We start from the raw sequence: 288,358 nt of genomic DNA, 5'->3' as shown, positions 1-288,358 counted from the left end.
GTCATAGAAATCTGGTGAGTAAGCTGGGTTTCAGTCATGTGCATAGAGGAGGATGATGCTGTGAAGGAGGATTGAGCACGCTGAAAAAAAAAATGTGATATACTGAGTGAAGTTGTAAAGCACTGTCACTTTTAGCCTATTTGGACTTTGTGCTAAGAAAACTCAGGGTGACACTATTTCACACTGTTATTTTACACCAGTTTTTCACAATTTTTGGAAAATGTTGCAAGTAGGAGATGCTGGACACGGACCTCCTGGCTTCCAGGTTTAACAACAAATTCCATATCCAGGGACCCTCTAGCCTTTGTAGTGGATGCTCTGGTGACTCATCTATGCTATTGTTTTCCCGGAGCTCTTTCCTTGTCTACTCTGCTGCATTGCATTGGAGGGCATTAGGAATATTCCATAAAACATGTCCAAGAAGACTTGGTACCTGGATCTTGTCAGACTCCTGGCAGCCTTGCCGTGGGCTCTCCCAGATCAACCAGATCTTCTGTCTCAAGGGCCGGTTTGCCACCCTGGCTTTAAGGCTGCATTCACACCTGAGTATTGTGTGTTTGTATATCTTTTGGGCGTTTTGTCACACGTTTTTGTACAGTGTTTTTCAAGAGTTTTGGACCTTTGGAGTTTTTGTATTAGCCAAAAAAAACTATCATCTGTTACAAATTCATACTTTATTACACCTTTTTATCTTATTACAATCAAAATTTCAATGGCATATAGCAATTAACATCTTTACTTATATATACATATATAGGTCAATAACAGGGAATGGCTCCCTTACTCTCCTTTATCCTGGGAGGAAAAAAAAACCCCATTTAAAGTGTTTGTATTCTATGTGTATTGATAACCTGATTATATGAAGAAAAAAAAAAAAGGAGAAAAAAAAACCCTCCCATTTAAAGTGTTTATGTTCTATGTGTGTTAATAACCTAATTATATAAGAAAAAAAAAATAAAACTCTAGTTTGAAATGTTTGTGTTCTATGTATATTAATAACCCCCCCCTTCTAACTCCTTCCCTTTTCTACTCGTGAAACAGCTTACTAAAGTGTAATTTTCTCATACATTAAACTTGTGATAACTTATTAAATACTATAAACTGATTAATTTAATTCTTCCATTCTGCTGAAAAAGAAAAAATAAATACATTAAAATCTTCAAATCTTCAAAAATCTCCGGCTGTAATGCTGTCTGTGCGCTCTACTATGACTTATATAGGCGGTGACCCCGCCCCCCCCATGACATCACAGTCCCGGTGCATGCTGGGACTGTGAGGTCATAAGGGGGCCTGGTCATAGGATGACATGACCAGGCCCCCTTATGACCTCACAGTCCCAGCATGCCCTGGGTCACCACCTATATAAGTCATAGCAGAGTGCACAGACAGCATTACAGCCGGAGAGAGCGTCGTGTCAACATCTCTGGAAGAGAAGAGGGAAGAAGACGATCCAGATGTCCGGGCTCCTTCGCTAGCAAAAGAGCAGAAGATAGCGGATGATCCCGGCAGAAGGAAGAAGGCACCGGAGAAGAACCAGAGAGTGCGGAGATGACACCGGAAAGAGGGAGAAGAGGCCCAAGAGACCCCCGAAGTCGGAAGAAGACCCCCGGAGCTGCCTAATAAATTACTTTAAAAACCTGTGTACTGTGTTTTTTTATTGACACTTTTTTCCCTAGGTGAATGGGTAGGGGTACCATGTACCCCATACTCATTCACATAGGGTGGGGGGCCGGGATCCGGGGGCCCCCTTATTAAAGGGGGCTCCCGGTTTCCGATAAGCCCCCTGCCCGCAAACCCCGACAACCAACGGCCAGGGTTGTCGGGAAGAGGCCCTTGTCCTCATCAACATGGGGACAAGGTGCTTTGGGGTGGGGGGGCCGCAGGGCGCCCCCTCCCCCAAAGCACCCACCCCCCATGTTGTGGGCATGCGGCCTGGTACGGCTCAGGAGGGGGGGGGGGGCGCTCGCTCGTCCCCACCCCCTTTCTTGACCGGCCTGCGTGCTCGGATAAGGATATGGTATGGATTTTGGGGGGATCTGTTTTTTCGGCGTAGGGGGTTCCCCTTAAGATCCATACCAGACCTAAGGGCCTGGTATACCCCCAGAGGGGAATTCCCTCTCGCGCTCGCCGCAATAGGAAAATGTGTTTTTCCTATTGCAGCCAGCGCGAGATGTACAGTACCCTGTCGCCGAGAACCAATACTCGCGGCCGCGTACTGTAGTTTGTACAAAAGTCTGACGGCTTTGTGTACACACAATCGGACTTTGCTCTATCAGACTTTTGTTGCTGGAAAGTTTGTCCGTTCGCACAGCCAACAAAAGTCCAATGGAACAGAAAAAGTTTGTCCGATGGAGCGTACACACGGTCGGATGTTGCTCCAAAACAGCTAATTTGCATGTTTGTTGTCAAAAAGTCAGATCGTGTGTACAAGCCTTTACATGTTTGTTGTTTTTTTAAAAAAAAATCCAAGTATACTATGTCCACAGCCATCCTTCTGTCCAAGAAATGACTTACCTCCTCATAACAAGAATTTAGGTTTGTCTGACAACTTCTGTCTTTCATGAATCCATGCTGTCTGTTACTTGAAATACTTTTTTTTCCAGCAAGAACTCATCTATGTGGTCTTTTATTAAACTCTCCAGTATCTTCCCGACTATAGAAGTTAAATGAACAACGGTCATACTTGGAAGACTTTGATCCCTTTTTAAATATAGGCACCACCTTGGCCCTACGCCAATCCAGTGGTACTATTCCAGTCATTAAAGAGTTCCCAAAAATTAGAAACCATGGCTTTGAAGTGACAGAGCTCACATCTTTAACCACTTGCCGCCCGCCCACCGTCAAGTGATGACTGGGCGAAGCGGCTCTCATTCTGGGTGGATGTCATATGACGGCCCTCCAGAACGACCGCTCTCGCGCACCCGTGGGGGCACACATCGCGGCTATCGGTGGTGTGGTGTGTCAGTCTGACACACTGCTACACCGATCTCGGTAAAGAGCCTCTGACGGAGGTTCTTTACCACGTGTTCAGCCGTGTCCAATCACGGCTGATCACGATATAAATAGGAAGAGACGTTGATCGGCTTTTCCTCACTCGCGTCTGACAGACGCGAGTAGAGGAGAGCTGATCAGCCCCCCTTGGATGCCCACCCAGGACCACCAGGATGCTGCCAGGACCACCAGGGACTGGCACCACACTGGACCACCAGGTATGCCACCCTAGACCACCAGGCAGCTGCCAATCAGTGCCCATCCCCAATGCCTGCCAGTGCCATCAGTGATGCCTATCAATTCCATCTATCAGTGCCGCATATCAGTGCCCATCAGTGCCACGTATCAGTGCCCAGCAGTGCCGCCCATAAGTACCTATCAGTGCCGCCTTTCAGTGCCTATCAGTGCCACCCATGAGTGCCCATCAGTGCCGCCTATCAATGCCCATCAGTGCTGCATATCATTGGTGCCACCTTATCGGTGCCGCCTTATCAGTGCCAGTCAGTGCCGCCTTATCAGTGCCAGTCAGTGAAGGAGAAAACTTACTTATTTACAAAATTTTATACCATTAACAAAAGAAAAAATGATTTTTTTTCAAAATGTTAGGTCTTTTTTTAATTTGTTTAGGAAAAAATAACCAAAACGCAGAGGTGATCAAATACCACCAAAAGAAAGCTCTATTTGTGGGAACAAAATGATAAAAATTATGTTTGGGTACAGTGTAGCATGACCACGCAATTGTCATTTTTGCATGGTCATGCTACACTGTACCCAAACAAATTTTTTATCATTTTGTTCCCATAAATAGAGCTTTCTTTTGGTGGTATTTGATCACCTCTGCAATTTTTATTTTTTGCGCAACAAATAAAAAAAGACCGAAAATTTTGAAAAAAAAAAAAAGTTTTTCTTTGTTTGTTACATTTTTTTGCAAATAAGTACGTTCTCTTTTCAATGACGGGCACTGATATGGCTGCACAGACAGGCACTGATGAGGTGGCACCAATGAGGTGACACTGATAGGTGGCACTGATGGGCACTCGTAGGCGGCACTGATGGGCACTCGTAGGCGGCACTGATGGGTACTTATGGGTGGCACTGATAGGTGACACGGGTGGGCACTGATGGACACTGATGGGTGGCACTGATGGGTGGCATTGCTAGGCATCCCTGTTTTGTAATGTGCCACAGAGGTGCCAGTCAGTGCCCATTTGTGGGCACTGATTGGCATATTTTGGGCATATTTTTTCACATGTGGATGGCCATGGGGGATGTACCTGGCCATCCACATGCTGTTAGCTTCCTTGGTGGTCTAGTGTGGGCATCTGAGGGGGGGCTGCACTGATAAACAATCAGCGCAGACCCCCCCGTCAGGAGAGCCGCCGATTGGCTCTCCTCTACTCACGTCTGTCTGTAGGCTCTTCCTGTTTACATCGTGATCAGCCGTGATTGGACACGGCTGATCACGTTGTTAAAGAGCCTCCACCGGAGGCTCTTTACCCAGATCGGTGTAGCGGTGTGTCAGAATGACACACCGCACCATCGATCGCCGCAATGCGCGCGGCGGCTGTTATTCTGCAGGGCGTCATATGACGCCCCATCAGGATAACTGAACCACCGCCCGGCCGTCATTCTGCTATAGGCCAGGCGGGAAGTGCTTAAACAGCGACAGCGCTGAATGCTGAAAATTGGCTTGAGATGGGGGTGGGGGAGGGGTTTAAGTGCCCTGTATTGAAGTAGTTAAGGATCCGTGGGTGTATGCCATCTGCTTCAGATGCTTTATCTACATGTATTCTGTCTAAATATTTCTGGACCATATCACTTTTGAGCCATTGTGGGTTACTTGGGCCTGTGTCAATACCATCCCCATTATGGGCATGAGCTCCCCTCCATGCTTCTTTGTATACACAAAGCTGAAAAAGGTATTTAATAAATTTACCTTCTCTTTGTCCGCAGTCACCCACTCCAGATTATTTTGCAAAGGGCCTACATGCTCATACCTGACCTTTTTACTATTAATATATTTGAAGAATTTTTTGAGGTTTATCCTACTATCTTTTGCAATCTGTCATTCACTTTGCATTTTTGCGACCTTGATTTCCCTTTTACATAGTCTGTTATATTCTTTGTAATATTTAACCACTTCCAGACCACCCACCGCATATATACTGTGGCAGGGCGGCCAGGCTGCGCAAAATTACGTACCTGTACGTGATTCTGTACACACGTACGCCGCTCCCGCTGTGAGTGGAATGTTGGGAGGTAAGGCAGAACGACGGTCTGCCTATGTAAACAAGGCAGACCGCTGTTCTGTCAGGGAGGAAAAGAGAGATCTCTCTTTTCCTCTAGTGCATCCACTCCCCCCACAGTAAGAAATCACTTCCAAGAAGCACACTTGACCCCTTTATCGCCCCTGGTGTTAACCCCTTCCCTGCCAGTGTCATTTATATAGTGTCTCTTTTTTTTTTTTTTAGCACTGATGACTGTATTGGTGTCACTGGTTCCCAAAAACTGTCACTTGGTGTCAGATTTGTCCCCTGCATTGTCGCAGTCTCGCTAGAAAATCGCCGATTGCCACCATTACTTGTAAAAACAATAAATAAAAAAAATTAAAAGTCAATAAATCTATCCCATAGTTTGTAGGAGCTATAACTTTTGCACAAACCAATCAATATATGCTTATTGCGATTTTGTTTACCAAAAACATGTAGCAGAATACATATTGGCCTAAATTGATGAAGAAATTACATTTTTTTATTGAATTTTTTTATAGCAGAAAGCAAAAAATATTGTTTTTCTTTCAAAATTGTCAGTCTTTTTTCATTTATAGAACAAAAATAAAAACCGCACAGGTGATCAAATGCCACCAAAAGAAAGCTCTATTTGTGGGGAAAAAAAAAAAGGACATCCATTGTAGCTGGGTACAGCATCGCACAAACACACAATTGTCAGTTAAAGCAACGCAATGCAGTATCGCAAAAAATGGCCTTGTCAGGAAGGGGGTAAAACCTTCTGGAGCTGAAGTGTTTTTTTTAACCCCTTAAGGACCGGAAGTTTTTGCCCCCTTAATTAACAGGTAATTTTTTGCGATACGGCACTGCCTCACTTTAACTGACAATTGCGCAGTCATGTAGGGCTGCAACTAACGATTATTTTCATAATCGATTAATCGGCCGATTATTTTTTCGATTAATCGATTAATCGGATAAAATCATTAAAAAAATCGTAATGTGCCATTTTTTTCTATTCCTCCCGGGGACACCAATGACGGGGCGCTATTCCTCCCGGGGACACCAATGACGGGGCGCTATTCCTCCCGGGGACACCAATGACAGGGCGCTATTCCTCCCGGGGTCACCAATGACGGGGCGCTATTCCTCCCGGGGTCACCAATGACGGGGCGCTATTCCTCCCGGGGTCACCAATGACGGGGCGCTATTCCTCCCGGGGTCACCAATGATGGGGCGCTATTCCTCCCGGGGTCACCAATGACGGGGCGCTATTCCTCCCGGGGTCACCAATGACGGGGCGCTATTCCTCCCGGGGTCACCAATGACGGGGCGCTATTCCTCCCGGGGTCACCAATGACGGGGCGCTATTCCTCCCGGGGTCACCAATGACGGGGCGCTATTCCTCCCGGGGTCACCAATGACGGGGCGCTATTCCTCCCGGGGTCACCAATGATGGGGCACTATTCCTCCCAGGAACACCAATGATGGGGCACTATCCCCCCACCCCTCCCAGGAACACCAATGGGGCACTATTCCCCCCCCCTCCCAGGAACACCAATGGGGCACTACCCCCCCTCCCAGGAACACCAATGGGGCACTATGTCTATTCTCCTCCCACCCAGGAAAACCAATGATGGAGAACTACTACTCCAGGCAGCCACCCCCCGGAACACCAATGATGGGGAATTATCCCCCCCCCCTCCCAGGAACACCAATGGGGCACTATTCCCCCCCCCTCCCAGGAACACCAATGGGGCACTATTCCCCCCCCTCCCAGGAACACCAATGGGGCACTATGTCTATTCCCCTCCCTCCAGGAACACCAATGATGGGGCATTCCCCCCCCCCCCCTCCCTCCCCAGTAATACTGTTAGGATGGTGCCCGGTCATAAAAATGTGCTGTTTTTACTGTGTTATTAGCTGCTACCTTTCACTATGAATGAGCAGCTCGGCTCTCCTCGCTTCTTGCCCTCGCCTCTCTGTTCCCTCTAGGCAGCGGGCAGGGCTGAGATCAGTGGGGATGACGTCTGCAAAGAGGAGGAGGGGGAGAGGTGCGCCGCGGACGTGCCTGGTCACAAACGGCGGCGCCGAGGACACAGGAGGGAGGATTTTTTCTCTGTTCCCTCGAGGCAGCGGGCGGGGCTGAGAAGATCAGGGGGGGGTGACGTCAGCAAGGAGGAGGAGAGGCGCGCCGTGGACGTGCGGCGGCGCAGACGTGCCTGGTCACAAATGGCGGCGCCGAGGACACAGGGAGGGAGGATTTAAAACGGACGGACAGACAGAAGGAAGGTGCGGACCAACTAATCGATAATGAAAATCGTTGACAACGATTTTCATTATCGATTATTATCGATAATATCGATTAATCGTTTCAGCCCTACAGTCATGCAATGTTGTACCCAAACAAAATTTATGTCTTTTTTCCCACAAAAAGAGCTTTCCTTTGGTGGAATTTGATCACCTCTGTAGTTTAAATTTTTTGCGCTATAAACAAAAAAAGAGCGACAATTTTGAAAGAAAAACTATTTTTTGCTTTCTGCTATAAAACATATACAATAAAAAAAATGTAATTTCTTCATCAATTTAGGCCAATATGTATTCTGCTACATGTTTTTGGTAAACAAAATCACAATAAGCATATATTGATTGGTTTGTGCAAAAGTTATAGTGTCTACAAAAAAAAAGAGCGACAATTTTGAAAAAAAAACATTATTTTTTACTTTTTGCTATAATAAATATTCAAAAAAAAAGTAAAAAAAAACAATTTCTTTCTCAGTTTAGGTCAATATGTATTCTTCTACATATTTCTGGTAAAAAAAAAAATCACAATAAGCATATGTTGATTAATTTGCGCAAAAGTTATAGCGTCTACAAACTATGGTATAGATTTATGGCATTTTTATTATTATTATTATTATAATACAGGATTTATATAGCGCCAATAGTTTGCGCAGCGCTTTACAACATGGGAAAGACAGTACACTTACAATACAAATCAATACAGTAGGGATCAGAGGGCCCTGCTCGTTAGAGCTTACAATCTAGAAGGGAGGGTCAAGTGGAAACAAAAGGTAATAACTATGGGGGATGAGCTGATGGAAAAAATGAAAATACAGTTGTTAGGTGTGGGTAGGATAGGCTTCTCTGAAGAAAAGGGTTTTCAGGGATCGTCTGAAAGCTAATAAAGTAGGAGATAAGGGGACAATTTGGGGTAGGGCTTTCCATAGGATTGGAGAGGCTTTGGAAAAGGCCTGGAGGCGAGCATGGGAGGAGGTGACAAGGGAGCTAGAGAGCAGGAGGTCTTGAGAGGAACGAAGAGAGCCAGTAGGTTGGTATTTAGAGACTAAGCTAGTGATGTAGCTGGGGGCGATATTGTGGATGGCTTTGTACGTAGTTGTTAGAATTTTGAATTTAATTCTTTGGCCGAGCAGAAGCCAGTGGAGGGATTGACAGAGAGGAGTGGCAGACACAGAGCGATTGGTAAGGTGGATGAGTCTGGCAGCGGCATTCATAATGGATTGAAGAGGTGATAGACCATGTAGAGGTAAGCCAATGAGAAGGGAGTTGCAGTAGTCAAGGCGAGAGATGACCAGCGAGTGAATTAAGAGCTTTGTTGTGTCATTGGTTAGAAAGGGGCATATTTTGGAGATGTTGCGGAGGTTGAGGCGGCAGGATTTGGACAGTGATTGGATGTGTTGCTCGAAGGAGAGTTCAGAGTCTAGGACTACACCTAGAACCTTGGCATGTGGGGATGGGCTTATAGTTGTGCCATCGATTTTGACAGAGAGATCAGGGGAAGAGGCATATGTGGGAGGAAAAATTATAAGTTCGGTTTTGGCTAGATTGAGTTTGAGGAAGTGGTGTGACATCCAGACTGATATATCTGAGAGTAAATTAGTGATACGTGAGGAGACAGAGGGAGTGAGCTGAGGGGTAGAGAAATAGATTTGGGTGTCGTCAGCATAGAGGTGGTATTGGAAGCCATGGGAGGCCATCAGTTGACCCAGGGAGGTGGTGTAGATTGAAAATAGTAGAGGTCCAAGAACAGAACCCTGAGGGACCCCAACAGAGAAAGGAAGAGGAGAGGAGGAAGTAGAGTTATAAGAAACGCTAAAGGTGCGGTTGGATAAGTAGGAAGAGAACCAGCGAAGTGTACAGTCATGGAGACCAAAGGCGTGTAGTTTTTTGAGGAGGAGGGGGTGGTCAACCATATCAAAGGCAGCAGAGAGGTCCAGGAGTAGGAGTACAGAATAGTGTCGATTGGTTTTGGCCGTTAGTAGATCGTTTGTTAGTTTTAGGAGAGCAGTTTCTGTGGAGTGTTGAGGACGAAATCCAGACTGAAGGGGATCAAGAAGGCCATTATCAGCGAGGTGGACACTCAGTTGGTTGTAAACCAGACGTTCAAGGAGTTTGAATAAGAAGGGGAGCAAGGAGATGGGGCGTAGGTTGTTAAGATTGGATGGGTCCAGTGAGGGCTTTTTAAGTATGGGTCTGACAAGTGCATGTTTTAGAGAGTTAGGGAAGATGCCAGAAGAGAGGGAGAGATTGAAAATGTGGGTTAGAGAGTGTAGCATAGGGCCAGAGGGTGAACGTAGCATTTGTGAGGGAACAGGATCCAGAGGGCAAGTGGTAAGGTGGACATTAGCAAGTAGTTTAGCAACTTCGTCTGTAGTGGTGGGGTTGAAAGAGGGAAATAATGATTGTGCCTGTGGGCATGAAGTGTAAAGCGTGGAGGGTGTCGGCACAGTAGAGATCTCCGCGCGAATAGTATCAATCTTCTGTTTGAAGTGATTGGCGATCTCCTGGGCAGTGAGTGTGGAGGCGGTGGAGGACAAAGTAGAGAGTTGAAGGTGGAGAAGAGTTGACGGGGACAGGATGATAAGTTGCTAACGAGAGTGGTAAAATAGGTCTGCTTGGCAGAGAGGAGGCTAGAATTGTATTTTTGGAGGGCAGATTTATATTGGTTGAACTCTCTCTGGGACTTAGTCTTACGCCACAGGCGCTCAAGAGCATGACTACGTTTTTTTCAGACTTCTAGTATCATCTGTTTGCCAAGGTTGAAGGGATCTGGGCTTGATTCTGTGTGTAGTGAGGGGGGCCAGTGAGTTCAGTGAGGCTAGAAGTGAAGCTTTGTGCACAGAAGTGGCTAGGTTGGTGCAGGATAGGGGTAAGATTTTGTCGTAGAGGTTGTTGATAGCAGAGTAGAGAAGAGAAGGGTTGAGTTGACGTAGGTTTCTGCGGGTAACTTTAAGGTGGTTGGAGGGAGAGGAGGTGAAGGAAAGGGAGAGAGTGAAACTAATAAGGTGGTGATCAGAGAGAGGCAATGGATAGTTAGAGAGGTTGCATGGAGTGCAAAGGTGAGAGAACACGAGGTCAAGCATATTGCCTTCTGAGTGAGTTGGAGCATGTATCCACTGCTTCAGGTCAAAGGAGGATGTTAGGCTAAGAAGTTTGGAAGTGGAAGGAGTGTTAGTATTAATAGGGATGTTGAAGTCCCCGAGAATGATTGTGGGGATTTGAGAAGAAAGAAAGTAGGGTAACCAGGCAGAGAAGTCTTCAAGAAAGGTTGATACTGGTCCAGGGGGCCTGTAGATCACAGCTATCCTTAGAGAAATTGGAGTGAAAAGACGAATGCAGTGTGCTTCGAAAGAGGAGAGTGACAGAGAGGGAGGTGGCTGAAGTACCTGAAAGGTGCTATGTGGGGCTAGGATTCTGACACCTCCTCCCATACGTCCGCTGGATCTGGGGGAGTGAGTCCAGAGAAGACCACCATGGGATAGGGCAGCAGAAGATGCAGTGACGGATTCGTGGAGCCAGGTTTCGGTAATGGCGAGTAGGTTAAATGAGTTGACAATAAAGAGGTCATGGAGAGAGGTGAGTTTGTTGCAGGCAGAGCGGGAGTTCCAAAGGGCACAAGAGAAAGGGAGTCTGGTCTTGGGAAGAATAGAAATGGGAACTAAATTGTGTTGATTGCGGCTGCTGCCAGAGGGTGCAGGGTGATGGGTGCATGGGGTACAGTTAAATGATGGAGGCCCAGGGTTTGGGGATATATCTCCAGAGGTTAGGAGAAGCAAGAGGGTGAGGGAGGTAATATGGGAGTGGGATTTATATGAAGGGACATGCCCCAGGGTCTTCGAGATTTTTAGTGTGTGTGGATTTAGAATTAGCAGGAGTTGGTGGGTGCAGTAATAAGGACAGGACAGAAGTGAGGGTGATATATATATATATATATATATATATATATATATATATATATATATATATATATATATATGCTGTGGGGAGGGGGGGGAGAAGAGGGGTGAAGGAGAGATAGTTTTAGGATGGAGGACAGAGTTGTCAAAAGCAGTGGTAGAGAATGCATGTTACAAGGAAAAAGAGCTAAAGGAGTAAACAAGTTCACATGATGTCTGTGTGCTGTTTTTCAAAGTGTTTATCTTGTGTCCCTTTGCTTTGTGCATTCGCTGAAGTGCAGAGTCAGAAGTGCATTCCACTTACAGAAATCGCCAAGTTGCAAATGTGTACCCCCTGCAAATGCTTCCCCCAAGAGAAGCTTATATATATACTGCTAGGGGTAGGGTGTGGGTGGATTTCAATTAGCAATCAAGAGGTTATAAAGCTTGGCTGGTTAACAGGGCAAAATTCTTAAGTCAGAAACAGACTAGCAAGAGGGCACTAAAGTTAAACGGGCCGTAATTTTGGGTAAGACAAAGGAGATAATAAAGCATTTTAATGTGGACAGGTCTACAGACAGTTAAGTAAAAATAACATACCAGCATTATTAGAGACAAAAGATAGCAGTGTTTCAATTTTTGGGTGGAGTTGCAGCAGTGGGAGCATACCAGAGTTAAGAGACATAGGAGACAGTTATCACTAATGCGATTCTAGCTGGAGTTGCAGCAGTAGGAGCATACCAGAGTTAGGAGACAGTTATCACTAATGCGATTCTAGCTGGAGTTGCAGCAGTAGGAACATACCAGAGTTAAGAGACATAGGAGACAGTTATCACTAATGTGATTCTAGCTGGAGTTGTAGCAGTAGGAGCATACCAGAGTTAAGAGACAGTTATCACTAATGCGATTCTAGCTGGAGTTGCAGCAGTAGGAGCATACCAGAGTTAAGAGACATAGAAGACAGTTATCATTAATGCAATTCTAGCTGGAGTTGCAGCAGTAGGAGCATACCAGAGTTAAGAGACATAGGAGACAGTTATCACTAATGTGATTCTAGCTGGAGTTGTAGCAGTAGGAGCATACCAGAGTTAAGAGACAGTTATCACTAATGCGATTCTAGCTGGAGTTGCAGCAGTAGGAGCATACCTGTGGGAGAACAAAGATGATATTTTCAGATCAGACAGTCAGATGATGAGTGATAAGTGCAGAGTCAGAAGTGCACTCCATTAATAGAAATCGCCACTTTGAGAAAGAGCCAAGTTGCAAATGTGTACCCCCAGAATTCCCATCTCGGTTCTGTGTTCATTGATGCCAATATTCCCTCCCAGTCTAAGGCTTGGAGAGCAGCCCTCATTCTTGGAAAATATTGCTCTCTTTAAGTTAAAGTGGATGCAAACCATCTCCTATACCCTGTGAAGTGAACAGCCTCAGATGTTACACAGGGATGAAACAAATCTCCCTACATAAGTTTTAACATTGTGTTAGAATTTTTACTTCCTTATTCAGCAGTAGGAGTGAATTCTTGGCATACACTGTGTGACAGCTGATTGGAGGAAAGGCACCCCCTGGAAGGAAGGAAGGAAGGAAGGAAGGAAGGAAGGAAGGAAGGAAGGAAGGAAGGAAGGAAGGAAGGAAGGAAGGAAGGTGTGAGCTGTGCTGTGACAAGACAAGCTCTCTGCTGTTTTATCGGTTGTCGGAGAACTTGTCAGAAGTTATCATGCTGATAACAGAGGAACGAAACAGCAGAAAGACAGGGGACTTAGGGGCTTTGGAGAGAGATAAGTAAACACTACAGATAGTAGTGCCCAGCTTAAATTTCATGAATCAGGTTTACATCCACTTTAAGCACCGGTTCACACTTGTGCGAGTTGATAACGAATGTGATTCGTTACAAAAAACCTAGATTCGCATGTCATCCAAAAAGTCATTGTTTTCAATGACGGTCGTTCACATCTATGCATTGCGATTCCTCTACGAATGCGATGCGACAATAAAAAAGGTCCTGTGCAAGTTTACAGCGTTGCGAATTTAGTCTCCATAGACATCAATGTAAATCGTTCTGGAATCGCATTGTTGGTTCAGATATGTGCAAATCCTTCACCTCCTGCTCCCAGTTTTGCCCCCTCGCTTTCTGTTTCCTGTGTCCATCTGCAAACAGACAAGATCATGGCCCCCAGGCGTCGGAACACTGGCATCGACAATGAGGAGCTCATCAGACTTGTCTGTGCCAGGCCATATATATGGTACAGCCGTATACCAGAATCTGAAAATAATGCCCGGAAGAGCAGAGGCTGGGATGAGATTTGTAAAAGTTTGTATGCAGACTGGGAAGCCTTCACACCTCAAGTTAGCAAACATAAACGTAAGGATATTTCTATTTATTCATCCCACTGACCACCAATTCCACTGACCACCAATGTAAGGGCATGCATCCCACTGACCACCAATGTAAGTGCATGCATACCACTGACCACCAAATGTAAGGAGCATTCTTCCCAATTTTTCTTTATTAAAAGTCTTACAATCAATAAGCATAAAAACAATATATATATATATATATATATATATATATATATATATATCATACATAAGTTTATACATATTTACATAAAATGAAGTGAAAATAAATATAGCAAATCTGTTCTCAAACAAAGAAAGACTTTGCAGCAAAAGCAAAAAATCACAAATAAACATGTCAATACTGGGGAAGATAAATCTTACTACAACTCGCACCACTACACCAGACAAACCTGCGAGGTCAAGAAACAAACCCGCACCCATTATGCATGCAGCCCTTTTTTCAAAATGAATATACTAACCAACAAAAGCTAAAGGCGTGAAAGAAACAGAAAAAGAAAAGAGCTCCTCACCCAGAGATGGGCAGTTCACCAAAGGCAGGTCTGATATTCCTTCACGCCCTTTTCCAGACCACCCGAGGCTCCCTGCCCTTCCCAAGACCCTGAATTTTCCCAACCTCACCCAGAATATCATGCACCACCACCTCAACAGAAAGGACTTTCTTCCGCAGGGTAATCTGGCACCGTGCATTCCATGTGAAGTAACGGACAACTTTACTTACTAGAAAAAGTGTATCGAAATCAAAATCCCAGCCGTCGGGAATGCCCCGTACACCCACTCCGCTTAACTCATGCGATAGAAAAAGGGGATGCCTAGAGCCCTCCCCACCCTTTTATAAACCTCTATGTTAAAGGGACACTGCAGCAAAAAGTGGTCCATAGACTCCACTTTATCAACACACTCCGCTCTAGGACAATCCCGATCATCCACAGGGCGATGCTTCAAGTTCCCTCTCACATAGAGCCTTCCATGGAAAGCGAACCAGGCTTGATCCTTAAACTTCAAAGGGATTCTTTCTAAATTGATTAAACACAACCCCTCCCTCATTACAGAGCCTGGGCAATCCCTTAATGCCAGTGACACGCTGAAAGCAGAGCTCAAAATCCTCTTTTCCAGAAGCTTCCTGGGGAGAGACTTCATATCCTCCACTGTCACCTGCCACAGCTGAAGTATTTTCAGACATGGGGCAACATAAACCAGGATCTTCCCATGTCGGACTCTCAGACTTTTCACTGGCCCGCCATCTTCCCAGCGTCACAGAAAAGGCCTAAAACAAGATTGAAAAATACCCACCCATCCTGGCGGGTTCTCTGCTAGCATGTTACCAAGATTATACTTTAAAAAAAGCAGAGAAAAGAAAACTATTGGGTTGACCATACCTAGGCCACCCTCCCACCTAGACAGGTAAGTTACATTGCGTTTGATCAGGTTCAGCTTATTTCCCCATAACAGTTGGAGAAAACACATCTGTACACACTTGCATAGAGAGATGCTGGCAAGATACAGACGAAGCTGAAAAAGATTGGGAACAGGTACATTTTGATCAAGTCAACCCTTTCCCTCAAGGAAAGCTTCCATTTCTTCCAGCTTGCTACTTTGGCATTGGCACACACCAACCTGCTTTCCCAATTTCGTTGACCATAGTCACCAGGACCAAATTTGATGCCTAACACTTTCATTTCCTGCTGGGGCTCTGGGAAGGCATCCGGAAGTTCGAAGCTTTCACTCTCCTCATCCATCCAGAAAACTTCTGTCACGTACCTGGTGGTAGAGTCTGATATGCAGAGGGAGACCCCTCTTACACATCTGACTCGAAGCCCCTGATAGAGAAAACAAGAGGCGCAGGAGTGCAGAGTCGCACGAGTGCCAGGCAAGGTTGCTAGTGGATGAGCTGGACCGGAACTGAAGCAGGAACTGGAACGGACCCAGGAACAGCTGTAGACTAGAAACTGGAGCTCAGGCAGGTGCAGGCAGATGGACTGGAGTCCAGAGCAGGTGGACACTGGGGCAGGGTCAGGTGCAGGCAGGTTCGGCAACAGGCTGGAGAGGTAGCAGATGGAGCAGGCAGGAACGTGTTCTCAGGTACAGGCAGGTTCGGAAACAGGCTGGCAGCAAGGTAACAGAAGGAACAGGCAGGAACGTAGTCAAGACAGGCCGAGGTCAGATGCAGGCAGATAAGCATGGATAGTCAGGAGCAAGGCGGTTAGGTCAATTGGAGCAGGTACAAGCAAATGATAATCAGGGATCACAGGTAACGCTGTAGACCGAACAGCACCGATCCAAGGAAGTAAGGCAGTTTAAATAGTCTGTTAGCGACACAAACGTCACCGGACGCGCGTGAGTGCGCCCTTGCACGCCAATGTTGGCATTTCGTGCGGCATTAGTGCGCAAGCGTGTGTGCATAGGAGCGCACAAACGTGCCCGTGCAGCCCTTCTCAGTGGGACACGCCGAATAGGGGGACATCTACGGTTGCCATCTTGATTGCTGGCGTACCCTTCCTGACATTGCCCCCTCCCAATAGGCAGCCTCCGGATGCCAAATCGGGCCAACTTCAAAGGATGGGATCTCTTGAATGCCTAAACAAGTCTTTCAGCGTGGACATTATCCTTGGGTTCCCATGAATTTTCCTCCGGACCATACCCTTTCCATTTAACAAGATACTGGATCTGATTTCTTCTTTTCCTACAGTCCAGAATTGCCTCAACTTCAAATTCTTCTGTCCCGTCAACTAATATTGGTTTGGGTAGACCTGTATTCTGTCCAGGGAATGGATCAGGGGTCACGGGTTTTAATAAGGCCACGTGAAAATCAGGACGAAATCTGGCAGTTCTAGCTCATAGGCCACATCGTTGATCCTTCTCCTTACCGGGAGGGGTCCCATGAATTTAGGACCTAACTTTTTGGAAGGGCATGCTAGTTTTAGGTTTGCTGTGGACAGGCAAACCCGATCACCAGGTTCCAGCCTTAGCTCTCCCCACCTCTTCTTATCAAAGGTCTGTTTGTTATGTTCTTGTGTTTTAGCCATAGTTGTTTGTAACAGTTTGTTATTGGTGTCGAAGAAATTTACGGTTTCAAAGGCAGGTACTGAACATTCTGGAAAGATGCTGGTCAGAAATGATGGGTTAAATCCGTAATTAACAAAAAATGTGGACTGTTTTGTGGCAGAGTGGATGGAGTTGTTATAAGCAAATTCCGCTAAAGGGAGTAATGCGGCCCAGTCATCTTGTGAAAATGAGGAAAAACAATGTAAATATTGCTCGAGAGTCTGGTTAGTTCTCTCCATTTACCCATTAGTTTGGGGATGGTATGTGGAAGAGAATGACAACTCAATTCCCAAGGTTTAGCATAGTAACCTCCAGAACCTTGAGGTAAATTGCACCCCCCGGTTCGATACAATGTTTGCTGGGACTCCGTGGAGTCTAACAACTTCCTTCACAAAAATTTGAGCTGTTTCCAGGGCAGATGGTGTGCCTTTCATGGGCAGGAAGTGGGCCATCTTGGATAATCGGTCTACCACCAAAAAGATGATGGAAAAAACGTCTGAAGGGGGAAGTTTCACAATGAAATAGATTGAAATATTCTTCCAGGGGCCTTCCGGGACTGATAGTGGTTTCAGCAAACCCCATGCTTTGGTTTTACTATTCTTGTTTCGTATGCATGTGGTACAAGACTCCACATAGACCTTGCGGCCCTTTTCAACTTGAGGCCACCAGAATGTGCGTTGCATAAGTTCAGCAGTTTTACTGATCCCGAAATATCCGGCTAACCTGTGGTCATGACACAACCTCAAGACAGAAACACGTAGATTTTCTGGCTTGAATATTTTGTCCTTGTGCCACAGCAGACCATCCCTAGCCTGCAACATTATTCCCAGAGGTGAGGGGACATTCACAGAAGCCTGTTTAATTTGTGAGAGCAGGTCTCCCTGAAGTAGCAGAAAGTTCTCAGAAGACAGGATAGTGTCAGGTGGTGCAGATTCCCCAGACTAACAGAACATACGGGAGAGCGTATCAGGTTTGGTGTTCTTGTGTTCTTAGAGCCTGGCCTGTAAGTTAGATGGAAAGAGAACCTGGAAAAGAAGAGTGCCCATCTAGCCTGGCGTGGTTTGAGTCTCTTAGCTGTCCTCAGGTATTCCAGGTTCTTGTGATCCGTATAGATTAGGATCGGGTGCGCTGCTCCTTCTAAGATGTATCTCCACTCCTCCAATGCATTCTTAATGGCCAGAAGTTCACGATCCCCAACGTTGTAATTGCTTTCAGAGTTTGACGATTTGCGGGAAAAGAAGGCGACTGGGTCCCTGTCTTTGGGATAATACTGACCCGACTGCCATTTCCAATGCGTCTACTTCCAATACATAAGGTAATGCTGGGTCAGGGTGCCTCAGAACTGGTGTGGAAGTAAACAGCTTTTTAAGAGTTTCAAAAGCATTTTGAACTTCAGGGGTCCACTGAAAACGGATGCCTTGTTTAGTCTGGCCAATCTAGAATGGCAGTGACCGTTTGTGGGTCCATCTTGACACCTTTGGTGGAGATAATTTTTCTCAAAACTTTTTTTATTGAATTTTACAAGTTCACCAGTAATACAGGGCATACAGTTGCAATAAGTAGAGATACAGGTGATTGATGTGTATAAACATACCTTTACAATAGGCTAACAAAACGAATAAGGGTAGCAAAAAGTCAATAAACGAAGTATAAGATATATAGAAAAACATGAAGAATGGGCCTTATGTTAAAGACCATAGGTGATCAGTGTATGTGGGAAGTCAGGAGGGGTTGCATGTGATACAGTAACAGAGATAGAAAAGAACGAGAAGACATTAAGTAGATCAAATGTGCTCATGTTTATCGTCCCCTTGTACAATAAGTCTGGCATTGTGTGGGGCGGGAAGAGTTTGGAGGGTACATCCACACCATCAAGGTTCTACCCCTTCTCCGTGCACCCCTAACGGGACCATCACTGTGAACGGAGGGGGACTGGGGGTGAAGATCTAATTCGTAAGAAGCTACATAAAAATAAAGAATTTGAGTAAGGATATGGGACTTCAGAGGTTAGGACAGAATCGGTTCAACGTGGGGAGGGAGGAGTGGGGTGGAGAGAGGGGGGGGGGGGTGATGGCGGTTGAATGAGTTAAGGGGACCTGAGTTGGAAGACAGATAGGCACATTTAGGGTGCTGGTGTTGATGGTGTAGGTAAAACATTCTGTGTTGGGGATTGCCTGTAGTATGACTAGCATGTCCATGTATTATTATATTTGGTCGGGTTGTCATGCGCTTGGCATATTAGTTGTTCCATGTTAGCTATTTTGTCTACCCTACGGATCCAGTCCTGCACCGTTGGGGGCGCGGGATTCCTCCATAGGGCGGGGATACATAGATTGGATGCATTGATGAGATGCAAAGTCAGGGATTTTTTATAGGAGCTGCACGATGTAGTGTTATGGTGTAGTAAATAGTTGGTCGGTGAGAAGGTCGGTGTGTACGTGGTGATGTGGGAGATCAGTCTGTGAATCTCTGACCAGAATGGTTGTATAAGGGCGCAGTCCCACCAGATGTGATGTAGGGTACCACGAGTTGCCTTGCATCTCCAGCACAGCGGGGTTATGGTGGGGTGAAAATGATGAACTTTGTCTGGCGTCCTATACCATTTCGAGAATAGTTAATATCTATTCTCCTGGGTGGAAATGTTAATGGAGCCCTTGTGCAAGAGGGTGAAGATTCTGTCCCATTCTAGCGGGGTGAGATCTATGGATAATTCATGCTCCCATTGTCTTACTATTTTGTCTTCCTTGACTTTGTGTTGAGAAAATAGGAGAGAGTAGATAGTTGAAATTAGGTGGCTTTGGGGTTCTGTGCTGGAACAGAGAATTTCAAGCTGTGAGAGTTCCCTATGCCAAGAAGGGTTGCGGTGATGGGATTGGAAGAAATGTCTCAATTGTAGATATTTGTAAAAGGGTATGTCGTGATTAGATAGAAGTGAAGATAGGGTGGGGTAGGGTAGGAGGGTCCCGTTCACGAAGAATTCATGTGCTCTGGCTCGTGCAGAGATTGTTTCGATGGTTGGGTCTTTCAGTTTCAAACCCGGGGGGAAATCTGGGTTGTCAACTAATGGGGTCATTGGGCCTGGTGCGGGGATAAGGGCGAGCATTTTGCATGCTAGTTTAAATATCGAAAGAGTGGTGCCAATGAACGGGTGTGATAAGAGTTTCGTAGTCATGTGTATGTGGTTGATCCAGGGTAGGTCAGCTATAGGGGGGCGCGTAAAGGAGTCTTCGATCCGAATCCAGTCTTTAGAAGAGCGATGGACGTGCCAATCTACCAATCTGGTCAGGTGGCAAGCCCAGTGGTATTTTTGAAGGTCTGGGAGACCCAGGCCTCCCAACTGTTTGGGTAGGACCAGTCTCTCCCAGCTAAGTCGTGGGCGTTTGGCGGACCATACAAAAGATCTGCATATAATTTTGTAGGAAGCGAAGAAGGAGGCCGGGATCTTGATCGGTATGGCTTGGAATAGGTAGAGGATTCTGGGCAAAATGTTCATTTTTATTACCGCTATTCTGCCCATCCAAGAGAAAGAGCCCAAATGCCACTTCTGGAGATCACTTTGGATGGACCGATGCAGCGGCAAGAAATTTTTGGTGTATGAATCTTTTAAGTTGGTAGTGATTTTAATGCCCAGGTAGGATATTTCGGAGCGTTCCTAAACAAATGGGAAGTTGAGTTTGCATAAGTTGACAGTTTCGAGCGATAGATTGACATTGAGGGCTTTAGATTTATCAAGATTGATTTGTAGGTTGGATAGGGGTTTGAAAAGGACAAAGTCGGCTAGAAGGTTGGGGAGGGTTGTGATAGGGTCAGTAAGAAAAAGTAGGATATCATCGGCATAGGCAGCCATTTTGTATTGTTTACGATGGATGTCTATGCCTCTGATAGCGGTATTAAGTCTCAGTTTGCGAAGCATGGGTTCCATGGTCAGTATAAATATTAGGGGAGATAGGGGGCAACCCTGATGTGTCCCATTGGATACAGAGAAGGCGTCCGACAGTCCCCCGTTAATCCAGAGTTTGGCCTTCGGGGAGGTGTAAAGGGCTAAAATCATTTGGAGCATGCGGGTGGTAGTCCTACCGCACGTAATGTGGCCTCCATGTAGTCCCAGGCCACCCTGTCGAACGCCTTCTCTGCATCCAACAGAAGGAAGAAGCCTTGTGTGGAAGATTTAGAGAGCCAATGGTGGATGTTTAGGGCTTTCGTGGTGTTGTCTCTGGCCTCCCGGCCTGGGACAGAGCCCGCCTGTTCAAGCGAGACCAAAGTTGGAATGAAAGGGAGAATGCGATTGGCTAGTACTTTTGCATATAGCTTTAAATCCACATTTAGTAGCGAAATGGGGCGGTAATTGGTGACCAATGTGGGGACCTTGCCATGCTTAGGTATAAGGGTGATATGGGCTTCAAGTAAGTCAGTATGTGCGGGTGAGTTTGGTGAGAGGTTGTTGAGAGCTTTGGCTAGATGTGGGAGAAGAATGGTCGGGAAGGATTTGTAGTAGCTTACCGAAAAGCCGTCTGGACCCGGGCTTTTGCCTATTTTCATTTGTTTCAATGCAAAGAGGAGTTCGTCAGTAGAAATTGGAAAGTCCAGAGTATGTGAGTCTTCTGGGGAGAGAGGGGTCGGGCCGAATTGCTAGGAAGTTAGGAAGTCGTTAATGGCTTCATTGGTGACCACTGCTTCACCCCTGGTGGTGTTAATTTTGTGAATGGTGTGTGAAGCCTTTTTGGATTGAAGGGCCCTCGCTAAGAGTTTGCCGGCTTTATTGCCAAACTCGTAATATAATTTTTGCGTCAATGTGAACTTACGCTCCAGATTGGCATTTAGCACCTCCAATAGATCCTCTCTCGCCTTAGACAGTTCGGAGAGGGCAGTGCTAGCGAGGGAGGCCTTGTGTTTTTGTTCAAGTGAGCGAATGTGCGAGGTTAATTCAGCAATGCGTGCGGTTTGAAGTTTATTTCAGTGAGACGCCAATGCGAACAGTTCGCCGCGAATGACACATTTGTGTGCGGCCCATGTGACGGCCCATGGGGGTGTTACGTCTGTGGAAGAATTCTCCTTAAAAAAGTTAGATATACATGTGGTTAGTTTTTGAATATTAATCTTGTCATTGAGCAGTGAATTGTCAAGGCGCCATATACGCTTCTTCATGCGAGGTGAGGTCAGTTGTAGGGTCATGGAGATGGGACTGTGGTCCGAAAGTATGGCTGGGTCAATGGTAGCTTTGGTGAGGTTCGACAGGTCGGGTTGGGAAAGAAAGAAGTGGTCCAGTCTAGAGTACTTGTTATGTGGAGCTGAAAAGAAAGTGAAATCTTTATCTTTGGGATGTAGCGTACGCCACGTATCGTGGAGTAGTAAGTTACTAAGCTGCTGTTTAATCGCCCTTAATGCCCTATAAGGTAAAGAGGATGTGCCATTCGATGTGTCTACCGCTGGTGTCAATGAAACGTAGAAATCCCCACCGAGGATAAGTGTTCCTGACTGGAAGCTGGAAAGTAGCGGAAGGGTAATGGTGGAGATAATTAGTCTTGCTTGAACTCACACTTCTCTGGTTTAGTGTATAGCCTGTGTTGTCGTAGTCTGCCCAGTATGTTCTTAACATGCCTGCGGTGGTTTTCAAGGGAAGAAGAGAAAATTAGGATGTCATCCAGATACACTACAACAAACAAGTCTAGGTAATCACGAAATATGTCATTAATGAAGTGCTGGAATGTGGCTGGGGCATTGCAAAGGCCAAATGGCATCACTAGATATTCAAAATGCCCAAATCGGGTGCGAAAAGCTGTCTTCCACTTGTCACGCTCCTGGATCCGTACCAAATTGTAAGCCCCTCTGAGATCCAGCTTTGTTAAAATGGTTGCAGCTCCCAACCTCTGGAACAACTCGGGCACCAAGGGGAAAGGATAACGGTTCTTGACCGTAACTTTATTGAGTTCACGATAATCTATACATGGACGAAGGGAATGATCTCTTTACTCCACAAAGAAAATACCCCCTCCTGCCGGAGAGGTAGAGGGGCGAATGAAGCCTTTCTTTAGATTACTGTCTATATAGTCCTTAAGGGCAACAAGCTCCAATTCTGACAGAGTTAACTAAGAGTTGGGACTTTAAATGAAGTAATGGAAAACATGCAGGTACCAAGGATAACAGTACAATTTTATTTGTCAAGTAAATGCATAAAACAATTCACAAACAGAACCACATCCTGTAAAGAAAGACATTGTGATAAATATCATTCCAAAATCACAGCACATGTATTTGTGCAAAAGTGATCGGCATCAAGGATACAATCAACTTGGCACATAGTGGTCTCTTTGAGCGATTTGGTGCATGTACAAAGATTGCATAAAATATACAGATAACAATACCACAGCACAATAAGAAAAACATATAATGATATGTAAAAACCATAATAATTGTTCTTGAGATTTTGCAAGGTGAACATGTGTTGGTGTCCCAAATGCCCGACGCGTTTCGTGTGGAATACACTCATCAGGGGCCAGATGGTCAGGGATATCTAAAAATGTAATGCAACATGAAGTGAGTTTAACTGGTAACGCATACTCACAGCGAAAAAGGGGATGGGTCACCCTAAAACACTTACATGTGAATAGTGCAGTGGGACATGACAAGTACAGAGCCAAGACCAACAGGCATCTCTCCCGGGAGCTGAGGTGCAGCGGCATGCGCGCTGGCGAGCCAGATACCAGAGTCCCCCCCGAGAAACAGCGTGGGAACCACAGAGCCGAACATAGATGGAATATCGATAAGGTTGCCAGTATAATCTGCCTGGGGAGAGATTTAATTAAGGCAATGTGTCAAATTTGATGTAGGCAAGGGGACCGATAATATCTCTCTGAAAAGCATAGTGAAATATGGGAGTCTATGCCAAAAACAAATTAATAAATATAAAAATAATTTGGTGCCTCATTTTAAAGTCCCACTTCCCCCTTCTTCCCCTCTTTTCTTGGCTTGATTTAGGGATGGAGGTCTTTGGAGAGGTTCCGGCAGTGTTCCCCTGCCGCCCACATGCTAGGTATCCATGTACCTGAATGGTTACTTTCCATATACAGGTTCTGCTGATCCTGGATACCCCTCAGGTATCCATAAGATCAAGCAGCACAGCCGTTTGATATGTCATCCCTTTGAGAGCCCATTCACACAGGGGCAACACGACTTCCAACACGACTTTGGGAGGCAACTTGGACACGACTTGAGTATGAATCACAGCACGACTTGGGGCAATTTACAACACAACTTGAAGTCGCCTCCAGGACAGGGAACTTTACAAGTGGCCAATCAGAGCTTATCAGCTGTGTGTGAGAAGGAGGGGGCTGGCTGTTTAGTGGAGGAAATTACTTTCTGTTTCCTTTCTGCTTCCTGTAAAGTTGCCTCAGTATGAACAGTGATCAGACTTGGAGGCAACTTCCATTGAAATCAATGGGTACAAGTTGCCTTCAAGTCGGATTGAAGTAGTACAGGAACCTTTTCTGAAGTCGGAGCGACTGCAGTAGTGTGCATTAAGACAGATCCATTCACTTACATTTATTTTTTCATGTAGCGCGACTTGAGGCGACTAGGGGCGACTTGAAGTCGGATCCAAAGTTGCCCCTGTGTGAATGGGCTCTCAGGGATGAGACATGACTGTATTACATCCATCACTGACTCTGTATCTGACACTTGGGAGCTGCGATGCGCTCTGTGTGTCCCCCCCACTCCCCTCCCCCCTGCTCCGGTCCGTATGCGGGAGGGAGTGCACTTCGCTGCTTTTAGGTGGTTGGGCGGGCGCCCTCGGCGCATCGGCGTCAACCCCCCCCTGCCCCACGTCGGATGCAAATACTGGCGTCACGGCGTGGCGCTTGAATTCCTCCATGTAGCCAGTCAGATGGGGAGTGCGGACTCTGTTCACTGACGGAGCTGCCGTCGGAGCAAGAGCCCCTCCCCTTTCCTCTGCCGTGCTCGGGTGACGTTGGTGTACGCGGCTAGCGTGCACAAGGTGTTTGTCGGGTATATCTTGCCTCCCCCGACACAGCGTGGGCGTCTCTGCTCCGAGATGGTTCATCACTACTTTCCATCCACAGTGCCTTTCCTCCTGCCTGGGATGCATGTAAGCTCAGATATTGTCATTTTCTCCACCCTCCTGGCTGTTATAGCCGGTAATCACAAGGAACTGTTACGCCTTGAGTCACAACAAACCTTTGTTGTTGGTTTTAATTTCTTTTTTACTCGCATATAGATCCCAGTCCATGATGGTTGGATGTGGATACTTGCAATACCTCAATTATACTTATTTAATTATTTTTATATTTATTAATTTGTTTTTGGCATAGACTCCCATTGCCTTAATTAAATCTCTCCCCAGGCAGATTATACTGGCACTCCTTATCGATATTCCTTCTATGTTCGGCTCTGTGGTTCCCACGCTGTTTCTCGGGGGGGACTCTGGTATCTGGCTCGCCAGCGCACATGCCGCTGCACCTCAGCTCCCGGGAGAGATGTCTGTTGGTCTTGGCTCTGTACTTGTCATGTCCCACTGCACTATTCACATGTAAGTGTTTTAGGGTGACCCATCCCCTTTTTCGCTGTGAGTATGCGTTACCAGTTAAACTCACTTCATGTTGCATTACATTTTTAGATATCCCTGACCATCCTGCCCTGATGAGTGTATTCCACACGAAACGCGTCGGACATTTGGGACACCAACACATGTTCACCTTGCAACATCTCAAGAACAATTATTATGGTTTTTACATATCATTATATGTTTTTCTTATTGTGCTGTGGTATTGTTATCTGTATATTTTATGCAATCTTTGTACATGCACCAAATCACTCAAAGAGACCACTATGTGGCGCCAAGTTGATTGTATCCTTGATGCCGATCACTTTTGCACAAATACATGTGCTGTGATTTTGGAATGATATTTATCACAATGTCTTTCTTTACAGGATGTGGTTCTGTTTGTGAATTGTTTTATGCATTTACTTGACAAATAAAATTGTACTGTTATTCTTGGTACCTGCATGTTTTCCATGACTTCATTTAAAGTCCCAACTCTTAGTTCATTTTCGCATACAGGGATGGAGGCACCTTTGGTGCCTCATTTTAAAGTCCCACTTCCCCCTTCTTCCCCTCTTTTCTTGGCTCAATTCTGACAGAGGAAAAATCCTTCCAAAAGGAACCTCAACCCCCGGGAGGAGCTCGATCAGGCAGTCATAGGGCTGATGAGGAAGAGTCTCTGTTCCCATTTTGCTGAACACATCTAGAAAGTCATGACGTGCAACTGGTACAGATGAGCGGGTTTCAGCTTCAGAGTCCAAGCAAAACAGGGGTAGCGGGTCAGATGAGAATTCCAGCAAGCAGTGTTGGAGGCAGTAAGGAGAGTGGAACTTGACTTCCCCCTCGGCCCAGTTGATAAGAGGGTTATGCGCCTGGAGCCATGGCAAGCCAAGGATTACAGGAAACAGGGGAGATGCAATGGCATTCAGGCGTAACAGTTCCTTGTGATTACCGGCTATAACAGGCAAAGGTATGGTTTCTTGAGTCACAAGTCCGGATTTAATGGCAGACCTGTTGGCCAGATGTACTGAGAGTCCCTGGGTTGCAACGGAATTTGGTGTCTTGTAATGAAAGATAAGTCCATAAAACAGCTACAGGCACCGGAGTCAATTATAGCGGAGAATGGAATACATCTTCCCGGTAGCTGTAACACAATGGAAAGAACCAGGTTAGTTGGCAGGCTTGGTATGCTGGCAGAAAAGATATTTCGGCCCTTGCGGATCTTGGCTAGACATGAACTCACATAAAGTCCTGGTTTCTCACAATACAGACAGAGATTTTCGTGTCGTCAGTGTTGGCGCTCCTCGGGGGAAAGTGAGGGACGGAGCATGCCAAGCCGCTTTGATTCAGGGATATCAGGAGTAGGTGCAGCAGGAGCAGAAGACGTCAGGCTGCTGGAGTTGGAGACCTGAGGCAACTTCCAGGCCGGACAGGATGGCTTTGTTGCTCTTTCAGATCTCCGTTCTCGTAACCGGTGATCGATTTGGATGGCCAGATTAATTAAAGTGTCCAGAGAATGGAGAACGCCAATTCGGGCCAACTCGTCTTTCACAGGCTCAGAAAGCCCAATGTGGAACTGATGGCAAAGAGCAGCTTTGTTCCAGCTGGTATCGGAATTCCAGTGCCTGAAATCAGAAGCATAGTCTTCAGCCGCTCTGCGACCTTGCTGGAGGGTGTATAGTGCTGCTTCCGCAGTTGCAGTTAGATGGGGATCCTCATAGAGCTCAGCCATAGAGTCAAAGAAGTTGCTTAGGCAAGTCAGAGAATCAGCACCTTGTTCCAGGAGGCAGTGAGCCCATGACTGGGGCTCACCCTGTAGTAGGGAGATGATGAACCCAACTTTGGTGACTTCCAGGGAGAAAGTGTGTGGCGTAACAAATAATGGTGTACAGGAAAAGACAATGTATAGCTAACAGTCAGACCCCTGGGCTGGTGAGACACCAGGATTATCATTAAGGAGGTGGACTGGATCTATCCCATGCATGAGACAAAACTGTACGTGAATACCCAGTACTGAAGTTTGAATTTTCTTCTCCTTTTTCTTCTGATGAAGCTGGATATGTGAAACATGTTGAGAAAGGAGACATCTGTGAAAATATCTTGAATGGAACCCCTGGACTAATTGACACATGTTGTATATAAAAAATAAATTTAGTATGGTTTTACGCTATGGAAGCATTCTCTTTATGATTTTTTTCTGGGAAATATCTGCCACTTACCTCTTGATTGAGCCACCAACCTCTGAAAAGGCGCTGGGATCTTGACTGAGAGCAACTAAAGGCCCAGGCTGGGTATTAAGCCATTGGTACATACAATATTCTATAATTAAGAGATCCATACAAGCTGCACTGTAACTTTCTGGAAAATTCACTGCAATATGGCAACCTGAAAGTAGGTGTATGATAAGCCTTCAGAAATATAATTTCCTGCTCGCGTTATTAGCTGGATGGTTTTCCCAGAAGTCTACAGGAAGATACAAGACAGAGTTTGGACATCTTCTACAAGAAAAACATTCACTTTTGATGAGATGCTCCTAAAGGGTTAATCACTTCTAACAAAATGATGAAGACTTTGCAGCTTTTCTCATAAGAGCAATGCAAGTGCATACGCTGATCAAATCATTCCCATTCAGAATCGTAATCCAAAAGACAGGAGAACAAACCACTTTTTTTCACAGCAGAAAGTTCTAGAGTCTACAAACTATGGTGCCAATCACTGAAAATTGATCACATCTGATCATTTGATTAGGCTTTCAGTACATCTGCCATATCCATGCACAACGGGTCATCACTTCCATGTGAAATATCCATATAACCACCCACCATTTTGAGGACAACCGTGAGTTCCAGTTGGAGTCTTCTGAGGATTTCGGTGCTTGGTTCCATTGGTTGTCAATACAACTTAAGTCTGTTTAACCCAATGAACACACGTTCTTCTGGGTTCAAACGTTTTGGTAAGCCTCCCTACTTCTGGTGGTGGTATCTCTGCACTTTAAGCTTACATTTTGTTCACCATTATGATCTTCACATGAAGTTTTTCATTTTTCATTTTTACATGGAACTCGTTATTACATTTTGACATCCATTTTTCATTTGGACTTTGTTTGAATGTCTATCACCAGTCACTGGGTTTATTATATTTGTATTCTTTAGATATTCTTATGTTTTCATTTTTATTCTTATTAATGATCACTGGGTTTCATCCTTTTTTTCTGATATTTGTTGTGGTTTCATGTTCATATATTAGCGCTACACTTTTTGCATCCAGAAAATGCGTGGCTGCAGGGTAAAGTAAAGTTTGCAAGCATTGCAAAATGTCCGAAATTTACTGCGATCACCAGTAAATCTTTCAGGTGTGGGAACCCTGGGTTCTGGAGGTGACATTGCAATTGCAGCAGTAGTTCCTTGCGGAGCCGTTATAGGTGAGGAGAGAGCCTGTACACGTTCTTCCAACCGGGTGTATGCCTCTTGTGCGATTTTAACAGTCTGGGTGAGGTCTGCGAGACATAGGCAGAATTCCTCCATGGGAGAGGCTCCCTGCACAGACTCAGACCTGGCTGTCTGGTACTGTCACGTACCTGGTGGTAGAGTCTGATATGCAGAGGGAGGCCTCTCTTACAGCTCTGACTCCAGGCCCCTGATAGAGAAAACAGGAGGCGCAGAAGTGCAGAGTTGCACAAGTGCCAGGCAAGGTTGCTAGTGGATGAGCTGGACCGGAACTGAAGCAGGAACTGGAACGGACCCAAGAACAGCTGTAGACTAGAAACTTGAGTTCAGGCAGGTGTAGGCAATGGACTGGAAGTGTTGGCACACAAGTCCAGAGCAGGTGGACACTGGAGCAGGGTCAGGTGCAGGCAGGTTCGGCAACAGGCTGGCAGCGAGGTAGCAGATGGAGCAGGCAGGAACGTGGTATCGGGTACAGGCAGGTTCGGCAACAGGCTGGCAGCAAGGTAACAGAAGGAACAGGCAGGAATGTAGTCAAGACAGGCTGAGGTCAGATGCAGGCAGATAAGCGGGAACAGTCAGGAGCAAACCGGGTAGGTCAACAGGTGCAGGTACAAGCAAACGATAATCAGGGATCACAGGTAACGCTGTAGACCGGACAGCACTGATCCAAGGAAGTAAGGCAGTTTAAATAGTCTGTTAGCACCACAAACGTCACTGGACGTGCGCGCCAACATTGGCATTTTGTGTGGCACTAGTGCGCAAGCCTGTGCATAGGTGCGCGCAAACATGCCCGTGCAGCCCTTCTCAGTGGGACATGCCGAACAGGGGGACATCTATGGTCGCCATCTTGATTGCTGGCGTACCCTTCCTAACAACTTCACTCTTTTCATGGTTGACTTTTAGAACCAGAAGCCTCTGTGTACTGTTCTATCATAGAGACCACCTCCTGCATCTCCTCCATCGCAGAGACAATAACAGGCACATCATCGGCAGAGGCCACAACCTTTAAAGGTGGCACACCAGCAATGAACAAAGGCACCCCGCACAAAGATCCACTCTCTAGCCTTCTTATGAAGGGGTCGATTGCGAATACATATAACAGGGGGCTCGGAGGACATCCCTGGTGCACACCAGAGCCAACCTCAAAAGGCCGTCCAACCCAACAATTAACCAGTGGGAAGCTCTCAGCCCCTCTATATAATGTCTTCAGCCAATCTATAAACCTTCCCTACAGGCCGTATCTACCAAGTAGCAAATTTAAAAATCAAAAGCCTTCGCCTAATCCAATGCCAGCAAGTACTTTCTCCATCCAGCAGCCCTGCATTGTTCCAAAGCCTTCCGGACAGCTAAAACCGCTGAAAAGGTACTTCTTCTTTGGACCGAGCAGTGCTGATGACTGGATAACAAATCGCCTGCCACTGAGGACAAGCGCCAAGATCTTTCTGTCAACATTGAGAAGACTGATGGGGCGCCAGTTCTCAATCATTGAGGGTTCTTTACCTTTTGACAGAAAAATCACAGCGGATTGCCTCATGGAGGGAGGGAGCGAACCTTCTTCTAGACAGCTGTTATAAACCTCTGCTAAAAAGGGAGCCAGAATGGACTTAAAACAATTCAGCTGTCAACCCATCTGGCCCAGGCGATTTTTTGGTAGCCAGCTTCTCTATAGCATGAACTACCTCATCCACTGAAATTGGTTCTGTCAAATCCATCAAAGGCAACATACCATTTCCCAATCCTGGAGTAGAATCCAGAAAGTTTTCCATCTTGTCCCGACAAAGGTCCTTTCTTCCCACAAGGTCTACATAATATGATCTGGACCTCACCAGGAAACCCGTAATATCCCTCAGGCCTATGACCGTCTTAACGGCTATGCCGTGCTTACAGTTCTGGTAAGGATCTGGTAAGGATCAGGCGAGTCACAAACAGCATACCGTGGTCAGAGAACTCCACCGCCCTCAACTCAGGAGCCGAGAAAGCAGAGTTCTCCTTTAAAAAAAAACTATCTATCCTACTCTGACTATTCCCTCTCTGAAATGTGAATCCCGTGCTGCCAGGGCAGTGCTTAATATGCACATCTACCAGGCCTGCTTGTCTCACCATATCTCTAATAAAAACGCTATTGTAACCCAGCCTGTCTATGGAGCCTCTCCTGTCTTCAGGCCTAATTATGGTGTTAAAGTCACCTCCAAAGACAACCTGCTGGGATGTAAAAAGGAAGGGCTTGATCTCTGTGAGAAGGCATTTCCTGGCCCATTTTGACTGCGGTCCATAGATATTGATCAGGCGCAGGTCCTGCCCCCTAACAGAAACGTCCAAGACCATGCATCTCCTCATTTCTACCTCAATTACCCCCCTTAACAGAGGGTGAGACATGGGATATGGACACCCTTCCACCCCCATCCAGCACCCCCACATTCCCCTTACCATGTTTGCACTGCTGAGGGACAGGGACTGGGGGCTTAGTGGGAAGATCTGCTAAACCTGCCCCCCCAGCAGCTTTTGCTAGTCTGCAGGATCTACGTATAGAAGGATTAGGGACTACCACAGAAGGGACAGACTCAGGGACCACATCACTAGGGGAAACAGAATCCGAAACAACAGATGTAACAGACACAGGAGGGACACCAACAGTTTCCGCTGCCTTATCCTCCTTATCAAGCCTCTGCAACTCAGCCTCCAGTCCTGACAAGTTATGTAATGCCTCTGGGCACTAACTATAAGGATGACCAAGCTTTTGACACAAATTGCACCGAATTTCAGTACAATCCTTAGCCAAATGGTCCAGATCCTGGCATAGTGAGCACTTCTTACGAGTACAGGTAGATGCAAAATGGCCTTTTTCACCACATTTATTACAGAATTTAGGCTGATCCTGGTAAAAAATGGTCAGCCTATCCCTCCCCAAAAAAGCTGAACAGGGCAGGTGTTGAACTACATTGCCCAGCACCCCCAATTTTAGTGACACTGTCCAGGCCCCTGTCCATATTCCATGCTCATCAAGGACCTTCCGCAGTGGAGCGAGGACCTCACCATACCATCGACGTAGCCATACTATCAAATCAGCCTCCGGTATGGATTCGTTACGCACCAGGATCGTCACAGATTGTATCAGGGGCTGCCTCGAAATCACCTTTGGTACCAAACCACTCCACTGCGGAAGGCCCTGCACCTCCTATACCTCTCCCAAAATAAATCCAGACCCTCAGGCTTTACAAAGGTCAAATCAAATTCATAACTCCCCACTGGGCAAATTAAAGCAAATATATCCAAGGCTTTAAACCCCATTTTCAAAACCAGATCAGCCACCCTCCACCTTACTGGTGGGGTCCCCTCCGTCTCCCACTTCAACTGAACAACATTTCTCCTCCTGTACCCACCAACCATCCCACCACCAAACCTCCCCAAATTGTGACCATTAACATTTACAAAATTCCCTCCACCCTCCTTGGTGACTCCCCAAAACTGACGCATAACTCCCCACATTCCTCCCAGCAAAAAAAACATTTGTGTGTTTTCAACTATCTGAGACATTTCTAGCAGATATCGATTGTACAGATTTGGTCTGCACAATGGCTGAGTCTTTCCTCTGCTGAGCAGGGGGAGGAATGTCATTTTTATTTTTCCCAGCAGTATTAACTCCTTCACCACCACCCACCACATTCATTGTTTTATCATTACTGTCATTCTTAATACTTGCTGGCATATTCACTGTTCCTGCAGTCTTCCCAACAGTGTCAGTTCCCACTGCTGTGCTGGTGGAATCTTAAGCTGGCCTATTCTCTTCCATCAGGACAGGACTTTCAGCAGAGGATAGTGCAGGCTGGTCTGATACTGCAACAGGTGAAACATCCATGGCTTCCACTGCACATGGTGCAATATGCTGACCCCCTCCCCCACCAGCATCAATCAGCTCTGCTGGAACAGAGGGAGGCTCAGGTGAGGCAATCTGCAAGCAGCCGGCATACCTTGTGCAGCAAACTTAGCAGAGGAACTACAGGTCTCAGCAGAAACATGATCAGAAAAATCATGTCCGGGGTGCTTGCTGCAGGTTCATCAGCATTCCTCTGATGGTCCAAAGGCATCTCTGTCAGGGCTTTTCCTTCCATGTCTGCAGAGGGATCTTTCAGAGCAGAAACTCCAGGCAGCACTTTGCACAGGGCCTTCTCTTTCTGCTCCTCAGTCAGGACACCATTCACCACAGCAGGTGGGCAGACATGTTGGAAGTGGAAGGCAGCGTGGTGTACTGGGATCTCTCCACCTGTACTGGCCTTGCTGGTCTGTATTTCCTCTGCTCATCTTCAGGGACTTCTGATGGATCATCAGAAAAAGCAAGCTTGTCTGCTCTCAGGGGTGACTCCATCTGATGGATGAAGGTCAGGGTGCCATGCTCACTCTCAACCCCCTGGCTGGTTGCCACTGGTGATTCCAAGCCCTGACATGGGGGGAGAGGTGCAGAGGCAGATGGACCTGGGTCATCCATTACTTGAGGGTGCTGATCCACAGAACTTGCTGATGCCTGGCTGGCAAATCTTCTCTCATTAACAAACAACTTTTCTTTAAAGAGGAGCTCCACCTTAAAAAAAAATATTAAAAGCCAGCAGCTACAAATACTGCAGCTGCTAACTTTTAATAAATGGACACTTACCTGTCCCAGGGTCCAGCGATGTTGGCAGCCGAAGCCGATCAATCGCTCGGCTCTCGGCTGCCCCCGCCGCCATCCTCGGTCAGGGAATCGGGAAGTGAAGCGCTGCGGGTTCACTGCCCGGTTCCCTACTGCGCATGCGCGAGTCGTGCTTCGCCTCTACACTGGTCCCCGTTGTGTGCTGGGAACTGTGTGTTTCCCAGAACACAACGGGGGGTCATCTGCGGATATTCTCTGGCTGTCTAAGCCCGGAAGTGGCTGCAGATACCTGTATTAGACAGGTATCTGCACCCCCCTCCCCCATGAAAGGTGCCAATCGTGGCACCGGAGGGGGGGAGGAATCCGATGAGCGGAAGTTCCACTTTAGGGTGGAACTCCGCTTTAAACGCTCCACTTCTGTCTTTCAGCTCTTCCAATAATAAAGATTGTTTCTTCACCTTTTCTTCCAAATTCCTGCAACACATAGAGTTGCCACCTCATCCCTTTAAACCCGAACACCTTTAAATTACATTTAAAAATTAGGTTCTGAGACTAATTTAATGCAGATAAGGCACCAAGTGAGTTTAATTACCACCTTAATCAGCCACAGAACCTGTGTAATTAATATGCGTTCGGGTATAAAGGGATGAGGTGGCAGCCATAGCAACACAGGCTTCATGGTCAAACGATTTTTACTCCAGGCCTGGCATTTGGCTCTGAAGGATTTGTGTTCAGCCTTCAAAACTTTAAGTTTTTCTTAAGCACTTCCAATCGACCTAAGACGATTGATAATCTTCTGACCCAGAGTCAGGTCCTCCACCTCCTCACTAGGGCCCGTGTCATCAGGGGGATGCCTCCCAGGGCCTCCCCCAGGATCAGGCATTATTTCTGGGCCAAGCTAGCAGGCAAGGCCCAGGCTTTAAAAAAAGGCTGGTTCTCAGAGAGTTCTCTTTGGGTGTGTCCTCCTCCTCCTTCCCACTGACTACCAATGTAAGGGCATGCATCCCACTGACCACCAATGTAAGGAGCATTCTTCCCACTGACCACCAATGTAAGGAACATTCTTCCCACTGACCACCGCACACACTGACCACCAATGTAAGGAGCATTCTTCCCACTGACCACCGATATAAGGAGCATTCTTCCCACTGACCACTAATGTAAGGAGCATTCTTCCCACTGACCACCAATGTAAGGGCATGCATCCCACTGACCACCAATGTAAGGAGCATTCTTCCCACTGACCACCAATGTAAGGAGCATTCTTCCCACCAACCACCACCAATGTAATATTATGGAATAATAACAGAAAGCGCAAAAAATACATGATGCGCTGTTGAACAATATAATTTTAGCAAACTTATTGAAAAAAGTAACAGATAATAAACCATGTAGCATTGACAGCAAAAAAAAATGTTGTTTGTCTTTATTCAATGGCATCAAACTGCCATGATACCTGACTGGCAGGACTCATAAAGTAGTCTGTGAATTGCTCACTGATGCTGGCCCCTCTATAATTGCCCCTTGTGCTGGTCCACTCTGTGCTTTCCATGTCATCCGTCAATGAGTCCTCAAACAGGTATCCATCTCTAGCCCGAACAAAATTGTGGAGTGCACAGGCAGCTTTGACAACAATTATGGTGTTATTCATGGTTAGAGTTATTGGGGTTGTGAAGAAATCACCATTTATTTGCCAGGATTCTAAAACTACACCCCACAACTCGTCGTGCTCTTGTTAGCCGATAATTAAAAACTCTTTTTTCCACAGACAGTGACTGATTGGATATATGGATGGAGCATATTTTCAGAAAGAGTCAAAGCCTCATCACCAACAAAGATAAATGGGAGAGAGGGGTGAGATGTTCCAGGGGGTGGTCGTTCATTTGGGAGGTTGAATGTGTTCTCCCGAATCATTTTTCCAAAATTTGAGTGAGAAAAAATGCTGGAGTCAGAACTGCTCCCATACGAACCAATATTGATGTAGGCGAAGGAGTAATTTGCATCAGCCACTGCCAGCAAACCGAACGAAAAATATTTTTTGTAATTAAAAAATTTTGTCCCACTACCAACTGGCCTCACAATCCTGATGTGCTTGCTGTCTATGGCACCAACACAGTTAGGGAAGTTGCAGCGCTCCCAAAACAACTCCGTTTTAGTGTTCCATTCCTCTTTGTTTGTTTTTTTCATCACCACATCTTTTAGGACCTCCCAGATGGCGATACAGGTGTCCCGTACAATTGTGCTCACAGTAGATTTTCCCAATTTAAACTCTAGAAGCTGGCAAATTTCATTCCAGTTGCTAGGTACCTGAAAAAAATTGAAAATTAGTTATGTTTTTTTTTTATTACAGAAGGACTCACACGTACTACGTACTAGGTGTCGGAGCCTCAAGGACACACTTCAAAGACACCAGAGACTGGAGCCTGAAGCAAGAAGTGGGTCTGGTCCCCCCCAAAGTGTCCCTATGCCTTCGCCAGATACATGGATTTCCTGAAGCCAGTTCTAGAATTGAGGAAGTAAGTTATCATACAAGAATCGGTCAATCTACCATCTCTCTCTCTAATTAACCTGTCCTCCCCCTAACCTTCACTTCTCCCCTATCATCTTCATACTTTGTATTTCATAACAGAGTTACAATTTCACATTTTTGTATTGCAGCACAGAAGCAAGTTGGGAGGAGGAGCATGCTGCTACTGTTGACATTGACGAAGCAGTTGTCAGAAACCATAAAATCAGACTGAGACAGAAGTACAGTTAATCACACTTGTTTAATAATAAAAGTAAATATAACAAACGTAGTCAAAACATAGCCAAAGTTCGATAACCGTAACGGATAGTCAGCTAAGCCAGAAAGTCAGGGATCAATGTAGTGGAACAGCAAGCAGGATTGGAGCCAGAAGGGATGTCAGCCAAGCAAGTCTTTAAACAGGAACGCAGGAGATAGTCTCTGTGATGTTGACCAAGGCGAAGGCAGAGATCTTCTGGGCTGGTTGGCTTAAGTAAGCAGGACTGACGAGCAGGATATCATCAACAGCTGAGTAACTGTGGAGAGATAGGAGCTGGCAATTAGCCGACAGCTGAGCGGCCAGCTCTGAGAAGGAAGGACTGAGCCCAACCCTGACAGGATTATCATTTGCTTGCACAAATCGAGAGGATTCATCTATGGTGGTACAGGGTGAGGTGATCGAGGTACAGTGCCTTGAATGAGTCATCTGCTCAGGAGCCAGATAATGAGGATACTGATGTTTCTACACCCTCCAGCAGAAGGCAAAGGCAAGCATCTACTTCCCGCAGGAAGCGAAGCATCAGGGCAGCAGAACAGGTTGAAGACCCAGACCAGAAAAATAAATTACTTCACATAGTGTCATGGATCAGTGAACAATTGATGCCCAGCAATGTTTGCCATAAGTTTGGTGCCTCTTCTCAAAGAGGTCTTGCCAGACCTTTACTTTGACATGAGGATTGCAGTGCAACATTGCATACATTCCTTCACTGTGCCATGCCATGTTTCAGTGCCAAGGCACGAGAGTTCTAATACCCAAATATTTACTCCCGTTTCTTCAGCCTCAAACACTGCACCAAACCCTTATCCCTCTAGTTTTGAGGAACACTCTAGCATGTATGAGACCCCCAGATCCAGAATCCCATTCCTTCACCAATTGCCTCAGTAATGTCCCCCCCAACTAGAACCCCCGGATATGACTAGAACAATGGATATGAGACCACTCGACTCAATTTCTTACCATTTCCCCCCTCACAACAGACCACCACAGCTCTACGAGCAAATACCATCCATGCCAAACCAATATCCACCTGCGCCAAGACCTATGGAACAGCACAAACCAATAATTCCAAGTCACTATCCATACCAAAATCGATCGCATGACGTTGCCTCAACCATACCTCCACCCTATCCACAATATGGGCCCCAAGTGGACCACCGGATACAGAGATATCCCCGCCTGTGCCATTGAGGCAATATCCCTCAACACAAGGTAAAGCCTTGCAGCTTACACCACCGAGCTCTTCACCAGCTACACTACTATGGCATGATTTACCAAAGCCTGAGGAACAGAGTTCAGAAACTTTTTTGAATTTATAGATGACTACCTGTTAATGACACTGCCACTTTCATGTTCAAAACCATATTGGATTTGTTTACGTTATGTTTTTTTTTAAATTAATTTTGGGAAATTTGAATAGTTTATTCCAATATTTGTAAAAGTGAAATGCAGAGCTAAAAATGATAACCAATGGTAAAATGCACATCAGACATGGTGACCATTACCAATATATACATAGCTGAAACACATGAAGCATAATACCAAAAAATTGAATATTAGACAGGATATAGTAAAGTCCCAATGTATGGCTATGAATCTGATACAAGAGAGTCCCAAACATAGGCTAAATATGAATGTTGGACTGATGTAGAAATCTTCTCTTGTATATCATGAGTTGTACGATCATGGGAAGTGAATAGATGGAATACGCTTACCAGCAGGAGTGGATTCGGATGCCGGTGACACCGAATCAAACAGGCTCTGAGATCCTTAATGGACGATGGTTGGACGATGTTTGGTCCTGAAAATCCCGGATCTCAAGGGGGATCTATCCTCTATGGTCCATGTCACGACTGTCCGTTCAGAAGCCCGAGAGGGAATTCTCCGCCACAAACAAGTCTCCAGAGCATGGATGGTTCCCAAAAAGATAGATAGGACGCCAATGTTGTCCCCACTGCTACACTCGCCACCCCCGGGCTGCAGCGGATGGAACCACCCCCCCCGCCCACAGCCCGGACGAGTGGGAGACACAAGACCGCTCCATTGATGCTCCAATGGAGCGGTCTTGTGTCTCCCACTCGTAAATGTCTCCCAAAGCTGTAAATGTCCCCTTTGTCCTCATGCATGCTGGATTTTTATGTAACTTTTTTTTTGTCCTTCATACATATTTGCCTTCACTTACCTCCCCAGCATGCTGTCCTGGGCCTATATTCACCTTGTGTAGTCATTTAACAATGTATTTTGGCAGCTCCATAGTAGTGCTTTACCCTAAACACCCCCTAAAATGTGTAAAAATTAGATTTGTGCTTTAAATTCTGGCAGAGTGCCAGAGTTTTTTTTGTGTGTCCCAAAATCATTTGAAACCGTCCCTCCCCCCCAACTGCTAACTCAGCTGATACCAATCTGCTGACTTTGCCAAACCCATACACACTATATCCACCTCTTTTGTTGTCATATTTATGGATGAATTCCTCAAAGCATGTAGTGCAAGGGCCTGTCTGAATACTTTCAAATGTTAATGTTTAAAGTTTTTGTATCCTATTATTATCTTGATAGGTAATATCACAATGTAAAAATGTGCTAAAATGTGTACAGTGTGTATTTATCTCTTTGTATTATGACACTTCTTACCTGTCCAGTGGGCTGCCAATAGTGAAAAGTAAGGAGGGGCTGAGGAAAGTAATCTACATTATTTAGGCATTCATCTCTCAATGAAGTGGAGAGGGTGACCTGTCCAAAACATCCCCCCCCCATAAAATTGTACAAATGGCCCATGAGAGGGGGTGGGAGGAGGAATCTGATAGGTGGACCTTATACCTTTGTCTTTAAATACTCCCTAAAATAAATGCTATACTGATGTTGGCCAAGAATGTTTGTGTCTAATCTGATTTCCATGTTGATGTGCAAAATGATTAATTTATTTTTCTGGTTTGACTCCACAGTTTCCTTCCACGCCATAGGAATGGCAGACTGTGGCCTCCCACTTTGCCCAGCGGTGGGACTTTCCTAACTGCGGAGGGGCAATTGATGGGAAACACATCCACATCATCCCACCACCCAACTCGGGGTCATACTATTACAACTATAAGGAGTTCAATAGTATTGTGATGTTGGCAGTGGTGTCGGCTACTTATGAGTTCCTGTATGTGGACTTGGGGAAGAATGGCCGGATGTCAGATGGTGGAGTCATCGCCCAGACGGAGTTCTACAGGCATCTCCAGAATGGCAGCTTGGACTTGCCACCTCCAGAAGACAATGTGGAAGGACTCCCATTCGTCTTCGTTGTGGATGAAGAGTTTGCGCTGGGGGACAATCTTATGCGGCCATTCCCTATGAGGACCCTCACCCCGGACCAGAAGGTTTTTAATTACCGGCTGGCCAGAGCCAGAAGAGTGGTGGTGAACACGTTTGGAATCATGGCCAGCTGGTTCCGCCTATTTCTTACACCCATACATATGGCGGAGTATAAACTCAATCATATCATCCTGGCTTGCTGTGTTCTACACAACTTTTCAAGGAGAAATTCTGCAAACTATGCTGCCTCAGTTGGGCCTGAATCCAGGAATTCATGTAAATGAACCAACCCTGACGGCGCTTGAAGCTGGCCGTCCTGGCTTGCCCCCCCTGAGTGCCCGCGAGGTCCGTCTAAGATACCTTGAATACTTTGCGGGTAGGGGGGCCATCAATATGCCAGACAATGTCTGAGACATTTTTTAAATAAAAAAATAATTTGAACTACTAAAATATTTGCTGACATTTACTGCTTGTGTTTCTTTTAGCTGACCCTGACTGAAATGTGGGTAGTCCTGAAAATGGCGTGATTGTGTAACATTATTAAGACACTTTGCACTACAAGTGCACTTGAGACTGTACTGAAACGGCACTTGTAGTGCAAAGTGGATTTGCCCTTAGGAAATAACCCCCATTGTCACAGAAAACCACAATTTTACCACAACAAAAGTTTTGGAGCATTGAAAGAAGAAGCCACACATTCTTGATTATCAATCTTTTTAATACCAGCACAATGACGTGCATTTCTAAAAGGTTTTTTAAAACAAACCAACATGTTTGTTGTATAACAAATTTTTGGGTCACATTAATAAAAGTATAAATGTCCATTTAAGGTAAAACAGGCATGTTTAAAAGCAACAAGAAATACACAAATCTGGAACTTACAAAGTTCAACTTTGTTTGAAATAGAAGGCAATATCAGACATGAGTATTTATAAACTGTGTTTGATATTGCGTACAGATGGGGTGAAGTCACCCCTGGAAAAGCCAAATTTTGAAGATGCACACAAATTGCTGAATGTCAACATGTGCTAGCTGCCATCACGGGGGATCAAGGGACGTGTTATGGGGGCGCAACCCCTTCCTCTCAGGTACTTTATTATTAGGAAGGGGTTGCACCCACAAAATGCATACATTGATCTCCCGTGATGGCAGATAGCACATGTTGACACACTGTGTGCATCTTCAAAATTTGGCTTTTCGATAATATGTAAAAAAATTAGAATAATTTTTAGATTCAAAAAAGCACAAAAAAGTAAGGGATTTGGAGGTGTTTTAAACTCTCCCTAAAACATCAATGATGTTCTTCATTTTGTTTTGAACATCATTGATCTTTTTCTGGATGTTTTCCAAGTCCCTATTACACCCCATGATCTCCCCTATCAGGATCTGGGCACTCTCACTGGTGAAATGACCTGGATCCACAACACCATGATCACCTAAAACCCCAAAACCCCATGTATTATAAATATGCTGGCATCCATCTCTTACCTGAGGCTGTGGTCGCAGACACTCACCTGTTGTGGTGACAATTTCCACCACGTCTCCCTCCTCCTCCTCCTGTTGGTTTTGGTGGATTTTTCATGAGGTGGGGGGTCTGTGGTCTCCTCAGATGAGTGGTGTCCTCCGAGTCTTTTCTCCCCTATGTAAAAAAAAATAGGTATACTTAGCACACAGATATTTTATGCCAGAAATAGGAATATGAAACATTGATTGGAAGTGGGGTACAATTGTCTCTTTTGGCAGAGTTGCAAGATGACAAAATATTTTTTTACTTTGTCAAGCTTGAATACTTACCTGTTTTGGACAAGCTTCACAGATGGAGACCACCCCTATAGTATCCACTGGAGCACCTGTGTGGGCCCCCTAATAAAAAGAGTGTTCTTGTGTCCCACACTAGTGCTCCAGCGTCCAGATGTATAAACAGCTGCTGAGTGCCCTTTTCTTTTTTTTTCTTAAACAGAGTTTTATTGAACAAGAAAGTGCATACAGGCATTACAGCGCATACATGTGCTTACATTTTCATAAGATAATAGAGAATTGCATTATGTAATCATCTATATTCAGCTCATATTAAAGTTATTTTAATTACCTTTATGAGGTTAGTGCATTGAAACAATAACCACCCCCCAAGGGCTAATACGACTATAGTATTGATATATATTAATTATAAGCATGTTTCTGAGTCTTGCGTCCATCGATCCCAGATCTTGTTAAATTTGTCTGGACATCCTCTGTTTATGTATATAAATCTTTTGTAGGGAAGAGTTGCATTTATGTCTGCTCTCCACTCTCCAAAGTCTGGAGGGGTCTGTCTCATCCATTTTCTGGCTATTATTTTCCTTCCAGAGAATAGAGTTTCCTGGAGGAAAATTTTGGTGAACTTATCAGGAGGGTCGGGGAAAATCCCTAACAAACATTGTTTTGGGTCCATCGTTACGGGGGATCCCATGTTATCATGCAAAAATGTTACAATTTGTTGCCATAATCCCTGAATTTGCGGACAGGACCAGATAAGGTGAAAGAATGTACCGGTTGTGGAGTCGCACATTGGGCATTTAGCTGGTTGGTTCTTGTTGTATTTGGCTACTCTAAGCGGGGTTAGGTATGCTCTGTGTAGTACATATATTTGTGTTAATCTGTCTGAGAGTTTGGGCGACACTTCTTTACAGGATTCTAACGCTTCCTCCCATTCCTCATTCTCCATCTGGCCCACATCTCCCTCCCAGCGTGGTTTAAGTGCGTATGCCACTCTAGCCGATATTGGTGCATTTAACATATTATAGTAGCAAGATATTAATTTTTTGGGGTCCGTGTCTTTTATGATTGCGATTATGGGGTTGGGTGTGGGTTGTAATGGGGCTTGTAAAAATTGTGATCGGGCTGCGTGTCGCAGTTGAAAGAATCTAAAGAACATATTTTGTTGTAGAGCAAATTCTTCTTTCATGGTGTTGAAGTCTTTGAGGGTACCATTCGATATTATGTGATGTAGATAAAATATTCCCTTTCTGATCCAGGTCTCTGGATCTTGTACGTGTTGGAACTCCTGGAGATCCTTGTTGTACCATAGGGGAGTGTGATCATTGTGTGGGGGAACACTCAATCTACCATTTGCAAGTTCCCAAATGCGTCTATAGTGGTAGAGCAAAGACTTCCTGTCCTCCCCGCCCTCCACCGTCTTTGTGCCCATAGTTATAGCATAGATCGGATCTGTAGTTTGTTGTGCCCATTGTGGGCAAAGCAAGTGCATAAACCTTTCACTGTCCGTCTTGTCTACATGAAACAGTTGTGACAGTTGGGAAGCAATATAGTAGTGGTTAAAGTCTGGGAGCGCTGTACCTCCCATATCTGTTGGGTTTTTGAGAGCCTGCCATGATATCCTATGTCTATTGTTTCCCCAGACAAAGGGTTTTAGTAAGGCTTCAATTGTCTTAAAGTGTTTTAAGGGTATATATATCGGTGCGTGCCAGAGTATATATAGTATTTTGGGGAGTAGGACCATCTTTATCAGGTTAATACGACCCCAGACCCCCAAGGGTAGGCGGGTCCATGCTTTAATTTTGGCTCTGATGAGTGAGAATGTTGGCTTAATATTCAAAGTTATATAATCTGATGGGGTTCTGGAAATGTATATCCCTAAATATTTAATCGTGTCAGCTCTTTGCAGTGGTAGTTCAGCTTGGGATTCTGTAGGCGGAAAGTTATCAATTGGCAAGATTTGAGATTTCTCCCAATTGATCTTAAGTCCAGAAAATTTCCCGAACTGTTCGATTATCTGAAGAGCTTTGTAGAGGGATTGGCCAGAGTCAGCTAGGTATAATAATGTGTCGTCAGCGTACATGCTGATTTTTTCAGTGAGTGGTCCAAACCTAAGTCCTTCAATCTCCGGGTCCTCCCGGATAGACATGGCAAGTGGCTCCGCCGCCAACGCATATAGTAGTGGGGAGAGGGGGCAGCCCTGCCTCGTGCCTCTGCCGAGGTCAAACTTCTGAGACGGCCACCCATTCGCCACTACCTTGGCCGCAGGTTGTTGGTATAGTAATTGGACCCATTTGATGAAATTGGGGCCAAATCCATACCTCCCCAGGCAATTCCAAAGATATGCCCACTCCACCGAGTCAAATGCTTTGGCCGTGTCTAGAGTCACCACCACTCTTGTGCCAACATTTTCATGTGAAGCTTGCAAATTTATAAATAGTTTTCTGAGGTTAAAGGAAGTGTTACGGCCTGGCATGAATCCCGCCTGATCCGGGTGTATGAGGGTTAGTATGACTTGATTTAATCTAATGGAAAGTGTCTTGGCCAAAATTTTTATATCGACTTGTAGCAGTGATATGGGGCGGTATGATTACGGCAGGTTTGGGTTTTTGCCTGGTTTAGGTATTAGAATTATAGTGGCTTCTCTCATAGATATTGGGAGGGTGAAAGTTTTAAACATTTCATTATATAGATTCAATAATTTGGGGGTAATCACTTCACTATATTTTGAGTAGAACTCAATAGGTAGGCCGTCTGAACCTGGGGACTTGGACCTGGCAAAACTGGCTATCGCCGTCGTGATCTCCTCCACCGTTAGAGGGGCTTCCAGAAGGCGGACCTGTTCCTCAGTAAGCTGGGGAAACACCACCCCATCTAGAAAACAGTCCATATCATTGGACTCTCCCCGCACCGTGGAGGTGTATAGGTCCCTATAAAATTCCTCAAACCTGGACGACACTGTTGGAGGGTCTGAGATTTTTTGTCCCTCTGGGCTCTGTAGTGTAATTACCACTGGAGGTTTGTCCTCACTGTGGACCAGATATGCCAAAAGTTTGCCAGCCCCCTCCCCCTGCTCAAAATGTTTCTGTTTGGTGAAAAATAATTTCTGTCTGGCTTTCGTGTACTGTATTTGATTCACCACTCTAGTCTGCATCTTAAGAAGGGAAGCGTTAGCCGGGGTGGGATTCGCCTGATATGTTTGTTCTATGGATGCGAGATCTAGTGTTGCTTTATTGTATATTTCTAACGACCCCTTTTTCAATTTATTAATATGTGCTGTTAGGGAGGAGCGTACATGTAGCTTAAAGGTTTCCCACACTACCAAAGGGGAAGCAGAGTCAGCATTGTCTGTATAAAATCTGTCCCACTCATTAGCAAGGTCATCGTCTTCGGGAAGCAGAGACAACCAGAATGGATTCAGACTCCATGGCCGTGGCGGCCTGTCAAATGGAAAATTCAACGTGATCCAGTATGGGGCATGGTCAGAAAGTATTCTAGGGCCGAATTCGGAGTCAAGGAGGCGTGGGGTGAGTTTTTGTGATATTAATATAAAGTCTATGCGGGACATAGTGTTATGTGAAGATGAGAAGCACGAGTAGGCTAGTTTAGTTGGGAATCTATGTCTCCATGTGTCTATTAAGTGAATTGGAGAGATAAGGTTTAGCAGTCTGGTGTCTCCAGTATGGCCTGAGTCTGTCATTGAGGGTCTAAGTCTGTCTAGTTTGTCATTCAACGTGGTATTGAAATCACCCATCCAGATTGCTAGGGCCACAGGATGTTTAGCCATAAAAGCGATGCCTTCTAGAAGAAGCGAGGTGGAGAATGGGGGAGGGATGTAGAAGGCCATTAATAAGAAGGGTTCTCCATGAATTTTGGAGGATATAAATACATAGCGGCCTTTTGGGTCTGTTTGTAGCTCACTCAATTCAAAATGGACTGATTTTGCAATGAGTACTGATACTCCTCTGGAGTGAGGTGTGTGTGTCGAGTGGAATGTCCAACCCACCCATGGACGTCGGAGTGCCATTTGGAGTCTACCCTCTACGTGTGTCTCCACTAATGTTATTACATCTGCTCTTTGTTTCTTGAGGAATGCGAGTACCGCCGTGCGTTTAATCTTATCACGCAGCCCTCTCACGTTCCAAGTAAGAAACTTCAATGTTGCACCTGACATTGATTTTTTTGCTTACATGTTTTACATCTATGATCACACTTATTAATCTGGGTGTAAGTCATAATAAACTTGTCGTATCTCAATATCAGGTACAATGTATTCCAATAATCATACAAATGATATCTTTGAAATCTTATATCTATTAGCACATTATGCATTGAGCATATATCATACATTTGCACTTTAACCTTTTTTGTTTCCCCTCCCCCCTCCCCCCTCCTAGCCCTGCATCTGCCCCAACTGATGCGAGCATAGTCCCAAAACTGAACTTGCATTGCCCACCAAGAGAGAACAGTATCTAATAAAGTGAAAAAAAAGAAAAAAAACATCGAAAAAAGAGGGATAAAATGGGGAAAACCAGTTTATCTGACGGATGATTCGCTTAATTTGATATTTATACCAGTTTCTTAAGCCATCTTCTCTTGGGGTACCTGGGGGTAAGTTACGCTGCACTTTACAGGTTACCAGTAAGACTGTAACGGTCCAGGACTCCTGCTACTTCTGTAGCTTGCAAAAAATGTATGAAAAAGAAAAATGAAAATAAGGCAAAGTCTAGGAGAAAATTACATGTCATGGCCCACTGAGGGCATGTTTGTAGTTGTTGCAGATCCTTATGCCTTGGTACTGTCCCACGGGTCTAGGTTATGATTTGTTTTAACCCCTTTTTAGGATAGTAGGTGACTATAATTGAAAAGGCAGTCTCTGCAGCTTGACTCAGTCCGTCTACAAGGTTAACAACTAGTGTACAGTGACTCATCAAGGAGCAGAGTTTCAGGGGTTCAGGTTACCACAGATTTTCACCTCGAGTAAGTTAGGGTCTCGTTATGCACGGTCTCTGTTGTATATCTCATACTCACTCTGACCTCAGTCTGCTCTTGCAGGAGCGTTCCGGTGCTCTATCCAGGTCATCAGCTCTGCTGGGTCTTCAAAGAACGATGCACGTCCATCATGTTCCACTCTTAGTCTTGCGGGGAATAGCATTGCATACTTGTAATGCATGTTTCTGAGTTTGCGTTTAGCTTCCATAAAGGTTTGCCGGCGTTTCTGCACCTCGGCCGAAAAGTCTGGGAACAGTGCGACTTTAACATTGCCAAACGGGATGTTGCCCCTCTCCCTTGCCAGTCGCAAGGCTGCATCTCTATCCTTATAGTTCAAAAGTTTTGCGATGAATGTGCGTGGCGGGGCCCCCTGGGGTGGTGGTCTGGCCGGCATGCGATGTGCCCTTTCTACTGCCAGCATGGGGGAGAAGGCCTCTCTGCCATAGGTATTTGTGAGCAATTGCTCTAGAAAAGTGGTTGGGTCCTTACCCTCTGCCCCCTCCGGAAGGCCGATTAGGCGGATGTTGCACCTTCTGCTCCTGTTCTCAATGTCGTCTTGTTTGGAGAACAGCTGCTGTATGTGTTGTTTCATCTGCTCCATCCCTGTCTGGAGTGGAGAGATGGCGTCTTCTGCAGTACTGATACGGGCCTCTGTCTCCCTGACTCTGTCCCTCAGTTTGTGCAGGTCTTGTCTGATTAATGATATGTCCACCTTCACATCTTCTATTTGGGAAGCAAGCGACGTTTGACAGAGGGTGATAGCCTCCAGTAGCTTGTCTGTGTCTCCCGCCGTGCGCTCTGCACCATGCTGCTCGGCGCCGCCATTTTTCACCCGATCCTCCTTCTCCTGATGGCGATATTGATCTAGTTTTGCCGAGGCCGATTTTTGTGGTTTCGACGGGGACATGATGTCTGGCGTCCAGTGAGACCTGGAGGGTGCTTTGCAGGTCCGGATGTCTTCCGTGGGTTGTAGGATGCCTAGGATTGCAGGATCACTGTGTGGAGCCGCTCGGAATGCGTCCTACTCCATGTAAAGTCAGGCCACGCCCCAGAGTGTCCTCTTCTTACACAGAATCTAGTTTGCATTTCATTCTAGTTAACAACCCATCTAGACAACAAAATTATTTGAAGAGAAGTAGGCTAGCAAAAATGTATTCGAAATGCATATGTCCAAAACATGGTGTTTTCTATGCCGAACAAACAATGTTTCATACGAACGAATAATGTGCCCATGAACATGGAAGTTGCCATTTTAAACTGTACAACAGTTAAGAAAAGCACATAGAGCAGCACGAACGTTAGAAAAATAAAGAATAGGAACACATCACTACTTATTTTTTTGCAGCACTCTCCTGATCCTTCTGTACTGCTCGCGCTCCCTTAATTTGAGGTCCGACAACCACTTCCTGAGTTGATCCTTGGTTCGCCGTACCCCAAAATTCTTCTGCAGACTCTTGACAACTTTCGCCATGATCTTGGCCTTTCTGACATTGGAGTTGGGGTAAGGTCCATACTTCCCGTCATAGTGGGTCCTCTTCAGTATGTCCACCATCTCCAACATCTCCCCAAAGGACATATTTGAGGCCTTAAATCGTCTCCTCTGGGATCGGGGCGTTTCTGTCTCCGGGCTTTCCTCCTCCTCCTCGTTGCTGTAATTAGCACGCACCTGCTGTGTCTCCACCATGTGCTCTTCCCCACTGTGCCGAACGAGAAGGGGCGGGGAATAGACTAGAAAGAATGTCAAGGGTGGGCGGAGTTTCACGCATGCGCAGTGTATATAAAGCATAACACGCATGCGTAGTACGTAGAATCTGTGAGCGGAGGAAGGAGTATCGGAGGCACCGATTGTGATAACGAAGGTAAAATTCAAAATTGGGCCTATACTGCTTCTAGATTTAGCCTGACATTAGGGTTTGTCTATGTATTGCAGATAAAATGGATGGCTTCAATGACCACAACTTCCTCCCCCTGTTCATAGACAAATACAGGGAGCTGCCCTGTCTGTGGCAGATCAAACACCCACAATATAATAATAAACAAAGGAGGCAGGCAGCGTTGGAGAAACTGCTGGAGTTGGTGAAGCCGGTGGTCCCCACAGCAACCATCCCCTATTTAAAAGCCAAAATTGGTGGCCTGAGGAGCACTTATCTTAGGGAACACAAAAAGGTCATGGATTCCCAGAGATCAGGAGCTGCAGCAGATGAAGTTTATGTCCCCAGGCTCTGGTACTATGAGAGACTGCGATTTCTGTCAGACCAGACTGAAGTCATGGAATCCCTCTCCACTCTTCCTTTCACTCTTCCTTCCACCCTATCTTCCACCCCAGCTGAGGCTTCCGATGTCCAACCTGGGACCTCCAGCCAGGAAGAAGTGGAGGAGCCCAGCTGGAGCCAGGTATAGCATTCTTCTACAGATTTCTGGTCAATAAATAAATGATGTTTACTAGATTTTATTATTGATCACTAATTGCTGATTTAATAAAGTGTTTTACATATCAATAGACAGTAGTGGGCAAAAATAATTGGGACAGGAATGAAAAATACTGGGCTCAGAATGATAGTCTGTTATATTTGTTTACATTCAATTTGCAACAGTCAAGAGGTGAAAACTGTGTGAGATTGATGAAGAAAAAACTAAAACGATGTCCCTTTTTCATACACAGGAAGACCTCAGCCAGGAGGAGGCTGTGGAATGTGGCAGCCAGGAGGAGGCGGGGGTTAGTGGCAGCCAGGAGGAGGCGGGGCTAAGTGGCAGCCAGGAGAAGGCCGGGCCCAGTAGGAGCCTGACAGAATTGCAGGTCCCTCCCCTCCGCCTTCCAAACAAAAGACCCAGGAAGGGGAGTAACGTGCAGGATTCAGCACTCAGGCTGATTCAGGAGGCTTCTGAGTCCCTCAGAGCCACTCCCACTCCTGAAGAGGCCTTTGCCTGCATGGCTGCCACCAAACTGAAGGGCATGCAGGAGGGCCAACACCTCATGTGTGAGGACCTTCTTTATAAAACCTTAACTAAGGGGGTGAGGGGCGAAATCACACCCAATACCCACCTGTGTAAGTTGGACCATCCTCCTCCTCCTGCCACAACTCCACCACCACAGACACAGTGTGGAAGGAAGACCAGAGAGTGATGGCCCTGGGTTCAGTCTGGTCTGACAAAAGATGCAGGCTCTTGTATGACCACAGCCTGGGGACATACATGTCATCTGCTGCTGTTCATGATTCTCTTGGACTTCTGGACCAGATTGAACTCCCTTAGATATGGACTCCACAGGCCACCAATTTTGCCTGGAAATAACTGATGTGTGCCCTGGGGGCCAAAGGCTTCGCTGATGTTTATCCAGCGTTGCCTCCCTCTTTGTTTGGTTAGGACCCCTTAATAAAGTAATTTTTGTTTCAATTATACTTGCCTATGTGTGTTTTCCTTCTAAAAGGACAGTTTGTTTGTGAGGAGGCAGGTACATTTCAAAAATACAATGTGAAATTAACAAGAGACACCAACACCAAGCAACCTTCTTGAGATTAAATAATACTCAATAATAATGGTGTTGTGGTAACTTGACACACAAAACACACCCAAAAATATTCTAGAGTAAAAAAAAAAAAAAATCATCAGGCTTGAAAAAAAATACTAACCAAAAAAAATAAAATAAAATAAATTTTTTGAATCAGATGTGACAAATACAAATATTATATTGATGAAATCAACAGAAATAATAAAGAAAGAAGTTTGTGCGAAGTCTGTGTGAATATGAGCAGCAAAACTACTTAATTCTTCTAGCATTATAAAGAAGAAGAGAGTGCGCTGTATTAAACAAATTAAAACATTGCAGCCTGACGAAAGTGCTATATACATTCCGAACGCTAATTTTACCACACCGAGCAGTTCAGTCTCGGAATTTATTCTGAGCATGCGTGGCACTTTGTGCGTCGGAATTGTCCACACACACGGTCGGAATTGACGCAATCGGATTTTGTTGTTGGAAAATTTTAAAGCCTGCTCTCAAACTTTGTGTGTCGGAAAATCCGATGGAAAAAGTCAGATAGAGCCCACACAGGGTCAGAATTTCCGACAACAAGCTCCGATCGCACATTTTCTGTCGGAAAATCCGACCGTGTGTACAGGGCATAAGGGTGAAGGGTGTTTAAAGAATGGTAAGAGGCAAGAGTACTAGTGAGAGGAGAAAAGGGATAGAAGGGAGAGAGGGAAGGTGGGAAGGAGGTTGATGACAAGAGGGAGGAGGAGAAGGAAGAGGGGTACAGGTACTAACCTATTTACTGACATCTGGGAATAGTTGAAGAACTTCTCTTCATGTTGCCGGAGATCATTATAAAGGATCCTGAACTGGCCTCTCTCTTCCCTATTTGAAATTATTGGCTGGACCCAATATCTTCGTGTTCTCATCTGTCTTCTCCTCCTTCTCCTCCTGGCTTTGTCCATCAGGACTGCAGCAGTAGCAGTAACAACTGCTGCCATGACCAAGGGCATATGATGAAACATAATCACCAGAAATCACACTTCTCACCGACAACTCACAAAAAAACACACTCCTCACCGACAGTACTCTCCCCACAAAAAAAATGGGAAGTGCACAGGAAGTTAACACCCATTTTTTGCTTGCCTTTTTGATTGGCCTGAGCACAAATAGCATCTGAGCATAATTAACATAGTAAGCGCATTAATTCGCATTACAATCGCACTGTTAATAACCAAAAACGCAATGGAAACTCGCACTGTCGAATAGCAAAAATCTGCATCGCAATCGCATTGCACAAGTGAACCAGCACTAAGCGTTTTCATCTTTCTAGTATGTGTTTGTTGCTTACAGCTAACATTAAATTAAATCATGTTCTGGTCACTGCTACCCAGATGCTCTTTTATATAAGCTCTGCATATTTTTTTTTGTAATTCCTTTATTTTCCAAAAGTTGCAATTCACAGTTAAACAAAGGAGAAATGAAGAAACCCAGCACAGTCAGATAACAATGCAAACTCTGTGAATAACATATGCCGACTGGTCAAACATAACATAGTATAAATGGTCAAATAAAGCAAATTATACATGGAAATGGCCGCAATGTACACAGCCTGTTTGGCAGATAGAGTAGTAGTAAGAGAAACCAGTAACAGACACATGTGCTTGAAGCTATGCAACTATATTTCATCAAAATGATACATTTGTACCGGGAGGTATGCCTCCTGGTGGCCAATTGGACCCAGAATGAGGGCAAAGAGATTGAGCTAATGCATATCAGGATATTTACATATATGTAGAAAAAATAGCACCTCGAACTGAGTCAGGTAAATAGGGTGGGAAGTGGAGAGGAGAGGGAGGGGGAGGGGGGAAAGGAGGTAGTTATGAAGGGTAAGTAGTGGATCAAACATACTTTGTACAGAAGGAGAAGAACAGGTTTTAAAAAGCGAAAGATATAGCCTCTCGCCCAGGGAAGAGGACTAAGTCCAGGAGGTCAGCCAGGCCAAAAGATATGGAGCATCGTTCCCTCTGTAGTGCCACACCTCCAACATGAGCTAGTGACCTGGGGAAAAAAGCAGTTTAGATTAGTGGGCACCCTGTACCATCGGGTCAAAATTTTGTAGCCAGTCTCTTGGATTCTAGTGACCAATGAAGACTTCTGGGCAAAGTAAAGAATCTTCTGCCTCTGCGGGTCCGTGAATTGGGTTTCAAGATCCAATTCCCATTTAAAAAGGAACCCGGGAATATGCCCTGTATCCGGTTGGATCAGGGAAGTGAAAATTAGTGAGAGACAGTGACAGGTCTGCTCCTGCCTATGGTAGATGTGCTCTATTTCCGTGAGCTGACGAGAAATGCCTGATGCGTGTAGGCACTTACGGAGAAATTGGCATAGCTGAAGACTGCTCCAGAAATCTAAAGGGGGGTCCGCAGCCATCGCGCAGGCAGAAGGGGATAGTTGTCCATCCGGCCCCAGATAATCACATAAATGAAGGTGGCCATTTAAAGCCAGTCGCTGAATTCCTGAGGGACCACAGGGACGATACGCGTGTGGGGGGACTCCGTAACATCATTGCAGCCACCTTCCTAGTCTTAATGAGACATTGGACACATGTTATGCATCCTAGCACTGGGGATACAGTGCTGTGTTTGTAACATTTTTTACCTTAAATAAAAGATGCTTTTAGCTAAACAAAGAGCACTATGTATGTCTTATTGATTTTACATGACTACTACGTTCCCATCAACTGTGTATGAGAGTGTCATCCTGCTGCTGCACTAATGAGGCTGGTTTCTGATCCTTGGACCTTTTAGAGGCAAATTTTTACCTTGTGATTACCCCTGTGGGGAATGCCTGAATGACCTATCTGTTAATTCAGAGGTCCACAGCATAAGGTGAGCGGCCTGCATATACGGTGGTGGAAGCACATCATTCTTACCTGTTGGTGTCATCTTTTACATCATCCTTGGCTCTCATACTATATGAACTGGGGCTGTTTGTAGGTCTTTGATTTATCAGCTATTACCCCAATATATTTTTTGTGGTTTTTTTTCTTTGTTTTTAGGGCTGCACTATATTCTATTTTATGCGCTTATTCAAGGATTGCTATATATTGGCCTTGAGTGTTCAGCTGCTTATGATAGGATTGTTATTGTGATTTTGCGCTGACTGAACTGATCTGTTTACAGTGAAGCAAATCAGTTTTAAGACGGAGGAGCAGAGGAGCAAAGTTGGCTGATTAGAGAGCAGAGGGGTCAGGCGTAATGTGGACTCCCAGATAACGGATGGAGGCAGCCGCCCACCACAGAGAGAACGAAGATCGCAAGGACGAGGCTGTTACATCGTCTATCATGATGTTCAGAACAGATGATTTGGAGAAGTTAATTTGGAAGAAGGAGAGGGTGCCATAATACTGTAAAGACTGACGTAATTTCAGAAGAGAAGCAAGCGGGTCTGTAAGAAAATCAGATCGTCCGCAAAAGCGGCCTCTTTATGTGACCCTGATGCCTTTCGATACCCAACAAAGCCGGGGTCTGTTCTTATCATGCACAAAAAGGGCTCTAAGGAGAGTATGAAGATCAGGGGAGATAAGGGGCAACCTTGCCTTGTGCCATTGTGGATGCTAAAAAAAGTCAGATCTCGTCTCATTGAATTTGACTGCGGCTGAGGGGTTGGAATAAAGGAATAGAATCCAGCTCAGCATAGAAGATCTGAGTCCGATGTGTTCTAGAGTGGCCCGCATGAATGTCCAATTCACCCAGTCGAAGGCTTTCTCTGCGTCCATGGATAGCAAAAGAAGGGGCCGTTTCGAAGTTCTGGCTGCATAGATCAGGTTCACCACCCGAATTGTGTTATCACGAGGCTCTCGGAGGGGTACAAACCCTGCCTGATCTTTGTGAATGAGACTTGGGATATGAGGGAGCAACCGATTGGCCAGAATTTTGGCAAATAATTTCAAGTCCATATTCAAGAGCGCAATCGGCTATAATTCCCACATCGCAAGGGTTCCCTCCCCTTCTTTAGAATAAGATATATGCCCTAAGGGTGTCCATTGGAAAGGACTGCCCCTCCGTGATGGAGTTTAAAGCGGAGACCAAGGGGGTGGATAACGTCTCAAAGAAAGCTTTGCTGTAAGCTGGAGTAAAGCCATCTGGGCCAGGGGCCTTTTTCTGCTTAGAATGGGCCAACATCACTCCCAGCTCCTCAACTGTGATGGGTTCCTCCAACTCCTCCTGAATCGCAGCTGGAAGCGACGGCATACCAGAGGAGGCAAGATAAGACTGTATGGGTGAGTTTGCATCTGAAGTGGAGCCCGAGGAAGAGGGGGGGGGGGGCAAGGTCGTAAAGAGCCTCATAGAAGGATCTAAACTCCGCCATTAATTGTCACATTTTGCACACATATTTTGCATATTTTTAATTTTAGTACAAATAGTACCATTTCCAATGGTTTGTAGCATGGGAGCCTCCTTATAACCTGCCGTAACCCCCCTTCCCCATCTTTTCCCATTCTACCCACCTATAGGGACTGACCCCTGTCTGACACATTATAATCTAATTCACCCTCCCTCCTCAATCCTAGTTTAAATACTCCTCCAGCCTTCCCATATACCTCTCCCCCAGCACAGCAGACCCCCCTCCATTTAGGTGCAAACCATCTTTAGCATATAGGTTGGTACCCCAATGAAAAGTCAACCCAGTGCTCTATAAACCCAAATCGTTCCCTCTTACACCAAGTCTTTAGCCATGCATTCAGTTCTCTAATCTCCTCTTCTTTCTTGTGTTGTGCATGACACAGGGAAGATTTCAGAGAATATCACCTTGGAGGTCCTTCCCTTTAACTTGCAGCCCAGTTCTTTAAATGTATTCTTAAGGAGTCTCCACCCTCCATATATTCTGTCACTGGTTCCAATATGGACCAAGACAGCTGGATCATTCCCAGCCCCTCCCAGTAATTTATCAACCCGGTTCACCACATTCTCTAATCTCCTCTTCTTTCTTGTGTTGTGCATGACACAGGGAAGATTTCAGAGAATATCACCTTGGAGGTCCTTCCCTTTAACTTGCAGCCCAGTTCTTTAAATGTATTCTTAAGGAGTCTCCACCCTCCATATATTCTGTCACTGGTTCCAATATGGACCAAGACAGCTGGATCATGCCCAGCCCCTCCCAGTAATTTATCAACCCGGTTCACCACATGCCGAACCCTGGCACCAGGGACACAGCAAACCATTTGGTTGAGGCTATCCTGGCGGCAAATTATTCTAGCATGTCTTATGATTATAGAATCCCATATTACCACCAACTGTCTAGGCCTACCTGCACTACCCTCAAACACCACTACTAGATGAGCTGCTCTCCCAGCTGTTAGGGGTAGCAGTGACATCCAGGCTGCCACCCACACATCTTAGAAGTTGATTGGCTACCATGCACAGCTGCACCAGATTCTAAATGCTCATTTTTAGTAAATCCCCCCCATAGTGTCCTTGTTACTTTGCTGTGAGCTGAACAGAGAGCACAAAAAAACTTTTTTTTCCTGTGTAAACTACCAGTCCCATCAGCCCATGCACCGATCAGCCATAACATTATGATCACTGACAGGTAAAGGGAATATCTCGTTACAAAGGCATCTGAACATTTTTTGGGATATGTTAGGCAGCAAGTGAACATGTTGTCCATGAAGTTGCTGCGGTGAAAGCAGAAAAAAAAATGGGCATTGCAGTTTGTTGTGTATGGGGCTGTGAAGCCCATGGTGACCCATGTCCACAGCCAAAAGCTTCTACAATGGTCACATGAACATCAGAACTGGACTACAGGCAATGGAAGAAGGTGGCCTAGTTTGATGAATCACGTTTTATTTTACATCATGTGGATGGCCGGGTGCGTGTGCGTCACTTACCTGGGGAAGAGATGGCACCAGGATGCGGTATAAGAAGGCAAGTTGGCAGAGGCAGTGTGATGCTTTGGACAATGTTCTGCTGGGAAACCTTGGATCCTGCCATTCATGTGGATGTAACTTTGGTGTTCAACAGCCTCCAAGGGGTCAGGGCAGCTTTAGCAAAAAGTGGCCATGCTCAATACTAGATGGGTGGTCATAATGTTATGGCTGCTTTGTGTATTTAACGAAGATTAACTGATAGACATGCCTTAAGTCCAACCTGGATGTCTGCCAGGGCTTCGTTTGTTGATACATTGGAGAAGCAAATGTAGTAATCCTGGGACAGTGCACAATTTATATGACGACCAGGTGAAAATAAGGAGTGTTAAGCTGCAATATAATAAACTTTTTTGGGGGTATACATATGCTTTAATTTATACATGTGGCTTTTATATGTTTTAAATATTGTCTTATATTCTCAAATGTGTAGAAGAAATACAACACATGTCATATATATATATAGTTTATTTTCTTTACAGATACCAAAAATACTTTGCAGAGAAAGCAAGTTAAGTCTTTTAATATCAGATCTGTACATTCTAGCAAGACACTATTTAAAAAAAAATAATTTACGGGTACAGTACATAACATTATGGACAGAATATTTGCAGAAAATCTATTGTTTTACTTATTCATCATAGTGTAGAAAGTACTAAAATAATGCAGTGACTAATTTATACATTAAGGTGCAGTTCACCTGTGTATTTAACCTATTTTGGTCACAGTTGCCAGTCCTATGGTCCATTGAAAGAAAAAAGAAATACTGTCCCTCAGACAGAAAGTTAACATTTTTTTTTCCTTGTCATTTGTATTATGACTTTGGTGTGGCTCAATGCACTACTTGTGCTGTCAGTGTTAGCTTTTTTTTTCTGTGCCCCAGGGAACTGTAGCTGTTTACTGTGAGCTGGTGTGACTGCACTGGCCTGTCCAGTATTCCGAGTCCTTTCTTCCATTCATGGAACAATGTTCACTAAAAAATACATCCTAATTTACAGATGAATCCATAAAATGACCGACCTGCATTGTGTATATGGGTCAGGTTCAATGTAAAATAACCAAAGTTTGGACAAAAAAAGATCAGGTCTCATTTGAAAGAGAGCAAGTAAAATCTGACCACATGATATACATCTGCCAATATACATGGTCATAATGCCATTTTTGTTTTTCCTCCACTCAATCTATTTGATCTTTAGGGGATCCAGATTGATTTATATGGTTACAGCCGTAGACTCTTCTAGATGAAGCCAGAATTGCTTTGGGTAGCCTGATGTTCCCTGTATGTTTCAGGTTTAGGGTAGCCATGGGAAAGATTGCTTTAAAGTTGCCCATAGATGTTAGATGGCAGTTGTACGTTGACCGCCATAGTCCATTTGCCCCCCCAACCCTCACCGTAATAATCTGGATCTTAGAAAAGTGATCGGTAGGTATACATTCTCATATCCTTAAAATGAAAACATGAATTTAAGAATTTCCAAATCATTGGGCCCTCATTTATCAAACTATTTTAAACACCTACGAGTGCCAGCCAGTGAGCTTTTACCTTCTATTCTTCTTGTGCATCAGGTTGCTATGTGCAGCACAGATATTTCTTTGGGACATGAAGCAATCAAGGATTCCAGATAACTGATAAATGAAATAAAGTCAATGTAAAGATATATGGTCCTTTTAGAGGGCCAGTCAACACAAAACTTAAATTGTAATTCCAGATTAATCTTGGACCTCAGTTGCAAGATCTTACTGTTGTATTTCATTCCTTCCATCATAGTCTTTCTACTACTGCTCTAATGACAATTTCCACTCTATAACTGCTCTAATATTGACAATTTCCATTCTACTACTGCAACTTTCTTAATGTGTACAAAAACCTATCAAAAAACTTATCTCCTCCCTTTTACTCTTTAAAATATACCACTGATATGCCCCGTACACACGGTCGGACTTTGTTCGGACATTCCGACAACAAAATCCTAGGATTTTTTCCGACGGATGTTGGCTCAAACTTGTCTTGCATACACACGGTCACACAAAGTTGTCGGAAAATCCGATCGTTCTAAACGCGGTGACGTAAAACACGTAGGTCGGGACTATAAACGGGCAGTGGCCAATAGCTTTCATCTCTTTATTTATTCTGAGCATGCGTGGCACTTTGTCCGTCGGATTTGTGTACACACGATCGGAAATTCCGACAACGGATTTTGTTGTCGGAAAATTTTATATCCTGCTCTCAAACTTTGTGTGTCGGAAAATCCGATGGAAAATGTGTGACGGAGCCTACACACAGTCGGAATTTCCGGCAACAAGGTCCTATCACACATTTTCCGTCGGAAAATCCGACCGTGTGTACGGGGCAATAGAGTTTTGTTATATATTTCTAAGAAGTGCAAAACTTGTTGATCCTATTCATCCTGCCAGTACTTCAGTGCTGTCCTGAGTCTCCACACTCTGCAGTGTTATCTCAAGCACTATTATCACCTCTGCCCACTTCACGCCTGTAAACTACAGAACTCCTCCCTTCTAGGTTATAGAAATAAGAGGATATATTTTCTGTAGTCCTAACACACTTCCTGACCTAGGGTGAACCCTGCGTCATCAAAGATGCAGTACAGTGAGTGAATGCTGTCACCTTATGGCAGGAAGTGTGTTGCAAGCAGGTTCACCAGGTGACACTGGAAAAGGGAAAAAAAGAAAACTAATGCAGCCACCACTTCCAAGGACAAGTAAGCTGAAAAATTATTCCATTTTTGTTCTTGGGTTTATATACACTTTAATGTGAAGGTAGTGAAGGCTCCAAATGGGGAGAGTGTGACCCCCTCAGGATAGCTGCAATGGGAGAGAGGGAGCTAAGGACTTATGTACAGAGATCTTTCCACTTGATTCTCCAGTACAGTGTTTCCCAAAATTGTCCTCATCTCCTACCAACAGTACAGATCATCACACAAAGGCAAAGATGGCGTAAGTAACCAGTCCCTCACAGCTACCTATGTAGACCTATTTTAGCCTGACGCCAGTGCCTCCGGACCCTTTAAGAGATTTCTGATGCTGGGAGGTGGGGGCAAGAATTCTGATTATGTGACCGACATGATTGGCAGTCACATGATCAGAAAGCTCACAATCAGTAGTACAGATCGGGAGCTTTCCGTTAGCTGCCAAATGTTCCGGGAGCTTGCAGGGTGCACGCTCTCAGGACAGCTTTGTTTACATTCTAGTATGCATATATGCAGCCATTGGCTATCAAGGCCAACCTGCCAAGAGGCGGCATATACAGGTACAACCGGCGTAAAGGGGTTAAAGTATAACTAAAGGCAAAACTTTCTTTTCCTTGTTTTGGATAGGCAGGAGCTGGATTAGAACATCTGTCAGTTTTTCTTAATGGGAAATCTTCCAATGGGGACACTAGTTCTGGTGCCCTGGGGGTCCCCAAGAGATTCCCTTAATTTGCAGGGATTTCCTCTCATTTCCTGTTAGGCTATGGGGCAGGAAGTGAATGTAAATCTCCACAATAGGACACAGATGGCATAAATAAACCTTCCATGGGTTATAACCCTCCCTTACTCTACCCAAAATAAAAAGAAAAGTTTTGCCTATAATTCTACTTTAATAAATATTTAGGGAAACCCTTACAGCTATACAATATGGCTAGAAATACAGCCAACTTAAAGCGGAGTTCCACACAAAAATGGAACTTCCGCTTTTCGGAACCCCCCCCCCCGTGTCACATTTGGCACCTTTCAGGGGGGAGGGGGGTGCAGATACCTGTCAAAGACAGGTATTTGCACCTACTTCCGGCATAGACTCCCATGGGAGTCTATGCTTCTTCCTGTCCCGACCGCGCTGTCTGCTGGGAACACAAAGCTCCCAGGAGAGAGCGGGGACCACTAGGGACGCGCAGCGCGACTCGCGCATGCGCTGTAGGGAACCGGGAAGTGAAGCCGCAACGCTTCACTTCCTGATTCCCTCACCCAGGATGGCGGCGGCAGCTGCCGAGAACCGAGCGGGTTCTCGGCGTCCCCTGCCGACATCGCTGGACCCCGGGACAGGTAAGTGGCAATGTATTAAAAGTCAGCAGCTGCAGTATTTGTAGCTGCTGGCTTTTAATATTTTTTTTTTTGTCGGTGTGGGTGAACCCCCGCTTTAATTCCTTGTAGTATTAGTAATGCTAAGTTCACACTGGCAGTGAAGGATATGTACCGCCCACCTCCAAATTTACAGTTCACAAAGCTGCCTCAGAGATAGCTCATAGTGCAGCACTTTTGACTCCCTGTCTCAAGTTTGACAAGTAGAACTGCCTGTCAAACTCGCTCATTGAAGTCAATGCGATTCTGTCTAGTCTAGGGCTACAGGTCAGTCATACATGCATGTAAAAAAAAAAAAAGCAAATACATACTTCCTATTCCCCAGTTCTGTATATCATGGGATATAAAGTGAAAACATTTTTACAGCCGTGGCCAAAAGTTTTGAGAATGACACAAATATAAATTTTCACAAAGTCTGCTGCCTCAGTTTTTATAATGGCAATTTGCATATACTCCAGAATGTTATGAAGAGTGATCAGACGAATTGCAGTTAATTGCAAAGACCCTCTTTGCCATGAAAATTAACTTGATCCCATAAAAAAACATTTCCACTGCATTTGTGAAGAAGGCTTCAGGGCGCCCAAGAAAGTCCAGCAAGTACCAGGACCGTCTCCTACAGTTGATTCAGCTGCAGGATCGGAGCACTATCAGTGCAGAGTTTGCTCAGGATTGGCAGCAGGCAGGTGCAAGTGCATCTGCACACAGTGAGAAGACTTTTGGAGGATTGCCTAGTGTCAAGAAGGGCAGCAAAGATGTCACTTCTCTCCAGGAAAAACATTAGGGACAGAATGATGTTCTGCAAAAGGTACAGGGATTGGACTGCTGAGGACTGGGATAAAATAATTTTCTCTAAAGAAATACCCTTTTCTGATTGTTTGGGGCATCTGGAAAAAACTTGTCTGGAGAAGAAAAGGTCAGCGCTATCATCAGTCCTGTGTCATGCCAACATTAAAGTATCCTGAGACTATTCATGTGTGGGGATGCTTCTCAGCCAAGGGAGTGGGCTCACTCACAATTTTGCCTAAGAACACAGCCATGAATAAATGATGGTACAAATACATCCTCTGAGAGCAACTTCTCCCAACCAGCCAAGAACAGTTTGGTGAGAAGCAATGCCTTTTCTAGCATGATGGAGCACCTTGCCATAAGGCAAAAGTGACAACTAAGTGGCTTGGGGAACTTGCAGTCAATCCTTAAGAGGCGGGTGAACAAAATTCTGACAAACTCCAAGCATTGATTATGCAAGAATGGGCTGCCATCAGTCAGAATGTGGCCCAGAAGTTGACTGACAACATGCCAGGGCGAATTACAGAGGTCTTGAAAAAGAAGGGTCCACACTGCAAATAAAGACTCTTTCATTAAATTCATGTAATTGTCAACTGAAGCCTTTGGCATTTATGAAATGCTTGCAATTATACTTAAGTATGCCATAGTAACATCTGACAAAAAGATCTAAAAACACTGCAGCAGCAGAATTTGTGAAAATTAATATTTGTGTCATTCTCAAAAATTTTGCCCATGGCTGTAGACTAAGCACATCGTAAAAGTGTCTCCAAGTTGTGGTGTTCTACAACCTGCAGAGGTCACTCTTGCTACTCTACAAAAGATTCAAGACTTTCCAGCAACACTTCTTTTTCTAGTGTAATAAAAAGCAGCTGTTCATGGACAGCAATAAGTAAACAGCAACTGGAGGTTTAAACAGGAATTTAAACTTGCTGTTTGAGGAAATGTATTCCACGGTTTCTTGCTGAATGATGTGATCCTACATTATTTTGCAACCCTAGCTGCTCAGTCACAAATGACTACCATTTCCTTGCCATGGCTGAATGTTGAGGGTTAATTTATAGTTTGTGTTACATGTGGCCATGCATCACTATTAATATGAACACAAACACTATTTATACCACAATCCCCAGAGTCTAATGCAGTTAGCTATCGGTTATTTTCTTTGCAGCATGTTATAACTTGCCAATATTTAATGCTTACAGCATGAGCAAAAAGAATTCAGTGTTCATGTGGCTTTATTTAGCAAATGTTACTAATATGAATTTGCTACATGATGTCTGGCAATGAGAAAAATCTAATTCTATTTAGCCTTTAAAATGCAATCTCTCTCTCTCTGTATATATATATATATATATCTGTATATATATATATATATATATCTGTATATATATATATATATATATATATATATATATATATACAGATATATATATATATATATCTGTATATATATATGTGTGTATATATATATATATATCTATAGATATATATATATATCTATATATACACACACACCAAATTATTATATGTGCAAACAATCAAATCTGCTATAAGTTTTTCAGGTGAATTTGAATGGAAACATAATATTAGTCTATGGGTAGGTGGATTTAGGTTGAATATGTATTTTATTCAGAGTTTTCAAAACCAGAACAAGGAACAATGGCTCTCCAACACAAGGGTATGACATCATACATAGCTGTAAAAACAGACAAGTCTATGGGCAGGGGGATTTAAATGGAGATATATGTCCATTTACATTAGACTACTATACCATCAGGTCCGATAAAAAAAAACGATTGAGTCCTTTTCCCAGTTTTTCAGACTTTAAGGTGATCGACTGTAGGAAAACAATTTTAATGGATGCATGTCCATTTACATCCTCCAGCCCATAGGCTAACATGGATTTGTTACAAGCTGCAGGTCAAAAATGAATGGACATGGATGTGAAAAAAACGACATCCCTTGCATTCTGACCAGATTCAACAGGGGATCTGTGCATGGATCACTGCTGACTGAAATGGATGACGCTCACGTGAAAGGGCCCCAAATACTAATTTATAGTTCTATCCAAAACAGAAAATAAAATTCTCCACAGAAAGCGACAGCAAGAACTTGAGTTTACACTTTGGGGTGGATTTTAAGGAATAGAGGCTGCTAATTTAATAAAGTGAATGCTTAGTTTAAAGCCTAAAGCCTGGTACACACTAGTGGTTATTTTTCATTCAACCCAGCGTTCTGAACGAAAAAAAAAACTGGAGAGCTCAGGAGGATCTGCTGTACTAAAAATCCAATGTTAGTACAGCAATCTCACCTGCTGAGCTATTGTGTTCTAACAGGGGAACAGCCCCACCCCTGCCAGAACACACTAGTCGGCTCTCTCAGCCTTGGGCTGAGAGTGCTGATTGGCAGACCTTTTTCAGTAATGCCCCTTGCGACAAAAGCCAGCCGAACGACCAGCTTCTATTGGACTGGCTGCCGTACACACGGCCTGAATGTTGCCTGATATTTGGCCTGTGTGTATGGTCCTGAACTCCAAGCATGGTAATTTCACTGCAATATTATTTATAAGTAGCTCTTTACCTTTATGCACAAAACACTTCCCGCGGCCTTGCCTTTGTGAACTGTTGTGTGGAAAGGGGGCAAAAACAATGTTTTGGTGTCTAATGGAACTGCAGCTCTGATCTCCACAGAGAGATGGGAGCTGGACCATCCAAGAGAAGTAAGAGAAATGTTAGAAGAAAGCCAGAATGTTTGTTACAAATCTAAGGTAAAGTGCTACTTATAAATGATTCTGCAGTGAAATCATTGTGCTCAGAGTTGGGCTTTAAAGAATAAGTGGAAGGACAGAAACGGTTCACTTATTCTTTCAGCCCTGACCTAAACAATCCAACCCTTAGTAAAGAAATGTATATTTACCGAGATCTGATGCTCAGAGCCTCTGCTGTTTGTTTAGATCCAGCAGTGAAAGGCTCCCTCTTCTGGTCGTGCTTGTGCAGTACAGGCCCCTAGACCTCTATGGGTCTATCTCCTGGCTGGGGAGGTAGGTGAGCCCTATAGAATTCTTTGAGGCAGTAATGTGCAGGTGAGGCCAGGAAAGGGAGCCTTTCACTGCTTGATGTAAACAAACACAAGCCACAGGTGTCAAAGTATACATTTGTGGAGGGTAATTGGGGGGGGGGGGGGAGCATTGTTTAGGTCAGGCAAAAAGAATAAGTGTACTTATGCTTTAAGAATTTTATGGTAGCTTTGCAAATTGATTGATATTTCACTTGTAGTACTCAGCTGATTGAAGGGAACACAGCTTCATGATATTTTCTAAGCGCAATATACTTTATCTTTGCTAAGTGAACAATCTTTATTCCTTTACTTGCCAGTGTGTTGATGCAGTCCATCTGTTTTAATATAATTCTTAATGCACATCTATCTCAATAGTCTTAGGCCCCATGCACACAGGGTGTTTGCCCAAATCTCCTAAACGCCTTTCCTCCTGGCAAAAAAAAAACCACTTGAAGCATGTATACATATATAGACATGTTTAGGCACATTAAGCACTTGGGCGTTATTTCATTTAATTGGCCTGAATAATAATTCATTCTGGCCATTGAAATTAATTAACGCGTAAGCACTTGATGCTGGCAGAAACCTGCTGCTCATGGACGCACTGGTAGTGGGGTTTTCTTTCCGCCTCTAAACGCCTATGTGTGCATGGACTCAGGCTAACATGAAGCATTTAGAGGCAGGGGGCGAAAAAAATGCCTAATGCCCCCAAAAGCAGCTTTTTAACGCTTGTTGTGCATGAGGTCTAATTGATAGCAGTTACCACCTTCAGGGGTTCAAGAAGAAATGCCATTTGTGAAGGCAGTGAGAACTATTAAATACTTTGTGTTCATATATACATAGAAAGGCCTCTTTCACATGGGGTGGACTGTGGCTGCGATCCGGTTGTTCAGCAAGGGATCTGTCCACTGATCCCCACTGAGCAGGCGGATGACAGGTCCGTGTCCACTCCGCTTATGCAGAACAGACAAAGCCCGCTCTCCTTTATGGGTGGCCAGATGTAACTGGACCACCTGTCTGTTAATACTCTACTGCCATCCGATCCGCTGGAAGCAAGGGGGAAGTCTCTTTTTAGCGGACTGGATCAGATTGGATGTAGGTGGGTGTAAACAGGCACATGTCCATTTACACCCACCACTCCATAGAGAAGAATGGAGGTTCCAATCAGGTCTACCTTATAAACGGACAGGTGGACCCGATCAGATCGTCTATGTGAAAGGAGCCGAAGAGCCAATATCTCCATACCTGCTATCCTGGAAAGAATTTCTTAAAGCCTTCAACAGCTGACTGTAGAGCTTCATTCATCTATATGATGAGTAGAGCTTACCAAAAGGCACAACCTAGTCCAAAGATCAGGAGATAAATAATAGAATTTATTTGAAAATTTTTGGTCCTCTGACATCCAGACCTGAGCTTACATAGTGTTGCTGACAGTAACCACCGTCCCATCACTGGGATGAACAGACATCTGCAAACAGTCACTGATAGTTGTTCGAGTCTCTGCAGCAAATCTGGCTCTTCCTTCTAGTAGAAGAGCACCCTTCTAGTTTATAGCAAAAAGAATGTTACATTTAAACATACTATCGATCATTAAGGTATCTCTGAAAGAAACATACACAAATGCTTCCAGGTCTCAGAGATAGATGGAATTTTAATTTACTGATACAGTTAGTGCTATATGGGAGTAGGGAAGACATTCTAAAAGTCAATGTAGCAGTGAATATGTGTCATCCAGCTGAAGGTATACAATAAAATACATTTAGCTTCTTAAGTCATAAATATTTGTGTAAATGTTTGACAAAGTTATACTGTTTAGCTTGGTGTTCTGGGTTTCTTAATGGCTCAACAACTCTGCCCACAAATGATAATGCAAACATCTTATATTTTCTGCAATGTTGAGTCTAGATACTTTCTTCCTTATAAGAGAAAATAGACCCGTCTAAAACAGGATGTTTTCCTTTATGCACTTGATACATGGACAACTTCTTCAGGCTGACACTAACCAGACGGCAGGTTTGGACACATTTGGAAGACAAATGTATGGATAATTTTCCTGCTATACAAACACTGCTGTTCAGTCGTTTCACTTTAAAGCATCTTTCATTGCTGTTCTTTCAAACACACAGAGGGGAAGTTCCTAAGACTGGAGTAGATGGAATCTGGAGCAGCTGTGCATGGCAACCAATCAGCTTTTAGCTTTCATTTTCAAAGCTTAACTGAACAAGCTTGACCTAGAAGCTGATTGGTTGCCATGCACGGCTACTTCAGTTTTAGAAAATTCCCCCACATTTGGCTAGAGCACGGACACAGCCCCCTACATTATTACTGTTTTTATGGTGTGGATAGAATGCGGAAACCAATGCAATTACTTGTTTTATCATTTGGTTGGATTGGAAAGGAAAGGAAGGGACAGGTATTAAGAACTACCAGCATATTTCAGCTGTGAAAATCACCCGAAGCCAGCTGTTGAACACCAGAAGTTGATAGCAGACAGGTGCATTGCAGGGTATATACTCTTTTCCAGAGGGCACTAAATAATCTACCCCTTAGCTCTGTACTTTTATACTTAAAGAGTAAGTTCACCTTTTGGAACATGTTTCGTGTGTTTAGGGATGAACATGTAACATGTTTCAGCAGGGGGGAGGGCATCTTCTCCAGGCGCACTCTGTCACTGTTTGAAGAAAAAATTTAAAAAACGCGGCCACGTCATTCATTCACAGTCCTTTGTGAATGGGAAAAAACAAGTCTTGACAGCCTTTGCTACTGTCGGCTTGTAGTTTCAATTAATTACCATGTCACTGTTGGTTCATTCTCCCTTCCTGTCAGTATATATATCTGCCTACCTGTACGAGGTACAAGCAAACAGACTGAAAAGTCTACAGGAGTCCTGCATGGCACCTGTGATCTGCTGATCGTGATGCAATGCATTCCAGGCTCCAAGTAAAAAAAAATGAATGCACATTTTTTTTACTCGCAAAAAGATTTGCATTTATTTATTTCTTTTTTAAGGTGAACTTCTCCTTTAAAAAAAAAAAAAAAAAAAAAAAAAAAAGGATTTATGGGTCTGTCACAGGAGTAGTTGAAGCTCCTATTTAGTTATATGTGCCAGGTCCATGCTAACACGATATTGCAAATATTTGCCATCAGTCAGCCAAAAGCCTAGTTTTGCATAGAGTTGAAAAGAGTTTAAATGCCTGTCAATTTCAGATGTCTATCCCTGACCAAAAGGGAGGAGATTTTTCTTCACATCCTGTCCTTGCGACAGCATGGCAAGACATGGGAGGAGCTGTTGTCACCAGGACAGCACTAAAGCATCATAGAAGTTATGCCTTCTCACTTTACTGGGTTTTAGATTTTTTCTTCCCTGCTTCATCACTCTTCCTCACTCTGGAAAAATGCTTGTTTTTGTCTGTGTGCCTATCGGGGAGGTGTACTGTTTCTGTCCAGGCAGGAAGTGAAGTAAAATCTCCCTAAGAGAGACACAGACAGCAATGAAACACCAGCAGAGGTTCTAAACCTTTCTCACTCTATCCAAAAGAATATAAAACATTTTGGCTAGGATTGTGCTGAAGGCCACAGTCATTTGCTTTCACAACTTTAAAGACTGATACATACTATGAGTAAACTGTCAGCACCAGTTGAAGCTGCTGTACTAACTATGCGACTAACTATGCTGAGCTTTTGTGTTCTGACAGGGGGATGGCCCCCCGCCAGAACACTCTGATCAGCACTCTCTGCCATTTGTGGAGAGCGCTGATCAGGAGTCGGTCGGCTACTGTATTTCCAGCATGCTCGTCCGACAGAACTTGGCCAAACGGCCAGCTTCTGTCAGACAGGGTGGAATACACACGGGCTGAATGTCAGACGGTTTCTTTTTTTTTTTTTTAACCAGCCAATGTCTCCTAACATTTGGCCTGTTTGTACAGGGCTTTAGCCTAGTTCTATAAGGGAAGTTTATCTCTGTCACTTGTTGAGAATCATTTGCAGCACATTGGTATAAGTATGCTGTAAATGAGATAAAGTAAGTTTTAACTAAGGATGAGCTCTGGCGTGTTCGCAGAGCCCGCCAGGAAGTCGGCACTGCGCTGCGCTAATCACAGGCAGTGAGACATTGTCCCGATGCGCGGCTGCAGAGATCGGGAAATGTCTCACTGCCTGTGATTAGCGCAGCGCAGTGCTGACTTCCTGGCGGGCTCTGCACGTGGGCTGTGCGAACACGCAACCCCCCAACAGGAAAGAGAAGTAGTCACCCTGTAGCCCATGGGTTTAGAGATTTTAATCAGAAAGATGGAGAGAAGCTCAGGGGTAGAGAGTTTTGTATCTTATAGTGTGAGTCATGTTGGAGAGGCACTTTAATTAACAATATGCTTTGTTTTAGCACACATTTATGGTATATTCTGTCTTAGTTAGGCCCCTTTCACACGGGTGCTGTGAAGCGGGATCTGCTTGCTCAGTGGGGGATCTCTCAGCTGATTAGGCGGATGACAGGTCTGTGTTCACTCTGCTATGCAGAGCAGACATAGCCCGCTATTGTCTATGGGGCAATTGGATGGAAACAGACCGCCTGTCCGTTTCCATCCGATGCCATCAGATCCGCCAGATGGAAGGGGAATAGGTCCTCCATCCCCCTGTTTTTGGCGGGCAGGGTTGGATGGCGGTGGTTGACAACCAACATCTGCCACTCCATTGAAGAGCCTGGGGGGCCCGATCAGGTTCGCCTGAAAAACTGACTGGCCGACCTGATCAGATCGTTTGTGTGAAAGGGGCCATAAATGATTTATGGATCTGCCACAGAAGCTGTTGAAGCTCCTATTTATTTGTATGTGGCAGGTCCATGGAGCTCAGGATGCTAACATGATGTTGCAAACATTTCCCATTAGTCAGCCAAAATGTTAATATCAGTTTGTGGCATAACTAAGCTGTGTGCTTATGCAGCTGAAATATTTTTTTTATTTTTCAGTTTCACAATCATTTGCATGTAGTCTGAGCTATGGGGCTAACCTAAAATCACTAAACTTTCCAGAATGGGCCTAGCTACAAAAGTGATTTTCGATTGTGGTGCCATCTTTGACAATCAATGGCAGAATCTTCTATTACTTATCTCTAATTCTATGGTAATGGCCACTCATCAGACCCACTGCACATTAGCCAACATATGTGATCATCAGATGTTAATAGTATATTACAAATAGTGATGATCTCAGGCATGTTTGGAGTAGGAACCCAACCCACATACTGTATGCAGAAAAGCTGTCACCTGTGTGGGCCAATAATCTGCAGCCAGGGCATTCCTTGACCCACATATACAAAGGGTGTCTATACATGTGAATGTAGGGTGGGGAATGTCACAGATTCTTGGCAGGCTACCATACCTGGGTTCAGATCTTAGTCCAAACATGCTCAAGCACATTACCTATCACAAAGTATTATATTTTTTTAACTTGTTCTGGGACGGTTAAGTGAACACATACTAATTGTACCACAGTACAGTTCTATGTTTAGAGTCTGGTCTGTTAGAGCTATGTGCGTTTGCCGAATATTTAATATGGAAGGCACACCAATCAAGGCTGCTCTGCCCCAATTGCTACAAGAAGAATTTTAATTGGACTACTAGAACAAGTGCTACACAAGAACCTTTTGCAGGAATGGTTCCACAAAGATGAAGATTTAAAATTCTTCATGTGGCTTTTTTCATTTAGAGACACTGAACATCATAAAAATATGTTTGCTGTGTGGAAAAGGTTGGGGTTTTCTGAACTAATGACAGGGTTGTGTTCTATGGGCAATTTACATACAATCAGTGTCCAGTAGAAAGTCTCAGCATGCTGTAGTTGTAAAGATTATTGGCCCTGCTGCCCAAACAAAACTTCTGAAGAAGCTGCAGAGCGGAAGAGGTTAAGAAAATGAAAAGAGAAGTCACATTCTGGACTATTTAATGCAGACGAGACTGTTGCTTAAACATGTATGTGAGATGACTGACTATTAGTGTTTGAAATGATCTATTTTCATTAGCACAGCTGGATGTTATACTGTGGCCTGCCAAGAAAATCTCTCAGAAATGTGTGCGGTTACTTCCTCTTCCGATTGCAATTTTACAGCCAAAACCAACAAGAATTTAAAGAAAAAAAAATACAGCCGGGAGGACCCGATGTGTTGTGAGATGATAAAGAGCATAAATTGATTTCTAGAAACTTCTCTCTGCCACTTTCTATTCACAAACTAAATCCTTCTCTCTAGACAGAGTATTGTAATTTACCTCGGATCTATACTGGCAGGAAAGATCATGGTGTCACTGGAAATTCATCTATGCTGTCACAATAGAGGTCAGCGACAGTTTAAAGGAAACCTGTCATTAAAAAAAACCTTGGCGGTCCCTCCCTCTAGAAATGCTAGTTGTGTCGTCACCATTGTTGGCCCCTTGATCTCAATACTTAGAAATCTAAGGGCTTGGAACAAGTATGAAAATGAGGAGTTTTCTCTGAATTAACTAAACCCGGGTACATACTTCAGTTTTTTTTCATGCAACCCATGAAAAAAACCTGACGGCTCTGGTAGGAGCTGCTGTACTAACCATGCGAGGTTAGTCCAGCGATCTCCCCCGCTGAGCTGTTGTGTTCTGACAGGGGGACAGCCCCCCCGCCAGAAAACTCCGATCAGCACTTTATGCCATTAGCTGAGAGCGCTGATCAGGAGTCAGTCGGCTGCTGGTTTTCCAGCATGCACTTCTGACAGAAGCCGGCCAGTCAGACAGACCGACATACACACAGGCCTGTACTTTTTGTACCAGCAAATGTCTCCCGACATTCTGCCTGTGTGTACGGGGCTTAAATCTGCATCTTTCCATGTCGGGATCAGTAATGAGAGATTCTTTATTTCTCTGATGACAGGCGTGGAGTAAGTAGACCCAGATGACTACAATCTGACAGCAGCTCACTTAAATGACAACCCAGTACTAAATGTCCAGTGTTCTGTAAGAGACATCAGAGCCATGATATAGTAATGGTGATTGTACTATAAACATTGGAATTGAATACAGTGTTTCCCAAAAACAGTCTTTAAGATCCCTTTACAGGCATGAAATGCTGAACTCTTCTTCTGAAAGTACTGGTTGCCTGGCTGATCCTATAAATACAATCTTTACCAGAGCCTGGAGATTAGGGATTCTGACTTCACTTAAGTGGCTACATGTTGGTTTCTGGACTCAGAAAGACAGCCGGGCAACTAGCATTTTCAGAATGAGGGGAGCAGTGTCAGCCTACAGATTTCTTCTAGCTGGCCCCAGCAAACTCCACGTTGCAGGGGTATTTAGCAATCAGCATCTACTTTGGTAGCATAAGTTACAGCTCCTGCTCTTTCTGCGTCCCCCTCCTGCCGAAATACCCAAGGTGGCTGCCATTTGTTTTTTTAACTACCCCTGCCTGAATCTGGTGCCAGTTTTCTCTTGTTTCAAATCAGAACACAACATACGCATGGCTAAGCACAAGCAACAACATACTGCATGTCCATTTATACATAGGCATGTTCCATGTAGACTAAAACAAATGTATTCTGTACTTCAAAGGGGTCTCTGTATACATAGATGACGCAGCATCATATAATAGTGTAGGCATCTGCTACAAAGCAGTTTCTAGTTACTGTAAACAGGACAGGTTTGACCAAGGACTGGCTTATCACTGTGTGTCTGTGATCCATACATACTCACATACTGTTACTATGAAGTTAGATAATGGAGGTTTCAGGCAGTGCGGTATTTGAATTTTATACACACAATTTTCCATGTTGCATGTATAATAAACAACACATTCATTATCTGAGGTGTTCTTTACAATATGAAAACTACATTATTTCCTATATTCTCAGCATACATTCCTTTCTGTACATCTGTCAGATAGATAGAAATAAAAAAGTTTTGTGTAAGAAATGTACTGTGAAACAGACTTGCTGCATTTAAAACAATGCAGAGAGTCGTGGTGCTTATATCAAACAATAAAACTGCAGCAATTGTCCTATCTAATACCCATTCTACCCCACAGTTAGGCTGATTAGGCACTTGGGACATTGTTATAATGGAAAATGCTGCATGTCCAAGTGCTGACCTCAGCAGTCATAGGCCTTGAACACCTGGTAGCAGTGGATTAGGTCTCTTTTCGTCAGGACTTTGTGCCGTCACTGCATTATGCCAGCATTACGGACATACTGTAAGGACTTGGGTGCCAATTTCAGTGCACTAATAAAAAGGCACTGAGCAATGCCAAACGTGTCATCAAAGACAAAAGACTTTGTGGGGTGCAGGTGGCATGTAGTGAACACAGGTTCGATCAAGCGGAGGAGTCATTATCCATCACTAGCAGTGTGTAGAAGGTCTAACCTAACATGCAGCTCATAATGTTACTTTCCATGTTGGAAGCTCATGTGAAATTCCTGAATGACAATGTAACCAGTAGTTCAAGAGTCTATAATCAAGTAATCCTCCATACACCAATAAGATTGTTTGATTTCAGGGATGCATCTTAAAGCTCAGTTCACCTCAATGCTGTAGACACAGCTTGAACTTACTTCTACAGCAGGTGCAAGTTGCAAACAATAAAGATCTCTTAATTGTAAATGCTACTGCTTTAGTGCAATAACCCATAGCAAACACATAATCAATCGTACGTTGGTCTGGCTTTACCATGGGGTACTACCCGTAAGAATTGCACAGAACAAGAACTAGACATGCTCTGAACGAAAAAAAAAAATTTGCTTCAATTCATTGACCAATTTTGTTTTGTTAAATTTGTTTTTGGAATTTGTTTTATTTATTAATTTTGGAATTTGATTCAAATTTTCCAAATTAAATTCAATTTGACTGAATTCTGAAAATGCAAATCGGTATTCAAGTGTAGCTGCTAACTTTTTTGCATCTAAGAATTGCAATATATTCACATTTCATATTCGTTTCCAAATTCAAATCAAATTTGAATTTTGTTATTTCAGACAAATTTCGTTTAGTTATTTTGGAGAATTTGGTTACTATTGTGACTCGGAATTCGGATACATTCAAATTTTGATTCGGAACAAAACTGATTGCACAGGTCTAACAAGGGGGTGTAGTTCCCCCTTTCATAAGGTATGTACTGCTACTCTGAGCTTTTCTATGTGTGCATTACAGCTGGAAGAAGTATATGCAGGCTGTTTGCACTAACATGTGGTCACAACATCGTACTATAGACAGAATAGATTCCCCTATCGACCAACGTTCATAGGGGCTTGGTGTCTTTTGGGTAGCAAACTAAATGATATGGTTGTTCTGCTCAGTTGTTGAGCAGTAGATTTAACCTTACATGTAGTCAAGGAGGCTTACAAGTTACAGATAAGTAAATTCTTGAGACCAGGTTGTGCAAATAAACAATTGGCCCAGCTACATTGGTGTTAGTGTCCTGTGATTGGTTGGCTGCTGCATGGGTCCTGTTGACAGATATCCTCTGTAATCATTGGATCATGCAGCCATGCCAAGTGATGAATTCAAGGCACTAACCACAGAGTAACCAGCCTAAGGCACATTTAAATATAACATTTTAAACAGATTGTTGTTTCAAAGAGTATACTAAAAATATGATATCTCTTTTTTTTCATTGGCTGCTCAAATAACATCATGGCTGCACTTCTATGCCTTGACAACAAATAATTCTATTATGGTGAGGAAGTGCTATGCGGTTTTGTATCATTTCGTGCCTGATAATACTAAGCAGGCTATAGATAGACATACTATAGACAGAGCTTTCAAATAGTAACAACAATCACATACTGATTATGACGCAGGAACAGGCCAGTAGTTGGACAGTCCTGGTCATTATCACATATGTGTAACATGGAAGAATGTCACCACTCCATCCACTCCATAGCATTGGAGTAGAACACCTATAAGTAATTACCTTTTGTAAACAGTAACAGGAAAACAAGCTCATAAATTGCGCACAACTTAACCCTTCGCTGCCTCCAGGGCCATCCTAGGCCTAGTGTGCAGGAGAAAGAAGGGCCCTTTAACAGGCCTAATAGAATAACACCCAGAGGGGATGTACACTTTCACTCATCCCTGCAACATAATAATAAAACAGAAACAGGTTAAACTCTTGGCTTGTTGCATGTGTTAAGGCTTTTGTGACTGTAGAAAAGTAAACGTGTCAGTTCAGCATGTACAGCACACTACCGCATTGTCATAGAGGCGTGTAAGGATTGTCTATTGCCCGTATGTGGCCCCTTGAGGAAGAATCCATTTCATAGTCAGATTCCCTCTGACGGCTTGTTTGGGCCCTGCTGGACTCACTCAGTAAAAAGTTCCGGGCCAGTTCTTCTGGAGGGGGTACCAAATGGAAAATCTGTTCAGAGTAGGAGCTGGGGTGAAGGTCGTCTGTGAAGGGGTGTTGCCCCAAGCTGGCTTGTGGGGAGATGCTACGCTCTGAACTTGACCTCTGGACTGGCAATGGGAACAGTAATGTGCTGACTGTGGGGTTCTGGTCTGAAAGACAAGAAGAAAGGGTTAACTAGCAAGCAATTATTGTCTTAACTGTCTTTATAAAAATAAAAGTTTATGAAAACCACTTTCCAGTTTTTATTAGACCTTGCATTGTTGTTAGATTAACATTTAATATGTCAATGTGCGGCAGGGGAAGGAATCCTAATTTTTTTATATTAGGTCATTTAAGGTAATGTTCAGCTTCAGTAAAAGAGGAAGAAAGCATCTCACAGCAATACACTGTGAGAAAATATTACAAATAGAGGGGAAATCTAGATGTATATATACAAGTATATACTTTGGTGCTTTTGGCATGGTCATAAAGGTTCTCCGCAGGCAGAGAAAGTGAACAGAGTGAGTTGAAAATGTGGTAAATGTCAATTTATGAACCGGAGAACGATGGAGCACAACAGATCTCACCTGGGGATTCAATAATGAATCAATCATTGATAAAATAGCCACAATGTAACTGTAGCTAATTAAAATAATAATAAAAAAAAATCTGCTTAGAATGGTTGTACCTGTTAAGCCATACATAGATGGTACGATTTTATTTCATGCAATCACAGGTTGCAGGAAAGAAAATCACTCAATTCCCCCATCAACACACAGTCATTATTGCTAGCAGCTACAGCTAGCGGCAATCATCGCATGAAAGCCTACACAGAGACAGACAGATGGTTGGGACCAGTCATCTTTAGATAATTAATGTCCAAAATTTTGGTGAATGGTCCACTATCTCAATGGTAATATGGGCCAGGTGCGTGCCCATGCACATGGCTATCCAGAGACGTCAAGAAGCACCACCTAGAGTGGAGTACACGTGACCATCAGGGTAAACCCACTGCGGGCAGTCGAACGTAGTCTGTTTGGGAGGAAGGGTCGCAGTGCAATATAGCAACGAGTGAACATCAAGTCCTGCTACAACTTGGTGAAAATGGTGACAGAGACGCATGTTGGTGCAAGTGTACGAGATGAAAGTCATGAGCTGAAAATGTGTTTACAACTGGTTCAAACTCTTTGGCGAGAGGAAGGAAATGAGGATAAGCCACATTGGGGTTGGCTGTCGACCAGCAGAAGCCAAGACATGATTGAGCGCCTGTGGACTTTCTGTTTCCCCGCCTGAAGAGTGCCAAGAAAGGAGCACGTTTTGCAGACATGGCGGCAATCCAAAAATGTGACAGCGGTTCTGTGATAGATTCCTAAAGAAGCCTTTGCTGACAGCTTCTATAAGCTTTATGAACTCTGCTAAAAGTGTGTTGTGAAGGATGGCGATTATTTTGAAGGCCAATAAAGGTAATTTGTTTGTATCTTCATTTTGCTTGTTTTCTAATACCATTGACCAAACCTTTTTGACACACCTCAAATGTTACTCCCCGTCTCTTGTCATTCGCTGGTCCCTGCTGAGCCAGCCGAGGTTCAAACCATCTACGGCAATCCTTACGTAGAAAACCTTGTCCATTGAAGTCATTCACTCCATGCAAATTTTTTTCCCATGTAGTGAGGCTGTGCCCACACTGCATGGGTTAACTGTTCCTTATTTTTTCTAGTGGAGAGGGGAACAGAGGTATACTTACCTAATCCTCTGATCTTCCCAGCACAAGACTGGTCCCTGCAGATCCTGCAGCCCCCCATCTGACGCAGTCCTGTACGGAGGACTGTTCCTGATCTCATCACGCCCATAGACCTGCTCTGGACGTGAGGATGTCAGGAACAGTCCACTCCTAGATCATGGGGGAGCACTGTTTGCCGCTGGAGCGCAGGATTGAGTGAGTTTACAGCATTCTTGTCACCCCTGGAAAAAACAAGCGCAAAAAAAACTTTTTTTTTTTTTAACCTAGAGTTGGCCTTAAAGCGGGGTTCCACCCAAATTTTGAACATTATCTCTATGCATTCTCTTCCTTGCCTAGATGCTGACATGCTGTGTAAAAAAATTTAAATCGCCGTAATTACCTTTTTTTTCTAATCTTCTTAGCACTTCCTGGTTTTCCTCCCATGGGAGTAGGCGTGTTTCTAGCCTCTCCCAGACCTCCCACAGTCCCCTGGGAGCTAGTCTCAGGCTTCCCAGCATGCATTGTGCAACAGCGTCATCACAACATCTCGGTGAATGCTGGGAGCACAGCATTCACCGCATCCAGGAAATACATGCTTGTGGGCTTCAAATGCCCACAATGAAGATGGAAACCGCCTTCAGTGAATTTTATAAGTTATTCTTTACAACGAAATCGGACACAGGCGGACTTATTACACAAAACATGTGAGTAGATAATCATGAGAAGAAAAGTTTGTGAATGAACTCCAAAAAAAAAAAAACGATAGATAGGTGGACCCCCGCTTTAAAAGGTTTTATCAAATGGCTCTTTTTCCTGCACATCTCATTGGAAAGGTGTTGGTTTCACCTACTAATCCCTTGAAATCTCCCTGGGAGGGCTCAGTTGTAATGAGGTACATAAAAATATGTCCTGTAGCATTAGGAACTTTTATATATTAATAATTTAGAGGGTTAATGATGGATTCGAAAAATCTAAACCTAAAGTAGAAAAGCCCTTTAACGACAAATAAATGTTACTGGATGCATCCCCTTAGAATCCATTTTCTGAATAAGAAAAAAACAGCACATAGATCCCTCTCCACCTTAATGAGGTATATAAATCATCCCTGTCTGTTAAGCAGCCAGAAAAGACAAGAACTTGCTGCTAGAGACATGTGGAAACAATGTGACCATTATACTGAGTGTGGAATAGTTGGAGTCATGTGAACAGTATGTACTGTACATAAAGTGTTGGGTAAACAATCTAGCTCCAACAACAAAGATGCACTTTTTACCTTGTGAATGAGCAGAGGACACCACGAAACCAGACAACTTCACGTCTCCAGCGGCTCCACATTCAAGTGGAATTGGATGCAGGCGGAAGTAGTGAAGCATTTCTAAGACAGACAGGAAGCGCATGTGCTGGACCCGGCACTGACCCCTTTCAGTCAACGTAAGGCGTAAGTGCTGAGAAAGAAGAATGTACAACTGTCATTTACTATGCACCTATCACAAGCTTTACATTCACAATGGGCATGCAACGGGTCAGTTACTGTATGCTGCAAAGTTATCAAATGCAAGTGCTGTTATAGCCTAAATCTTTTTTGCTTTTATTTTGAATAGAGTAGGAAAGGATTAGAACCCATGTTAAGATTGTACTGCTGTCTGTGTACCTGCTAGGCTATTACAATCTCTATACTTGTGTTGATGACCATTATCACTGAGATAGAAAGTGATATGAATTCTAAGTTGTAGAGGGGAGGATAAATTATTATTATTATTTAAGGTACTTATACAGCACTGTCAATTTACACAGCGCTTTACATATATATTGTACATTCACATTGGCCCCTACCCTCAAGGTCCCTAACTCTCATTCATATACTAGGGCAAATTTAGACAGAATCCAGTTAACCTACCAGCATGTCTTTGGAGATAAATCTTCCAATGTGGACAAATCTGTGGTTTACAACTGTCTGCGAGAATTTTCCTGACTTTATAGAGATTTCCTCTCACTTCCTGTTGTGTCTCAGAGATGTGAAGTGAGGGTAAATCTCCTTAATGTGATGCAAAAAGGGGTTTCAACCTTTCCCTACTCACCAAAACAATTTTGGTTATACATACACTTTTATGCCTTAACACTGCTTCCCAGTGTCCCATTAAGTGGGTTTTAATGACTGGGAGGTGCAAAGCTTCTCTATCATGTGACCTCTATGAGTGTCTCCCACACCGTTAACTTGAATGGGTGCGGGAGCCACCCCCTGGGTCGCAATCAGGATCCGTGACCGACAGCTATTGGTGCTACTGTACTGTAAGATCACAATGGGCACGCCCTCGGCACACAACCTCAGGCCGCCTTCTGTTAAATAGGGATGGCCACTGGATTGAAGTTGAACCAGCCTCTGTTGAACTGGAGGAATTTCAATCCATCTATGGCAAGCCTAAGAATCATCTTGTTAAGTTCCTCCCTGTATACCCCTCTTGTAAGCAGAATAAACACCTTTTCTTTCTTTCAGGATCTGAAAACATGTTAGGGCCCCTTCAGACCTTGACATCCTGGTACATTATGTTAATGCACATGCATTAACCCCCACTTATTTATTATTTATTTTAGGTACTTATATAGCGCCATCAATTTACACAGCGCTTCACATATACATTGTACATTCACATAGGCCCCTACCCTACATATACATTGTACATTCACATCAGTCCCTACCCTCAAGGAGCTTACAATCTAAGGTCCCTAACTCACATTCATACATACTAAGGACAATTTAGACAGGATCCAATTAACCTACCAGCATGTCTTAGGAGTGTGGGAGGAAATCGGAGTACCCGGAGGAAACCCACACAGGCACATGGAGAACATGCAAACTCCAGGCAGGTGGTGTCATGGTTGGGATTCAAACCAGCGACCCTTCTTACTGCTAGGCGAAAGTGCTTCCCACTACACCACTGTGCTGCCCATTTCTTCATGCATTAAAGTGAGCTGCATTAAGGCAGCCTTTTCAGATGAGTTGGTTGGAAACATATCTAAGCCCTGGTTCACACTTGCGTGACATAAAAGTAGCACCACTTCCAGCGGTCACACTTGCTGCCTAAAAACTTCCTACCAAGCACATTCCATTCACACCTGAGCATAGCGTAAACAAGTGTTCCTGTTTTTTTTGCATGTTTTTCAAGCGTAAACATGCGTCAAACATAGAGCAGCCTATTCACATGAATAGGCTGCCCTACGCATGACAAATGCCCCAAAGTAGCTTTAGAATCTTTTCAGTCGTGGCGTTTTTTTTCAGTGCACATTTTGTCATTCAGCAAAACAGGTGTCTGCTAACTGTGATTGGGGTGTCATTAACAATTACCGTAGGCTGCATTTACATCTGCATGCCGCTTGCCGCATGTTTCCAAAACATGTGGCAAAGCACACATTTTCTGTGTGGGTTGCCGTGTGTTCTGAAATGTGCAGGTGTGAATGCAGGCTAATTGTCAATGACACCCCAGTCATGGTTAGCAGACGTGTATTTTCCAGCATGACAAAACGTGCTACAAACGTGCCAAAATGTGTGATGCTCCACGACCGAAAAGGTTCTTGAGCTACTATGGGGTGTTTGTTCTGTGTGGGGCAGCCCATTTATGTGAATGAGGTACCCTATGCGCGATGCGTGTTTAGACGTAAAGAAATGTGTGAAAAATGCAAGAGCAGATGTGCATTTCCCCTATGCTCAGGTGTGAATGAGATGTGGTAGGAAGGAAGCTTTTAGGCAGCAAGGATGTCCAGGGAGGAGAAGGTTAAAAAAACACAAAACTGACCCTTTAATGTGGCATTCTTATCTATACTGATGCGATTTCTGTGAGATAACATAGAAGTCTATGGGACCGAGTCCCACAAAATTAGTGCAGGAACTATTTTTTTTGTTGCTTAGACTTTGTCATGACAATTAGGACGCACCCATTGAAATACATGGGATGTGACTTGTCATGTGACTTTGAAGTCCAAACTTGCATGACAAATCATAATAGTGTGAACCAGGGCTAAATGTCCAAAAAACAAACATGCATCATTTTAGGTAATGCAGCTCACCACAATGCATGGCAGCATTGTGGTGTGATGTAATGCATGAGGATTGGAGCTGTGTTGCCTTAGTATGTTGGGGTACAGTTCAAAATGAATGGCACTGCAACACTCCAATGCAATGCAGTGATGGCCATGCTACCATGCTGGACTGAAGAGTTATGAATGGGCTCCCTAGACTCGCAGCAATGTACAATGAGGAACTTCCCACTTTTCACTTTCTGCTACCATATCAGTAAAGATCATTACAGATCCAACACCTCCTACTATATCTTACATACTTACTCATTTTATGTAAGTATGCAAAAGTAAAAATGGAACTGAAATTATAATTACAGTAACCCCTAATGATCATGCTACTTAAATATTTTTTTAAATAAAGAAAAACCTCAGGTCACATACGTTTTTGTATCCCTGTACCAAATCTGGGATAAAGTGCGATGGCCTGAAAGTATCTTTGTACCAAGCAGGGATATGGATAAGTTTTTATGATATGTGCTTTGAGACCAGTTTATTGTTCCACTTCAAATGATAAAGAAGACCAGACTTAACAAAGAGACTATTCAAAAAATCTGCCACGTTACCTTTGCTCTGCCTTGAAAATTAAATGTGAGGACATATTCTCCCCTTCGCGTTTCACTTTGCCGTAGAAGGAAAACCCCATGACCTTCATATCCCTGAGCTTGTACAAGCTGAGCTGCTTTGACTCGAGAGATGGGCCCATGAAACCATGGATAGGAAGCCAATAAATGGTCGGTTTTATGACAACATTGTTCTGAAGGCACAAAGACAGCAGCGCCTAAGGATCAATAAAATCAGCTAGTTATACAATTCACACAAGTTTTACATGCACAACATTGTAAAATATGACCATATGCTGTATTATTCGTAATTTTTTTTTACACTTTCTCCAGGGAGGTGCTGGAACACGCTGCAGCTACTGAAATGTGACCAAATAAATGGCCATTTGGTTATGTGATCTCTGCTTAAAGTGGAAGTAAATTCCCTTATATGTTTTTTTACCTATAGGTAAGCCGCTCCTTCAGAGCTGTGCCATAAACAGCGACTCCAGCACACATGCACGGGAGTGATGTCATCGCAGCCTCAGCCATTCATAATGCCGAAACCCGCGAACTTGGAAGAAAGACCGTGTGAACATAGAAGCGCCTTCAGAGATGACAGTGCGCCAATGGAGGGCTTCGTTTTCAGGTAAGTATGGTTATGCATACTAGTTAAACTGGCCGTGCCTATTTTTTTATAGTTTTTGCAGTTTACTACTGCTTTAAGGGGAGGATGAGCTAAACAAACAGCTAGGCTTTTTTTTCACACAGGAAGTATATTCAGCTTTTCTGTCATTTTTTTATTATCTATCCCTGAAAGCATTGCATTAACATTTAACTATAGGCCCACTTTAAAGGTAACTCCTGGTTTGAATTTGCAGTGAAATATATAGAGGACTTTCCGCAAGAAAAAAAAATCACTTACAGGAGGGGAAAGTAAACATTATCTTAGGAAATATGGTGAAGACAATGGAACATGATAGAGATATATAAGTTGCCATTACTATCCCCCTAAAAACAGTGGTTGCTTAGCTGTAATGTTTATCATCTAAGTTTAGAAATTTCTAAAGCTGACCATACACTAGATTTTCGAATGAACGTTCAAATGCAAACTCTCAGCATATTCAGTGACTTGACTTGTGTGCTTTTAACATTTGATTTTCAAATTAATGTAATTTCCTGACCAAAAACCACATACACTGTCATTCAAGAGAAATTTTCCATCCTGATCCTTTGAATCTTCTCATCACTGCAGTCGAAAATGAACATCGATTTGACCTCACTAACAATTAGAAAAATTAATAAACGTTGCTAAAACTAAATCTACTTGTGCATGGTCTACTTAAGTCATTGAATGAATCAAGCATGCAGAAAGTAAGTCAGAATCCTCAAAATGCACATTTATTCTGGGTCAAAGATATCAAAAGTTCTGAAGCCAGTACATCAGCATGGTGGCCAGGAAAGTAGCATTTTAAGATGCAGCCCAACAATGACCACTAAAGCTGGCCATACATGGTTGGAAATTCACACACAGGTTGAACTGGATGGACTAGTGTCTTTGTTCACTGTGCGTGGGCTTCCCCGCTCAATGAAAGTTGAAATCAGCCACTATCAGAATACAATGTCCTGGCAGGGGGAAACCTTGTTTGTGTGGATGGAGGAACCAGTTTTTTTACTCAGTTTACAGGCTTAATGGAAAAAACTAGCAGTGTACGACCAGGTAAGGCCCCACTCACACTGTGGCACTACAACAGCATACACGTGTTAATGTGCTTAGCTTTAAAGTAATAATAATTTTTTAGCCAAAATAAAAAAAGATGTTATATTTACCTGCTTCATGCAATGATATTGCAGAAAGCATCTCTTACCTCCTCTTTGGAAGTCCTCTGCCGGCACTGTCCGATCCATCTTCCTCCATGTTCCACTTCAGCCAGCGCAGTGCCACAGGGGCACCCTTGCGGATGCATTCGCATTTTGGGCTGTGTGAGTCTATAGGCACACATAGTGCCAGTAAATCATGCCCCCGCTCCCTCTCCCCAGGAGTCTGACTAATAACTGCAGGAGCCTATGGCTTCCGCTGCTGCCTGTGTCTCTTGTGAGTTTAGGAAGTAGAGGAGCAGTGCAGGAGCGATGATGTATCTGGTACATCACTAGATCAGTGAGAGGAGGCAGGTAAGTGTTTAGAGATGGGGGAGAACAAGTAGTGAGGAGTATTTTTATCTTATTGCAGAGAATGCATTAAGGTAAAAAACAAAACAAAAAAACAATTAGACTTTAGAGCAACTTTAAAGCTGACCACTCATTTGAATGGGCTTCCTTATGTACCTAAACATAGATCTATGTTCAGACAAAAAAAAAAAAGAAAAAATACAAAACATGTAAAATAAAAAAAAGGCAGACTTGATAGAGCAATGAGTCTTTTTTCTGCTGTCACTTTTTTATGTTTCTAAAGGCAAAAAAAGTGCATGCAGCAGTTTCTGTAGCACAGGACAATGCACGTTGTGATGTGCGTTGTGATGAGCTGCAATGCAAGCGTGTTGAGAATATATATTAGGAATTCAGAATGAATGGCACCACATCAAACTAACTCACACTACCACAGCACAACAGTGTGAACGGAGCCTTAGGAGGCTAGGTTTCCTGTTTATATTACTTTATATAATGGGCCTAGCCAAACAGCTCCGCTTTGCAATTTTTACTGGTACCATACACAGAGGATATAATAGTGGAGGTAAAGGTTAAAAGACACAACTTATCACATCCTCTTGTACTGAATATAAAAATGCATCTCCAACCAAGTTTCTTTATAGAGTGGGGAAGGGTTAAAACCTCTTTCAGGTTTTTACTACTGTCCAAGCCTCTGTTGGGAAGGTTTCCCCTCACTTCCTGTCCTGGTGCTGACATTATCACCAGGACAGAATGACAGGGAAAATACACAGATAATAAAATCACTTTCATTAGGAGAAGAGTTAAAGTAAGCTGAATATTTCCAAGATTGAAGTGACACTGCAGATACAATGGTAGAAAACATTCCAAAAACATCTAAACTAAACATCTAAATCTAAATACCAAGTACACAAGTCAACTGACCTTGGATGATGGTGTCAGTGCTGCCACCGCTGAGAGTCTGTGACATGGGGTCTGAGTGAACTGGTGACTGCGTGTCTCCATCTGTTTCTTCTGTCCTGTAACAAGGAAGTTGAACTTCAGTGAACACTGATATCATGTAGCCCTATCTAGTTCTTTCATAAATATGCAAGCCTGAAACATCATGTGACACATGCACTCGCCTTTTTGTGACCATTATGAAGTGGTCTCACTCCTATTTTTTTTACATAACAGAATACAGTGGGACTAGTAAGGCTACTACTACTACAGCAGGAGAAGTGAGACTCCATGGTAGGGAAGGAAAACTCCTTGTTAAGATGACCATGTCCAGCCATGCAACTTATACATACTTTTAATCCAATTGATTTATTCACATTGGAAGAAATATTTTATAGAGGTGAAAGAAAACCTAATAACTATATAGCTATGATCTGTGCTGAATAGAAAACTGTGACAGCATGCCATGGACTACATTTGTAGTACTGGGAAGCTCGGCTACAGCAGTCTCTCCAAGTGGCGGAAGCACACTTGTAATTCATGGAAATTCAAGGAAGGGAGCAGAACCGGAGGAGGACAAGCTCTGGAAATCACAGAGTGATTAATTGCTAACAGAGTTCTTGGTATTTCAATAACAGGAAAAGTCTTTCAGCAAAGCGCTGGAGGCTGTAACATATGCAAAGCCTACAGGTCAACATGTACTTCCTGTGCTTCCTGCTTCAGAAACTGTGATTATCACCTATATAGCGAGTCACACTTGTAATGCTACTCAGCAGCAGGTGCCCTTTTTTATTCAGGCTGCACAACCATCTATCAAGTTTTTTTAACCCCCACAGAGCTGCACAGCTATATTCAGTTTCTTTAAAGTCCAACTGGAGCCTCAGTATTTATCACAGTAATGCAGCAGGCTACATTTACAGTAATAGATATACTCTTCTTTTTTTGTTTTTTGTTTTTCTGCACTGAGAGTTCAAATACCCTGTGCAGGGAGAATGCTGGAGTCAGACCACTGCTCACACACAAGCAATGATCCAGGTCTTCAGAGGTCCAACACTCGCCCTGCTCCAATCGTCAGTACTACAAAGGGAATGCGAGATCCCCTCTGTTTACTTCACTCTTTTTCACCTCCTATCCCTCTTTTATCCATACCCTGACCTTATGGGGTTAATTTACTTAACGACTAATGCAAGGGAATTTTCACTGTTTTCAGTGAAATGGTGAAAATTCATTTTGCAAAAAATACCCAAATCTTGTGCAAGAACAATTTAAAAAAACATTTTTTTTTTGCTTGCCTAATATTGGGCAATTGAAGTCAGCATAAGCTAAATAAAAACTCCCCTGCAAAGAGAACATGCTATGTCTTCTTTAGTAAAGCAACTCCACTATGTCTGTGCTGTGTTCTTTTCCCCTTACTCCACCATTAGCTTCCATTCCACCTCCCTACACATGCCTTTAGTTCAGTTGAAATGTTACTAAACCCAGTAATATGAAGACAGTTCATTAGCCCCCCCCCCCCCCACACAATGCCCACAGCTTATAAATCTTTTTACATTAAAATACTGCCACTATAAACCTTTTTGGCCGATCTGTATACCACAAGTACATGATAAACTGCACAGTTTCTCCAGTGCTGAGAGTTCAGGTAGGAGGAGATTTCCACTACAGCCTGTATACACGCTTACATGTGTGAAGTCAATATCATGTGACCTGGCTAGCTCTGAGAAAAAGTAGAGGTTCTCTCCAGCATAAAAGACACAACTGAGCATGTGCAGGTTGGCTACTCTGCCTCTGTTAGCTGGCCTTCCTCAGATAGACAGTGCAGGAGGGAAGGGTCTGTGCATACAGGATAAAATAGCCTTTTTACACAATGCAGAGGATTAACCCCTTAAGTTCCACAGTGAGTATAACAAGCATGCTATGCTGCATATACAGACAGATGTTACTGTTGTGGGTTTTGTAACACTTTAACTTATGTTCCTGTCAATCACTGAAGCATTAATGCGCTAGAATTATAACTTGCTGACCCCTTATGCTATTCAGCACCACTCCACCCATAGAGCTGTATGTATTAAACTTCACATGAATCCATTCTGCACACCCACTCTATAATGTTATATGTCCATCAATGGACCTAATAATTCCCACAAGATGGCTGCCTATACTATTCTGGATCCCCCACCATAGATAGTGAAAGACATTCTGGGATGAAAGCATCCTTTAGATTTTACAAATGTGAATCTGTATGAAAGTAGGAAATAATGTGAAAGATGAATCCACTGCATATTACTTCATTTCCACTACTTAGGGTCCATGTTCAGTACTCTTACACAAAGCTATTTTGCAACTTTGCAGGCTTATAGGAAATGTTATTTTACACCAAATGCAAAATATATACTGTTTGGCAGCTCTAAGTAATTTTCTAGAAAGAAAAAAAAGCAGATTTTTACATGTAAACAAAAAGTGTGAGAAAAGGCCTGGTTTTCACATTTGTGTTTCTATTTTAGACTAAAGTAAGCATTATTTTTGTACTGCATATATTTGACGTATGTTTTTTTTTATTGAATTCAGTATTAAATTGCCTTTGAATTGACATATAAACATTTGCATTTGGTGTAAAATAACATTTCCTATAAGCTTGCAAAGGTGCAAAATATAAAAATTTTCAAAAGTGTCCACCATTTTTGCCACCACTATATATATATAATTTATTTATGAGGTTATGGATAATAAATATCCATAAGCAATTAAACAAGGACATTGTTACAACTTGCTCAGAACATCATATACCTTCAAGACCTCTGAAAAGTTGTTACAATGTTCACCGGTGCAGATACATGAGCAATGCAATCATGATGTCTCACAGATGGAAAAAGAGAAATATCAAGAAGAAAAAAAACAAAAAACAAACAATAAAGTACATTAAACCATGTAGGGGTGTAAAGCTTGATGCCGTGACCTGTCAACTAACGGGTAAATTACCCTAGTATATCACCAAAGAAGACTGAGAAATCAGATTCATCGCAACAAACAGTGAATCACAGTAAATAAGATTAGTCATGGTCACCTTCAAATCTATTATGTATCCAAGTTGCCCAAATTTTATAAAATGTGTCATAATGGTCTCTACAGGTGTACACCCATTGCTCTGCCTCCATAATCTGATCTACTTTTTTGGACTATCTACAGTAGGTACCAATGGACATTTCCAGTGCAAAAGGATCAGACTTTTTGCTGCATTTAATGAATGTGGGATTGCACACCTATTAAACCCTTTAAGAGAAAGAGGGAGAGAGTGCAGTAAACAGAAAGCTGGATCATCTTGTATTAAAATAGTAGTGATGTCTGGAATCAACTTTCTGATCTCATTCCACAATGACATAAGAATGGGTCATTCCCACCAGATATGGAGCTGTGAAACGTGTGACCCACAACCTCTACAACAGCAGTCAATGGTAAAGTCTTTGGGGCCCTTTACCAGAGTTAACAGTTTATAACTGGTTTCCTGTAGGTTTGAAGTAATGGTAGAAGCATGGGCCCACTTGAGCACAGACAGCTTCTGCGAGTCAGAAAAGAAGGTTTCCAGCTCTGTTTCCCAATTCCTAAGAAAACTGAGATCATTAGGGGATTCACAGTCTCAAAGTACCTTATGAGTCACCGGAAGCAGTGCTCCCAATTGAGGCAGTTTGAACGATAAAGACACAAAAGTTGTCAGGGAATCATTGCACCTCATTTCCTGTATAGTAATAGTCACATAGATAGTCAGTTGTCTGTGTCTCCAAGAGTCAAATAGAAATAGACCATAAGCTTCCCATAACTCAGGGGGGCGCAATTTGCCATCCACCAGTAATTTAAGGCAACTTGTATCCCCGCCCATTGCCCAAGTACTGAAAAAGGAAAAAAGACTAACGCAAAGGGAACCACAAAAAAGCCTCTCAATGGGAGAAGGGGGAAATAGAAGGTGCTAACAGGCCAGTTTTTTTTAGTCTGTTGCAAAGTGGCTGAGTACCTCACGGTACTCAAGTACAGCACCTCACTCCGCCTGCTTGCTGTCTGTTGGTACAGCACTTACCCCATCTAGGTGGCGGGCATCAGCTCCTGTGTCCTCTCCTCCTTACTTCCGTTATGCGTCTCCTCCCCTCCTCCTAGGCGTCCAATGGGATCGCCTGTCCTTTCAGTCACTTGTGTAACGGGTCTCAAGACCCGCTACCTACCTATTGGCCGGGGGGGAGGATCGGTGTTACAATAGAGAATATTCATTCGCTATTAATTATTTGCATTCTCTGCACCCCAAGCCCACCCTATTTTGAAGCCTATTAGAGCCTCTGGCTCTAATCAGGTGCTTTGAAAAAACACCCACCCCCCCATTTGAATCCATGCATCCAGCGTCCTAAAAGGGGCCAGACGCATTTATAGGGAGATCGGCGCCCGTGCTCCCTTAATGGACAGACCGCCCCTGATGTTGACCATAACTAGAACAGGGTGGTTTCACAATTTTTACACCTTCCAGCCCCAAGTCATCAGAGCTGCAGGCGCTCCCATCTTCACCTGTCTTCCTTCCAGGTTTACAGACTCCGGCTGTATGGCTGGCCAGAGCTGCAATGACATCACTCCCACGTGACAGGCACAGTTTACAGCACAGGGTTCTGAAGGAATGGCCCAGATGGCCACTCCTTCAGAGCACATGTGCTAGTGATATCACCGGCTGCATGTACCATAAATATCTCCTAAACGGAAGTTTAGGAGATATTTACACTACCTATAGGTAAGCCTTATTATAGGCTTACCTATAGGTAAAAATCAGAGATGGGAGTTTACTCCCACTTTAAGGTGTGGATATAAATTCTGAGGTATGTTCCTGGCACTCATTGGAATTGAAGAAGTGACTTGGGTAAGCTATGAAACTAAGCTATGAAACATCTTTAACAAAACCAGTCCAGTTGAATGTGACAAATTACTACTAGCAAGCAACTAGTGATAGCAGACATATCTCTTTTATAGTGATACAGTGGGGACGGAAAGTATTCAGACCCCCTTAAATTTTTCACTCTTTGTTATATTGCAGCCATTTGCTAAAATCATTTAAGTTCATTTTTTTCCTCATTAATGTACACACAGCACCCCATATTGACAGAAAAACACAGAATTGTTGACATTTTTGCAGATTTATTAAAAAAGAAAAACTGAAATATCACATGGTCCTAAGTATTCAGACCCTTTGCTGTGACACTCATATATTTAAGGTGCTGTCCATTTCTTCTGATCATCCTTGAGATGGTTCTACACCTTCATTTGAGTCTAGCTGTGTTTGATTATACTGATTGGACTTGATTAGGAAAGCCACACACCTGTCTATATAAGACCTAAGACCTTACACCTCACAGTGCACGTCAGAGCAAATGAGAATCATGAGGTCAAAGGAACTGCCTGAAGAGCTCAGAGACAGAATTGTGGCAAAGCACAGATCTGGCCAAGGTTACAAAAAAATTTCTGCTGCACTTAAGGTTCCTAAGAGCACAGTGGCCTCCATAATCCTTAAATGGAAGACGTTTTGGACGATAAGAACCCTTCCTAGAGCTGGCCGTCCGACCAAACTGAGCTATCGGGGGCGAGCCTTGGTGAGAGAGGTAAAGAAGAACCCAAAGATTACTGTTGCTGAGCTTCAGAGATGCAGTTGGGGGATGGAAGAAAGTTGTAGAAAGTCAATCATCACTGCAGCCCTCCACCAGTCGGGGCTTTATGGCAGAGTGGCCCGACGAAAGCCTCTCCTCAGTGCAAGACACATGAAAGTCTGTATGGAATCTACTAAAAAACACCTGAAGGACTCCAAGATGCTGAGAAATAAGATTCTCTGGTCTGATGAGACCAAGATAGAAATTTTTTGGCCTTAATTCTAAGCGTTATGTGTGGAGAAAACCAGGCATTGCTCATCACCTATCCAATACAGTCCCAACAGTGAAGCATGGTGGTGGCAGCATCATGCTGTGGGGGTGTTTTTCAGCTGCAGGGACAGGACGACCGGTTACAATCGAGGGAAAGATGAATGCGGCCAAGTACAGGGATATCCTGGACGAAAACCTTCTCCAGAGTGCTCAGGACCTCAGACTGGGTCGAAGGTTTAACTTCCAACAAGACAATGACCCTAAGCACACAGCTAAAATAACGAAGGAGTGGCTTCACAACAACTCTGTGACTGTTCTTGAATGGCCCAGCCAGAGCCCTGACTTAAACCCAATTGAGCATCTCTGGAGAGACCTAAAAATGGCTGTCCACTAGGGGTGCAACAGATCAAAAAACTCACGGTTCGGATCGTTCCTCGGATCAGGAGTCACGGTTCGGATCATTTTCGGATCAAAAAAAAAAAAAAATCTCCCCCACTGTAATAATATATTAGCAGGGTATTGCAGGGTATTGGCAGAGTATTGGCAGGGTATTGGCAGAGTATTGGCAGGGTATTGGCAAATATTGGCAGAGTATTGCAGGGTATTGCTAGAATATTGGCAGAGTATTGGCAGGGTATTGCAGAGTATTGGCAGGGTATTGCAGAGTATTGGCAGGGTATTGCAGAGTATTGGCAGGGCATTGCAGAGTATTGGCAGGGTATTGCAGAGTATTAGCAGGGTATTGTCAGGGTATTAGCAGGGTATTGTCAGGGTATTGCAGAGTATTGGCAGGGTATAGCAGAGTATTGGCAGGGTATTGAAGAGTCAGGGCATTGCAGAGTATTGGCAGGGTATTGCAGAGTATTAGCAGGGTATTGCAGAGTATTGGCAGGGTATTGCAGAGTATTGGCAGGGTATTGCAGAGTATTAGCAGGGTATTGTCAGGGTATTGCAGAGTATTGGCAGGGTATTGAAGAGTCAGGGCATTGCAGAGTATTGGCAGGGTATTGCAGAGTATTAGCAGGGTATTGTCAGGGTATTGCAGAGTATTGTCAGGGTATTGCAGAGTATTGGCAGGGCATTGCAGGGTATGGCAGAGTATTGGCACTGCTGCCATCTGATCTCTCCCCTCCACTGTACAGATCAGTACACAGAGGGGAGAGAGGAACCGGCATTATGACATGACGCCGGTTTGTTTACAAGTGATCGCTCCATCATTTGACGGCGCGATCACGTGGTAAACGGCCGCCGGGTGTACCAAGATGGCCGCTGCTCCGGAGCTAAGCCGAAGCCGCAGCCTTTCCTAAGGCCGAGGCAGTGCCGCGCTCCGCGGAGCGCATGTGTGCCGATCCGAACAGGCTGAATCGTTCGGATCACGGATCGGTGACGATCCGTTGCACCCCTACTGTCCACCAACGTTTACCATCCAACCTGACAGAACTGGAGAGGATCTGCAAGGAGGAATGGCAGAGGATCTCCAAATCCAGGTGTGAAAAACTTGTTGCATCTTTCCCAAAAAGACTCATGGCTGTATTAGATCAAAAGGGTGCTTCTACTAAATACTGAGCAAAGGGTCTGAATACTTAGGACCATGTGATATTTCAGTTTTTCTTTTTTAATAAATCTGCAAAAATGTCAACAATCCTGTGTTTTTCTGTCAATATGTGGTGCTGTGTGTACATTAATGAGGAAAAAAAATGAACTTAAATGATTTTAGCAAATGGCTGCAATATAACAAAGAGTGAAAAATTTAAGGGGGTCTGAATATTTTCCGTCCCCACTGTAGGTACTTCTAATTGCCAGTTACAATTATGTTTGTAACTGTGACCTAGTATATGTTTTTCAGACTACAACAGACATTTAACAACTACAAGGGTCACCAGTTGCAGCCACTAGACAGCTGCATGACTGTATGATAAATACCAGCCTAATTGTTAATAGTTATCGATGTGCAGTTATTACATCACCTTTAATAGACGAGTATGTTAAAATAATTGGCTGTGAGATTAATATTATACATAAAGATGGTATCAAATACACCATGAAATTATATTTACATAAAAATGTTAAAACATGAATAAAAAAAATTTGGCTATTCCCAAGTTCATATGAATGAAGACTGGCTGCCTTGAGTGATTTTTTTGTTTGTTTTTACTCTGTAAAACAAATAAGATTGCCTACCCACGGTTCGTGCATTTTCTGATTTCTGTTGTCCACAAATTTAGCTGCTGGTCATCTGCAACTTCAAAAATAACTTCAGTGGCACTATCCTGAAAAATAGGATAAACAGCGAAAAATAAAAATATTACAAACATTCTCATTTTCTAATTCTAGCCACAGCTAAAATGACTATTTCTGTCTATCTGTGTGAACCCGTTTCTTTATGTAATAATAATTACCCTTCATTGGAGTTATGTTAAAGCCGTAGGACACACTTAAATTCTCTGAAGAGCTATGTCACATCTGCAATTGTGTAGAGATTTGTAGCAGCTGCAGGATCTGTATTATTAGCATTTTTGTAGCTAAGAAGAAATGATGAATTAGAGTCAATCAAAAGTCCATGTCGCAGTGATTACAGTGGTTTGTAGCTCAGTCACTGATATCCAACAACTAACTACCCATCTTATCCAATGCAGCTGTTGAATACCAGTAATTTGAAGCTGCATAGGCATGTACCATAGGAAGCGACAGCAGATACACACACTGTACCCACAGATAATGAGCCTTGATTTGTAGCCACTACAAAACTCTACTACAAAGCTGCAAGTGTAACAAGCTGGCATAAACGTCACAGATAGTTGTTCAACCTGCCTTTGACTGATAGCTAAGTAACCAACATACACATCAGACTAAGATGACTTCTGTATCTTGCAGAAATCTTTGGCACCATACTTACTTTGGAGGAGCAAAAGCTAACCCAGAAAACTACAGCCTAGCTGATTTATTAGTGCCTCTGATAAATAGCCAGAGGGTCTTCTGAGATCCAATGGTATTTACAGGCTTAAAGATTGTCATTCTTTTTTCACGATCCGGTGACAAAGATAGGTGACAATTATTTAAAGTCTTTGGTGGCAAATCAGAACATAAAACTATGCCAGCCGAGTTTTATTTAGGCTCCTTTTACACTTGCGTGACTTGTCCTGCGACTTGGGACTGCAAAGTCGCATGACAAGTCGTTCCCCATGATTTCCAATAATAACCATTCATATGTGCGACTTCAAAGTAGTCCCTGTACTACTTTGGTCTGACTTTCATGTGAGTTGAGGTCCATATACTTCAAGTTTACACAGGCATTCCCTATATTGGGGCAAAATCGTGGCCGCAAAATCATGCTAAAATCGTGGCAAAATCACAAGACTTAAAAAAAAAAAAAAAAAAAAGCAAACCTGCAAACTTTAGCATCACAAACACACATTTAGGCCTCTTTTCCAATGTTGCATTTTAAAAAATACCCATGTCTTGTATGTTTTGCATGCTAGACACCTAACAACCACGAATATGTGCTTTCCAATAATTGGAGGTTAACCCCCAGCATGCTGACAATACGCATATACGTGGCCTCACTGGACTGTGGTTTTTTTCTGTGGAACCATACACAGTTAGGTCCATATATATTTGGACACAGGCACAATTTTCATACTTTTGGCTCTGTATGCCACCAGAATAAAATTAAAATAAAACAATCCAAATGAATTTGAAGTGCAGACTTTCAGATTTAATTCAAGGGGTTGAACATAAATATCAAGTACCAATTTTACAAACTGCAACTATTTTTATATACAGTCCCCCCATTTTCAGGGGCTCAAATGTAATTGGACAAATGAATATAATCATAAATAAAATTTTCATTTTTTACATTTTGTTGAGAATAATTTACTGGCAATGACTGCCTGAAGTCTGGAACCCATGGACATTACCAAAGATTGGGTTTTCTCCTTTCTGATGCTTTGCCAGGCTCTAACTGCAGCTGTCTTCAGTTGTTCTTTGTTTATGGGTCTTTCTGCCTTTAGTTTTGCCTTCAGCAAGTGAAATGCATGCTCAATTGGCATGAGATCAGGTGATTGACACCGCCATTGCAGAATATTCCACTTCTTCTCCTTCAAAAGCTCCTGGGTTGCTTTTGCAATGTGTTTTGGATCATTGTCCATCTGTACTATGAAGCACCGTCCAATCAACTTTGCTGCATTTGGCTGAATCTTGGCAGGCAGTATATCTTTAAACACTGCAGAATTCATCCAGCTGCTTCTGTCTTCTGTCACATCATCAATAAACACCAACGATCCAGTGCCATTGGAAGCCATGCATGCCCATGCCATCACACTGCCTCCACCATGTTTTACAGATGAAGTTGTGTGCTTTGGATCATAAGCTGTTCCAAGCCTGCTCCACACTTTTTTCTTCCCCTCATTCTGGTACAGATTAATCTTAGTTTCATCCGTCCAAAGAATGCTTTTCCAGAACTGGTCTGGCTTTTTTAGATGTTTTTTGGCAGTCTAGTCAGGCTTTTCTATTTTTCAGGCTTATGAATGGTTTGCACCTTGTGGTGAGCCCTTTGTATTTGCTCTCTTGAAGTCTTCTCTTGATTGTAGACTTTGACAATATGTCCACCTCCTGGACAGTGTCCTTCACTTGTCTGGATGTTGTGAATGGGTTTTTCATTACCATAGAGGGGATCCTGCGATCATCCACCACTGTTGACTTCCGTGGATGTCCAGGCCTTTTTGTGTTGCTGAGCTCACCAGTGCGTTCTTCTTTCCTCAGAATGTACCAAACTGTTGATTTTGCCACTCCTAATGTTACTGCTATCTCTCTGATGGATTAGTTTTGTTATTGAAGCTTTACAATAGCCTGTTTCATTTGCATGGACAGCTCCTTTGAATGCATAATGTAGGTGCAATAGTGCGCAAATGCAAATACCACACTCAGAATCAACACCAGACCTTTTACCTGCTTAACTGATGAAGAAATAACATAGGCATAGCCCACACCTGGCCATTAAACAGCTTTTGATTCACTTGTCCAATTATTTTTGGCCCCTTGAAAAAGGGGGATGGCTATTCTTAAGAGCTGTAATTCCTAAACCTTTCTTCTGATTTGGATATACATACCCTTAAATTAAACTTTAGAGTGTGCACTTTCAGCCCATATCCATTATATAAATATAGCTTAAACATGTTTTGGTAAATACCTAAAAAAAAAAAAAAAAAAAAAATTTTGCCTGTGTCCAAATATATATGGACTTAACTGTATGTGTATCTGTCTTAGTGCTGGCAGCGGGCCACACAACACGCTCCCAAAGAGACCAGAGTCTCACCGGGTTCAGGGTCACCTGATCGCTGTGATAGCTCTGATTGGCTATCAAGTGATCAGTCACTGTGAAGCCCACCCCTGAAGAGGAAAGATACATTGTATCTCTCTCTCTCAAGGTTTGATCTAGGTCAGTGCCAGGGTTTGTGTTTGGGTCAAAGTCAGGGTCAAAGTTCACGGTCAGTATATTTTGATCAGGATGTAAAAAAAAATTTTTTTTTTTAAATTATTATCAGTGTCAGTGAGTTTTCAGTAGAAAAAAATAAAAAAAGTAAAATGCGCACTATTGTTTCTGGGATGTACCACGGATACAAACAACACATAACATACACATATGTGGTATCGTGGCTATCATTGGGAGCAGGAGCATTTATTGTGGGTTGTTCTTTGGTGGTAGGTTATGGTAGAAACTAGAAATACACAGCTAAATTTAAACTTTTTTTTTACTATTTTGGGCCAGTTTTCCTTTGATAATAAAAATAAGTTGGGAGATATCCATTAGACCCTTCTCACACTGGAGCCACCTGTGCATTAGCGTTAGCACTAGCGGCTGAAGAAGGGATTAAAAACACCCGTGTTTTGGCTCTTCCGAATCGCATTTTTTTTAATGAGCCCCAAAGATGATGCTTGCAAGATTTTTTTTAACGGGATGCACTGCCCCAGTGTGAAAGCACTCAGTCTTTCACATTCGGACGGCATGGGAGGCAGTATTCAGGTGCTTTAGAGGCGCTATTTCTGGCGCTAAAACGCCTGAAAACTGCGTCAGTGTGAAAGGGCTCTTACCATTTACAATCAAATGAATGCCCAATTTGTCCTGAAAAAACAAGGTATAATCCACCCTTGTGATGATATTTACTAACGGTTCAACTAACACATGGCAAAGTAGAAAAATTGTGCATTAACATTTCTTTTACCCTCCGGTGCAAAGGGGTAAAATATTCCAGCTGCATTTTGTCTGGTTTCATTAGTAATTTTAACCTTTGTTGCATGGTTAATTTAGGGTATGTTTTTGGGGACTACTTTATTGAATTACCCAACCTCCTTTCAGTTTCTTAAATATTCCCCAGGATTTGTTGTCACTTAGTATAATCTCCATCCTCCTCTATACCCGTTCAGCATTTTGTAAGCCACTGGCTTTTAGACAACCCAAAAACACAACTGCTTAACAGTTGGCATTCATTTCTTTAAATGATATACTTTTTTACTCCAAGCCTACATTTTGTGATTGTATTCAGAGTTCATTCTTGTTCAATCAGACCACAGCACTTGGCTCTAAATGGTTCTGGCTTAAATAAATGTTGTGTTGCAAAATTCTGACTCTGATTTTTATGATGAGATTGCAGATAAGGTTGCCTTGTGATGACTTCCACAAATATCATATTGGTGCAAACAATGCTGACCACTGGACTGGAGCACCACTACTTCCAAGATAGCTAGACTTTTCACTTGGTTTTATGCTGGTTCTATTTGGTATACCTAATCATTTTTTTAAGTGGTTCTATGGAAGAAATTTCTTGGTCATGGCTTCAACAGTTCTCTCTAAACTCCATTTCTCAATTAAATTTTGTGAATGGAAATTTCAGACATGAAGCATTTACATATCTTTCTAACCTCCCTGGCGGTATGATTATTTCATATTTTTGCGTCTCAAAGTGGTACAGTTATTTTGCATAGAAATTTGGCACTTTATATTGTAGGTCTGTAATTCTTAGCAATAACACACTTAGATCTGTCCACCAAGAGTCTAGTAGATATCCTGGGTATGATGAAGTTTGAAACACAAAATCATAAATTATAATATAATAAATAAATATAAATAATTAAAAAAAATATATATATAATAATAATAACATAAATTTCCCCACCATTCACTATCGCTCAATTCTGCAAGTGTTCTAATTTACTATCGCTGTTTTCTAGCTGTCTAAAGCCACTTTTGACGTAAAGGGACACTTTTTGGTTGCTATGGACAATCTCTAGTTTCCAGGCAGAAACAACAGTATATATAATATAAAACTGCATGCAGGGCATGGGCCAAAGCACTGGGGACAAAAGGGAAGCAAAATGATTTCATACAGTACTGTAATCTGTAAGATTACAGTACTGTATGTGTTATGATTTTTAAATTTTTTTGAATTTGCCACCAGGCGCCGCCCCTGTGCGTCGCGACGCTCGCAGGGAACGGAGCCTGGCACAGAGAGGCTTCGGGCTGAAGACGGAGCCTGCAGACAGCGCGGGAGGACATCGCAGGATCCTGGGGACAAGGTCAGTAACCTGCACCAGGATCCTGAGATGTAATCCCGAGTGTGGGTCGGGGTTACCGCTAATGGTGCTGAAATTTAACCGTGAGCCACACTATGGAATACTGTCAGGGAGGTTAAAGCCAATCATCAGTTTACATCCGCTTCCTTCAACATCTGTTTTTTGAAACTGATCAAAGCCCTATTTAAAAAAACAAGACGGACAAAAAACTGATGTAAACAGACAAACGGTTCGTTTTTGTATCCGTTTTTGAATTAGTAGTGGATTTAACCACTTGCCGTCCGCCATATAGCAAAATGATGGCGGCAAAGTGGTTTTGAAAGCCTGGCCGGATGTCATATGACGTCACCAGGATATCAAGCCCGGGGGCGCTCATCGCGGTGATCGATGACACCGCAACTCTGATCTAGGTAAAGAGTCTCTGACAGATGATCACGGCTGATCACGATGTAAACAGGAAGAGGCGTTGATCGGCTTTTCCTCACGTCTGTCAGACGCGAGTAGAGGAGAGCCAATTGCCTGCTCCTCTGACAGGCGGGGTCTGTGCTGATTGATTATCAGCCCCCCCCCCCCCCAAGGATACTCACACTGTCACCACCAGGTATGCCACCTTAGACCACCAGGGATGCCAATCAGTGCCCACAATGGATGCCAATCAGAAACTGATGAGCAGCTGATGAGAAACTGATGTAAACCTAATGTGACTGAACGGATGAAATGAACGCTCCGCATGTGTGAAAGGGGCCCTAATCACAAACACAGAAAAAAATAGGAAGACCAGGTGTTCTGATTTTACTTTGCCTTCATTTGCTGCATGCTGGACCAGTGACTCAGTGGGGTTAATGTACTAAAATTGCAGACCTGGTGCAGCTGTTCATGGTAGCCAATCACCTTCTAACTTCAGCTTATTCAGTTAAGCTTTGACAATAAAACCTAGAAGCTGATTAGTTTCTGTGCAGATCTGCACCAAATTTTGCACTCTCCAGTTTTAGTAAATCAACCCCAGGGAGCATTAAAGTCAGGCAATTAGCACACTTGCTTGTTGAAGGCCCAACACCTCCTATTTATACAGCAGCCCCCTTATTGTGACCCCTCTCCCACCAGCAATATGTTGTGCTTTCGTTCTTTTTCTTGACTTACCTTTTTCTAATATCTTCTTAGGGAACATGTGACATGCTGGGGGCCTCTTCAGGCTGTTCCAGGAGATGGGCAGTCCTGGATGATTCAGGAAGTCTAACTAATCTTACCACATCAGCTCAACTCTCTGCATGGATGCACTGTGAGCGCACAGCGCTGCACTGTGTTCAGAGCCATGACACTCTGCACTCACAACCTTTCCTCAGTCTTCTAGGTTGGGTGACCCTGAACATCATTAAATCTGGAAGACTGAGGACCTCTTGCATGGAAGGGGAGGTACTGTGGTACATATTCCAAGAATGAAGAAGGGTATTGCAGCCAGAGCAGCTTTTTTCCAACCTCTAGGGGGAACATTTTAAAAACATTTAGCCCAGAGTTGGGCTTTGAATGTGAACTAGAGACACATTTAAAAGTTTTATATTTTGTTTGTTAACATAATAAAGAAAATACAAGACATAAAACACAATTTTTTAAGTAGAAAAGGCTATTGCTAGTATTGGCCAGCTATGCAGATACATAAATGTATGTAAAACTGATATGTATAACAGGAGAGAATAAGTCCAATCTGGAGGCCAACAGAAACACCTACAGTGGAGTGGATTTACTAAAGGCAAATAGACTGGGCACTTTGAAAGTGCAGTTGCACTCATTTTCCCCAGAGCTTAATAAATACGGCAAAGCTTCGCTTTTTAAAGAATACCCAATCAGCAAGGAAGATAAAAAAAAAACAAAAAAAACAGCATTTTTGCTTCTTGCACATTACTGGATGATGGAAATCAGTAGAGCTTCACCACATTCACTAACTCTGGTGAAAATGAGTGCAACTGCACTTCCAAAGCACCCAGTCTATTTGCCTTTAGTAAATCCACCCCACTGTCTTTTAGACATAGTTTTTTCTGCAAAGCTCTTACCTTAAGCACAAATGTGTTAATGTTATCCGGCATCTCCAGACGGCTGCATTTTCTTATTTCATGGATGGCCGAACAATGAACCCGTAATTTTGGTTTGGAACACTGCAGAGGACAGAAAGATGTAGGGCTATAAGTAAATGAAGTATAAAATACAAATACAACACTTTGTTAAACTCTCACCTACAAAACCAAGGACCTGGTATAAACAGATGATGAAAGCCAATCTGTCATCAAGGTTAATACCTGTCTGAGGCACCTTCAATAGTAATGGCCATGGTGCACCTAACTAAAGGCAAAACCTTTTTTTTTTAAATTTGGGTAGAGTGGAGAGGGATCAGAAACCTTGTCAGGTTTTAGTTGCTTTCTGTGCTACAGTTAGAGGATTAACCCTCTCTATTTGTCCTATTTGCCATTATCACTGATCTTGAAAGTGAAAGAAAATCCCAAATTTTGGGTTGTCACCAGAACAGGAACAGAGGGGAAATCTTTCAAAGGAGACACTTGTTCTGGTGACCCTTGTGACAATCCCCCCAATGTGACACAGATGGCAAGAAGAAAAAACGAACACGGGTTATAACCCTCCCTTACTCTATCCAAAATGAAAAAAAAAGTTTTGTCGTTAGTTCTACTTTAAAGTGGTTGAAAACCTCAGAAATGAAATAGGAACAAAGTATATCCCTCTATAGTGTGTACTTTTCTCAATTAGCACTAAGTGTAATTTCTGTCTGCAGCTTCTTTCCTCTGCTATCAGCATGAATCACTTCTGACAAGTTTTCCTGACACCAAGAGAACAATGGTGACAGGGAGGAAGCTCCAGCATATTGACAGCCTCAGCTCTGTTCTTGTGTGCTGTATGAAGGGGGAGGGGTGTGTCTCTTCCCTCCAATCAGCTCTCAGAGCCCTCCTCTGACTGTAATTTCAGCTGTCTGCCTCCTTTTTTTGAACTCTCAGACAAGCTTTATAATTCAGAACTTTGAATGGCTGTAGAGAAGAGAAGACCGCAGCTCTAACATCCATTGCACAGAGAAGTACAACGACAAAGCAAATTATTATCCCCACAATGTTAATTTTACACTGGATGGTTCAAGTTACACATTAAAAGATTGGAAACAACAAATTTGTTATTTTTTTCTTCATTTAAATGTAGTTTTTACTGGCATTTTCAATCATACAAAATGATGCATGAACCCCCCGTGCAGGTTTGCAAAACGAACATTGACATTTACAGAGACTAATGACTATGCATTCAGTTGTATCAATAGTTTAAATCCCAATGGAGGAACCAGGGGAGAGATATATCTTAAGGTGGCCATACACCATACACATCTTATTGTACAATCTCTGTAAAATCTCCTTTAGATTTAGGAAACTATGTAAGGAGGAAACATCTATCCATTCAATTTGTATCAAATCAAGCAGGTCCTTGCGCTACATAGTTGACGGCAGACCATTGGGTGGCTATACACACTACAATTTGATTGTACAAAACTATGTAATATGAGGACAAACCTAAACAATTGATTATAGTTTGTATAGCGTATGATCAGTTTGATGGGAGTAGCCCTATGCCTGATGGTTTATGTACCCGGGTTGTGCATTGTAAGTCAGAGAGGGTTTAGTGCCGGTTCACACCAGCACAATGCGGGAACCAGTGCGATTCCAGTGCCGGTTCCCACATTGCATAGAACTTGCAGGCAGTTCACACTGCCCTATGCGAACCACTGCGGGTGTCAATAGAAAGTTAATAACTCCCCCAGATCGGTTCGCTTATCGCTGTGCGAACTGTGAATTCGGACAGGAATAGGATCTCATGGTTGTGATTCTGGTGCAGAGAAAAAAAAAAAGGTGGCGCGATTTTGGTCCAAATGCGATGCAAATTCAGTCATACAATCTGTATGGCTGAATTTGCATCGCACAGACACCGCAAGTGATCTGCACAGCAGTGAGAATCACATGCAATGTCTGACATTGCGCTGGAGTGAACCGGCACTTAACCTTGACTTCTCAAAAGTTAGAGAACGAAAAGAAAATGTTCCTTCTCCTCTGTAGCTCCACCGCTCCTGAGCTGGATTGCAGACACATTCGGATTTTTGTGAGGCATATGTTACATTTTAATAGATCTCTGTATACATTATCTGCCTTTTTCTAAATTACCATGCAATTCCTCAAATGGATATATCGCAGCTGAGCACTGGCAATCCACACCTACATAAAATGTATACATACAGTTCAGCATAAAAACATGTTACTCTATTACAACATCAAAACACACTAATAAATAAATGATACACAAGCCCTCCAGAATCTCTGTCTTAAAGTGACACAAAACAATATCCCTATTCTCCAAAAATAATCCATAAACAACCATTACTTCTGCCGTGACTTTACCACGATTCTGCCACAACTTCAGAAAATGTGTAATCTTGAGGTCTATGGACCTCAAGTCGCATCAAAGTCGGACCAAACGAGTACAGGGACTACTATGAAGTTGGTGTGAATCATGAGGTACGACTCGTCATGCGACTCTGATGTCAAAAGTTGCAGGAAAAGTACTGTGTTTTTCTGCCTCGTTGTTATGTCCTCCTTGAGCTCCAGAACCTCTCTCCCCCCTCACCTCTGCGTGGTTATATCAAATAGTGAACATTAGGTGCAGTCGTGTGCACTGTTCTATGCACACAATAAATCCTTTAGTCCCTACTCTATTTTGAGAGCAAGCAAGAGAGGGTGACTACATTCCCACACACAGTAGGACCATGAAGAATGAATGTAGCCACCCTCTAACAGGTCACAGCAAAAAAAAAAAAAAAAAATCTGGGTGAGGCTGGGAGCAATGGAACATCATTTTTTGACTTAAGATTACAGATGTAGATAGCATTTTTTATGCCAGAATTTAGTGAGATTTTCTCTCATTCATCCCTCCTGCCCCCCCCCCCCCCCCATTTTTGAATAAATATCACAGGGACAGGAAGGGAGAAAAAATCTCCCCAGTGGCTTAACACAGCAGCAGAAGCCTGACAGGGTCTCCATCTTTTTCTCCATCTTTTCTTCACTGTATCTAAAACTTTAAAAATATATTGAATATAAACTGGCCTAAAATGGGACTTTGGAGGCACGACATTTAAAATAAAACTTTACGCTTATTACCACTTGCTTACTGGGCACCTAACCCCCCCCCCCCTCCTGCCCAGACTAATTTTCAGCTTTTAGTGCCGTCACTCTTTGAATGACAATTGCACGGTCATACAACACTGTACCCAAATGACATTTTTATCATTTTTTCCCCACAAATAGAGCTTTCTTTTGGTGGTATTTGACCACCTCTGGGTTTTTTATTTATTGTTAAAAAAATTAAAAAAGACCACATTTTTTTCAAAAAAATACAAAACCATTTTATATTTTGTTAATAAATTTTGCAAATAGTTAATTTTTCTCCTTCATTGATTTACGCTGATAAGGCTACACTGATGTGCACTGATAGGCTGCACCGATGGGCACTGACAGGCTGCACTGATAGGCACAGATAGGCTGCAATGATGGGCACTGATAAGGCGACAATGATGGGCACTGATAAGGCGGCACTGATAGGCACTAATAGGCAGCACTGGTGGGCACTAATAGGCGGCACTGGTGGCCATTGATAGGTGGCACTGATGGGCATTGATAGGTGGCACTGAAGGGCACTTATAGGTGGCACTGATGGGTGGCAGTGATGGGCACTGGTAGGTGACACTAATAGGCAGCACTGCTAGGTGGCACTGATGAGGCACCACTGGTGGGCATTGATAGGTGGCACTCGTGGGCATTGATAGGTGAACTGATTGCTGGCACTGATGTACTGGTGGGCACTGATTAATGGGCACTGATTCGTGGCACTGGCAGGTGGTACTGGTGGGCACATAGGCGGCTTCACCTTTTCCTCTTCAGGACTGATGTCCCTTCAACAGAAGCTGGTGATTGTCTTTTTTTTCTCCTCACGCTATTAGCGTGAGAAGAAAAAAAAAACAATTACCGATCTTCTGTTTACATCATGTGATCAGCTGTCATTGGCTGACAGGTGATCACATGGTAAGGGGTCGGGATCGAGTCTCATTGAGACTCGGGTGATCACAGCGTGCGCCGTTTAGGGGGGCGTCTATTGACGGCCTCCTGGCAAAGCAGATCCGCGCTGTAGCCATTATTCGGCTATAGCGCGGATCTGAAGGGGTTATTCCATACTAGATAAAATACAAAATATTTACACACTACTGCAAAAAATTCTAATTCAGATAGAAGAAAATCACATTATAGACAATGATGTATATTATCTTCCTTGCTCAATGCTTTTCTTGGATATAATCCACTTCTTCAGGTGCATTGTCTATTGTATGCACTAAAAGAAATATACAGTAATCATAATTAATAACACAATATAGTTATACCATCCCATTGCAATACAATCCTAAGTTTACCAAGCACACCACCCAGGGGTACCATGTGTATGGGTCTATATGGGGGACTCTCAGGGTACCCACTCCCACACATCCATCACCTCCTCCCCCATATATGCTATTAATTAAGATTATTGTATATTATTATTATTCAGGATTTATATAGCGCCAACAGTTTGCGCAGCGCTTTACAACGTTAGGGCAGAAAGTAAAGTTACAATACAATTCAATACAGGAGGAATCAGAGGGCCCTACTCATTAGATTTCTACAGAAAAAAGTCAAAAACTCCTGCGCTCAAGAGATAGCCGTGCACTAGATTGGAAAGAATGGTACAAGACAATCTTCACTAGTCAAACCACCACGTTAGCTGTGCTGCCACTCATAACAGATCAGGGGGAACCCAGAAGACATTCTAAAAAGGAAAAATGACAGAGGGCGCATTACCTTTGCAACACTTTTATGTATAAAGAATAAAAATGATGTACTCACAAACGAGCATAAAGTCAAGCATATAATGTACAGTCCATCAATTGTGTCATCCAGCAAGATCAGCTGGCCAGTTGCAATGGTGGGATGTGTAATCCAAAAGCCGCTGACATGTTTCGAGGGTGTCCCCTCTTCTTCAGATCTCTGAAGAAGAGGGGACACCCAGCTGATCTTGCTGGATGACGCAACTGATGGACTGTACAATATATGCTTGACTTTATACTTGTTTGTGAGTACATAATTTGTATCCTTTATACATTAAAGTGTTGCAAAGGTAATGCGCAATGCTTGTGCGCCCTCTGTCTTTTTTCCTTTTTAGAATGTCATTAGATTTTTATTAGTGCAAACAATATACAATACTGATGACTCCTGAAGAAGTGGATTATGAAATAATCCAAAAAATATGTTGAGCAAAGAAGAATCAATATTTGATAAGATAATATATGTCAATGCCTATGATGTGATTCTCTTCTATTTTAATTACAAGTTTTTTTGTCAGTAGTGTGTAAATGCTGGTTCACACAAGGGCGACCTGTCAGACGACTTGTCAGCCTGACAAGTTGCGCTCCATTCAATCGCTCCACTGAATCTCTCCGACTTAGAAAAAGGTTCCTGTACAACTTCGGAGTGGCTTGCGTTGACTTCCATTCATTTGCAAGTGGCACTGAGGTCACGCTGTGCGGGGCAGCTTCAGAGTCGGACGACTTTGAAGGCCGATCCTTGTGAACAGGAACTAAATGTTTTGTATTTGGTCAATTATGGATTTTTTATTATTATTACTATACAGGATTTATATAGAGCCAACAGTTTGCGCAGTGCTTTAAAATATAGAGGGGGGACAGTACAATTACAATATAGTTCAATACAGTAGGAATAGGAGGACCCTGCTCATGAGGCTTACAGTCTAAAGGGAGGGGAAGGAGGTACAAAAGGTAATAGCTACGGGGATGATCTGATGGAGTTCCTAAAGTGGGAGTCCGGCGACCAATCTTTTTTTTTTTTTTTTTTAGGTCATTGAGACAATTTGCTAATCCCAAAATAATACTCACAGTTTGGGTGTAATATTTCCGCCTCTGTCTGTTTTTGTACTGAAGAATAACTTAAAAAATGTGATGCTGGCTGTTTCCATCTTGCTTGTGGGCATGTGAAGCCCACAAGCACTGATTTCCGGGATGTGGTGAATGCTGTTCATTCAAAGCTTGTTCACACGCATGATCATTGTTTCCGCACTGAATCTTGGGAAGCCTGACACTAAGCTCCCAGGAGACAGTGCGGCGCCGGGGAAAGGCAATAAACACGCCTACTCCCATGGGAGGAGAGACAGGAAGTGCCACAATAAAGTACAATATAAAGGTAATTACAGCGATAAAAAAAAATTTCGTGTGGCATTTGAACATCTATGCAGTTAACTGAAGGGGGTAAGATTAAGTTAAAAATTTGAGTGGAACCCCGCTTTAAGTGGAGGTGGGGTGGGCTTCCCTGAATAAGTGAGTTTTTAGGGATCGCATAAAGGCGGACAGGGTAGGGGCTGACCGGGCATACTGGGGCAGGAAGCTCCAGAGGATGGGAAAGGCTTTGGAGAAAACCTGGAGGATTCATAAACGTAAAGTTTTATTGTAAACGTTGTGCCTCCAAAGTCTCATCTTAGGCTAGTTTATCTTCAATATATTGATATGTTTAGGGATGTGGCATCATTTTCACAGTAATTTTAGAGTGATTAAAATGTTAAGAAAATGTTTTGCTTAAGTCTCACTTGAAGACACGCACAGACAAGCGAGGAAAGTCACCCAATGTGACCCATCTGCAAGCCCTGGTTGTACTTTCCAGATGAGAGATCATATTTTCACAGCCATCATGACCTGTAGCATAAAGGCACCAATTAAAGTCAAATATGCTGTTCACTTTACAAGGGAAGTTGCAAAAGAAGGCGAAGCTCTCCTGAATTCCATCATCCAATCACGTGCAAGCGGAAATGCTGTTTTTTTATTTACCTCATATGTGATTAGGTATTCTATGCAAAGAGTACTTTCTCCACATTCACTAAGCTCTGGGGAAATTTCCCTTACAAAGTGAACAGCCTATTTGACTATAGTAAATCACCCTCATACTCCAGTCAACTATGTTAATAACAATACAAAGAGAACAGGATATATTTTAACACAAGTACATGGAACATCAGACACATATGTTGGGGTAACATATACTTTAATGACCTTCTGATAAATAAAATGGAGGAAATCAGAGTGCTGACTGAAAAAAACAAACCAGCTAATCATACCAGCAGTGTATGGGTTACAAGTAAAGTGCTGCTTTATTTCAAATAAAAACTAAACAGTGCAATTCCATGGCGGCACTGTGTATTTACACATCATGCACATACAGACTGAGGAATAAATGCACGGCTCTGTTTCTGGGCTCACACTAGTCATTTAATATTGACTTACTGGAACAACGGGGTCTTTTTTGGTGAGAAGAGAGCAAAGACCCCACGTGCCAGGAAATCTGATTTACCCAGTATGATGTATAATGCTCATTGGCTAAATCTGAAGCCACAGACTTCCATCTGTGTTCCAGGACAAAAAACAAAAAAAAAACAAAAACGCAACTTTCTAATAGTCCAGAACAAATGTACACCTGCTCCAAAGTCATCAAAATCAATAGAAAATGTGCTAATTCGGCACATATCTGACAAGTCTATAGGAAGGTGACAGCTTGGTGACGTACACAACGAAGGTCTGTCCATAAAAAGTGGAGCAAAGCCACATGTACAGTGCACCTGCATAGCCACTGGTAATGTAAACATGGGGGGCGTGCTATTGTCAGACTCTCCATCCATTACATTTTTGTGTTTGGGCTTAAACCCGCTTTGTTTTCAACCAGTAGTGCTGTAGTGCAATTATTCACTCTAGCCCCCTTTTCTCAATAATCTAGTCATCTGGGAACCGTTTTCGTGTATGTATGTAATGCAGGAGAGGCATCCCAACACACAACCACTTTTAGGCTCCAAGCTTTCACATAGCTACAAAAACTGAATGTCCACAAATTACTTCAACAAGTATTCACAACTTGACTTTAAGTGCCTGAACAACACATCAAGAAGAGAGGTTGCTATCTAACACAGGCTCAGCACACCCTTCTACAATTTGATCTTTAATGTATTACACAGAACTCACATAAAAGTAAACTAGGTGTACTAACACACCCTGATTCAGCTATGTGTCTGTGTGCAGAATTGCAACCTGAGCTACTGAACTCAGTAAACGTGACTTTCTTGTCATAAAGGTTTTTCTATAACACACAGAACAAACAATAAACCAGTAAGCATCCAGCAAAAACATTCCAACACAAGACAGATAAGTATAACTTTGGTGTATGATACTCATATCCTTATTTTCCCACTTTACAAACGTATACTTCTAATATCATGAAGGCTGGAATTTTATTGGTATGCATTTCATACAAAGAAGTTCTGAATAAAAAAAAATAAATTAGCTGAATGGTTACATTTTATTAAACAGAAATTAAAATAATCTTAAAGTGATTGTAAGGGCAGAAGGTTTTCTATCTTAATGCATTAAGATAAAAAGCCTTCTGTGTGCAGCAGCCGCTCTAATACTTACCGGAGGCCCATCTCTGTCCAGTGACATCCACGAGTGTTTCGGCCATCCGGGACACTCTTTCCTGATTGGCTGAGACACAGCCATTGGCTCCCGCTGCTGTCCATCAAAGTCAGTTAGCCAATCAGGAGAGGGGGGGCAGGGCTGAACCGCAGCTCCATGTCTGAATGAACATACAGTGCTGCAGCTCGGCTTGGGGGCCCCCATAGCAAGCTGCTTGCTATGGGGCCACTCAACAGGAGGGAGGAGACAGCAGCGCCCCTGGGGGACCCGAGAAGAGGAGGATCTGGGCTGTTTTGTGCAAATCCACTGCACAGAGCAGCTTAAGTATGACATGTTTGTTATTTTTATAGAAAAAAAAATGAGACTTTACAATCACTTTAAACCCTCCTTCCTAGTTGCATGGTTAATTAAAACATATAAAGAGATTTGTTTTTCTGATATTCATATTGTTTAATTAATGGTCTCTATGAGTACCTTCTGGGCTTGTGCAGGTTGGACAAAGGGCTTACTGATGTGTTTTGCTGAAAAAAAAAAATCAACTTCTTCAGAGGTAGACAATGTTGCGCGAGAACAAGTATTGCAACATTATCTAACATGATTTTACATGATATCTTTTCTGTAAACAGTTTTAGGCACCATTCACACTTATATGTCTTGGGAATGTGTGCATTATCGACGCAATCTCCCGGTTTATTGCTGGATCTGCCGTGTGCAATGACTTATATTGGCATGGGGCGGGGCCACCCGATGACGGAATTTGGAGGCCATGCCCCTTGTAACGTCACCATCCGGAGCATGATGGGGTGATGACATTACAAGGGGCGTGGCCTCCAAATTATATCATCGGGTGGCCCCACCCCATGCCAATATAAGTCATTGCACACGGTGGACCCAGCATTACACTGGGAGATTGCGTCGAGTCAACATCCGAAGAAGAACAGAGGGAGAATACCCAGCAAAAGAGCGAGAAGACCCAGCAAAAGAGCGAGAGACAGCGGAGAGAGAAGACAGCGCAGAGAGGAAGAGAGGAACCGGAGAGGGGAGAAGGACCAGCAGAGGGAGAAAACCCGGGGCTGCCTTAATAAAATACTTTAAAAACCTGTGTAGTGTGTTTATTTTTGAAACTTTTTTTTAGGTGAATGGGTAGGGGTACGATGTACCTCATACTCATTCACCCAGGGTGGGGGGCCGGGATCTGGGGGCCCCCTTGTTAAAGGGGGCTTCCAGATTCCGATAAGCCCCCGCCTGCAGACCCCAACAACCAATTGCAAGGGTTGTCGGGAAGAGGCCCTTGTTCTCATCAACATGGGGACAAGGTGCTTTGGTGTGGGGGCCTGGTATGGTTCGGAGGGGGGGTGCTCGCTCGGATAAGGGTCTAGTATGGATCTTGGGGGACCCCATCTCCATTTTTTTGGCGTGGAGTGTTCCCCTTAAGATCCATACCAGACCGAAGGATCTGGTATCATCTTGGGGGGGACCTCACACAAAAATTTTTTTACATTTTGGTGGGGTTCCCCTTCAAGATTCTCAGCACACAAGTTGCACTGCAAGTCGGATCATCTTGAACGTGGATAAAATCGCGTTTTTAACACTGCTTTTTGCCTGGCGTCAGTACTAGCTTTACAGCTCGTTTTTTAACGTGGGAATGAGGCCTTAAGCTCAGTTAGCTTTTGAGTGGACTTCCACTTTAATTTCTGTAATGTAAATAGTTTTTTTCTGAAAATATAGGCTACATAAAGAAATTAAGTTTTTATATTTTTCTATTCTACCATTACTTTCTGCACTTTATAAAGAAAAGAAAGTTGTTGAAATGTAGCACTCTATAGTATATACTTGTTACTGTTTACGGTACAACCCAACGACGATACACCACCAAACTGCACCAAAATTTTAGCCTGCTTGGAAAACTATTTAAACTAACCATTTAAAACAGAGTTCCACTCATTTGCAAGTTTATTAAAAGTCAGCAGCTACAAAAAGTGTTTAACCACTTGCTGCCCGCCCGCCGTCATATGACGGCGGGACGGTGCAGCTGTTGTTCTGGGCCGCCGTCATATGACGGCGCAGCCTTCCAGGCAGCCCAGGGGGGGCGCAGGGGGCCGCATCGCTTGGGTCCCGGTGCGCGTGGCTGGCGGCCTCGATGTCCGCCGGGCACCCGCGATTGCCCGGTAACCGGGCAGGACCGTGGATCTGTGTGTGTAAACACACAGATCCACGTCCTGTCAGATGGGAGGAGACCGATGGTGTGTTCCTTGTACAGAGGAAAACCGATCGGTCTCCTCCCCTTGTGAGTTCCCTCCCCCCACAGTTAGAAACACTCCCTAGCAACAAATTTAACCCTACAGCGCCCCCTCCTGGTTAACCCCTTCATTGCCAGTCACATTTATACAGTAAGCAATGCATTTTTATAGCACGGATCGCTGTATAAATGTGAATCGTCCCAAAAATGTGTCAAAATTGTCCGATGTGTCCGCCGCAATATCGCAGTCACGATAAAAATCGCAGATCGCCACCATTACTAGTAAAAAAAAAAAATAATGAAAATGCTATAAATCTATCCCCTTATTTTGTAGACGCTATAACTTTTGCGCAAACCAATAAATATATGCTTATTGCGATATTTTTTACCAAAAAATGTAGAAGAATACATATCGGCCTAAACTGAGGAAAAAATTGGTTTTAAAAAAAAACATTTGGATATTTATTATATCAAAAAGTAAAAAATATTGTGTTTTTTTCAAACTTGTCACTCTTGTTTTGTTTATAGCACAAGAAATAAAAACAGCAGGGGTGATCAAATACCACCAAAAGAAAACTCTATTAGTGGGGAAAAAATGATAAAAATTTCATTTGGGTACAGTGTTGTATGACCGCGCAATTGTTATTCAAAGTGCGACAGCGCTGAAAGCTGAAAATTGGCTTGGGCAGGAAGGGGGTGAAAATGTATGGAAGTGGTTAATAAACAGACACTCACATGTCCCATGGTTCAGCGATACGGCCGCCCGAAGCCTCGCTCCTCTCCCCTGCCTCTCCACGACATTGCAAGTGTGGGCATCCGGCTGTGACAGCTTGCGGCTTCACAGACGGGTGCGCACTGCACATGCGCAAGTCACGCTGCGCTCTCTTAGTAGCCAGGCAGTCTGGGACCTGTGATGTGTCAAAGAAGATTGCAGAGAGGGAGGGGGAGAGGAGGAGGAGGAGTCGCCTAGGCGGTGAGGCAACGAGAACAGGAAGTGGGAGCTGGGTACCTGTCAAAACTAGGTACCTGCTCCCCACCCCCAAAAAAAATTACATGCCCAATGTGGCATGTAAGGGGGCAAGGAGTGCTTAAAGTGGAAGTTCCACTTTTGGGGGGGAACTTTGATACAAGAAAATAGTAAATAGCAATTCACAAGAGCTACCTAATGTATAAATTCTGTTGAACTTTGCCCAGCTATGTAGATGTATACTGGTAGCTAGCAAGCTGCGGAGCACAAGAAATCCCTTGATTGGAAATGTGAGTACCACAGAGCCATCATAAGCCAGCATAAATTAAGGGAAAACTAAAGTAGTATTAAACAGGGCAGGTAGCAAAGGATGTACATATGCAGGAGTGATTGGGGGGTTGAGGGTAAGAGGATATATACTGGGGGGCACTTTGGAAGAGGACAGGACTTGTTCTAGAAGGGGGAGTTGATTTAAACCCCACCCTACCTACTAGCACAAGTCCCTTCCGCCCCCCAAATGCCCACCCCCAGTATATATCAGGCGCCCACCCACCTTCTAGCACAAGTCCTCTCTCATGCTAATGTGCCCCCCTAGTACATATCAGACCCTCATCCCACCTTCTAGCACAAGTCCTCTCCCATCCCAACATGTCCCCCCCAGTACATATCAGCCCCCTACCCCTCTTTCTAGCCAAGTCCTCTCCCGTCCCAATGTTCCCCCCAATACATATCAGCCCCCAACCCCACCTTCTAGCACAGGTCCTCTCACCGCCCAAGGCCAGGCCAGTTACTCTTGCTCAGTGCCAGAACTGGTTCAGGCACTGGACTCCGGGATTCAACAGGGATTTGCCTGGACACCGGGATTTAGATCAAATCTCGTGTTAGTCCTGGCGATTCTGGGATGGTTGGGAGGTATGCTTTAACATTCTGGTGCTATGGCTGCAACTAATCCATTAAGAAATATTGCCATATCAGTGATAAGAAAGTTAGAGGTAAAAAGAACCTCTTCCACATTAAAGTAAATTGTATAGCATGTATAAGTACTGTGTTGCAGCCAAAATTTTAAAAGATGCAAATACACCTTTATCAACCGTTAAATGAACCTTTTGCAAGTTGCGCCATTTTTTGCACGGACTGGAGACTGATTTCTAATGACGTCTAATAATTTACAGTTGTGCTCATAAGTTTACATACCCTGGCAGAATTGATGATTTCTTGGCCATTTTTCAGAGAATATGAATGATAACACAAAAACTTTTCTTTTACTCATGGTTAGTGTTTGGCCTAAGCCATTTATTATCAATCAACTGTGTTTACTCTTTTTAAATCATAATGGCATTAGAAGCTACCCAAATGACCCTGATTAAAAGTTTACAAACCCCAGTTCTTAATACCGTGCATTACTCCCTTTAACATCAATGACAGCTTGAAGTCTTTTGTGGTATTTGTGGATGAGGCTCTTTATATTCTCAGATGGTAAAGCTGCCCATTCCTCTTGGCAAAAAGCCTCCAGTTCCTGTAAATTCTTGGGCTGTCTTGCATGACCTGCACGTTTGAGATCTCCCCAGAGTGGCTCAATGATATTGAGGTCAGGAGACTGAGATGGCCACTCCAGAACCTTCATTTTATTCTGCTGTAGCCAATGACAGGCTGACCTGGCCTTGTGTTTTGGATCATTGTCATGTTGGAATGTCCAAGTACGACCCATGCGTAGCTTCCTGGCTGATGAATGCAAATGTTCGTCCAGTATTTTTTGATAACATACTGCATTCATCTTGCCATCAATTTTGACCAAATTTCCTGTGCCTTTGTAGCTCACACATCCCCAAAACATCAGCGATCCACCTCACAGTAAGAATGGAGTACCTTTCATCATAGGCCTTGTTGACTCCTTTCCAAATGTAGTGTTTATGGTTCTGGCCAAGCTAAATTTTGGTCTCATCACTCCAAATGACTTTGTGCCAGAAGGTTTGAGGCTTGTCTCTGTGCTGTTTGACATATTGGAAGCAGGATACTTTGCGGCATTTGCATAGTAATGGCTTTCTCGACCATGAAGCCCCTCATTCTTATTGTGCATCTTGAAACAGCCACACCACATGTTTTCAGAGAGTTCTGTATTTCACCTGAAGTTATTTGTGGGTTTTTCTTTGCATCCTGAACAATTTTCCTGGCAGTTGTGGCTGAAATTTTAGTTGGTCTACCTGACCGTGGTTTGGCTTCAAGAGAACACCTCATTTTCCACTTCTTGATTAGAGTTTGAACATTGCTGAATGGCATTCTCAATTCCTTGGATATCTTTTTATATCCCTTTCCTGTTTTTTACAGTTCAAATACCTTTTCCCGCAGATCCTTTGACAATTCTTTTGCTTTCCCCATGACTCAGAATCCAGAAACGTCAGTGCAGCACTGGATGAAAGCTGCATGGATCTATCAGGAGTCCAGAAACTCATTAACCTTTTATACACACACACTAATTACAAGCAAACAGATCCCAGGTGAGGATGGTTACATTTAATAGCCATTCAAACCCCTTTGTGTCAACTTGTGTGCATGTTATCAGGCCAGAATCACCAGGGTATGTAAACTTTTGATCAGGGTCATTTGGGTAGTTTCTGTTGCCATTATGATTTAAAAAGTGTAAACACAGTTCATTGATATTAAATGGCTTCAGCCAAACACTAACCATGAGTGAAAGAAAAGTGTTTGTGTTATCATTCATATTCTCTGAAAAATGGCCAAGAAATCATAAATTCTGCCAGGGTATGTAAACTTATGAGCACAACTGTATAAATAACAGTGATTGCACGATTGTAAGGAATACTGCAGAGGTCTACTAACTTTACATTTTACTATAAATGAGCATAGCCACAGGTTTCTCAACAACCTCCCAAAGAAATGTCCACCTTACTCTCTAAACACACCAGCAAGGGGAATCTCCTGGGTGTACAGGTGCCATGGCAATGTGCTCTGTCACACATTAGTAAAGTATCACCATCATCTTTGCCCTTCATGCTGACTACAATAAAGTGAGACTAAACTCGCTTAATCAACAATAAATATTTTAATCCTTATGCTGCTACCATTAGTGAATAGATATAAATGTATATTATATTTACTTGTTTCAACCTTTTTTTTTAAAAAACATTTCTTTGGTTGCTTCCTGGTTTCTGGCCTAGTACAAAATTATGTCATACATCCCAGTAATGTTCAATGGTATTTTTTCCATTCATGTAGAAGAGGGGGCTTTCTCAGCTAAGCAGGCCATCCTGCCTGCACACATGAGCAGGGCTGTCTTTAATATTGATTGGACCCTGGGCAAAAATTTTCTTGGGGGGCCCCCCCATGCAATTTCACTCTCCACCTGCTCTGAGACATACAATAAATAGCAGCTAGACTTAAAATCATTTTACTGTATCGGATCAGGCATCGATTGCAATTGGTTGCCAGCGGTTACAGCATATCATTACTGCTTACTGACTGGTTGCTAGAGGTTACAGCACACATTATGGCTCACTGATTAGTTGCTGGAGGTTACAGCAAATGATTTCTGCTTGTTAATTGGTTGCTAGAGATTACTGTACAGTAATACTGCTCACTGATTGGTTGCTAGAGGTTACAGCACATCCTCTCCTCACTGCAGGGGGGCATGATATACATATGAATGTTGCCTTTATTTACATATCAATGCCGCTGGCCGCAGCTATTTACTTATGAATTCCGCCGCTGTTCACATAAGAATGCCCGTTATTTACATTTAAACACAGAGTCTGCAGGTGAGTCATCTGTACACAACGATAGGGCAGAGCTGGGCAGCATTAGTAGCAGCACTTCACACTGAGATATCGGGACGCAGCACAGGACTAAAACTTCAAGGGACAAGGGAATTTTAACTGGGATAGTTGGCAAGTATAAGGCAGCTGCTTTGGGCCCCACAACAATGACAGGGCCCAGGGCAGCTGCCCCTTTTGCCCTGCCTTAAAGACGGTCCTGCACATGAGCTAAGGGCAGATGGATTCCAGGAAGTAAATGTTACATGAAACATCTGCCCTTACTCAAGATTGGTGCAGAAATAAATCCTAGGGGGTGTTTTTTGATTTCTCAACAAAATAAAGCATAAAGACATGGATGGGTAAGTATGATTTGAATATTAAAAATAAATAAAATAGCATTTTCAGTTTGTGGTGCTCAGAAACAGCTTGGTTCCACTTTGAATTCTCCAATGTGACCTACTCCATAGGACAAAAAGTATTCTACCCCCATTTAATTCTTGAAGAGCTGGGTTAGCTATCAGGTTATTGAATCCTGAAAGAGTGCATGTTTCAGGGCCTGCTACATACTGAGTGATGTTAAAAGAGAATAACCGCCCCCAGACTTTCTATTTATGAGACAAGATAAAGCAACAAATGTGTGGACATAAACTAGTTCAGACATGCCCTAAATATTAACAGATAGGCCCAGATTTGCAAAAATGCCATAAATGACAGGCATAAAGGTGACAACATTTCTGGGTGGGGCAATAAAACTTGTCTTTATCTTCATATTTGTTTGCCTGTAAGGGTGAAAAAAATAAGAGATTACTAGTTTATTTCATAGAGATTACAATTGGTACAAATGAAGTTAAAGGAAATGCAAAGTGGCAAATCTTGGTGGCCATGAGAGTGGCCTAGAAGGGCTCATCACAGGAACAGGTCTGTGGATGGGAATGCCTAATTTCAGCCAGCAGGTTGTAATTCACTCCCAGAATATCCATGTCAGAAGTTCCAAGCAATGGCAACTATATTACACTGTACTGAAAAAGTCACAATGGCTAAAGTCCCCTACTGATGGAGAGGGTCTGTCTAGCAATACCTGCTGGCAGAAAGATAAGGATGGCGTCTTATTGCAGAAATTGATATATTGGCCAGACACAGAGGTTGCATAACTGTGACAAGTGCAGGTATTAGATGACAGCATACAGGTGTACAGCACTGATGGGGTTAAACAATGCCTATTAGAGGGTATGGGAGAACAAACCACTTACAATGCGTCTGTGTATTTTGGTTTTACGCTGCAGGGGAAAAAAAAAAACAGAAGCGTCTCTTACAAAGCACATTTTTGTCCTTATTAGGAAGTATAAAGCCTTTGGATTAATAGGACAAGGACTGCATGGGAGAAACTCAATGCAGACGTGGGTATTGTCTGCATTAAGCAGACAATATAGCAGTGTTTAACTAAATATAATGTCCCATGTTAACAGTATCCTTAAAGCGGACCTTCAGTCATTTTTTCAACTTTCCATCTATTAAGTTCCCTGCCCTCGTTGTTTTAACTTTGGATAGTAAAACATTTTTTATTTCTGCCAGTAAATACCTTATACAGCCCACTTCCTGTTTCTTGTCTGGTAAAAAGCCTAGGCTTATGACATCATGCACAACTCTCTCCCTCACTCTTGTGAGAGTTTGCCAGGAAGGGGGGGGGGGGGGGGGGGGGAGTCATAAGAGGGCCAATGGGAGCTGCAAAGCTGGAGGTGTGCCTCTGTGTCTGTGTAAATCCAGGAAGTGAACAGGCAGCAGCTTCAGCTGCCAACAGTAAAATGGATGCAGCCAGACTCAGTGGAGGGAGATTTCTGCAGCATATTTGGCAAGTACAGAATCACAGTATATGTACGGTAAGGTCCATAAATATTGGGACATCGACACAATTTTAATCTTTTTGGCTCTATACACCACAATGGATTTGAAATGAAATGAACAAGATGTGCTTCAGCCCGGGTTCACACCTATGCGAACTAGATGTGCGTTTAATCTAATTCGCATAGCAGGAGAATGTGACTGGCTCCCTATGGAGCCGGTTCACATATCTCCGGGGCGGCTGCGGAGCGCACTGCACAAAAACGCTGTGCGTCTTTGGCTCCGTATCAGGGCCGAATTCAGGCATAGAATCGGCCCTGATTCGTCCCTGAAACGGGGAACAGGGACGCACAGCGCTCCTGTGCGATCCGCAGCCCCTTATGGTGTGAACCCGGGCTTAACTGCAGACTTTCAGCTTTAATTTGAGGGTATTGCATGCTCAATCAGATTCAAGTCAGGTGATTGATTTGGCCATTGCATAACATTCCACTTCTTTCCCTTAAAAGACTCTTTGCTTGCTTTCGCAGTATGCTTCAGGTCATTGTCCATCTGCACTGTGAAGTGCCGTCCAATGAGTTCTGAAGCATTTTTCTGAATATGAGCAGATAATATTGCCCGAAACACTTCAGAATTCATCCGGCTACTTTGGTCAGCAGTCACATCATCAATAAATACAAGAGAACTAGTTCCATTGGCAGCCATACATGCCCACGCTTCACTGATGAGGTGGTATCCTTTGGATCATGAGCAGTTCCTTTCCTTCTCCATACTCTTCTCTTCCCATCACTCTGGTACAAGTTGATCTTGGTCTCATCTGTCCATAGGATGTTGTTCCAGAACTGTGAAGGCTTTTTTAGATGTTGTTTGGGAAACTCTAATCTGGCCTTCCTGTTTTTGAGGCTCACCAATGGTTTACATCTTGTGGTGAACCCTCTGTATTCACTCTGGTGAAGTCTTCTCTTGATTGTTGACTTGGACACACCACGTGCTAAGTCGCTGTACGGGCACGTTAAGCTTTAAATAAAGTTTTTAAACTTTATTACACCATGGAAGCTCTTTCTTTCTACTTATGAGGGGAAGCGACATATTTACAAAGTAAGAAGCCCAGGAAATATCCAACATAAAATATAGCGGCAAGCGACTCGTTTTCCAGCATAATCGCATTACCCTTATGTGAGACGTGGGGAGCTGAGGACACCATAAGTATCCACCAGAGGAAGCAACAAGGAAAACAACCCAGCATATTACATTAAAGGCGTAATACCCCTGGCGGGGTTCTGGGAGCTGGTGAGTAGGCTACCAAGAGGGGGAGCACGAGAGTCACCAGGCAAATTGTTGCAGCACCATAGTCACCATTGGGGATTTATTTAAGATATTGCCAACATATGGGACTGTTATAATATGCCCGAGATATAACTGCCGTGATTTTTATGTTGTTAGTTCCAGCTACGTTACTAGTTGCAGTTGTGTATATATATGCAAGCCGTAGGCCCTATTTATGGTCTTTGATTAAGGGGATTTAACTTGCATGTGGTGTATGGTATTTTTATTTGCAATACACTGTTTCCGGGTGTTTCCTAATGCTTGATATAGCTACGGATCCAACACAGGAATTTAGCATACGATATATGGTTTAATAAATGCACTACAGGTAACACAGCCTCTGGCCTCATTACTAGATGCTGTAAGACCACATCAGTTTCTGTGCGACACCGGAGTGTTTGTTATATACCTGCAGCATAAATCCAGCCGCACATATTCATCTGCTGAAGTGACATCCTTAATATAAGGGGAAAACTTCTCTTTATATGTACCATATTCCATAAACCACGTTCAGTGAGTCGCTTAACTTTAGGCTGTCCCTGTTTAAAAAATTAAAGGTAGCGCCGTCGTACCCACTCTTTATTATTTGTTGGACACACATACACCTACCTCCTGGAGAGTGTTCTTGATCTGGCCAACTATTGTGAAGGGTGTTTTCTTCACCAGGGAAAGAATTCTTTGGTCAACCACCACAGTTGTTTTTCGTGGTCTTCTGGGTCTTTTGGTGTTGCTGAGCTCACCGGTGCGATCTTTATTTTTAAGGATGTTCCAAACAGTTGATTTGGCCACACCTAATGTTTTTGCTATCTCTCTGATGGGTTTGTTTTGTTTTTTCAGCCTAATGATAGCTTGCTTCACTGATAGTGACAGCTCTTTGGATCTCATATTGAGAGTTGACAGCAACAGATTCCACAGATTCATACAGCACACTTGAAATGAACTCTGGATCTTTTATCTGCTCCTTGTAAATGGGATAATGAGGGAATAACACACACCTGGCCATGGAACAGCTGAGCAGCCAATTGTCCCATTACTTTTGGTCCCTTAAAAAGTGGGAGTCACATATACAAACTGTTGTAATTCCTACACTGTTCACCTGATTTGCATGCAAATACCCTCAAATTAAAGCTGATAGTATGCAGTTAAAGCACATCTTATTTGTTTCATATCAAATCCATTGTGGTGGTGTATAGAGCCAAAAAGATTAGAATTGTGTTGATGTCCCAATATTTATGGACCTGACTGTAAAATAATATGCAAAGTGGTTGGAGGGAAGCTTCACAATGGCAAAGATGTTTTTATGTGAGCAGACTGCAGTTCCTCTTTAAGAAGATACACACACTGCTCACCACGTGCTTTCAAATGCACATCACCATACGAGGCTTTTCTTCTACTTATATTGGTGCTCAATTCAACGACACAGTGATTAAAGCTAAAGATGGCTAAACACATGGAAAAATACAAGGTATTTCAACTTCACATTTACTATTATATCATACAAAGTTGTCCACACTCATGGTGGCTGCTATGATTGGAGAAAGGACAATTCAGAACTCAGCACACATACAAAGATTTTTAAACTAGCTAACTGCCATCATCTAATAAAGGTGACCCAAATCTGCTTCTGGCCAACTCCTTGTGTAGCCCAAGTGTCGCCTGAACCTGCCAAAAGCATTGCAGTTATGAGATGGTAATGTGTATAGATACCTATAGAGCCACAAGCTGAAAATATTTTTCTAGTTTCTACAGGTAAGCTTGCCATACATGACTCCTGTTGATTCAGCTGAAACTTGTTCCGTGGGTGGCCCTGTCAGCACCACCCAACTTGACAAAATCGACTTTTGTCAATGGAGCCAAGCGCCCACCATGTTGGACAAACCGCTCCTGAAATCTTATTGTGTGTGGCCAGGTTTAGAGCTAGGCCAAGACAAGGGAAACCTGGCTTGCCCTAATTAAAATAGATGTAAACCTGGTAACTAGATGACCTTTAGTTTGCTAAAACAGTGTGTGTCATAAACAATGACACACACTGCAATGTACTTTTTTCACCAAAAATTGCATCCCATTGCTGCTAACTTCCTTATTTCCTTCAGTCTCTTTGTAGCCACTTCCTGTCTACTTTATATGTACTTGCTTTAAGCCTAGTACACACGGGCCGAATGACGGGAGACATCAGCCGGTTCAATAATAAAATGTCCGACATTCATACGACATACATACATGTGTATGGCAGCCAGTCCAATAGAAGTTGGCCATTTTGACAGCTTCTGTCGGACCAGCATGCTGGAAAACCAGCAGCCAACTGGCTCCCAATCAGAGCTCTCAATCAATGGCTGAGAGAGCTGGAGCGTTCTGGTGGTGGTGGTGGTGGTGGGGGGGACTGTCAGAAAACAACATCTCAGCGGGGGAGATTGCTGTACTAACGTTAGATCATTAAGACAGCGGCTCCAATCTGAGCTGTCAGTTTCGTTCAACACACTGGCTTAAACTAAAAAAACTGGATAGTGTGTACTAAGCTTCAGTGGCGGCTGTATGTCATTGCTTAGACCATTCTTCCTGCTGGTGACAACAGTGGAACATGCCTGTGCAATAAGCATAGGCACTGCTGCTTACAGCCTCCATTGGAAACACATGTGACACAACACAGAAATGTAATAGGGACCCAGCAACAGAGCTTTGCTAGTCAAAGGCAAGAACTGCCTGAACAAGGACATTCATGGTAAGATTGTCAAGTATTATTTTATTGAAAGCTTAAATCTTAGCGAAGTCCTACCCAGGACGTAAAGCAGGGTGGCCTGTATGGTGATGTCAGCACGCTAGTGGAGGGGTTTTAATCACAAACCCATCAGGAGAATGAGCCGAGAGGAAGAATACACTCGCCACCCACTTTATTAGGTAAACCTGCTAATCACCCAATCGCATGGGAGCAACTCAATGCATTTAGGCATCTAGACATGGTAAAGATGACTTGCTGAATTTCAAATCATGCATCAGAATCAGTAAGAAAGGCGATTTAAGTGACTCTGAACGTGGCATGGTTGTTGGTGCCAGAATGACTGGTCTGAGTATTTCAAAAACTGCTGATCTACTGGGATTTTCATACACAACCATCTCTAGGGTTTACAGAGAATGGTCTGAAAAAGAGAAAATATCTAGTGAGGCCCCACACAATCCAGTTGTGTGGACGAAAATGCCTTGTTGATGTCAGAGGTCAGAGGAGAATGGGCAGGCTGGAAAGCATGGATCCATCCTGCCTTGTATCAAGGGTTCAGGCCGGTGGTGGTGGTGGTGTAATGGTGTGGGGGATATTTTCCATTTTGCCACGTCCCACCTGAGTATTGTTGCTGACCATGTCCATCCCTTTTATGACTACAGTGTACCCATCTTCTGATGGCTACTTTCAGCAGGATAATGCACCATGTCACAAAGGTCAAATCATCTCACCACTGGTTTTTGAACATGACAATGATTTTAGTGTACTCCAATGGCCTCCACAGTCACCAGATTTCAATCCAATAGAGCACCTTTGGGATGTAGTGGAACGGGAGATTCGCATCATGGATGTGCAGCCAACAAATCTGCAGCAAGTGCATGACGTATCATGTCAATATGGACCAAAACCTCTGAGGAATGTTTCCAACACCTTGTTGAATCTATGCCACGAATTAAGGTGGTTCCAAACCGGTACTAGCAAGGTATACCTAATAAAGTGGTGTAGATGCCAGTTGTTGTTCTAACATGTAATGCCTACAACCTATTGCACAAGTGAGATTTTGATTGCTGCAATAATTTTGAATTAAATTGAGAGCATTAGATGCCCCCTTCTTTTGCTTTCTAATGAGGCAAAATCATTCTGAAGACACTAAGGAGGAATGATCTAGTGCAGTGATGGCGAACCTTGGCACCCCAGCTGTTTTGAAACTACATTTCCTATGATGTTCAACTATACTACAGAGTGCATGAGCATCATGGGGAATGTAGTTCCAAAACATCTGGAGTGCCAAGGTTCGCCATTACTGATCTAGTGGTTAAGAATATTAAGCAGAATTATCCTTAATTAATGTGGCTTGATGGTGATGTTGATGCTTTCCTCTTTTACCTCCTGTAACTAAAGAGATCCTGACATGAGGGAAAGTGTCCACCTTTTTATTTTGACAGATGAAGGTGTTGGTATTCTTACGGTGATGGTTTTTATTGAAGAGTATTCGGATGAACGTTTGAACACATTTTGGAAAATGAAGACACATTCTATGAGTGATCACACGGTTGTTTTGGGTCTCATGTTTTCTGTTTGATATATTTGAAGAGTCACATATTTTTTCACATTTGTTGATCAAGATTGACAATATTGTTCATTACATTGTTGATTTGATAGGATTGGATTATTGTAATCAGTTTTTCACATCCATTTTGTTCACATTATATTATTTATTGATTGATCGGGTTATTACATTTTTTGTGATCTCATGTATTTATTGATTGAAATTTATAATTTTATTTTTTTGTATATGACTCATGTCTTGCAATCTATGAAATTTTCACTATAATTATATGGGTTTAGAGTTTGTAGGGGGAGTAGAAGGGCGAGCACGGCACGTTTTTTAAATTTATGCCCCCGCAAGAGCATAGCTAACTGGTATAAAACAGATGAAAAAAAAATATATAAATGAAACGTAAAGCTGATAAAAGCCGTCAAAAAAACAAAGTGAATTAAGTTTAATATGCACAATCCTGCCTTAGACTTATTTACTATACCTGGTCCAAAATAAAAATCAAAATAGTAAAAAAATCTTAGCTGTCTACTTTCTCGAATGAAAGCAGACATCTCACTGTCATGGGCAGCACTGCTATTTTTGCTAAAGCTTTTTCATCTTAGTCCTTCAGTTTGAGCACCTAATACCCTTTAGTTGCAGCTTGCGTCCAGCACAGATGTATTTGTTAAACCTGCCTCATCCTTTCCACAGGAAGACTCTGATCTCTCCAGAAAATTCTGGCCTAGACAACCTGTGTGTGTTTTTTACATAAGCCAAGGGTTCATTCCAAATTGTGTGCTGAGCTATAAGCAGGATGTGCATTGATTCTTAAACCAGCAACAGTCCCATGGGCTGCCTTAACTCCTTTACAACCAAACTTGTTTCCGGCATTCATTGGTTCTGAGACAGGCCTCTGCTTAGATTAAAAAATTCTTCAACAGCCCCCAAGCTAATGTTTTCAATTAACAGAATGAAACAGATATGTTCCTCTAATACTCCCAACGTGGGAATTACTTGATTTCTTACAGGAAAACACAGATCTAACATTGGGCCTTTCAGGTCTAACCCATGGCAGCTCAACAACAGTGAAATCCTGTCTGGAAATATGGTAACTATGCACTAAGGTTTGTCTTATGATCACTCAAAAACAAACTTCTCTCACACTGAAAGTTAGTTCTTTACTAGGGAAAACTGGGAGGCAGATCATAAAGCATATATTGTAGTTCCTTATTACTGAATAGGCACACAAGCCCATAATTCTTCATGGGAACCCACATGACTGTCAGAAAGTCTTTCCTATTCTCTGGTACTACAGTCCATGAAAAAGTCATTGCATTAGTCATGTAGACTCTGATTTACTAAGAATAGTACCATGCACCTAAAACCTAACTACCTTAAAGTGACACTAAAATGGCACCCAGATGGGGAGAGCCAGGAGCACAGGTAAGGGATCTGAGAAGAGGAGGATCAGGACTGCTGTGTGCAAAACCACTGCATAGAGCAGGTGTATATGTTTGTTATTAAAAAAATCCCTTTACAATCACTTTCATTCATCATTATTTATTGTTCAGTAAAACACATGGGCTTCATTAATGTGCATGTTCCTTCATTTTATGTATGCCCCAAGACCATTCCAATGTAATCATATCTGGTCACTGATCATTTAGAAAGGCACTGCTCATACTCATTGCAGTGCCTGGATTGATTTGTCTACAGGAAGGTTACACATCACTGGATGACTACTAGCTGGCTGCAGTCCTGTCCTCAGAGCACTAGCCATTTTGACTAATGCCGCGTACACACGAGCGGACTTTACGGCAGACTTTGCCCGGCGGACTGGATTTCGTCAGACAATTCGATCGTGTGTGGGCTCCAGCGAACTTTGTTTTCTCAAAAGTTGGACGGGCTTAGATTTGAAACATGTTTTAAATTAATCCGTCGAAATTGAGTCCGGTCGAAAAGTCCACTCGTCTGTATGCTAGTTCGACGGACAAAAAGCCACGCTAGGGCAGCTATTGGCTACTGGCTATGAACTTCCTTGTTTTAGTCCGGTCGTACGTCATCACGTACGAATTCGACAGACTTTGGTGGACTGTGTGTAGGCAAGTCCGTTCATTCAGAAAGTCTGTCGTAAAGTACGTAGAAAAGTCCGCCGGGCAAAGTCTGCCGTAAAGTCCGACCGTGTGTACGCGGCATAAGTGGGAAAATTGTATAAAACGAGTAGTATTTCTAATTTGCATATATTACACATATATATTAGATATTCCTACATAGACAGTTCACTGATTGTGTGTGTTGTTTGAAATTGCTCCCTAACGTTTAATTTCAAAGCTGGTAGAATGAAAATGCACTGCATACAGTGCCACATTTATATTTTCTCCCCATAGGTAAAACTGTATTTTGCTTTCCCCATCATAATCCAGTAACTCGATAGCCTTAGAACCACACTACCATGATCAAATTATATCAACATACAAAGCACACCAGACCTGGGGCAGAAGGCCTGAATGAGACAATCTGACCTCTGCTCAGTACCAATAAAACTTTTAGAGTAGAATAAACTGGTGTCCTATTCAGTTACAGTAGGTTCCAAATGTAGACTCATAGTAAAAAAAAAGTGGCTGCTGCCCCCACCTGTAACTGGTCACTGCAGCATGGAGCATTGGAAAGGCAACACATAATTAACAAAGACATTTCCACGCTCAACTTACCGACCAGCCTGCGACCAACTGAATTGACCTGTCGAGCAGGATGCTTTAAAGACGGGGGTTTAGTTGCACATATTTGCAAATACAGTAGCCACTTATTTGAAAAAAATGGGGTGCCTTGTCGGGGCTCTGCGGCTTACGCATGTATTTGCAAATGTGTGCAACTAAACCCCTGTCTTTGAAGCATACTGCTCGACAGGTCAATTTGGTTGGTCGCAGGGTGGTCGGTAAGTTGAGCCTGGAAATGTCTTTGTTATTTTTATATATGTTGATTTTCCAATGTTCCTTGCTACAGTAACCAGTTACAGGCGGGGGCAGTAACCACTTTTTTGTACTATGAATTATATTGGCCAGGCAACGCACTGACACCTTTGTTGCCATGGTGCTATGGGCTGGGTGTTCAGTGTGCCTCTGTGCCTTTAAGAAGGGGTGGGCTCCCTTCTGGTTTATCTGCCCTACACCTGTCCATCTAAATGCAGGTGCTTCCATTGTTGGAGACTCACATAAATTAGAGTTTAGGTCCACAGAAAATGGGGTGCCTGTATTTGTAAATGTGTGCAACGAAACCCCCGTCTTTGACGCATACTGCTCGACAGGTCAATTCCGTTGGTCACAGACTGGTCGGAAAGTTGAGCGTGGAAATGTCTTTGTTATTTTCCAAGTTTAGAACCAGTCAGTGGCTGTGTGCCACCCTCTTTAGTCTTGCTGCCCAAGGAAATAGCCCATGTAGAAGTCTGGCCCTGACTGCTGTGCTAACTTGAGTTGTAAGAACACAACATTCATTCATCAGAGATGGATTGCGGCAACACTGCATACTCTGTCTTGAGTCACAATGTAAATATTTTACCAGGCATAAAGTTGCATTTCTTATGATACTTGTACACCATGTACAGAGAATTTTAAAACTGGCCAGGGATGGGCCAACCTATACAGCCATCATAACAAGAGTAGAAAGCACAAAGCTTTCTCCTCCAACCATTTATTCCATATACACGGCCAAATGTATGATGTCAATACCATGTGACCTGACTAGCTCTTATCAAACAGGAAATGTTCCCTTCAGCAATAGAGACCAAACTGAGCATGTGCAGCCTGACTCCACTTACTGTGTCTTATCTGGACTTATCTAGGGGGACATTGCAGGAAGGGGAGGATCTGTGCATACACAATCAAACAGCCTTTTTACACAATGCAGAGGCCCTGAAATGGAGCTGCAGCCAAGACCATACAGCGGTTTAACAGGACAGGTTCCACTCAGAACAGGCCTCGCCATGGTCGACCAAAGCAGTTGAGTGCACATGCTCAGCGCCATATCCAGAGGTTGTCTTTGGGAAATAGACGTATGAGTGCTGCCAGCATTGCTGCAGAGGTTGAAGGGGTGGGGGGTCAGCCTGTCAGTGCTCAGACCATACGCCGCACACTACATCAAATCGGTCTGCATGGCTGTCGTCCCAGAAGGAAGCCTTTTCTAAAGATGATGCACAAGAAAGCCCGTGAACAGTTTGCTGAAGACAAGCAGACTGAAGACAAACAGTTTGCTGAAGACAAGCAGACTAAGGACATGGATTACTGGATTACCATGTCCTGTGGTCTGATGAGACCAAGATAAACTTATTTGGTTCAGATGGTGTCAAGCGTGTGCGGCGGCAACCAGGTGAGGAGTACAAAGACAAGTGTGTCTTGCCTACAGTCAAGCATGCTGGTGGTAGCGTCATGGTCTGAGGCTGCATGGGTACTGCCGGCACTGGAGAGCTACAGTTCATTGAGGGAACCATGAATGCCAACATGTACTGTGACATACTAAAGTAGAGCATGATCCCCTCCCTTTGGAGACTGGGCCGCAGGGCAGTATTCCAACATGATAACGACCCCAAACACACCTCTAAGACGACCACTGCCTTGCTAAAGAAGATGAGGGTAAAGGTGATGGACTGGCCAAGCATGTCTCCAGACCTAAACCCTGTTGAGCATCTGTGAGGCATCCTCAAACGGAAGGTGGGGGAGCGCAAGGTCTCTAACATCCACCAGCTCCGTGATGTCATTATGGAGGAGTGGAAGAGGACTCCAGTGGCAACCTCTGAAGCTCTGGTGAACTCCATGCCCAAGAGGGTTAAGGCAGTGCTGGGAAATAATGGTGGCCACACAAAATATTGACACTTTGGACATTTTAGCTTAGGGGTGTACTCCCTTTTGTTGCCAGCGGTTTATTTTGAGAGGACAGCAACTTTACATTGTTATATAAGCTGTACACTCACTACTTTACATTGTAGCAAAGTGTCATTTCTTCAGTGTTGTCACATGAAAAGATATAATAAAATATTTACAAAAATGTGAGGGGTGTACTCACTTTTGTGAGATACTGTATGTAAACCAGACCCATTAAAAACAATTGGATGCAAGGTAACATGCATTTTGATATTGTCATAATGTGCACTGCAACATTATGTGAATGGGGGACTTAGACAAGAATGAAAATAATTCAGTATAATGTATTTGCAGATAACTTTACCAATCTATATAGACTATATTGTTTTTATTTATCTGATAATTAATGCTTCGCTGCACCATGTGCTGTCCATCATTTAAATGGGAATAAACTTAAAAATGGACTCTTCTTAAAATAGACCTTAAAAAAAAAGAGCAAAACAATGTATAATGTATTCACCTACCTCTAGCCAACCACTGTCTTCACTTTCACTTCAACATCTGTGCCACATCTCTGTATGAGGCAAATACTTTAACTGACTACCATAGGCAAACCTTCACTCTCACAAAGAGTCACAGCAAAGACAGCAGCCAGCTGGAAATCAGGGGACCCTGCCCCCTTTCTAGACGTATCTCTTTTTGCATTAGGGAGGAATTGCATTCTTATCTTAAAAATTACAACAAAGGCACCTTTAGAAATATTTAGTAATGGTATTCTACAACTAGATAGTTGCATACGTTTTGTTCTTTGAATACTTTATTTCTCATTCTTCACACAGTGGCCCTTTTAAGGGCAGATAAAGCCATCTCCCATTATTTCCTGGAATTTTGCGTCTGCCTCTTTTAATACATGTGACAGTGTACATCATCTGATGGTGAGGCACTAGCTATGTAGCCTTCCCAGGAGGCATCTGTTAGACCCTGATTACAATACCAGTGCTCCATTTAACCAAGAAGTAAAAGCAAAAACGGCATGTTTTAACAAAAGGAATTATAAGGCCCCTTTCACACATACGGAGGACCATACGTCTGTTTTTCATCCATCCAACGGACATCAATGCGCTCCAATGGAAAAACAGATGACAATGGATGAGCATCTATTTTTAACAGTTTTCATCTGCTTCTGTCAACATCCATTTTTTTTGAATGGATGAAAGCTCTATTTTTCATCCGTTAAAAAAAAACGGATCGGACGAAAAATGGATGTAAACGGACAAACGGTCTGTTGTTGCATCCGTTTTTGCATTGTTTGTTAGGACCAACCAGTCACTGTGGGGGGTGGGTTTGTGGTGGAGAAAGGCAGGAGAGCAGTATACATAGTGAAGGGGCAGTCTGTACAGACAGACTGCCATTTTAGGCTTTTAAATGTAATAGCCAGCTTTTTTTTTACCCTTAGATTTTGGAGCTGCCATTTGGGGGGGGGGGGGGGGGGCAGTGTGTGCAAGGAGAGGAGCAGGACAGAGCAGTATACACAGTGATGGGGAAGTCTGTACAGACAGGCTCCCTCACTTGCTAACGCTGGCTGTCAATGTCAGCTTTTAAATGTAATTGTCAGGTTTTTTTTTCTATACTTAATGGAGCTGAGAATGAGCTGTCATTCGAGCTGGCCACTAAATTAAATGGGGCGGGGTCATCGGGTGATGTAACTGGGTGACCACGCCCCTTTGTTTAGTTTAGTGGCGAGCCCGAATGACAACTCCTTCACGGCACTATTGGGTATAGAATAAAAAGAGCCAACAATTACATTTAAAAGCTGTCAATGACAGTCAGCATTGGCATGTGAGGGATCCTGTCTGTACAGACTGCCCCCTCACTGTGTATACTGCTCTTTTCCTCTCCTCTCTTTGCACACACCCCCCCCTCGCCCCCAAAGAAGACCTGTCACGTACCTGCTATCACATAGAGAGCAGATAGATAGATTTTGAAGCATGACATGTTGGGTATCAATTTACTCGGTGTAACACCATCTTTCACAATATGAAATAAAATTGGGCTAACTTTACTGTTGTCTTATTTTTTAATTCAAAAAAGTGTATTTTTTCCAAAAAAAAGTGAGCTTGTAAGGCCGCTGCCCAAATACTTGTGACAGAAAGTATTGCAACAACCGCCATTTTATTCTCTAGGGTGTTAGAAAAAATCTATATATGTTTGGGGGTTCTAAGTAATTTTCTAGCAAAAAAATCTTTTTTCTTGTAAACAACAAGTTTGAAAAATAGGCCTGGTCTTAAAGTGGTTAAGCTTTTTTTTTTTCTCTTTCAGACACTTTTCAAAAAAATTCTAGTTGTGACAGAAAAAGCCATTCAAATGTAGGCCCTATCATCGCAGATGTCAAAATAAAACAACAGACATATGTTACTGAAGAATGCCAAGCATTTATTGATACCAAGGGCATACAAGAGGTATTTAGTCTATTATTAGTGCACTAAGAAAGGCATGGAAAATGTATACAGAATGATTCACCTTGGGAGCACTTTGGCTCATCTGTATTTTTTTCCCCAGGAAAGAAGAGCTCCAATTGCTCAAAGCAACAGAAGACCAGCACCAACTAGCACTATATCTACTACTTCTTTCATCTCACAAAGCTACACATAGAATACTAGAAAGGAAGCATTTTTCACTGTACAATAGTTTACACTGAGAAACAGTCTGGGAACCTTTTCTACTTAAAGTGGACCTTCAATCCTCTGGTTACGTTGGGTATCATTACTCTCATTCCCCTCCCTCTGTAGTCTAAAAAGGATGTTTTTTCCCCTTAGTTTGTTTACCTGTTTCCATTTTTTTCTGGTGTCTCAACCCTCAAAACTGATTCTCGCTTAGACAAGAATGACATCTACATCACTCTAAAGCCTCCTAGTAAATGTATGTCACATACCTCTGGAGCCTTCTCTTTCCAATCACAGCAGGCCAAGGAGTGCATGCTTGGTGTGCATCATCATAGGGTCAGGCTGCCTAAACACACATGAGGCACCTAGCATCCAATGACCTCAGAAACAAAGAAGGCAGTATGGGACAATGTGTGTGGTACCAGTGCAGCGGATCACAGCAGCTGTATCCACTAAACAGGTGATGGCGTGAATTAAAGAAATCCCGGGATAACAGGTAAGAGGGGGAAAAACAGAAGGAGTGAAGCTCCTCTTTAAATTGTATGCATAGCCAAAACCTCTTTTAGTGTTGAGTAGAGTAGGGAAAGGTTAAGGCCACTTTATTTTTTGCTGTTTTTATGCCAATGGGCAAATTTCCCCTCACTTCCTGTCCCAGACGGTGCAACAAGAAGTTAGTCTCCCAAAGTTAGAGGAATTCCCCTCTTTGACAACTGTCCCTGGAACAGGTGTACCCATTGGAAGATTATCCCTTACATTTTGTTCTGGGGACAACTCAGAAATGTTGGATTCCCCACACTTTCTGTTTCAGTGACAACATTCATTAAGAAAAAAACTCAGTGATGAATCCCCTTAAAGGGGACACAGACAGCAATAAAAACTTTATAAAAGGTGTAACCCTTGTTTATGCCATCCAAAACCTAAATAAAAAGGTTTGCCTGGAATACATTTTAAGCATATGGTAGGGGAGTGTCAATATCTTTATACAACTGCTATATGTGGGATTTCTACAGTACTCAATGTTTTACTTCTCATGAAAACTGATACGAAATAAAATGCTGCAAGTCACAGCAGAAATATGCAACCAATATGACGTGAACCTAGTCCAGCAAGACCCAACATCTGATGTACAGGGGAGTACCATTACCGCTGCATAAATTCCCCTATTCCACCATTGCCATTAGTTTACTCCTACAGTACATGGAATTCATAATATGCAAGCATGTAGTTAGTCAGTGACTTTTCTCTTCAGTAGTATTGAGCAATCAGTGAGTGTCCTTTGACATTTGTTCATTTGCTCCAGTTCACTGCTGAAGAATGAAATCTGCAGATTAGTCAGTGGCTGGCAGAGCTGGTCAGTTACTTTAAAGGGAGGAGAGGGCTGGATATGGAAAAATCTTCACAGGTCACATCTGGTTCTCCTCTTAGCATTGTGGGGGATTTATTTCCAGTCTCGTAGTAATGGGTGGCTCAAACACGTGACCTGCCCTTTCAGCAACCATGCAAAAATAAACATGAAGTGTATTCAGCATACAATCATGCTTACTATAGTCTCCTTCTGTATAGATATTAGGACAAATATCTGAATGCTAAATGCAAAACCAATCCCATGAAGGCATACTGTAGGCCCTCCACCATTCCCAGCCACCTATGACTGCATAATGGAGATGACCAAAGCTCAGATTTGCTTGCACTGATGGACAACACCAGTGAGCAAGAGTGGAATCCTAGAAGACATCACTGTGACTGGAAGCTTGGGCCTGTTATAGACTTGGAAGGCTGGAAAGACGTATCAGATAACAGCAGCAGGATTGCTGGCCTCAATACGGATACATGTTCCAGATTCTGAAAGCCATTTACACTGAATCACTTATGGGTATCTTTTTTAAATGCATTAAAGAGCTAATCAGTTCAATTTAAGGAGCCAGCTAGGGAAAATGGTCTTCTACCGACAAAACAAAAGTTGAAGGCTAGATGTTCTGCCTATCTGGCTGCTGGGATATATAATTTTATAAAAATATGGTTCTCCACAGAAATACATAAAGTAGAACTATATTTTCCCATTAAAAATGTGTGCTGCAGCACTTAAAAGGTGCATCTAAACATACATATTTATCTAAATTCCCCTGCAAAGTAGCACAAATACCTGTAGATCCCACAAGTGAAGTCCATCCAATGGAGCTTCCTGTGATTGGTGGCATCAATACTACACTGCTTCCTATTTGAGGGCAGAGTTGCCACTCTCATGTAGGCAGTGCCCACTTGCACTACAGTGAGATGAGAAGATGATGCAGGGGTGTGGTTATAACAGTCACATGCTTATTCACAAGCCTGTAACTTGTGAATCAGCACCTGGCCATGCCTAGTCCTGTCCACTCCGTTTTGTATTGCCAGCACTGCCTGTGTAGCTGGAACCCTCCCAGCCTGAGTCGCAGTGTCTGGTAAGGGGAGTGTGAGACACAAATGATGGAGATCTGGCTCAGTCATAGGAGGTAAAGGAGATTTTTGCTTACTTATGCATCACATAGTAACTAGATTTGGCATTTGTTTAGATTGTCATAAAGGAAACTTAAGTTGTTCTTGAACACATTAAAACCACCAGTCCATGAAATGATTTTAAAAATATGGACTGCCCATTTTTTTTAGGAATATGGTAGTAATGTAATAGAGCTTATTCCTTCACCCCTAGACCTAACAAGCAGTTAGCCCTTGGTAGCAATATAAAACAAGACACACACTTATATGTCAACTCCTCTAAAAGCCTTTATTCAACCACAGACAACATACAAGATACCCCCACACAGGGACTGCCCCTTCTTTTCTTTTTTTTTTGAAAAATCTTTTTATTGAGATTTGATATAACAAGTACAGTAAAATAGCGCAGGCTCAACACCCCCGCTACCTGGCTGGCCACGCAGGGCAATCGTACATAAAAAGAAAACCATACACCAGCTCACACCAGCCACTCGAACCATGGTACATTAGGATGGGAAATGCACCAGAATATTAGCCATATGGAATAGAGACATGTAACTTTAAGATTAGCAGTCAGTGTTTAAATACAGATTATGGATCCACAAACTATCAGCCTCCATAGATTGAGACCAGGATTTCCCAAGCCCCAGAGGATAGAAACATTTGATCTCCACTTACAAAAACATGTAGTTAGTTATCCCACTGTAGAAGTTAAATCAATCCAAGCCTGCCATACCGTATCAAATTTTCTTGTACAGCCCCTGGAAATATAGGTTGCCCTGTATAGCGGCATCATGGCATTTACCAATCTCTTCCAAAAGGAAAGATGAGGGGCATGTGGCTTCTTCCAATGCAAAAGAATTGCCTTCCTACCATAGAATAATACCACGTTAAGTAAGGTCCTGTGTGCCGGGGAAGGAACAACCTCCTCCACCAGGCCAAAGAGACAGACGCCGAGTGACAGCGGAATGGGAACACTGAGAACCTCTGAGATACAATAAGTGACCTCAGACCAAAAAGCCTATATCTGGGGGCACTTCCAAAAAATATATTAATCATTAGCAGGAAAAGAACATCGCCAGCACTCAGCCAAGGAGGCAGGGTAGATCCTTGCTAGTCTCGCTGGGGTATAACAAATTCTATGAAGGAATTTAAACTGAATTAACCTGTCTCTAGCTGATACTAGATGTTTGAACGGTTGATCCCACATATCGTCCCAGTCCTCACCCTGAATATCTGTGACCTCTGCCACCCACCGTTATCTACATCTAGTCACTGCAGGCGGAGTCTTTTTGAACAACTCTTAATATGTGACTGACAATGGCTTGGAAGGTCAACATCTGACAATAGAGCTGAAGGCAGAGTCTCTATCCCCATTCCACGAAACTGAACCTGGAATGCATGACGTAATTGAAGATATCTAAACAACTAGGAGTTGGGTAGGTCATGTCTTGCTTTCAGTTGGTCAAATGTCAGAATTCCCCCCTCCCTTTAAATATTTCCCAAAGACTTATTTCCTCTAGTTGCCCAAATCATGGGGTCTGGCAGTAAGCAGACTTGAGGAAGCCGGGAATTCATCCACAGGGGGAGTAGAAGGCGAAAATCCAAGATAACTAGGACATGCCAGTTTCGTTGTTAATTCCCACGCTTTAATGGTAGCCTTCATGGTCATTGTTAAAAGGAGACTAGATCTAGGGCCTCTAAAGAGAGCCAACCTCAGGCTTTCATATGACTCCAGTTGTTTTTCCTCCAGCAGCGTGGCTGAGTCCCCATCATCCACCAGTAGCCAGCGACGGGTAAACACCATCTGCCCGGCTAAGTAATATTTTTACCAATCCAGTAGCGCTAGACCACCGACCCCATGGTTCCTGCAAAACCCTAAGCCCTATTCAGGGAAAAAGGGGGGACCATAGAAACGATCCAATAATGCTATTCTAGTTTTTTTAAATATGTTTTGGGCACCCATATTGGCAAGTACCGCAGGAAATACAACATAGCTGGTAAAATCTTCATCTTAAGGAGATTAATTATGAGTGATAAGGGCAGTTTTTTCCAGGCCTGTATTCTCTGTTTGAGTTGTTACACTAGAGGAAGTAGATTCAAAGACATATAGTCATAAACGTTGGCTGTAATTTGTATGCCCAGGTAAGCGAGAGATGTGATCCACCGTAATGGAAGGCTAACATCTGCCAAAGCTCTGACTCCCTCGATGGAGGACTTGTCCAAAGTTACTTTTACTTTAAGTCCTGAAAAGGTTGCAAAATCATTTAGGATGTTCAGGACTGCCCCTTCTTAAGCCCTTTGCGCCAGTGCCTCCTAGCCCTTTAAAGGGTTTCTGATAATGCAGTCACATGATCACGCGGTTCTCAGTGTTACAGCCACCAGGGGACAGATGCAGCATCGTACCCAGGCAAGTATGATTCTGCAAAAAAAAAAAAGAAGTCCATATTTCTCTTTTAAGCTGTTTAGTGGGCATGGAGAAGCTGGGAGTGAGTGGGCTATCTTTTACCTGGAGTGTATAAGCCCACATGCGTGACTTTAAAGTCACATGGGCTGCACACACATAAAAAAGGAGGACATGAACAGCTTAAAAGGAAACTGAAACTGGAGCATGCTCAGTAGATGTGGCAATGATTGGTTCACATGATCTCAAACTGCAACAGGGACACAGGCAAGGAAGGAGGGATGGTGAACAGCAAGATCAACAAGGTTTTTTTTGCAGAATACAGAAAACTAACCCCATATTGATTGAGTGAGAATGAACAACATTTAAAGAATATTTTACGTTTTTTTTTTTTGTTTTAAAATAACAAACATATCTATACTTACCTGTTCTGTGCAATGCTTTTGCACAGAGCAATCCCAATCTTCTTCTTCTGGGGCCCCCTGCTGGTGCTCCAGGCCCCTCCTCTTCGTTGGGTGCCCCCACAGAAAGCTGCTTTCCATGGGGCACCCATGCGTGCTCGCTCCAGAGTCCCGCTGCGCCCATTGACACAGACAGAGAGACTCGGCCCCTGCCCCCCACATTACAGGATTTGATTGACAGCAATTGTTTGACTATCAATCTGTCCAATAAGGAGAGAGACAGCGGCTGGAGCCGCTGCGCTCGTGCACATAGCTGGATCAGATGGGCTCAATTAAGAAAAAGGGGAGGGGCAGTCTTGTAGCACAGAAGGTTTTTCACCTTAATGCATAGAATGCATTACCAATTGCGGACTGCACGCCGTCATTGTACATCAGCTGTTTGATGTTAAATCTTTTTAAACAGCGGGCGGTCTGCTTTCAGATAAAAGTGGTCTCTGTGGCGGATTCACAGCAAGATCACTTTTATTGGGGGCGGGAGAGGGCCCCCCTCCCACCGCTCCCCAGTGGTCTCTGCCACTTACCGGAGCCGTTGACAGCGGCGGAGAGGATCGGGTCCTCTCCCCTCTGAGACATGGTAACCTGTAGACATTTTTAAATGTCACCTATGGAGATTTTTAAGGGTCAACGTTTGTCGCCATTCCACGAGGGGGCACAATTTTGAAGCATGACATGTTGGGTATCAATTTACTCTACGTAACATTATCTTTTACAATATATTTAAAAAATGGACTAACTTTACGTTTTTTTTAAATTTAAAAAAGTGTATTTTTTCAAAAAAAAATTGTGCTTGTAAGACAGCTGCGCAAATACGGTGTGACATAAAGTATTGCAACGACCACCATTTTATTCTCTAGGGTGTCTGAATAAAAATATATAGTGCTTGGGGTTCTAAGTAATTTTCTAACAAAAAAAAATGATTTTAACTTGTAAATGGCAGATCTTAAAAAGAGGCTCGGTCCTTAAGTTGTTAAAGCGGAGCTCCACCTTAAAAAAAATATTAAAAGCCAGCAGCTACAAACACTGCAGCTTTTGACTTTTAATAAATTGACACTTACCTGTCCAGGGTGCCCGCGATGTCGGCAGCAGATGACAAGCAATCGCTCGGTTCTCGGCTGCCCCCCGCCACCATCCTCGGTCAGGGAATCGGGAAGTGAAGCGATGCGCGTCTTCACTGGTCCCCATTGTGTTGTGGGAACTGTGTGTTTCCCAGAACACAACGGGGGGGTGGGGGGGTGATGGCATCTGCGGCTAGCTATTCCCGGAAGTGGGTGCAAATACCTGTATTATACAGGTATCTCCACCCCCCTCCCCCCTGAAAGGTGCCAATTGTGGCACCGGAGAGGGGGGGAGGAATCCAATGAGCTGAAGTTCCACTTTAGGGTGGAGCTCCGCTTTAAGGCGACCTTAAAGCACCCTACACATGATCAGAAAATCGTACGGAAAATACCGCTTTTCGTACGATGATCGGATCGTTAGTACAGAGCTTTCAAGAGCCGATCATGACAGTTCATCCGATATTATTCTATGCGACATGCACAAAAAATTTTTTCGTACAATGTCAGATTGTACGATTTTCGTTTAGTCAGTACAGCTATTGTTCGAAAATGCAATCCAAATGCATTACAACACATGACATCACTTCCGAATTTTTATTCTGTCATACGGGAATTTGTGACTTTAGAAAACTCATCAGATTCAATCGGAGATTAGCATGCAAAAAAAAAAACGGACGATCATTCGTCTGAAAATATCACTGTGTGTACCGGGCATAGGGCTTTAGAACCACTTTAATATAGCATATACTGACAGTTTTTAATGAAGTAGGTTTAATGACACTTTAGGCATTAACCCCTTGCTGTATGGGGAAGCCCCACTGCAGCAGTATTTTTTTTTTTTGGATGCCTGTAGTTGAAAAAACATTTCAGCTTGAGATGTGATATAAAGTAGCAACATCATTTTGGTGGAAATAAAATTGCTTCAAACTGGATTATCGTAGAAATTTTTTTTTTTATATAATTAAAAAACGTAAAGTATAAAAAACCATGTAATTTGTCTTTTTATATAAATCAAAATACAAATTAGCAACAAATATCCCAAATTTTACACTTAGTATCATCATCAGACATACAAAAGCTTCCTACCACAGTAGTGATGCAGTAGCCTACGATATTGCCATGTTACGGGATGGTGTTGGCTTTTTTACCAGAAAATTCTGCCCTGTTCCCAAAGAGCACTGCTTTGTTACCAGTGACTGCCTTTGAGAATATTATATTACCCAACAGATAAAGGAGTGTGGATAGGAGTGCAGGCTCCCCAAACTGGTAATGCCAACATATACTGTATCTGCTCAGATAGTTTACAGCTAGGGTAGAAGATGCAGTCAAAAGATGGCTGCAATTGTGAGCCTGCAGTATGTGGTTCTACTATTGTGCCCTGCGGGCCCTGGTCTTTATGGAAAGCTTCATCTGCGAACTAATAAATGACATGATTTTTCATTCATAATTTAATTCCACTGATTGAAAGGAATCCATTCCAACATGTCCTGAATTTTTCTACTTGCCATCCCCACCACAACCAGAAAAGTACCATCTTCTTGCTGCCCAACATTATAGTTCAGAAGTATCGTAGAATAGCAGCAACCTTGCGAAAAAAAAACTTGTAGTGACAGAAGCAGTTCCACATTATGTAAAGGTTGTTAAAGTTTTCTTACTGAATGGCTTAAGATCTTTTTTCAGATTGTTGACATGGAACAAATTAATTAGATGGATTTAAAAAGAAATGTTAAAAACACAAACATTAGAACATTTCTGTTTCAGTTCTACAAATATACTTGTCATGATCAGAGTTCCTGTTAAGCTTATCTCTGGGCAGGACCCTGTATTGGGCGGCTTATGTTGAGATAAATGATGTGAGAATTCAGATGAGAATAGACAGAAGAAGAGAGATTTCTATCACACCAGTAACTGTTACTTTCCACTGGCAGCCACACGACTCTATTGATTCAACTAATATTAAACCAGCGTATAATACAATTAACAGCATCAGTTTAGGGAATTCACATGACTGTCACAGTACTCTTTGCTCAAGGAAGTGTTCTGCTTAGAACCACAGATTCTTAACTGTGTATCCCCATGCAAAATTAACCCTCTCCATCGAAGGCAGAAAGGAGTTGTGCTGCCTTGTTCCCAGGCCTCAATCTGAACAAACTTTCATGTTCAGTCTGGCATTTAAAGCGGTAGTAAACTTACTTTTTTGACTTGTACCGAAAGCAACCTTTTGAGGAGCAAGGGCCACTTTAGTGACTTGATAACCGCCGGTCGGGGGCCACAATGAGCAGAGCGGGCAGATAACAGGTCTGTGTCAACTCTGCATATGCAGAGCAGACATGGACAGAGCCCGCTCTAATCTATGGGCCCTCCTATTTGATTTGCCCAGTCAGAAGGGGACGGATCCCCTTCTGTTCTTTTAAGCGGATCGGATTGGAGATAGGCGGGCGTAAACTGACACAAGTCCGTTTACATCTGCCGCACTATAGAGGTGAATGGATGGTCTGACTGGGTCCACCTGTAAAACGGACAGGTGGACCAGATCGGACTGATCATATGAAAGGCTGCTGCTGTCCCCTAGGCGGGTATGGCTGGTGGCTGCTGCTGGCTGTTTTCAAGGGCTGGTACTGCTGGTGGGTACTGCTGTTGGGTACTGCTAGCGGATACCATTAGCTGGTTCCCGACCCACCATCCCTGAGCATCAGTGTGACAGGAGCCGGCGCTAGAGGAATCATATGGCTGCAGTAGAGCCGATGCTTCCTGTATCGCTCCTGTCACAGGCAGAGTGCAACTGGTATCACGCTGCCTGTGAAAGGAGCCGATGCCATACACCAAGCATCGGCTTTGCTTCCTCTAGCACCGGCTCCATTAGTTAAACTGATGCTCGGGAATGGCGGGTCGGGAACCCGCAATCTGGGCTTGGCAACCTGCCATCCCAGAGCAGGATGTGGCGGGCCACATCAGAGGGCTGCGGTTGGGCACCCCTGACCTACAGGAAAGCCTATAATAAGGCTTACCTATAGGTACACTGAATATCTCCTAAACTTGAACTGTTTAGAAGATATTCACACTGCATGCAGCCGGTGAGGTCACCGGCGCATGCGCTTTGAAGGTCCGGCATAACGTGTTGGATCTTCAGAGCTCATGCTGTAAGTGAGGGCTCCCGTGCACATGCGCGGGAGTGACGTCATTGCGGCTCTGGCCAGTCATGTAGCCAGAGGCCGCGAACTCGGAAGGAAGACTGAGTGAAGATGGAAGCCCTGTCAGCAGTGACAGCGTGCCGCTAGAGGGGTTCATTTTAAGGTAAGTCTCACATAATGTGCTAGTATATGCAATGCAGACTAGCACATTATGACATTGCCTTGCAGGGGATTTTTTTTAAGCTGCGATTTACTACCGCCTTAAATGAAAAATTGTAATATATGATGTGTAATGTGTTTTTTGAGTTGGTTTGGCAAAAAATGCAGCCCACATTTCACATGTAATAACATTTCCAAATGCATTTAAATGAAAATGGCTCACCTAGATAGACTGTAGGAAAAGTGAGTCACTGTAAAAAATTTATATTGATCCTGATACAAATGTTTCTAACATTCAGTATACTTTATTGTAGTGCTTATAAAAAAAATGCCAAATGGGCACACATTAGTATAACTGCCCTGCCTGCAGTTTGATTTTATGAAATAAAAAAAGGTAATAAATCAAGCAAGTGTAAAATAGAAGATACAGCACATAAAACATCAGGCCTCGTCCACACAGGCACATAGAACCTAAAATTCTTGCTTTTTTTTCCCGGGCCAAGGAAGCCTAGGTGCTGCATACAGCTGCCCATGGACTTGAATGGCTTTGTGGATGTATATACCAAGGAAATATACCAGTACATGCGTACATCCATGTATGACAAATGTATGCCCCCAATGTCCAGTACATGGGTGTATGCGAGTACTGATGTATGCCCCAAATGCAGACTTTCTCTGTTTAAGGAATGTGTCCATATGTGAAACCCAATATATGCCCCAAATGCAGCCTTTGTTCGTAAAATATGTCTGTATGCTATGCATGCTTATAACATACAGCTGCACACCACCATTTGTGTCTATGGGTGGCTGCATGGAGCACCTGAGCTTTCCTGGCATGTAATAAAGCCAGAATTTTATGCTGTACACCCCGAATGCACCCTTGTGCATGTCAGGTGACAGTGTCAGAAAAGTACACAAGGGCTGTGCTGTATTAAAAGCTTGTGCTGTCCTTTAAACGGGGATCTAGAGGAACCGTGTTATTTTTAATCTTAGGCAAAGGTTCTCACAAAGGGATTGCTGTTCAAGGCTGGTAAATTTACCTGCATTTCTGTGGGGAGATTAAACATTTTTGCATAGGTTGTGACCATCTTACATAGTGCATAAAGGAATCATAAAGCTGAGTTATCAAAAATGGACGAAAAACAGTTGAGCTGGTAATCTTTTTATGCTAATCTCCATCACAAAAAAAATGATAGCTGTAATCTGATTTCTGCAATAAACACAGGCAGCATGCTCTTCGTTGGTAAGCACCAGCCCCAGAAGGGAAACACATTAAAGTAGAACAAAGCATGTCCAAAAAAACATCCTCCACATCTTTTGCATTTTTTATTTTTATTTTTAAAAACAAACCCTATTTATACTTTTTTTCCTGAAGCTTTCTAGTCAGTTCATTGACATCATTGGAGATTCCTCTTCACAATGATAGTCCTGGAGTACTGTGAGCCCATCATACATGAGGCTGCAGTAAGCACCCAGTGGGTGTGTAAATGACAGGCCGGACTCGCATGAAATGGAAAGAATGACATGAGTGTTGTTCCCCTTGTGTAGGACCAGCAGTGTTGGGTCAAGGAGGAAGTGCTAAAACTTTGTAAAGCATATGCACTCAATGGACTGTTATTTCAGGCCCATTTTACAATATTAAAAGGAGAAGTATGGCCAAAGCTCTTTTGGCCATACTTCTCCTGGAGTTCACAGAAATGCATTTAGTTCTGCACTCCTGTGCCCCCGATTCAGCCGACAGTGGGCTAAAGTCCACTGTCAGTCGACCTCACAGAGTCGGTCCAGGCTCTGCAGGGCAGCTGACTCAGCCTCTTCCACCCCTTCCACAGTCCAGCACTCCAGTGAGCGCTGAAGGGGCAGAGCACAGAGTGGTGACTGACAGAGCGGACCCCAGAACTGATCAATCCACTGTCTTTAATCACTCAGTTCTTGGTGTAGAGCTGGGGAGTGGCAGCTGCAGCTCGATGCAGCCATCTAGGTCAGTATGTGTGTTTATATTTTTAGTATCCTGCATATCTCTTTCAAAGTGGTTGTATACCCTTTTTTTATATTTTTACCTACAGGTAAGTCTATAATAAGGCTTACCTGTAGGTAAAATGAATATCTCCTAAACCTCTACGGTTTAGGAGATATTCACTTTGCATGCAGCCGCTGAAGTCAGCTGCGCATGCGCTGTGAAGGCCCAACTGAAGGTCCACAGACGCTGCCGGACCTTGCCGGAAAGAAGTCTCCCGTGCGCATAGGTGACGACATCACGGGTCCGGCCACTCACAGCACCGGAGTCGCAAACCCCGGAAGACACGCAGAGGGGAAATCTCAGATCCCTCAGCGGTGACCAGGATCAGCTGCCGACGCCTTGTTCTAGGGTAAGTATTTCATAATGAGCTAGTATGTGGTGCATACTAGCTCATGCCTTTTGCCTTACAGGTTTTTAAAAAAAAAAAAAAAAATTTTTGTGTAGGTATACAACCGCTTTAAAGTATCTATACTCAACATTTTTTTAAATTAGTGGGGAAGGATTAGAACCCCTGTCAGGTTTTCAAAATATAAAATAGTGCTGCGCTGTAAACTAAATACAAAGCATACAGTAATAGTACACACTGCAAAGATGTATGTACTGTGAAAGAGGCTAGGTAAACCACAAATAAAGTGACAATGTGCAAAAATACCAGTGATAAACACACTAAGTAAACAAATAGTAAGGAATAAACAATCAATCGATAAAACATCCCTTATGTCCGTAGTCAGGAGATGAAGTCACGTGACTGTGACGAACACGCGCGCGGGACATACAGGAAGTGACGTTGGAGAGCTCGCTGCTCGTGTTTTGTTTTGACATGCATTTATAATGTGAGTACCCTGTTTGTGTTGGCTATTCTCAATAAATATTTTATACAAATATACTACACTATCCATCATCTCTCTCTGTTCTTCCTTTCATACTTCCTCACGCCCACTTATGAGGCTTGAGGAACTAGCCACGGCTGACAGAGGGCTATTGGTCACATAGACGGACATACATCAGCAGGTCCAGAAACGCCAGATCCAGAGGTCGTGGGATACTATACCTGTTACCCGCAAAGATTCACACGCTGTTACACTACAGCAGTAAGGTAAGGGGACATCCAGACATCACGTATTACACTGAATATAGGAGTCACCATTTATTTGCACCTTATATATGAAGTTACCATCAACTTTGCAGCACTCAAGTCACTACTTATCTGCACTTTATATATGAAGTCACCATTTACTCTACATCACTTTATTCTGCTTTTTTGCACTATATATAAAGAAGACATAGCTCCCAACTGTCCCTGATTTGGAGGGACTGTCCCTGATTTGGAGCAATGTCCCTCTGTCCCTCATTCCTCCTCATTTGTCACTCATTTTGGTCTGATCCATATAGTTGTATATAAAATGCACTTTTAATCTTTCAAAAAGTGTTTCCCAGTGCTAAACCTTTCATCTAAACTCTAAATTGCTGCATTTTGTAAATTTTAAAAGCCAATATAAAGGAATAGTAGTGGTAAAAAAAGCACTTGTAGATTTAATTAACCTTTTGTTTTTGGTTAATTCTCCTTTAAGGGGGTGTGGCAGGGGGTGTGTCCTATGCCTACATACATTTGCTAGTAGGTGTCCCTCATTCCCATCTCAAAATGTTGGGAGGTATGAGAAGATATGCTACGGACATAAGGAGTGTTTTATCGATTGATTGTTCATTCCTTAATATTTGCTTACTTGTCACTTTATTTGTGGTTTGCCTAGCCTCTTTCACAGTACATGCACCTTTGCACTGTGTACTATTACTGTATGGTTGGTATTTAATTTACAGCGCAGCACTATTTTTTATTTTGAATTTAATTTAGGGTATGGTATTGCCTTCAGTGTTTGCAGTAGTATACTCTCTATTCTTTTAGTGGCGCGTGGATATTCTCATTTTATTTACCTGTCAGGTTTTACTGCTATCTGGGACTCTGTTAGAGAATCTTTAACTAACTTATTGTCCAGGGGACTGGAAAATTAACCCCTGTCAATTTTTCTATTATTGTCTGTGTCCATTTTGCAGATTTCCCCTCACTTGCTGTCTGGTAAAAAGTCGTATTAAGAAAAGTGAGGGGAAATCTCTGTAATGAAGCACCAAAATAGCAGTAAACCGGACAGGGGTTCTAACTCTTCCCCACTCCACTTTCACTTACTTGTACATTTTTATATCTTGAAATACAGTTCAGGACACATGCAGAGTAATCGTATAACATGTGTATAGGTGTTTACCTTCAGGTGACTGGACACTGGTAAAGCTTTTGAGGACACGTCCCCTGGGTGCCTCCCCTATAACCCTACCCCTCTCCATGAGTCCACAGTTTCTTAGCAAGAAATTCAGAGTGAATCAAGTAATGGAAGGTAGGGTGTTCTGTGCCCTATACTGTACTCCAAGATTTTGAATTTATAGGTAACTTATAACTGCTCCTATTCTAATTTTACAGTACAGGATAAAGGTAGAGTATGTATACACCATGTGTTGTCCACAATTAATAGGGTGGGCAACAATGAGGCAAACAGATTTTTTGCCCACAAGCCTGATGACAAGGGTCAGAAGACCCAACCTCTGAGAGCCGCTGCAAGAACTATACGGCCCAAAGATTGGACATCTACTTGGTAAAATCTGAAAAAGTCTTAATAGAACACCAGATGGCATCCTTACACAACTGGCCTACGGAGGCTTGGTGCTAAAATGCCCAGGACACTACCACCGTTAATGGTCCCAAAAATGTGTCAAAAGTGTCCAATTTGTCCACCGCAATATTGCAGTCCCAATAAAAATCGCGAATCGCAGCCATTGCTAGTAAAAAAAAAAAATAATAAAAATGGCATAAATCTATCCCCTATTTTGTAGACGCTATAACTTTTGCTCAAACCAATCAATATAGGCTTATTGCGATTTTTTTTACCAAAAATATGTAGAAGAATACATATTGGCCCAAACTGAGGAAAAAATTTGGGATATTTATTATAGCAAAAAGTAAAAGGTGTTTTTTTTTTTCAAAAAATTGTCGCTGTTTTTTCTTTAAAGGACAAAAAATAAAATTCGCAGAGGTGATCAAATACCACCCAAAGAAAGCTCTATTTGTGGGAAAAAAGGATGTAAATTTTGTTTGGGTACAGCGTTGCACGACCGTGCAATTGTCAGTTAAAGCAACGCAGTGTCGTATTGCAACAAATGGCCTGGTCATTGAGCCTGTGCGTGGCTTAAAGGGGGTGTGGTTAAATTAGGTAGCATGTACAGGGAGAGGAGTGCAAAGTGTATGGTGGTGGACAGTATGTGCAGGAGAGGAGTGCGATTGTAAGGAGGTGGTAGTATGTGCAGGGAGAGCAGTGGGAAGTGTATAGCAGTGTGTAGTATGTGCAGGGAGAGTGGTGTGGAGTGTATAGTGGTGGGTGGGATGTGCAGGAGAGGAGTGCGGAGTGTATAGAGGTGGGTAGTATGTGCAGGGAGAGGAGTGCGAAGTGTATGGCGGTGGGTAGTATGTGCAGGGAGAGGGGTGTGGAGTGTATGGCGGTGGGTAGTATGTGCAGGATGGTGTCAGTAGGTAGTGGACGGTGTCAGTAGTTCTTTATTATTTCATTTTTACAATTTTTTACAATTTAATTTTTTAGTATTTTTTTTTTCATTTTTTCAAAATGCTTTTTGGGGGCCAGTGAATGGTGTCAGTAGGGCAGTGGACTGTCAGTAGAACAATGCACAGTGTCATAAAAGAAGGACACAGGCGTTAGGAGGACACAGAGGGGCGGGAGAAGGACACAGAGGGGCCAAATGAGGTCACAGGGGGACAGTCAAGGGTGATTGGTGCAGTGAGTGCGGGGCAGTTACAGCAGGGCCACTGTTAGAAATCATGGGGCCCCCAGCCCCGCCCCTGACAAACGGAGCACTGGTGCTCAGTTAGGGGTGATGGAGGGTCCTGATGCGTAGTAGGGAGAGATGGGGGTCTTGGTGCTTAGTGGGGGAGATAGGGGGTCCTGGTGCTCAGTAGGGAGAAATGGGGGTCTTGGTACTTAGTGGAAACCAGTGCTGGAAGTCTTCCTTTGCTGGCACTTTTTCTTTACTTGCTGGAGCTGTCACTGCAGTGGCTTCCCCAGCACCCCTCCAGGTGTGCCGGCCCAGCCACAGGAGTAGTGATACTGAGGTCACCTCTCCTGTCAGCAGTGGCACGGCGCCCCCTCTCCTTCCTTCAATGCGGCACCCGGGGCCTTCTGAATGAAAAGATGGGCCCCCACCGCTGCACCGAACGTATCATTCATGTGTGCAGGGTGGGTAAGGGCACAGTGCCCCTCCACTTGGGGGCCTGTGTGCAGTAAACAACCTGCTCACATTGGTGATATGCCATTGGTTCTAGGGCATCTACACAGAAATGCAGAGCAGAAGGTAATTGCTGTGTAACAGCACAATCCTGAAATACAGAGTCATGTTGGTTGTTCATTGTCCTAGTCCAGTTAACTGCAGTTTAACATACTGAAATTGCAACAGGAGCTGGTTGCAGGGCTGGGCCTTCAAGATTAAAGACAGTCTTTTGGAGCATCTCAAATTTTGTATCTACAGAATCTTTGAAAGAAGGAACATCTTTGATGGGAACAGTGAGATGTTGTTTAAGACAGAGACAGAATGATCAAGTACAGGAATATCCCACTTCTTTGTGAACTATTTTTGCACTGGATAGATTTCAGGAATGACCCAGACATCATAGACTGCACATTCTATCTGTTTATGAACAGGAAATGTTTTGCAGGATTTTGCAAGTCTCTTTGCATCTGAAGGAGTATAGTAAAACAGAGGAGAGTCAGGTTGCGAACACGCCTGTGTGCCTGAATTAGAGTTAGAATCAGATGCTGAGATTGGTATTAGTGCCAATTCTTGCTCTTTTGCAAGCGATGCATTGTCATTCTGAGGTTGAGTGTTGTGTTCACCTGTGATTTTGCATCAACTCCCTTTGGCCTGGTCTCTGCCATAGCTACAAGTGAGGGTTTTCCCCTGTGGGATATTCCTGTAATAGGGTGCAAAGTATAGAATGTGGTGTGAATTTTAGAGACAAATTTTAAAAGATTGCACTATTAGGTGAATACATTTCAAACAGCCCAGTTTTTACCTTAACAGTGAGAGATACAAGGTGACTCTGTCAACCCTAGACTGTACAGTATATAGTCCAGGCTTCACCCATCACGGTGGGCATATCCCCACAGGGGTCTTCGTAGACTGGGTTCCATAGCGATGGAACATGGTCCTGAGCCTGTATAGCACCCTGTAGCTAACTAAATCCACTGCACCAAGTGCCAAGGTGAGCATCCATGCAGGATCTAGTGCCCGCAGCAACATTACAGGCCATCCCCACAGCATGGGGAGCAGGTACAGATCCAAAGGTTTTACCAAGGTTGGGCCAATACAGATACACTGCTTTTCTGCTAGCATTAGAGGATGGTAAGGGCTTGATTAAAGGTTTGGGAAATAAAATAATAAAGAGAAATAGTAAACTAGGTAAGCTAAAGGTGATGGCGATTTTCTTCTTGAAAAGGAAAAGGTCCATCACCTTCAGAGAATGAGATAGGGTTATACAAAAGGCGTGACCTCTAAAACTTTGCCAGTGTACAAACACCTGAAGGTATAGGCCTATCTGCCTGTGACCTCCCCTCTTAGATTGTAAGCTCTAAGGAGCAGGGCCCTCTGATTCCTACTGTATCAAATTGTATTGTACTTGTACAGTCTACCCTCAAGTTGTAAAGCGCTACGTAAACTGTTGGCGCTATATAAATACTGTATAATAATAATAATAATCTTGTACTGTAAAATTACGTTAACAATGTTTTGGACATGGTTACACTTTAAGAAATGTTTAATGATTTAAGTTTATTATCATAAGGGTCTCACAGGAAAGGTTTTATATGTTAATGCAAATGAACAAAAGTCAACTGAGGTCAGAAAAACAATCTCATGTAAGGGTTAATGCTGACAGTGCTATTACACAAGACAATGCTCAAGAAGCATCATTCACAATTTACATTGGAGGTTGGGAAATATTTAGCATTCGTGACATTTTAAAGCTTCCCATTTGCCAAGCTTAAATCCTTTAACATTTAACATTTGCAAGCATTTTAATTAAACATGTGCCTAATCATTTCCAGTATCTTGATAATCCTCCAAAGAACTCCCATGTGCATTCAGTAAAGTCAGCTTCCTTATCTGCATACAATTATACATCCTGTTGTACTGACCAGCAATCGCTGTGGTAACAAGCAATAGGATGGCAGCCAATACCATTAATGAACCCGGCTAAACATGGACAGGTCTATCGCTGAGAACAAAGGGCAGCAAGAGATCTTCCTGTTGGCCTGGATAGCCATACTGTTGTCATTGTAAGGAGCAAAACACTAAATTATATTTGTTTAAACTCATAATAACCGATTAGTACTGGATTTACTAATACCACATTATGACTGGATAGATGGTGCTTGGTTGTTTTGACTATTACAAATAGCAGTTGGCTCATTACATTGTTTTATTATTTAAAGCCCAATTGAAGTTTTATACATTGTGTAGTCTTAATAGTTCTGTATACCTACAAGTGATGATTTGTGATTAAAGTGGAGTTCCACCCAAAAATGGAACTTCCACTTTTTGGATTCCCCCCCCCCCTCCGGGGTCACATTTGGCACCTTTCAGGGGGAGGAGGGAGCAGATACCTGTCTAATACAGGTATTTGCTCCCACTTCCTGGCATAGCTCACCGCGGCGCTTGCGGTGACCTATGCCACTTCCGGCGTCTACCCTGTCCTCCCCCGCTGTATTCTGTAAGACACAGAACACAGCAGGGACCTGAGAGGACGCGCAGCGCGACTTGCGCATGCGCAGTAGAGAACCAGGAAGTGAAGCCGCACAGCTTCACTTCCTTATTCCCTCACCGAGGATGGCGGTGGCAGCAGCTGAGAGCCGAAGGACGGATCAGCTTCGGCTGCCGATACCGCGGGTTCCCTGGACAGGTAAGCGTCCATATATTAAAAGTCAGCAGCTGCAGTATTTGTAGCTGCTGGCTTTTAATATTTTTTTTCAGCGGACCTCCACTTTAACTTTTGCTAGGAAATGCCTTAAAATATATTTTCTCTAGCTTGCCTTCTATATGCATCTGTACCAAACATACCAACACCATGCAACAGACTCCTTCACTCACCGGCCAGTTCGATTCAATGGATGATAGCATTCAACTGAAGAACAAATAACCTATCATGGTCACAAGTCCTATCCAGGATGGAAATGCTTAGATTGTCAGAAAGGATCCACCACAATCTTTATGACAGTATGCATATTTTCAATAATAAATGGAATTATTGGATCCTACCATAATATGTTTCTCATATATTTTATCCTAAATCAAACCTTCATTTGATGGTAAGTTTAGTACTCTCAATTCCCAAGTTGTAATAATAATAACTACCTTAACTAGAACAATCTCTAGATGATCCTGCTGCTCTATATATACCACTATTACCCTCCTCAACACTTCTACATGTTTGATATCTCTCTTATACTGTATAATTGATGTACCACATTGTATTGTCATTTGAAACTTCCTTTATTGCATTGAAAATGTATGTTCAAACTTTCAAATAAAACTTTTGTAAACAAAAATAAAATATATTTTCTCTGTGAAAATGTTGATTCTTGCACTTACACTGGAGTACTGTGTGTTAGAAGAGCCTAGCAACAACCACACCCCTCCCCCATCATGTATCCTGAGTTTACTCTGTACCCCTCCTGGGTTCCCAGGACCTCCAGATTGGGCATTCTCCCTGGGAGGTATGAACTTGGTTTTAGAGCTGTCAAACCCTGGCCACTATAGCTGGCATAGAAGCTGATCAAGCACATTCTATACTTGATCACCTTAGGAAGAATGCAGAAATTACATTAGGCTTTTATTAAACCCCGGATGTCCTCTTAAAAAGAACTTGTCACCTCCACTATGCTAAAACATAGAGGGATTATCAGTCCCCTTGTGATAGCAATAAAGTTAGGTATAAATGTAAAAATCCCCAAAAATCTTTTAAAGCCTCTCTGCCTACAATCCTACATGCTCACTTTGAGTGTGTGTAAAAAAAATGGACGCTCTAGGGCCATTATTTACTCTAAAAGGATGAGCTGTAAAGGCTTTTAAAATGTCACCTATGGTTAATTTTGGTTACCATAGTTTTTTCCTTTTTAAGAACTCCTGCAATTTTGATGCCTGACACGTGTGATATCTGTTTACATGATGCAACCAAAAAACATTACAAAAAATTGGGTATTATATTGGGTTTGTGTGCACCAAAATGAGTGCATTTGTATTGTAAATATACATTTGATAAACAGTAGCGCAAATAAGTACAGTAAAATACCTGTTGATTCTTCCAGAAATTAAGTAATCTTATAAATTACTAGCTAATTGCTAGCTAACAACAACTACTGCACTGAAATCCCATGCAATTTGTCAGTCCTGAGTTCTCTTATGCTGAGCTACAGAACTCCACATATCCCCTCTACCCCTCTTTGTTACTTTCCATAGTACATACAAGTACATACAATGATTTTTTATTCCTAGCACAACAATGCTGCTGCTTGGCCTTCAAAGTGCCTGCCCGCACACATCATGTAGGGGAAGGGTTCTTTGAAAATGTAGTACTGGTGGGATGTGCCTGTTTCAATAGGAATGTCAGGTCACCTGAGACCAGGTGACAGATGCACTTTGTAGGAGTCGGAAGTGCACCGCAAGGTAGTGGACCCTAAGACTGACTGCTGTGGATTGAACCCTGGAAGGTTCAGGAAGCAGGTCTACGGGATAACTAACATGGATCCCAGTGGAAGCTAGAGCATAGATTCCACAGGGCACGGAGTCTAAGAGCCAGCGGGTGTTCACCAGAGCCTCTAGTGGTGAGGATGGACTGCGCTGCAGTCTGGCTCCAGGTCACGGCCCCCAGGATCTCGCAGCTCACGCTCACCGTAGACTACAGGAGAAGAGGAAGGAGGCAGCAGGCTGGAACGACAGGGAAGTAAGGGGTAAGCCAAAGGTCAGGGCGACTAGCAGACAAGGAGAAACATAACACGCCAAAGGTCAGGGTAACAAGCAGACAGGGAGAGTCGAAAACAGGCCACAGTTGGTAGGAATCAGACATAGGAAACACAGCAAGTACACACGGAGGCTAACACACAATGGTTGATCAGCACTGCTGACTTGCAGTGCACAGGTTATATAGGGTTCCCTGATAGGACCTGGGGTGTGGCCATGCTAGAGGAGAGGTTATAAAACCAGTCAGGTGAGGGTCAGCTGGTCTCTAGAGATGAACACATGGAGACAGGTAAGCTGACAGAAACTCTATTGCATAACCATGACAGTACCCCCCCTCTTTTGAGGCCTCCCCCTCCCCCGCCTGTGCCCAGGCTTAAAGGGAAACTCCAGATGGAACCTCCTCAATAGATGAGGAGCAAAGACCTCAGATGCAGTGATCCAAGACCTCTCCCCAGGACCAAACCCTTTCCAATGTACGAGGTACTGAAGAATGCCTTTACGGAGGCTGGAATCCAAAACTTGACTAACCTTGTACTTTAGATTATCCTCAGAGACCGGAACCGAGGTAGGGAGAGGACGAAAGGACTTATTGAGGACTTATTGAGGACTAAAGGCTTTTTAGGAATGGGTAAGGGCACGAGAAGACCATCAGAAGTCTGAGCAGGGTCCCCCAGACCCTTAAAGATGAGCTGGACATCCAACACAGGACCACCAGACTGGGTAGAGGTCAGTGGATCCCTGAGGTCAGGTTGGTTAGAAGGCGACATGGTAGCAGTAGGGTGAGGCCAGGTTACAGAAGGTCCTGAACAAGAAGCAGGAAGCTCACTGGGCATAGGCTGGACTGGTGCAGAGGCCGACTGAACAGCATCGCCAGGTGCGGGGACCACCAGAATTGCATCGCAGGGCGTAGTGACCGTGGAACTGGTGGACGAGTCAGCCTGGGTGTGTGTCCAAGGGGGTCCAGGGACAGGCAAAGGGAAATGGCCATGCAAACTGGAGTGACTGATCGGCTCAGGTTCACAGGTGGGCTCCTCATCCAGAGTGCCACACGACCCAGAGAGTGCCTCAGCCCGACTATCACAGGAGACATTCCAGAAATCTCTATATGCAGCGGGAAGAGCAGAAGATACTGGGATGGTGGCAACAGGAAGTTTCTCTTTTGGGGTAACCTTGAGTAGGCAGGAGGAGGAACAGGAGGAACCCCAAGTCAAGATCTGTCCAGCAGTCCAGTCAACATGTGGAGAATGGAGCCGTAACCAAGGAAGACCTAATATGATAGGAGATGAAGCCTTGGGTAAGACAAGGAAGGATATCCACTCCTGGTGGAGTGTCCCTACTGACATCTTAACAGGGAGGGTCTGGAAGCGGATAGGGCCCCCTGGGAGAACAGTGCCATCAATCGCCAAGACCACCAATGGCGTTGTAAGGGGCAAAAGGGTAAGTCTCATGGAAGACGCAGTTCCCCAGTCCATGAAATTGCCAGCAGCTCCGGAATCCAGATATGCCGAGACCGAACGAGGGGAAGTGCCAACATGAAGGAACACAGAAAGGAGAAGACGAGAAGGTGAAGGTGATATTTCAGGGTCCAATACTCCACCTTCCAGATGTATTAGCCCTGAGCGTTTTTCCGGACGAAGAGAACAAGTATCACGAAAATGACCTTTGACGCCACAGTAGAGGCACAGGCCCAGAGTTCTGCGCCTAGTGCGTTCTTCGGGAGATAACTTGGTCCGGCCCAGCTGCATAGATTCCTCAGCAGGCAGGAGGTGCTCCTCGGAATGAAGAGAAGGGACATGGAGCTTAGGCTGCCTAAAGAACGGGGAGTGCTAGCGTCTTTTTTCCAGGGCCCTCTCCTGAAAGTGAATATCGATCTGGTTACACAAGGTGATGACACCATCCAGATCAGCAGGGAGAGATCTTCCTGTCAATTCATCCTTCACTCTATCAGAGAGGCCATGTAAAAAGGTTGCAACTAGGGCCTGATTATTCCAACTCAGCTCAGCAGTCAAAGTACGAAAATGAAGAGCGTACTGTCCCACAGAAGCGGACTCTTGACGGAGACGTAAAAAGGCGCTGGCCGCTGAGGAGACACAACCCAGTTCCTCGAAGATATTCCTAAAAAGTTTCAAGAAATCAGACAGGCTAGAAACCACTGGATCATTTAGATCCCACAGAGGCGCAGCCCAGGCTAACGCCTCGCCGGACAGGATGCATATAATATAGGCTACCTTTGCCCGATCGGACAGGAAGTTTTGGGGCTGAAGCTCAAAATGAATTGTGCACTGGCTAAGGAACCCCCTGCAGGCCTTGGAGTCCCCAGAGAAACGGGCCGAAGCTGGCAGATGTAATGAATGTGTGGCTGCGACTGGTGCGATAGGTGCAGCAGCAGATAGCGGTTGAGGTTGTTGAACCGGGGATCCTAATGAGGCCTGAACCTGTTCAAAACGGGATGCCAAATCCTGAAGGAATTGCATCACCTGGGTCTGATGCGATTCCTGGGTCTCAAGTCTGCGAACTAAGCCCTGCAATGGATCATCTGCGGGTAGCGGCACATCAGTCGGGTCCATGGCTGATCAAACTGTCAGGTCACCTGAGACCAGATGACAGATGCACTTTGTAGGAGTCGGAAGTGCACCGCAAGGTAGTGGACCCTAGGACTGACTGCTGTGGATTGAACCCTGGAAGGTTCAGGAAGCAGGTCTACAGGATAACTAACATGGATCCCAGTGGAAGCTAGAGCATAGATTCCCCAGGGCGCGGAGTCTAAGAGCCAGCGGGTGTTCACCAGAGCCTCTAGTGGTGAGGATGGACTGCGCTGCAGTCTGGCTCCAGGTCGCGGCCCCCAGGGTGAGCGGCTCACGCTCACCGTAGACTACAGGAGAAGAGGAAGGAGGCAGCTGGCTGGAACGACAGGGAAGTAAGGGGTAAGCCAAAGGTCAGGGCGACTAGCAGACAAGGAGAAACATAACACGCCAAAGGTCAGGGTAACAAGCAGACAGGGAGAGTCGAGAACAGGCCAAAGTCGGTAACAGGAATCAGACGTAGGAAACACAGCAAGTACCCACAGAGGCTAACACACAATGGTTGATCAGCACTGCTGACTTGCAGTGCACAGGTTATATAGGGTTCCCAGATAGGACCTGGGGTGTGGCCATGCTAGAGGAGAGGTTAAAAAAACAGTCAGGTGAGGGTCAGCTGGTCTCTAGAGATGAACACATGGAGACAGGTAAGCCGACAGAAACTCTATTGCATAACCATGACAAGGAACTGACAAAGAGCATTCTGCTAATCCATCCTCTCAGAAGCTTCCTCTACAAGAATTGTATAAGACTGGGGATGATATGACAAGGAGTAATAAAAACTGTATCTTTTGTTACTATCTGTAGATCAACTTCTGTACAACCGTACTGCCCACACATGGATTGAAATTTGGCCAGTCCCTGCTAAACTGGCTGAATTTCGAGCCATGTATGGCTGGCTTCTAGTTGTGTTTGCATGAATGACCAAACCACCATCATATGTCATGACTTCTTAGACTGACTCAACCAACATCAAGATGACATGCACTTTCAATCAAGGAGTTGTTTCTATTTTCTTCAAACAAAAGATAAAGATCTCCAATCACAGACATTGTTCAACATTATGAGAAACCTAAAACTTAGTGAGTCTTACAATCCAAAAAATGTGTTGGTAGATAACTGTTCTTAGTCTCAGATTAAAAATAGGTTTTCTACTAAATCTGTGGTAATATGCAAGGCAATGAAGTTGAAAATGCCTCTAAGAAAAATGGCTACTCAGAATGAAAGCAAAACTGTAATATTGTGCCCAAAAAAACTCACATTATGAGTAATAGTTCTATTGCTACACGCAAAGAATTGCTTCGGTAATTAGTGATTCACCACTGTCATGTCTCATCTGAAGTTTTACATATCACTCCAGATATTTTCTTCTGCTGCCAATGAATTTGTAACCAATTCAACATGGGAATGGGAAAGAACTGCCACCCACTCCGGAAACCTGAGTCTTCGGTTTGACTCACAGAAACATAATTTGACAAAATAACAGCTGTCCAAGTTACATTAAAACTACCTCCGGGCTGTAAGTTTCTCAAACTCTTCAACTGATAGTAACTGTGCAATGCAGAGGACTGAGGGCCAGATTGGTTTCCACTTTGCTTTCAACATTGGTGAGCATTGCAAAAGGAATATGTCTACTACTACACGGGAGAACCTATTTTAACGGTTTCTTAGAGGATGGGATGGAAATTCTATTAACACACTACACATTTATTTCTTGAGGCTGGGTTCACACCATTGCGAATTGGATTCAGTTTCTCCGCATTCCAATTCGCAATAGCAGGAGATTTTGACCGGCTCTCTATGAAGCGGGTCCAGTGCGATCTGCACAAAAATGCTGTGCATCTTTTGGTCCATTTCAGGTCTGAATTCAGACCAAACCTCGGACTCAAATCGGACCTGAAACAGTGAAACAGGACGCAGCGGATCCCTGCTGTGAGCCGCATGCGACTCATATGTGAACCCAGACTTATATGGCCCAATTAATAGTATATAATAATACTATGGTGTGAGCGTTAAACATACAGTATAGAAGGGTACTTCTGATAGCCCACAAGCTGTACTCAATGGTCTGCTATCTTCTGCTTCACTGACACAGTCATGTGCTTGCAATATAAACAAATCAGATTGTTGCGCTATCAAAGAGTACTAAATAAAAGCTGCTAACACAATATTGTTGGGTGCAATAACAATAATATGGGGTATAGGTGTAGCGCTATTAAAAAGAGAAGATAATAATACAAAAGTCCATATATTCAATAATGAGGAAAGTTCCAAATTTGATGAATTCTGAATCTGTTCATGAGGAATCTTTGTTGATGAAAAAGGAAAGAACCCATCACCAACACCCTAAAAAACTGACCCTTACCATCAGCAAATGGGTTAAACAGCACAGCATTAGTGGATGATGTCCACGTTTCCTCACAATCAAAAGAGACTCCCCTCGGTGCCTAGAAATCCTCACTCCACTGATCGACCCAGAATTATATATATGCCTTTTACCAGGATGGTTTAGCCATAAAAGTGCACTCCAAAGATATAGCACGATAATCATATATGCAAGTGAATGAAAAAGAACAAACTCATTGCGCAGACATCCCAAGCAAGAACAACTTTATTCATCATAAACTCACAAATAAAAACTCACATGTGAGAAGTAAATGTAAGGCAGAAAAGGAAAGCGACCAGCGCTTCCTACCAATAAGATGGCCGCCGATCCTCCATCCCCTCCAATGCGTCACTCGTCCCTTTACTGTTCATGTACTTATATGAACAGTAAAATAGGCATAACCACAAGAATTAACATATAAAATAAAATACAAATACTCAATAAGGGGGATTGGATAAATCCCCAAACAAGGCCAAGGCAACCAGAAAAAACACATACTGGAATCAATGGAACATACATTCTGGGGCTAGATATATACAAGTGAAAGATAAACAATAAATGCGATGCAAATACAGGCACAAAGGAATATTGAGACAGGCAGTGTAATGAACATAGATAGAATACAACAAGCGGAGCAAGTGGACATCACTGTGCAATTACCCAATAACGTCACAGTATAGTATATAATAATACTATGATGTCAGCATTAAACATACAGTATAGAAGGGTCCACAAGCTGTACTCAATGGTCTGCTATCTTCTGCTTCACTGACACAGTCATGTGTTTGCAATAACAATGTTCCACAGGTACAGTTGTTTACCTGCAGTTTTTGACCAGCTAAGACTGCCCATAAGCGGTGCTGTGTTCTTTTCTGCCTAGTGTCCTATGCTGTAGGTAGCACTATAAAACCCTGTGGTCAAGACTAGAAGAACTGTGTCCGTCAGTGAACTCAGAGAAAGGGATTTTAATGATTAACTGAGATCCCATTAACGTGGATTTTTACTTCTCTTAAGTCTCCATCCCACAGGTTTTTGCATCGTTTACCAGATTGAAGATGCACCACTGAGACATAATGCCTCTCCATGATAATCATTAATTTTTTAAAGGAGGTAGCCTCCTCCACCTATATCATGGTTGCTTTGTTCAACATAGAGATGGGGGATCCACCACAGAGAGAGGTCCACTTTATTAGAAGGGCTTCCTCAAAGGGGTAACATACCAAAAAGTGCTTTGGAACCATGAAAGTACACTTACAAACGTTCCCAATCCTTGTAAACAGATTTATTAAAATATATACGGTAAAGAGAAACCTTTGCGGACCTAACAAGCTTGTGCATATCAAAGGGGATAACCATCTCATCGGCAGTTACAGAGGGGGTCCTCAATCGTTTTACCATGTCTTGCATGGAGGTAATCAGTGCGGCCACCAGCACCTTTTCAGGACTGATCTTCGCTGTCCGAAGAATCAGGGATTGTGTCTTCAGGGCCTGTAGAGAGCACAGGGCCTGCATCAGCAGAGCCCGATTCAGACTACAGTATATCAGGCACTGTGTGGGGTTGTTGATCATTGAGTAAAAATCCAACAGAACAAATCAGGTCTTTTTTAAAGCCTTCTCACTGCACACTCAGGGTGTGTCAAACCATTGCACAATGCTTTAATTTAATAGGCTAGAACAAAATGGCCTGATCAAGATGAGTGAATATTAAAGTGAAACTCCAGGAATGATCTGTTACTATACACTGCTCCAGCTTGGCCCAATGTAAGTATGCCTTTCTCCTGATGGCTCACTGCAGGTGGAAGTGGAAATCACTCTAGTAGTTGCAGTTACTACAGTGATAGCCAAGATCTTCTGGGTCCTGCTGGGCTTCTGTGTGTGCAGCTTCCTCACTGTACACAAGAATCGCTCACTCAGCACTACTCATAGAAAGCCTTGTATTTTATATATATATATATATTTATATATATATATATATATATATATATATAAAAGGTGTTATTTGATTGTACAAAATGGAGATCCTGATCTCATCGCCCCTGCTTTCCACTTCATACAGAGAATGCCTCATTATATGGGGGATGGCAGTGCCGAATGAGTGACCCCCTATATTCTGTGTGTAGAGAAGAAGCCTTTCGCACAAACCCCATCACTGTACTAGTGCTAACTACTTCAGTGATTTTCAGCTATCCCAGCGATCCATCTGGTATGAGATATGCAATACAGATCACTCCTGGAGTTCTGATTAGAGTTTCAACAAACTATTCTCTTCTTGGCTGCCATTGCTGACCTTCTTCAAAGAACACTAGTTACTTGGCTCTAGGGCAGGGTTTCTCAATGATGGTTCCATGGTACCCTAGGGTTCCTCCACAGGTTGCGAGATGTTCCTTGAGCAATGAGCAATATCTGCCTCTCAGATAAGTTACCACTGACCCCATTGATCTTTTTAGCTCTCTGTCAGGGAATAATTCTTCTCAATGGCCACAAGTGTAAGGCGCAATCTTCCCAGTGACCATCCCACTAAAGTATAATGAGTTGTAGATATAGTAATTTTTGGCAGGGGTTCCCTGAGACTGGACAAATATTTCAAGGGTCCCTCTTTGTTGAGAAAGGCTGCTCTAGGGTGCAGCAGCTTTACCAGATTTTACCATACAATCCTCTGACACATTTGCAATCTTTTCCTTTTGTAGAGTTGCTACTGGTGCATGTTAGAATAATTCCAATTGAAAACAAATGGACTTTGTTGTCAATGGTAGGAAGCAACAGTAAATGCAACGAGTAGGACAAACCACTTCATACCTGGGGTGCAATGAACAGCATCCTATGTTACACATAATACACATCAGTTTCCCCACCACCTTCAATCTACACCTATAGCCCTTGGTTCAAACCTATGTATTTTTAGTCCATTTTGTGTTTTGCAGAAAGGCACTACAGTCCATTTAACATGGTTTCCTATGGATCTAGTTCACATCTGCGCGTTTTAAGCTGGTGCATTTTTTGGGAAGAGTCAGAGACTTTTTTTTCCTGCAGCAGATTCTGTTTTGCATATAATAGACATTAATGGATCTGCACCAAAAATGCAATTGTTGCGTTTTTATTCATTTTTGATGTGTTTTACAGGTTTTTTTTGCTAACAGGAAAGTATGACAGTTCTGTTTAACCACTTCAGCCCCGGACGATTTGGCTGCTGAATGGCCAGGTCATTTTTTGCCATTTGGCACTGCGTCGCTTTAACTGACAATTGCGCGGTCATGCAACGTTGCACCCAAACAAAATTGACTTCCTTTTTTTCCCACAAATAGAGCTTTCTTTTGGTGGTATTTGATCGTCTCTGCGGTTTTTATTTTTTGCACTATAAACAAAAAAGAGCTACAATTTTGAAAAAAACACAATATTTTGTACTTTTTGCTATAATAAATACCCCCATTTTTTTTTTTAAAAAAAGCTAATTTTTTTCTCAGTTTAGGCCGATATGTATTCTACATATTTTTGGTAAAAAAAAAAAAAATTGCAATAAGCGTATATAGATTGGTTTGCACAAAAGTTATAGCGTCTACAAAATAGGGGATAGATTTATAGCATTTTTATTGTTATTTTTTTTCTTTACTAGTAATGGTGGCGATCTGCGATTTTTATCATGACTGCGACATTATGGTGGACACATCGGACAATTTTGACACATTTTTGGGACCACTGGCATTTACACAGCGATCAGTGCTATAAAAATGCATTGATTACTGTAAAAATGTCACTGGCAGTGAAGGGGTTAACACTAGGGGGCGATCAAGGGGTTAATTGTGTTCCCTGGGAGGTGATTCTAACTGAAGGGGGAGGGAACTGACTAGAGGAAGTGACAGATTGTGGTTCCTAGCTAATAGGAGCACACAATCTGTCACTCCTCTCAGAACAGAACACGGATTTGTGTGTTTACACACACACTTCCGTGTTCTGTCCCTCGTGCTCGCGATCGCTTGTGGTCGGCCACGAGCATTGGCACCCCCGCAGTGCAGTGGGTGCGCGCGCCTGCTATCCCGATCCTGCGAGCCAACGTATAGCTACGACGGTTCGCGGGTTCATGCCGACCTGCCGCAGTAAAATGACGATGGCTGGTCGGCAAGCGGTTAAGGAGTGTGACTTTGATGTGACGTTACACTCTCTGGCACTCAAGTCACATTAAAGTAGTGCAGGAACTGTTATGTGCCCAAAGTCATGTTAGGGTTAAGAGCTAGAGCTAAATGTTAGGGTTAAGGACTAGGGGTAGCAGTAACTATTAGGGTTAGTGTTAGCAGTAATCATTATGGTTAGTGGTAATCATTAGGGTTAGAGGTAATTGTTAGGGCTAGCACACTAATCTTAACAATTATCTCTAACCCTAATAATCACCACTAAGCCTTACCGCTAACCCTAAGGACCCTTTCACACTGCTGCAAATTAAAAGTCGTGCGATTTTACCGCGATTTTGGTGCAATTTCAGGGAATGCCTGTGTAAACTTGAGGTTTCACATGAAAGTAACAGACCAAAGTAGTACAGGGATTACTTTGAAGTCGGCAAGACTTGAAGTCACACATATATGAATGGTTATCATTGGAAATCATGGGAAACGACTTGTCATGTGACTTTGCAGTCCCAAGTCGCAGGACAAGTCGCACAAGTGTAAAAGGGGCCTAACCGCTGACCCTAATGATTATCTTTAACGTTTACCACTAACCATAACGAATACTGCTAACCCTAACAATTACCGCTAACCCTAACTCTAACATGCGACTTTGGACACATAAAGGTTCCTGCGCTACTTTGATATGACTTGAGTGCCAGAGAGTGTAAAGTCACATCCAAGTCGCACTCCATGAACAGAACTGTTATACTTTCCTATTAGCCAAAAAAACACATAAAAAATGTGTGTTTAAAAATGCAAAAGGCACCGCAAAATGCACCAGTAAGATGAATCAATCGCAACGCGCATAGGTGTGAACCTAGCCTTTGTTTCCAGATCTTTACATTCTAACCTTCTAATGTTTTAGGGACTTATCTCCCAATATAACAAGTAAATTTGACCTCATCTATTCTTTAATTGATCATGAGAACAAGTGGGACATTTTATATACACAAGTCAATATTTTATATAATGATGTCTTTCTATGAACTATGGAAAATGTATCTAAATGTATATATATGTTAAGTAGTTTTCAGGGTTTAAACAGACAAAAGCTGTAAAATGAATGTTGACTAAACGTTTCGCTTTTATTTTAGGAACGTTATCTAACCCAAATGGGGAAGTTTTTGGTTATAACAGAAAATAAAACAGACCATTTCTGCCCAAAGTTAATAGCTTTTACAGAAGTGAAAACTGAAGAGGTCTGGGAATCAGCACTGGGCACATTTTATTTCTCAATGTTGTGCTTTTCACAAAAAAAAATAAATTACTCCTTAACCACTTCCCACCCGGCATATAGCAGAATGACGGTCGGGCAGTTGTCCAGTTATCCTGACTGGGAGTCATATGACACCCTAACAATTACTGGCTGATAACGATGAGTGAGGAAAAGCCATTTATCGGCTTTTCCTCACTCGTGTCTGACAGGCGCGAGTGGAGGAGAGCCAATCGGCGGCTCTCCTGACATGGGGGGTCTGTGCTGATTGTTTATCAGTGCAGTCCCCCCTGCGGATGCCCGCCCAGGCCCACCAGGATGCCGTCAGGACCACCAGGGATGGCCACCACACAGGACCACCAGGTATGCCACCCTAGACCACCAGGGATATGCCAATCAGTGCCCAGGCAGCTGCCAATCAGTGCCCATTAAAAATGCCTGCCAGTGCCACCAGTGATGCCTATCAGTGCCACCTATCAGTACCCATCAGTACCGCCTATCAGTGCCACCCATAAGTACCCATCAGTGCAGCCTTTCAGTGTTTATGAGTGCCCATCAGTGCCACCTATCAATGCCCATCAGTGCTGCATATCAGTACCACCCATCAGTGCCGCCTATCAGTGCCATCTCATTGGTTCCACCTCATCAGTGCCGCCTTATCAGTGCCCGTCAGTGCAGCTTATCAGTGCCCATCAGTGAAGGAGAAAACGTATTTTTTTTACAAAACTTTAAAACAGAAAAAAATTTTCAGTCATTTTAAATTTATTTAGCAAAAAATAAAAACTGCAGAGGTGATCAAATACCACCAAAGGAAAGCTCTATTTGTGGGAACAAAACTTTGGATACAGTGCAGCATGACCATGCAATTGTCATTTAAAAAGTGACAGCGCAGAAAGCTGAAAATTAGCTTAGGTAGAACGGGGGGTAAGTACCTGGTATTAAAGTGGTTAAATGTTAAATGTGTCTGCAGCATTCTGTATAAGGGTTCTTTCACACGGGCAATCTGCCCGGCTGACACCGCTTTGCTCACTGAGCAGGCAGATGACAGGTCCCGCTTATTGTGCTGAGACGGATCTGTCAGAGCCTTGCTCTCCTCTATGGGGAGATCGAATTAAAACAGACCGCCTATCCGTTTTCATCCAATCCGATGAACAGATGGAAAATAGGGATTCCATGGACAGGATTGGATAGCAGCGTGTGTCAGCAGACATGTCATCGCTGACATCCGCCACTCCATAGGAGTGAATGGAGGGTCCGATCAGGTCCGCCTGAAAAACTGACAGGCAGACCTGATTGGACAGCTCGTGTGAAAGGGGCCTAAACCATTCCAATGATTGCCTCTGAAATCTGCCATTATTTGAGTGTCTGTGGGCTTAATTTATTTATTTCTTTTCTGTTTTTTATGAAGGCATATTTTATTGTTTCTCCTCTCTCTTTCATGTCAAAAGCCCTTCTCTCTCTAGTGCTATTTTCCTTTCTGGCTATCCTCATTTCAGCTGGCCGTCCTATTTGTCATCAAGCTATGAGTCAGTCACCGCTTAAACAAAAAGACCCTCAAATTCAAAGGTACGGGACCACCGTGTTGGTAAGCTTGTAGGAAAAGAGTGCCTCCTTATGTGGATTGCTTTGAGTTTTTTCAGCCCCGCATGCTCATGCTCTCAATGATCAAGAGCCAGGGAAAGGCGGAAGATCTTCGGAAAAGCATAGCCCTAGATGCCGCACCCACTCAGGGGAAAAAGTTCCAAGGAAGACGTCTTATCGCCTCTTCCCCAGAGCAACGCCAGCACCCCAGCAAGAGTCCCATGCACAGGAAAGATTGCATTGTTACGAATCATGTCTGCAAGACAGCCTGGAAGGTGCACTGCGAGGGACTGTCGGTCAAGGCAAGCGCAGAGTCTCAGCCAAGGAGGGTAGTGTCGATTGCGCTGGAAGTTCAAACAGCCATTTTAGCTCTTTGGCCTTGCTACACAGAATCAAGGGAAGACCAGTCTCCTTGCAGTTGAGCAACATGGCAGCAGTTGCCTATATTCAGCTCCAGGGTGGAACTCGCAGCAGTATGCTATTGAGAGTGGTGAAACCCATAACGTCTGGGATGGAAGATCACCAGCAAATTCCGGAAGCAGTTTACCTCCCAGTGGATTTTTGAACACACAGGCAGACCAACTATCGTGCAAGCTTCCCAGAGCACAATGAGTGGGTCTACGTCCCAGGTCTTCTCTGAGCTGGTCCACAGGTGAGGCCTACCACAGACAGACCTCTTCACTTCCCACAGTAATCACAAACTTTGGGTATGTCTGACCTTGTTTCCGCACCCCAAGGCACAGGGAGCAGATGCTCTGGTCTTAGAGATGTTGCGGAGATTGAGGCGGCAAGTTTTGGATAGTGATAGAATGTGGGGTCGAAAGGTTAGTTCAGAGTCTAGGATTACACCTAGGACCTTGGCGTGGAGAGATGGGTTGATAGTTGAGCCGTTGATATTGACAGGGCAATCAGGGGAAGTGGCACCTGAGGGAGGAAATATCATGAGCTCGGTTTTGGATAGGTTGAGTTTGAGGAAGTGATGTGACATCCAGTCTGATATGTCTGCTAGTAAGTTGGTAATGCATGAGGAGACAGATGGAGAGAGTTGGGGGGTGGAGAGATAGATTTGGGTGTCATCAGTGTAGAGATTATATTTAAAGCCGTGGGAGGCAATCAACTGACCCAGGGAGGTGGTGTAGATTGAGAAAAGGAGAGGTCCAAGAACAGAACCTTGGGGGACCCCAATGGAGAAAGGAAGAGGAGAGGAGGAAGTAGAGTTGTAAGTGACACTGAAGGAGCGGTGGGATAGGTAGGATGAGAACCAGCGAAGAGTACAGTCATGGAGACCAAAGGAGTGGAGTTTTTTGAGGAGGAGGGGGTGGTCCACTGTGTCAAAGGCAGCAGAGAGATCCAGGAGAAGTAGTACAGAATAGTGTCCATTGGCTTTAGCCATTAGTAGGTCATTTGAGAGTTTAAGGAGAGCAGTTTCCGTGGAGTGTTGAGGGCGAAAACCGGACTGAAGGGGATCAAGAAGTTTACTTATGGTCAGATGGTCGCTTAGTCGGTTGTAGACCAGTCTTTCAAGAAGTTTGGAGGAGAAGGAGAGTAAGGAGATGGGACGTAAGTTGTTGAGATTGGTGGGGTCCAGTAAGGGCTTTTTAAGTATGGGGGTGACTAGTGCATGTTTTAGAGAGTTTGGGAAGATGCCACAAGAGAGGGAGAGATTGAAAATGTGAGTTAGAGAGTGTAGAATCGTGTCAGAGGGTGAGCATAGCATTTGCGAGGGAACAGGATCCAGGGGGCAGGTGGTTAGATGAGTGTTAGATAAAAGTTTAGCAACCTCAGTAATAGTAGCAGGGTTGAATGAGGGAAGTAATGATTGTATCTGTGGACATGGGGTGTTGCATGGGGGAGGTTTTTGCGCATTGGTGATCTCCTCATGAATTGTATCAATCTTAGTTTTGAAGTGATTGGCAATCTCCTGGGCAGTGATTGAGTTGGTGGGTGGAGGCAGTGGAGGTCAGAGTAGAGTGTTGAAGGTAGAGAAGAGTTGACGTGGAGTGGATGAGAAGGTGTTAATGAGTGTGATAAAGTAGGTCTGTTTGGCAGTGTGAAGGCAGGAGTAGTATTTTAGGAGGGCAGATTTATATTGTGTGAAGTCTTCCTGGGTCTTAGTCTTATGCCACAGGCACTCAAGAGCGCGGCTACGTTTTCTGAGACTTCTGGTGTCATCTGTTTGCCAGGGTTGTAGCAGTCGGGGCCTAATTCTGTGTGTAGTGAGGGGGGCAAGCTTGTCTAGGGAGGAAGACAGTGAGCTGTTGTAGATGAAAGTAGTTAGGTTGGGGCAGGACAGAGGTGAGATTTTGTCATAGAGGTGATCAGTAGCAGAGTAGAGAAGAGAAGGGTTGAGGTGGCGAAGGTTTCTACGTGTAACTGTTAGGCGGTTGGAGGGAGAAGAGGTGGAAGACAGGGAGAGAGAAAAACTAATAAGGTGGTGATCAGAGAGTGGGAGTGGATTGTTGGAAAGGTTGCACAGAGTGCACAGATAGGAAAAGACAAGGTCAAGGGTGTTGCCGTTGGAGTGGGTAGGAGCCTGTATCCATTGCTTCAGGTCAAGCGATGAGGTTAGACTGAGAAGTTTAGAAGTAATAGTAGTGTTTGTGTTAGGGATGTTGAAGTCCCCAAGAATAATTGTGGGGATTTCAGAAGAGAGAAAGAAGGGTAGCCAGGCAGAGAAGTCATCAAGAAAGGCTGATACTGGTTCAGGGGGCCGGTAGATGACAGCAATTCTTAGAGAAATGGGAGAGAATAGACAAATGCAATGTGCCTTTTTTAGCGCATTGCACGGTGTCCTTTTTTTTTTAAACAAACTTTATTGAAATGTAATACAGACATCTCATAAAGCTCAACTGCTGTCTGTGCAGTGCGAGCCAATGGATTGCCTCGCACTGCGCTGAACAAAAGTACTCCATGCAGTACTTTTTTCAGTGCACACCACTGCAACTCTGTGGCGTGACCCAGACAGATAGGGAGAAAAAGCAATGTGCCTTGTCATGCAGTGGAACTGCAGTGGAATAACCGCTCAACACCATGTGGTGTAAATGGACCCTGAAGGTACTTTGATCCAATCACATTTTCAGTTCAATAAGCAATTATTCTTTGTACCAACTGGACATTCTCAATATCTGCACTGCTTTCCAAAACTCTGTGGAAACCACTTGTCTGCAACACTGCACTGGATATTTTTGTCTAAAATCCTGAGCATAAAAAGTAGTGTTGTCCACAGCAGCCATATTTCATCCTTCGTTACCACATTTCTTCATCAGAAAAATGTAAGCCTAAATTGGGTGATACACAATATCAAACACCGTATGGTCAGACAGAAGCTTCAGCTTCAATACTAACCAATAATAAAATGGTGTGGCTTAGGCAGGCCATACAGGGTTTGAATCTTGGCTGGTTCCTGCTGAACCAGCCAAGATTTGAACCGTTTATGGGCAGGCTGAATGTGCCAAGTTGATCGATCAACTTGGGTACAACCAGCATGCCGGGTTTTACCTGCGATTATCCCTGCTATAGCCACTAGCAATAAACACTATCTTCTCCCGGCGGGGGAAGACACCAGCCCGGCAGGAGGGATTCCCGCATCAACTCTGTGGTTGCAGGAAAGAAATTCGCTCCTTGTGTAGCCAGCCTTACTGCTCCTTGTTAATCGATAAGTAAATAATAGACACTACAGATTGATGCAAGTTGATTTTATTGTGTGTCCCTAGACTGAGTGTCTGAACAAAGGAACAAAAATCAGCCATAGTAAGCATTTTCCCAAAAAGGATGTGCTATAGCCAGGCACTAAACTCACTTTACATATAACCTTATCATCAAAGCTTTCCCTTTTTCCTGTCTCCAGGGGACTGAGAGCCAAGTAAATGTCTGGTTCCTGATCTTGCTCTTATTCTGCTTTCCTGTCACATTGTTTATTTAGAAACATTACCCCACTAGGAGAATATTTTATCCAATTTGCAAAAATGATGCAGCAGAAATATTGCTATTACGTCTCTTGTCATTAAGATAGTGTTTTTATAACCTCTGCATCCCATGTGACAACTTTCTTATGATCATTGAGAGCTACACTTTTCAATGTTTGCAGGATATAATATACAGTATATGTACCATATACACCAAATCTATATTGGGGTGTTTTATTAATAAACATCAAAAAAACATACAGAACAATTCAAGTTATAGATATTTTTAAATAGTTACCTTGGTCAAGCTTGGACCATTGTACCTATGCATATACAGTATCACACCTGTGGGATCCTCGAGGAAGCTGGAAATCACTGTAGTAGAAACCGCTGCTACACGAATCTCCACTAGCTTCCAGGTCCCACAAGTGGACATCATACCCAGTGCCTGTCCCGGCATGGGCACCATTTGGAGATCACTTTGCTTTTTCTCAATAAATGCAAAGTGTTCCCTGATTGGATGAAGTGGGGAGGTTGGTCAGTGACATCACAATCTCCTCCTCATTCAATCAGAGAATGCTTTGCATTCATTGAGAATTTGCAAAGTGTTGTCTGAATGGATCCAGGGCTGAGCAATCGACTCCCTGTGTCCAGTAAGCAGCAGAGTGCTGCTTAGGACTCAAAAGATAAGTAAGATCTCTGTAGTAGCAGTACCTACTACAATGTTTTTTAGCTACCTGAGGGTTTGGCCAGATATGTCTAAACTGGATAAATGAAACGATGTAAAAATATGCATACCTGGAATTCATCTTTAAAATGCATCTAGACCCAAAAACAAAAAAGTAATACTTTGGCAGCTTACGAATCCTTGGATGTAAAGACTGTTTTCTAGGCTTTTTTTTGCTTTTATTTTTTCTTCAGACCTGGTGATCTGGCCAGTAAGGCTTCATGTACACGGGACATTTCTCAACGTCTCCTGAACACTGGAACATCACAGCTAGTAATCCACGTTTAAAAACGTGTGTTTAGCAGTGTTTACAAGCCACGTTTGCATTTAGAAGCGTTTACTAAAGATAACCTCAGGAGATCCTCCCAAATGATTAGAAATTTGTTAATATGGATCCCATGATGAGCATGTCTGAGGAAATGCTCCTGATGTTGCTTTTGCTGAGGCTCCAAAGATGTAGAAAATTGCCTGAGGGGACCAGAGTTCTTCGCTACTGGAAACATTCATTGATGGCTCAACGCATGTCCACAGGATACTTCTCTAATATGTATGTTCAGCTGCGTAATTACCCAGAGATTTTTTTTTAAATTTTCCACGCACATAATTTGCCACCATTGACGTTCTCTTTCGCATGGACACCAATATGAGGAAAAGCGTGCCACCAGAGGAACGTCTGTTGGTGACTCTCAACTTCATTATCAAGTAATGCAAGTCGTGTATTGTACAGCATAATTGGCTGATGAGGGGAATATCACATGGTATATCAAGCTCGCAGGCAGTGATAATTGAGTTTTTGGTGTGTTTTTTAGCATTTTACAGGCTCAAAAGTAATAAATAAAAGGTTTCCCTTTAAAAACACTTCTAGACGAAAATGCGTCTAAACGCGGGTAGCTGCGTTTGGCGCTTGAAATGCCTCTAAACACAGCTTCTGAATGCATTTTTTTGGGTTACAAAAAAAGCCTCTAAACTCTGCCTAGAAACGACTATAAACGACCCTGTGTACATGTACTGATAAGATAACATAGAGGAGAGTTCAGGAGCAGTTGAAAAAAATGCCCAACTGCTCCTAAGACCCCTTTCACACTGGGGGCGTTTTTCAGGCCCTACAGCGCTAAAAATAGCTCCTGCATAGCGCCTGAAAAAAGCCTCAGCTGCAAACCCAGTGTGAAAGTCAGAGTGCTTTCACACTGGGGTGCTGCGCTGGCAAGACGTCACAAAAAGTCCTGCCAGCAGCTTCTTTGCAGCAGTGTAGGAGTGGTGAATACACCACTCCTGCCCACTGAAAACAATGGGGCAGCACCGCCATACCGCCGGCAAAGCGCCGCTGCAGCGGCGCTTTGTGGGCGGATTTAACCCCTTTTCGGCCCCTAGCGCCGCTAAAGTGGTGCTAAAAATAGCGCCGCTTTACCACTGACACCCGGCGCGGCTCAGTGTGAAAGGGGTCTAAGCGTCCGCTTACCAGCAGCAGTATACATGAGGCGACTCACAATGTCTTAGGTACCATTTGCACTAAATCTCAGCGGCAAGAATCTACTATGGAGGAGCAATGGAGATACTCTTTGGAAGTAGCATTATCTGGAAAGGGTAGTGTAGGACTAGTATATTTAGGACTAGTAGATTTAGAAGGACTTTATATAACTAAAGCCTTAGACGGAGCAATTTTCCATGGGTTGCAGGAAAGAAAATCGTTTGATTCCCCAATCAACACACAGTGTTGACAGGGGAATCCCTCCTGCGGAGCCATTGTTTTCTCCTGGCTAGGGGGGGAGCCGTCCCCACCGGGAGAACACAGTGATTAGTGCTAGCGGCTATAACAGTCATAAGCAATATTCACATGTAAAATCGGACAGGCGGTCCGTACCCAAGTTGATTGATCGATCAACTTGGGTATATTCAGCCTGCCCATACATGGTTCAAATCTCTGCCGGTTCAAATCTGAACTGTCTATGGCTGGCTTAACTTACTCCAGCTAACACATTTCAGTTACTAAAACAGGTTTTTCTTCCTTTTGGGAAAATGTTTTTAACAAAATTAATAAAAGCTGACCATTATAAAGCACCCCTGTCAGCTTTAAATGTTTCGTCTCAACCTTGTAATTGCAACATTTAGTGTACAGCTTGGTCTGCTACAGGAAGTTGAAAAATAACAGACTTGCTGGGCAGATCACCAAGTGAAAATAAAGGATAAAAAATCAAATGAATACAGCCACCACAATAAAAGACTGGTGAGGTGCAATTTTTCAAACTTTTGCTTTTGGGTTTAGATATATTTGAATTCAGACAGACAGAGTTAAATAAGGTAACAAGTGTTCCAAATAATAAAAGACAAAAGAGTGCTGCAGTGTTTCCTGCATATTCCACCCTCCATATAGCACAGGCTTGTTGAAGAACAAATTACAGGCCAATGGTAAACATTCTGAACTAATGCCGTCGATCACAAGCTTTAGGTTTGGAATTTAACAAACTTAGCCTCCAAGTCAGTTATAAGGCAGCTTCCATTTTCAAATGCAGTTGTTGGCATTTCTCTGCCTCTCCTTGTATGTTCAGAGACTGCCAGAAAAATGCCAACTAATTATAAAGGGGTCTGGCTTGAAAGTATGTTACATGGAAAGCAGTAGGTTATGCAATTGCTGGTAGCAATCAATTACCTCTACAGTACTGAACTCTATTACTCCACAGGTAACAACAAGCTGGTATTTTCTTGTAAACCAATCAGTTTTACTAGTTTTATTGGTGCAGGTACGCCTATTATGCATTTCCCAGACATCTTGGGTCAGGCAGAGCCTATTTAAGGCCCTGGTTCCCAAGTTTGGTGTGCATTTTGCGAGTTGGTATAGTAGGGGCAGGTAACCCACCTGTTAGGGACAGTGCTAGCACTAGAGAAAGGTTCCTGTCGAGGAGGGAAAGCATAGGGCCGCAATTCTAGTGACCTTCCCCTTTGGGCATGAGATGGCCAGGCTGCATTCTGCCCCTCTCAACAGATGCTGTCAGTCCGGCTGGAATCTGTTCCTTTCACGTTACTGGAATCTGTGAGTGCACCCAGCCCAGTAGCCTGCCTACCAGTTTATTTTAACTGTTGCTGAATTATTTCAATACAAGTTCTGCCCTAAACCTGTCTATGTGAATTACTGCCTCCCCACAGGCTGCACCCCACCTTCAGGTCCAGCTGGGAACAGATTGATAAAGCTGTTGTGATATCTTACAAAGTCAGGGGCAGGTGAGTATAAAAGACTGGAAGGGGGTGCTCACAGCTAGGGGGTGGATTACATTATGAAGCAGTGTACTTAAACCAAAGGTGATTGCTCAGTACAGGACCATTTTTAATTGCTCTGTACATCCAGAAGAAATGTGCATTATAGAATAAGGTCAGCTGTATTCAGCATACACGTAGCCCTCTCCTATTTCAATGCTATTTCATGTTATGATTTGGCACACTGCACAGTTGTGGTTACCAGCTCAGCATGGTGCCTCCAATAATACAACCTTGTTGTAATGATTATGACAACAATATGGCTGGTTTTGGGGTGAGAGAGTTCCTTGCTTTGTCATTCATAAACTGTGAATTACCATTTTTCCTCTACTGTATACCAGGTGAGGGCTCTGGATTTTGAGTCCTAACATTATGAATCATTTTGTTCATGCCGTGCTCAGATGTGGCATTTTAGCTAGCATCAGCTTAAATTAACTTGCCTTCCCCCTGCTATCTATCACAAATCTGGACACGTTTCACTATTTTTCACATCCTTATTTCAGGCCCACAAGATAACTGAAAATACATGTTCTGCAAATATTTCCAGAACCTGCAGCAGTAGGACTTTATCTGTTCCACATTTTAAAGCACATTCAATTTCCATAAACTGGGACATGTTATGTCATTTATTATATTGTTTTCTTTGTTAGGAAATATTAAAAGACAACTCACCATACAAGCAATTGGTAAATTCTTCTATCAGGGCTCGATCACCTGGTGGTGGGGGGGAGGGGGTCGGGGGTGGCAGGCGGTTGAGCCACAGTTTTACCACCCACCGCCCATCTGAACAAGAGGAAAAAGACAACAGGGCTGTGCACATGCTATTCAGTACCAGTGCCAAACCTGACCCATTCAAGTGAATAGAAGCCATGCAGCAGATGCATGCAATTCACGTGGTTGCACATGGTGGGTTAGCATTTTCAGGGTTTAAGAAATTGCCTCCTCACTGCCTGAAAAGTGATCCACTGCAGATTGCTTTTCAAGGGTTGCCAGAATTGAAAACGTGCAGTATCACAGGTTTTTTTTTTATTAAAACAAGGTATTAAAAAGACTTACAAGAAGTAAGATAAAAAAAAGGCTTATCGTAAACTGGCTCCTCCGCCAGAGAGTCCTGAGTCCTTACTCCTGCATGGTCTGCCGGGTACAGGTTCCCTGGAAAGCAGTGGAGATGGAAGAAAGTTCCTATGGTGTGTAGGAAGTCCATGCAAAACCAGCCTGGAATGCTCGGGTGGACGTGACATCACCAGGAGGGGACCGAGTGGCTGGAATACTGGATGGTGACAGGCTAAGCGCTTGGAGCTGTCTGCTCCTTCTGAAGGCCTCTGAGAGGTCTTCAGAAGGTCCCAGAAGATTGCCTGGCCAATAGCAGAGTGCAGAGAGGAGGGGAGAGGAGCGGGGCTCCGAGCGACTGCATCGCTGGATCGTGGGACAGGTAAATGTCTGTTTATTAAAAGTCAGCGGGGGGGACGGGGGGTCAGAGACAGGGGACGGGGGGTCAGAGGAGGACCTGTGGAGCACAGAATGGGGCCCAGAGGAGGACCCTGGGAGCACAGAGGGGGGTCTTAACCCTCTAACCAGCACTTTTGTTGGACAGCTTGGTCTGTTAAGGAATGTAGAAAATCAAAAGACCTAATGGCAAGATTAACTGGTAATAAAACTGTTAAAATGTTACGGGGACTTCAATAAATAGTCTGCCGTGTTACTGCTATTGACAGACTGTAAAATTCAACCTACTAAGCCTCTCTAACCAACAAAGAGGATCACATTGTAAAGGAAGCCCTATAGCAAAGATTTTTCAAGATGAAAGACAGTATTTTCATGTTTAACTCTAAAGTTCAAGGGCTCTGAGGGAAACCTAGAAGACAGCAAAATATACATATAAGCACCTCAACATGCACGCTTTTAAAGAAGATCTAAACCTTAACTGGTTAAAGCGGAGTTCCACCCAAAAGTGGAACTTCCACTTTAAGCAATTCTCGCCCCCTTAGATGCCGCATTTGGCATGTAATTTTTTTTTGCGGGGGAGTGGGTACCTTCTTTTTAGTGGGACTTCCTGTCCCACTTCCTCCTTCCTCTTCTCGGATGCCTAGGCGACTCCTCCTCTCGCCCTAGGCGGCCTCTCCCTGCCAGCAATCTTCTGGGACATGTCACAGGTCCCAGAAGATTGCCTGGCCAATAGAAGAACGCAGAGAGGAGGGGAGAGGAGCAAGGCTCCGGGCAACCGCATCGCTGGATCGTGGGACAGGTAAGTGTCTGTTTATTAAAAGTCAGTAGCTACACTTTTTGTAGCTGCTGACTTTTAATAAACTAAAAAATGGGTGGAACTCCGCTTTAAAGCAGAACTTCACTGCTGGCGGTTAAGTGCTGATTTTTATCTGTACTCACTCCCACTTCCCAATTCCGCAATCCCCACCCAAACAGGGATGATGCCCCTTGCCCCTGCCCCTTCCATCCTGCAGCTTCCATGGACATGTTACATGTCCCCGAAGGCTGCAGGACCCCTCAATGATCCCTGGAAAAGCTTGCTTATTCACAGCCAAGATGGCAGCATCCAAGGCTTGCAGCAGTAAGTAGAACATTCTGCAGGAAGACAGTGCTGCACCTTAGGCACTGGTAAATACCCTGGCCAAAAGTTTTGAGAATGACACAAATACTAACTGGTGCCTCAGTTTTTATGATGGCAATTTACATATACTCGTGAATGTTATGAAGAGTGATCAGATAAATTTTAATTAATTAATTAATTAAGTCCCTCTTTGCCATGAAAATTAATGTAATCCCCCCCCCCCTGCCAAAAAAAAAACATTCCCACTGCATTTCAGCCCTGCCACAAAAGAACCAGCTGACAGGGCTGGGCTGAAAATCACTCTGTAATGGTGACTGAGTTAGAATAACAGACTGGAAGCTTTAAAAGGAGGGTGGTGCTTGAAATCATTGTTCTTCCTCTGTTAACCATGGTTACCTGCCAGGAAACACGTGCAGTCATCATTGCTTGTTGCAAAAAGGGATTCACAAGCAAGGATATTGCTGCTACTAAGATTTAACCTAAATCAACCATTTATTGGATCATCAAGAACTTCAGGGAGAGAGGTTCAAATGTTGTGAAGAAGGCTTCAGGGTGCCCAAGAAAGTCCAGCAAGCGCCAGGACCATCTCCTACAGTTGATTCAGTTGCAGGGTCAGAGCACCACTAGTGCAGAGTATGATTGGGAATGGCAGCAGGCTGGTGTGAGTACATCTGCACGGACAGTAAGGCGAAGACTTTTGGAGGATGGCCTGGTGTCAAGAAGGGTAGCAAAGAAGCCACTTCTCTCCAGTAAAAACATCAGAGACAGACTGATATTCTGCAAACGGTACAGGGAATGGACTGCTGAGGACTGGAGTAAAGTCATTTTCTCTGATGAATTCCCTTTCCGATTGGGGCATCCAGAAAAAAAATGTTTCCAGGGAAGAAAAGGTGACCGCTACCATGAGTCCTATGTCATGCCAACAGTAAAGAGACCATTCATGTGTAGGGTTGCTTCTCAGACAAGGGAGTTGGCTCACTCACAATTGTGCCTAAGAACACAGCCATGAATAAAGAATTGTACAAAAATCATCCTCCAACCGTCGAAGCCTCTTACGGAGAAACGCAGTGTAGGGCGGAGCCACGGGACCTGACGTCACCACACAGCAGCTGGCTGTCTTTACTGCAGCAGAGCTGTTAACTTCGTGTATTGATTTTCTGCTAAATATCTCTGATGTCGGCCACCTATCGTTTTTATTAGAGTTTTTTATCATACTACACTATGGAGGACCTTCTGTTTTTATAATCTCACCCCATATACTGCGAGTGATTCTACAGAGGCAGGTCTACCATACAGATATCACAGCGCTTGTGAAAAGGCGAAGGTGGATCGGAGCCTGTGTTTAAAATTAATCAGCTGTTCTTGCCCATGGAAGCTCATTATACTGTTATATCAGCGCTAGTGAAGATTACAAGGCGGATGGATGTCTGAGGATGAAAACCCAATCAGCTGTTCCTGCCTACAAGATTTGATATATCTGAGCCCTTAAGACCCCGTAATAGGGGTCCCACACATCTGGTAAGCGGCCCTCCTTTACTTTTTCTACAAAAGTTTGGCTTGTTTAACACAAAGAAGATGACACTTTACTTTTGAAAAGGATCGCTCACATAGTAAAGTACATACCGAGTCTGCAGGACTTTACTCCCCAAAGCGGACTGTACAATATTGAAACAATTCATTCATTGCATTTTTTTGCATTTGTTATATTGCACATTATTGAAATTATTGTTTTATTCACATCCGAAGTTTGTATAATATGCATACTTAGGCTAAAAGGGTTCTTTCAGCCAGTATTTGTTTTACATTAGTAGCGCACCTGAGCACATTTACATTGTAAGTTCTCGCCTACACACAGCATCAGCTGCTGGAGACCGGACCAGATCGACTTCAGAAAAGGTATGTATATCGATTTCTTCTTTACAGGGCTAGATAGATTAGGCTTAAAATGTGGCTGAGAGTAGGTTTTGCATTAGTTGGGTTTTGCCTTTACTTCCACTTTAATGTCCGAACCCAGTTTTGCAACTTTGGCAGCTGTTAGGCCCCTTTCACACTGGGGCGGTTTGCAGGCGCTATTGTGCTAAACAATAGCACCTGCAAACCAATCCGAAACAGCCGCTGCTGTGTCTCCGGAGGCTTTCACACTGGAGCGGTGTGCTGGCAGGACGGGAAAAAAAGTCCTGCTAGCAGCATCTTCGGAGTGGTGAAGGAGTGGTGTATACACCGCTCCTTCACCGCTCCTGCCCATTGCAATCAATTAGGCATCGCGGCTATACCACCGGCAAAGCGCCTCAACAGAGGCTCTTTGCAGTGGTTTTTAACACTTTCTCAGCCGCTAGCAGGGGGTAAAACTGCCCCGCAAGTGGATGAATATCGCCACTAAAACGACGGTAAAGCGCCGCTAATAATATCTGCGCTTTACTGCCAACACACCTCCCGCCCAGTGTGAAAGGGGCCTTAGTAAAACTATACACATCGTTGCAATGACTTAGGTGAATTACCCTTTGTTTTTTTTAAGATAAATTGTATTTTTTTTTATTTTTTTGGTAGATAAATTTTAATGGAAATGGCTTCAACTGGGTCTTGCACAGCATGAGTGAGCATTTGTTTATGTGGCTGCAGCCTTCTGGTGCTGCAAGCAGGCAGCCTATGTTTCTCTATGGGAACACAGTCACTGTACAGACATAGCTGCAGGTTCTAATTTGACAGGCATGCAGGAGTGAGTGCACGGCCCCGAACGTACACTATCAACTCCAGGTGATTCTAGCTGCATAAACAAAGCGCTCATTTTCATGCTGTTCGCGTCACAGCGCTAGTGTGAATAAAACCAGATTTTGTCTCATTATCAAAGTAAAACAGCCCCAAAACAGTAACAAATATTTTCCAAAATGTAGCTGTATATTTCTTGCTGTTACCATGACCCACCACTGAAAAACAACCCAACAGCCCAGTGGGGCTCAGAAATAATGGTGTGCATATTGCTTTAAGAGTACTGATTATTAAGTACCATACATACTGTACATTACAGACAATTTGCAGTGTGAAACTGTGCAAAACACCCTATAATGACTCCCTTTGGAAAACCGACTCCATCTCCAAAATGTTACTTTTTAATTGTTTATCAAAACTTTTGCTAAGTTCCAGGTATATTGCTAGCGCTATATAAATGTTGCAAATAAAAATAATAATAAAAAAAAGGGAACATAATTAGGAAAAAAGCTAACCCTGCCTTCTCCTTTTGGATTGCACTTTAAGGCCCCTTTCACACTGGGGCGGTGGGGGCGTCGGTGGTACAACAGCGCTATTTTTAGTGCTGCTGTACCGTTGTTCTTGCAGCAGTATTCGGCCGCTAGCGGTGCGGTTTTAACCCCCGCTGGCGGCCGAAAAAGGGTTAAAATCCCTCGTACAGCGCGGCTATAGCCACGGTATTGCCGCGGTATAGCCGCGCTGTCCCATTGATTTCAATGGGCAGGAGCGGTTTAGGAGCGGTGAATACACCGCTCCTTCACCGCTACAAAGAAGCGGTTTGCAGGACTTTTTTCACCGTCCTGCCAGCGCACCGCTTCAGTGTGAAAGCCCTCGGGCTTTCACACTGAACAAACAGCGAGGCTGTTTAGGGGCGGTTTGCAGGCGGTATTTTTAGCGCAATACCGCCTGCAAACCGCCCCAGTGTGAAAGGGGTCTTATGGTCAGTTTCTAATAATGTTAATAATAATAGACAGCATGGCAGATTTCAATACAAGGGTAGATGTAAAGATCTGGATTGGCTAGGCGGGTGGGACACCGAGCCTAATGCCCCGTACACACGATCGGACTTTCCGACAACAAAGTTTTGTTGGCAAAAAATTTGAGAACCTGCAATCAAACATTTGTTGGCGGAAAGTCCGACAGCAAATGTTCGATGGAGCATACACACGGTTGGACTTTCCGACAACAAGCTCACTTCGAACATTTTCCGTCAGAAAATCTGACCGTGTTTACGCGGCATAAGACATTGTTTACTCCCAATGACTCTGGGGCATTTTCTACTCCCACTGGCCACACTAAGGACAGAGTCAAAAAACATGACTCAGCTAGCAAGTAAATACATATTAAATTATGGCCAAAAGTATTTTCAGGTAAATGCTGCAATAATGGTACTTTCAATAGCAAATGAACGCTGACTGAAATGGGTAGTGCTTTTAAAGGGTTAGCACTAGATCAGTGGTCCCCAAACAGCAGCCCACCGACTGGATACCGCCCTTTGTTTGTCTTTAACTGGCCCTCTCACTGACACCAACTATGGGGCTCTATTCCTTCCACTAACACCAACGGGGCACCGTTCCTGCCACTGACAACATTGGGGCATAATTCCTCCCATTGACACCAATGATGGTGCTCTATTCCTTCCACTAACACCAACAATGGGGCACCGTTCCTGAAACTGACAACATTGGGGCATAATTCCTCCCACTGACACCAATGATGGGGCTCTATTCCTTCCACTAACGCCAACGGGGCACCGCTCCTGCCACTGACAACAGTGGGGCATAATTCCTCCCACTGTGACCAATGATGGGGCTCTATTCCTTCCACTAACACCAACAATGGGGCTGTATTCCTTCCACTGAAACCAACAATGGGGCATAATTCCTCCCACTGACATCAACGATGGGGCTCTATTCCTTCCACTGAAACCAACAATGGGCATAATTCCTTCCACTGGCTCCAAGGAAGCATAATATTTCCACTGATAAAAATGATGGAACACTATTCTTCTCATTGCAACCAAAGATGAGGCACTATTTTTCCCACTGACACCAATGATGGGGTCACTCATTCATTCCTACCACTGATACCAACAATGAGGCACTATTCCTTCCACTGATAACATTGAGCATAATTCCTCCCACTGATAACAACGATGGGGCATTATTCCTTCCACTGACACCAAAAATGGGGCATAATACCTCCCACTGATAAAAACAATGGAGCACTATTCTTCTCATTGACACCAACGATGGGGCACTATTCTTCTCACTGACACCAATAATGGTGCACGATTCCTCCCACTGACACCAACAATGAGGCATCGATCTTTCCACCGACAACAGTGGGGCATCATTCCTCCCACTGACATCAACGATGGGTCCCTATTCCTTTCATTGACACCATTGATGGGGCACTATTCTTCTTCCTACTGACCACCACCATAATGTTTTTACTCCCACTGACCACCAAGCCTGAGACATTGTTTACTCCCACTGACTTTGGGGCATTTTTTACTCCCATTGGCCACAGTCCAGCCCCCCCAAAGTCTTAAAGTGATACTAAAGTCTAGTTTTTGTTTTTCTTTAAAAATAACAAACATGTTATACTTATCTTCTCTGTGCAGTAGTTCTGCACAAAGCAGCCCAGAGCCTCCTCATCTTGGGTCTCTCTTTGGTGCTTCTGGCCCCTTCCTCCTGTCGAGTACCCCTACAGCAAGCAGCTTGCTATGGGGGCACTCGAGCCCCACTGCAGCTCTGTGTGTCAATTCAGACATGGAGCTGCAGTTTGGTCCCGCCCCCTCTATCTCCTGATTGGCTAATTGACTTTGATTTACAGCATCAGCAGCCAATGGCGCCGCTGCTGTGTCTCAACCAATCAGTAGGGAAAGTCCCGGACGGCCGAGGCACTCGTGCACATCGCTGGATAGAGATGGGGCTCAGGTAAGTAATAGGGGTGCTGAGGGAGGCTGCTACACACAGGAGGTTTTTTTTTTTATCTTAATGCATCAAATGCACTAAGATAAAAAAACCCTTTGCCTTTACAACCACTTTAAGGACAGAATACTGGCCCTTTTTTCAGAATGTTCTAGATAAACAAAATCAAATAAAGGCAGATCAGTTTGATCTTCATTATATATATGATATAACATATAAACAGACACATTGTTAAAAAATTGTATGTATGTGTATATGTGTATATAAATATATAAAACTATATATGACAATAATAATAAGATGTAGCTGGCAGTACAGTTGGTAAAGGTTTACATTAACACTCAGAAGAATGGTTTTGGTTCTGTGCTTTGTACACCACACTGAACTGTGGATTGAAGAAAAGTTTCCAAAATAAGAAATGTGTTACTAACTGATCAGCAAACTAGGCCTGTGGTCGGTGCACGGCAAGTGTTTTTTTTTTTCCATGTCATACCCAGAATGGAAAACACTGTGGTTTAGAAGTGCATAAATAAATAAATGAATGTGAAGAAGACTGTTTTAGTTTAAGACATAAAAATATCATCAGAAAAGGAAAGTAATAGTCATTCTGCCACCTTCGAAGAATGATGATTCAATTCGCTGCTTAAAAGGAAGAGTGCTCTCTACCACATCACTTATACAGACGCTCGACTTTAATGACAGAAGATTTCAGATAAGTAATAATTAGCATGGATTTCCATCAGGGTTGTAAATCTAAAAACAGTGTTAGTGAATTTCAACTCAACAAGACTTATCAGCATTTAGTAGGGGAGGGTTAGAACCCCTGTCAGGTTTTTACTGTTGTCTGTGTCCCCACTACAGAGACTCGCCCTCTAATATTTTCTAGTGACTTCTATCACCACCCAATTTTTATTCCTCCTGCATAGCTTATTCTGTTTGATTTAATGACAGTCGCTGAACCTACATAGAAGTCCCCATACACACTACTGTAGCGCATTGCACGTCATGTGTAGGGCAGCCCTTTTGTTTCAACAAGCTGCCCTACACAAATGTGGCAAAGAGGCTCATACACCTTTATGTGCTTTGTGCATTTTTCCACATTTGTTGCACATCCACTTGTTTTGTGGATGAGTGCTAAATCGCACGTTTGCGTGCGCGTTCACATGCTACACTCGTGTGAATGCAGGCTTATCTTGTTGGTCATTAGCACCTGTTCACTATAATTATTTGATCATGCACTGAACCATATGAAGAAATTCAACCTAGTGTAAATCTGGTCCTGACCCCATTCTTCCGCATTGCCAACTTTGGTTATCCCATGTGTGCACAGGTGTGCCACAGGTCTTTGGGAACCAGCAGAGACCTGTGGCACATCTGTGGAGGTTCCCCACAAACGCCTGCACAATGCTGGTATCTGGGACTTTGATACCTACAGCGTCTGTGTGCATATACAGGAATTTCATGCATGAGTGCAGATGCGCCACAGGTCTCTGTGGAGTCCTAAAGCCCTGTGGCACATCTGCACATGCACTGAATTCTGCAGCACACATGAACCCATCTGTAAAGCTGCCTACTGGTATGTGTGATGTGGACATCCCAGGAGGCAGTGGGAGTGGCCTTATGTCATTCTCACCTACATGAGAAAGCAGGAAGCAGCACTAAAAATATTAGAAGATATTCTAAAAGTAATGTAAGAGTATTCCATTGTGGAAGAGGGAGGGGGAGAAGCCTGGAGCGGTAAAGCCATTTTAATGCTTGGTCCGCTTTTTGGGTTTGCTCATAGCATCTCATTGCAGTTAGGTCAGTTTTACCAGATGCTTTACTGCAACACACATGAATGTGTTGATGGAATGTAGTGCCATTCATTCTCATGTTTCACTGCTATGCACAACACAACTGTCGGAGCTCCGTCAGAAGGTGTGTGTTGGGGTGACATTCAGAACGTACGGAACTGAATCACACAAACACATTACACATCTTCTGCTGTGCATTGCAGTAAAGCAAATGGAAACTGGCTCATTACCACAACAGGATGGTTTAAACAGGCCCTAACTGTACGCAAGCATACCTAGGAGAACCCATGCTGGATTACAAGCTTACCAAATATTGATTCATTTACATTTTTTTATGTTTATTTACTTTGAAGTTTGTTAGATAAAACTACTCATTATTTTTGCATTTCTTGTATTATATTTGAAAATATCCTCCCTTTTCAGCATTGTTCACAAGTGCCCAAACTTTTGCAGAGTACTGTATATAAAGCCTACATTACCTACAAATAGCCCACCTAACTAGTCTTGATTGAATTTCAGGAATGTCCCGTTTACACTGGCAGCTGGTGGTATATTTTTTAGGGGTGCGGCAAACCCCCCCCCGCGCACTTACCCATGCATCGTCTCCTTCTCCACGGCCGATTTTCCTGCATCTCCTCCCTCCTCCTTCGGTGGCCAAAGGATCGCTTTCTGATTGGCCGGGAGGAGAATCAGGAAGACAATAGTGAATATTAATTTGCTACTGTCACACAACTGGGTGGGCTCACTGCGTCCCGAGCCCACTCTTTTTTGAAGCCTATTAGAGCCTCAGGCTCTAATCATGTGCTTATAGAAAAAAAATTCATGCATCCGCCTCCCTGCATGTAGATTAAGGGGCTGGACGTATGGATTAGGGGGCGGCGCCCCTGCGCACCATATGGACGGGCTGCCACTGCCCGTTTAGTGACATTTTGAAGATTCCTTAGGTTCCTCCGGGGACGATGTGCAGTTTCAAAAAGCTGTGTGGCAATATTCAATAAATTGGATATTCCCAATATTCAGTGGCTATCAGCTGTGACATTATTGCTGAACACCCGTAATCATGGTTCCACTTCTGTTTCAAATAGCTCTCCTCTTGACTGAGGTCTTAAAGTGGTGTTCCACCCAAAAAATAAAAAATACATGAAAATTCCTAAAAAAAAATAAAAAAAAAAAACATTTGGAAATTTTTTTTTTTAACGCACCTCTAAATGCCTGTTGCTAGGGTGTCCCTCGTAGTCTGCCTCTTTCAGTGCCTGGGCTGGTGACATCACTTCCCCCCCCTCGGCACAGGAAGGACTCGGCTCTGCTCCCTCCCTCTTGTCAATCACCTGGGACCCATTACAGGTCCCAGGTGACTGAGCGGCCAATCACGGCACGCGGCGCCGCTCACGCATACGCAGTGGGTGCTCGGCTGTGAGGCCACAGCCCGGCGCCCACAGTTAGCATGCCGGCGCCGCCGAACAGAGGGGGAGGCGAGCGGGGCTTCGATCCCCCGCATCGCTGGACCCTGGGACAGGTAAGTGTCCAATTAAAAGTCAGCAGCTGCAGTATTTGTAGCTGCTGACTTTTAATTTTTTTATTTTTTTTAATGGGCCCTCCTCTTTAACTAATTTTAAATGACAGAAATCTCTAGTAGGCTGAAAACATTTGGACAACAAGTTTGAAATCTCTGCTGGGGGATTAAAGTGTTAGATGTACTAGCAGATTTAAATACACATTGAAATTGAACTCTAGCTAATACTTCATAATCAGTTGATTTCCTTTCAGGATAAAGGTTTTACATAAATAAATAAAAGCTGATCATTTTAAGCACCCCATTCCAGTGTTAAAGTGTTACTAAACCCACAACAGGAAAATCAGTCTGTATATGCAGTAAAGCACGCTTGTTATACTCACTGTGGAACCTAAGGGGTTAATCCCTTAGGTTCCACAAGTGTAAAAAGACAGTTTGATCTGGTCTTCTCTGATCCTCCCCTTCTTCCACAGTCTCCAACCATCACCTGATATAACAGAGCCTTGGGGCACTCTGCACATTCTCAGTTTGGTGTATATTGCTAGAGAGTTTTTCTTTTTTTCTTGGGAGTGTGTATGGGATCAGTACAGGGCCAATCAGCACTGTCCAGACAGAGGGTCAGGGGTCCTGCAGCCACATAGGACAATCAGAGGAGAATGAAAACTCCTTCTACAAGCTTAAACCAAACACTGACAGAAGTCACAAGACTGCTATATACTGGTGATGAGAAAAGGTATTTAGCAGTTTATATTTACTAAAACTATTGCATTTCCATGTTCTGTGTACTGTGGGAGACCAGATATAGTGAATGCAGGGTCCTGGGTTTAGTAACACTTTAAATGGGTTGTCTCAACCCTGTAACTGTAAGAGAGCAGTCTAACAATGCTGCGGCTAAAAGACAGTGGTTTAGCATTGTCAGTCTTCAACAGGAAGTGTTGTTACTGGCTGGATCTCCAGGTATGAATCTTTGCAACAAACTCTCAAAAAACTATATTATTAAAGTGACACCAAACTCTTAAAAAACATTCTATTTAAGTATATATTCCTAAAGAAGAATTCCAGGCATGGTATATTTTTACATTGTTCCAGCTTGGACTGATGTAACTATGCGGTTGATTTACTAAAACTGGAGAGTGCAAAATTTGGTGCAGCTGTGCATTGTAGCCAATCTGCTTCTAAATTCAGCTTGTTCAATAAAAAACCTGGAAGCTGGTTGGTTTCTATGCAGAGTTGCACCAGATTTTGCACTCTCCAGTTTTAGTAAATCAACCCCATATATATATATTATACCTGGCTAATACCCCTGGAAGCTGGAAATCACTGAAGTAGACACTGCTAATTCATTGATCTCCACTTGTTTCCAGGTCCAGAGCTGGGCGGCTGGCCTGATGCATTGTGAACACAGGTGGTCAGCCACTCAGCATAGCCATCATTCATAGAATGCTTTGCATTTTCTGAATTAATTCAAAGCAATCTCTGATTGGAGAAGATGGAGACGTGGGGCGGTGATTTTCTGATGGATCCTTTGATTGTTTTTAATTGAGGGATATTGGGAAGGAGGCAGCTGACAGGGCCACCCACTGAGTGATTTTTGGCTGGTTCCTTTTGAAACTGACAAAATTCATATAGTATATAGCCTGCTTTAGTTGTATGAAAATGATAAAAGAAGAAATGTATATTTTTTTACCTTTCCACAGAACTAAAATCTTCAAATCAGAGAATAAATGCTTATAGTCTGTGATCATCTTTGTATGGTCAGATGTAACTTGGGCTACTGCAGGCCCAGCAAACAGAACAGGCCCATTTCATCTGAACTCAGGCATGGTTCACATCATACCCTTCTCAGAAAAGAGATGGCGTAGGCTTGAAAATTTTCAGGGTAGGAAAAAGGACCATTCGTAATCTTTTACACAGCATAGTCAAGCTGTCTTCTTAGAAGAGAATCTGTACTTTTAAATTCTAAGAAGTTCCCTCACCAACTCTTAGAAGTCTACTTCAGACTTGGTTTAATAGTTTTTGTAGTGACATCCGAAATATATGCAACTTCCAGGTTACACCATACTGTCTGTCTTTACACAGTGAAAGCAGATGACATTTCTGTCAAACCAGTAGTAACACTTTTTTCCCACAATGGGCTAAGTATTTTAAAATGTGCAGCATTTATTGATAAACTGGAAACTAACCCAGAGACCGCTCCCAGGGTCCCAATGGCTAGTTAAAGAATTGTTTCTCAGTTATTTGGGAATGGAATAATGCAAACTGTAGACTTGAGGCAACATTGCCCCATCATATTGAATAATAGACTGGTTTTTGGAAAATGAAAGTGTCCAACACAGGACGTTAAGACTCCAAAAAACTATTCAAGTGGTGAAGTGGGTCTAGGTGTGTACTTTTGCACTTTAGTTGAACAGATAAGAGGTTCACAGGATGTCTTCAGGTCCATTTCATGGCAGAAAACCTCCACGGATACAAGGACACTAAATAGATTGGTACTTGTTTTAAGACTGGTGTCCACAACTCAAACCCTCTATAAACAGTGAAGGCCTACTAACATCATGGCACAGAGGCCAGCAGACAACTGGGGATACATGCAAAGAATGTTAAACTGGTAGGCTAGAGATGGAGGATTCCACAGTTTCTCAGGGTTATTGGTATCATCTAGGCTGCATTCACACCTGAGTGTAGCAATTTATTGGCATTTTTTATTTGAGAGTTTTTGAGTGTTATTAAAAGTGTATTACAAGCATTTTACAGCTTCAGGTGTTTTTGTTTAGCCAATAGAAAGCACTAGGGGGAGGAGAGGTGGAGGAGATTAGGGGTGGAGAGCTGCTGCTTGAGCAGAAAATGAGCAACAAAATGCTCATGTTGCACATTTTCATGTGTTCCCATTGAAGTCTATGGAGCCCAGTCTGCCTCCAATCTGCCAAAAAGAAGCTCATGTACTTTTTTGAGCGACAGGCATTTTGCTCCAGGCAACAGAACACTTAGATGTGAACAGGGGACATTGAAATGAATGGTATTTGGCTTTTTGAGTATCTCAGAGCTACAAGCTTCAAGCAGAAAATCGATCAGGTGTGAACGAGGCCTTACAGTGCAAATCTGCTAACAATACAGAATCAGAAGGACTGAAGACAGTGTGTCAAATCATAAGTAGCAGGGATTGAATCAGTAACATTTCTGATTTGCAGTTTTATTTTTCTGGATTTATTTGCACGTAGCCCTCTGTAATTAGCAAAGAATAATTCTGCAGTCAAGTCAATCATGATTCATGAATTGTATTTTGTGCTAATATGCATGCATAAATTCAGGTGGCTCAAAAATTTTCAATATGCCTGATATGCAAATTGGTTCACTCATTACAATTCTTAGTGCCCATTTAAAGCATGGCACCCTCTTAAGGATCCGTTCACACTTGTACGACTCCAAACTTGCACCGACTTCGGAGTGCAACTTTGGTACAACTTTGATGTGATAATGGACAATTGTTGCATTTTATCACATTTAGGAATGACTTTCATGCAACTTTTGGGGGTTAACATTGAAGTCTATGGCCCTCAGGTTGCATGAAAATCGGACCAAAGTAGTGCATGAACTACTTAGAAGTCACTGCATCTTTAGGTCGCACATATATGGATGGTTATCATTGGAAAACATGGGGAACGACTTATAATGCGACTTTGATGTCCAAAGTTGCATGACAAGTCACACAAGTGTGAATGGAGCCCTAAAGTGATTGTCAAGTCTCATTGTTTTTTCTATTAATATAACAAACATATTATACTTACCTCCTCTGTCTTTCTGTTGAGTGCCCCCATAGCAAGCAGCTTGCTATATGGGCACCCAAGCCGCAGCTCCATGTATCCATTTAGACACGGAGCTGCCGTTCGCCCCCGCCACCTCTCTCTCCTGATTGGCTAACTAACTTTGACTGACAACAGCCAGAGTGAATGGCGCCACTGCTGCATCTCAGCCAATCAGGAGAGAGAGTCCCAAACGGCTGAGGCACTAGTGCAGTGGACATCGCTGGATCTAGATGGGGCTCAAGAAAGGATTAGGGGGGGCTGAGGGGGGCTGCTGCACACAGAAGGCTTTTTATCTTAATGCATAGAATGCATTCTGACTTTACAACCCCTTTAAATGTTAAAAAAGCATGCAGTATAACCGAATAGCACTGGATTAATAAATCGTGTGAAAATAACATAAAATCTGATGAAAAAAAAAAACACATGCAAGGCCTAGCACACCAGACCCACTGTTCAGTTGTGCACATTGTTCATCTCCTAACTTTTATCAAGTGGTAGTAATGTCAGAGAAAAAAAAAATCAGCAAGTCTCTTGCAGATGAATGAGATAATGTGCTAGTACGTACTGCATACTAGCACATTATGGCAGACTTACCATTTAGACAAAGCCCCCCAGCAGTGCACCATTACCGCTGCCAAGGCTTCCATCTTCGCCGGGTCTTCCTTCTGGGTTCACGCACTCTGGCCATTTGAATGGCCGTGCCTCAATGACATCACTCCATTGCACGTGCATGGGAGTCACGATTGTGGCACAGCACTCTGAATTAATGGCACACTCGCATGTGCCAGTGACGTCACCAGCTGCTGAAATTGTGAATATCTCCTAAACGGTGAACGTTTAAAAGATAATCATTGTACCTACAGACTTACTGTAAGCTTTCTGTAGGTACAAGTTTAAAAATAGAGCTTACTACCACTTTAAAAAGGTTTGCCACAATGTCAAAGTCTGCTTAATGAATTTTCCTCAAAAGGGTTTCATGCAAAATGTTACCGGGATTACCCACCCCAGGGACTACCCATCGGTAACATTGTTAAATGCATTTTCTATACTGCTGGTGCAGTGTAATGGTTCAGACAGGACCTCATAGGGTCCAGTAAAGTAGGAAACTGGAAAAATATATAGGAAGAGAATAAAAGACAATTCCAGAGGACCTGGAGAATTCATCTTAAAGTTTTTGCTATCTTAATCATTCTATGGATGGCATCTTTCAGTGGCTGGGTAGAAAAGAGAAAAGACACTCATATGGATTCCCTTTTTATCCATAGTACTACAGTATGTTGCTAAGGAATGATATACAAAAATATGGGAAATCGTTCAATAGCATTTTACCAGATTTATTAAGGAGAACCACCCAGCTTTAAAAAGAAATTGAAAGGCATTTTAAAAGTGCAATAACATGGTTATAGGTTGCATATTCTATACTGGGTAGAACAAAAGGGGCAAATGGTTGGGAAAAAGAGATCTTATCTGAAGCTTGACGCTGGAACTGATATGTGAGCAGGGCTTTGAAAATGTACTGGCTTTGTTTAGCAAACTACACATAACATGCAGACTGTTTTTGCCTCTCAGGAAGGAAGTAGACGAGCTTTTCCAAAAAAAGATAAACAGTTTGATTGTGAGTTTGTACTGGACTGGAACAACTGCAAAGGTTAGAAAGGCCAGGAGGAAACAAGCTTCTTTATGAACCATGTTTAAAGAGAAACTGTAATTTTTTGTGAAATCATTTTATGATTTTAGGTGCAATGTTTTCTCCCACGATTCACATATTTTGGAATAGAGTCCCCATGTGAAAACAGATGAATCCTGGGTGAAAAAATTGATAGACACCATAAATGCTTACACACAGGGCAGACTCTGTTGGAGTCCGCATGCTCAGTGGGAAATCTGTCTGCTGAGCAGGTGGATGGCTGGTTCGTGTCTGCTCCGCTTATGCAGAGTGGACACAGACACAGTCCGCTTTCCTCTATGGGCGGCTGGGTGTAAATGGACCATCAGCCCTGTTTACACCTGACTGCCTTCACGTCCAATTTTTAGTGACTAGGATCAGATCGAATGCTGGTGGGTGTCAACAAACACATGTCCAACCCGTAGCACCACAGAGAAGACTGGAGTGTCTGATCGGGTCAACCTAAAAAACTGACAGGTTGACCTGATCGGTCCGCCCGCGTGAAAGGGCCCTAACTGAACTGAGAGGCCTAATGAGGTATGATTTGCCAAACAATTCTCATCTGTCGCTCAACTCTCATGCCCAAAATGATTGTAACTGTCACCTATGTCCTAACAATTGCTGGAGATGTCAGAAGGGAGGTACCAAATATTTATGAGTACTGTAACGGAGAGTATTTGAGTATTCAGAAGGCTGAAATTTACTGGCACTTGGCAGGTTTACTTTACTCCTCTAATCTGTCTCAATAAACCATGACTTGGATATTCAAACCCATATTTCTACAAGCGTAGTCTCTAATTCTATACCTGTGATTGGTCATATTCAACACTTCTAAGGAGATTGCAAGGTACATAAAGAACCCCAGTTCACCACAACAGGTACTTTAGTATTGTTTAATGAAAGCACAGTCACCTACTGTCTTCTTAATTCCTCTTGGAGAAAAGATTTCTGCTTATCAATGTAATAATTAAGATTTCTTCCCAGTTGGAATTTTCATGTTGTATTATAGAGAATGCAGTCTATTTGATATGTGTGGGAAATAGGGGCTGAAATCAGCAGTTGTAGTATGGAACATTGCACCTAGTGAGGTATTCAAGCTAGTAGTGCACTTAGGTTTCGTTCATATGGGCATACTTAAAGCGGTAGTAAACCGCATGTAAGAGTTTACTACCACTTTAAGCGTAGATCGGTGTGAATGTGCCCACACAGGATACACAGGTATTTTGTGCATATACATGCAGGCAGTCCCATTAATGTGTACTGGGAAGCAGAGGCTGTGCAATCACAGCCACTGCTCCCGATCTGATGTCCATGTGGATTCATGTCCCCAACCTCACACTGTCTGCATTCTGGGACATGCATTCTATACCCACAGAGATGTCAAATTGGGAGCAGTATATGTGTCCGTCCCTTCTTTTTGGGCCTCATTCACATGGACATACGTAAAGTGAAATTTCACCCTAAACAGGAAGTTCTGGTTTTAAGAATTCTCCCTCCCTTCTCTAACAATATTGGCAGTTTATTTATTTTTTGGGCGGGGGAAGCAAGTACCTAGTTCTTTCCCTCCCCGCCCGCAACCTTTTGGGACATGTGAAAGGTCCCAGGAGGCTGCGGAACCATAGACAAAGTGCAGCATGCACAGTGGGAAGCCGGTTGTGAAGCCACAAGGAGTCCCAACCAATTTCCCACAGTAAACCTGCCGGGGATCTGAAGACCAGTGAAGAACTGGCCCCGGTGAGGACGGTGCTGGATTCCTAGACAGGCAAGTGTCCTTTTATTAAAAGTCAGCAGCTACAAATATTGTAGCTGCTGCATCCACATGCAGGTAGTCATATTTATGTCAACTGGGACACAGCCTCTGCTCCTAATTTTACATCAATGTGGGTGCAAGTCCCTGAACACAGACAGTATATGTTCAAGGACATGCACCCACACTTACATGGACATCAGATTGGGAGCAGCAGCTGTGTCCTTCCCAAATGACATGAATAGGACTGCCTGCATGGGACGCATCCCATGTGGGCAAAACATGGCCCTCACACAGGTGTACACTTAAATTCACCATTTGGATGAGATCTTAGGCCAGGTTCACACTGGTGCGACAAACGCTCCGACATTGGGAGCTCATGTCGCATGATGTGTAAAAATCAATGTTTCCCTATGGGAGCCGTCTTAACTGGTCCGACACAAGTCGGTCCAACTTTGATCCTACTTCAGCCCATTGACTATCATTGAAGTCGGATCAAAGTTGGATCGCCGTCTTGCATGATGCGACTTTGGCATGCAACTTGTGCTCTGATGATCTTGAGGGGGAACTCCACGCCAAATTTTAAATAAAAAACCGGCATGGGTTCCCCCTCCAGGAGCGGTCTGGTATGGATTTTAAGGTGAACCCCCTACGCCGAAAAAACAGCGTGGGGGTCCCCCAAAATCCATACCAGACCCTTATCCGAGCACGCAGCTGGTCAGGAAAAGGGGTGTGGACGAGCGAGCGCCCCCCCTCCTGAACTGTACCAGACCGCATGCCCTCAACATGGGGGGTAGGTGCTTTGGGGCGGGGGGGCGCCCTGCGGCCCCCCCACCCCAAAGCACCTTGTCCCCATGTTGATGAGGACAAGGGCCCCTTCCCGACAACCCTGGCCGTTGGTTGTCGGGGTCTGCGGGCGGGGGGCTTATCGGAATCCGGGAACCCCCTTTAATAAGGGGGCCCCCAGATCCCGGCACCCCATCCTATGTGAATGAGTATGGGGTACATCGTACCCCTACCCAATTACCTGGGGGGAAAAAAGTATCAATAAAAAAACACACTAGACAGGTTTTTAAAGTAATTACAGCGTGAGAGAGCGTCGTGTCAACATCGGAAGAAAAGAAGAGGGAAGAATACAACGCTAGCAAATGAGCGCAAAAGAGCAGAAGATAGCGGAGGAGCCCAGCAGAAGACACCAGAGAGTGGGAGAAGAGGCCGGAGAGCGCAGTGAAGTCAGAAGAGACCCCCCAAGTTGGTAGAGACCCCGGAGCTGCCTAACAAATTACTTTAAAAACCTGTCTAGAGTGTTTTTTTTATTGACACTTTTTTCCCCCAGGTGAATGGGTAGGGGTACGATGTACCCTATTCTCATATACCTGCCCCAAAGCACCCACCCCCCATGTTGAGGGCTTGCAGCCCGGTACAAAAAATTGGAAAAAAATATACTGCGCTGTGAACACAATAAAAATAGCAGCCAGCACAGCTATAGACAAAAAGCAATAATGTGGGTGTGAAATAAGTGCAGCGCTACTCTTACAATCAAATGAAAATAAAGGTCCACCCGATGCGTTTCGACTAACCAGTCAACCCCAGATGGCGACTGGTGGTTAGTCGAAACGCGTTGGGGGGGCCATCCTACATACATCGCTCCTGTACTTTTATCCATTCATGTTAAGCTTACTGCGACCTTCGAAATGTGAGTGTTTATTTTTATACTACAATAAATATTACCTTTTAAAAATGGTATCACGCTATGCAAGCCCCTTTTTCTCTTTTATTGCATTACTTATGCCACGTGATACACAGCCTCTGATTCTACATGAAGTATTGGGGTCCAATTTACATATCCCATTGATGTTCTGACCTCTGATGTCGGCCGTTGCGGATCCAGGACCAGCTGCATCCATTGGGTTTACTGAGTCTAACAAGCCTATGTGACTTGGGCGGTGAATGCCTCTCCAAGTCATTTCGATCTGGTAAGCCTCCTCCTATTTATGGTGGTGTTTTTTTCTGGCTATCTTTCCTTCTCAAGGGTCACATCTGTGGTTGGATTTCCACGTTTATTTGTTGAGTCACATTGACATTTGGACTTTTTCAGTTGTGCATTTTCAGGACTGTCCATTTATACACAGGTGTAGCTATTACACTATTCACATGTGGTTAAGTTCACATAATCGTCTATATTTAGAGGTGTTTGTGTATTGCAATAGTTGTGCATTTTCAGGACTGTTCATTTATACACAGATGTGTAGCTATTACACTATTCACATGTAGTTAAGTTCACATAATTGTTTATATTTAGAGGTGTTTGTGTATTGCAATAGTTGTGCATTTTCAGGACTGTTCATTTATACACAGATGTGTAGCTATTACACTATTCACATGTAGTTAAGTTCACATAATTGTTTATATTTAGAGGTGTTTGTGTATTGCAATAGATATACAATTTATTTTCATTTGATTGTAAGAGTAGTGCTGCACTTATTTCACACCCACATGCGGCCTGGTACGGTTCAGGAGGGGGCGCTCGCTCGTCCCCACCCCCTTTCCTGACTGGCCGCGTTGCGTGCTCGGATAAGGGTCTGGTATGGATTTTGGGGGGACTCCCATGCCAGTTTTTCGGCGTGGGGGGTCCCCTTAAAATCCATATAAGACTGATGGCCTGGTATATTCTTGGAGGGGGAACCCATGCCGGTTTTTATTTAAAATTTGGCGTGGAGTTCCCCCTCAAGATCATCAGAGCACAAGTCGCATGCCAAAGTCGGATCATGCAAGACGGCGATCCGACTTCAATGATAGTCAATGGGCTGAAGTAGGATCAATGTCGGAGCCTTTTCAAAGTCGGAATGACTTGTGTCGGACCAGTTAAGATGGCTCCCATAGGGAAACATTGATTTTCACGTCATGCGACATGAGCTCCCAATGTCGGAGCGTTTGTCGCACTAGTGTGAACCCGGCCTCAAACGATTTCCTAGCGAGGCGGCTTGGGAACGAGCATGCACTTGGCAGGGGGCAGGGAACAGAAACGCTGGTGGGGGACCTGAGAAGAGGAGGAATGGAGCAGCTCTGTGCAAAACCATTGCACAGAGCAGGTAAGTATGACATATTTGTTATTTTAAAGAAATCCTTAGAGAGCCTTTATTTTTTAACAGTCCACAAAAAAATGAAAGCATGATAATAAAACATTGACATGACTTCTGCCACAAAGGGCAACCTGCTTGTAGTGGAAGAGGCAGAAACAATACAAAGCTGAACGTGAAAATGTCCTTGTGGTTATGAGAGCTGTAGTTCCCCTGTGCTGTGACATCAAAGAATTATGAGTGCAGGAAACAGGAAAAAAGGAGAACCTGCATGTTCACGGGTAAGTATCTTGTTTCCATGCAAATAACTTAGCTTCAGCATTTGATGAACAGAAAATAAAGATGGTTAATCAGTCAGTTAAAAATACTCTAACCAACTCCTCTGTTGTCTTCTGGGGATGTGGTTTTGATTGGGTGCAAAGAACGAGTGTGTTTTCTAGTTTCCTGGGCCTAGGAAAGCAGTCCCTGCAGCAGCTCAGTGTAACACTGTAAGATTGCTGATGTATTTGTGAAGACCCTGGTTTGATCTTGATCTCACACAGGTCATCACACATGCATATATACAGAGAAGACACCCTAGACTGCAGAACAGAGACATTCCACTTGCAGATAACAGAAATGGCAGATTTCATTCACAGTTCTCATGCTATCTCAGTTGGTTTCCTGTACCAAAATCTTAATTGTTAAAAAAAAAAAAACTTGTTCTACTTTTGTCTTTCTACTGATCTTCTGCTGGATTTTCTGATTAAAACGTGTGAGTTACTTGTAATGCTAACAGTGACACTGAAGGTGCCCATACATGTGAAATGTCAATGAGTTGACCCTCACTTTCCAGGCCAAAGTATATACAATTAGATAAGTTGCTTAGTATAAAAAATGCAATCACTTATAGAGCTCACTGGTGCATGTACTATCTACAGTATATCTGTCAAAAAAATTGTTCTTAGGCTGGCCATATACATAAAGATTCCCTATCCATGCTAAACAGCATGAATGGATGAATCTCTTGCTGCTGGTTATTGTATTCTGACAGCAGGTACCCATAGCTGTCAGGACTCAGTGAAAGCTGGTTGACTACAGTCACTATTCAGCCATTTTTTTCTGTCCTGCTCCTTCAAATTCAAAGTCAATGTTTGTTTTGCTAGGCGTTGTCGGCAGGGCATCACAGCGATTAAATTTTGACTTATTCACAGTAATCAATCAAAATCCAAGCCGTGTACATCCAGCTTTGTTACGCACATTACAAAGGCAGTTTGCCCTAGATGACCTATATCTGTCAGATTTCACCATAACCATACATTCCATCCAACTTTCTGAGATGTGAAAGAGGGACACCTTTTAGCACATTGCCACACCCGTTATGCAAACCACAAAAAATGAATACACAAAGAATGATTGATTAACCCCACAAGTGCTTTCTTTCACCAATACTTTTCATTTATATAGGCTATTCAAATTATCAAACAACTTAGAGGTTAGATAAAAGGTTTAGTGTAGTATAATACTTTTGGTAATTAAAGGACGGTTCCCTGTCTGCAGAGTGTGGGTGGGTCATGCCAGCTTCTCCAGCCTATGAGCCTATCTGAGCTCTGAGGAATCAGTCTGACAACAGTGGCAATTTTAACTAAAAGCAGATTAATCCATCTCCTCTTACTTCCTGGTTCTTTGGGTGTGCCTCCTAGAACAAGTGACAGGAATTTCCCAGGGTGCAGTGGTGAGGCCAGGGTTACATCATCAGTGCCTCACTCAACCAGGAAGTGGAAAAAATTGTAATTGATACCCCAAGGGCTTGAAAAGCCACGAAAAAAGCGATCATCCAGGAACTGATAGTTATGTTCACCATTGTTCATCCTTAGCAGGAACATACGTTCGGGACACCCTAAAAGTCAGATCTAACAAGGAAGAAGATGACTTCAGATATGCGGTTCACCCCTGCAGGGGTATGGAAATCTGGTGAGTGGGGAACTGAAGGGGAGCACAAACGTCACCTCATGCTGTTTGCACAGGATTTTGCACAAGTCACTTTGGATTGGTTTATGAGCAATAAGCACTATAGATTGAACTTACGTACCTGTATTACAATTTCAGACTGATTTTCACAAGAGACTTTTATTCACTTTTATTAATTTTTTTATATATATTTTTTTCACAACTTAAATAACTTTCAATGTAACATGCACTTTTGTATATAGGTGGGGAGGTATAGGTCACCTCTGATACTAGCACTTTAACATGGGCTCTTTGGTTGAAACAATTTACACCATTAATAATCTTTCCTCCTTGATATCACAATTATTTTATGGTGGGTTTTATACTGTATATATATATATATATATATATATATATATATATATATAGGCAATCTTTCACATATAGGTAGTTCCTAATACACATACTCCTCTTGGAGGTAACCCCCTAGGGGAAAGGCAGTGGTACGCATTACCCCAGCCCACACCACCAAGCGGTCCAATTAGGACTTACATCTGCAACTGCTAGTCAACACTGGGGGTCACTCTCCAGGTGATAAGGCAGCGCCATCTATCCCTGCATATATATGTGTATATATATATATATATATATATATATATATATATATATATATACACACACACATTAAAGGAGGAGTATAGCCAAAGCTATGGATCACAGGAGTGCAGTTTGTTCGCAGCAGCTAAAATCCGCTGTTGGCTGATGTAACTGAGCCGGTCCAGACCCTGAAAAGATCCCAACTATATGGTTTGGATCCACCCAGGAGCCTGGACTAGCAGCTGGCTCAGCCTCTCAGCAAAGTGCCGAGAGCCTGAGCCAGCTGCTACCACACCCTTCACAGCCCAGCTTTCCAGTGAGCACTGAAGATGAAGATAAGAGAGCCACTGACTAACGGTCATGGCTCTCTGCTCAGAGCAGGCAAGGAAAACTGAGCAATCAGCAGTGATATGGGACTTTAAAGGTAACATAACCATAGACTGTGTGAAAGTACAAAATCACAATTTTTATTATTCAAGCATCATTAAAAGCTTTAAAAACTAGTAAAAACCAATAAGCTGTGTATATAGAACTAATCCAACAAAGTACATAGCAGTGTATGAACCGCTGACATGTAGTTATTGTGGTCCTCTTTGCCCCCGTGATGGAAATCTTGGGACACGTAGAAGATCACATGGGATAGAAGACCCATGGGGTACTTGTCTTCTACCCAATGTGATCTTCTACTTGATCTTCAAGAAGACAAGTATCTATGGGGTACTTGTCTTCTATCCCATGTGATCTTCTACATGTCCCAAGATCTCTATCACGGGGACAAAGAGGACCACAATAACTACATGCCAGCGGTTGATGCACTGCTATATACTTTGTTGGATTAGTTCTGTATACACAGCCTATTGTATTGGTTTTTACAAGCTTTTCAAGTTGTTTATGATATTTGAATAATAAACATTGTGATTTTATTATTTAACACAGTCTATGCTTATGTTGCCTTAAAAGTCCCATATCATTGGGGTTCGTTCTTCACAGTTATACAAATAGGGATGATGGCAACTACTGTACCTATGTGACTCTTGCTTCTGGCTTGCACAGTATTCTCTTTTAAATAGTACATTTTAATTGTAAATATAACTACAAAGAACAGGAAAAGGAAGGGAGGAAAGAGAGAAAGAGATACTTGGTTTCAGACAAGGAAAATCCCTCCGATTCAGGAACAGTTGAAAGTTATGACCATGGTTGGCCCAATCTGTTGCGGATCGTTCAGCATGATTTTGAAAAATAAACTTCTTAACTGGACCGGTCTAAACGTGTACAGGCATCCTAAGGCCTCATGCACACTAGGCTCTTCTGAATGCTTTTCTCCTGACTGGAGAAAAGCAGTGTTAAAACTGCACCTAAAGCTGTGTTTTTTTCAAACACGTCTAGATGGTTTCAGGCACGTCAAAAGTTTGGGTGTTTATTCATTTAATTGGCCAGAATAATAGTTTATTCTGGTCACTGAAATGTATAAACGCTCATCGCTAAATGTGTCTAGCATTTAGACGCGTGTACGCATGTTTAGGTGCATCAGGCGTCTTTTCTGCCATAATTGACCCTCTCCTGAACGCGATGTTGGTTGCATTCAGATTTCTGCCTCTAAATGCCCTTGCCTCTAAACTCCTCTAAAAGCCTATGAGTGCGTGGATACATAGTAGGCTTACATAGTAGGGTAAGTGAAAGACAATCAGCACAGTCACTATTAATGCAAAATACCATATATACCAACTATCTGATATATAAACCTGATTTACATAAAACACAAACATATATCAAATGGTTTTAAAACATATGGAGTGCAGTATTGGTTTTATTCCTTTTGCATGAGTATATGTCACATGAAGAGGAGGAGGTCGAACAGAAGCTCCAGTCCATGTCTCGGTTCCTGTGATTGCTACTGGGAGCCAACTGGAGTATAGCCCTAGAGGGGCAAAAGTGCGTTTGACTTTGACTATTCATTAAGGTCCAGCCCAGGAGGTGAGTGCAGTGGCGTCACTAGGGGGTGGCTTTTGGGGCTATAGCCCCGAATCTGGTTCCCCTAGCCCCGAGTCTCTGCAGGAGTCCCCAAGGGGAGGGGAGGTCCAGCCCAGGAGGTGAGCGCAGTGGCGTCACTAGGGGGTGGCTTTTGGGGCTATAGCCCCGAATCTGGTTCCCCTAGCCCCGAGTCTCTGCAGGGGTCCCCAAGGGGAGGGGAGGCTCTCTGGGGACCCTGATGTAAGTGGGGGGCTCTCTGGGGACCCTGATGCAAGGGGGAGGCTCTGTGGGGACCCTAATGTAAGTGAGGGTCTCTCTGGGGATATATATACATACACACACACACACACACACACGTATATTACTGTATATACATGTGAATGCCTGCCCAAGCATATGACTTTCTTTACTAAGCTGCTATGGGTTCTAGCCCCAGATCTTTTGTAGACCTAGCAACGCCCCTGGGTGAGCACATATGGTTCATTGGGTGTTATGCATGTGACACGTGGGTGATCCGTTTAAGTGACTGGAATATCTGGAATTCACTGGTGGTTGGCCACATATACATATTTATGGACTTTGTTTGTTTCATCAGTTGGGACTCTTATTTAGGAGACACTGTTTTAGTTGCACTGCATCATTATTTGTATCACAACATAGAGGGGTGTTTAGGGGCGGAAAAAAAAAAGTCAAACGCCTCAAAAATGGGCGTTGAACAGCTGTGCAGTGTGCATGAGGCCATTAGGTTTGTGGGACTTTAAAACGGTCACAAACCTGGGAAATGAAACTGAACACATGATGAAAAAATGCAAACAGAGATTTACCATCAGTAACAACCACATATTAAAATGATCAGTAGATCCAGAGATAGACAGCTGATGCAAAAATCTCACATTTTTACATAATTGGCCTTTCTCATACCACAAATTCCTCCCTAATAAGGACATCCATTACATTTAATTATTTTGCTACCAGAGCTATTTTTTTGCACACGTTTAAGCAAACACTTTGGGCATGAAAATTACTTACAACCCCCAAAAATGTTTTCCTGAAGGCAGAGAAGCTGGAGAATAAAAATATAATAGTTGTACATTTTTATGTCTCATGATATTTGCACGGCTGATTTTTTTTTCTTTAAAGGGGGGCAGCATAATATATAAGTAAAGATATCTACAATTAAAACGTCAGTATGGCATCTTTGGAGAGAAAATGACCACTCATACAGCTTATGAGTGACACTTGCTGGTGAGTGATTCTTGCTGCACTAATTTTTTATTTTCTTTTTAATCTACAGCAGCCAGATTGTGCCCAATGTGTGAGAATAAAGGTAGAAAAAGTACAGTTTTTGCCAGGTAAATATATTTACTATATGATAATGTTACCATACCAGTGACTGTACAAGTAGTAAAAAGATGTGAATAACTTGGATTTTACAGCTAAGGCCTGGTTCACACCTCTGCATTTGTAACTGCGGTTTGCCTAAAAGTGCACGTGTCAAGAAAATACATTGATTCCAATAAGGCCATTCACATCTGCGCATTGAGCTGTGCTATGTGGTAAAAAAAATGAGGCTTGTCCGATTTTTGTGTGCGCATCTTATCCAAAACTCCTCTTCTGTTTGTGATGACAGCGGCTACCACTGTGGATGCTCATGATCCTTTTTGTAGCACACTATGGTGGTAATCAGCCATTCCCAGCATATTTGATGTCCCGGTTGGCTATCCCTGCTGTATTCCCTGTTGGCTGGTGCCCTGCCCTTCTCATGGCTCCCTAACAAGACGCCTCTTTTGGAGTGTTCCACTGCACCTTCTTGATGTTGCCAGAGAACCATATTACATATTTGCACATTTTTACCTATTTGGTCAATATACTACATTACATGTCTGATCCTGATGAAGTGAACGTTGCTTCACGAAACGCGTTGAGTATTAGGACTCCAACCAATTGCACTTATTCATGTCACAATTACGTGCTATTTTTTATGTATTCTATGTAATTTTAAAGGATTTTTTTTCTGTATCTCAATAAAAGTTTATACTTTTTTAGAATGTGCCGACTTACTTTTGTCTGGTGCAACTTCTGCTAAAGTCCCATAGGCAAACTTAAAGCGGAGTTCCAGGCTTTTTATGTTTATTAACAGTCAGCAGCTACAAAAAGGGACAGGAAGTCCCCCTCCTAAAGAAGCCCCCACTCCTCCCTCCAAAAAATGACATGCCAAATGTGGCATGTAAGGGGGCGAGGAGTGCTTAAAGTGAAAGTTCCATTTTTGGGTGGAACACCGCTTTAACATTTGAGATTTGTAATTCCCAATAGAATAAAAAAATGCACGAAAATGCACATACGACGAGATGTGAACCCAGCCTAAGGGTTAATGTAAAAATTTAAAAATAAATTTAGATGTTTTACCAGGGAAGTAAAACTTAGCTATGCAGAAGTGGTCAGGGAATTTCTAAGTCATAGTATTTCTGAATTGTGCACATTTCTGTAGAAAATGGGAGAGGATGTTGTGACTTCCTCTGTAATCTGTGATCTTTAAGGAACATGGGCACTTGCGGGTTTGATGCTATTAATGCTACACTTAAAGCAAGCAGCTAAATACAAAATAGACATACACATGTGAGCTGTCTTACTTGTAATAAAATGTATAATTCTGCTCAGCCTATCTTGTAGTCCTAGACACCCCTTCCACACCCTATAGCTAGGTTGGTGACATCTCTTTACTTCACTGATGCTAAACATAATAGCCTGGTCACCAGCCTGCTCCAGCTTGAACAGTGGACAACACAGGATCATCATTGCATTCACTGAGAAATGGCAAAGCATTCTCTAAATGGTGCTTGTGCTGGGCGTCCGACCTCCTGTATTTACAATGCATCAGACCAGCCGCTCACCATGGGATCCGTTAGCAAGTGGAGATCACTGGTAACGGTGTCTACTTCAATTATTTCCAGCTTCCAGGGGGATCACCCAGATATGGTATATATGTAGTTACATTAGTCCAAGCCTAATGTAACTATCTACAATTATACCATGCCTGGAATGTATGTAATGAACCAAATATCAAGAATTGCACTTCAGCTGCAAATATTCTCCTCTTCCCTCTGTAAATTAACTAGGCATAAATGTATAGTCCAGTTCCTAGGCATGGCATCTGTGCACTGTTTTTACTGATAACCAATCTTTACTGTTATCAAATGGAACACAGTTTAGGTGGTTTGACACATTTTGGACACAGCAAGTGACTTTTATGCTATTTAGATTGTGTTCATATACAAACATATTTGCCACAAACACAACTAATATGAACCATGTCTCCTTATAGTCAAATGTTCACATCTACTACAGCTGAATCTACAAAAGAGTTCTCTTCTCACAGACATCACAAAAATAAATAAATAAAAACACAAACATAAGGATGAATTAAGCCATTTTAAGGCTCCACAGTCCAGATATCTGCAATCGTGGTAAATGCATACTGTATGTGGTCTGCAGAATAAAGCAGCTGTATTACATATCCTGGGCTACAAGGACATACATTTTCTGCACAGAAACAAGTACAATTGTGTAATAAGGTGACAGGCCTCTAGTCTGCCACAATATTCTCTTAGGCCTGGTTCACACCCATGCATTTTTTAGTGCGTCTTCAGTTTTGCAGAAACACACTATAGCCCATTTAACATGGTTTCCTATGGATTTAGTTCACATCTGTGCATTTTATGGAAAGGGCCAGGGACTTTTTTCGGGTTTTTGGTTCCACAGACTTCAATGGATCAAAAATGTGTAGTGAAAAATGCAAAATGCATCTGGAATATGCAAACTGCAACCTGTATTAGTGTGAACAAGCTTTAGAAAACCACCATTCTGTATACATCCAATAATATATTCTTTTTCTGCTAAATCAATGATCTTTGTTAAATTTTTCAAGTAAAGATAAAGAGCAAAACAAACATTTATTATATAAATGTGTCAACATTGTATATTACTTAACTTAACTTATTTAAATTAACTAGTTTATTTCAATATACTTTGAACAGCCTTTCTCAACCAGGATTCCATGGAATCTTAGGAAGGGTTCCTCTAGAGCACATGTGTCAAACACAAGGCCCGCGGGACAAATCCGGCCCTCTACTCCTTTTTATGTGGCCCTGACACCTCTCTAATGCAGCTTTACCCCCAGATTTTTCCTAGGAGCAGCACATGGTAAGGGGGGTGTACTGTGATGCAAGGAAGCCTTGTCTTCTGATGGCGGGGGGCATGGAGTGCGCTGGACATCTGCTTATAATTATTAAGAGAATAATACAATTTTGTGCCAGTTGAAAAGGAGGGTCGCAAACCACTGGTATCATCCACAAGAAACTTTATTGGAGACTGCTCAGACAGAACACCATGGCAGAACCATCTTCTGTCAGAGCAGTCTCCAATTAAGTTTCTGGTTGATAATGCCAGCGGTGTGTGACTCTCCTTTTCAGATTTGCGTCATCTGCTACAGGAGTGTTAGTGGGCTCCGTGTCGGTCTGCACCTGCCCTTAACAGCTTAAGTCTTAAGTTATTACTGAAACCAGTAATAATCAAATGCGGAAGCAGTTATTTAATAGGATAAAGAGTAAATACATTTACATAGTCTTACAGATACAACCAGCCCTTTGAGGGCAACCATAATTCTGATGTGGCCCGTGATGAACTTGAGGTTGTCAGGGGTTCCTCCACAGGGGGACCCTTGGGCAGAGGGGTTCCTTGAGCAATGGTCAATTCCTGCCTCTCTGATAAGATACCACTGACACCAATGTTCTTTTTAGGGGGATTGATCCCAATGACCACAAATGTAAGGAGTATTCTTCCCAGGGACCCTCACGCTAATGTACTCTGAGCTGTATATTAACACGTGTCACAGTAAAACACAGTAAAGATCATTTTACTATCATTTTTTTTGATGCTGCAGAACAAAAAATATAATCAGAAACTTGCAATACAATCCTCCCAATATTGTTCTATGCTTTTATGGGGTATAGGAGCTAACAATATAAAGTTAGCAGACATTATAAAGCATGTACATTAGGTAGGAACCTCAATTCAGTCCAGTAAGTCCAATATCTTGACAGCAGAACCAGATAATATCAAAGAAATCAGCAATTTCCCCAAATCTGCCAAAGCAGGGGTCCCCTATCGGAGGCCGGGCCACACCACAGTTTGTGCGAGCTGTCAGAGCGAGCTAGAAAAACATGCACCGCCACCCTCCCACCACCAGATGGCGCCCACTCACCTTTTCTAGTGCACCATTACTCCCGTCTTTGTGGTCACCCTATATACGAAGAGGAAAGGGGAGATGAAGGAGAAGGGGAGGGAGGAGAACCAGGCCAGGGTCATAGAGCACTGGCTGACAGGCTGCACGCACCCTGGCGATGCACTTTTCCATGGTGATTGTTGGCAGATGTAACAAAACAACCTGGATCATTAACCATTTAGCAACCATAACCATTTATTAACCATTTAACATTTGACCATTTATAATCTGATGATCACATCATTCTGGTAAGAGCCTCTTGTGTGCACGGAGTTAAAGCTGGACGTTTGCTTGGACATTATTTTCACTAGGAGCGGAAGATTTTTTTGTTCTTGGTGCATATGGACACTTTAATGGACACTTTCTATTTTTGCTTTTTTTTTTTTTCATTGGTATCTTGTTTTTTCACTATTTGACAATTGATGGTGATTTTAATTATGCAGTGCACATATTAATTTAGTTTTTTATATATAGTGCTGCACATCTGAGCTATGACCCCCGCAAGCACCAAACCCCCCACCCCGGTCCATGGAGGGGTTGCCGTCGGCAAGGCCGGGCCTTGGTGCCGGGAAGGTTGGGGACCACTGCTGTAAAGAACAGCACAGACCTAGCTTATGCAACTTGACCAAGATACAATAAATCAGGTGGAACAGTTTCACGTAAGTTACTCTGTATCTTGATGCAATCACAAAGCTTTTATACGTATCCTCAAACCTTTGCTAGTCATTATTGTACACTGTGCAATTTACTGCCTCAGCCAAAAAAAAAAATAGATTATTTACTCCTTTGGTAAATCCAACCCTCTGGCCCTATATTAGGGAACTCTCTCCCTGGCCAATATCTGTGTAAGAGTAAAGTCTCTTGATGTGAGATGGTAACATGGCATCCTCTCACACAATGTGGCCTCTCACACTGGTCAGTCTGTGACTTGGTAGCCTCTCACAAAGCAATGCATGTGTGGCAGATTGTTCCTTATGCCCTGTACACACGATCGGACATTGAACGGACATTCTGACAACAAAATCCATCTGATTTTTTCCTACGGATGTTGACTCAAACTTGTCTTGCATACACACGGTCGCACAAAGTTTTCGGAAAATCTGATCGTTCTGAACACGGTGACGTAAAACACTTCCGTCCAGTCTATAAAGGGGGCAATAGCCAATAGCTTTCGTCTCTTAATTTATTCTGAGCAGGCGTGGCACTTTGTGCGTTGGATTTGTGTACACAGGATCGGAATTTAGAGGATCGGATTTTGTTGTCGGAAAATTTTATAGCCTGCTCTTAAACTTTGTGTGTAGGAAATTCCGATGGAAAAAGTCAGATGGAGCCCACACAAGATCGGAATTTCTGACAACACAATCTGATCGCACTTTCTCCGTCGTAAAATCTGACCGTGTGTACAGGGCATAAGTCTGTATGGACAATGGGAGTTAGCCCATATGTGTCAAATCCTGGTGTTTAAATTCAACCGGGAAACACAGGTGCAGCATTCAGCGCCACTACCAGCAGCCTGTCAAAATCTATGACAGGCTGAAATACGCAGTAGCTGGATGCTGTACTGAGTGGTACTCACATTTGGGACTGTATGCATTCAGGGACAGAGGCCCAGAACACAGGTATTTTGCATTACAGGCATACATCCCCAAATGCATATGACCCCAAACACGAGTACCATTGGTACAGCATCCAGTTGCGTCCGTCTGCCTAATACTTCTGCCTGTCAAAGATTTTGACAGCCTTCTGGCGGTAGGGCTGGACGCTGCATCTGTGCCTCCCAAATGCATGAAAACACTGGGATTTAATGCACATTATCTGAACGTCCAATGTGCATGTGGCTTAATAGGGCAGTAACTCACAAGACACACCAATCTCCCTTTAATGTAGTAAATGTTTGTTGTCACTCCCTCTCATATGTAACTAGTTCTTCTTCTTACACTACTCCAGACATCAGCTTGTACAGTTTTATATCTCTACAAACACAGGCTCCACAGAGGGTTATCAAGGCAAGGAACCCAACACAACCATATCTTTCCAAGCTCGTCACAGTTTTGGCAGAAATGTCTACAGAGGCCATCATTTTATGCCCAAACTTCTAAATGAATCAATCTGAAATACAAGTTGCTGTGATCACTGAATCCCTCTGATTAAGGCCCCATTCAAAGAACAACTTTTTGTAGCTCGAAGCTCCAAAACCCTGGAGGAGATAAAAATCAATTATTCTCTATGAATATGATTCATATCTCCACTACAATGTCGCCTGAAGTCAAACGCTTGAAGCTCATAAAGCTTGTTCTGTAGCTTGAATCGGGCAGATTGGTGCATTTTTGAAGCGTTTTTCTGTTCCACTGAAATGTATGAAAATGCTTGATGTGTGCGTTTTTGAGCGTTTTAGTGTGTTTTGTCGCACGTTTTTCAGCATTTTTCTGCTCAAATGCAATAAATAATAATAATAATACAAATAATATTAAATAAACAAATAAATAATAATAATAATAATAATAATAATAAATAAATACAATAAAATAACTCTAATGCCCTGTACACACAGTGTGATTGGATTGTGTTGTTGGAAATTCTGATCGTGTGTGGGCTCCATCGGACTTTTTCCGTTGGAATTTCCGACACACAAAGTTTGGGAGCAGGCTATAAAATGTCGGAATTTCTGATCGTGTGTACACAAATCCGACGCACAAAGTGCCACGCATGCTGAGAATAAATTAAGAGACGAAAGCTATTGGCTACTGCCCCGTTTAAAGTCCCGACGTACGTGTTTTACATCACCGCGTTCAGACCGATCGGATTTTCCGCCAACTTTGTGCGACCGTGTGTATGCAAGACAAGTTTGAGCCAACATGCATCGGAAAAAAATCCATGGATTTTGTTGTCGGAATGTCCGTTCAATGTCCGATCGTGTGTACAGGGCATAACTCCTAACCTATTCCCTAATATCAACCCCTAACCCTAATACCCTAACCCTAATATTAACCCAATCCTAAACCCTAACCCTAATATTAAACCCTATTCCTAACCCCTAGCCTAAAAAAATAAATAGTAAATAAATAACAATAAATAATAATAAATAAATTAAACTCTAATATTTAACCCCCCCTTAACTCCTTATGAAAAAAAAAAAATATGTATGAATAAATAATAGTAAATCAATAATAAATAAAAACATAGCAACAAATGATGAAACCAATATTTTTCTATATTGGCTAATCAAAAAACCGCCAAAACTCAGAAACGCATTAAAAATGCTGTACACAAACGCACATACAAACGCTCGAAAATACGACGCTCAGGTATGAATGCAGCCAGAAAGTCTGTTTAACTCATCTGTTTTCAGAAATGAACCATCTCTGCCCTTTCCCTGACTTTCTTTTAGCTTTCACTGATGACACAGGTGAGATGTTGGCTCTTTTCCTTTCACAGAGGAATATATATTTCAATAAGTTCTATCATTCATTCCTTACACAGGACTTAACTGGAGTTACTCTGAAACCAAGGAAATAATGATTACTAAGAAAATCACCTGCCCCAACTGTCAAGCCTTTTTGTTTGCCAAAATAAATAAAATTACCCGACTGCCTATAGAATGCAAAAGTAAGAGGCCTATGCAAAACTAGGGCAAACCATCATAAAGTCACTCAGGCACAGAATTTCCATACAAACCGCTGTGTTTGTTAAGTATGTTTTCATAACTGGTACGCGCAGTTATTTAAAAAAAAAAAAAATACAAGGCCAGCAAAACTAAACTACAGCTTGGCCAACACGGATGAAATATTAACATGAACAAATATATACAGAAAAATGTCACAAGCTGAAGAAAACTCAGTGGGACTTTTGTATCAAAATTTTGGATATGAAAAGTGTCTTTGCTGCCCTTAGTAAATTCTTAGGCCAAATTAGGTAAAAATAAAGAAGATGCTAGATGCTTTAAAGCCCAATTGAATACAGTAAACAATATGGGGCGCTTTTACTTTTTAGGCATGCTTTTACTTTTTTTCACTGCTAAGTGCTGTAATAAACACAAAAACAAACATTTGGTATATTGCAGCTTACCAATTCTTTGATGTGATAGCTGCATTAGTTTCCTTTTTTAGGCTTTTTTCTATTTGTATCTGGTCATCCAGCCAGTATGTCTGTTGTTTTTCAAATGCTCAAACTCTCCAGGAGAATGGATAGATCACCAGGTGAAAACAGAGGGAAAAGGCCAAAGAAAACAAAACTAATGCAGCCACCACTAATGTTTAGTAAGCTTCAACATAATACATTTTTAGTTTTGGGTTTAATACCACTTTAAAATCCCATGTGCTGCCAGCACATAGGAGAGTCGGACTGTAGCTCATTCTCACAAAGCAGTATTCTGTCTCTCCAGGAGAATGGTCAGATCACCAGGTGAAAACAGAGGATAAAAGCAAAAGAAAAGAAAACGAATGCAGCCACCACATCTAATAATTGGTAAGCTTCAATATAATACATTTTTGGTTTTGGGTTTAATACCGCTTTAAAATCCCATGTGCTGCCAGCACATAGGAGAGTCGGACTGTAGCTCATTCTCACAAAGCAGTATTCTGTCTCTCCAGGAGAATGGTCAGATCACCAGGTGAAAACAGAGGATAAAAGCAAAAGAAAAGAAAACGAATGCAGCCACCACATCTAATAATTGGTAAGCTTCAATATAATACATTTTTGGTTTTGGGTTTAATACCGCTTTAAAATCTCATGTGCTGCCAAGCACATAGGCGAGTCGGAATGCAGCTCTTTCTCACAAAGCAGTATTCTGGCTCTCCAAAGGTCTGGCATGGCCTCCCTGAACATTGCTCTAATCAAATGCAATGTTGTTCCCTGAGCAGTGCTGTGATTGGAGAGTGTGTCAGACTGCTGGAGAGCTGGACACTGCTTTGTGTGATAGAGCTGCGGTCTGACTCTCAAAACTAAGAAAACATTTGGGCTTGACGTACACTTTCATGGACAAAGTAAATCGTGGGATATAAATCACCTGTTCATCTGCATCCTATATACATGAAACTTTATAGGTACACTATATTTTTATTTTAGTAAAAAACAAAAAAAAAACACGAGATAAAATGTATTTTTCAAATACAACTGCATATACAGTTTGCAGCATTTGTTATAGAAATCTACAGATGTATACTCACTCACCTACTTAGATTCGCTTTGCCACTTTGTCAACCTTTGGCTTGATTTAGGACTAGTTCATAGCAAACCACATTACTGCATGTCATTTTGAAAATCTTTTTCATTTAGCTTGAATGGCCAACTGCAGGTACCCAAATGAAACATGCAAGATTTTTTTAAAATGCACCGAAGCACAATACATTGGGGTTGATTTACTAAAACTGGAGAGTGTAAAATCCGATGCAGTGGTGCACGATACGAAATCGGCTTCTAACTTCAGCTTATTCAATTAGGCTTTGATAATAAAATCTGGCAGCTGACTGGTTTCTGTGCAGAGATACACCAGATTTTGCACTCTCCCGTTTTAGTAAATCAGCCTTGAACAGAGCCCATGGAACAGAATGCAATTTTTATGACCATGTACAACATTTATCCTGCAGGTCTGGATCTGGCTTGTGTGAGCCCTGCATTAATTAACACATGTATTCCATGAACAAGCATCCACCTCAATGGTCAATACAAGATCTTAAAAAACGTAATGTTTTGAATCTAATGTGAGGAACTTCATTCAAAACATAAAAGGATCTTAACCAAACTGAAGTAGGCAGTAGTTACAAAACTCCAACACATAAGAGAAATAAAAATGTACAGATCACTTACCTTGGGTGGATCATATAACTCCATAAGATATTCTTCATTGTCCGAAGGACTTGCTTTCCGTAAAACTAATCTGCACCTCTGCCAAAGTGTTCCACTGTCCATGCTTGCCTCATCTACCATACTGTAGTTCAAAATTCCTTCCTTTCGGATTTCAACCACTGGCTCCCTGATTAAAGTCCATGGTAAAATCCTCTTATGTAAGCCATGCCAGGAATGAGAAACGGTTGTATCCGAGTCCATTTCCCGGTTTTCTGGAGGATTTGAATCTGCAGATCTCCTACGGAAAATATTTCGAAGGCTTCTACGAATTTGATTGAAGGAGAATCTAATGAATGGTCTTGGAGGAGCAGGTGTGAGGTTGTTTCCAAGCTCCTCTGTACTCCAAGTTTTTGGCACATTGTGGACAGAAGTGTCACTAGCTGTCTGTTCTGTGTTTTCATGGTGAGGTGTTAAGTCCACCTCTACTTTTGCTGCAACCGTACTAGGAGGCTCCTCTGATGTCCTGCTACCTGTCTCTCTATAATCTTTTACTCTACTGAAAGGAAAAATCCTGTATTGGTCCATGCCCCAGCCTTCCCTCACCTCGTTTCTGAAATACTGTTGGAAGAGATCTGTGAACTGCAGGGAGAAGTTCTCTGCGGCAAGGATGTCATGGTGTGGGTTCTGATTTGCGAACAACCAATATTGCTTTGCCAACTCCCTTGCTGTGGAGATGGCGTGAAGCTCACAGAACTCATTCCAGCCCTGAGGGATGGAGGAACTTTCAGGTTGAATAGTGTCCCCATTCATTGCAGTGACTGAAGCAGTGGTGTGCTGTGAAAGCAGAAAAAGGAAACACTAAATGAGGGGCTTTCCATTGCACATTCGTTGTCATGCTTGCTAAGAGGAAGCTATCTTATAATGAACTCTTCTCTAGGTCACACCGCTTGCTAGTCATAATATCGAGCAGGCTTGTACCACTTGTTCAGATCATCACAGTCATTTGTGCATCACATAGCAACTTTGTGGTCATAATAATGAAAGTGACAATTCCTTTTTCAATAAGTTGATTATATATAAATTGTCATGTAAAACATATCTGAAAACACAGTGACATTTCTGTTTTTTCTTTCATAAATGTAAAACTAAACAAAACAAGCTAACTATAGCAGGCTGGCAAAAAAATTCCATACCTCCAGTTTCATTCTTAAAAGAGATCTATGAGCACAGCATACAGTGAGGGAAAAAAAATTTTTGATCCCCTGCTGATTTTGTACTTTTGCCCACTTTTAATTGTAGCTTTATTTTAACAGTGAGAAACAGTATAATAACAAAATTATACAGAAAAACGCATTTCAACAAAGTTATAAATTGATTTTCATTCTAATGAGTGAAATAAGTATTTCAACCACTATCAATCAGCAAGATTTCTGGCTCCCAGGTGTCTTCTATACAGGTAACAAGCTGAGATTAGGAGCACTCCCTTAAAGGGAGTGCTCCTAATCTCAGCTTGTTGCCCTTATAAAAGACACCTGTCCACAGAAGCAATCAATCAATCAAACAATCAATTAATCAGATTCCTATCTCTCCGCCAAGACCAAAGAGCTGCCCAAGGATGTCAGGGACAAGACCTACACAAGGCTGGAATGGGCTACAAGACCATCACCAAGCAGCTTGGTGAGAGGGTGACAACAGATGGTGCGATTATTCGCAAATGGAAGAAACACAAAATAACTGTCAATCTCCCTCGGTCTGGGGTTCCATGCAAGATCTCACCTCGTGGAGTTTCAATGATCATGCGAACGGTGAGGAATCAGCCCAGAACTACACGGGAGAATCGTGTCAACAATCTCAAGGCAACCAGGATCATAGTCACCAAGAAAACATTTGGTAACACACTATCCTGTGAAGAACTGAAATCCTGCATTGCCCGCAAGGTCCCCCCTGCTCAAGAAAGCACATGTGCAGACCCGTCTGAAGTTTGCTAATGAACATTTGAAAGATTCAGAGGAGAACTGGGTAAAAGTGTAGTGGTCAGATGAGACCCAAATCAAGCTCTCTGGCATCAACTTAACTTGCCGTATTTGGAGGAGGAGGTATGCTGCCTATGAACCAAAGAACACCATCCCCACCGTCAAACATGAAGGTGGAAACTTTTGGGGTGTTTTTCTACTAAGGGGACAGGGCAATTTCACTGCATCAAAGGGAAGATGGACGGGGCCATGTACCGTCAAATCTTGGGTGAGAACCTTCTTATCTCAGCCAGGGCTTTGAAAATGGGTCGTGGATTGGTATTCCAGCATGACACTGATCTAAAACACACGGCCAAGGCAACAAAGGAGTGGCCCAAGAAGAAGCACATTAAGGTCCTGGAGTGGCCTAGCCAGTCTACAGATCTTAATCCCATAGAAAATATGTAGAGGGAGCTGAAGGTTCAAGTTACCAAACGTCAGCCTTGAAAACTTAATGGCTTGGAGAGCATCTGTAAAGAGGAGTGGGACAAAATCCCTCCTGAGATGTGTGCAAACCTGGTGGTCAACTACAAGAAACCTCTGTGATTGCCAGCAAGGGTTTTGCTACCAAGGACCAAGTCATGTTTTGCGAAGGGGAAAATACTTATTTCACTTATTAAAATGCAAATCAATTTATAACTTTTTTGAAATGCGTTTTTCTGGATTTTTTTGTTTTTATTCTGTCTCTCACTGTTAAATAAATCTACTATTAAAATTATAGACTGATAATTTCCTTGTTAGTGGGCAAACTTACAAAATCAGCAGGGGATCAAATACTTTTTTCCCTTAATGTACACTTTCCTTTTATAACATCAGCGTTTTCATAACCATACAACCAAAAGTTATATTTAACAATCCAATATAAGCTTACTAGAAATATCTACTTTCATGTTGTGGGTTCTGTCTGTCTGCTGACCATCTCGTTCCACAGCTTCCAGGATTCCCTGCATGCTTTGCAGCTTCTCCTCTGCAGTTTACTTTCCATTTCTAAGGACTACATCCCATGGTACCTTGCTGCCTACAAGCAGTGATTCCTAAACTGACACCGCCTCCTTAAACTCCTCGTCTTAGCACCTTTGTAGTTTAGAAGGCAGGCTCTGCAAAATGCGTGACACAGCAGTGCTTACTCACAGGGCATAATGAATTCTTGTCACATAATTCAGGGAAATTAAATGTGTGGGGATCTTAAAATTTTAGCTTGAAAACACCGCTCGCTATAGTCGATCCTAGTATGGCTGTATACCTGTGAAAGCCTCAGTCAATGCTCCCTGACATATTTTGCCCCACCCACCAGGGCTTAATCATAGGCAATGACTGAGGCTCTCACATATATACATCCATACTAGGATCGGCTATGGAGAGTGGTGGTTATATGCTTAAATGTTCATTGCTTACTGGATGAGTTTTAGCCTGCTGTTGGCTGAAAACGGGTCACAGGAGTGCAGAACAAATGGCACTCCTGTGATCCATAGAAGAAGTATGGCCAAAAAACTCTGTCCATACTTCTGCCTCAAAGTGGTTGTAAACCACTGAAATGAAAAAGGAACAAAACATACCCCTCTATGTGGTTCCTTTCTGATCTCTCCTTTTATGCTATCTACATTAGTCACTTCTTACAGTAAATTCGACACCAAGCAATGCTGGAAGACAGCTCCACCCCCCTGGAAACAAAGGTAATTGACAGCCTGAGCTGTGCATGTTTCCCCTATGAGACTGTTTAGAGGAGGGTGTGTCCATTCCCTCCATTTAGATCGCAGATTACACTCTGTACTCTATGATGTGCAGTGTGTGATGTCATATCCCCAACTCCTGCCTTCTGGAGCTGAGAAAAAGCTTTTGATCTGTGTGTTTAAGAAGGCTGTGGAGGAGAGAGGGCAGCAGATAAACAAACAGGTACAACTTATGTAGGAGGATTTGTTTCATCTAGGCTAGTCACTTCACTAGGTATATGTAAGGGTTTACAACCACTTTAAAACTATCCCACTGGTTGTCTTACTTTGCCCATACAACCTTCACCTTCTTGAATAGGATGACTGCATTAGCTCCAATAGTAAGTACTCCACAGCCACCTACACACAGGCAAAGTAAGCAAAGAGTGTAGAATGTCGGCAGGAACAATACAATTTGTTAGGTCAGCAATGCCAGGCTCCAAATTAAATCCTAATTTTGCCAGCCTGCTAATCCTATATGTGATTAGTATTTGTTTTGTTTTTACTTCCAATAATCCAATAAGGCCTGTTTATATCTAGACTTGCAAAAACATAACACACTTAGACCGCATTCACACTAATGAATGCTCACAAAATTGACACAGAGCAATCCCGGGGCCCCCTGCAGACAGAAAGTGATTGGCAACCTGAGCTGTGCATGCTTCCCTATGTTTAGAGGGGGTGTCCATTCCATCCATTCAGATCTCAGATTACACTCAGCTCTGTACTCTTATGATGTGCAGCGTTTTAAGTCAGATCCCCACTCCCTGCCATCTGGAGCTGAGAAAAGGTCTTTGATCTGTGTGTTTTAGAAGACTGTAGAGAGAGAGGGAACTGCAGATAAACAGGTAAAATGTAAGAGGATTTCTTATGTAAGAGGATTTGTTTCATCTCTTTGTAGCACCGCATCAGGAATGTTCGACAAACATGTCACGCAAGAGGAGCCATTAATTGTTTTGGCACCCCAAATGCACCAAGCAATGTTATATGCACGCATGAACCTGCTGACAAACGCGCAAAAAAGCGCTGTTAACAATAGCTCAAAGATCAAAAAGATGCATGAGCTTCTTTACCTAAGGCGGCCCATTAAAATATATGCATAAGCATGACATCCGATGTCAAACTACATTAGTGTGAATGAGGGCTTAAGGGCATATGTATAAAGCATACTTTCACTGCAGGACAATCTTCCTGGAGCATATGTTTTAAATGACAGTAGATGATTCACAACCAGTGAATGTTTGACAAAAGGGATCCTTATGTACCTGACAGTCATAGACAAGAGAACAAAGTAATAAATTTAGGAACTTTGTGTGGGCACGCCCCCTCCTCATGTATCATAGCTCTCAGTGGTGAGGCTAGACACCAACCCACTGTCAACAACGTAACGCAGGTCAAGCATGGGCAACAAATTGTTCTGGGTGTCTGGTTGAGGAAACTGGTTAATTTGCATATAAGCAGTTCTCCCAACACCAGAAAAAATGTGTTAAAAATATATAGTCATAGATATAAACAGATCTGTTAATTTACTTTAAATACACTAATAAAGTATGATGTACATACATGCTATCGCTCCACTGTGCAATGTTATCATAGTTTTCCAACCTGCAAAATACAATACAAAAAAGAGCATCAATATGCAGTGTGGACAAACATACAGGTACAGAAGAAACAAACCACAGACTAAAGAATATTGTATTTTCTAATAACGAGAATCATTACATAGGTGTTTGCGTCTATATTTTCCTGAGATGTCTGAAGCCTTGACTTTTTTCATACTGCTGTATACAAAGCATAGATTGATGTTTTAATGAACCATGTATGGTGTGGGTGGATACTTGGGCCTTATGCCAAACTGAAAAAAATGACCATGACCTTTCAAGTACTAATATTATGTGGTGCATCCAAGTCAAGGATTCTGTGGGCTTGTTTTTTAATTCAGTCCTAATCCGAGACTGCTCCTTTGGATCCCATCTAGTACTGCAAACATAGAAAAAAAAGTTTCTTCTGAAAGAAACTCCTCCAGAACTGGTTTTGCTCACGTGGATTTGACCTGTTCAGTGACAGCTAGAGTAAAGTCTATGACCCACAGTAAGCCAACCAAAAGAACAAAATCCACAATTCGGTTTTGCCCCTTCACCTTAAAGCCCAAAGTCACACAAAAAAGTAAACTTGCTGTAGCCCCCCCCAGGTGCAAGGGTTAAATGCTCATTAAGTCTAGGGGTTGCGGAAGAGGATGTATTACTTACCTGACTCCAGCTGGCTCCGGTGCTCTCCCTCCCTCTAAAAAGCTTCAGTGTAGGCAGAGCCTTGGCGCTATTACGTACAGTGCAGGGCTTTTATACCTGTACTGTACATGGAGGAAGTAGTGGTATAACCCCAGCCAAGAGAAGCTTACAGACTAGGCTGCAGCAGACTGGTCAAATGGAGCCTGCTGGAGCGAGGAAAAGTTTATTAATATAACCTCTTCTGACACCCCCAAGACTAAAGCTTGCCATACACTGTTCAGTTTTTTTTCAGCTCACTGGCTGAATGAAAAAACTAAACAGATTTCTCCATCCACTCAGTGGGGAGACTTCCCTGTTGTCAGAATATACAGATCAGCAGTGCAGACATTGGCTGCAGCTGCTGATTGAGTGACTTTTATCTGACAGGGCAGTTGAACAAAAGTCGATTGGTAGATTAACTTATGCTCAACTGCAGTAGGCACACATGAATTGAAATTCATCCAGGCCCTACTGAATCAGCGCAAACTTCGATCCATGTATGGCCAGCATTAATAAGCGTTTAACCCTTATAATTTACACCCCTACACCCCTATTTGTTTTTTCAGAGTTGGGCTTTAAAGTGGTAGTAAAGTCAAGAATTACAAAAACCACTGACAGGCAGGGTTTTTATAACAGAAGAGACATAAATGTCCCCCCTGCCTGTCAACAATAATGTGATCTGAGCCAAACATGCACAGCTCAGACCACATTTTCTGTCCGCTCTGTGTGCCGTGGCAATGTGACTCCAGTGTGCATGCACGGCAGTGAGGTCACAGTGGTCAAAGATATGAAACCCGGAAGGAAGAGCGGGTGAAGATGGAAGCAACGGAGAGCCATGACAGCCCAGTGCAGGAGGGCCCCAGTCGTAGGTATGTCTGTCATAATGTGCTAGTGTGCAGTGCATACTAGTACATCATAGCCTTAACTTGCACAGGGGCCCATTTTTTCCTTTTTCAACAAGACTTTACTACCACTTTAAAAAAGATTACTACTGCAGAGAAATGCTAACAAAAGTTGGTCTAATTTCACTGTTTCGCAACTATACCTTTCAGCTCATATAATCTACATAAGGTAAAAGTAGGCCGAACTAGAAGGAAACATAAAAACATAAAACTATAGAAAAGGGTATTTAAACAGTCAAACTGTACAATAACTTTGTGATTTTGATCTATACACGATAGCAATCCCGCATCTATCTCTATACTTTTTTAAAAGGTATGCTCTATCTGCCATGTAATTCCAAAAGCCAATCTTTCATATTTTTTAACTTATTTGTTCTTTTGGTTGTACACCACATTCACTCTGAAAGTCATCTTTCACAGACACTATTACCACAACACGTCATTTGTTGAAGTCTGAAAAGCCTATTAAGGGTATATCATACAGATTCAAATGACTATGACTATCAGTGAGATTCAAATCTATGGTGGAAAAGACAGTTAAAGAAATGTGAAGAATGAGAATTATTAGACAAATCCTCTGGGGCAGTGCAGATCAATTTTATTTCAGAAACACCGATCAATGAGGCTTGGTGGTCTCAATATATAAGAATGTATGAGTGCTATATTTTGCACAATTTAACATTGAAAGAAAACCTCTCATTATAGAACATGGATACTACCAACTCCTTTCCCTCTGAAAATTCCAGATAACTGACAGTCTCATTGACCCTCTTCCTTTAATAGTTTGAATCAATGGTCTGACTTTCCTGATTTGCATACTTGTTCCTGGTTAGTGACTCACAGTATTGAAGAAAGACGATAAGTTATGTAGACAACCAGTAACTTGTGTTACTTTTTACATACAAATTACGGATATCCACTTGAACTCTTAGCTACTGTAATGCTTGCTAGGAGTTCTAGGTATCAAACATAGGATTCAATTTCAAAACAGATTACTCCCTAATTTCTTGCCATCATTTTCATTTTTCACATTTGCAAAACACATTCACCATTCAGATCTAACCATGCATTTTTCCAAACAAGAAATCTTTGCAAATATTTACCAACTTATGGATTTTCCAAAGTTACTGCAACGTTTGCCATATTTATAGCATTTTTAACGACTTGCCACCCCAGATCACTGGTCTATTTCAGGGAACACTCCAGATCACTGGTCTATTTCAGGGAACACTCCAGATCACTGGTCTATTTCAGGGAACACTCAAGATCACTGGTCTATTTCAGGGAACACTCCAGATCACTGGTCCATTTCAGGGAACACTCCAGATCACTGGTCTATTTCAGGGAACACTCCAGATCACTGGTCTATTCAGGGAACACTCCAGATCACTGGTCTATTTCAGGGAACACTCCAGATCACTGGTCTATTTCAGGGAACACTCCAGATCACTGGTCTATTTCAGGGAACACCCCAGATCACTGGTCTATTTCAGGGAACACCCCGGATCACTGGTCTATTTCAGGGAACGCTCCAGATCACTGGTCTATTTCAGGGAACGCTCCAGATCACTGGTCTATTTCAGGGAACACTCCAGATCACTGGTCTATTTCAGGGAACACTCCAGATCACTGGTCTATTTCAGGGAACACTCCAGATCACTGGTCTATTTCAGGGAACACTCCAGATCACTGGTCTATTTCAGGGAACACTCCAGATCACTGGTCTATTTCAGGTAACACTCCAGATCACTGGTCTATTTCAGGGAACACTCCAGATCACTGGTCTATTTCAGGGAACACTCCAGATCACTGGTCTATTTCAGGGAACACTCCAGATCACTGGTCTATTTCAGGGAACACTCCAGATCACTGGTCCATTTCAGGGAACACTCCAGATCACTGGTCTATTTCAGGGAACGCTCCAGATCACTGGTCTATTTCAGGGAACGCTCCAGATCACTGGTCTATTTCAGGGAACGCTCCAGTTCACTGGTCTATTTCAGGGAACACTCCAGATCACTGGTCTATTTCAGGGAACACTCCAGATCACTGATCTATTTCAGGGAACACTCCAGATCACTGGTCTATTTCAGGGAACACTCCAGATCACTGGACTATTTCAGGGAACACTCCAGATCACTGGACTATTTCAGGGAACACTCCAGATCACTGGTCTATTTCAGGGAACACTCCAGATCACTGATCTATTTCAGGGAACACTCCAGATCACTGGTCTATTCAGGGAACACTCCAGAACACTGGTCTATGTCAGGGAACACTCCAGATCACTGGTCTATTTCAGGGAACACTCCAGATCACTGGTCTATTTCAGGGAACACCCAGATCACTGGTCTATTTCAGGGAACACTCCAGATCACTGGTCTATTTCAGGGATCACTCCAGATCACTGGTCTATTTCAGGGAACACCCAGATCACTGGTCTATTTCAGGGAACACTCCAGATCACTGGTCTATTTCAGGAAACACTCCAGATCACTGGTCTATTTCAGGAAACACTCCAGATCACTGGACTATTTCAGGGAACACTCCAGATCACTGGTCTATTTCAGGGAACACTCCAGATCACTGGTCTATTTCAGGGAACACTCCAGATCACTGGTCTATTTCAGGGAACACTCCAGATCACTGATCTATTTCAGGGAACACTCCAGATCACTGGTCTATTTCAGGGAACACTTCAGATCACTGGTCTATTTCAGGGAACACTCCAGATCACTGGTCTATTTCAGGGAACGCTTCAGTTCACTGGTCTATTTCAGGGAACACTCCAGATCACTGGTCTATTTCAGGGAACACTCCAGATCACTGGTCTATTTCAGGGAACACTCCAGATCACTGATCTATTTCAGGGAACACTCCAGATCACTTGTCTATTCAGGGAACACTCCAGATCACTGGTCTATTTCAGGGAACACTCCAGATCACTTGTCTATTCAGGGAACACTCCAGATCACTGGTCTATTTCAGGGAACACTCCAGATCACTTGTCTATTCAGGGATCACTCCAGATCACTGGTCTATTTCAGGGAACACTCCAGATCACTGGTCTATTTCAGGGAACACTCCAGATCACTGGACTATTTCAGGGAACACTCCAGATCACTGGTCTATTTCAGGGAACACTCCAGATCACTGGTCTATTTCAGGGAACACTCCAGATCACTGGCCTATTTCAGGGAACACTCCAGATCACTGGTCTATTTCAGGGAACACTCCAGATCACTGGTCTGATTCAGGAAACACTCCAGATCACTGGTCTATTTCAGGGAACACTCCAGATCACTGGTATATTTAAGAGAACACTCCAGATCACAGGTCTATTGCAGGGAACACTCCAGATCACTGGTCCATTTCAGGGAACACTCCAGATCACTGGTCTATTACAGGGAACACTCCAGATCACTGGTCTATTTCAGGGAACACTCCAGATCATTGGTCTATTTCAGGGAACACTCCAGCTCACTAGTTCATTCCAGGGAACACTCCAGATCACTGGTCTATTTCAGGGAACACTCCAGATCACTGGTCTGATTTAGGGAACACTCCAAATGACTGGTCTCTTTCAGGGAACACTCCAGATCACTGGTCTGTTTCAAGGAACACATTTTTACTTTTATATAGGACTGATGATGAGGACTATTATGTTAACCATCCACATTAGTGATGGTCCCACATTACATAAAATTAAGGTTAAAATCTATATTTACAAACACCTGTATTTGCCCTCCTGTGAAGCCTTGTGGCTTCACAGCTAGCTTCCCACTGCCCATGCGTAAGCTGAGCAACACTTTGTCCATGGTCCTGCAGCCTTCTGGGGCCTATGACATGTCCCAAATAATTGTGTAAAGGGGGCGGGGAACTTACAGTGGAATCGCTGTGGCGATCTGACAGGAAGTGGGAGCAAATACCTGTCAAAACCAGGAACCAGCACCATTGCCAAAAGTGGAAGAGAAACGCATAAAGCGGAACCTCCCTTTTAGGGTGACGTTCCCTTTTAAGTCTACTTTGTAAACTGAGAACCTTACAATTATGTATTCATACCACACTCTGAAATTGCATGTGGTAGTAGTAAGAAACCTATATAAATGTTTTGAAAATCACAAATCATACCTTAAATCTAGAATCTAAAATCTTGATAACCCTAACTATCAAGACCTGAGGTGTGCCTTGGCCTAGCTGGTCAGGCGTTCCCTGAATGTATGAATATAAAAAGTGTATGAAGCGTATATGTAAATATGAAGATTTGGGGGAAACGGGTGGGTGGGAACCATGAAGACGAGTCGACAGGGAATAGCCAGAGGAGGAGGGATATTTACCCCCAAACTCCTCCTACAAATGCAGGCTAGCCTCCAGCCAGCGTTCTAATTTATGTACAGATAATACATTTAATGTTTTTTTTTTTTATGTGTTACTAAATGCAGCAATTTTATCAGAGCTGAAGCAGAAAGTATGGTAATTCATAAAATGTTTTCATTAAGGTTTATAAAAGACTTTGCCATGCGACATCTGCCTTAAAGATTGAGAATGCTGCTCTAGTGCGCATGTCAGCGATTTTCTTCTTTAGACAGTAGACTGAGATAAAAGTTCCATTTTAGTCTCCGGTAACAATATGCCCCATGATTCACAACCTGCTATAATATTTAGTAGCAACATCCGACGATGAAGCTTGGACTTGCAGCCTGACAGAGCACAGTGCAGACATGCTATACCTAGCTGGATGCTGGGGGTGACAAGGCGCCAAGTACCTGAATAAAGTAATGGAGTATCTGGCTAGCTGACATTTATGTCAAACTTCTGGATCTTGTAGCCTCCCTGGCGGTTTTCCCGAGTGTGGCTCGGGGTTAAAATTCAGCACCATTAGCGGTAACCCCGAGCCACACTCGGGATTACATTGCAGGATCCTGGTGCCTCCTTACTTACCTTGTCCCCGGGATCCTGCGATGTCCCCCGCAGTGTCCGCGGGCTGTGTCCTCCTCCGAAGCCTCTCTGTGCCAGGCTCCGTTCCCTGCGAGCGTCGCGACGCACGGGGGCGGAGCCTGGCGGCAAATTCAAAAAAGTGTAAAAATCATAACACATACAGTACTGTAATCTTACAGATTACAGTACTGTATGAAATTATTTCACATCCCTTTTGTCCCCAGTGCTTTGTCCTATGCCCTGCATGCAGTTTTACATGATATACACTGTTCTTTCTGCCTGGAAAGTGGAGATTGTCCATAGCAACCAAAAAGTGTCCCTTTACGTCAAAAGTGGCTTTAGACCAGCTAGAAAACAGCGATAGTAAATTAGAACACTTGCAGAATTAAGCGATAGTGAATCGTGGGGAAATTTATTTTATTACTATTTATTTTTATTTTTTTAAATTATTATTTTTATTTATTATATTATAATTTATCTTTTTGTGTTTCAAACTTTATCATACCCGGGATATCTACTAGACTCTGGTTTGGACAGATTTAAGTGCGCTATTGTTAAGATTTACAGACCTACAATATAAAACGCCAAATTTCCATGCAAAATAATTGTACCGCTTTCAGCACCTAAAATCCGAAAGAATCATACCGCCAGGGAGGTTAATGGGCAAAAAGATTTGGCTAAATATTCACATCTAAAGATATAAGCAGCCATCCTGGCTTTCAACCCAAGTACGTTTATATATATTCTCCAAAACTGTACTGCAGTCTGCACATTTAGGCAACATCTTTGTTCTTTAACCTCCCTGGCGGTATGATTATTTCTGATTTTAGGTGCTGAAAGCGGTACAATTATTTTGCACAGAAATTTGGCGTTTTATATTGTAGGCCTATAATTCTTAGGAATAGTTCACTTAAATCTGTCCAAACAAGAGTCTAGTAGACATCCCGGGTATGATAAAGTTTGAAAAACGAAATAAAAAATTATAATATAATAAATAACTATAAATAATTATAACAAATAATAATATAATAATAATAAAAATTATATAATAATGTAATCAAATCAAAAACACTGAAATTTGCTCAGTTGCAGAATTTTAGCTTTCGTTACTTTTAGTGTTTGATGACGGATCTCCCCACAAATCACTATCGCTCAATTCTGCAGGTGATTCTAATTTATTATCGCTTTTTTCTAGCTGCTCTAAAACCACTTTTGATGTAAAGAGACAGTTTTGGTTGCTATGGACAATCTCCAGTTTCCTGGCAGAAAGAACAGTTTTATATATATAAAACTGCATGCAGGACACTGGACAGACCACTAGGGACAAAGGGGATGTGTAATTATTTGATACAGTACTGTAATCTGTAAGATTACAGTATGCTGTATCTATACTGTGTGTTTCACTTTTGAATTTACCGCCGAACTCCGTCCCCGTGCGTCGCAACGCTCGCAGGGAACGGAGCTCGGCACTGTGAATCGAGCGAGACACAGCGGCTCGCCGATCACAGCGGGGAGACATCGCAGGATCCAGGGGACAAGGTAAGTATGCTCTTCCTGGATCCTGCGATGCAAGCCGAGTCTGGCTCAGGGATACCGCTTTTGGTATAAAAAATCCAACCCGAGCCAGACTCGGGAATACCGCCAGGGAGGTTAAAACTGTTCTGGTTTTGTATAGCTCTTGGGGTAGTATGAGTCGTCCTTAATAGCTAGTTCACACTAGCACAATGCAGGAACCAGCTCAATTCCAGTGCCGGTTCCCGCACCGCATAGAACTCGCAGGCAGTTCACACTGCCCTATGCAAACTACTGCAGGTGTCAATAGAAAGTTAATGACACCCCTAGATTGGTTTGCATATGGTAATGCGAACTCTCAAAAGGTGTAGGAATCGGATTGCATGGGCGTGAACACCCATGCGATCCGATTCCAGTGCAGACCAAAAAAAGGGTCCTGGACCATTTTGGTGCGAATGCGATGTGAATTCAGCCATACAATCTGTAAGCAGTGCGGTGCGAATCACATGCGATGTCTAACATCGCATCATTGTGAACCCAGCCTCAATGACTTGGTTTCACAAATAGACAAATTGCTACAAACTTTACAGCATTTTTTCAACGTTAAATAATGTAATGGAACCATTTTAAATCTGTTCAGTTATATGCAAAAAATATTTAAAGTGGACCAGTTCATATCAAATCGACAAAGCACAGGTCAACATTACCAAACTGCATTATAATTTTGAGTAAAACAGTACCTTTATTATACCATAAGATAAAAAATACTACTCCTCAGTTCCCTCATGTGACCTAAATCCTAAGCATCCTCTATGATACCAGGAGCACTGTGGAGACGTCATGTTATCAAAGACTGCAGAGTCTACTCTTTTCAATCAGACATATCCATAATCCTGTTTCTTGGACTTGCAGTGAAAAAAGACTCAGCAAGGCAAATATTGTGCAACGGTAGTAAGCAGGAAGCAAAGCCTGCACATGTAATGAGGAAATAAGTATACTCAAATGTATGTATAGAATTACAATGTATATAAAGACAAATACAAACTATATAAAATAACGATGGTTTTAAAGTAGAAATGCACTGAACATTTTAATAAAAAATGGATCTCGAGTATCATTTGTATATCTTAAAAAAAGCTGCCCTTTAACACCGGAACCGTAGCATAAATCTGTTAAGAAAGCAGAAGTATGGCTTTCTGCAGGTAATGGTTATGGGGTAATTTACAACTATTTATATTAAAACTATTTATAACTATTTAAGTTCCATTAAAGTCTTCATTAGAACAGTCAAAGTAAGTACCAGACACAAGCAAACATGGGGTGCTGGATACTGGTTTTCAATGGGTCACTGAAATTATTACTGGGCACATCGGCTCCAGCTCCGCAGCACTCTTCAAAATAGGGACATCCCTTACAACAGGGGGGGAAACCCAGAGCATACGAACATACAGTCCAATGGGATCTCCAAGCAAATATCTAAGAGTAGAACGTTTTTAATGATAAAATGAGTTCATAGCAGGAAAAAAGGAAACGCGTTTTAGGAGCCAAACAGACTCGCCTTTCTCAGGGCTTGGGAATTCTGACTGTGCTTAAATGGACTCATATAAGCAGATACCAATTAGATCTTTACTGTGATTTACTTCTTGATTCAGTTTAAGAAACGGGGGTTAGGCCAGTGTTGATGGGTACAGCCAAGGAGCTCCTTTGCTGTACTCAATAACACTGACTCAACCTACCATTCTGAAACTAGGGGTCACTTGGAACGGCACCATTCAGAGAACATGTTGCCTCTCCTTAAATGCGCAAAGCGTTCTCTGATTGGACAAGTTGGAGAGGAGGGTAGTTTACCTTGTCCGGTCCTAGAATGCCTTGTATTCATTGAGAAAAAGGTGTATGGCACTCATGTCGAGCGAGCAAACCCCCTGTGGTTACTATGCAGCAGGGCAGTTGCAGTCAGCATGGGATCAGCAGACAGCAAAGATCATTGTAGTACTGGCAGCTACTACAGTTATTCTCTGCTTCCATAGGGACAGGTCTAGTATGGAATATTCATACTTACACTGGTCCAAGTTGAACCAATGAACCAAAAATTTGCCTACCTGGAATTCAGTTTTAATGACCTGTGAAAAAATAATTCTCTAAGAACAGTTTTTATAGAATGTAATACCTAGTAGAGATCACGTAGAGTGCAGGTCAATAACAATCTAAAATATATTTGCTGCTGTTTAATATTCAAATGATCAAAAACAGTGACATATAATCATCAAACACGTAAAAAGGCTATATAAAAATTTGAGTATTTACAGTGGAACATTGGATTACGAGCATAATCCGTTCCAGGAGAATGCTTGTAATCCAAAGCACTCGCATATCAAAGAGTTTCCCCATAGAAGTCAATGGAAACGAAGATAATTAGTTCTGCATTGACTTCTATTGCATGCAATACCGCATGTGGACAGAGGGGGGGGGGCACCGGAGAGCCTCGGAAATACTCAGGGACAGCTCGGCTGAACTCGGAAACCCTCGGAAACAATCGGGAACAGAGTATTTCCGAGTGATTCCGAGTATTTCCGAACAGCTCTGAACCGTTCCGAGTGTCACCGGCGCCCCGCACCTCTAGCCAAATGCAGTACTGCACACCACGTTAGCTTGAATTCTGCTTGTTTTGCAAGACAACACTTGCAGACTAAGTCAGAATTTTTTTTAAAAAGTTGCTTGTCTTTCAAAATGCTCGTTAACTGCGTTATTCATTAACCAAGGTTCCACTGTATAGGGAAATTCTGCTATATTAAAGGCAGTTGAATATACAGTACACAGCAACGCTTGCATGAGGTCCTATTTCATCAATATTGCATCAACCAGGCAGAATATGTTAGCGTGGGCGTTAGTTGCTTGATAACAGTCAATGTATCTTCCATACAAACATTGCAAACAGACTGAATTTGAAGGGTTTTGAAAATACACTGTTCTGCTATGTGTCTAATGTGCCTCCCTAGGATAGGTCAAACAAAAATAATATGGCCAAAATGTAGAAGTTTGAGTATGTACACAAAGTAACTAGCCATATAAGTTTTAATTTATGAATTACATACAGTGGATGGTTTTGGTTAAAGGACTTCTAGGTAGTAGGCATTGTACATCAGTATATATTTAGCAATGTAACATTTTGTTTTATAATTTTTAATTTAAAGAGGTTGTAAACTTCAGACATTAAATATGAACAAAGCATATCCCTCTATACTCTGTACTTATCTCAATTAACCTCCCTGGCGGTATGATTATTTCAGATTTTAGGTGCTGAAAGCGGTACCATTATTTTGCACAGAAATTTGGCCTGTAATTCTTAGGAATAATTCACTTAAATCTGTCCAAACAAGAGTCTAGTTGACATCCCGGATATGATAAAGTTTGAAAAACGAAATAAAAAATTATAATACAATAAATAATTATAACAAATAATAATATAATAATAATAATAAAAATTATTCAATAATGTAATCAAATCAAAAACACTGAAATTTGCTCAGTTGCAGAATTGTCGCTTTCGTTACTTTTAGTGTTTGGTGACGGATTTCCCCACAAATCACTATCGCTCCATTCTGCAAGTGATTCTAATTTATTTTCGCTGTTTTCTAGCTGGTCTGAAACCGCTTTTGATGTAAAGGGACGGTTTTGGTTGCTATGGACAATCAGTTTCCAGGCAGAAAGAACAGTATTTATAATATAAAACTGCATGCAGGACACTGGACAGACCACTAGGGAGAAAGGGGATGTGAAATTATTTGATACAGTAATGTAATCTGTAAGATTACAGTCTACTGTATCTGTACTGTGTGTTTTACTGTTTGAATTTGCCGCCGAACTCCGTCCCCGTGCATCGCAACGCTCACAGGGAACGGAGCTCAGCACTGTGAATCGAGCGAGACATGGAGGCTTGCAGATCACAGCAGGGAGACATCGCAGGATCCAGGGGACAAGGTAAGTAAACTCTTCCTGGATCCTGAGATGCAATCCCGAGTCTGGCTCGGGGATACCACTTTTGGTATTGAAAATCCACCCCGAGCCAGACTCGGGAATACCGCCAGGGGGGTTAAGAGCACTAAGTGTAATTTCTGTCTGTTGCTTCGTTCCTCTGCTATCCATATGAGTCACTTCCGACAAGTTCTCCTGACACCAACAGCAAAAAGGTGACAGGGACCTCCAGCTGATTGACAGCCTCAGCTCTGTTCCTGTTAGCAATCAGAGCTCTTCTCACTGAGCTCTGCAGAGTGTAATTTCAGCTCTCTGCCCCCTGTTTTTTTCACAGCTCAGACATGCTTTATAAATTCTGGACTTTGAAAGGCTGTAGAAAGGAGAAGACTGCAGATAAACAGGTACAACTTATGTAGGATAATTTGTTTCATCTCTGTGTATCACCTGAGACCAGTCACCTCACTGGGTATATATAAGGGTTTACAACCACTTTCAGGAAAGTCAGTGACATACACTCATGTTTGCAGAGTATCTCAGGTACTGCTGAGAGTTCAAACCGAAATGCATATACATACTACTGTACAATGATCCATCATCAAAGAAATCAATCTGTGGAGATGCGAAAATCAATTAATATGTGGAGATGTGAAAAACAATAATTACCGTATATACTCGAGTATAAGCCGAGTTTTTCAGGCCATTTTTTGGCTGAAAAACCCCCTCGGCTTATACTCGAGTGAGCCGTATCTTCCATTAGTAAAACAGCGCGTGTAACAACGTGTGTCTCCCGCTGTGTATGCAGTCTGTTCCGCTGTCAATTGTAATAAAGCCCCGCCTCCTCCTCGTCTCTGATAGACGGAACGCTGATACAGTTTCCCAGCATTGTATCAGTATTCCTCTAGCACGGACAAGGAGGAGGCGGGGCTTTCTTTCAATGGGCGGCAGAACAGACTGCATACACAGCGGGAGACATACGCTGTTACACACGCTGTTTTACTAATGGAAGAAGGTACGGCTGCAGATTGGCACAGTGACACTAGAGATGGGCACAGTGACACTATAGATGGGCATAGTGACACTACAGATGGGCACAGTGACACTAGAGATGGGCACAATGACACTAGAGGTGGGCACAGTGACACTACAGATGGGCACAGTGACACTACAGATGGGCACAGTGACACTAGACACAGTGACACTACAGATGGGCACAGTGAGACTACAGATGGGCACAATTAGACTGCAAATGGGCACAGTGAGGCTGCAGATGGGCATTGTTTACCCAGTAGCTGCTGCATTTTCCCACCCTCGGCTTATACTCGAGTCAATATGTTTTCCCAGTTTTTTGTGGTAAAATTAGGTGCCTTGGCTTATATTCGAGTATATACGGTAACAGTGGAGAACGTATGGTTTCACAGCATAAGCTGTTTTTCTAGGCAGTGATGTTAAAAAATAAAACTGACCATGTTTTTAACATGAGTCTTTTTAATAAACAGCTCATTGATTATATCATATACTCACAACCAACCTGAGTACACTCTTCTATCCTTCACCAGGAGGAGCATGCAGTTAAATAACAGCAACATCAAAACTGGATTATGACTACCACAAGCTAACCATAATGCATCCACATCAAGTAAAGCAAATAGGTGCTGCACTCATTTGCCTTCCTGTGATACTTGGATATTATTATTATTATTATTATACAGGATTTATATAGCGCTGACAGTTTATGCAGCGTTTTACAACATTAGGGCAGACAGTACAAGTACAATACAATTCAATACAGGAGGAATCAGAGGGCCCTGCTCGTTAGAGCTTACAATCTAGGAGGGAGGGTCAAGTTATACATAAGGGTAATAGCTGTGGGTGATGAGCTAATGGAGAAAATAGTGCAGTTGTTAGATGGAGGCAGGATAGGCTTCTCTGAAGAGAAAAGTTTTCAGGGATCGCCTAAAAGTAGATAAATTTGGAGACAGTCTGACAGATTGCGGTAGGGAGTTCCAGAGGATAGGCGAGGCTCGGGAGAAGTCCTGGAGGCGGATATGGGAGGAGGTGATGAGGGAGCTAGAGAGTAGGAGGTCTTGGGAGGAACGGAGAGGGCGATTAGGTTGGTATTTTGAGACTAGGTTAGTGATGTAGCTGGGGGCAGAGTTGTGGATGGCTTTGTAATTTATTGTTAGTATTTTGAATTTAATTCGTTGGGTGAGTGGTAGCCAATGGAGGGATTGGCAGAGAGGGGTAGCAGACCCTGAGCGGTTTGTAAGGTGGGTGAGTCTGGCAGCAGCATTCATGATGGACTGAAGGGGGATAGTCTATTTAAAGGTAAGCCAATGAGGAGGGAGTTGCAGTAGTCGAGGCGAGAGATAACCAGGGAGTGAATCAGGAGCTTTGTGGTTTCACTGGTTAGAAAGGGACGTAGTTTAGAGATGTTGCGGAGGTTGAGGCGGCAAGCTTTGGAAAGTGATTGGATGTGAGGCTGAAAGGAGAGTTCAGAATCCAGGATGACACCTAGCACCCTGACATGTGGGGACGGGTGGATGGTTTTGCCATTGCTCTTGACAGAGAAGTCAGGGGAAGAGGCACGTGGGGGAGGAAATATTATAAGCTCGGTTTTGGACAAGTTGAGTTTGAGGAAGTGGTGTGACATCCATACAAATATGTCAGTTAGTAAGTTATTGTGCGTGAGGAGACTGATGGAGTAAGTTGAGGGGTGGAGAGATAGATTTGTGTGTCATCAGCGTAGAAATGATATTGAAAGCCGTGAGAGGCTATCAACTGACCCAGGGAAGAGGTGTAGATTGAAAATAAAAGAGGTCCAAGAACAGAACCTTGGGGGACCCCGACAGAGAAGGGAAGAGGAGTGGAGGAAGCAGAATTGTAAGTGACACTGAAGGTGCGTTGGGATAGGTAGGATGAGAGCCACTGAAGAGCACAGTCACGGAGAACGAGGGAGTAAAGTTTTTTGAGGAAGTGGGGGTGGTCAACCATGTCAAAGGCAGCTGAAGGATCCAGAAGTAGGAGTGATATGGAAGCAACAGGCAAAATCTAACCCATTCCGTAAAGGGCCATAGACACGGGCCAAATTTTGGGTGGCATTGGCCAGTTCAAAAGAAACCGGCTGGCATTCGGCCTGTCTGTACGGCAGCTGGTCTGACAGAAGCCCCTGTCAAAGGGACATGATCGAATAAGGTCTGCCAATGGCTGAGAGCGCTGACCAGTGTGCTATGCCAGGGGAGGGGATCTGACAGTTGCAATTGTTTATGTCACAGGATAATTGAGCTACTGTTTATCAAATCTATATTTTCCAGTAAAAAATACACTCAAGGTAATTTTAATGCACACAAACACAATATATTATCCAATTTTTTGCCAGACACAGGAAAAGGTTGTCAGTAAAAACGATGGCCAAGACCATCCAAGTGCCTGCTACAGTGTGTCTGGGGATCTGCCGGAGGCGGTGCCTGAGTGTGTTGTGCAATGTTATGGTTCAAGGGATTTGAGAAGAGCAGCCGGAGCCTCGTGTGCGAGTCTGCGAGATAGAAGCAAGGCAAGCTGGGAGCAGGTAATGGGGTAACAGCATATGACCAGTGTTGGGAGTAACAACCTTTTCTTCTATGCCTGAAATCCTAATGCAGGAACTCAGTCCCTCATTTGTTTTCATTTTTTTTCAGTTTTAACCTATATGTACCCTGTAGCAGGTGATATGGCCTTTTTATTACTATATATTACTATATGACAGCTAGCTATGTACAGGGGGGTTTCCTCATTTATATATATGTAATGTCTGCCCATGTCAGCATTGAGGCTTATCCCTTCTGATCGGTCTTTTTTTTTCCTTTTTTCCTTTTGTACATATACCTTAGTTCTAACTATTATCTTGTTTTGGGGAATTTTATTTTGTCAATGATGGTGTTTTTAAATAATCCTGGGAGTACTTCCAACACAGCAGAGAATGGCATCTATTTCTTCCTTTGCTGACAGCTGGTGTTATCTTTACGTCTGGGCTGCGCCGCCCATAGGCTGCTAGCATGCAGCTGACGTTACAAGACGCCACCTATAGTCCCATTGACAGCTGCGCTGTTACATAGCTGATAACCAATAAAATGGCCGCGCCCTTGAACCTCTGGGAAGATGGCCGCTATGTTATTGTCTAGGGAACTACTAGAAAATGGCCGCCCATTATGGTCTATGAGATAGCTATTTAAAGACATCTATTGTGCCTCCATGTATCCCCTGATGAAGTCACGTGGTGTGTGACGTCACGCGTAGGGACGGGACAGGCACTCTATGCTGACTGAGGCTTACGAGCTCGCCGCTCGTCGGAGATAAGCCATTCTGTGATTTATGTTATGTGAGTACCTTCTATTGTGTTAATAAAATCAAGTTTTTAGCCTGACAATACTACACTATTTGGGACCTTCCTTTCTTTCTATTTGTGCCCCCTGTACTTCCTGAGGGACTGAGTTCCTGCATTAGGATTTCGAGCATAGAAGAAAAGTTTGTTACTCCCAACACTGGTCATACGCTGTTACCCCATTACCTGAAGGTAAGGGGCCATTACTTATTAATGTGTGGTTTTACACAAAGATGAGCACAATTTTATATCCATTCAAGCACTTCACTGCAGTATGTGCATGCCAGGAAGCTGATGCACTCTGTGAAAGAGGATCTTCATACGTCATATGTTCACTGACTACTTTATTTGGATATTATGGACTAGTAGTCACGTGGATTTGTTATTGCACGAGTCACTTTGCTTTTACTGTACGTTTGCTGTGTGCATGTCACGCACAGCACCATACTGTTTACACCGTATATTTTGCACTTTATACAGAAAAGTGTTTTTCAGCAGCATTTTGCACATTTTTTGTATTTCACATTTCAATTTCTTTATTAAGGATATTCACTGATGCTATTTATGTTTATTGTGATTGCACTTTGCACTTTTAACACATCTGCAACTGTTTTGTATATTTGATTGGTCACATATTATTTATTTATTTTTTGTCATTGGTACCAGTCGCTATTTACCCTTTAGGTTTGTTTTTATTTTAAGCGTCGTACCTCATTAGCACTGTCACTTTAATATATTTTTTGTTTATTGCTAGATTAGCGCAGCACCACCTTATTATTTTATTTCACTGGTAATTAGGGTCTGGTTGTACCCTATTCAGTGCAGGTAGCTTTTCCATTGGCTCTGCTGTAATACACATGATAGCGCAGGAATAACCATCATATACAAGCTGGGAGCAGGACTGTCAGTGCTGTTTGGACTGGAGTGGACTGAAGGGGCCACCTGATGTGGAGAGGGACTGTCAGGAGGGAATGTGACATGTCATTGAGGTGTTATCATCATCCGTGTGTTATATTTAAAGATACATCAGGAGTCTATTGGACCCTTAATGTCACCTCTGCACTCTGTTGAAGCTGAGCACAGACTGTTTTTTTTTCTTTACAACCACCTCAATCATTTTTTACAAAAAAGCTTCCAGTCAGAAAAAGTAATGTAAACAAACTCCCGGCTGCTATAGCAGTCGGGAGTTTGTTTACATGCCGATGCCGCTGCCAACCTAAGGCTCCATGCACACTGGAATATCATAACATTAACATAATAACATTACAAAAACGCCAGTAGCTTTGCAGAGAGTCTTTCAAAGTCTTTTAACGTTTATGCAATCGCGCTTTTTAGCGTTTTTCTGCGTTAGCGGTTTTTATGCCGCGTACACACGACCGGACTTTCCGTCAGAAAAGGTCCAACGGAATCATTCCATCTGACATTCCGATCGTGTGTGATCTTCATCGGACTTTTTGACAGACGTAGAAACAGAACATGTTTCAAATCTTTCCGGCGGAATTAGTTCCTATCGGGAAAACCGCTCGTCTGTATGCTGTTCCGACGGACCAAAAACGACGCAAGGGCAGCTATTGGCTACTGGCTATTGAACTTCCTTTTTCTAGTCCCGTCGTACGTCATCGCATTCTAAACGATCGGACTTTGGTGTGATCGTGTGTAGGCAAGTCCGTTTCAGCGGAACTCCGTCGAAAAAACCGCCAGAGTTTATTCTGACGGAAAACCCGGTCGTGTGTACATGGCATTAGAATTTTTTTTTCAATGGAACAAAAAACGTTAAAAAAACGCTGGTGAGCCACGTTTTTGCGCATTTATCGACATTTGGCATTTTTTGTGGTCAGAAACACGACTCCCGAACGCGATTTTATGGCGTTCAGAAAACAACCCATAAACTCCACTGCTGATAAACATCCAAAAACGTCCATGTGTGCATAGACACATAGGATAACATAGAGGGGAGTTTATGGGCTGTTAAAAAAGACGCCCAAACTCCCAAAAACGGCCATTTATGAACTTCAGTGTGCAAGGAGCTTAATAGCTGCATCAGCAGCAGCGAATATTGCTGATCAACCCCCCACCCCCAGATCACCTGGCTAATAAATGCGTAGATCTGGAAGTGCCTACATACATAGCAATCTCTGAAACATTTGTGAGATGTGCAGCCTATTATATAGCAATGAGTACGCTAAAACCATTTGGTCACGTATACTGCAGACGCTATTACAAAAGATTTACTTATACCCACATCTCTAAATTCTACACTAAACTCAAGGTCATAATGTTTGTAACTTTTCAAAACCGCAAGTCTCTTCAGCTATATAGTGTGAAACAAGAGTATCAACTGATGAAAATGGGCAACACAATCTAAGCATTATGTGCAGGTGGCACTTGGGGTAACTGCGGACACTATGCTACATCTAGGACAATGAAGTTGCACCTTGTTCAGCTTCACTACTGTTGAAGTCACTACATTGAGAACATCAGCTTTTGGAGGCTCGTTTTTGTTTTCAACAACATTCCTTATAAAATAAAAATGTAGCATGATATAATGAAAACCATCATTCTTTTTTTTTATTGCAAGGACATACTGTATCTTTGGAAGTAATGTCTGACAAATGCCTTTACATTCAAAGGACTATAAAATATTTCCATGTTGCATGAATAATAAAATGAGCAAAATGATAAATATAGTTTTCAGCCTGAGTGCAGTGAAAAGAGAATATTAGTTAAATAGGCATGTCTGTTTTATACAGGAAAAAAGTCCTCTATTATCATGTTTAAATACTTCTCATTCCATAGGTGACCCCACACAGACCTACTTTTACATTCCCCTTATCTGTACAGTAATATATGAGCAGCAAAGCAAAAACAGACACATGATGGTACAACGCAGAATGTAATTCTTCTATAAGAATGCTTTATGCAGCTTTTGAGCATATACCAACCACACCTCGTCATCATACTACTTTGTAAGTTATTAAAGTGGAACTAAACTCTGAAAATAAAAACATTCAAGGAGGTTAATTTTTTAGGTAGAAGACATTAGTTTTTTTCAGCCCAAAAAAAATGCTTCTTTTACTCCTCTTAAGCCCCATACACACGGACTGAATGCCGGGCGACATCGGCTGGTTCAATAAAAAACGTCTGATATTTGGCCGTGTGTATGGGGCTTGAGAGGAGGAGTAAAGGAAGAATTATTTTGGCAGAAAAAAACTTGTCTCTTCTACCATTTGGCTGGCTTCTGTCGGACGAGCATGCTGGAGAACCAGCATCCGACCAGATCCCGATCAGTGCTCAGTCAATGGCATGTATAGCCCTACTGAGATCCTCAGGTCAATGTCACTTTACTCCAAAGATCTTTATGTTATTTATATGTTCGGTGCACTATGGTTCTGTTCAGTTTCTACATGCTTTGTAGAAAAAAAGAACAAAACCACTTCAATAAAAAATTATCTGGTTAAAAAAGATGGAATGACAATGTGAATCCTGTGCATGCAGATGAGTTACATCATTTGTAGCTGCCCAGTGGTAGAGATATGGCAGACCTGGAAGAAGACCAGTAGAAGATGTCAGCAATAACAATAGAACAACATGAGAATATTGCATTGCTGGGGGAGGGCACACTGGAGGAAAAGTATAAAGCACTGTAGCTGCTGACTTTAAATAAGTACACTTACCTGTCCTGGGTGCCCGCAATGTCGGGTGCCCGAGGCCAACCCGTCCCTCAGCTCTCGGGTCCCGGCACCGCCATCCTAACTAAGGGAAACAGGCAGTGGAGGCTTGCGGCTTCACTGCCAGTTTCCTACTGCGCAAACGCAAATGCACTAGCTCTGTGATTGGCCACGTGATTTTCTGGGAACACACACACACAGTTCCCAGAAGGAAACAGGGCCGCTCACCGAGGAACAGGACACGCCGCGTAATAGGAAGAGGCTGATTAGGAAGACTGCCTAGCAACAAAGCTTCAGGTAAGTTTAAAAATTTTTTTTTTTCAAATGTTTTTTTTTAATTTTTTTAAGATTTTTAGTGCAATTTTTTTTTCAGGGTGGCCCTATACTTTAAAATGCCATTTTTTTTATTTATTTTTTTTAAATGACAAATTTTTTTTTTTTAATTGCATTTAAGTGTAAATATGCGCTTGTAAGACCACTGTGCAAATACGGTGTGACAGAAAGTATTGCAACGACCACCATTTTATACACTAGGATTTTAGGAAAAAAAAGTATAATGTTTGGGGGTTCTAGTAATTTCCTAGCAAAAAAAACACTTTTTTTTTTTTAACTTGTAAACACATCTCAAAAAGAGGCTCGGTGCTTAAGTGGCTAAAGTGGACTTGAACACAAAAAATAAAAATTTGTCATGTTATAGGGAGTCCAGAAATGCTGTACCTGGGAAAACAACTACTTTTTGTTTGTAATTTCAGACATTTTTTAAGGCCTCTGACTGCTAGCTGTACAAGATTTGGAGTAATATTTAATTACAGTTGTGCTCATAAGTTTACATACCCTGGCAGAATGATTTCTTGGCCATTTTTCAAACAATACGAATGATAACACAAAAACTTTTCTTTCACTCATGGTTAGTGCTTGGCTGAAGCCATTTGTTATCAATCAACTGTACTTACTCTTTTTAAATCATAATGACAACAGAAACTACCCAAATGGCTCTGATCAAAACTTTACATACCCTGGTGATTTTGGCCTGATAACATGCACACACGTTGACACAAAGGGGTTTGAATGGCTATTAAAGGTAACCATCCTCACCTGTGATCTGTTTGCTTGGAATTAGTGTGTGTGTATAAAAGGTCGATGAGTTTCTGGAATCCTGACAGACCCTTGCATCTTTCATCCAGTGCTGCACTGATGTTTCTGGATTCGGAGTCATGGAGAAAGCAAAAGAATTGTCAAAGGATCTGCGGGAAAAGGTAGTTAAACTGTATAAAACAGGAAAATGATATATAAAGATATCCAAGGAATTGAGATGCCAATCAGCAGTGTTCAAACTCTAATCAAGAAGTGGAAAATGAGGGGTTCTGTTGAAACCAAACCACGGTCAGGTAGACCAACTAAAATTTCAGCCACAACTGCCAGGAAAATTGTTCGGGATGCAAAGAAAAACCCACAAATAACTTCAGATGAAATACAGGACTCTATGAAACATGTCATGTAGCTGTTTCAAGATGCACAATAAGAAGGCACTTGAAGAAACATGTGCTGCATGGTCGAGTCGACAGAAGAAAGCCATTACTACGCAAATGCCACAAAGTATCCCGCTTAAAATACGCCAAACAGCACAGAGACAAGCCTCAAACCTTCTGGCACAAAGTCATTTGGAGTGATGAGAACAAAATTTAGCTTTTTAGCCACAACTATAAACGCTTCATTTGGAGAGGAGTCAACAAGGTCTATGATGAAAGGGAACACCATTCCTACTCTGAAACACAGAGGTGGATCGCTAATGTTTTGGGGATGTGTGAGCTACAAAGGCACAGGAAAATTGGTATGTTATATGTCAGTATGTTATGGTATATGTCAGTATGTTATCAAAAAATACTGGAGGAACATTTGCTTTCATCAGCCAGGAACTTCGGCGGAGGATATCGTTGTTATGGCAGCAGCTAGCTGCCATAACCCCGGTATCCCCGTTTTCGTACAGCGATCGGCTTTAAGATAAAAGTGGTCTCTGAGGCGGATTCGCCGCAAGATCACTTTTATCGGTGCGGGAGAGGGCCCCCCCCGCAGCGATCTGGTGCCCTCCGTCGCTACCGACGGCTCCGGTAAGCGGCGGAGGGCACCGGATCGCAGCGGGAGGGGGGGGGCCACTGTGATCGGGTCCTTCTCCGTGCTGTGCCTGGAGACGAGTGAGGCTAAGATGGCGCCCACTCGTCTCCATGACACTGCTGGGTGGAAGGCACATTTTTTTCAATGTCATTTTTTTAAAGGACTTTTTTTTTTTTAATTGCATTTTAGTGTAAATATGAGATCTGAGGTATTTTTGACCCCAGAGCTCATATTTAAGAGGTCCTGTCATGCTTTTTTCTATTACAAGGGATGTTTACATTCCTTGTAATAAGAATAAAAGTTACACAATTTTTTTTTAAACTGTGTAAAAATAAATAAAATCATGTAAAAAAAATAATAAAAATAAACATTTAAAAAAAAAAAAAAAACCCCGTCCTGACGAGCTCGCGCGCAGAAGCGAACGCATACGTGAGTAGCGCCCACATATGAAAACGGTGGTCAAACCACACGTGAGGTATCGCCATGACCGGTAGACTGAGAGCAATAATTCTAGCCCTAGACCGCCTCTGTAACACAAAACATGCAACCTGTAGAATTTTTTAAATGTCGCCTATGGAGATTTTTGAGGGTAAATGTTTGACGTCATTCCATGAGCGGGCGCAATTTTGAAGCATGACATGTTGGGTATCAATTTACTTGGCGTAACATTATATTTCACATTGTAAAAAAAATTGGGCTAACTTTACTGTTGTCTTATTTTTTTATTCAAAAAAGTGAATTTTTTCCAAAAAAAGTGTGCTTATAAGACCGCTGCGCAAATACGGTGCAAAAAAAGTATTGCATTGACTGCCATTTTATTCTCTAGGGTGTTAGAAAAAAAACAATATATAATGTTTGGGGTTTCTAAGTAATTTTCTAGCAAAAAAACCTGTTTTAAACATGTAAACACCTAAAATCCAAAACGAGGCTGGTTACCGACCGGCTCCTGTACATATACGTCGGCACTTTGAAGATGGATATCTCGGTAACGGCAGCAGCTGCTGCCACAACCAAGGTATCCATCTATACAGGAGCCGGTTCTGTGTACAATAATGGTGGTCTCTGCAGCAGGTTCGCCGCGAGATCACCGCTATCGGCGGCGGGAGAGGTGCCACCCCCCCCTCCCGGCGCTCTTCCGCGCCCTCCGTCGCTTACCGGAGCCATGGGTAGCGGCGGAGGAGATCGGAACCTCTCACTGCTGAGGTATGGGGAGGAGTGAGGCTAAGATGGCCGCCACCCGTCTCCATACCATAGGAGGGCGGAAGCAACATCATGATGTCAGCTCCGCCCATATGTCTTAAAGGCATATTTTTTTTTATGTCATTTTTTCCAAACTACTTTTTTTTTTGCAACTATAGTCCAAATATGAGATCTGAGGACTTTTTGACCCCAGATCTCATATTTAAGAGGACCTGTCATGCTTTTTTCTATTACAAGGGATGTTTACATTCCTTGTAATAGGAATAAAAGTGATCCAAATTTTTTTTTTAAAAAACAGTACAAAAATAAATATAATAAAGTAAAATTAATAGGAAAATAAAACATTTTTTTTTAAAGCGCCCTGTCCCAACGAGCTCGTGCGCAGAAACGAACGCATACGTGATTAGCGCCCGCATATGAAAACGGTGGTCAAACCACACATGTGAGGTATCACCGCGACCGGTAGAGCGAGAGCAATAATTCTAGCCCTGGACCTCCTCTGTAGCACAAATAATGCAACCTGTAGAATTTTTTAAACGTCGCCTATGGAGATTTTTAAGGGTAAAAGTTTGACGCCATTCCACGAGCGGGCGCAATTTTGAAACGTGACATGTTGGGTATCAATTTACTTGGCGTAACATTATATTTCACAATATAAAAAAATTGGGCTAACTTTACTGTTGTCTTATATTTTTATTCAAAAAAGTGAATTTTTTCCAAAAAAAGTGCGCTTATAAGACCGCTGCGCAAATACGGTGCAAAAAAAAGTATTGCAATGACCGCTATTTTATTCTCTAGGGTGTTAGAAAAAAAACAATATATAATGTTTGGGGGTTCTAAGTAATTTTCTAGCAAAAAAACCTGTTTTAAACATGTAAACACCTAAAATCCAAAAGGAGGCTGGTCCTTAAGTGGTTAAGTGGTTAAGGCAGTGGTCTCCAAACTGCAGGCCCGGATATGGCCCTTTGCTTGTCCTTGTCCAGCCCATGGGGCACTATTCCTCCCACTGATATGAGACACCATTTCTCCCAGTGACATCAACAATGGGGCATAATTCCTACCACTGACACCGAAAATGGAGCACTAATCCTCCCACTGATATGAGACACTACTTCTCCCACTGACATCAACAACGGGGCATAATTCCTACCACTGACACCGAAAATGGGGCACTATTCCTCCCACTGATATGAGACACTATTTCTCCCACAGACATCAACAATGGGGCATAATTCCTACCACTGGCACCCAAAATGGGGCACTAATCCTTCTAATATCAAAGTTGGGGCATTGTTTATTCCCACTGATGCCAGGACAATATCTACCCAAACTGGCCACAGTCTGCCCCCCTACACTCTGAAGAACAGTACACTGGCCCTTTGTTTAGAAAGTTTGGAGAATCCTGGTTTAAGGGATCAATTATGTTCATAAATGTACTAGGAAGAAATATGAAAATACTATAACAGATATACTATATAGCTATACCAATTAACTCTTTTTATGAATGGCCAGTCCACTTTTTGTATTCATCAATACATATAAATGTAAAGCTATGTATCTGTCAGAGCAATCAATTATTAGTATAGAGGTAGTTTGGAAAACCTGGGAAGTAGAGAGGATATCATTTCTGACGTCTTCTGAAAGCGATAGTCACTGGGCTGTTATGCTGAATAGATGCCTTCAGTATTCTTTAAGCCACTCAGTCATTTAGGGCCCATTCATGTGCATTGATGCACTGAAGTGCTAAATGTTGTAAATAGCACCCCCAACATCCCAACTCACTTGCATAGCAGTGTACCACATCACACAGTAATGTGCAACTGTGCCCTGTGTTGAACACTGTGCAGGAGCAATTTCTGGTCTATTGTGATGCATTAGACAGTCCATTTAATCAAATCGGCTACTTTAGTACAATGCAAGAGTTAATTGCACCGCAACATACCTAACTGGTGTGAAAGGGCCCTCAAAGCCAAAAGGAACAATATTTGAAGTAACTAATTGGTAAATGGCACACCTCTAAGAAGGCATTAAAAGGTACTATGGTTTCTGGGGTGGAGGAGGAGATGCACTTAGAAGTTTCCTTCAGCCTTTAGAACCACTTTAATTCTCACCTTTTTAGACTTACTTTAAAGAAACCTGCCATGACAGAAATATTGAGGTTACTACTGCTGACCTCCTGGTAATACAAGTCGCCTAGCTGTTATGCTGACCATCTTGATTCAACTAGAGTATCTAATTCAATTCAAAAAATAATAAAAGAGTATGGGACTTTAAATGAGGCAGGTTCAAACACAAATTTGAAAGTAAAAATAAATATTTTTAATGTACATGAGTATCAAGTTGCGTAACGTTATATATAACAAAAAATTGCTCAGTGCATATGCAGACATCTTGGGAAGTAAATTGCATACATATAAACAGAGTGTAAAACATAATTGCCATAACAAGGGGACAATAATACATATTTCATGAGTATAACTTGTAATATACAGTAAAATTCATAAAAATCTTGGTGGAAATGTGAGGGGTTACATCCTCAACAGCTCGACGCGTTTCGTCGGTTAGCCGACTCATCAGGAGCGGATATTGAATATCTGTAAATAATGGAGATGTTCTAAATCAAAAAATGGGGCCCATGATATGGAAAGTATTATATGTAAAAAGATATATATAGAGCATAGAGATGGTCAAATCCACAAACTTACATCCCATTGGAACACTGAACTCCGAATAGTCCTGGTGTGCAGTGGTCACCATATCAAGCCCCCCCGGGAGCTGAGGTATAGAAGTCCGCCCATAAGTAACAGGCCCACACTGAAAACGTCCCCAACCAGGGAACAAATGTAGTATATTGGGTATTGTGCCAATAGTGGCCAGTAAATCTGTAAGATAATTAAAAATATTGTATATGATACACCCGGCAGCACTGTCAAGCACAGAGGAAATAGGGATACATGGAGGAAAAAAGGTAAAAATAGGGTGATAAAAGTGCATGATGGGGTGTAGGTAGTGATATACCTGCTGGATAGTGTGCAAAGCAAAGATAAAGGTGGGATGTAAAAGGGACCAGTGAGAATTCTGAAAGAATAAGTAAGCAAACACTGGAAGCGTGCTTACAGAGAAGAAACCTATTAGGTGATGTTCATGAGACAATGATACAAGTGTAGAGTGAAAAAAAGGTGAAAAAGTAGAATATAAACAAGTCGTGACATATAGAATTACCCTGTAGTACCAGGTATAGGTTGTACGTGTGCAGTAAATCAAGCAGTGCAAGCCGGTCATCTGGTCAGTTGTAAATGGGGACTCCCAGGTGAGCCGGTCAAATAGGGCAGACAATACCAACGTCACGCAAGCGTGATGACGGGCGGGAAGCGTCTGCCCGCCAATGGCGCCAGACCTAATCCCGCCAATGTTTCAGCCAGGTGGAGAAACCGCAAAACCAGACGGCGCCAACTAAGGACGTCACTGGTGCGGAATGCGTGGCGTCGATACGCACGAGGCTAGCCGTCCCCATGACACCCGTGAATAGCAAGGGCGGCAAGGGGCGGCGCCTGATGCGAATCGCAGCTCCCGGGAAATGGAAGACAAAAGCAACCAAAGCAAAGCAGGCACGATGAACAATATCCACTAGGGATGAAAAAACTGTGGAGCATAAGTCGGTACAAAAAAGGGGGGGAAATATCTAAAACCCCACGTATCGCAAGTGCATAAAAAATAGTACATAACATCCAGAGGTTGGGGATTATAAGGTCCCATCAAACCTTCGGGTAGATATATGAGTATAAAAGGGGTAGCTACATGCTACCCATTGTGTAGGAACTCTGCCTCCATCCCGGTTTCAACATACAACAGAGGGGGGAATGTATATCTCCATATACTGGGACTCCCCAACCTCTGGATGTTATGTACTATTTTTTATGCACTTGCGATACGTGGGGTTTTAGATATTTCCCCCCCTTTTTTGTACCGACTTATGCTCCACAGTTTTTTCATCCCTAGTGGATATTGTTCATCGTGCCTGCTTTGCTTTGGTTGCTTTTGTCTTCCATTTCCCGGGAGCTGCGATTCGCATCAGGCGCCGCCCCTTGCCGCCCTTGCTATTCACGGGTGTCATGGGGACGGCTAGCCTCGTGCGTATCGACGCCACGCATTCCGCACCAGTGACGTCCCTAGTTGGCGCCGTCTGGTTTTGCGGTTTCTCCACCTGGCTGAAACATTGGCGGGATTAGGTCTGGCGCCATTGGCGGGCAGACGCTTCCCGCCCGTCATCACGCTTGCGTGACGTTGGTATTGTCTGCCCTATTTGACCGGCTCACCTGGGAGTCCCCATTTACAACTGACCAGATGACCGGCTTGCACTGCTTGATTTACTGCACACGTACAACCTATACCTGGTACTACAGGGTAATTCTATATGTCACGACTTGTTTATATTCTACTTTTTCACCTTTTTTTCACTCTACACTTGTATCATTGTCTCATGAACATCACCTAATAGGTTTCTTCTCTGTAAGCACGCTTCCAGTGTTTGCTTACTTATTCTTTCAGAATTCTCACTGGTCCCTTTTACATCCCACCTTTATCTTTGCTTTGCACACTATCCAGCAGGTATATCACTACCTACACCCCATCATGCACTTTTATCACCCTATTTTTACCTTTTTTCCTCCATGTATCCCTATTTCCTCTGTGCTTGACAGTGCTGCCGGGTGTATCATATACAATATTTTTAATTATCTTACAGATTTACTGGCCACTATTGGCACAATACCCAATATACTACATTTGTTCCCTGGTTGGGGACGTTTTCAGTGTGGGCCTGTTACTTATGGGCGGACTTCTATACCTCAGCTCCCGGGGGGGCTTGATATGGTGACCACTGCACACCAGGACTATTCGGAGTTCAGTGTTCCAATGGGATGTAAGTTTGTGGATTTGACCATCTCTATGCTCTATATATATCTTTTTACATATAATACTTTCCATATCATGGGCCCCATTTTTTGATTTAGAACATCTCCATTTACAGATATTCAATATCCGCTCCTGATGAGTCGGCTAACCGACGAAACGCGTCGAGCTGTTGAGGATGTAACCCCTCACATTTCCACCAAGATTTTTATGAATTTTACTGTATATTACAAGTTATACTCATGAAATATGTATTATTGTCCCCTTGTTATGGCAATTATGTTTTACACTCTGTTTATATGTATGCAATTTACTTCCCAAGATGTCTGCATATGCACTGAGCAATTTTTTGTTATATATAACGTTACGCAACTTGATACTCATGTACATTAAAAATATTTATTTTTACTTTCAAATTTGTGTTTGAACCTGCCTCATTTAAAGTCCCATACTCTTTTATTATTTTTTGAATTTATAATTAGGGATGGAGGCGCACTACCCCCCTTTCCTTGTGCGCTTCATTTAAAGTCCCAGTATATGGAGATATACATTCCCCCCTCTGTTGTATGTTGAAACCGGGATGGAGGCAGAGTTCCTACACAATGGGTAGCATGTAGCTACCCCTTTTATACTCATATATCTACCCGAAGGTTTGATGGGACCTTATAATCCCCAACCTCTGGATGTTATGTACTATTTTTTATGCACTTGCGATACGTGGGGTTTTAGATATTTCCCCCCCTTTTTTGTACCGACTTATGCTCCACAGTTTTTTCATCCCTAGTGGATATTGTTCATCGTGCCTGCTTTGCTTTGGTTGCTTTTGTCTTCCATTTCCCGGGAGCTGCGATTCGCATCAGGCGCCGCCCCTTGCCGCCCTTGCTATTCACGGGTGTCATGGGGACGGCTAGCCTCGTGCGTATCGACGCCACGCATTCCGCACCAGTGACGTCCTTAGTTGGCGCCGTCTGGTTTTGCGGTTTCTCCACCTGGCTGAAACATTGGCGGGATTAGGTCTGGCGCCATTGGCGGGCAGACGCTTCCCGCCCGTCATCACGCTTGCGTGACGTTGGTATTGTCTGCCCTATTTGACCGGCTCACCTGGGAGTCCCCATTTACAACTGACCAGATGACCGGCTTGCACTGCTTGATTTACTGCACACGTACAACCTATACCTGGTACTACAGGGTAATTCTATATGTCACGACTTGTTTATATTCTACTTTTTCACCTTTTTTTCACTCTACACTTGTATCATTGTCTCATGAACATCACCTAATAGGTTTCTTCTCTGTAAGCACGCTTCCAGTGTTTGCTTACTTATTCTTTCAGAATTCTCACTGGTCCCTTTTACATCCCACCTTTATCTTTGCTTTGCACACTATCCAGCAGGTATATCACTACCTACACCCCATCATGCACTTTTATCACCCTATTTTTACCTTTTTTCCTCCATGTATCCCTATTTCCTCTGTGCTTGACAGTGCTGCCGGGTGTATCATATACAATATTTTTAATTATCTTACAGATTTACTGGCCACTATTGGCACAATACCCAATATACTACATTTGTTCCCTGGTTGGGGACGTTTTCAGTGTGGGCCTGTTACTTATGGGCGGACTTCTATACCTCAGCTCCCGGGGGGGCTTGATATGGTGACCACTGCACACCAGGACTATTCGGAGTTCAGTGTTCCAATGGGATGTAAGTTTGTGGATTTGACCATCTCTATGCTCTATATATATCTTTTTACATATAATACTTTCCATATCATGGGCCCCATTTTTTGATTTAGAACATCTCCATTATTTACAGATATTCAATATCCGCTCCTGATGAGTCGGCTAACCGACGAAACGCGTCGAGCTGTTGAGGATGTAACCCCTCACATTTCCACCAAGATTTTTATGAATTTTACTGTATATTACAAGTTATACTCATGAAATATGTATTATTGTCCCCTTGTTATGGCAATTATGTTTTACACTCTGTTTATATGTATGCAATTTACTTCCCAAGATGTCTGCATATGCACTGAGCAATTTTTTGTTATATATAACGTTACGCAACTTGATACTCATGTACATTAAAAATATTTATTTTTACTTTCAAATTTGTGTTTGAACCTGCCTCATTTAAAGTCCCATACTCTTTTATTATTTTTTGAATTTATAATTAGGGATGGAGGCGCACTACCCCCCTTTCCTTGTGCGCTTCATTTAAAGTCCCAGTATATGGAGATATACATTCCCCCCTCTGTTGTATGTTGAAACCGGGATGGAGGCAGAGTTCCTACACAATGGGTAGCATGTAGCTACCCCTTTTATACTCATATATCTACCCGAAGGTTTGATGGGACCTTATAATCCCCAACCTCTGGATGTTATGTACTATTTTTTATGCACTTGCGATACGTGGGGTTTTAGATATTTCCCCCCCTTTTTTGTACCGACTTATGCTCCACAGTTTTTTCATCCCTAGTGGATATTGTTCATCGTGCCTGCTTTGCTTTGGTTGCTTTTGTCTTCCATTTCCCGGGAGCTGCGATTCGCATCAGGCGCCGCCCCTTGCCGCCCTTGCTATTCACGGGTGTCATGGGGACGGCTAGCCTCGTGCGTATCGACGCCACGCATTCCGCACCAGTGACGTCCTTAGTTGGCGCCGTCTGGTTTTGCGGTTTCTCCACCTGGCTGAAACATTGGCGGGATTAGGTCTGGCGCCATTGGCGGGCAGACGCTTCCCGCCCGTCATCACGCTTGCGTGACGTTGGTATTGTCTGCCCTATTTGACCGGCTCACCTGGGAGTCCCCATTTACAACTGACCAGATGACCGGCTTGCACTGCTTGATTTACTGCACACGTACAACCTATACCTGGTACTACAGGGTAATTCTATATGTCACGACTTGTTTATATTCTACTTTTTCACCTTTTTTTCACTCTACACTTGTATCATTGTCTCATGAACATCACCTAATAGGTTTCTTCTCTGTAAGCACGCTTCCAGTGTTTGCTTACTTATTCTTTCAGAATTCTCACTGGTCCCTTTTACATCCCACCTTTATCTTTGCTTTGCACACTATCCAGCAGGTATATCACTACCTACACCCCATCATGCACTTTTATCACCCTATTTTTACCTTTTTTCCTCCATGTATCCCTATTTCCTCTGTGCTTGACAGTGCTGCCGGGTGTATCATATACAATATTTTTAATTATCTTACAGATTTACTGGCCACTATTGGCACAATACCCAATATACTACATTTGTTCCCTGGTTGGGGACGTTTTCAGTGTGGGCCTGTTACTTATGGGCGGACTTCTATACCTCAGCTCCCGGGGGGGCTTGATATGGTGACCACTGCACACCAGGACTATTCGGAGTTCAGTGTTCCAATGGGATGTAAGTTTGTGGATTTGACCATCTCTATGCTCTATATATATCTTTTTACATATAATACTTTCCATATCATGGGCCCCATTTTTTGATTTAGAACATCTCCATTATTTACAGATATTCAATATCCGCTCCTGATGAGTCGGCTAACCGACGAAACGCGTCGAGCTGTTGAGGATGTAACCCCTCACATTTCCACCAAGATTTTTATGAATTTTACTGTATATTACAAGTTATACTCATGAAATATGTATTATTGTCCCCTTGTTATGGCAATTATGTTTTACACTCTGTTTATATGTATGCAATTTACTTCCCAAGATGTCTGCATATGCACTGAGCAATTTTTTGTTATATATAACGTTACGCAACTTGATACTCATGTACATTAAAAATATTTATTTTTACTTTCAAATTTGTGTTTGAACCTGCCTCATTTAAAGTCCCATACTCTTTTATTATTTTTTGAATTTATAATTAGGGATGGAGGCGCACTACCCCCCTTTCCTTGTGCGCTTCATTTAAAGTCCCAGTATATGGAGATATACATTCCCCCCTCTGTTGTATGTTGAAACCGGGATGGAGGCAGAGTTCCTACACAATGGGTAGCATGTAGCTACCCCTTTTATACTCATATATCTACCCGAAGGTTTGATGGGACCTTATAATCCCCAACCTCTGGATGTTATGTACTATTTTTTATGCACTTGCGATACGTGGGGTTTTAGATATTTCCCCCCCTTTTTTGTACCGACTTATGCTCCACAGTTTTTTCATCCCTAGTGGATATTGTTCATCGTGCCTGCTTTGCTTTGGTTGCTTTTGTCTTCCATTTCCCGGGAGCTGCGATTCGCATCAGGCGCCGCCCCTTGCCGCCCTTGCTATTCACGGGTGTCATGGGGACGGCTAGCCTCGTGCGTATCGACGCCACGCATTCCGCACCAGTGACGTCCTTAGTTGGCGCCGTCTGGTTTTGCGGTTTCTCCACCTGGCTGAAACATTGGCGGGATTAGGTCTGGCGCCATTGGCGGGCAGACGCTTCCCGCCCGTCATCACGCTTGCGTGACGTTGGTATTGTCTGCCCTATTTGACCGGCTCACCTGGGAGTCCCCATTTACAACTGACCAGATGACCGGCTTGCACTGCTTGATTTACTGCACACGTACAACCTATACCTGGTACTACAGGGTAATTCTATATGTCACGACTTGTTTATATTCTACTTTTTCACCTTTTTTTCACTCTACACTTGTATCATTGTCTCATGAACATCACCTAATAGGTTTCTTCTCTGTAAGCACGCTTCCAGTGTTTGCTTACTTATTCTTTCAGAATTCTCACTGGTCCCTTTTACATCCCACCTTTATCTTTGCTTTGCACACTATCCAGCAGGTATATCACTACCTACACCCCATCATGCACTTTTATCACCCTATTTTTACCTTTTTTCCTCCATGTATCCCTATTTCCTCTGTGCTTGACAGTGCTGCCGGGTGTATCATATACAATATTTTTAATTATCTTACAGATTTACTGGCCACTATTGGCACAATACCCAATATACTACATTTGTTCCCTGGTTGGGGACGTTTTCAGTGTGGGCCTGTTACTTATGGGCGGACTTCTATACCTCAGCTCCCGGGGGGGCTTGATATGGTGACCACTGCACACCAGGACTATTCGGAGTTCAGTGTTCCAATGGGATGTAAGTTTGTGGATTTGACCATCTCTATGCTCTATATATATCTTTTTACATATAATACTTTCCATATCATGGGCCCCATTTTTTGATTTAGAACATCTCCATTATTTACAGATATTCAATATCCGCTCCTGATGAGTCGGCTAACCGACGAAACGCGTCGAGCTGTTGAGGATGTAACCCCTCACATTTCCACCAAGATTTTTATGAATTTTACTGTATATTACAAGTTATACTCATGAAATATGTATTATTGTCCCCTTGTTATGGCAATTATGTTTTACACTCTGTTTATATGTATGCAATTTACTTCCCAAGATGTCTGCATATGCACTGAGCAATTTTTTTTTTTTTTTTTTGTTATATATAACGTTACGCAACTTGATACTCATGTACATTAAAAATATTTATTTTTACTTTCAAATTTGTGTTTGAACCTGCCTCATTTAAAGTCCCATACTCTTTTATTATTTTTTGAATTTATAATTAGGGATGGAGGCGCACTACCCCCCTTTCCTTGTGCGCTTCATTTAAAGTCCCAGTATATGGAGATATACATTCCCCCCTCTGTTGTATGTTGAAACCGGGATGGAGGCAGAGTTCCTACACAATGGGTAGCATGTAGCTACCCCTTTTACACTCATATATCTACCCGAAGGTTTGATGGGACCTTATAATCCCCAACCTCTGGATGTTATGTACTATTTTTTATGCACTTGCGATACGTGGGGTTTTAGATATTTCCCCCCCTTTTTTGTACCGACTTATGCTCCACAGTTTTTTCATCCCTAGTGGATATTGTTCATCGTGCCTGCTTTGCTTTGGTTGCTTTTGTCTTCCATTTCCCGGGAGCTGCGATTCGCATCAGGCGCCGCCCCTTGCCGCCCTTGCTATTCACGGGTGTCATGGGGACGGCTAGCCTCGTGCGTATCGACGCCACGCATTCCGCACCAGTGACGTCCTTAGTTGGCGCCGTCTGGTTTTGCGGTTTCTCCACCTGGCTGAAACATTGGCGGGATTAGGTCTGGCGCCATTGGCGGGCAGACGCTTCCCGCCCGTCATCACGCTTGCGTGACGTTGGTATTGTCTGCCCTATTTGACCGGCTCACCTGGGAGTCCCCATTTACAACTGACCAGATGACCGGCGTGCACTGCTTGATTTACTGCACACGTACAACCTATACCTGGTACTACAGGGTAATTCTATATGTCACGACTTGTTTATATTCTACTTTTTCACCTTTTTTTCACTCTACACTTGTATCATTGTCTCATGAACATCACCTAATAGGTTTCTTCTCTGTAAGCACGCTTCCAGTGTTTGCTTACTTATTCTTTCAGAATTCTCACTGGTCCCTTTTACATCCCACCTTTATCTTTGCTTTGCACACTATCCAGCAGGTATATCACTACCTACACCCCATCATGCACTTTTATCACCCTATTTTTACCTTTTTTCCTCCATGTATCCCTATTTCCTCTGTGCTTGACAGTGCTGCCGGGTGTATCATATACAATATTTTTAATTATCTTACAGATTTACTGGCCACTATTGGCACAATACCCAATATACTACATTTGTTCCCTGGTTGGGGACGTTTTCAGTGTGGGCCTGTTACTTATGGGCGGACTTCTATACCTCAGCTCCCGGGGGGGCTTGATATGGTGACCACTGCACACCAGGACTATTCGGAGTTCAGTGTTCCAATGGGATGTAAGTTTGTGGATTTGACCATCTCTATGCTCTATATATATCTTTTTACATATAATACTTTCCATATCATGGGCCCCATTTTTTGATTTAGAACATCTCCATTATTTACAGATATTCAATATCCGCTCCTGATGAGTCGGCTAACCGACGAAACGCGTCGAGCTGTTGAGGATGTAACCCCTCACATTTCCACCAAGATTTTTATGAATTTTACTGTATATTACAAGTTATACTCATGAAATATGTATTATTGTCCCCTTGTTATGGCAATTATGTTTTACACTCTGTTTATATGTATGCAATTTACTTCCCAAGATGTCTGCATATGCACTGAGCAATTTTTTGTTATATATAACGTTACGCAACTTGATACTCATGTACATTAAAAATATTTATTTTTACTTTCAAATTTGTGTTTGAACCTGCCTCATTTAAAGTCCCATACTCTTTTATTATTTTTTGAATTTATAATTAGGGATGGAGGCGCACTACCCCCCTTTCCTTGTGCGCTTCATTTAAAGTCCCAGTATATGGAGATATACATTCCCCCCTCTGTTGAGTATCTAATTCAATGACTCCGAGTAATATGCAGGTAAAAATGTCTAATTTCCTCTTACTTGATCTGCATACTTTTCTAGGCCAGTAAGTCAGAAAATATGTTAGCCAGAAGGCTGAGACAGCATCTCTACAAAGAAGCCCACACTTGAATGAAATGTGTCAGTGGAGGGGGCCTGGTTGATCCTGTACAATAAATTTGTTGCAACACGAAAACAAGAGCCAGGTACCTAACATTTCCAAAAAGAGGCTATTTATGTCATCCTTCATACATCACTAGTGGCAGGTTGACTTATTGTCTCCAACTTTATATTCCCTATGGACTTGTACAATCTAGTCTGTCTGGAGACCTTCAAATACTTTGCTATCGGTTACTATCGGTTATGGACATTGATTAAATGTCACTAATAAAATGTATTGTTGTTTTTACAGTACTTCTTCATATGATATAACAAATTTCCATTTTACTACTTCTTTAATGAGACTTAATGTACCTGTTTTTTAACACTGCTCTCTTGAGAGAACAGGCCACCAACTGACAAATGGACATAAACCAAACTATATGGAAGGGTGGCTACAAAAATCTTACAGGGCAATAAGCTAAGTGTTTCATTTACTTTCAGACACAACCCTAAAGCTGTTCATTGAGGGAACCGTGAATGCCAACATGTACTGTGACATACTGAAGAAGAGCATGATCCCCTCAATTCAGAGACTGGGCCGCAGGGCAGTATTCCAACATGAAAACAACCCCAAACACACCTCCAAGATGATGACTGCCTTAAGCTGAGGGTAAATATAATGGACTGGCCTCCAGACCTAAACCCTATTGAGCATCTGTGGGGCATCCGCAAATGAAAGGTGGAGGAGCGCAAGGTCTCTAACATCCACCAGGTCTATAGTGTCATCATGGAGGAGGGGAGGGGACTCCAATGGCAACCTGTGAAGCTCTGGTGAACTCCATGCCCAAGAGGGTTAAGGCAAGTGGCCACACAAAATATTGACACTTTAGGCCCAATTTAGACATTTTCACTTAGGGGTGTACTCACTTTTGTCGCCAGAGGTTTAGACATTAATGGCTGTGTGTTGAGTTATTTTGAGGGGAAAGCAAATATAAACTGTTATACAAGCTGTACACTCACTACTTTACATTGTAGCAAAGTGTCATTTCTTCAGTGTTGTCACATGAAAAGATATAATAAAATATTTACAAAAATGTGAGGGGTGTACTCACTTTTGTGAGATACTGTACATAGTTGACGTGACGCATGTTTATTGTACTACAATCAGACCATGTGCACAAGATGTTGTAAAGGGAGGACGTGCTGCATGGGATATCCACACTATTGCCCTTTTCCTGGGCCCCCCAGCTTGACTTTCTATCGAAGCTGTCACTGCCAGCCAGCGAGTGACTCAGCATCCTTCCAGCCACTAGCCAAGCTTCCTCCCGCACTCAGCACAGACGGAGGCTGTTCTCGGTCTCCACAGAGCAGCATAACAGTTGGGAGTAATGCCTGAAAGACGTCATACACACTAGGCTGAGTGTAAAAGTTAAAGCAAGAACAGACTATACAACTCAGGACAAAAATGAGGCAATGTGACTGCTGAATATGTATTAAAGAGATAAGTGTCAAAAAGGAACTTAGAACAATTTTATTTGCATTATACAGGATGCAATTATTCGGCCTAAAGATAATCTACCGGTATATGTTTTCATAGCATTATACCCCAAGGTCCCAAATTTGCTTTTTTTCACTAGCTACAATTTTAAGTGACTTGGGATGGTAAGAAAAAATTCACGTAAGAGTGACTTCACTTTTGCGAAACTGTCATAGAAATTCTGCAAAGATTTTACTGATATGTAAAATATAGATGTTATCATTTGTTTTTTTCTACCTGCGTTTTTATATTGAATTTGCCATTAGGCCACTAGAGGCACTCTTCTGTTGCAGCCTAGGCTAAAGTGTACTAGCCTACACGCATCATCGTTAGGCTAGCTGCCAGAAACCGGAAGAGACAGCTGGCTCTTGATGGCGTCATAAATGAAGATGGCGGTGCAGGACCCAGTATGTGGCAGCCAAGTGGCAGTTCACAGCAGGACAACACTGGAATCATTTGGTGGGTATGTGAATTTAAGATAAATGGTTAGACTAAACATAAAAACAAAGTGTCACCAAACCCAATAGCCATAAAATACAAGACCATAATCCATTGTTATTTTTGTACCTTTTAACTGCAGCATCTGTCTGCGCATCATCAAAAAATGGATTTATAATCTTCTCTGCTACAACTTCTGGTATGATGGTGGGTTTGTTGATCTAAATGGTCCTATTGTATGTGTGAATGTAGCCACCCTTCTCTGCTTGCTTCTGTGATAATACTAACACGTATTATCCCAGGAAAGCTCCTCTTCCTCAAATCCGCAAACCATGAGCTTCTGAGTGACAGTGTGACCAGGAAAGAGCACCCGTGTCCCTGTCCTGTTCTCTACGCATCTCAGCATCAGGCTCCTTCTGCTGTCCAGGCATCTCTGGGGATATATGCACAGCACAAAGGGCAGGTGCACTCGTTCATGGGATTTGTAGTTTTTGGAGAGCAGTGATGTGACTGCAATACATGTGCACTGCTTGTAACCAAAGGCAGGAAGTGAAGGGAAGAAAGCCTCCTTAAATGGCACCAGGGGATACCGAAAGTTTGAAAATAAAACGATATGCAAACTTTGTGTGCGTATTCAAATTAGGTGGAGATGAAAGGTTTTGTAACACTTTAAAACTTTCTTTCAAATGCACCAGGACGCCATGGTCTAAATGGGTCCTTAAGTGCTCCATTGCTAGTGTTCTGCATAATTAATCAACTCTCTTCCAATATGCAAATACATGCTACCTATTATGAAGCCCACCCTTTGGCAGGCTCCCACTATCTCTGCCTCACATGTGATGGGTAGCCGCAATGACCAGCACTGGAGCATTGAAGGTGTTAAAGGTGAACTCCATTAGGCTTTATAACCACTTTAGCATTTCAAATAAAAAACACAAGGATGGATCAGCAAATCTATACCTGTGTATGTCTACAAAATGAAAAGTAATCACATACATAAAAGGGTTTGAAATTAATCAGTCTCTGGAAAAAAACACCATTTCCTGTTTTGGTAACGTAACATTGATGACGTCACTTCCGGCTTCAGGAAATGGCAGTTTCCCTGACAATTTCTTGGCTTCTTAAGGTTGAAATCAACTCATATTTCATCCCTCTGCTCATTTCTTGGTAAAATTAAGCCGCATCGGTTTAAAAGGCGTCAATACATTTTTGGGTAGTTTTTGGGGGTGTGTCACTATGTGAAACTGGCTGTAATACTGCCACTAACTGAGAAATCAGATGCAGCACAGCGGGGATGACTATCCCATCAAAAACAATGAATGTCCGTTTTACTGTTTGGAAGTAATGCATTAAAAAAAAAAAAAGAAAAGAAAAAAAAAAGCTGACTGATCCTAATTGCATACTTACTTTGCTTCAACGTGGAACAAGGTAAGAACGCACGTCTCATACTTAAAGGACTGCTGTGGAAGCTGACAATCATTGAAGTAGACAGCAGCAATGTAATAATCTCTACCTCGTCGTTTCAGAAAACTCCTTGTATTCATTAAAAAAAAATAAAATGAATTCTATGAATGGTGGCGGTGCAGAGAAAGTGACCCACTGTGGTTAGTATGCAGCGGGGCAGCCGCAGGGCATGGCCCTGTGCCAAGCTGGTCCAATATAGGTAACACATTAAGATCATATCTGGAGCTTTAATAGAGGACCTGGAGTTTCAGGGCTGAAGTGAAGTATTAAAAGGCAAACGGACAGTTCATGATGCACAAGCCCAGTACGGGGTACACTTTGGGTGAACAACCCTGAAACCATACAACATAATTCACACCCGTGCAACTCCAGTTAACATTACGAAGCCGATCTGTAGTGTGAAGGTGAGCAGAAACCAAACAGATATTCATGTGAATTTGACAGTCATGCTCCTGCCTGCCTACCGCCCACCCACACATCAATTACAGATGATTAAAGCATACAGATAGGGAAGTACTCACAATATTAACCCTTCTCTAGCACAAAGGCATATAGTCATGTCAAAAGGAGAAAAATGTATTCCATGTTTGCTTGAGTCAAAAGCAGGCCCAATGAATACCAATTAAACAAAACAGCTAAAGGCCTGCAAATATAATTCTTAGCTCTCACAAAGCAGCTGTAGAATGAATGGAGTGTGAAATTATTCATACAATTTATGGAAAGGCCGCTCCTCCCATTCACTAAAACTGAACTACACAACTTCCCTTGAGCACTGGCTTTTATTTCAAATCTTAAGGGCATCCTAAGGTGCCAGATGGAGATAATGAATTACAACTCTTTATGAGATGACTTTGTTCCATTCTATAATATATCAGCATGTGCACTTAGAAGCCTGTATTTACAATGTAACTGATTATTCTATAAATCCTATACATTTTCAGTAACATGTTGATATGTTCCCTACTTCTTCCAATACTTATATTTCTGCAAACAAAATAATGCCTGATTCTGTTTAATTAGGAGATGCATTGGGGTGGATTTACTAAGACTGGAGAATCTTGTGCAGCTCTGCATAGAAACCAATCGGCTTCCAGGTTTTTTTTTTTTGTCAAAGCCTAATTGAACAAACTGAGGTTAGAAGCCAGTTGGTTTCTATGCACAGCTGCACTAGATTTTGCACTCTCCGATTTCCCTTATTGGGCCAGATAAACTAAAGGCCTGTACACACGATCCAAAAATCTTACAAAAAATACAGCTTTCGAAGAGATCGTACGATAATCGGATTATTAGTACACAGCTTTTGAGAGCCACTCACGACAGTTCATCCGATATTATGCGATCGAACATGCACAAAAATTATTCTCGTACGATACCAAATCGTATGATTTCCATTTAACCAGTACAGTTGTCGCCCGAAAATACAATACAAATACACTACAACACATCACATCACTTTTGAATTTTCGTAACTTTAGTAAACTCTTCATGTTCGATATGCATGTGTGTAGTATGTAGGCTCCATCAGACATTTTCCATCGGAATTTCCGTCACACAAAATTTGAGATCTGGATCTCAAATTTTCCGATAACAAAATCCGTTGTTATAAATTCCGGTCGTGTGTACACAATTCCGACGCACAAAGTTCCACGCATGCTCGGAATCAAGCAGAAGAGCTGCAATGGCTATTGAACTCGTTGTACGTGTTGTATGTCACCGCGTTCTTGGCGTTCGGAATTTCCGACAAGATTTGTGTGACCGTGTGTATGCAAGACAAGTTTGAGCCAACATTCGTCGTAAAAAATGCATTTTGTTGTCGGAATGTCCGATCGTCTGTACAGGGCATAACTGTGGGTGCCCGGGCGTGCACTGCGCATGCTCGAGCCTCACTGCACGCTGTCATTGGCCGGGCAATCTCCTGGGACCTGTGACGTGTCCCAGAAGATTGCAGGGAAGGAGGGGGGAGAGGTGAATTTCCTTCCAGCGCCACGCCAGGGGAGGAAGTGGGAGCTGGGTGACTGTAAAAACAGGGTGTCTGCTCCCCCCCCAAAAAACGACATGCCAAATGTGGCATGTCAGGGAGTCACCAACACTTAAAGCGGAAGTTCTTTTTGGGTGGAACTCTGCTTTAAGGCTGGCCATGCATAAATTCTTATAGATTTACCAAAAAAAACTTATAAGAGGTCAAAACTAAACAACACTTTCAATTGTATTCAGTTAGGCAGGCCCTTGCACTACATAGTTGAAGGTAAATCTAAAGAAAATTGTACAGAAAATCGTATAATGTATGGCCAGCCTAAGATTGGCAGTACTTGAGGAATGCAAATTGTTGTATGTGAATCTGCACTTTTAGTAAATCAACCACATAGTTTTTTTGTCACATATTAGATTGTGTAACTGTCCTGCACCATCATCCTCTTGGCGCACTACTAAACACCTCAATTGCACTTAACAGTGACAAACACATTTCCTACACCTTTTGTTTATTTGGAGCAGATTGTGAGACCTTTTGTGTGAAACGTCGCACTTTGTTTTGTTTGTGCAATTGTCGCACTAGTCACAGCTTTCATTTCAAACCTTTCAAGTTAACCACTTGCTTACAGGGCACTTAAACCCCCTTCCTATCCAGACCAATTTTCAGCTTTCATCGCTGACGCACTTTGAATGACAATTGCACAGTCATACAACACTGTACCCAAATGACATTTTTATCATTTTTTTCCCCACAAATAGAGCTTTCTTTTGGTGGTATTTGATCACCTTTGCGGTTTTTATTTTTTATTTAAAAAATCTGAAAAGACCGAATTTAAAAAAAAAATTTTTTTTTTTATTTTATATTTTGTTATAAAATTTTAAAAAGGGTAATTTATCTCCTTCATTGATGTACGCTGATGAGGCGGCACTGGTGGGCACTGATAGGTGGCTGTGATGGGCACTGATGGGTGGCAGTGATGGGCACTGATCTGGTACATTGATAGGCAACACTGCTAGGTGGCACTGATTGGCACCACTGGTGGGCATTGTTAGGTGACACTTGTGGGCATTGATAGGTGGCACTTGTAGGCATTGATAGGTGGCATTCATGGGCATTGATACATGGCACTGGTGGGCACTGTGGGCACTGTCAGGTGGCAATGTCAGGTGGCACTGGCAGGGGGTACTGGTGGCACAATTGAGGCATTATTGCCTCCTCCTCTTCGGGACCGATGTCCCTTGCTAATGAGCCGGTGATCGGCTTTTTTTTCTCCTCGCACTGTCAGCGCGAGGAGAGAAAAAAAAACGATCACAGAGCTTTTGTTTTGATCATGTGATCAGCTGTCATTGGCTAACAGCTGATCACATGGTAAGGGGCCGGGACCGGCCCCTTACTCGGATCGGTGATCAGCCGAGACTCAGTGAGCACAGGGTGTGTGCACAGGGGAGGCCGTCATATGACGGCCTCCCGGGAATTAAGGTCCGTACTGTAGCCGTCATTCGGCTATAGCGTGGATATCAAGCGGTTAAACTATTATTTGGTGCATCCACAAAACAAGTTTCTCTGCCCCATGCATTTGGGGCACCGACAATAGTTTATCTGGTCCATTCTCTTTACAATTACAATCAAAGATGGTCTTTGATACGCAGTATGTAAAAAAAAAACATGGTTTTTGATAGAAAAAAAAAAGTCTTGATTAATTAAGCCAAACTAACACGTTTGTCACAGTTGTCATCATTTATAATGCAAGTTCTTCAAAGCTCATATACTTGAGAAATGTTTAGAAATGGTTATTCATCACACAGACAGGACACTCACATGTTCCCTGACAGAGTTCCAATTTGAGTAAAGATTCCTTTCCCTGTGGCATAGTTTGTGCATTAAAAGGTGGTTGATGTGCATTTTTAAAGCTGGGCATACACGGATCAAAATTCCACCAGTTCAGCAGGAACAGGAGGGATTTCGATCTGTGTGTAGCCCTCTCTGTTCAACAGAAGCCGATTGTTAGACCATCATCTGTCAAACAGTCCTGCTGAAAAATCAGCATTTGATCAACCGCTGCAGCCTATGGCCGCAGCACTGATCAGTGTATTCTGACAGGAGAGGAGTCCCTGCTGTCAAAGTACAATAGAGCAGCACGAGAGAGTCCTGCATCCACTTCGCTTGTGCGCATGCAGGAATCTGTGTTTTTTTTTTTTTTTTTTTTAGTTCAGTGTATTCTGACAGGAGAGGAGTCCCTGCTGTCAAAGTACAATAGAGCAGCACGAGAGATTCCTGCAGGAATCTGTGTTTTTTTTTTTTTTTTAGTTCAGTGTATTCTGACAGGAGAGGAGTCCCTGCTGTCAAAGTACAATAGAGCAGCACAAGAGATTCCTGCAGGAATCTGTGTTTTTTTTTTTTTTTTTTTTAGTTCAGCCCACTGTTTGGATCGAATAAACTTAGTGTATATCCTGCTTAACAAGCTTCAGCAGCCAGTTAAAATGCAGCAATAGCCACCGGATGGCCCCATACACACTGTCGTATGAAAGAAGGACACTGATGGACAGCGCTTAAAGGACTGGGTATCAAAATAGTGAAAAAGTCAATAGGGCCATAAATAAAGGCAACGTTTTTATTCCTTCAATGAACAAGGTAATGGACAAGAAAAATAAAAGTAATAATAAAAAGAGCCAACGATACCACTTGAAATCCCAAGGGGCGTTGAAGGGTTAAAATCATCCGGAAGGCCAGCTTGTGGAGCATGGAGGGGAGTCAATGTCCATGCTGTTGAGAGTGTAAACTTGGTCTGGGGTAGGGGCCTGATGGCCGAAGTCAAAGAAACAGGCGTGTAGGAAGTGATGCTGACGCGGATTGCGGGATGGTATATTGCCACCAGGGACCCTGCTGAAATCCAGAACCACTGCCTTGCAAGTGCCGATCGTGGTGGAGGGGAATGACTGACCAGGAACCAGAGCCGGAGACCAGGGGACTGCCTGTATGTGGCTGCTGTACCATGTATTTGTGTGAGCAAGTATCCTGTTCTCTTTGCATTGCTTTCTCTATGTGAAATCCCTGGTGTTCCTGCTAGTTCCTCTGCGTTCCTATTAAAAACTGACCACACTAATCAGGAGAGCACACAGTGGTCAGTTCTCTAGCTATGCTGGGAACTCTGTATGCTCTCTTCCAATGATTAGACTTGTCCGGACATGCCCCCCTTCCCTTGCTGCGCAGCCATTTACTCAGAAGATCAGTATGCTGCTGCTTCTCCTTCTCCTCCCCCAGCTCTTATGCAGCTGAGAACAGAGAGAATGTGATCACTGATAAAAAAGGGAAAAGGGTATTTATAATGTTTTTATCGATTTTTTTTTGTATACCTATACACAAATGTTTTGCCTTTTATTTCTATTTTAAACTGAATGGGTTGTTTTATAAGGTGGTCGTTTACAGTATGTATGTTTTGTCAGGAGTTTGGAGAGGTTGTAGTCAATGGGGTATGTTTTTATATCTGTGGTGTACAAATGTCCCTATAGACCTTTCTGGCAAGGGGCGAGAGATTAGCAAAGGCTTTACAATACATCCCTTCAGGTGTTCCCCTTGTAAAAATCTTTCACACCACTCCAATGTCAATCGGAGCATACAAGAGATCTCCGATACATCATCTTCTAAATACTGCAAAAAGCTTGATGCCATTATTATGGAAACACTACAGAGCCCCAGCATTGAAGAAATGGCTCACTAGAGTTCAGGATACTATGTAGGTTGATGAATGAGTATATAAAATGCAGGACCGTTTACAGCAATAAAAAAAAATCTTGGGCTATATAAATTAATTTATGGGCAGGTCCTAAGTAGTACATTGTTGACTAAATAGGATACACAATTTAATGGTTGACGCTAGCTCCAGGATGTATGACGACAGGAGAATAGTTCATCTATGTTTTTCTTTCTCTTACGCCTGTTTCACAGGGCCGGCTTGTATACCAGTAGTGTAAACAGCAAGCTTTGACAAAGCATTTGCAGAGCTTTGTTGAAGCTTTTAAAGTACCATTCAGTTCCAGTTTGTAAATGCTGAACACAGATCCTAATGGGAGTGCTGATTGCCACTTTAAGTAAGCTGCTAGCAGGCTTGCCACAAGCTTTGAGAAATGCTGAAGCCTTCTAGCAGCTTGTTTACAGTGGCAATCAGTGCTACCATTTTGTGTTCAACATTTACAAAATGGATTTGATTGGTAAGTCTAGGTTTACACCTATGCATTTTTTTGTGCGTTTTGCAGTTTGCAGAAATGCACTACAGTCCATTTAACATGGTTTCCTATGGGACACGTTTACATCTATGCGTTTTTCAGCAGGTGCATTTTTGGAAAGGGTCAGGGACTTTTTCCCCACAGAAGATTGTGTTTTGGGTGTAAATGACTTCAATGGACCTGCACAGAAAACGCAAGTGTTGCATTTTTTATGCCCTTTTACATGCATTTTGCGTTTCTTTTTCCTTCTCCATAACACACTGTGTATAGCTGGTTATTAACCACTTCAATACTGGGCACTTTCACCCTCTTCCTTCCCAGACCAATTTTCAGCTTTCAGCGCTGTCACACTTTGAATGAGAATTGTGCGGTCATGTAACAAATTCAATTTTATCATTTTTTTCATTCAAATAGTTTTTTTTTTTGGTGGTATTTAATCATCGCTGGAGTTTTTATTTTTTAAGGCTACAAATAAAAAAAATTTCCAAAAAAAATGCAATTTTTCTTAGTTTCTGTTACAAAAATTTGCAAATAAATAATTTCTCTTGATAAATTTTGACCAAAAATTATGCTATTACATTTCTTTGGTAAAAATAACCCAAATCAGTGTTTATTTGGTGTTTGTCAGTGATGGGGGACAGACAGATTTTTTATTGGGACACTGTGTATAGGGACAGGGGTATATCAGTGGTGCTTGGTGTACTTTGTGGGGTGATCTGTAACAGCTCTCTGTGTAAAATCATCCCCACACAGAGAGTTGTCACAAAGCTGCAGATTCCCCGACACCCCCCCGCCGCACTGAGCTTTCACTGAGCTCGGCGGGGAGACCTGTCACAGAGACACGCAGCTCTGTTTACATTGTGACGGCTGTGATGCGACACAGCCGTCAGGTGATCGGGAGGGCCAATCACAGCGCCCATATCCCTATCTCTGCTCCGCTTGATCCTGTGATCAGAATGATCACAGGATCGAGCCGCAGCGTGCCTCGTGGCTATGCTGCGAGCACTCGCTCAGAGGGACGTTCCTGAACGTCTACTCAGAACAAGGAAAGGACCACCCGGCCGTTTATGTGCAGTGGCTGGGTGGGAAGTAATTAAGGAGCGGGCCAGGAAGCCACCCACTGCGTCCTTAACAACTGATGAGTCATCAGCTGTCAGGGGGCTTCCCTGCTGACAGATAAATGTAAAAACAAGAATTGCCAGCAATAAAAAAAAATCGGCCGGCCAGCCCCCCTCCCCCATGTGAATGAGTATGGGGTACATAGTACTCCTACCCATTTACCAAAAAACTGTAAAAAGTTAGTTAAGACACAACATTAGTTTTTAAAAGTTCTTTATTAAAAAATTAAAAAAACAATGTCCCCCAGTGTAGATCCATCATCAATCACGACGCCCACCGCACCGCTGGACCCCAAAAAAATAAACGAAAAAGCTCCGCTTGGTGCATGCTTGGTCGCTGATGTCACAGGGGGCGGTGCCACCAGCTGATGTTGCCGGGTGGCCCCGCTCCTTAGCTGTTTAAGAGCTGTCAGGTGGTGGAGAAGGCAAACGGCGAGTCTTCGAGCAGAACTTTTTTTTTTCTCAGGTGCATACTCATTCACGTGGGGGGGGCTGGGATCTGGGGGGGCCTCCTTGTTAAAGGGGGCTTCCAGATTCCAAATAAGCCCCCTGCCCGCAGACCCCCACAACCACTGGCCAGGGTTGTGGGGAAGAGGCCCATGTCCCCATCAAAGTGCTTTGGGGGCATGTGGCCTGGTGTAGTTCAGGATGGGGGGGGGGGGACTCAGTCGTCCCCTCCCTTTCTTGACCTGCTGGGCTGCATGCTCAGATAAGGACCTGGTATAGATTGGGGGGGGGCATTTTTTGCTGATTTTTTTATTGCCGGCAATTCTTGTTTTTACAGTCAGCTGTCAGAGGGGAACCCCGCTGACAGCTGATAACTCATCGGTTGTTAAGGACGCAGCGGCCGGCTTTGTGGCCCACTCCTTAACAACAGTTTGTTAAAGAGAAAAAAAATGCAAAACCCATAAAAAAAGCATGTTCAAAAGCGAAATATGAAAAGCAAAACGCGCCTCAAAACCTCATCAACCGCATAGATGTGAACTTAGGGTAAAAGTTTAAACAAAGCTTGCTGAAAGCTCTGTAAATGCTTTGTCAAAGCTTGCTGTTAACACTGCTCTTATGCAAGCTGAAGCCCCTGTGAAACAGGCCTTAATCTTTTGTAAGTGTAACGGTAATTATGTTTCTACTGCCCATATGAGAGAGGAATGCTGCTTGGCATCTCATTTCTTCTATAAAATGTGGTTGCATGCCCGGATATAATTATGTATTCTGGAGTACACTAAATGCCCTCTGTATGGCACCTAATTCTTGGTCTCTGTAAACCTCAATAAAAACTGATTTTGGAAAAAATGTGTTTGGAATTTTAAAAAAAGTCATAAAAATGCATAAAAGTAAATAGGTCATAAGAAACAGTCACTGTAAACTGTTGTGAATGCCTGGTTCCCTGTCTGCACAGGGCCATAGAGAGGCGTCTGTTGCTGGCTATGATCCTGTTTCCAGAACTCTACACAGACTGCAGAGTGCGGTGTGCTCATTTCCGCTCTGGACGCATGTCACTCTGACAGGGTGGACTGTTCCCATTTGATATGGACATGTTCTACACAAGTACACGAAGTACATCAGAAGGCCACTGTCACTGTAAACATGTTTCTGTTTGCAAACTAATATCTGAAACATAAAATCAATCACTGTGGTTTCTGTGAAAGTGAAACTGTTCAACTAGTGATGATCTTACATGGCATAAACTACTGCGAGGAAAGCCTGCAAAAAGACTAAATCAAAACTTCTATGGAGCTGACAAATTCTGGAGGTGTTACGATTCTATAGGGATGTCATCTGTTTACAGCAAGTATGGTGTTATAACATTTTGGGTGTTACATTGCCTAAGGCCTCATGCACACAGGCATATGAGATTAACCAAAAATTGGTAGAGAAAACGCCTCTAATGCTACAATATGTAAATGGATGCCACCGGCCAGAATATTAATTTATTCTGGAAATTGCAATACATTTACACATACTTTTAGACACATTTACGTGTGTTTTTTCTGCTCTAAAGCTCCTCTCAGAATGAGCCTTTGGTGGGCTTTTCTTTTCTGCCTGTAAACATTCCTCTTCAAATACTCCTGTAAACGCCTATTTGTGCATGGCTACATAGGTTAAAGCGTTTGTTGACCCCAAAAAAACCTCCCTGGTGATATTCCCGAGTGTGGCTCGGGGTGAATTTTCATTACAAAAAGCAGTAACCCCCGAGCCACACTCGGGATTGCATCGCAGGATCCAGAAAAAGTTACTTAACCTTGTCCCCAGGATCCTGCAATGTCCTCCCACTGTGTGTGCGAGCCGTGTCCTCCGCTCGATCTATCACAGTGCCGGGCTTGCACACTTGCAGAATTGAGCGATAGTGATTTGCGGGGTCATTCGTCATCAAACACTGAAAGTAACGACAGCGACAAATTTCAGTGTTTTTGATTTGATTACATTATTGAATAAATGTTATTATTATATTATTATTTGTTATAATTATTTTTAATTATTTATTATATTATAATTTATGATTTCAAGTTTCAAGCTTTATCATACCCGGGATGTCTACTAGACTCTTGTTTGGACAGATTTAAGTGAGTTATTCCTAAGAATTACAGGCCTACAATATAAAACGCCAAATTTCTATGTAAAACAATGTACCGCTTTGAGTATCAAAAATCTGACATAATTATACCGCCAGGGAGGTTAAAGCCTGTTATACAGCACAGTGCTTGTGCTGTCATTTGCCCCCCTGTAACACCTGTAATACCTGGTTGATAGTGCCAGTTTCTGCCCTCCCCTTTGTAAACTGACCACAGTGTATCATGGCTGCTGAACCCTGACACCGTGGTCAGTTTGCGTGCCTCCGTCATCCGCAGCCCTGCTCTCTGCTCCTCTATCCCCGTCCCCCCTTGCCTGTCAGCTCTGTGTGTGAGCCCCCCCCCTCTTCTATCACAGTTCCGAGCAGTGCACACATTATTGCACCCAATCACTGCCAGCCCCTCTGCTAGGATTACATGTTGTATATACTACATGTCGTTTTTTAAAAGTCTTCTAAATACTGTTTTTCTTATCCCCAATCAGCAGTCACGTGACTGCCCTGCACTGTCTTCCTCCAATGTTTGTATTACAGAGGGAGATCACGTGACCGCCCGGCAGATCTCGGCCCTTCCCTCTGTAATACAAACATCAGAGAAAGACAGCGCCGGAACGGTTACCTGACCACTGATCGGGGATAAGAAAAACGGTATTTAAAAGAAGAATTTTAGAAAATGGCATATAGTATATACAACACAGAGGGGCTGGCAGTGGGTGTGTGCATTGCCATAACAACCCCTTTAACATAGAGGTGCTTATACTGTTATAAAAAAAATGCTGAACACCTCTATAATTGGCGTTTTTTTTTAAATCTGTGTGCACGAGGCCTTATAACTTTATCTTGTCATATGATTGTGGCAAACCTACCATAGATGTTTCACCAGGGGCCTTGTCTTATTTCAATCTCTGTCATCATGTGGATAAGATAACGTTGTTGTCTCAAACAGCATTTACATACAGCAGCCATATACTGCACAAAAAAAGCAATCAAGCAGGTAACATTTCTGATCTGACATTTATTTAAGTAATTGCCTCAACTGTTCCTGTTGCTTTTTATTCAGTCTTTGCCAGATATGCAGTAAAGCATACTTGTTATACTCACTGTGGAATCCTCTGCATTTTGCAAAAAAAGCTGTTTGAGCCTGTCTTCTCTGTTCCTCCCCTTCTTCCACAGTCCCCAATCTATCTGCTGATAAGACAGAGGCTAGGAGACAAGCTGCACATGCTCAGTTTGGTGTGTATTGCTAGAGAGGTTTTTTCTTTCTTGGGAAAGTACATGTGATCAGCAAAGGGCCAATCAGCACTGTCCAGACAGAGGGTCAGAGGTCCTGCAGCCTTATAGGACAGTTAGAGTAGAAGGGAAACTCCTCCTACAAGCTTTAACCAGACACTGGTAGAAGTCACAAGACTGCTATATACTGCTGATGAAAAAAAGGTATTTAGCAGTTTATATTTAATTTTATATTTAATAAAACTATTGAATTTGCATGTTATGTGTACTGTGGGAGAACAAATATACTGAATGCAGGGTCCTGGGTTTAGTAACACCTTAATCCCTACATAGGCAGATTTTCATCCAATCAGACCTGAAGTAGCTTAGTCAGCCATTTTTGCTCACCTAACTGATCTACCAAGCTGTATTACCAAAGCATTGCTAAAAGCAATTTTTAGGATCAGATATCAATAATCCAAAGGGAGCTGATGGATTTCAATTACTTCACTCAGATCAGTAAAAGTGAAGACTTGCTGTTCTGTTTTAGGCCCCATCAGAGAGAAAAAGAAAAATTATTCTCTAAGGTGGTGGTTCACACCTCCACCTAAAAACACCTGACGCTCAAAAAAAATTTAGAGCAACTTTTGTAGCTCAATTTGGGCAGATTTGTGCGTTTTTGAAGCAGCTGAAAGCAGAAACACATAGCAATATGATGTAACAGATGATATTTTTCTCTAATGGTTAATACAGAAACGGCAAAGCTCCAAAAGGCGCGGAGGACGCTGTACAAATATGCTCAAAAACACGCATATGAAGGCGCAACAAACCGCATGTGAATGCAGCCTTGCTGTGCATGAATCGCAAGATCTCTGTTAGATCAAATGCTGATATTTATTTTTTCAAACTATACATGTCTTGCACTGGTATCCATTATCCCCAGTCTTAGGTCTGTAACAACTCTCCCAATCATTCTTGGTAAGAGATCTGCAGATCTTTGTCCATCCTTCATAAAACGACATGTAATAACCAACCAAATCACTGCTCACATCAGATTTGAGTAGTCACAACAATGAAGGTTGATTTCTGATTGCTAGTTTTGGTGTTTCTTCACTTTGCATTCTGTTACCTGCCATGCCTGTCTCCAGAGAACCCAGTCAGAGAATGGCAGATAACATACACATTTAAGAAGAGCCAGTAGCATGTCATTTATTTCCAAAGGACGCCATTCATTTCAGAGGAAACGGAGCTGTGTTTTTTAGGTGAAATATAATGCAAATACTGATCTTTCAAACACTGAAAAAATTCCAAATTATATAATAATAATGAATGAAAACAAATCCAATCTTACAAACAAGCTTGACAAAAGATTAAAAATTAATCAAACACTAAAAATAAATAAAACACAATGAAAATGTATAAAAAGCCAAGAAGCATAAGGGAAAAGAATGCTAGCACTCCAATCTTCCTAACACCTCTATATACAATCCTGTAGTTGTATACAAATGAACTATAGGCAAAAGGATTTTTTTAAATTTTAGACAGAGTAATGCCCCGTACACACGATCCGAAAATCGTACGAAAAATGCCGCATTCGAAACGATCGTACGATAATCGGATCGTTAGTACAGAGCTTTCGAGAGCCGATCAGGACAGTTCATCCGATATTATTCTATCGGACATGCACGGAAATTTTTTCCGTACGATGCCCGATCGTACGATTTTCGTTTAATCGGTACAGCTATCGTTCGAAAATGCAATACAAATGCATTGCAACACATGACATCGTTTCCGAATTTTTATTCTGTCGTACGGGAATTTTCGGGACTTTAGTAAACTCATCAGATTCGATGTGAGATTAGCAGGCAAACAAAAACGGACGATCATTCGTCCGATATTCGGATCGTGTGTATGGGGCTTAAGGGTGGATTATATCCCACATCAGATTTTTTTTTTCCTGCCATCTGTGTCCCATAGCCAAACAGGAAGTGAGAGGAAATCCCTGCAAATTAAAGGAATATGTATTCATTGCCAGAATACATCGCTTTCTATGAATGGCTGAGTGCCACTCAGATAGACTCTATTGTGTTCTGGGTATGAGACAGGAAGTTTCAGCTAGAACCCGGGACACAGTGCTGTATGCAGTATGCTACCTCCGCTACATACAGTTTATACCGCACATCCAGTGGCCTCACATATTAGTGAGGGATATAGTTCATTTGGGCCAGCTTAACCCAAAATATGTAAAGTGTAACATAATCTGGAGTTCAAGTCAGAGCCCTTGGCCTGCAGTCTTCTTCCAGGTCATAGACTATGAAGGCATGGAACCTATCAGATCAGAATGACGGCCAAGAAACTCATATTATCGGAAGTCAGCAGTACAGAAGGAAAGTTGTTTGCTTGGACCTAAAAGAGTTGGAGGTTTGACAGCAGTACAGTTCTACATATTTCCCCACTGGCGTGCCATTTCCGCTCTCTTCGGAAAACTACTGTCTAGTAAAATCAGAAAACTGACCCAACAGTGTGAATCCCAACCACAGCACTACTTGCCTGGAGTTTGCATGTTCACCCCTGTACCCATGTGGGTTTCCTCCCACACCCCAAAGACATGCTGGTAGGTTAATTGGATCCTGTTTAAATTGTCCCTAGTATGTATATGTATGAATGTGAGTGAGGGGCCTTAGATTGTAGCTCCTTGAGGTTGTATACTTTTCTTGAATGAACTCAAAGGGTGCTCTGAGTTCATTAAAAGGGGAGATTGTGACATTATCTGCCCCTCCTCTTCACCTTATCCAATCAGAAAACACCTTGTACTGATTGAAACCAATACAGAACATTCTCTGAATGGTGGAGTTGTCAAGTAAGCATTCTCCAGTGTTCAGTATACAAAGGTAAGACACTGGAGCAGCACCCAGGAAAGACCAGTGGTGACTACATTTAGCACAGCATACTACAGTGATTTGTTACATCCCTATTGACCCTATAGGTGTGAGAAATGAAGAATTAGACCAAGCTAGACAGATGTGAGTATTACAAAACAATAAATATCTCCTAAAAGGTGCAGCCATGTGTAGCAGGCAGGGCTGGGACAAGGGGTGGGCGGGATGTACGGTTGCCCTGGGCGCAGTGGTTTGTTCCAAGGCTGACAGGAGTAGTGACCGCCACAGTGATTTTAAGAAGTGACTGCTGGATCCCCTAAGCTTGCACATAATGAATGGGGGAGAGGGGAGCAGTTTGGCATCTTTGCCCTGAGCGCTGGATGACCTTGTCCCGGCACTGGTAGCAGGGAGTGACATCACAGGCATGCCATCCTTTGAGAGAGCTGTGCCATGGCCGTAACTCCCGCATGCATGCATGGGAGTGCTGTCATTGCAGCTCGGCCATTGAAATGGCTGGAGCCCTCGAACCTGGATAGAAGACCAGGTGAAGGTCAGCAGTGACAGCGCGCCACTGGAGGGACCCTTTTTATAGGCAAGTTTGTCATAATGTGCTAGAATGCGGTGAATACTAGCACATTATGACACGGGTCTGCGAGGAGACTCCCTACTACCGCTTTAAAGATCTCAAGCCTTAAGTGGTACATTGATGTAAATGCACACAGGAAGCAATTCTAAAAAATAGAGGCTGCCTATAGAGTTCTATATTTTAAACTGTTACATGGAGAAAACAAAATAAGTAAGAAATATCTTTAAGCATGCTGCGTGAACAGTACTGCAAAACAAACATATAGTATAGGTTTCTCAAACTTGACTGCAAAGGGTACATGTGTGCCCCCTCCCCCCCCATTCATCAGTAGGAGCAGTAGTTTAGCAACCAGAATTAAACATCATCTCACAGGTTTTACATCACAGACATTCTTCTTGACCATAAGCCATACTGTGTAACAGAAAGTAACAGTAACACGCACGCTGCTACTAAAATATTTCCTTCACTTTCTAGTCATTCAGTCACATTCCAGGCATAGTTAGGTCAGAAATGCTCCCTGTAGTTCACTTTGCCTTGTAATGAGAAAAGGAAATGCTTTCCATTCATTCCATGCCAAAGATTTCCTCCAAAACAACTTTTCAGGTAAAATGTTGCAATCCATACCGATAGTGTAGAAACATTGGCACAATAAGTCAATCTATAGTTACCGCACATTAGAAGAAGAAATCGCTGAAATAGTTAACAGGAAACCATATTCAAAACCCATCACATACAATGAAGCATTGGTATCACCTCACAGGCACCACATCTCTGAAAGACCAGATCAGGGGCAGGCATCAATGCCAAGCAATAGCCAATAGATTAATGAGATTATGTCAGTCTCTATGGATATCATAATTGACCAGACATTTCATAGCATGTTTATCACATTTTGACACAAAACATGGAAACTTGAATTTTAACAGTTGTGGCCCATAGAAAGCACATGTTATAAAATGTCTTTAATTTGGCCACAAGAAAAATATTTGTAGAGTTCCTTTAGGGCTTGTACACATTCAGGAATTTTTCACTATCATTCTATTACTTAAAGCAGATTTTCACCCTCCAAAACTTCACTTATCCCTCCGCTCCACCCCTTCTCTACATCTGCGATCTCCAAACTGTGACCTGAGCTGGAGGTGGTCCTTTGCTTCCCTTTTTCCTGACACCAATGATGAAGAACTATTCCTCCCACTGACACCTATGATGCGGCATTATTCTTCCCACAGACAACAATGGGGCACTATTCTTCCACTGACACCAAGGAAGAGGCACCATTCTTCCACTGACATCAATGAAGAGGCACTATTCTTCCACTGACACCAATGAAGAGGCACCATTCTTCCACTGACACCAAGGAAGAGGCACCATTCTTCCACTGACATCAATGAAGAGGCACTATTCTTCCACTGACACCAATGAAGAGGCACCATTCTTCCACTGACACCAAGGAAGATGCATCATTCTTCCACTGACACCAATGAAGAGGCACTATTCTTCCACTGACACCAATGAAGAGGCACTATTCTTCCACTGACACCAATGAAGAGGCACTATTCTTCCACTGACACCAATGAAGAGGTACTATTCTTCCACTGACACCAATGAAGAGGTACTATTCTTCCACTGACACCAATGAAGAGGCACCATTCTTCCACTGACACCAAGGAAGAGGCACTATTCTTCCACTGACACCAAGGAAGAGGCACCATTCTTCCACTGACACCAATGAAGAGGCACTATTCTTCCACTGACACCAAGGAAGAGGCACCATTCTTCCACTGACACCAAGGAAGAGGCACCATTCTTCCACTGACACCAAGGAAGAGGCACCATTCTTCCACTGACACCAAGGAAGAGGCACCATTCTTCCACTGACACCAAGGAAGAGGCACCATTCTTCCACTGACACCAATGAAGAGGCACTATTCTTCCACTGACACCAAGGAAGAGGCACCATTCTTCCACTAGGGATGCAACGGATCAAAAAACTCACGGATCGGATCGGTCCTCGGATCACAGTCACGGATCGGATCATTTTCGGATCAGCAAAAAAACAAAAAAAAACAAAAACACACAAATCTTGTTACACCCACCTGAGTTTTAGATTTAAAAGCTATTTTCAACACAAAATTTAACATTAAATGTGAAAATCAGAGGTGTCACATTAGCAACCATGTAAGGTCAGCAGGTTTGCTGTTGCTTTTAAAATCTAACATCTAAACAGTCCGCCCGATCTTCAAATACTGTATTTATGCATATAAGCTCGGTTTTGTGTTGAAAATTGCTTTTAAATCTAAAACTCCGGTGGGTGTAACAAGATGTCCGCTTGCCCCCTTCTCACTCTATCATTACTGTACTGTGCAGGAGTGTGGGGTGTAGCAAGATGACGGCAACGAAATGTCACTTCCTGACAAGACAGCGGCCGCGTCCGGGTGTACCAAGATGGTCGCCGCTCCGGAGCTAGGCCAAAGCCGCGGCCTTTCCTATGGCCGAAGTCACAGAGCGATCCGCGGATCGCGGGTGTGCCGATCCGCGGATCGCGGGTGTGCCGATCCGCGGATGTGCCGATCCGCGGATCGCGGGTGTGCCGATCCGCGGATGTGCCGATCCGCGGAGGTTGATCCATACAGGTCACGGATCAGCGACAATCCGTTGCACCTCTTCTTCTTCCACTGACACTAAAGAAGAGGCACCATTCTTCCACTGACCCCAAGGAAGAGGCACCATTATTCCATTGACACCAATGAAGAGGCACTATTCTTCCACTGCCACCAATGAAGAAGCACCATTCTTCCACTGACACCAAAAATGGGGCATTATTCTTGACACTGACACCATCAATGGGGCACTATTCTTTCCACTAATACCAGTCTAACTGCCCTAAAGTCTAAGTTTTTTTTTTATTCACTTTTTTTTTCAAAAATGTGTCCTGCCCCGCCACCCTTGCACATCGTTTGCCTAGCGAATGATATGCACTGTGCTTTTCTATATTCCCGTCGCACACATTCCTGGATCACTAAGCTCATCTGTAGCGGGTGCTGTATTGACTACCAGCTGGATACTGGATATCACAGATCAATGCACATACTCGCCAGCACACCGTGGATCTTCAAATGCAGTCCAAAGCTTTTATCACAGAGAGATCACATCAAAAAAGAACAAGCTCAACGTTTCAAAGTCGTGCAGGACCCCTTCGTCAGGCATGTGATGTCACTGCACTGCACTAGAAGATTCATGGAGTGCTAGCGAGTATGTGCATTGATATGCACTGTGCTCCCTTTGCCTCCTGGAATATCTGATGTGCATATCCCAGGAGGCAGAGTCTTTCATTAAGGAATGGAAGAGGGAGCAGGCCTATCGGCGTGTCAATGGGAGGTGTTCTAGCTGAGCCCAGAACAGTGAGCAGCCTATTGATGACATCAGAGCAAAACATGGCAGCGCAGGACCAATCGCTGCCAGAAGAGAAGAGGATCTGAGCTGGACAACGCTGGATCCGCTGGGTAGGTCATTATCTAAAATGTGTTGAATACACCACCAGGTAAGCAGGGGTTTAAAAAAAATATGGGGAGGGTGGGTGAAATCCGCTTTAAACTGGGCCTCTATGCAAGCGTTAAAATAAAATTTGTAATTAAAAATCATGTATTTTTAGATACATACAGTACAGATATGAGAACTTTTCATTGTATTAGTTTCTTGTAATCATTTATACAGCAGCATTCATAGTGGAAACGTGCTGGGGAACACACTAACAATGGAAATAAACATGGAAAACATACAACATAACTAACTTGATCATCAGTCAGTTATATGGTTTAACCCCTTAGAGTTGGCATCTGCCGGCCCTTTAAGGGGTTTAGTAGCCCGGGAGGCGGGGCTTGTCATGTGAGCTCCATGATTGGCTGTAAAGGTGGTCACATGATCAGAAAGTTTCCGATCACAAGCCGTGAACGGAAGTTTTCAGTTAGCTGCTGTTAACTGTGCCGGGAGTGCACAGGGCGCATGCGCTCGGCACATCTCTGCCGGTGCTACTGCGCAAAACTATGCAGCCCCTCGGTGCCAAGGCCTGCCCGCCGAGAGACCGCATATTTGCATGTGCTCTGCGCCAAGGAATTAAAGCATATCCAAACTCCAAAACAAAGCTGTAATAAGTTTCAGCTCACCAATCCCTGGATGTGATAGCTGGATTTATTTTTACTTTTCAGGCTAAGAACATTTTCAGCAAGTACAGAAAATACCTGTTGACCCTGCCGGAAATGCAGTGCCCTTGTCACTTCCTGTGAGCTGAAAAAAAAAAGTGGGAAGAACCTTATATATAATTTGTGAACTACTAGCCTCATCGATCCATCATGTAATGGAGAAGAACAAAGGCAGACATGCTGGAAGTCCAGCCTGTAAGCCAACCATGGCTGCCTCCATAGATACAGTGGAGGAAGAAGCATAGGCATAATGGGACAAAGAGTGTTATTCACAAGCTTACCAGGTGAAAATAGAGGGGAGAAAAAATAAAACGAATGCAGCCACCACACCTAAGGTCTGGCAGGCTGCAATGTACTGAATTTTTGTTGTGGGGTTTAGATACACTTGAAGCATGTTTAGAACCGGTTAACTGTTCGAATTCCCCAACCTCAGACCCCCATTCTCCCATCCTTCCCTCACCTTCCTACTTTTCCTTAATTCTATACTCTTCTTTTGTCCATGGATTCACTGGTGTACCACAATACAGCTCATTGATATTGAGCATATTTTTGTCACATTGGACTGCACTGTAACCTGTGTATTGCAACCTTGTCAATATAACACATTACATTGGGCTATTCTCTTTACTTGTTGTATTTTACCTTGCTAAAACCTCAATAAATGTATTGAACAGAAACGGGCCAGGGCTAATGGGTGGTCCAGATCACCTAAACTTGATACCAATAATTTTAATATTAATTTAGGTTTCTGATAATACTTTTTGATGATGACACAATGGTGTGCCCAAGGGTTGATACCACTAGGAGGTGTTGGGAACTCATAACATGAGCTGGCATTATTGGAAGATTGGTCAAAGCAGTAAACAATGCATTTCATCATTTCTGAATGCAAAATAATGCACTTAGGGAAAAAGCTTCATCTGATAGAGTATAATATTACAGTTGTGCTCATAAGTTTACATACCCTGGCAGAATTTATGTTTTCTTGGCCATTTTTCAGAAACTATGAATGATAACACAAAAACGTTTCTTTCACTCATGGTTAATGTTTGGCTGAAGCCATTTATTATCAATCAACTGTGTTTACTCTTAAATCATAATCATAACAGAAACTACCCAAATGACCCTGATCAAAAGTTTACATACCCCAGTTCCTAATACCGTGTATTGCCCCCTTTAACATCAATGACAGCTCGAAGTCTTTTGTGGTATTTGTGGATGAGGCTCTTTATCTTCTCAGATGGTAAAGCTGCCCATTCCTCTTGGCAAAAAGCCTCCAGTTCCTGTAAATTCTTGGGCTGTCTTGCATGAACTGCACGTTTGAGATCTCCCCAGAGCGGTTTAATGATATTGAGGTCAGGAGACTGAGATGGCAACTCCAGAACCTTCACTTTATTCTGCTGTAGCCAATGACAAGTCGACTTGTCCTTGTGTTTTGGATCATTGTCATTTTGGAATGTCCAATTACGTCCCATGCGCAGCTTCCTGGCTGATGAATGCAAATGTTCCTCCGGTATTTTTTGATAACATACTGCATTCATCTTGCCATCATTTGACCAATTTTCCTGTGCCTTTGTAGCTCACACATCCCCAAAACATCAGTGATCCACCTCCATGTTTCTTCACAGTAGGAATGGTGTACCTTTCATCATAGGCCTTGATGACTCCTCTCCAAATAAAGCGTTTATAGTTGTGGCCAAAAAGCTAAATTTTGTTCTAATCACTCCAAATGACTTTGTGCCAGAAGGTTTGAGGCTTGTCTCTGTGCTGTTTGGCATATTGTAAGCGGGATACTTTGTGGCATTTGTGTAGTAATGGCTTTCTTCTGTCGACTCGACCATGCAGCACATGTTTCTTCAAGTGCCTCCTTATTGTGCATATTGAAACAGCCACACCACATGTTTTCATAGAGTCCTGTATTTCATCTGAAGTTATTTGTGGGTTTTTCTTTGCATCCCGAACAATTTTCCTGACAGAACACTATTGATTGGCATTCTCAGATTCTCTTGGATATCTTTATATACCCCTTTCCTGTTTTATACAGTTCAACTACCTTTTCCCGCAGCTCCATTGACAATTCTTTTGCTTTCCCCTTGACTCAGAATCCAGAAACATCAGTGCAGGACTGGATGAAAGATGCAAGGGTCTGTCAGGAGTCCAGAAACGCATTGACCTTTTATACACACACACTAATTATAAGCAAACAGATCACAGGTGAGGATGGTTAACTTTACTAGCCATTCAAACCCCTTTGTGTCAACGTGTGTGCATGTTATCAGGCCAAAATCACCAGGGTATGTAAACGTTTGATCAGGGTCATTTGGGTAGTTTCTGTTATCATTATGATTTAAAGAGTAAACACAGATGATTGATAATAAATGGCTTCAGCCAAACACTAACCATGAGTGAAAGAAAAGTTTTTGTGTTATCATTCATATTCTCTGAAAAATGGCCATGAAATCATAAATTCTGCCAGGGTATGTAAACTTATGAGCACAACTGTAAGTATGTGGTATTGACAAGAACTACAGAGCAAAAAGATTTGGGGGTATTTATTTTAGGTGATTATAAAATGAGCAGTGTGGCCTGGCAGCATGGAACGCATCACCACTAGGAGGAAGGAAGTACTGATTCCAACATATAGATCTTTAGTTATCGCTAGAGGGATCACCACAAGGAGGAATGAAGTCCTGATTCCAATATTTAGATCTTTAGTTATTAATTGAGGGATCACGACAAGGAGGAAGGAAGTCCTGATTCCAATATATAGATCTTTAGTTATCACTAGAGGGATCCCCAGCAGGTGGAAGGAGGTCCCGAATTCCCTATGTAGATCTTTAGTTATCACCAGAGGGATCACAAGCAAAAAGGAGGAGGTCCTGATTCCTCAATATAGATTTTAGGTATCAACAGAGGGATCACCAGGAAGAGGGATGAGATCCTGATTCTCCTATATATATCTTTAGGTATCACTAGAGGGATCACCAGTTGGTGGGTGGAGATCCTGAATCCCTTATATAGATTGTTAGGTATCACTAGAGGGAATCACCAGAAGGAGGGATGAGGACCTGATTCCCCTATATAAATCTTTAGTTATTACTTGAGGGATCACAAGCAGGAGGTCTGGATTACCCCTATGTAGATCTTTAGTTATCACTCAAGGAATCACCAACAGGAGGAAAGAGGCCCTGGTTCCAGTATATAGATCTTTATCACTAGATGGGTCACCAGCATGAGGAAGGAGGTCCTAAATCCCCTATATAAATTTTTAGTTAGGCCGCATTTAGAATACTGGGGTTGATATACTAAAACTGGAGAGTGGAAAATCTGGTGCAGCTTTGCATAGAAACTAATCAGCCTCCAGGCATTTTTGACAAAGCTTAATTGAACTAGCTGAAGTTAAAAGCTGATTGGCTACCATGCACAGCTGCACCAGATTTTGCACTCTCCAATTTTAGTAAATCACCCCACTGTGTCCAGTTTTGGAGACCTAACTTACAAAAAGGTATTGACTAAATAGAATGAGATTGGTAACAAAAATGGTGAAAGGTCTGGAGGATAAAGCATATCAGGAGAGACTGCAGGAATTTAATATGTACAGTTTTGAGAAACAATGACACAGCAAGCATGACTGAAACCATTGAAAACATTAAAAGAGAAGTATGTTTTTTTTTTCTAGATTCATACTTACCTAGGTGGATGCAGCATCAGACCAATGCTGCATCTGTCTCCCCGCTGCCTCTGCACTGAGAACCGAGCCATCGAACACCGCCGATGGCTCGGTTCTGTCACATCCCGGAGAGGAGAGCTGCTGACTGTCAGTGAGCAGCTCTCCTCTCTGCTCCTCCACACTCATTGGAGCACTGAGCTGTGGAGGGGCGGGGAGCGTCCGCCCCAGCCTCTCAGTGGGTCGCTGAAAGGCTGAGACTGCCATGAGTCCAGGCAGCTGGTGGATACAGACTTCCTAAGTCGGGCTGCCTCAACTGATTGCAGTGATGTCAGCGGAGAACGGACTTCAGACTGCTCTCCGCTGAAAAAGGGTCACAGGAGTGCAAAGCTAATTACACTCCTGTGACCCAGAGGAGAAGCCCAGCCTAAAAAGCCCAGGCTGGACTTCTTCTTTAAGGATGTGTATATGGTTCAGTATTTTCAAAATTAAGCTAACCTCAAGAACACGGGAAATGACCTCAAACTAGTGGGAGGAAAATCAAAACTAGGGCTGATAGATTTCTTCAAGCTGAACAAAAAACAAAATAAAAATCTAACAGATCCCTTCATCCACACTATACAATGCAAATTTATGATTCCCCCACTGCTGCACTATTGTATTCTGACAGTCACCAACGGGGGTTGTCAGAATACCTGAAGTGCTTGCATCTGACTGGATGCAGCAACTGTTTGACATTTTTTAGGCCTGGCTCTTTTGACCAGTCTCTCTCAGACTGACTCCAGTCTCCAACTCCTGTAGCACAGTCTATGGCTAGAGGTGCACCGAATGGAAATTTTGGTGCCGAAAACGAAACCAAAAATGCAGGATGCACTTGGCCGAAAACCAAAACTGAAACCGAAAATTACAGTTTTTCAAAATGTTTACACAGAATTGTAATATATAATCGACTTTTTAATTAACCTCCCTGGCTGTATTCCCGAGTGTGGCTCAGGGTGAATTTTCATTACCAAAAGCGGTAACCCCGAGCCACACTCGGGATTGCATAGCAGGATCCAGGCAAAGTTACTTACCTTGTCCCCAGGATCCTTCGATGTCTCCCCGCTGTGTGTGCGAGCCGTCCTCCGCTCGATCTATGACGGAGCCAAACTCCGTTCCCTGCGAGCGTGTCGCAACGCACGGGGACGGATCCCAGGCGCCAAATTCAAAAAGTGAAAAAAAAAAAAAAAAACACACATACAGTACACTGTATTCTTACAGATTACATCACTGCATGAAATAAGTTCACATCCCTTTTGCCTAGAGCTTTGTCCAGTGCCTTGCGTGCAGTTTTATATTATATATACTGTTCTTTCTGTTTGGAAACTGCAGATTGTCCATAGAAACCAAAAAGTGTCCCTTTACCTCAAAAGTGGTTTTAGACCAGCTAGAAAACAGTGATAGTAAATTAGAATCACTTGCAGAATTGAGCAATAGTGATTTGTGGGGATATTAGTCATCAAACACTGAAAGTAACGACAGCGACAATTCAGCAACTGAGCAAATTTCAGTGTTTTTGATTTGATTACATTATTGAATCAATTGTATTATTATATATTATTATTTGCTATAACTATTTATAGTTATTTATTATATCATAATTTATGATTTCGTGTTTCAAACTTTATCATGTCTACTAGACTCTTGTGTGGACAGATTTAAGTGAGTTATTCCTAAGAATTACAGGCTTACAAAATAAAAGGCCAAATTTCCATGCGAAACATTGTACTGCTTTGAGCATCAAAAATCTGACATAATATACCGCCAGGGAGGTTAATATCATCAATTTAAATAAATATGAATTGATCGTCGGCCATTATTGACACCTTTAGCGCAAGAAAAGCTAAAGTAAAATGTATCCATTTAAATTCTATGCACACTGGTCCGTTGCAATTCCATTGTGGTGTTAAAAATCCTGCTTGCTGCATTTTTGGTCAGTTAAAAAAACGCACAAAAAAAACACACCTCCGTGTTCAAATGCATTGAAAACGCAGCAAGGATGCATCATTAACGCACCCGTTTTATGTTTTTGATGCATTTTTTGAGTCACGTGACCCATGAAAAACCCCAAAATCGCAGCAAAATCGCTGCAAATTCACGGTAAAATCGCAGTGCATTTTTGGTGCCATTATCGGCACCATTACTGAATGCCGATAACACCATTTTTGGCCGAAATGTTTCGGAGGCCGAAAATTTGGTGCATCTCTATCTCTATCATTGGCAATCACAGAAATCAGACGTTTCTTGTAGTTCATCACCGGGTTTACACACATCTCAGGAGGGATTCTGTCCCACTCCTCTTTGCAGCTCCTCTCCAAGTCATTAAGGTTTCGAGGCTGACGGTTGGTAACTCGAACCTTCAGCTCCCTCCACATATTTTCTATGGGATTAAGGTCTGGAGACTGGCTAGGCCACTCCAGGACCCTAATGTGCTTCTTCTTGAGCCACTCCTTTGTTGCCTTGGCCGTGTGTTTTGGGTCATTGTCATGCTGGAATACCCATCCATGACACATTTTCCCTGGCTGAGGGAAGGAGGTTCTCGCCCAAGATTTGACGGTACATGGCTCCGTCCATCATCCCTTTAAAGCGGTGAAGTAGTCCTATCCCCTTAGCAGAAAAACACCCCCAAAGCATAATGCTTCCACCTCCATGTTTGATGGTGGGGATGGTGTTCTTGGGGTCATAGGCAGCATTCCTCCTCCAAACACAGTGAGTTGATGCCAAAGAGCTTGATTTTGGTCTCATTTGACCACAACACTTTGACCTATTTTCTCTCTGAATCATTCAGATGTTCATTAGCAAACTTCAGACGGGCCTGTACATGTCCTTTCTTGAGCAGGGGGACCTTGCAGGCGCTGCAGGATTTCAGTCCTTCATGGCACAGTGTATTACCAATTGTTTTCTTGGTGACTATAGTCCCAGGCGCCTTGAGATCATTGACAAGATTCTCCCATGTAGTCTGGGCTGATTCCTCACTATTCTCATGATCATTGAAACTCCAAGAGGTGAGATCTTGCATGGCACTCCAGACTGAGGGTGATTGACAGTTATTTTGTGTTTCTGCTAAGAGTGCACTGAGTGATTTTTTTTTTGGTGGCAAAACCGATACCAAAAATGAAAAATACACTAGGCTGAAAACTGAAAGCGATACCGAAAATGACCGATACCGAAAATTATTTTTTTTTAAATATTTTTATACATGAGATCATCATAGACTGGGTACATGGTACAGGAGATGGTCAGAGACTGGGAACATGGTGCAGGAGATGGTCAGAGACTGGGGACATGGTACAGGAGATGGTCAGAGACTGGGGACATGGTACAGGAGATGGTCAGAGACTGGGTGCATGGTTCAGGAGATGGTCAGAGACTGGGGACATGGTGTAGGAGATGGTCAGAAACTGGGGACATGGTACAGGAGATGGTCAGACACTGGGGACATGGTACAGGAGATGGTCAGAGACTAGGGACATGGTACAGGAGAAGGTCAGAGACTGGGGACATGGTACAGGAGATGGTCAGAGACTGGGGACATGGTACAAGAGATGGTCAGAGACTAGGGACATGGTACAGGAGATAGTCAGAGACTGGGGACATGGTACAGGAGATGGTCAGAGACTGCAGAGATGGTACAGGAGATGGTCAGAGACTGCAGACATGGTACAGGAGATGGTCAGAGACTGGGGACATGGTACAGGAGATGGTCAGACTGTGGACATGGTACAGGAGATGGTCAGAGACTGGGGACATGGTACAGGAGATGGTCAGAGACTGCAGACATGATACAAGAGATCAATGCAGCCTCACCAGTGCCCGTCAGATGCAGCCAGCCTGTGTCCCCAGTGCAGCCAGCCAGTGTGCCCAGTGCAGCCAGCCAGTGTGCCCAGTGCAGCCAGCCAGCCTGTGTCCCCAGTGCAGCCAGCCAGCCTGTGTCCCCAGTGCAGCCAGCCAGCCTGTGTCCCCAGTGCAGCTAGCCAGCCTGTGTCCCCAGTGCAGCCAGCCAGCCTGTGCCCCCAGTGCAGCCAGCCAGCCTGTGTCCCCAGTGCAGCTAGCCAGCCTGTGTCCCCAGTGCAGTCAGCCAGCCTGTGTCCCCAGTGCAGCTAGCCAGCCTGTGTCCCCAGTGCAGTCAGCCAGCCTGTGTCCCCAGTGCAGCCAGCCAGCCTGTGCCCCCAGTGCAGCCAGCCAGCCTGTGTTCCCAGTGCAGCCAGCCAGCCTGTGTTCCCAGTGCAGCCAGCCAGCCTGTTTCCCCAGTGCAGCCAGCCAGTGTCCCCAGTGCAGCCAGTTAGCCAACCTGTGTGCCCAGTGCAGCCAGTTAGCCAGCCTGTGTCCCCAGTGCAGCCAGTTAGCCAGCCTGTGTCCCCAGTGCAGCCAGTTAGCCAGTCAGCCAGTTAGCCTGTATGTGACCCGCCATGCGCCGCCACATACAGCTCCTCCTCTTTGTCCGGAAACCTTGATAGACAGATCACCCGTCCAATCCTGGGACAGGTGATCTGTCTATCAAAGTTCCCCAGACAAAGAGGAGGAGCTGTATGTGATGGCGCGCGGCAGGGAACACACAGCTATTGAAATGAAAGCTGTTATGTTCCCAGCGCTCTAATCAACCAGGCGGCAGCTCTCTTCTCTCTTCTGCGCTATAGGACACCCCCATAATGGGTGGCACCAGGGGCAGGGGGCGGGGCCCCGCCCCCCCCTCCCATTTTCGGCTGCATTATCGGCCATTTTTCTCTTTAGGCAGATTGCCGAAAAGGCCATTTTCGCCCGATATGTTTTGGTGGCCAAAATTTCGGTGCATCCCTAGTTTCTTCCATTTGTGAATAATCAAACTAACTGTTGTTACCCACTCACCAAGCTGCTTGGCGATGGTCTTGTAGCCCTACAATCTTGTCCCTGACATCCTTGGACAGCTGTTTGGTCTTGGCCATGGTGGAGAGATTGGAATCTGAATGATTGATTGCTTCTATGGACAGCTGTCTTTTATACAGGTAACAAGCTGAGATTAGGAGCACTCCCTTTTAAAGAGCGCTCTTAATCTCAGCTTGTTACCTGTATAAAATACACCTGAGAGACAGAAATCTTGCTGACTGATGGGAGATCAAAAACTTTTTTCACTCATTAAAATGCAAATCAATTCATAACTTTTTTGAAATGCGTTTTTCTAGATATTTTTGTTGTTATTCTGTCTCTCACTGTTAAAATAAACCTACCATTAAAATTATAGACTGATCATTTCTTTGTCAGTTGGCAAACATACAAAATCAGCAGGGGATCAAATACTTTTTTTTCCCCTCACTGTAAAGGGGAAATCCCTCAGAACTGGTTAATGGTTTGACTCTCTGACTGGTTTCCTTAGAAAGATACAATCAAACTTAAAAGAAACCATTTTACTTGTTCACATCCTGTTACCAATTCACATGAGTTTTGTATGCTAATCTGCTTGCACCCATTTTGTGCACTGAATCCACCTCTCCATACACATATACTTATATATAATGAAACATTTTTACCTCAGAGCACTCTTTGAAAGTAAAAGTTCTTATACATGAGAAGTGAACACTGCTGTAGCTTAATCCTGTGACTACTTTAACAGTAATGAGGGGGGATTTTCTATCTTAGTTGACACTGGAACAATTGTCCCCATTGGAAGATTTCCCCTTACTTTTTGCTCTGGTGAGAACTCTAAAACATTGGCCTTTCCCTTACTTTTTTTTTTGTCTCACTAAGGCTAAGTTCATACTGGCATTGAAAGCAGGCATTTGAGGGGCGTTAACCTCCCTGGCAGTCTGATTATATCGGATTTTTGAATGTCAAAGCAGTACAATGTTTTGCATGGAAAAAAAAATTGGAGCCTTATGTCAAATCAGGAGGCATTTGAAGCCTTTCAACACCTCCCATTCAAGTCTATGGTGGTAGGGCGTTTGCAGTGCGATTACGGGGCGTCAAAATTAGTTTATTTCCCATACTGTCACTTCCCATTTAAAAATAGGCACTTGTGGAGCAGTTTTAACATGCCTTTAAGCAGAGTTCCGCCCCCCACCTTTTAAAAATTAAAAGTTAGCAGCTACACATACTGTAGCTGCTGACTTTTAATATTAGGACACTTTTGTAGTGTACACACGGGCGGACTTTTCGACCGGACTGGTCCGACGGACCGAGTCCAGCGGACAATCTGATCGTGTGTGGGCTTCATCGGACCTTCAGCTGACTTTTTTAGTCGAAAATCTGACGGACTTTAGATTTGGAACATGCTTCAAATCTTTACGTCGTAACTCCGCCGGACCCAGAAATCCGCTCGTCTGTATGCTAGTCCGACGGACAAAAACCAACGCTAGGGCAGCTATTGGCTACTGGCTATCAACTTCCTTATTTTAGTCCTGTGTACGTGACTGTGTGTGTGCAAGTCCGTTCCTTCTAAAGTTCGTCGGAAGTCCGTCAAAAGTCTGGCAAAAGTCCGCCGGAATGGCCGTCGGACTTTTGTTGCCGAAAAGTCAGCTCGTGTGTACGCGGCCTTACCTTTCCTAGAGTCCAGCAATGTCGGCACCCCAACCGATGTTTACATCGGCTGTCGGTTGCTGCCGCTGCCATTGCTGGTAAGGGAACCCGGTAATGAAGCCTTGCGGCTTCACAGCTGGGTCCCTACTGCGCATGCGTGATGCGCTCTCTCACTGGCCCGGCAGCAGGGGAAGGAGGAGGGAGGAGGAGGGAGGAGGAGGGGGCCGAACTTGTGACGTACCTCACCAAGACAAGAGTGGGGACAGGGTACCTGTCAAAAACAGGTACCCGCTCCCCTCGAAAGGTGCCAAATGTGGCAATAGAGGTGGGAGGAATCAGATGGGCGGAAATTCCACTTTTTGGTGGAACTCCGCTATAATTTTTATCAAATGCTTCAAAACTGTGCATAGGGTGTTTGGGGAGCGTTTTTAACTTGTCATTAACGCTTGTAAAATGCCCATACTGAAGCTCATTGATGCCAGCCTGAGACCCCATACACACTATTCGATTTTCTGCAGATTTTTGTCTTCAGATTTACCAAAACCATAAAACATGAGGTCAAACCTTAAGTTTTAATTTGTATGCAATCAGGCAGGCCCTTGCACTACATGGTTTTGGTAAATCTGAAGACAAAAATCTGCAGAAAATCTAATAGTGTGCATGGGGCTTAACGCTACTATACTAACACTATAGGTGCGTTTGTTAAGCGTTAGAAATTTAGTCAAGTGTGAACAAGCCCTAACAAAGGTCACCAAGTAGAACAGAATGGTGAACCTCCACAGCGAGGCCACAGCAAAAAATAACCTGAGAACGATTATAACCCTTCTTTTCCATATATAAACCTAAAAAAAACCCATTGTGCTTATATGTACACAGGAAATAAAATCTTCGCAGAGTATCTAACCCGCCCCCACACTGGAATTCAATTTCAATGCACTGTTGTGGGCTGATTCCCTGAAGGATTCATTTTAATCCTAGCCTGTGTTCACTCCAAATATACAAAGGTCATGGATAAAAAGGATACTTCACCTCAAGATAAAGATGTAGACTAAAAATACATTCCCTGGAATTCATAGAGTGCAGTACATACCTTAGAAACTAGAAACCTGTCTTGTGGTAGGTAGTGCTGTGATAAACAGCAGAATTTGTGACAGATTCATGTACATATCAGTGTATACGAGTCTGTCACGCCTCTCAAAGTAAGGTCACAAATGCGTCTCCTGTGAGGTGGCCGAGTTTTACAGGCACACTATTTGGAGAAGTTAGCAGAGTAATGGAAACATATCAAATATTCATTCCCGAAGAACTTTTGTCTCAAAGATGTGACACAATAATCACATGTGTGACACTGCTTACTCTGGTATGGAAGAAGTCTTAGTTACCTCCACTTTCCTTATCACCAAAATGGCTGTATTTCTTTATGAACATGCAGGAGCAATAGCGCCATACACTAAAAGTGTCGCAAATCGGAATTACTTGAATATCCCACTAATATGGAAAAACGTGTCAGGATTTTCATTAATTTTGTGCTATAGAAATGCATCGCACATGCCTTACTGAATCACATCCAGAACTTTTATTTCCTCAACTCCCCTCAGGTTAGTGTAAAAAGGACTCCTGTGCTAAATCAACTCCTGCATTGAATATTACTGATACACGTGTGACACAATCAACAGTGTACTCCAACGTGGAGGAGGTCTTATTTACCTTCACTTTCCTTATCGCTAATTTAGCGGTATTTCTTTGTGAATTTGTTGCAGCAATAGTGACAATAAAAGACTTGGCAAATAAAAATAACTTGAATTTGTCAGTGCTAACAATGAAAAGGTTGCAATGTTTTCATGAATTGAAATGAATTTTGCGCTACATCCACACTGCCAGAAATGTGTCACAAACTGAATGGCCCCCATTATTTCTTAACTCACCTCACATACATTATTTCTTAACTCACCTCAGCCTAGTTTGTCAATGACTCCTTTGGTAAATCCTAATCAGCTCCTGAATATTACTGCTACACCACAAATATTTTATGGTCTACGGGCCGGTTTACACCAGAATGCGCATTTCCCACCCCCGTGTTCAAAATGCACTGCACTTGCAGTCTACAGTGGGTGTTAGTAATAACTTAACATCCAAATGCAGGTCGCAAATGCAGTGTGTTTGCCTGCACAGGATTGCATGGTATGCTAGTACCAATGCGATTAGGTTGCTGTGCATTTTGTAAAGTACTACATGCACTACTTTTGGTACGGTCCAGTGTGATTTCAGCCCATTCTAATTAATAGGCTGAAATTACACTGCACCCGTGTCGCATGTGAATCGCCCAGGGATGCACAGAGCGTTCCTGTGCAATTCGTGTTGTGAACCGGTCCTAAAAGTCCCAGAAAAGTAGGCTATTCTCATTCCATGCAAAGAAAAGTGCAGTTTTACTTTCCCTCCCTAATCTCCCTATAGTCTAAACTGGGATTTCAGACACTAGCAATCCCTGTACAAAAACCAAAAGGTTGTCACCTTTTTTGAAAAACTTGCCAGGCATGCTCCACCTGGTGTATAGGTCACCATTCAAAATGCTGCCTTCGGAAACCTCTAGCGCTCATTTGCATTTTCAATGCTGCCATTTAACTGAAAAATACATCCATATCAGTTAATGGCGGAAACTGCACAGTGGAAAAAGAATACGCGGCTCACTATACAACTTTCTACGGGCAGATATTCAAAGTCCGCGTCCATCCCTAAACACTAACCCTAGAATTCATAATGACTGACGCAGACGGATTTTGTGAAAGTCTCCCGTGTGCTTTATAAATGTGGCGCAGCGTGCACCAAATTCATGTACCTGTCTAGAAATTGTACTTGAATGTGACTTGTGCCACTTTTAGAATGTTTAGACACTTTTGCAAAATCTGTCTGCACCAGGGTCTCTCTGTACGCCAAAAGTGAGTTAGTCCTAAATAGCTCCGCTTTCATAAGAACCTAACTATCGGTATTTTTTTTTTTTTTTTGGCGCAGGTAGTGCACCACAATGTTTCTGTCAGAACCTAAAGTGTTGCTGGTTCTTTACATTTACATGAGAGATTAATGGCAGAAAGGTGGTGCAGCAGCTTTCCTGAATTCCCTCCATTGTGTTTTCTTTACCGTGAAAAGGATGAATGCATCGCTCACAATAACAAAGAGTGCTGTCACCTGGGCAGTACAAATGGCGCTCGCTACCAATGCTCTGAATAGGAAAGTGATGGTAAGGCTGCTAATTTCCTGGTAATAACTCTAGAAACAAAACAACAAAACCACACACATAGCACTGGGTACAAAAATGTTCCAAAATGCTTGAAAATGTCATGTCAAATTGCTAGTAAAGTAGCAGCTGGCTAATAAAGGGGAAGGGGGTGCCATTTACTGGTCATATTTCCATCCTCCAGAGTGGCCACCTCTAGGTGTATTAGTGAGGGGAGAGGTGTGGAGAGGGGCTGGTCAATAAAGGGTGCCATGTACTGGTCATATCTTCATCCCCAGAGTGGCCACCTCTAGGTATATTAGTGAGGGGAGATGTGGAGAGATTGCTGGCCAATAAAGGATGCCATGTACTGGTCATATCTCCATCCCCAGAGTGGCCACCTCTCAGTGTATTAGTGAGGGGAGATGTGGAGAGACGGCTGGCCAATAAAGGGTGCCATGTACTGGTCATGTCTCCATCCCCAGAGTGGCCACCTCTAGGTGTTTTAGTGAGGGGAGATGTGGAGAGGGGCTGGCCAATAAAGGGTGCCATGTACTGGTCATATCTCCATCCCCAGAGTGGCCACCTCTAGGTGTATTAGTGAGGAGAGATGTGGAGAGACGGCTGGCCAATAAAGGGTGCCATGTACTGGTCATATCTCCATCCCCAGAGTGGCCACCTCTAGGTGTATTAGTGAGGAGAGATGTGGAGAGATGGCTGGCCAATAAAGGGTGCCATGTACTGGTCATATCTCCATCCCCAGAGTGGCCACCTCTAGGTGTATTAGTGAGGAGAGATGTGGAGAGACGGCTGGCCAATAAAGGGTGCCATGTACTGGTCATATCTCCATTCCCAGAGTGGCCACCTCTAGGTGTATTAGTGAGGGGAGATGTGGAGAGATTGCTGGCCAATAAAGGGTGCCATGTACTGGTCATATCTCCATCCCCAAAGTGGCCACCTCTAGGTGTATTAGTGAGGGGAGATGTGGAGAGATTGCTGGCCAATAAAGGGTGCCATGTACTGGTCATATCTCCATCCCCAGAGTGGCCACCTCTAGGTGTATTGGTGAGGGGAGATGTGGAGAAGCAGCTGGACAATAAAGGGTGCCATGTACTGGTCATATCTCCATCCCCAGAGTGGCCACCTCTAGGTGTATTAGTGAGGAGAGATGTGCAGAGACGGCTGGCCAATAAAGGGTGCCATGTACTGGTCATATCTCCATCCCCAGAGTGGCCACCTCTAGGTGTATTAGTGAGGGGAGATGTGGAGAGATTGCTGGCCAATAAAGGGTGCCATGTACTGGTCATATCTCCATCCCCAAAGTGGCCACCTCTAGGTGTATTAGTGAGGGGAGATGTGGAGAAGCGGCTGGACAATAAAGGGTGCCATGTACTGGTCATATCTCCATCCCCAGAGTGGCCACCTCTAGGTGTATTAGTGAATTAGGCGGTTGGCCAGGGGACTGATATCAGCACGCTGTTTTCCTCCATGTACAGGGCTGAGGGGGAATAGAGGCGAAGGCCAAAAATATTGCAACATACAAGGAGACTTCCGGCATAACACTAACCCCCCGACTACTGCCTATGGACGGGGGAGGGGGGGTAGTAGGATGGACATTAGGTGCAATCACCCCTAGCTCTGACATGTTCCCGCTCCCCGGGGCTGTGCTCCTACCACCATAGACGAGACATCCGATGACAGCTCTGCCATGTGGCCCGGGACACCCCCCTGCACCCCGATCTGCACACATTACCTGCAGAAGTCTCCTTTGCTCTTTTTCCCCATGGTGTCTCAAGCCATGCCTTTCATCAGACGATCCCAGGACAAGCCGACCCCCCCTATCTGTACAAACAGCGGCTCACACTCTCTTCATTTCCGCCGGACAAGTTCGCACATGGACGGATCTGTTCGGTGTGTGGAGTTGTCGGAGATCCAGGACGGGTTGGACGATCCGGGAAGAGGAGGACGGATCAGGGGGTGTTGGGCGCAGGATAGTCTCCGATGTGTGCGCCACATGGGCTCCCCATGCTCAGATGTTATGTAAAGGTGAAGAGCGGCGAGCGATCCTCTCTATCAGTCCTCTGCTGGCCTCTGCACGCCGACACACAGCGCTGGTGACAACCTCCACTATCTGTCACATGTTACAAGGCAGAGCTGTCAGGACAAGCCTGTGGGGGGGAGGAGGACTACACGAGGCGATCAGCACATACACACCAACCCGGAGTCCTAGAAGGAGCGAGCTGCTCCAGTATAGGGAGATCTGCACCCGTTTAGGGAGATCTTCCCCAGTATATGACAATCTGCACCAGTATAGAGAGATCTTCACCAGTATAGGGCGATCTGCACCAGTTTATGGAGATCTGCAGCGGTTTAAGGAGATCTGCACCGGTATAGGACGATCTGCACCAGTAAAGGACCATCAGCACCAGTATAAGACGATCTGTACTAGTATATAGAGATCTTCACCAGTATAAGACGATCTTCCCCAGTACAAGGCGATCGGCACTAATATAAGGCAATCTCTCCCAGTACAGGGCGATGTACTAACAATGCAGAGCGATGTGTGGCTGTCCGCCTCCGCCTAGTGGGGGGTGTGATTAGCGGTTATTGTCGGGGCTCAGCCGTGTCTGCTGGGAATACAGCTGTACATGGAATGATTGGAGAAGTTTCATGGATCTCTCAGAGTCTGGGTAAAAATGAAAGTGAGTTCATGTCCTTCCAGGCAGGAGGAGGAGCTGTACAGCTAACAACCATGTGAAGTGTGTCTATAGCCAGGTTCTAGTTTGTTGGTATTGTAGTGTGGTGAAAGACAAAACCAGTGAATATTCCCAGCTTAACTCACCAATCAGTCTGCTTACCAACCAAATTTATCTGTTCAACAGTCTGTTAATAACAGGGATTTAGTTAGCACATTTAGTTTGCAAACGTATGGGTATGCTGCAAGGCCACTTTGCGGAACCCTGTGTATTACTTGCACTACTACATTTATGAGCGCCTCTACAGTGGGAACACATGCATTCTAATAGATAGATGAGGAGTAGATGGGCCTGGAGGTAGCCCAGTCCTCCTTGAAGGCACAGGGGACACACTGCCGTGAAGAGGCCTTGCAGCTTACGCATGTGTTTGCAAATGTGTGCTAACTAAACCCCTGTTTTTACCACTGACTGTTGGACAGGTTAATTCGGTTGGTAAGCAGACTGGTTGGTGAGTAGGGATGAGCTTCGTGTTCGAGTCAAACCCATGTTCGCTTCGAACATCGTATGTTCACCCATTCGTTGAATTACGAACGATATGGGCCGTTCGCGCCAAATTCGTGTGGCGCGTCATGGGCCATAATTCACTGCGGCATCGCAGTGCATTGCTGGCTGATGATTGGCCAAGCGTGCACTATGACCCGCATGCTTGGCCAATCACAGCGCCGTCTGTACAGAGAGCCGTAATTGGCCAAAGCCAGAGGGTTTAGTACACACCCCACACTATATAAGGCCACCTGCACTTCGACCCTGTGTAGTGTGTTCCAGCATTGAGAGATAGATAGATAGACAGAGAGACAGTGTCATTTGATTTAAGTTAGATAGAGTAGGCAGGCGAGTCAGTTAGCTGCACTTGTGTATTGTGTGTGTATATATATATATATATATATATATATATATATATATATATATATATATATATATATATACATCCTAGGTGTTGTGTGTGTGTGTATATATATATATATATATATATATATACTGTATTCAGTTTAGCTAGATCCGTTCCTGTTATTCTCTTCGTACTGACAGGCAGGCAGGTGTTTTTACAGTATTTACAGCTACCTAAAGAAAATTGCTGGTGTTCTTCTGATCCTATTAGTCCTATTAGCTACAGTATTTACAGTTAGTGTAGTGCGTTCTCTGCACAGTGTGCACCTAAAGCTACCTGAAGAAAATTGGTGGTGTTCTTCTGATCCTATTAGTACAGTACCGCAGGCAGCTGCAGTATTTAGAAATTAGTGTAGTGCGTCCTCTGCACAGTGTGCACCTAAAGCTACGTGAAGAAAATTAGTGGTGTTCTTCTGATCCTATTAGTACAGTACAGCAGGCAGCTGCAGTATTTACAAAATACCGTAGTGTGTCCTCTGCACAGTGTACACCTAAAGCTACCTGAAGAAAATTGATGGTGTTCTTCTGATCCTATTAGTACCGCAGGCAGCTGTAGTATTTACAAGTTAGTGTAGTGCGTCCTCTGCACAGTGTGCACCTAAAGCTGCCTGAAGAAAATTGGTGGTGTTTTTCTGATCCTATTAGTACAGTACCACAGGCAGCTGCAGTATTTACAAGTTAGTGTAGTGCGTCCTCTGCACAGTGTGCACCTAAAGCTACCTGAAGAAAATTGGTGGTGTTCTTCTGATCCTATTAGTACCGCAGGCAGCTGTAGTATTTACAAGTTAGTGTAGTGTGTCCTCTGCACAGTGTGCACCTAAAGCTA

The 288,358-nt window shown here is 43.1% G+C and overlaps 1 protein-coding gene and 1 long non-coding RNA gene across 4 annotated transcripts; one reads left to right on the top strand and one right to left on the bottom strand.

The window, feature by feature from the left end:
* Positions 1-56,091: 56,091 nt before the first annotated feature.
* SH2B3 (SH2B adaptor protein 3) lies at positions 56,092-286,581 on the bottom strand. Of its 2 annotated transcripts, none has more exons than XM_073626157.1 (9): positions 285,642-286,581; positions 212,521-212,562; positions 207,258-208,070; positions 98,823-98,924; positions 91,387-91,475; positions 83,312-83,406; positions 80,246-80,436; positions 76,882-77,053; positions 56,092-74,058 (listed from the first exon to the last, which is right to left on the bottom strand). In XM_073626157.1, exons 3-9 carry the CDS (start codon positions 208,044-208,046, stop codon positions 73,757-73,759), a joined length of 1,740 nt encoding a protein of 579 aa, XP_073482258.1. In that variant the 5' UTR covers positions 208,047-208,070; positions 212,521-212,562; positions 285,642-286,581; the 3' UTR covers positions 56,092-73,756. The 2 variants fall into 2 exon arrangements, with proteins under 2 accessions (XP_073482258.1, XP_073482249.1); XM_073626148.1 differs by having other exon boundaries at positions 80,246-80,460; positions 285,642-286,578.
* LOC141139748 (uncharacterized) lies at positions 76,733-129,279 on the top strand. Of its 2 annotated transcripts, XR_012243801.1 has the most exons (5): positions 76,733-77,046; positions 80,691-80,870; positions 122,776-122,855; positions 128,920-129,059; positions 129,160-129,279. It is a non-coding gene; the product is annotated as an uncharacterized lncRNA (long non-coding RNA). The 2 variants fall into 2 exon arrangements; XR_012243799.1 differs by lacking the exons at positions 122,776-122,855; positions 128,920-129,059; positions 129,160-129,279 and adding an exon at positions 99,554-99,941.
* Positions 286,582-288,358: the final 1,777 nt, after the last annotated feature.

Source organism: Aquarana catesbeiana, linkage group LG01 (genome assembly GCF_042186555.1).
Source record: "Aquarana catesbeiana isolate 2022-GZ linkage group LG01, ASM4218655v1, whole genome shotgun sequence".
NCBI lineage: Eukaryota > Metazoa > Chordata > Amphibia > Anura > Ranidae > Aquarana > Aquarana catesbeiana.
This window is presented reverse-complemented; position numbering and strand designations above follow the sequence as displayed.

Bases quoted from the DNA above. Each gene is read 5' to 3' on its own strand.
- SH2B3 (XM_073626148.1), bottom strand. From the start codon at position 208,046: ATGAATGGGGACACTATTCAACCTGAAAGTTCCTCCATCCCTCAGGGC. The intron at 80,461-83,311 runs GTCAGTTGACTT...ATTGATCCTTAG, and splicing joins CACTGACACCATCATCCAAG to GCGCTGCTGTCTTTGTGCCT. The intron at 74,059-76,881 runs GTAAAAAGTGCA...CTTGTCTTTCAG, and splicing joins GTCCTCTGCTCATTCACAAG to ACCAGAACCCCACAGTCAGC.